This window comes from Thamnophis sirtalis, unplaced genomic scaffold, assembly GCF_051295495.1.
Source record: "Thamnophis sirtalis isolate CommonGarterSnake01/CBP01778 unplaced genomic scaffold, rThaSir2_p1.2 scaffold_10, whole genome shotgun sequence".
Classification (NCBI taxonomy): Eukaryota; Metazoa; Chordata; class Lepidosauria; order Squamata; family Natricidae; genus Thamnophis; species Thamnophis sirtalis.
Window position 1 is genome coordinate 21,849,493 of NW_028261390.1, and position 288,358 is coordinate 22,137,850.

General features: G+C 38.8%; 4 protein-coding genes and 1 long non-coding RNA gene across 13 annotated transcripts; 3 read left to right on the top strand and 2 right to left on the bottom strand.

Moving 5' to 3' along the window:
• Positions 1 to 21,039: 21,039 nt before the first annotated feature.
• Positions 21,040 to 58,047, top strand: SGMS2 (sphingomyelin synthase 2). Of its 2 annotated transcripts, XM_087724188.1 has the most exons (7): positions 21,040 to 21,464; positions 41,246 to 41,324; positions 44,252 to 44,903; positions 50,212 to 50,329; positions 52,155 to 52,308; positions 55,554 to 55,720; positions 56,185 to 58,047. In XM_087724188.1, exons 3-7 carry the CDS (start codon positions 44,449 to 44,451, stop codon positions 56,386 to 56,388), a joined length of 1,098 nt encoding a protein of 365 aa, XP_087580314.1. In that variant the 5' UTR covers positions 21,040 to 21,464; positions 41,246 to 41,324; positions 44,252 to 44,448; the 3' UTR covers positions 56,389 to 58,047. The 2 variants fall into 2 exon arrangements, with proteins under 2 accessions (XP_087580314.1, XP_087580315.1); XM_087724189.1 differs by lacking the exon at positions 21,040 to 21,464 and having other exon boundaries at positions 40,331 to 41,324.
• LOC148043803 (uncharacterized) lies at positions 56,050 to 68,618 on the bottom strand. Of its 2 annotated transcripts, XR_015697869.1 has the most exons (4): positions 68,291 to 68,618; positions 65,701 to 65,821; positions 59,697 to 59,808; positions 56,050 to 56,384 (listed from the first exon to the last, which is right to left on the bottom strand). It is a non-coding gene; the product is annotated as an uncharacterized LOC148043803 (long non-coding RNA). The 2 variants fall into 2 exon arrangements; XR_015697868.1 differs by lacking the exons at positions 59,697 to 59,808; positions 65,701 to 65,821 and having other exon boundaries at positions 68,291 to 68,551.
• A 26-nt stretch (positions 68,619 to 68,644) lies between these two features.
• Positions 68,645 to 84,770, top strand: CYP2U1 (cytochrome P450 family 2 subfamily U member 1). Its single transcript, XM_087724187.1, has 5 exons — positions 68,645 to 69,143; positions 72,236 to 72,871; positions 77,162 to 77,323; positions 78,607 to 78,774; positions 81,916 to 84,770. The coding sequence occupies exons 1-5, from the start codon at positions 68,684 to 68,686 to the stop codon at positions 82,092 to 82,094; spliced, it is 1,605 nt and encodes a 534-aa protein (XP_087580313.1). The 5' UTR covers positions 68,645 to 68,683; the 3' UTR covers positions 82,095 to 84,770.
• A 2,322-nt stretch (positions 84,771 to 87,092) lies between these two features.
• HADH (hydroxyacyl-CoA dehydrogenase) lies at positions 87,093 to 112,739 on the top strand. Its single transcript, XM_087724190.1, has 8 exons — positions 87,093 to 87,265; positions 95,500 to 95,628; positions 97,199 to 97,356; positions 102,402 to 102,528; positions 104,651 to 104,740; positions 106,282 to 106,354; positions 111,329 to 111,445; positions 112,311 to 112,739. The coding sequence occupies exons 1-8, from the start codon at positions 87,149 to 87,151 to the stop codon at positions 112,427 to 112,429; spliced, it is 930 nt and encodes a 309-aa protein (XP_087580316.1). The 5' UTR covers positions 87,093 to 87,148; the 3' UTR covers positions 112,430 to 112,739.
• Positions 112,740 to 117,662: 4,923 nt separating this feature from the next.
• LEF1 (lymphoid enhancer binding factor 1) lies at positions 117,663 to 236,337 on the bottom strand. 7 transcript variants are annotated; one of them, XM_087724197.1, is made up of 12 exons: positions 235,186 to 235,644; positions 232,521 to 232,581; positions 231,037 to 231,167; positions 173,326 to 173,458; positions 164,963 to 165,053; positions 162,645 to 162,728; positions 157,018 to 157,140; positions 154,988 to 155,150; positions 146,442 to 146,549; positions 144,249 to 144,297; positions 142,683 to 142,723; positions 117,663 to 118,791 (listed from the first exon to the last, which is right to left on the bottom strand). In XM_087724197.1, the coding sequence occupies exons 1-11, from the start codon at positions 235,384 to 235,386 to the stop codon at positions 142,689 to 142,691; spliced, it is 1,179 nt and encodes a 392-aa protein (XP_087580323.1). In that variant the 5' UTR covers positions 235,387 to 235,644; the 3' UTR covers positions 117,663 to 118,791; positions 142,683 to 142,688. The 7 variants fall into 7 exon arrangements, with proteins under 7 accessions (XP_087580323.1, XP_087580318.1, XP_087580317.1 ...); XM_087724192.1 differs by lacking the exons at positions 142,683 to 142,723; positions 162,645 to 162,728 and adding an exon at positions 236,231 to 236,337 and having other exon boundaries at positions 235,186 to 235,391; XM_087724191.1 differs by lacking the exons at positions 142,683 to 142,723; positions 162,645 to 162,728 and adding an exon at positions 236,231 to 236,337 and having other exon boundaries at positions 235,186 to 235,395.
• Positions 236,338 to 288,358: the final 52,021 nt, after the last annotated feature.

Below are 288,358 nucleotides of genomic sequence, written 5' to 3' on the forward strand. Positions count from 1 at the left end.
GTATGTAAAGGCCACTTCTTATGTTGCTCTATCAGGCTAGGCTCTTCATAAAACAGTGAAGTCCCTTTTGGGTTTGGATTTTAAGCACCACATCTCAGGTAAATACTTTCTAAATAACAAGAAGTGCCTGGTGGACAAGACCCTGGAGAGTAAGCATTTCTTTGTTTTTGAAAGCACTCCATGGACAACAGCCACCAGAAGGTGTTGTCCTAACTAGTCCCAATGGAATTGGTTCAAATGAGATCCCTGCACAAGCACACATGAACCCACAAAAGCAAGTTTTCATATATAGCACCATTTTCTAGGGCAAGAAAAAGCAGAAGGCAGACAAAATGAGAGTAGTTATTTATATAATAACACAGGTTACTTCTTGAGTTTATTTGTCCCATTCTTTTTTTGCATTCTGCACGATGCAGGTGAATAGGTTTAGTCAAACTTCCATTGGAGTCTGGCTTCCACTATTTATTTATCATCTTAATCTATGTTTCAATCTTTACTTTTCAGAACATCCTGTTTCTGGCATCATTTCTTGTTTATGTAAAGCAGAACACCTCTTAAAGACCTATTTATCTTGGAAGGATAAACAGTTAATTCCCAATCCCTTTCAAGAGATTGGGAAATGCATCCATATTACTAAGAAAATGCAATGAGAAGTGAGGGCAGGAGAAATACAAGCAGCACAACTAATCTTCATCTACAATATTTCTGAATGTTTAATTTTCAGTTCCTTTAAAAAGTTATCCAGAAATATAATAACCTATGTTGTCCAAATTTTTTTAAGATTTTGGAATTGCAGTCAGTTCTCATTAATGGGCAAAAACTGCACAAGCAATCCCAAATCTTTTTAAAAATTGGACAATCTGAGTTACTATATTTCTAGATATTTTTTACCTGATGAATGTAATCTAATTTTAATTTAATGTATTATATTTATAACTAGGGCCATCAATTTTACTTCAGTGTTTTATCTAATTAGTTTGCAATATTCTGTATTTGGCTTTAGCATAGTGCATTGTGTGATTCCAGTGACTATCATTTGTAAAAGAAGCCAATTATGATTCAGTTAATAACTGAAATGTCTTCAAATATTAGTAGCTCAGGTTGGTAGTAATGTTGTTGGTTTGAGCTCTGAGCTTGGAGATTTGGTTGCAAACATTTTATCCCCATTCGAGGAGATATCTTCAGTGCACTTTGAATTGTGCGCTTTGACAATCCAAAGTGCACTGAAGATGTCTCCTTGAATCAGGATGAAACATTTGCAACCAAATCACCAAGCTCGGAGCTCAAACCAATAACTCAGTTAATAACTGATTGCTTCCCTATGGCTTGATATGGTGGCCAATCAATGGGTCCTGAATATATCCTCGTGTCTTTTTCCATCTTTATATCTCAGGGAAAGTGCAGTAGATCTACAGGTAGTCTGAGAGTTATAGTGCATTCAGAAAGTATTCAGACTCCCTTAACTTTTGTCAATTTTGCTATGCTGCATTCTGATTCTAGTTTTTGAAATTCATTTTTTTTTCTCATTAATCTACACTCAGTATCTCATAATGACAAAGTGAAAACAGAATTTGAGAAATGTCTATAAATGCATTAAAAAGAAAAAAAAACCCAGAAATATCACACTGGCATAAATATTCAGGCCCTTTGCAAAAGCACTTGAAATTTAGCTCCCAGTTCTCTTAAGCATTGCTGGCATCTTATTACCCCTGTAGCAGGGGTGAAATTCAGTAGGTTCTGACAGGTTTTGGCGAAACCTGTAGCAGAAATTTTGAGTAGTTCGGAGAACCAGCAAATATCACCTCTAGCTGGCCCCAGGAGATTGTGCAATATCCTTCCTCTGCCACACTCACCAAGCCACGCCCACAGAACCGGTAGTAAAAAAATAATGGAATTTCACCACTGACCTGTAGTAAATTAAATTGATTAGACATGATTTGGAAAGGCACACACCTCTCCATAGAAGGGGGTCTGAATACTTTCTGAATGCACTATATGATGGTAATTGGGAGTGGAATTTATATTGCTAAACAATGTAATTGTAAAGTACAATTTTTCTGACAATCTCAGCACTCCCTATTGCCATTATTTACCAAATCCTACGAGTCATTCGTCCAGGACCCATTCCAATCTTAGACATTCCTGGCTTTGTCCCTCCCAGGCCTTGGCCTTGATAAGGTAAGTGTGCTGTTTTGAGTTTCATTTACATTTACAGAGTTCCTGTGGAGATTAGCAATTTACTTCAAAACTAAGCAAATAACAGCAGACAATGCGGGGATCATAAATCAACACAAAAGTCTCTGAAAAAGCAAGCCTGATTAAATGGTTTGGCTTTCAGCAGGACATCTGAGTTCAGAGAGCCAAGTCAGGTTAATCAGCCAGTCCAGGCTCAGAGTTTCATGAGCAGAATCCACAAGAACATCATCATACAAGAGCTCGAGATCAGTTAGTTGTTTCCAATGCAGAAATGTGGGTCAGAGCTGTCTCTGAAGTCAGGCTGCAGTCAGCTGTCTTCAGTTAGAAGGCCTCTCCCTCTACTTGGCAAGAAGCCTCTTTGAATGTTTTTGTCCTGCTCTGCACTCAATGCACTATATATGGGGATTTGAGGACCAAAGACCAAACTCCAATCACTCTTGCTGCCCTGTGCTCCACAGGCTCTGCCGTGTTCAATTAACCTTTGTCATCTTCTTCCCACTGCTAACAAGGAGTACCCTGTCTGGTCCTGTGTGAGGCAACTGTTGACTGCTCCAGCCACTCTTCCTGAAGGTGTGACAGGGCTTTGGAACTCAGGCTGGCAGAATGGCTGGGGATTGTGCTGTGGCAGTTGGCTGCAGCATGAATCTTGATTCAATACTCTGTGCCTATGTCAGAAGTAGCAACCTGGCGGTGGTAGCTGATGGCGGAGATTAGTGAAGGCTACGGGCCTCAACTTCGGCCCAGTACACTACTGCCAAGTACAACTGTGTAGAGCAGCCAAAAGGGCAGAAATAGAGGGACAGGGGAGTGGAAGTGTCCTATGGTCGTAAGTGCAGATATACTGCCAAGTACATAAATTTCGATCACATGACCATTGGGGGGGGCTGCAATTGTTATAACTCTGGGGATGAACATTTGATTAGTTGTCCAGTGCCTCTATAATTTTGAAAAGTTGCTGAATGAATTGACTTATTTGTTTATCAGTGTTTATAACTAATCCTGGTAACACTTTTCAAATAATCACACAGTCTCAAGGGCAATAGTCTCATGTCCAATTATTTTTCTAATAAAAGCATCCAGATATGCCCACTGTGCTTTAGGCATGCAGGTCCTTAATTTACCGATCAGTTTCTAATAAAATTTTTATCTTGAATTAGATTGCAGGCTTTTGCTCTAAAGAAACAGAGGTTGAAAAAGAATGTTAATAGAAAGCTTTTGTTCTCCAGAAAATTATAATGTGGAATCAAATTTCAAAATACATACATTATTTTGCCGGTAATTTGTAAGAAGAGAAAGGTATAGATGTTAAGTCCTAAATAAAAAAGCAAACTTTGTAAGCCATTTTTTATTGCCATCAGGAAAGAGGGCAAACTTTTACTCTGTATTTCTTTTTTGTCCAAACGTACTTTAATCTGAACATAATTAGATATTTCCTCATATTTGACATTTAAGGGATTTGCACTATTCTTTCTTGACAAATATGTGCCCTATTATTATTGGCTACTGTATATTTTTATCGTGACCATATTTTTCTTTTGAAAAATAAAGGACAAATCAGAAAAAGGGACAAATCTGAAAGAGGTTAATATGGATAAAAAAGTCTTTATTTATAACTTTGCTTTACAAAGGAAACTTCGAGCAAAACTAAGAAAAACTTTACAAAAATGTATATTCAAATAAAAATATCTAAAATCAAACAGTATATGTAAATTCATTTTAAAAAGATAATTCAGTTTCTATATTTTCCACATGAATGTAAAAGACTGCATTAACTGGTAGTATTTGTAGAGTAAATGCTAAATGACAAAAAGAACAAATAATGAGTTTTGGAAAATTAATCTAAAGGATAAATTAAAGATTTCTGAAATAAAGGACAACCTTTATAATAAAAGACATAGGGTCACCATATATATCTTGGATAATGTTGATTTTAGGGATTTCTAACACATATCTTTTTTGTACAGTTGGGGCTTCCCAATTCCTTCTTGTGAAGTTTTGTCCTTAAAGAACTCCACTTTCAGGGACAGCAATAAAATGCCAGAATTTTGTGGTGCACTTAATCACATACTATAATTCAGTGAATGAACTGACTGTATGAGGTAGCATATCTGTGCCTATTTGGAAATTCTGAAAGTTTTGGTAGTATTCTGGAGAAAGATACAAATGTAATTCCAATTAAACAAGAACAAATAAATTCAAAATTGAATAAGTTTTTATTTATTTATCTATCAAATTTGGAGACCACCCATTTCATGGAGTTGTGATGACCTTTCACGTATCGTTAATAGAATGTATGTAACCAAGTCTTAAACCATATTCCTTTCTCTTTGCAGACTCCTGAAATCATCTACCCCAATCTTTTTATTTTATTTTATATGATACAACTATTTCAATGAACTTCTAGACAAAACCCATGTTTTGTGTAATGGTCAAAGGAAATTAGAGTAGAGTAGAGTAGAGTAGAGTAGAGTAGAGTAGAGTAGAGTAGAATAGAGTAGAGTGCTTTATGCCAAGTGTGATTGGACACATAAGGAATTTGTCTCTGGTGCATAACCTCTCAGTATCCGTACAAACAACAAAGTAATACAATAATAAGATACCAATAGGAGAAAATAGTAAATGAAGATGAGAAGGATAATAGTAATAAAGGCACACTACATGGGTAAATATCCTTAGACATAAGACAGTACTCTGGTAATTAGGTCAGCAGAGTGGTGGCATGATGGAAAAAACTGTCCAGCTTTTATGTTTCTGATCTTAAATTACTCATTCATAAAGGGGGTATCTCAGCTGAAGTATAACCTATTGATTTTGAAATTCACATTCACAGAATTAAAATAGTATCTAGAAAAATGAAGATATTTATAAGGATATTTTATAGTTTCCTTTATAATAAGCTCTTTGAATTGCATCTGCATAGTAAATCAAGTATTTTGTTACATGAGCAAATGTTTGCAATTACGATTATAATATTATTTGCATACTGTATTAAAGTATGGATTGCAATTAAAGATTCTTTTGCTGTGGATTGTTTTCTCAATTGGTACTAAAAATATTAACAATTATTAGGATCGCAATGTTTGGGAGTTTGATGAGTTTGATTAATTTATCATTCATGTGGCTGAAGACTTTTATTGTGAATTATTTAAAAGGTGGCAAGCATCACTTTAGAATATGCATTTCCCTTTGTCTCTCAAAGGAAATACTCTGAAATGGTATTTACTAATAATTCATGTATAATCTAAAATATTTAAAGTGTGCATAGTACTATGTTGCATTATATTAATTTATTATGTAATTTGACTTGTTGCCTAAAAGACACCTAACGGTATTATAGCAGTTAATTCTACATTGTTGTGTGTTGTTTGCATGCAACATGCAAATAGTATGAGTTTAAATTAGACTATCTGTTAGATTATATCAGTGATGGTGAATCTTTTTGTAAAGGCATGTATAAATTGTATGCCTCCAGAGCCTCGGGAGGGTGAAAAATGGACCCAACGCGCCAACCAGAAGGCCAAAAACCAGCTGGCCAGTGTGTGCATGCCCACTGGAGCTGACAGCTCTCATGCCAGCAAATATGGCTCCACGTGCCAGCTGTGGCATGCGTGCCATAGGTTCGCCATCACAGGACTATCTCATGGTTTAAAAGTAATGACAACCTGCCCTATCCCTTTTCAATGTAGGAAGAAACATTTTTAGAGAAACTGTCATTGTTGCAGGACAGTTTTGTTAGTCTGTGGCAGCAAAAAAAAAAATCAAGTATCTGAAAGCACCTTTCCAACCATCCAACATAAAATAAAGCCTTTCTTGTGCCTTTTAATAAAATTTGTTATTTGGAATGATTCCTCCTGATTTTGTACTCCCAACATTATGCTTACTATTAAGCATAGATTGTTTAGCTATATGTTGAATAAGTCATGCCTGGCTGCCTTTGATGCTATGCTGTACAATAAAACTGGCTGTCAAATCAAAAGGGCTGAATTCAAAAAGTAGGTAAAACAGGCCGTATAATCTTGCAGCAATAACCAGTCAGTGATTATTAGGGCACTTTTTATTTGTATCTTATTCTTTCTCTTTTTTTTTCATTACAGAATTCTTACAAGCCAAGACTGTAAGGCCTAGGTATTACAGACTTTTCCCCCAAAGAAATCCAAATGCTGTGAAACATGTACACAGCCAAGGTATAAATAATTGGGAGGGTTGGCAATCTCCAAAATGACAGAAGATATAGACCCAAATTCCAGTGGAATACTAAATCATCATTATCATCATCATCATCATCATCATCATCATCTATAGGTTGATAAAAATGCCAAATCTAGTCTGCACATCTGGCTGACTCTGAGACAAACCGTAATAATAATGCATATCAGGAGAGCCTGATTCTATAGTAGAAAGAAGAATCTTATTAGAAGATATAGATGGGTAAATATTATTTCTGAGACTGCAATATAATTAAATTATTTTAAAAACGTAATAAAGGGAAATGTTAGCAAAGTGCTTGTTACATGCTAATATATTTGAAACATGGGCAAGCAGATATTTATATTTTGTAAGGGTACATTTCAAGCAGAGTGAGTCTCATTAAAAGGAAAAGAAGTAACAGGATTTTTTAAGATATGTATGCAATACTTCTCTTCCTCTCCTTACTTCATATTTGTATTTATATTTATTAGTTTGTCAAACATGTACAAGATAGCTGTTATAAATATAAACATGGATATAAATGAAAGAAATGAACACAAATAGATGGGGACAGTAAGACAGGGATGTTAGGTATGCTGATGTGTTTATGCACACACACCCTCTTTACGGAACTCTTAGGAATGAGGTAAGGTCCACGGTAGACAGTTTAAAGTTGAAGCTGTGTGGATTTGAGGATATAACAACAGAGTCAGGTAAAGCATTACAGGTGTTGACCACTCTGTTGCTGAAGTCGTATTTTATGCACTAGAGTTTGGAGCGGTTTACCTTGAGTTTATATCAATTGTTTGCCCATGTATTATTGAGGTTGAAGATGAAGAAGTCATTGACAGGTAAGACGTTGCAGCAGACAATTTTGTGTACTGTGCTTAGATCATATCGCAGGTGGCGCAGTTCTAGATTGTCCAACCCTAAAATTTCAAGTCTGGTAGCATAGGATTTTGTATTGTGAATAGAGGAACGGACAGCTTTTCAATTTTGAAAAATACTTCAGCATAAAGTCTAATGGATTTTACCAAAATTTTTCTTAGCAGGGGCAATAATTGGGATATAAGTACATTTCAGACATTTTTTTCAGACATTTATTACGATTTATAGGCCGCCCTTCTCCCTGAGGGGACTCAGGGCGGCTTACAATCACGGGGAGGGGGTGCAATAATACAAGACAAACAGTGAGTAAACAAGATAGATAATAAAACACCAACTTGCATTCAACAGTCAACCAACACTCGGGCGGGTAATTTAAAAACTTATCCCCAGGCCTGCTGGGAGAGCCAGGTCTTAAGGGCCGTGCGGAAGGTCTGGATGGTGGTGAGGGTACGAATCTCAACGGGGAGATTGTTCCACAGGGTCGGAGCTGCAACAGAAAAGGCTCTCCTCCGTGTAGTCGCCAGTCGGCATTGACTGGCGGATGGAATCCGGAGGAGGCCCAGTCTGTGCGATCTAATCGGTCGAAGGGAGGTAATCGGCAGAAGGCGGTCTCTCAAGTACCCAGATCCACTACCATGGAGTGCTTTAAAGGTGGTCATCAATACCCTGAAGCGCACCCGGAGACCGACAGGTAGCCAGTGCAGCTCGCGGAGGATGGGTGTAATGTGGGCGAACCGCGGTGCGCCCACTATCACTCGTGCGGCTGCAGTAATAAAGTAATTTTACATTATCTGAAGTTGAGCCAAAGTATTAATTTTCCATAGAATTCATAGTTTGGGTGTGATCACTTGATGGACTTGTCCATCATTCACCCAACTGTAGTTTCTTCTGATAGCATACTGAAGCACTAACTAAACAGATTTGTTGGTTTCTATATTATACTAAAATGAGCTTAGTTTGTCAGTCGTTGTATTTCACAGAACCAGTAAATGACAGCTTCTAAGATGGGGCACTGTGAGAAATTAAAATGACAACATGCCAAATTAGTTTTTCAATCCACTCATAGATATGTGAACTGATGGACCAAAACAGTTATAACTGAATATAACTTCTGCTCTAAGATGTGTTTCTTTGCTTGATACATAGCAGGAACATAGCACTTAGAAATATTTCTTTGTTCTTTTCCTTGTATGTGTACTGAAGTAGTTTTTATGGGCTCTCAACGTAAAACTCCTGGATTTCCACACTGTGTGTGCTTCCATCACATTTAATGCTGCTACTTCTTCATTTTCCATCTACCCCTACCCCTTTCAAATAAGTTACATTTGAAGTCTATGTGAGGTTCAATTCTTGCATTCCACTTATCAGTTTCATCCCAATAGGCCTTAGTAATGCTTATTAATCATATTAGACTTCCTTCATTAAGACTTTTAGATCTTGTTTTTTCCCCAATAGTCAATGTATTTGTATAGGTTCACTGGAATCCCTGAAAAACATAACATGAGCTGTTCTTCCCTGTATTTATGTGTTCATTATTGGGTGCATTTGCAACCTGCGAGCCTATCCCAGTTCCAGAGGCATGAACCATCATGTGTTGACAAATTCTAAATATTGCAGAAATATCCAAGAAAAATATGCAGATCAAAATTTAAAAAATAATTGCTTTATTGATTAACAATGCTCATTTGATATATCAGTTATCAATACTTAATTTAAAATATCAGTAACTTCATTTGATAAAATATTCTAGAAATTAGCCCAAAAGAGATTGCAAGTTAACAGGGACAGATTGATGTTGACTATGTCTTCCCATGAGGTTTTGGTATTAAGCGTATTAGATGTATCAGGCAATCTCTACAGAGAGATTCACATGGTGTTCATATTATGGTCTTCCTCGTACCAGTATCAAGACCATCTCACTTGATACCTTGATACTCAACTGCTTTGATACTCATTAAATTTGGTGCTCAAGACATTTTGACATAAAAATTTTTTCCTGGTACTCATTGTTTGTTGGTACTCAAAGCACAAGTTAGAACTTGTCGGTGTTGACTACCTTGTGACTCATCACATTATTCCTTATGGGAAAATGTTGATTGGTACTCATCATTTTTGGCATTCATCGCACCTCCTGGAACCAATTAACGATACATACCAAGGCACCACTATATTTATGTTTAATTCTGGGTTTTTTCTATAATTATTACTTTGCCATCAGTTTTATTCTGGTATCCACTCTTCATTTTATATTATTCTTATAAATGAAGGCAAATATACATATCCTAGGATATTGGATCTTCCTATATTACTTTTGTATTGAATTTTCTGTTTTAATACTTTAGACTAAATTATTACATAATTTTCATTGGGCAATATATACACACTAAGGGAAAAAAGTAAACATTTTTGCATGTTTATGTTACATCAAGCTTGAATTCAGGTATTTTGGTGCTCATAAATATTCCAATGAACTTTTCTACAGTCTTTTTTATTTTAAAATGGATGATTTGTTTTCTTTTCATAAAAACAAAAACATAAAAATAAAAAATGTAATGCCAATTTTAATAAATACCCTCAAAGTTACTTCTGCAGAATCCATTACTTTCATTCTCTACACTAAAACTATAAACTGCTGTGTAAATTTAATACAAATACTCCTTAAAAGTATGTATGAATTTCTAATTCTTTAACTTCACCACTGCAAGAAGGATGAATTGAGTTATGTCAGATATAATCTTAATGATATCATGAAAACAAATCCATTACGGTATACTTGATTTCAGCTCCCCAATCTGGTACTTTCCAGTTGTATTGAACTACAACAGCCATAAATCTCAGCCACCATAACTATGGTAGTTGTAGGTATATGCATTTTTTCCCCAATCTAGTACCTTTCATTTGTGATGAAATTCAACTCCAATAATTCCAACTGTGAACAATATTGATGAAATCTGATACACTGGGTTACAATTTAATTGCTGTACAAGACATATATTTTAGGACATTTATTCCACAGCATCATTCTGTAAAGAGAGGAAAATATGTTAACTAAATAGCATGTTATTACATACCCCACATCAAAGCTGTTAAAAAGAGACCAAAACACTACTTTTTATAACAACTATGAAGAACTTCATTTGATGTCAAACACACCTGCTTCTACTTATGGAATTAAGAGAAGAATACAAAGTGTGTGTGTGTGTGTGTGCGTGCGCCCATATGCATACACACACAAATATGCCAATCACAAATTTACTGATCAATATCTCTTTAATTTTCTAAGACTTGTTCAACAAAGCAAACAAAAACAAATACAAAAGATCAATTTACTTAAATATGCCTCCCAAATGCCATCAAGCATAGCTGAACTGCCTGAACTTCCTGATTTTCCCATGCTTGACATTAGGATAAACACTTGTCCATCATTCAACAAAAGTTAAAAATAAAATAAAATTAAAAAATAATAATAATAATAATAAATAATTAATTAAAAACAAAAGAAACAAGCAAACAAAAACCCTCAAAGGACAAATTGGATGGACTACTATATCTTTTTCTGCTATCAGTTTTCTCTGTTTCTCTTCTAACCAGATTTATAAATTAGGACAATATCACTCTTAATTAGGTACCAAAAATATTTGTAAAGTGTGAATTTGGCAGTTTATAGAATAGAATATGGTTAAGTAGAAATACATAGTTTGGCCTCAAATACACTAAATGGTTTGAGATCAATGTAAAGATCAACTCTTCCTATAATACAGTACCCATAGTTTACAAAAATATTTTTACAGTTTCTGGTTATTAACCAAGAGCGCCTCGAGACAATCTTAAAACATAAGCCATAAGATAGAAGAAAATTTGATTTTAGAATATCTAACGTTTATTTTCCATTTCCTGTTTTTATTAGTATATTATTTATAATTAATTATTCCTGCCTCCTGGTCTGCTATAGCTGCCCAGAGTCACTATACTAGTTAGACAGGAAGTATAGAAATTTAATTAATACAAATTTCATATCTATCCTAATACATTGAAACATTTCACCATGTGATGATCCTATTATCTTGGTAAAATATCTTTTAACACTCTGATATATTTTTGCATGTATATATCTTTTGTTATAGTACTAATCACAACAGTGGAAAATATGGTATTGCTAAGAAAATGAACATCTGTAAATGTGACCGTAATGTTTTATTTTTCTTTATTTGCAGCAAAAATGTTAAGAGTTCTGTATTACCTTGAAGGCAAACCAGTTTTATCATGCTAAAATTCAGGAAAGTTTATATGATATAATAAAACTGATTTTTTTTTTACTGTTTCTCAAGACTTTTATAAAGTTTTGTTATATTATAACAACATTTTTGTTTTTATTCTGAAGATATTGCATCAAATTATTTTTCTGGATTTTTAAAAGATGGGTAAAATGATTTATTTAGTCATTAGTTATTGATGTATATTTTCATTTGCTGTAAATGAGCATGAGATATCATGATTCTTAAATCACATAAAATATATTAACAGTTGGATGACTTATTTTTGAAGCACAACATATGTTTCCATAACACAGAAACCCAGTGAATGATTGGAAGATTCCTGATATATAATTCAAAAATAATATAGAAATCCAACATTGAATTATATGTGGAAATGATAAAAATGGATTTGCATTCCAGTGTTAATGCACACATTAAGACAATAATGGGAAATTCATACATAGTTGGAATGAATATCTACTATTAAGATAATGTACATTTCCTACTTTAGCTATATAAGAAAACATTAAATGATAAGCTACCTCAGGCAACAGATTTTGAGCACCATTGAAAGGCAATAAATTGTCTTTATCTAAATATTTTTAGATGTACAAATGTACTATTTTTATGGATACCAAAGATGTAATAGTATTTAAAAATTCTGATGCCCATTTTGGCTTTGGATATCATGGTAAGCCAAAAATGTTAATGAGCTGAGTGTATTAGGGGTTAAAGTGACAAAGCAGTTTTATTAATATGCTCTGCAGCTTTGTGATTTGTGCAAACACTGCTTTTTACTATTGTATGCACATTTGCTGTTAGGATTGCAAAGCCTGTTAGTAGCTTTGGGTCCCTTTGTCCTCAAATATCACTGATTATTAATATATTTTACTTTTCAATTGCCAGTCAGCAGCTACACATTGCTGATTCATCCTGCTTCTTTACAGTACATACCAGCAGAAATAGGATTGCAGCTCTTGAGAGAACATGTCTCAGATGTAAGTATGCAGCATTCATTGTGCTAAATTTTGCAGGAGAGATACTTAACACATTTTCTTGTGGGCAGCAACTGCGATAAGGCAGAATTCTTGTTCACTAAAAGACTTGCAAACACTAGTAACTTAGCTAACAGAGATTTATCTCAAATTCCACATGGCTTTTTAACCAGTCTTTTTGAAACTAAGTATCCTGCTCTGATTTGAACTAGCCTCTATTTCTGGTTAAGACAAACAAAAATAGATTTATTCAATCTCAGATAATATCCATACTCTAAATCCATGAATTCCAATCTTTGCCCAACCAGAGCTGATGTTAGTTATCATCAAGATTCAGTTTAAACATAATTATACAGATCAGAAAATGAAAATTATTTCATTTTAGCCTTCTTGGTTATTGCTCCGTCATTACATTTTTTTAAAAAAAAATATACTTAAGAAAATTGTAGGGCAAGAACTTTAGACTTCATGTCCAACCTACTTACAATTTAAATTAATAATTCTTGCATAGACTTATTTAGTTAAAAGCATTGGTACATTTGGGAAAAGCAAGTGGATCAGCTGCAGAGCACATATGAGCACAAAGGAAGTGATCAACCTTACCAGGGGTAATATCACATGGTAGGAATCATGGAGAATTTAAAAGGTGAGACAGGCAGGTGAATAGGTTTGCTAATTCTAGCTGCTTTCTTCAAATATAGATTATAGCTGAGTAATGTTTTACACATTACAACTACAATTCTCTATAAAGATAACCTGGGAATTCCTCTCACTGGGTGTGTTTGTACAGAATGCTAAACCAGATAGAACCATGGTTTACTGTATTAACCCATTTGGCAAGCTGTACCAAATACACTGAAGCATGAACACAGTACTGCTGTTGTCTCTAAATTCTCAACCATTGCAGGAAAGGCATATGGAAAAGTCTTAACTTTTTGTTGTCATCTAATGGTTGTCCAGAGTTCTACAACTGTGATCTGTTAAAACTAAACTTAAGTAACTTGATTTGGAAAGCACACTAAACTATAAACCAAGCACATTTTAACCATGGATATTACACAAACCCAGCTATCTGATTGGATTCTGATTCTGATACATAAACCTCTGGTGTCTAAGCAAGAGCGTTGTTAAGTGAGTTTCACCACATTTTACAAGTTGGCCATGCCCACCTGGTCACATGGCCAGCAAGCCATGCCCACAAAGCAGGCCACACCTACAGAAGAGGTTCTAAAAAAATTTGAAACCCACCACTGCCCCACCCCCACCTCCATTGGATGTAAACAACATTGTGGGTAAAGCTGCATTCATGATGGAACCATCTCATTTTGGAAGGTGTCCCTCTCTTCCAGCACCACAATCTAATTTAGTAAAAATTATTTAGGTCTTCTTTGTAGACTTTGAGAGAGAGCTGGAAGGACTGCTTGGGATGAACAAACCAGAAAGATAAGTGCTTTACAAACATTATCTTCTTTAAATGAATGGCTGGTTCTCCCTCAACAGAAACTAGAATTTGAAGTTCAATGCTACTTGAAAACTCCAGATTATAGAAGGTTGACTTAATAGTTCGACAATGGACAGTGCTTTATAGCATTCCTTTTAATTTATTATAACAGCAGCAATAAGTAAACAGTTTAAATCTTCAATTCCTTCAATTCCTATTGGCTTTATATCATTGTGAATGTCCAAACCCATGTTAAAGCTTTTATACCTTGTCCAAATAAAGACACATTATTTTCCTTTTAACATAATTGTACTTCTTTGATTTTTCTGTGTAATACAAGAGATGACATTAAATATTTTGGAAAGAGGATCTAAATTTACTGTAGTTGATATAAGTGTAGGCTAAATAAACTTATCTATTCTGATCAATACATAGTGTTTCATATGTACAGCTACAAACGATATTTTAGTAACAACAAAACACCTAATTGAGAAGTGCAGTATTTGTTCAACAAACATCTTTTCAACACTGGATTTTCCTTTTGTATTACAGAACTGAATGGGCAAAAAGTCATCTATCATCTTTCTGTCTACCATCGCAATAGCACTTATATATCGCTTCACAGTGCTTTTACAGCCCTCTGTAAGTGGTTTACAGAGTCAGCATACTGTCCTCAATAATCTGGGTCCTCATTTTACAAACCTTGAAATGGATGGAAGGCTGAATCAACCTTGAGCCCATCAGGATCAAACTCCAGGCTGTGGGCAGAGTTAGTCTACAATATTGCATTCTAACCACTGAGCCACTAGTGCCAGGTATTTCTTGATCACTGTGGGGAAACCTAGTTTATTCAAACACATGTTGTATAATATGTTTCAAGTTTATACTGTTTGGGGAAATAATAAATTTCATTTAGATCCTTAATTCATATTTAAACATTTGTATATTTAGATTGTATACTGAGGTTTGATCTTTTGATTGATATTCTGGTTTCCTTTATGCTTATTTGTCCTTTGAAGCATCTTAGATGAAGGAGGTAAAGCTATATTCTGTCTCCTACCAAGTCAAATTGATCATGAAGGACAAATTGATCATGAATAATTAAAGTTGTATTTAAGAATATCATTATATGTACAGATAATATAGGATATAAACTTTTTTAAAACAGTATTTAAAATTTAGCAAAATTCCTTATTCATAGTTAAAGCACAGTCACTTCACTGGCTCTACCATACTTCTTTTGACCATTGGTAAAACTTGTCATCAGGGCCTTGCAAAAAGCCAGCAAGTTTGGGCCAATTTGATCTTCTGATGATGTTCCACAGGCTGGGTGCCATGGGTTCTCTACCATGGAAGCTCTAGCTCATTACCAGCACAATATTAGTGGGAAGAATCATCATTTAAATATGTGACATACATATGCAAGTATATGTGGATATAGATATTATAGATGATGATGGACGTACCATGCTTTATTTATATCCTAAATGAAAGCAGGATGGTCAGAACAGTTTAAGCGAAATCTTTGTATTTCATTACTGGAAAAAAAGTGAAAAAGTGTAAATATGAATAAAAGTCACAGAATGCTTGTAGCATAGTGTAGCAGTATGTGGGGATGACCTTGAGAGATATGGGAAAAACACACAGTGGAATGGTCAGAAGAGAAACAGCTTAACCTGTAGAAGGAATGTGGGTATGGCAATCATTTCATAAGAGACCCTCCCTAGTTTCTTGGACTGCAAAGACCACACAGAAGAAATATGTTTTATTTGCAATTTAATCTTCTAATAAAGTAGAATTAGTTCATCTGAGCATGCTTCCTATCTGGACTAGCTCACAAAGATGACATATAGCCCTTTTAGGTTACATATAGCCTTAAGCATTAAAAACCCCTTTGAAGTACTGTCCTGACATCCTTAAAACTAACTTGTAAAGTAAGCCAGATTGGGAAGAATGAGAAGTGACGTCAAAATCTACTTTTGACATAGTATGAAAACTCTCCTCACTGACTTCCTGATTCTGGCAGATAAATCATAAACAGATAAAAAAGAGCAAAGAGTAATTTGAGTAGGTTGGATTAGAATGTGGGGGGGGGTCAAGCTGTTAGCTGTAATGTGGATTTATTTTATGGTCTTTGTCCTCTGATTCATTGTTTATCTTAAGGTGGGGTTGGGCAGGAATAATACAGTATGTATTTAGGTGACAAAACTATTACAAGGATAAAAGTCCATTAATCACGGGATGCTGGGTTGAGAGTTTCTGTTAACTATTTAATGGAAGCCGTATGTGAGATGAAAATGTATGTCTGGTTAAACATTTAAACAGAAGCTTCTAAAAATGGAAGTGGTGTAAAATGCTACATTCTGTGATATTTTTCTGAACTGATGAAGCCAGCAAAAATGAAGTCACAACAATACAATTGTTAATTTCATTCTCAAAAAAACATGGTACTTCTCCTGCATTCTAATTTTGGTGTTTATTCAAAGATCAGTCTAATATCTTTCTGGAAGTCTTAATAACTTTAATGCACCAATTGTGTCCATTTATAGTATTGCTCCAGTTATGCCACTCTGATTTCATGAAAGAAATGCTTTATAGAAAAATAATTTCTATTTGCTTCAGTATAGACTAATAAAGAAGTTTGCTCTTGAAAAAACTGAGAAAAAATATTTAGACTGAAGATTTGGTATAATAAATATGTTTTGCTTTTAAAAACTTGATAAGGGCTACCCTTTAATTTAATTTCATGTTCCACTGGTATATGATATTCACACTAAGAAAAGTACAAATTCCGGTAATTTAATAACAATTTATTTTCCTTGGCTTGGAAGGCGACAAGCCACATTTTTTTTAAAAAAAAAACTTGATAACATTTTTTTCTTTTAAAATTATACATGAAATTTCTAATACTAGTTATAAATTGTACATGTTATTTAGTGAAATATTATTACTTGTCGGGAAGACAATTAAAATCCTTATACTATGAAAAACAAGCAAATTCTAGCCACTAAATAATTGGCATTTGGGGTGGGGGTGATTACTGGCCCCCAATTACCCTTTTCAGATATTATTTTCCATAATCTGCTTCCAGAGTTTGGACAAATCCAGTAGAACAACATGGGATGTGTAGTTAAATGTGTAGTAGTTAAAAATGATTACAGTAAATGATTGCTGTTTAGAGAAAGAAGACCTTTCCAACTGATCAAACTAGTCCTTCTGATTAAGAGATGATGGTGAGAATACAACTTTTTGTGCATTAATGTTGGATAATTAAATGGATATATTTAATATCTCAGCCCATATTATCCAAACATAATTTTAAAGACTATCAATTAAATTTATGAACAATTGCCATCATGTGACATGTTAGAATTTTGCCTATATACCGGTACTTGACTCCAAACATTTTTGTAACTTCCATGAACAGGTTTCTAACACAGGCAGTGCCAGGAGAGGAAGCCTACATTTGCAATTAAAGGGACATTGCAATTAGTTAATCCACTGTGTTTTAATACAATACCAGAGTTATACTGGTTGGCCATCTCAACAAATTATATAAAATAAATACAAATTAAATATTCTCTTGATACTGTGCAGATTAGGCAAAAAGTTTAGGTCATGATATTATATGTGTTTGGTTTCTTAACATGTTGCCTCATCCCAGGCAATTGTGGTTTTCTTCAGCGATATCTGAAGTACCGCAACTAAGTGTGTGCAAAACAATCAATACAGTTAGTCCTCACTTACTGACTACTATTCCAATTTATTTTATTTTATTCATTTATCAAATGTATATGCCACTCATCTCGCAATGCGAGGCAACATTGAGCAGCTTACAACATATGACCATTCATATGACCATTCAAAGTTACAATAGCACTGAAAAATGAGATTTCTGACAGGTCCTCAAAAGTTGTGGCCTTGCAGCATTTCCATGGTTATGTGATTAGGAATCAGGCACTTGTCAACCAACACATTTGATCACATGACATTGTACTTAATGACCACAAATGATTTGCTTCACAGCCACAGCTGGAATTGATATACCTACGTCAGCATATAGTTATGTGACATTTCATTTTAAAGATGGGTCATTTAGTTTTGGAGTTGCCAGTCCCAACTGAGGTCAGTAAGTAAGAATTAGCTGCACAGATAATTTTCGACTTACAACAGTTCATTTACTGATCGTTCAAAGTTACGACGACATTGAAAAAAGTGACTTAACCGTAACAGCATCCCCATAGTCACATGATCAAAATTTGGACGCTTGGCAACTAGCTCAGATTTATGACGGTTGCAGCGTCCCAGAATCATGCGTTTACCTTTTGCAACCTTCTGACAAGCAAAGTCAATGGGGAAGCCAGTTTCACTTAACGGACGTAACACTAACTTAACAATTGCAGTGACTCTCTTAATAACCGTGGCAAGAATGGTCATAAAATGGGGCAAAATTCAATTAACAAATGTCTTGCTTAGCAACAGGCCAATTGTGGGCTGAATTGTGCTAAGTTGAGGACTACCTGTATAAAGAACACTGTTTCTACAACCAGCAGCCTCAAATCTAAACATATAGGTGACTGGTTCAGTTAGGTTTACTTCCAAATGAGCCACCACTTTTTGGGAACTTGTTTGAATTATCCTGGTGACTAAGAAAGCTGGCCCTCTTTCTCCTGAGGAAGCCGAAAGGTGATTCTGCTATTCACTACAGGTAAAGAAGGCTCCCCTCTACCTCACCCAGATTGCTATGATCACCCATTCAGGTTTCAGAGGGAAGGCAGTTGAGGTAAATCCTCTGGGGTTGCTAAGCAACCAGGAGGCACATGCCCTGGCCCTCTGCAAGCAGGCCCTTGGTACTGGGCCTATCCATCTGCCTCAATGGCCGCCACAGCAGGGCAAACCAGAGCCAGCTGCGACACTAGGAAGGCCACAGTAAAAGGACTCTGTGACCCACTGAGGGGTGGGTATTTCCAGTCCTTAAAACCCCAAAACCACATTTATTCTTCTCACTTTCCATTTTGGGGAACTGAACTGTAGTTCTGTACTTTACAAATTGTGCAGAATGGCTGGGCCGTTTTTAGAATGCCAGGGTTGCGCTGTAATTTTAAAGTGTATATGTTAATGGTAGCATGTTTCATTACAAAAGTTGTCACAGCTGTTTTATTTAGCCAGGTTCTCTTCATTGCTCAAATGAAGTAAACATTGAGCAATATGAATGACAATGAATAATAAAATGAAATTCAATGGTGCAAAAAGTAAGATTCTGCATTTAGGCAAGAAAAACCCAAATGCAAAGGCACAGTATAGGTGGTATACTTGCTCAATAGTAGCAACTGTGAGAGGGTCCTAGTGGACAAATTTAAATATGAGCCAGCAGTGTGCAGCAGCTTCCAAAGAAGCCAACACAGTTCTAAGCTGAATAAACAGAGAGATAGAATGAAGATCACATGAAGTGTTAATACCACTTTATAAGGCCTTGGTAAGGCCACACTTGGAATACTGCATTCAGTTTTGGTCACCACGATGTAGAAAAGATGTGGAGACTCTAGAAAGAGTGCAGAGAAGAGCAACAAAGATGATTAGAGGAGGCAAAAACATATAAAGAACAGTTGCTGGAACTGGGTATATTCAGCTTCATGAAAAGAAGGACTAGGGGTAACATGATAGCAGTGTTCCAATATCTCAGGGGCTGCCACCAAGAAGAGGGAGTCAAGCTATTCTCCAAAGCACCTGAGGGCAGGATAAGAAGCAATGGGTGGAAAACAATCAAGGAGTGAAGCAATCTAGAACTAAGAAGAAATTTATTGACAGTTAGAACAATTAATCAGTGGAACAACTTGCCTCCAGAAGTTATGAATGCTCCAACACTATACATTTTAAAGAGATTGGATAACCATTTGTCTGAAATGGTATAGGTTTCCTACCTAAGCAGGGGGTTGGACTAGAAGATCTCCAAGGTCCCTTTCAACTCTTCTATTCTATCCTATTCTATTTCAACAATGCTCCATCTTTTTATTTTTTTTAAGTGGGGGAGGCACCATTCCTATACCTTTTAAAACATGGGTTTGGCGGTCTGGTGATAAAATAACAGTGAGAGCTTAATTTAAATATCCAAGAATAGTCCTAACAAAGTAAAGAAGTAGTATCGGTATCGCCTCTACTATATATGATATTCTCATGTTTGTAAAAATAATTGAATAAATGCAGTCTTATACAAGCTTACCTAAATTATCTTCTGCTATTCAGTGGGGTTTATATTCAAGTAAGTATGCCTGGGAGTGTATCACTAATTTGTTTCGAATATAGTCATTATTTTTTGGTTTCAAACAGCTTTGTCATGTGATGCACTTTTCTTTTGGATTCCATAATTAAAAATGTAGGCTAGAGGAAGGGCAGCATTCAAATTGTTCAATACTACTCTGCAAGCAGGATCTAAATGGCCATTAGGTACATCTTCTGAGCCCTACAGCTAAATTATTCCAGAGTTTTGATGGTACAAACTTATTTGTAGCTAAGGAAGTTTGAAGGACAGGGAAAATACACTGGGACTGGGGTGAACCCTGAGCTGGGATGCTGAGGGACAGAACTTTTCTGGAAACAAAGCAGCAGCAGTCTAAAGTTCAGATTCTGTCCCTATTTCATGCCAAAAAGTTTTGTCTCTTTAAGGTGGCTTGTCAAACGGTAAAGAATTTTGCAAACAGGCTTCTCCACCGTCCTCCCCTAACTCGAATGGTTAGGGGAAAAAAATGAAGTTTTTCCATTCGACCTAATTTTAATAGCTATGCCAAATCTTCCTCCTCTTCTGCTTAAAATGGGGCTTCCCCCGCCTTTATAAATAAAAATAAATAAATATCCACTCCTGTAGAGGTTTTTAACCGGTTTTTCAAGCCCAGCCTTTGAATAGCGACAGCGGCGGCGGCGGCGGCAATAGCAGCCAGGGCTCTAAGAGTGAGTCACTGTTTGGAAATGGAGTGGGCGTGTGTTTGAATGTAAGAGAATGAATGATGTCAGGAAAAAGGCTGTGGTAGACAGGGAAGGTGGGGACAAGCAAAGAGCATGAAGCTGGCTGAAAACCGAACAGTGGCTTCAGAAACAGAAACGGCTTGCTCGCCTTTGGTCTCGTGTCTTCCTCTCCTCCTTCCAGGAGCCGCCCTCAGGCCGTGGAAAGCTCTCCAGCTGTTGCACGGCCGGCCTAACGGTCCACACGGCATTCCCCAGAGGCGGGGAGGGAAAGGTGTCCCGAATATAGAAGTAACGGGGTGGATGAAAACTGGGAGCGGAAGACGGAAGGTGGGCAAAGTTTCTTCTAGCTGTTTCTCCTTGCGGCTATTAGCCCGGAGATAGGAGTGTCCCTGTTCGTAGCCAGACGGAGCGGCAAGTACTAAAGAAGCCTGGAAGCTCTAAAAAGAACTAGTTTATGCTGGGTGTTGGAAGGCTTTGAGTTCCTATTCTGAGGCTGTTGCCTTCGTTTAATCGAGAGAGAGCGAGAGAGAGAGAGAAGAGGTAAGTTTAAGAACTTGATGTGTCAACCAGAGGTTTAGTTCTGGATAAGGAAAAATGATGCTTCAGTTGCTTAGTGTGTTTTCCTTTTAAAGAAAAAGTCAAAGAGCAATTCTTAGGTTATTGGCAAAGAGCAAGTTTTTTTCTGCTGTAACATATTTAATAAGAGGAATTCTCCTAATGAAGCTGACTTTCAGAGAAGGTTTTTTTTTTTTTTTTTTTACAATTTTCTGTGTAGGTTAAAAGTTGTGAAGTACTGTCAAGTATGTTTTCATTAAGGAACTTCCAAAACAGCCAGAAACTTCTTGTTTTGATCTTATTGGTACAAAATATTATAAACAGTTAAATATAGACATTTCCTTTGGAAACATCTCTTAGAAGTAGAATTGTTCATTTATTGTGAACTATTTCAATTTATTTTCAAGATCTTGGCAAATAAAGAATGTGTATATTTTAATGGTAATGGGACAATGGGAAATAGCGATTGTGAGCATTGATTTTTAGTTTGTTAAAATATAAGCACTAATAGCAATGTTTGCCATATTCCCATGGTTTTTTATATATTTGGAATATATAATGGTCCTAGAAAATAACCATGTGTCCTTAGAATAAAAACAAATGACTCTATATTTTCATGTTAGAAAAAAATATAATTGAAAATAGCTAGTTGTTAGAATTTTCTGTAGATTGATTTGATAGACTCCTGGAAAGCACAGACAATGAGTTTTGATAAATGTTATTTGCTTGAAGTCAACATGTACTTAGTGTACTATAATGTGCATCTGAGAAAAGAATCTGGAGATAATTCATTCTGTAAAAGTCAATAAATGGAACTTTGGAATGGCTGGAGAATTGCAGCCTGTGTGGTAAAACCAGCTGTATGAGGAAGAACACTATAAAAATAGGTACATATATAAAAGCAAATAGGTTTCCTGTTACTTTGATGTGTGTACCTTGAAGTGTTATCAGGCTATTCCCAGAAACAAAAAATAGCTTGGGGAGTGCATTCATGATGTTTAACTTATGTTTAATTTTGGCTGTTACATTCTTTTGCTAACTTCATTTAATTATTTTAAAAATATCTGATAATGCAAATTATGCATGATTGTTGCCTTACTCTGTACTTACTTTGTGGAAGATATAAATGTTCCAGTCTACAATGTTTCTACAATGGTTATATGTTTGTAACAGTTAAGTGCAATATTGTTAATGCTTCTAGTCATTATTTTTTAATTTGATTGTTTAAGTGCATTATATAAAAATATGGCATTTGTTTTAATTGAGAATCAATTTATTTATAGATCCTCTCAAATTTCCCAGTTTGATTTGTGCAAACATACAATAGATTCAGTAACAATTGTAATGTTTGTCGAAGTATAAATATCTTTAGATTTCATTCTACCCTCCTGCAGAAATAAACACCACCCTTTTATGAGCAGAGGTGAAGCTATCCAACTCACTATTTTCTAAAATATTTTTATAGTGGAAAATTAAAAACCCATCGGTTACGGAAGTAGGATACAATTATGTCCTTTTTATCAATAGAAACACTAAGAGATCAAAATACTTTTCCTCAGGTCCTCAAATCTTTTGTGGAGGTTTGGGAAATCTGAAGCAGGCCAAGAAAAACAAGAGAAATTCAGATAGGGAGAAAAAAAAACTTCCTTTCTCTTCTTTATGCATTCTGGATTCTCATTCTTTTTAGGCCAAAAAAAGCACATTTGATTCACGTTTCAAAATTCATGGCTCAGTGTAAAAAAGTCATCTGACGTATATGAAAGGGTAACATGAGAAGAAGCCCATAAAGGTGTAACCACTGAAAGCAATCATAGTTACAAAAATGGATATGTTCCTGGATAAGTGGTTTGAATACAGCAGCCAAGTACACACTCTAATGCTTTAGTTCTGCCAGCACCAACTGCTCAGAAAGAATGGAAGCATAGATAGTGATGCAACTTTATGTAGATTCCCCTTCCCCCCCCTTAGAAATATATATATTCAAGAAAGGGAGAAAGTAGATGAATTACCTAGAGAATAACTCATTAACTATCGTCAGCAGGAAAATGCTGATACATGAAATCAAATCAGTTAAGGCTTCATGTGATCGTTTCTGCCATCATGGGATCACTTTCTGAAAACACATTTAGAATTGATTCTAAACTTCACTGTAATCGTTAAATAGCTAGTACTGTGTTCATTTTTTAGCAATTCTATTTGTTTTTCTTGACAGTTTTAACAGTTCCAAAACTCATTTATTTCAGCAATCTAATGAAAGTGTGAAGTATAAAGAAAAAGACTTTAAGGTCATCTTTTCTGGCAAGCATTCTGACATCTAAGCAGACATTAGATGCAAAAGAGTAGCTCAGATGAAAAGATTTAGGCAAAAAAATAAATAACAGAACACTCAAAAATTCTCAGTCCAAGAACGTATATTTAGTATCACAACCAAGTGCAGAAATGTTTTTTCATGCAAATACTTCCTCATCAAGCATTTTCATTTAGTTCCTTATTTAGTGGAAAGTAGAATAAACAGCTTAATTGTTTTTTTAAAAATCTTTCTAATCTTTTGTAAATCACCAGAGTTGTATTTGTAGATTGTAAGCCACCACCTGATGCTCTGGATTTTAATGTATCAGAGATAAACCTGATAACAGTTTATTCATAAACAAGGTATTTATTATAATGTCTTCCTATTCACTGATAAAATAATCTCAAAGCAGGGAAACAACAAATTTACAAAAACAACTATTTTATAATTAGAATAAATGTCAAATTGAACTCAGCTAGTAATTACATGGTCAGATCCACATTTTTTTTTCTTGGCAACAATAAGGAAGTGGTTTGTTACCATTCTCTGAGATGTTTTTAGGTTTGCCTGCCCTCTTGTATCTTGATGTTCTCCCATCCAAGAACTGCAGGTAGTCACAATTTTGTCATTTGTTCAGAGATCATTTGAACAAATGACAGTGCTGAAGGGTGTAATGACCAGTCCCCAAAGCTATGATGGTTATAGCACCCCTGCATTCACATGATCAAAATTCAGGCACTTGGCAGCCTGCTCACACTTATGACATCACACTTCAACTCCCCCTATTGTCCTAACTGTCTCCTGTCTATGACCTTTTAGCTCCCTGCATATTGTGACACTTGCTGCCCTGGATGATATTCACTGTCATCTTGTTCCAACTGCTGATGAGGCATCCCTGCCCTGGCCTTTTGTGAGGCAGATAATGGCCGCACAAGGCTAACTTCCTCAGGTTGCTTGCAGCAATTTCCTTGTGGGGAAGATGGCCTCATGTGGCCAGCAGCTGCCTTTTGAAGGGCCAGGATAGGCATATCTTGTCAGCAATGGGAGAAAGAAGGTGGTGAATGATGACAGGAGTCTTGGTGTGGGAGGCAGTGAGGGAGGCTGAGAGGTAAAGTCACATGATGTTGCGCTTCATAACTATATCACTTAACAATGAAAATTCTGGTCAATATTTTGATTGCAAGTTAAGGATTACCTGTAACCAGGTCCAGCCTTGCCAAGGTGGCGCAGTGGTTAAATGCAGCACTGCAGGCTACTGCTAGATCAGCAGGTCAGCGGTTCAAATCTCACCGGCTCAGGGTTGACTCAGCCTTCCATCCTTCCGAGGTGGGTAAAATGAGGACCCAGATTGTTGGGGGCAATATGCTGACTCTCTGTAAACCGCTTAGAGAGGCCTGAAAGGCCTATGAAGCGGTATATAAGTCTACTGCTATTGCTATTGCTATTGCTATAAATAAGTTATTTATGATTAGTTAAGTCATCTGCTGTAACTATAATTAAAAATTCTTTAAATATACTCCCATCAAAAGGGAGCTCAGAAATAGGTGATTTTGGTAGCAGCTTCAATGCTGTGAATAATCTTTCCACAGAGATATAGATTTTTCAATATTGTTAACATTTAGAAAAACTGCAAATATGAGTTTTTCAGTGAGCATTTAATACCTTCTGCAGCATTGAATCTTGTTTTGGCTTTCTTTGATATTTGTTTTAATTATTAACAATTTAATTAATAATTAATGCTATATTAATAAGTAGGTATTCATTTAATTATTATTAATTGAATGTTTAATAATTATTATTAAATATTGGAAGCTATTTCCAAGCTCCCTTTCTACTCTGTTATTATTCTGTTATTGTCCTACAGTTTTCTGGTATATGAGCTGTCTAGACTTTTTTTTCAAAATGACGGGTATAAATATTGCACAAACACCCCCAAAAACTTTGTGAGTTGGCATTGAAGACTCAACACCAACCATAACCAGGTAATTTAACAACTGTTCCATTAGTAGGATATGTCTTCTTATCTGGGTAGATGCATAGCAAAGAAGGCAATGTAAAGCTTTATAGGCAACCAAAAACACGTTGAACGTAACATAGTAGTACAATTCTAGCACAATTCAGGTTTGGAATATATAAAGATATTGATATAGTTGCTCCTTGATCAACTATATCAAGCTATTGATGCAGACATTTTGCACTAGTTTCATTTTAGGGACTTCTGTAAGTATTCCTTCCATTATAATAATCTCTTTTTAGGTTACTTTTGCACTGATTAGTTGACAGCTGGTGGCTAATGAAGCTCAGGAAGGTACTGTTTGCCACTGAAGCCATGAGACTCTATTTGTGATGGGGGTTCTAGAAGTACCTCTAGATTATCTGTCTGCTCCATTGAGGAGAGCACAGCTCTGTCCAAAGCTGGTTGAAGAAATCTCTTTCCAAAACACTGGGATTTCAGCCTCAGCTAATTTTACCATTTTCATCACCATCAATAGTTAGAATGCAGTACTGCAGGATACTTCTGTTATCTGCCAGCTGCCTACAATTTGGCAATTCAAATCTCACCAGGCTCAAGGATGACTCAGCCATCCATCCTTCTGAGATTGGTAAAATGAGGACCCAGATTGTTGGGGGCAATAGGTTGACTCTGTAAACTGCTTAGAGAGGGCTGTAAAAACACTGTGAAGTGCTATGTTTTAGTGCTATTACTATCATCATCATCATCATCATCATCATCATCATCATCATCATATTTTATCTCCTATATTGTATTGTCCTCATAATATCAATATCTCTATCTCTATATTACACATACACACACACATATCTATCACATGGCATACTCAGAGGTCATGCAATCACTGATATACAAATTTAAATAAAGTGTCATTATATATATTTTATTTAAATTTGTATATCAGTGATTGCATGATATCTGTGTATGCCATGTGATAGATAAATAAAATAATTTGCAAATCTGGTGGGCTTCAATTTGCTGGATTGGAAGTATTCATGAGCTATATTATAGTTTAATTTTTTCCCCTCTTCATACCATATACCTGAGTGTGCTTATGCTCTTATGCTCTAATTATATAGTTGCCTAAGTATTATTATTTGACTGTAGGGATACTGATGTCTTAAAATCAAACTTTACTTTCTTTAAACTGATTTATGCTTTCAGTTACACTTCAATTTCTTAACTGGCCTTAAGTAGTTTCTTTTATTTTATTGATTTAATTTGCAGATTATTTATAGAAAAGCTTTCTGGTTTAAAGTAGATAGTTATGTAGTATATACAGATATTTGTGAACACTATATAAATGTGGAATACATGACACTTCATTTTAATATGGATACAGTGCTGCTATATGCTAAGCAGATGCTGGGAGAATGACTTGGAGGATGACTTTTAACAGAGATGCTGCTGTCTTTAAGATCTCAGCCTGTTAAAAGGATTATTGTACCATGGACGCTACTGTCCCAGATTATTTCAAAAGACGTTAAGAATCACAGACAGTACTGTCCCAGCAGATGCTCTGCAATTTATTTAGGAACTGAAACAGGCATTGATAAGAAAGTTTCTACAAGACAGATAAACTACTGTTTCCTCAAAGCTGCATCTGTTCAGAAAGCTATTTAACTATATTGTTCATTGCGGTTTAACTGCAAACTGAGTCTTAGGCTGGAATCATTTTCAAGCTTACTGCACAATCCTATTGAACTGAGGAAACCTCTGAGTATGTATAAATCAGATAGAAAGCAATTCTATGTTTATTTTTGAGGAAGTCCCTATTTTCAAATAAGACAGCTGATTTTACAATTTTGTAGCTCATTTTTTTTCGCATGTCTGCCTTTTTACTTCACATTTTCTCAGCCCTAAACCTTTCTCTCTGAATATACAGTGCAAACTAATTTATCTTGGAAAATAATTCATGGGGAGCTCTAGCTTTAAAAGTATGAGCTAGGCCAGTGATGGCAAACCTTTTAGGTACCAAGTGCCCAAAGTGTGTGCATGCGCCCAAACTGCAGGGCATCCTGTGCATGTGCAGCAGAGACCCGAAGACCAGCTGGCCGGTAGGAGGTGTGCGCACATGTGTGGCAGAGACGCGAAACAGAGCTGTGTCCGCGTGTCCATAGAGAAGGCTCTGCGTGCCACCTCTGGCATGCGTGCCATAGGTTCACCGCCACTGATCTAGGCACTCCAATGGAGCACAGGTAGTGCTGTAAATGAATACTGAAGTATAGTTTTTAGGATCAGGATTATTTTTAGAATTAATTTACAAATATACAAATGTTTTATTCTTCCAGGCAAAAGTAACTAATTATTATCAGTCTGTTGATCAGTTTAGATTAATGATGAATGAGTTTAAACAGGACACAAAGTGAGGATTTCTATGCATGGTCTGTTAAGCAATGTATAATATCTTGACTTGCACTTAATGATACTAAGTCCTGATGAGTGCAGACATCATGCAGAACAACTCAGCTAATATATTTGGTCTTGAGATTTGAAAGAATGTAGTAAAATATGAAGTGACACTCTTTCTGCAACTATTCAAAGTTACAACCAGCACTGAATGACAGCACTGGTCCTTGAAGTTCTGACCATCACAGCATCCCCATGGTCATATGACTGCGATTTGGGTGCTTGGCAACTGGTGCACAATTATGGTGGTTGAAGCATCTCATGGTCACATGATCACCATTTACGATCTTCCCTGCTAGCTTCCAACAAATAAAGTCAATGGGGAAGCGGGCAAGTCTCAAGTCACAGTATGTGATGTGATTAAGAATCACACATTATTCTCTTAAATATTGTAACTGGACTTGCTACTCATAAATCAGCATAATGGTATGAGTTTTTGCTTATACCATTGTTGTTTACCAACAGAGTTACCACTCCCAATTATGATTGAGGAGTATATGTAAGGGGGGGGGGGGAGATAGGCAGGCAGGCAGGCAGGCAGATAGATTCAGATCCTTATTTCACTAATAGATCTGAAAGAATTGCGCTGATTATATCTTATTGTAGAATTTACATTTAATAAACGTTATGTATTTATATGCACAGCAAAAGTTTTTGGATCTGACAAAAACAACTTTTTTTACTTGAAATAATAAAAATTAGTGGCTTTGTTCATGATCCACTGAAATTCGTTTGAAATTTGATTCATCAAGAATTCATAAGTATGTTCTCAATTTCTGTCTATTACCTTTTTTGCAAGTAGAAAGGTCTAAAGCAGGAAGTCTTAATTTGAATTACCTACTTTATTCCTTAAAGAGGCAGAGGTTTATAAGTAGTGGGAGATTTTTAAAAAGTCAGATATTTAGGACAAAGCTGACAAAACTTAGAAGAGAGACAACATTTATTTATTATTAAATTTATTTGCCACCAATCTTGCCATGTGGTTACCCTGGGCAGCTTGCAACATTAGAATGTTTAATTATAAAATATGTAAATATAATAATAGTAAAACAATAAAACAGTGAAAATAATGAAAGTATAGCAATATGAATTAAAAAATGGTGGGGTGGCAGCAGGATATGAAGGGAGGGGAAATGGGGTCCGTCTAATAGCATTCTCTCATGTGGTACTCGTCCATTGAATTCCCAGGCCAATCAGCAGAGCCAGGTCTTCCTGGACATTTGCTAAAAGGAGCAGCCACAAAGAAAAATTGGAGTAGCATTACCATATCATCCATGATTTAATGTTTTAGTATAAAAAGGTTTTGTTGTGGAATATTTTGAAGTGGATGGTTGCCAGTGACCAGCTGATTTGCATTTTGATCTCATATTTAGCACAATTGGATTGCTTGTTGAATTGAATCCAGCTTTTTGTCTGCAAAATGTAAATGATGGTTGCCTATCTATGGCACAACTTTCATATGGAGTACAATTGGATTCTTTCTGGAAACTTGCAGTTTCTAAAAACTCTTCATTTTGTATCTTATTACGTATATTTTAAATGCTGAAATAGTGTTGGTGACAGGTGAAGATGGAGATATCGATCTTAGTACTTGGCTTCTGATTAATATTATCCCTTATTCTAATAAGATTAGTCCCACTAATGCAAGTGTCTATCTAAGTAGGACTCATAGTATACCTACTGTGCTAGATATGGTGGATTAGTCAATCATTTGGAGGTAGGGGGTCCGACAAATAATCTGATCCTATGTCATGAATTGCTGTTCAGTTGATAACCAGCATGTTGAATGTATCAGGTAGGCTACTAAAAACCAATGCATCTTGTGAAATAGTGCACCCACAACTACCTATTCCATTGTGTTTTGGACCACTTGCAATTTCCAGGTGGTCTGCTAAGTTAGCTCCATATAAAACACTACAACAGTAATATATAATATATATAAAACAGGAGTGAAATCAACTTACCTTTGCTACTAGTTCGCAAATGTGACTGCTCACTTCTCTGCGCATATGAAGGACCTTCCACGCATGCACATAGCATCAAAAGCAGGACGTGATGACGTCCGGGTGGGTGGGTGGAGCCTCCCGGTTATAGAATCGGCTGAATTGTACCACTGATACAATATATAAAATAATGATAAGCAATTAAATGGCAATTGTCTTTTTTCTGTAAGTCAAGTATTAATTAAAATGTCTAATGTTGTTCATTCAGTCACCTATGTTGTAACCAGATTAATGGAATATTATCCTTGAGGATGTAAACATATATGCATTTACTTTGGAATAAATCCTCTAAATCTCTTTGTATTTAAAATTATCGGCAGACTCGGTATAATTGGTTATTAAGGGTAGATTTTTAAAACTTAGTTAAATGAACTGCATACAATATAATTGGTCAGTGATTAGAACATACATATATTTTGTACATAGTCCATCTGTGGCCTAATTCCAGGCATTTACACTCAGTGTTAACCAAACTGATAGGGAAAAATGTGAAATGTGAAAACCAAAATTGGTTACGTTTACATGCCATCTTAATTTATAAACCATGGGTTACAGACTATATTGCTTGGATTCAAAGAAGATGTGATACCAAGCAAACCATCTATTTAGATAGATGCAAGGAAACACATTTATAAGCCAAATAACATTTTCAAATGTTTGTTCCTAATGAAAATGAAAGACAGTTTTGGAACTGTGTTGTTTTCTCTGAAGTAATATTTCAATAATCATTAAGTTTTATAGAACAGCCTATTAGTCTTCCTAATCAAATATATGACTTCTTGAAAGGCAATGTGTTTCTTAGGAACTGGGGAAAATCATTAGCAAGAGCCATAATAAATTACTTGGGCCACAACCATTTATTTGAAAATAAAAATAGGATAGTTCTTTGGCACCTTAAAGAAAAACACATACATTATGATATAATTATTTTGTCGACTATTGTACACTTGCTTAGAAATTGATATCTTTTAGTTAATGTATAAGATCATTGAGTTCAATTTCCCAGATATAGGAGTTATTGAATTAATTCATGTATTCCACATAGCTTATTAATATCTTTTGGAGCATCTCCTCCATCAGTTTTATTAAAGGCTGATATGCCTTCGGGAATATTCTCTCGAGACTTATCTGAACTAGGCAGTTGTCCTGTTGCAGAATGGACCAATAACCATTTTTAGAGAACAGCAATAGATGATATTGCCTTGTATTCATTGTATTTAATAATAAATGCAACCTTAGGCAGATTTTCCTGTTGTATTTTAGAAATACTCCTTTCACCATTCTTGCAAGTCCTCCTTTCTGTGCAGTTATCTTTGCTATGAAAGCTGTAGTAGCAGAAGGGCTATAATACTTGCTTTACAAATGTTGCTGATTCAAGATCCAGCAGAAAATATGATTTTTTAATTACTAATTTTCACTCCTTGAGCTAGATACTTTCCCTTAGCCATGTTATTTTTAAATGTCCAGGAGTTTCACCTCAGGGAAGTTGTCTCATGGAAGTCTAGTGTACATGTTAGCCTACATTGCAATCTGAATAGCATTTGAGCTGTTGCCAAAGTGTCTCAGTCTGACCAAAATCTTTCCAAATTAAATTAGAGTCAAGCAAACAAGAGCATAGGACAGGAATAGTTTAAGCATGTTGTGTAGACATGCCATAAACTTCTGACAGTTGGCCTTCTAGCCACATTAAAAGCTTGATTTAATATCCAATGTTGGCTGTTTGCTACAAAATTTATGAATGAAAATAACTTGACACAAAAATTAGTATTTTGTGAAAATCTGAGTCATTTAAATCAGTGTTTTTCAACCACTGTGCCGCGGCACACTAGTGTGCCGTGACATAGTGTAAGGTGTGCCGTGGGAAAAACACTTTATATATAGTCAATATAGGCACAGAGTTTAAATTTTTTAACATTTTCTAATGGTGGTGTGCCTCGTGATTTTTTTCATGAAAAAAGTGTGCCTTTGCACAAAAAAGGTTGAAAAACACTGATTTAAATGGCAGTGACTGCATATCTTGAATTCTGTAAATAGATACTTATCAGTGGATAGAAATCGATACAAATTTATATTTAAATATATATTCCTTTTATTTGGGAAAGTTTTGAAAAGGTTGCAAGTAGCCAAAGTATTGTGTAAGGAAATAACTGTAAAAACTATTTTGATCTGAAGTTTATTGCCGATTATTCCTATATAGAGGACCCTAAATTTAGTTGTGAACTTTCTGAACAAGTATTTCTGAAATTCTAAAAAAGAGTCACTACGAAATCACTATAAACAATACTTCATATGAGATGAATAGGTATGTAAATCTGATTCATAAATACATTAAATAAATAAACATTTAAGTTGGGATAACTGGGATTTATTATGAAATTATTACTACTAGTAGTATTATCTATATATTTTGGAACAAAATACCATTCATAATTTACATTTAATATTAAACCACAAGTCAACTTTATTTAGAAAAGTAGGGTATATAGGCTACTTAGAATCGGTTTCAATTGGAGCAGAAAATAAACCCTGGAAAGAACATACTATTTTTAAATAAGATTTTCAGTGAAATCTGTTGGTTCTGAACAGTGACATATAAGGGAAGAGCTGAACTTTCAAAAGATTTATTTTTTCCACTTGGTTTAGTGTTACTATGAAAGATTCAAGGAACAAAGGTTAAAAAGGGCATGGTTGGTACTGTGTAACATTTTTTGGCAAAAATTAAATAGAGCATCTTAATAATATAAAATGGTAGGAAATACCATTTTTAATGGTATAAAAGGAAATTCTTTATAATACTTTTAAAATTGCTAATCAGACTAGGCAACTCAACAATAGTTCTAACATAACAAAAATTCCATACATCTGAATTCATCTGAATAATGACATCATAATCAATTCCAACTGAATTACCTCAGACCACTCCTGAGTATATGCACCTTAAGGGAAGTTGTGAAGCTGGGGCATTAAAAAGAGTCACTTGTTAATCACAACAAGCATAGGATTCAGAAAAAAGAGCATCTAATACAAGGTCAGTAGGAAAATGAATATTTTTTCTTAGACAATATTTATTTGATATATTTTAATCCCCCCAAAATTTGAATAAATTATTTTAGTATATCAGTATAAACTACGTATAATCTCTAAGTTTTGCTATAGTACTTACTGGGGGTTTTAAAATATTTTTTCTTGTCTCTCTTGCTTCTCCTATTTCTATTACCAGAAAAAATAAGCAGATGGTAGAAATATACAACTTCATTGTTCTAATTATTATCGCTTGTATTCTTCAAAAATTAGAAAGAAAACAGCAACTGATACACTTTCAGATGTTAGTTCTGCCAGAATTCTTAAAGAGCATATTGTACTGTATATTATTGGACTTTGTCAAACTATGATCATTTCACCTTGTCTCCTCTCCTCCTTTTTTAGATTTCTCATTTAAAAAATACTCCCAACATTAACTTTTCTGATGTACAAGAACAAATGCAACTATCAGTTCAATTATAAACATACAACCTGAAACAGAACTAAACCATGATCTTCTTGGTCTTCAGTGATATCATAAAATATAGTTTGAATAGAAAGGCAAGCTATAAATAATTTTGGAAAGATTTGTTCTAATAATTTTTTTAATTACTCAGTCCTTGGAATTGGTTGCTAGCAGGCTTGCAATTCTGTTTTTAAAAATCCTGTTTGAATCAGCTTTCTTTCTATAGAATAGAATTAGATAGCTTTGGTGCAGATACATGAATAGGAATTTTCATACAATTTTTTACAAGCAGGAAAAAGTGCTTGTTTGTGGGAGTATCCAGATTTATTCTCAAACCTATTCCTTGCTACTAGGTTAATATTGAGTGCTACATATAGCACACTCTTCAGGTTTATTCATATATTTCTTCCTCATATATCTGTCTACTGCTGTCTCTGTTTTACACATACACACTCAAACACACCCATATATACCCATACCCCCACACAGACACATAAAATACACACTACAGTATTTCTTTTGTGATAAGCAGTGTTATGTAAAGTATAGAAAGCAAAACAGAAATGAGAAAGCAATCTAGTTTATACCAAAATTATTTACTATCCCTTTCCATGCTTTTTGGTTCTTATAAATCATCCATGCTTCTATCAAGCAGATACACTGCTTCAGATTGTATTTTGTAATCAGCTGCATTCAACCTCAACTTTCTCAGTTTTTCCTTTATGACTATTTACTCTTTTTCATATGTTTATTTTGCAGTTCCTAATTCATTCTTCATGCTGCATGCTATGCTGTAGAGTATAATTTTATTTATTTTATTTATTGAATTTATTGGCTGCCCATCTCACAAGGCTAGCATTACACATGCCTGTTCAGATCCAGTATACTGTAGTTGTTTTACTGTATTTAGACAGTTTCTAATGTAGATTTTACTTATATAATTCAGCGAACAGATTGGGTTTTTATATCTAATTCATTATCTTTGTAAACATTTAGTTAATAATTGCTAATCTTTGAGCATACAAGCAATTTATTTTATTATGGATACTTTTATGTCACTTCATTCAGGTGAATATAACTGGTTTACTGGTAGTCCTTGACTAATGACCATTCATTCAAAGATCTTTTGAAGTTACAACAGCACTCAATAAGATGACTGGTCCCCAAAGTTATGGCTGTTGCCGCATCCCCACAATCACATGATCAAAATTTGAGCACTTGGCAGATCACCTGATTTACAATCACAGAGGCGCTTCATCCCTCATTCATGAGTTGGTGGTGGGGAACTATGAGTATGTTCTTTTGGGCCCTGCACTCCATCGGTCCTGCTGCCCTACCTGACCTTTGGTATCTTCTTGGTCCCACTGCTGAACCAGCATATCCAACCTGGCCCTTTGCAAGGCAGCTGCTGATCTAGGAAAGTTTCTTTCCAAAGTTGTGCATGGAAGTTTTCACATGAAAATTGAGGAATAGGCCTCAAGAATATATTTGTACTACTATATTACTTCTCTACTTATCACTTTGAGGGTTGAGGGAGATACAAAGTTCCAGTTCTTCCTCTTCTGGCAGCCTTAACCTTTGTTATTTGATGCTGTTTATAATAAAATATATAATGTATGCCAGACTAAATAGCAATGCAATCTATAAAATTATATTATACATTCCAATTAATTCATAAAGTCAAAATAAATAATAGTCCCATATATTTCTTTTTTATTTAACACATTCCTAGTTCCCAAATATCTGCTTAAAGAGCCAAGATTCTAACAATTTTTAAAAATATTAACAATGAAGATGCAGCTCCTATTCTTAAAAATAGCTGGAGGAAAGAAAGTTTGTATCTGGTATCTTCCTACCACATTTAATGGACAATAGTGTCACTTAAGAAGTACTCTGTAGTAGCATATAATACCTCTTTGATCTATTTATAAAAAATGAAGTGATTAATGCAGGTGCTTGGCAATGAATGTTAGGTGTTGTGAAATTTATAGGAATGTGCTATATTCCTATGTGACTTGATAACATCCCATAGCAATAATAAATATAAATGACACATCCTAAAAATAGTTCAGTCACCACTCCTTTAACAAAAATGTAAGTGACAACTATTCCATTCACTGGTTGTTGACTCACTTTTTAGGTGAAGTAAATGAAAGTACATATTACTCAGCTCATGTTCCTCCTTTTAATGATTATGACTAATCTAACTCTTCTCATTTTTCAATTAGGTATTATTGCAATGCTGATCCCTGTAGCCATGAAATAGTAAAGTAGCCCAATGTCATTTAAGGTTGAATTATTAAAACTATAAGAAAAAAAAACGGAATGAATTTTTCTAAAGCAGCAACTCCAGAAGTGGGTTCCTACAAATTCAGACTGGTTCAGATGAAAATTGAAAATTAAATAGAACATCCAAAACAGACCTAATTAAGATTAACAATCACATTTTTTTAAAAAAAATCGATTAAAATTAATAATAATCAATAATTTGTTTTGTTCTAACCACTAATGATTTGCTTTCTAGGGTCAAGAAAACAAAGATTGCAGCTAGAGTCCTTTCGGACCATAACCCAGTTTGGATGGAGTTGGGAAGGGTAGTGCAGGCAAGAAGGTTTTGGAGACTGAATGAAAATTTATTTAGATATGAAAACTATATTAATGATTGTAAAAAATTACTATCTGAATATTTTGTTTTGAATATGAATAAGGGTACATCTATGGAATTTGTATGGGATGCAAGCAAAGCGTATATGAGAGGAGTTTTGATGAATATAAATAAAACACATAGAAATAAGCAAGGGTTAAAACGAACAGAACTGGAAGAGGAAATTAAGAGAAAAGAGCTGGAGTTAACAAGGAAACCAGACGATACAAAGGTTAAGGAAACTATTAACATATTAAAATCTCAATTTGACATGTTGATCTCTGACCAGGTAGCTACTAATTTATTATATGCAAAACACAATACTTTTTGTAATGCAAACAAACCTGGCAGATGGTTAGCTTATCAGATTAGGAAAAAAAGGAAAACTCGAAATATATCTAAACTGATTTACAGAGGGAAGGAGGTGTTCCAACAGGAAGAGATTCAAAAGGCTTTCTGGGAATTTTTTACAGAACTGTATAAAGGGGATAAAATTAATGGTTTAGACATAGACAAATATTTAGACAAGGAGAAAATACCTTCAGTTAGAGAAGAACACAGGCAAAAATTGAATCAACCAATAACCTCGGGGGAAATCCTGCAGGTAATTAAGCAATTAAAGCCAGGGAAAGCACCAGGTACAGATGGCTTGACAGCGGTTTACTATAAAAACTTACAGTTAGAAATGGTAGAACCTCTTAGAGAATTATTTAATATGATTCAAACGGAAGGTAAAGTCCCTCCATCTTGGAAGACAGCGTTTATATCTTTGATACCCAAAGAAGATCAAGATACTACTCAACCCAAAAATTATAGACCCATTTCATTACTGAATGTAGATTATAAAATTTTTACTAAAATATTAGCAAATAGGTTAATGTTGGTCATTCAACAATTGATACATACGGACCAAACAGGTTTTATACAAGGGAGACAGATGAAAAGTAATGTCAGATTAATTATTAATGCATTAGAATATTTGGGAAAGAACAACCAGATCCCTGCTGCGTTTATATTTTTGGATGCTGAGAAGGCCTTTGATCGAGTTAACTGGCAATTTCTGCTGAAGATATTGCAAAAAATGCAGATAGGAGATAATTTTTTACAGTCAATTAAAGCAATATACCAACAGCAAACAGCACAAATCATAATCAATGGAAGTTTAACAGACTCTATTCAAATTGGAAAAGGTACAAGACAGGGTTGTCCTTTGTCCCCATTATTGTTTATTATAACTTTGGAAGTATTGTTGAATAAAATACGGGGCTTGGATGGTTTAAAAGGGATCAAGATTAGGCAGCAAGAATATAGAGTCCGCGCTTTTGCGGATGATTTGGTCATAATATTGGAACAACCGCAGGAATCCAGTATGGTTTTAATGAATACGATTAATCAATATGGTCAAGTGTCTGGCTTTAAAATAAACTTAGGAAAAACCAAAACATTAGCTATAAATATGAATATTAAACAAAAGGAAGAATTAGGAGTGATGCTAGGATGTGAGGTAGTTAAAAAAGTCAAATATCTTGGAGTTAACATCTTAATTTCAAATGGGAAGTTATATAAGCATAATTATGAACCACTTTGGCATAGCATACAGACAGAGATGAAAAAATGGGAGAAATTGCACTTATCTTTGCTGGGCAGGATAGCGGCAGTGAAAATGAACATTTTACCAAAATTTTTATTTCTTTTCCAAATGTTACCTATACTTAAAAAAGATGCGAACCTTTTAGAATGGCAGAAGGGTATCAACAAATTTGTGTGGGCAGGAAAGAAGCCGAGGGTAAAGATGAAAATAATGCAAGATGTACGTGAGAGAGGAGGACTGAAACTACCTAATTTAAAACTATACTATGATGCAGTGGCATTATCTGTAATTAGTGATTGGATTCATTTAACCAATGATAGAATATTGAACATTGAGGGACACGATCTGGTATTTGGTTGGCACGCTTACCTGTTATTCAACAAAAAATTGGATAAGAACTTTAAAAGTCATATTTTAAGAAATGCTTTACTGCGGGTTTGGAAGAAATACCAATATAAATTAAATGACAAGATACCCATGTGGGCAATTCCTAGACATGCAATTGAAAATATGAATACAGCACAAAAACAGGACAGATTTACTTACAGACAGCTTCTTACCTCGGAAAGGGGGGTATTACAATTAAAATCTTTAGAGGTATTAAAAGAGGAGAAGGTAGTTCAAACATGGTTCCAGTATGGGCAATTACAGGCTAGGTGGAAAATAGATCAAAAAATTGGTTTTATTCAAGTTGAGGATAATCTGTTTAAACAAATAAGAGATCAAAGCTTAATGCATATAAAGAGGATATATAATGTATTAATACAGATGGATTCGGAAACAGAATTAGTTAAAGATTGTATGATAAAATGGGCTCAAAATATTGAGGAACCAATAATGTTGGATACATGGGAAAGAATTTGGGTAAGAAATGTGAAATTTACACAAGCTCAAAATCTGAGAGAAAATTTTTACAAGATGTTCTACAGATGGCATTTAGATCCTAAAAAGTTGGCTTCTATGTATCCGAATGTACAGCCTAAATGTTGGAGGTGTGGTTCTCTCGATGCTACATATTATCATATATGGTGGACCTGCCAAAAGGTTAAGGCATTTTGGATAAAAATATGGTGGGTCATGCAAAATGTTTTTAAAAGAAGGATAAAGTTTATTCCTCAGTTATTTTTACTAGGTATATGTACTGATTTTACAGTGGTAGAGACCAATTTGATTATGCACCTGATAACTGCAGCAAGATTGTTGGTGGCGCAATATTGGAAGAAGGAAGATTTGCCTACAATCCAAGAATGGACATTGAAAGTAACAAACTTAGCTGAAATGGCTAAAATATCGGCATATCTCAAAGATTATTCAAATGAGAGATATAAACGAGACTGGAAAAAATGGATTGACTATATACAAAATAAATACGGGACTAAGAAATTCCAGTTAGCCTATGCTTAAGATCAGAAATGATTTAAACTGTTAAAAGTCAGTTCAGTAAGAAGAAGCTAAGTTCAATCTAGAATGTCATTAATTTCTTTATTTCTTTTTTCTCAATAGATTTTAGACTGTGTTAGTTAAAAATCCATACCGTGTACGGGTTCTGGGAAGTCGGGGGGGGAAGGAGGAGGGGGGATGGGGGGGGTGGAGGGAGGGAGGGGTATACACAATAATTTGTTTTGTTTTGTTCAGGCCAGGCTGGCTTGCTGGAAAAGCCAACTTTTTAGGGCGTGTCAGGAGGACCAGAGGTCGGGGATTATACGAAGCTCCGGGGGCAGCTCATTCCAGAGGGAAGGCGCTCCCACAGAGAAGGCTGTCCCCCTGGGGGTCACTAGCTGGCACTGTCTGGCCGATGGCACTCTGAGGAGGTCAACTCTGTGGGATCACACTGGATGGTGGGAGGCCAATGGTGGCAGTAGGTGGTCTTGCAGGTATCCTGGGCCTAAGCCATGGAGCGCTTTAAAGGTCATAATTGGTACCTTGAATCATACCCGGAAGACAACCGGCAACCAGTGCAGGCCGTCTAAAAGGGGTGCAACATGGGAGCACCTAGGTGCCCCCATGATAACCCACGCAGCCGCATTCTGGACCAGTTGAAGCCTCTGGGTGCTCTTCAAGGGCAGCCCCATGTAGAGAGCGTTACAGTAGTCCAGGTGAGAAAGAATGAGGGCATGAGTGACTGTGCACAGAGCATCCCAATCCAGGAAGGGGCGCAACAAGCTTCTGGAGTTAACTCACTCGGAGCTCGCTGCGGGCCTGCATCGAAGTCAGATAAGTCTTCCGAGATTCTCGGGATTGAGTTGGACGTGGAGGGGTTGTTATTTTGTTTTGTGCGGCTTTGACTATCGTGCAGGAGTTACTGTTGTGTTGGTTGCCTAAGTTTGGAATTGGAAATCCGGCTATGGAGTTGGTCAATGTGCCTTCTCCAATTTCTACCATCCTCGAGTTCTACTATATACAATCGAGGACGTGTCATTCCGATTACCGTGGCAGGAATCCACAACGTTCCCCCTGTGTAGTTGTGTGCATATACCGAATCACCTATGGAAAAGGATCGAACTTTGCTTGTGGAGTCGGGGGGGGGGGGGGTTATGTGGTGGAATAATTTGGATGTAGCTGGTTTAGGTGAGACCTTAGGCAGCGGCCCATGAAAACCTCAGAGGGGCTTCTCCCAGTGGTAGCACTGGGTGTGATGTGTTGGATCAATAGGCAGTGGTCGATTCGTCTCTGCCAATTGCCAGGGCCCATCCTAGCTAGGGCCTCCTTTGCAGATCTCACCATTCACCCTGCCTGACCATTGGAGGCCGGATGGAATGGCGCGGCCAGGGCATGCCTGATTCCCAGAGATGCTAGGAAGGTCTCAAATGGCATGGGCGTGAATTGGGGGCTGTTGTCAGAGACCAAGACATCGGGAAAACTGTGCATGGAGAAAAGTCTCCATAGTACTTTGATTACTGCTGCTGCTATAGTTGAAGTCATTAGGACTACATCTAACCATTTTGAGTAAGCGTCCACAACTATGAAGAATGTTTGGCCATTTATAAAAGCTTCAGGGAGGTTTGTTCCAGCTAATTCATTGCTACAGACGGAAGGAAGTTTCAGCACTAGAAACTATTTTAGGCCTCTAATTACTGCACTAGATATAAGAATGATTTAGAAGGAATACAGTATTTTCTAGAAGATGACAGGCATCACTTTTACAAGAGGAAAAAAAATCACAAATAGTAAAGCTGCCTTTTAATCTTCATGCAGCTAAATTATCTTGCCCAGGCAATGGTATAAACATGAATTGCCTTACCTACGGTATATTAAATGAAGAGCAGTACATATTATATCACTGCATCCCCTTATCTCTTTCAACTTCTCTTTCAATGGTTTCATGTAGGTGCTAAAAGATTTGAGAAATAAAATAACTGTCATGGAGCAGAATATGACCAGCAACATCTTTTGAAATTAACATCCAGGTAAGACTATGCTTACTCTAATATAAAATACATGCTTTCTGTTTTTACCATAGCGTTGATTGGATGCATGAGATGATATGTTGATTTGAATGATAGTCTCTAAGTGGAGATCCTATCTTATGATAGGATAGGACTCGCTAATCACATGAATGTGGTTAGAGTAAAACTGAGCCTTGGTTGTGCTTATGGCACACGGGATATAACAAAGGAAAATGATAGAAATATACTGTATTAGATTTATTGAAAGAAAGAAACTATAAAAAGTAATCAATGACAACAAGGATAAGTTAAGATTAAAAGAAGCAGAAAAACAGTTGAAGTGTGTTTTTGAGAAAAAATAGAAAAAATGGAGGAGTGAAAAAGTCTAAAGAAGGAACCTCCAGCAATGCAAAATTAATTAAGAAAAAAAAGTTAGGAAATAATTTGAAACTTAAGTGAGGGAAATCTGGAAGGAGTATTTTAGTACATTTGGGAATAATAGTGGAAGGTCAAAGAAAGAATTTGAAACATGCCATATATAGTATGTTAGCATCCCAAAACCAATTAATGAAGAGTAATGAATGTTTTATGCCTGAAAAATAGAAGAGCTCCAGGTATAGATAGTATAGCAACCAATGTTAAAATATAAATGTGGTTTGTTTAGTGTGCAACCTGTATAATATGTTGATTATAATAAAAGTTGATTTTGTACAAAAGAAATTCATTGTAGTAGTTTAGTCGTAAAAAGAGTGAATAAAGATCAAGGTACAAAATAAATATATGAAGATAGAGTGGATGGATTGAGAGAAGAGAAAAGTTTATCAAAAGTGCTGTTGGGTAAAGTTGTTAGCACCCTCAAAAAGAAATGAGAATTTTAAAAACAAAATTATTATTCATTATTGTATTCCCCACTCCCCTTTCTATACCTTCAAGGCAGGCTAAGAAAGAGGGACTGGCCCAAATTCACTATTTGACTGGCTCTCATTTATATTGAAATGCTATGATAGAAGCATGATTACTGTGCAAGAATACAAAAATATGAATGTATACACTGATGCATTGGTATAAACAATATTTTTAGCGATATTAATGCCACAAATTTGTCTGGATTATTATGTCTTTTTCTGCCATGCCTAGCATTGCTTTCATCAGAATGGAACAGTATTTACTTTAATGACCACTCATTCAGCAACTTATAATTGTGCTGAGTGACACTTGAAACTAGTCCTTGTAGCTGCGGCTAACACAGAGACCCTGCAGTCACACAATTGTGATCTGAGTGCTCGGTGGCTAGCATGTAATTATGACATTGCAGTATCCCAAAGTGATGTGATGCCCATTTGCAATCTTCACTGTCCCTTCCAACAAGTAAAGTCAATGTGGAAGTCAGCAGGATGTTGCAAATGTTAACTAGATGAGATTTGCTTAAGTTTGTGGGATTCTCTTAACAAGCAACCTGGAGTATCAGAACTGCAATTATTAAGTGGCATGGTCATATGACATTGCACTTTATGACTGCATTATTTAGTGACAGCAATTCCAGCCCCAATTGCTGTTGTTAATCAGGGACTACCTTTAATGGGTTGTACATATGTATGTCACAGTTCAGATAGCTTATTCAGAAGCATATATGTTGAGGGTATCAAAGCATAGCATGAATTATGAGGGCAGCTAAACCATGAAAGAAATCCACTGTTTCTAGCCTTTAGCATCTCATCTGAATGTACGCTCCATTATAATGGTTTATGTGACTCATTAGTTGTATCAGTTTACTGTTTATCTCTTATAAAATGAAACAATGATTTATAGCTAATGTTTATAGATTATATAGTACAAAGGAAAGTGCTTGGTTTGAGGTAAGACTTCGCTCTGCCTTGATCTGATTGTATTCTCCAATGTCTTGAAAGCTGTACTTGGAGATCAGTCATTTATCCTAAAATAGCCTATGGTCAAAGCAAAAGTACAATGCAATTGTGTTCCATTTTTTAAATGCTTGAACATATTTTTAAAAAATACTACCAATGTATATTAAGCCAACAAATATAAAGAGGTTTGCAAAAATCATTTTGTACTGTGCAATATAAGGACATAACAAATTCAATTTAACAGTAGTCATTTCTATATTTATTTATTTAAACTTATACCCTATCACAATCTAATGACTTTCAACATCTTACAGAGTACATAATACCTCCAAGGTCCCTTCCAATTCTGTTATTCTCTTATTCTAATATACAAAAGTGAAAGCATCCATGATTTGATTAAAAATAACAAAAATCCCAAGAACAAAGACAAACTAAAAAGGTGGCACAATGTTTTGAGCATGCTTAATGTTTTGAACAACATTTAAATTAAGGGAATGCATGCTTTTATTTTGGATTTCCATTTTTAGTTTTTTCTGAAAGCCTGCTGAGAGAGGGCAAGTCTGAAGGGATTCTAAAATATTGGCACTACCATGGAAAAACAATGCCTCTTAGCCTTGCCCACACTTTTCCTTCTAAAAGTGTGGGATTACAAGTGTGTCCCTGCAGAAATTAGTGGCTCAGGGTGATTCTGCTTGGAGTAGGCTGTTCCACATGCCAAGCCATAAAGTGTCTTATCAGTCAGCATCAGCATTTTAAAGGTATCCAGAAACTAATTGGCAACCAGTGCAGGGATTGCAGAATTGGTGTTATGTATTCCCAATGCCGAGAAACAGTAAGCATGCAGGGTGCTGGGTCATAGACCAACAGTACCTAATCTTGGGGGCAGAAGGGATGGTTCTGCACAAGCAGTGTGTGAGCGTGCAAGTGTTCTCGTATGTGCAGCTCCATTTGGATAAGTGGAATTGCACACATTAGCACACTCACCTGCCATATATTTGTTATATATCTTTTATAGTGCAAAATGAGCTATACCTGGATATATGTCTAACAGTGCTAATTATTGTATGCTAAATGTAATTTCAGGTAGCATGTTGATGATCCTTAAAAGAAAAATCTACCAAAGAACCAAAGCTGTAGCTCAAAGTGGAACCTATACTTTCTGTATGCTTTGTTAAAAGAATAAAAGTGGGTGAAAGTGGATGAGGAAGATTTAAAAAAAAGAAGTGGAAGCTATTTTTGGAAATCCAACTAGAATCCATTAATCACACATATTAAACCTGATGGATACCATAGAGACAGCAAAGCTTGAAGAACATATGGAAGGCCAGACCAGTGAAACTTCCAATGGTTATGTTCGACCTGCTCTGACTGTTAGTGATGAAAACAAGAATGGCAGCAACAAACCGAAGAGTTTATCCAATGGTTTGCGAAAAGGTGCTAAAAACTATCCAGAATACGTACAAATTTCCATGCCCACTGACTCTAGAAACAAGTTTCCTTTGGAATGGTGGAAAACAGGCATTGCCTTTGTATATGCTGTCTTCAATTTAGTTTTAACAACTGTCATGATCACAGTGGTACATGAGAGGGTACCTTCCAAGGAGCTCAGCCCTCCATTGCCAGATAAATTTTTTGATTATATTGATCGTGTGGAATGGGCTTTTTCTGTATCAGAAATAAATGGAATTATCCTTGTTGGAATATGGATAATCCAATGGCTATTTCTTAAATACAAGTAAGTATATTTTTTCTTGTATTTTTCTTATTATGGAAACAGAGAACTTTAGATGTTTTTAAATGCACTGTATACCATGATCTACGGGGGTGTAAAAATCAATAGATTTGTAATGCTAACGAAGATTTTTGCAATTGCAGTAAAGTAATCATAGAAATAAAGAATCTGCATTCTGAATGTTAAAATATAGCAAATACCTCCAAGGTTGGAGAGATGTTGACAATATATGGCTAGCTAATTTGTAGATTATTAATTGTAATTTTCACAGAATAAGATTAACAGATTTGGGTAAAATTGGGGTTTGCTTGGATTGGCGGAATACTGGATAGAATGTGCTGAAACCGTGCTTATCAAAGTAAATTTGGGAATTTAGCCTATTTTATTTTTTTATTCACTTGTATGATGTAGAAATTTATATAGATATAAACATATAAATAAAGCTTTAATTGGTAGAAGCCATGATGAATGGCAGAGATCAATATCTATCTAGTATCTTATTTATGAGGATTATGGCATATAGCGAATTCTGACTTGGAATGTAAAAAAAAAGGATAATAGGCATGAAGAAAAGAATTAGCAGATGAAAATAAAGGGATAAAAAGAATTAGCAAATGAAAATAAAGGGAAAATAAAGGGTATGTGAAAGTAAGAGAAAGGGGAAGATTGTAATAGATTTGAATGAAAATGATCTACAGGTAGTTCTTGATTTAGGATTATTTATACACACTGCAGTATCACCCCTGTGGTCATGTGATCATTTGTGGGTGTTGGGCAGCCTATTTGCATTTACAACCAGTTGCAGAATCCCACACTCTTGTAATTGCATTTTGCAACATTTTATGCTATTTAATGGCAAAAATGCCCATTGGATAAAATAACTCAAGTTTACGACTGTGTGGTTTGCTTGACAACTTAGTGACTAGCTTAATGACCAAGAAATAGATCATTTTGATAAGACAAGAAATAAAAGAGAAGAGCGTGAAAATAGAATGATTATAGGAAGGTGATTTAATGGAATAACAAAATGAAATGTTGTAGGCTGTGGATGAAAAATGGTTATTGCTACAAAAAATGAGAATAAGAGAAAAATAAAAATGCTGAAATAATTTCAGATAAATGGGGCAATGCTAGAAGTAGTTAATAGATCAGTATTGAAAAGATAAGTATGTTAAAGAGTGGGATTGAGGCAAATTATATAAAAGTTTGTTTCAAAATATTTGATGAAAAGCCTATAATAAATGCTGGGATTATGTTGAAAATGGCAGCGGTGAACATATAGATATGAATATGATGATGGTGATGATAATGATGATTTAAACTAGTATGCCACCTCAATTTCAACAACCCTGGGCACATGCTACATCTGGAACAATGTTAAAATGTGGGTGTGATTTGCTTAAGGAATGATTGTGTCAGTTGCTTATCACACATGAAAACTGTATCAATACTTGATGATGGGAAGAATGCCATTACTCTTCTCCTTGTACAAAGTAAGAATAAATGCAAAAATATTTTTTTTTAAAGGAAAGACTTTGGTAATGTTTTGATTGAGTTACAAGAGGTGACCATAACATTTGACAAGTGCAGATGGCTTTGTGCCAGGAGGATATATGCAAGCAATATTTTGCTCTCAAGTTGCACATTGAGAAATATGTACATGAGAAAAAGTTTTTCATAGGTTTGTTGATTTAGAGAAAGCATATAATAATATGAGTAGGCTTGAAGTACAGAATGTTTTGCATTAATATGGAATGAATGTTGATTGCTGATTACTATAGCAATAGTACTTAGACTTATATAATGCTTCATAGTTCTTTACAGCCCTCTCCAAGTAGTTTACAGAGTCAGCATATTACGCCCAACAATCTGGGTCCTTATTTCACCAACCTCAGAAGGATAGAATGTTGAGTCAACTGAGCTGGTCAGAATTGAACTCATGGTAGTGAGCTGAGTTATCCTGCAATAATTCTAACCACTGTGCAACCACATCATAAGAGCAATATAAGTGGAATGTTTATTGGATGTGTGTTGGCCTTTATGTGTGAATATATAAAATATTTATAGGGTAATTTGAGATATGTTGGTTGGATGCATGGATGTGCATGTACTTTTGTATGTAGATTATGCTGCATTGTTTTAACTGTAAGCAGATGATTTGTCATGGATGTTAGACTGTATGATGCAACAAGGAGCATAGATATAAACATTACCTAAGATGAATGTAACTATGTTTGACAAGGAAGATTTCAATGAATAATTATGAGTTATACATCATTGGCAAAAAAGTAGATCAGAAAGATGAATTTGTGTAATCTAGTAAAAAAGATGGAAAATGAATGAAGAAATGATAAGATGGGGAAATGCAGGCAGAATGGGAGTAGATAATTTGTGATCTGTTATGAGAAATGGATATTTGCTAAAAGTATGCAGAAATAACACAATAGACCTCACTTTGTTATATCAGTATTAAAACTGGGTATTTCATAGAAACATAATGTTCTGACCTAGGCTTCCCAAGAGCATGAAGCAAACTCCTGGTCCTGACAAAAACCTTTTTTAATTAATTTACTGTGAATTCTGCTCATTCACATGCAGCAAAGTCTTTCCAGGGAAGATTTACAGTCATGGACCTTATCTGGCTTAGAGAGCTACCAGGCCAATATCTGCAAAACTTGGCAAGGAGTCTCGGAGAGTCATGAGCCAATTAATTGAACTAATTGTCTCCTTCAAACTCTACTCCCCTTTCACTCCTGTTTTATTTCCTCTGGGACGGGCCATTCGTCCATTGGTGGCCTTACTCCCAAGTCGACCCCGGTTCTTTAGCTGTTCCCTTCGTCTGGAAACTTTGTGCGTGCGTACACTGGGAACAGGCTGCAGCTGTTTGTCTGCCTCACTGATGTCTGACTCTGAAGGCATCTGATAACTGACATACAGCTCTGCCCCCCTCTCTGCTTCACTGTCCGAATCTCCTCACTGTCCGAATCTGCTGCCAGCTCCGCTGGTGAGCCATAACACATAAATGCAATGGGAACATGAGCTCTAAGTGTATGTAAAAACAAGGAGAGAAAGTCATATATCATTGAAACCAGCGACTTTGGATGGATAAGCAGCTAGAAAAATTATGGAGCTTCATTTTTATATATGATGATTGCAGTGAGACTATTATATGTGAAAAGATTTGTTTTTACCTACAATGTATATGAAATAGATAGTGAAAATGATGGAACTTGTTGAAATGGACAATTTGATTGCTTTAATTAGCCCTAGAACAATGTCTAAATTTACTGCTAACCTCTTATTGACTTTTTGTGGTAAATAGAAAAAATGATATTATGAATGATATATGATTTTGATTAGAATAAAAATATTAGATTATGGCTAAATGTATACAATGCTGTACCCTTAGAGTAAGAGGTTATATTATATTTATAACTGCTGCAAAAGAAAATTGGAAGTCACTTCTTTATCATTTTTCTTTTCTTTGATTTCTGTGCCTCTACTTTTGCTTGTTTCTTCTATTTTAAATTTTTCCTTTTTTCATTCTAAATACCAGTATTAGTTCTTGTTAGTTTTTATTCTGTATGAAAATGTTAATAAAATGTATAAAAAAGAATAAACGGGTGCTTAATGGAATACAGAAATGAGTAATTTGAAAGGAATACTTTGTGGCAGATTGAATTTATAATGAATTAGGACTGAATGTCAGACAAATATATGAAGGAGGAAGTTTAATTCAACAGGGAGAAAGAGAAGCCAAGAGGATTGTTCTTGTTGAAGTTGATGAGGTAATCAAAAATAAAGAATAGGAAGTTTAAAGAAAGAAAAAGAGAATGTATGAAGCAAGGTGTGAGCAGGGTGAGAACAAGGATTGTTTAAAAGAATAGAAAGATATTAATAGGATATTGAATGGTTTTATCTATATTTCTTTGCTTTAATATTTCTTACTTTCATTCTGCATTCTGCATAACTTGCTTACCCTGAAATAGAACAACATTATGGATATATCTGCAAGCATATGTTTAGAAATAAAAAAAAATGTTGACTGATATTTTGTAAATAACTCTTGTTTCCACATTAAGATATATATTAATAATAGAATCTGTAATGGTTTATATAAATTGAATTCTTATGAGAGTACAGATTATTTGCATTAACCAAATGTGATTTAGGCTTCATTGACTACAGTAGAACTTGTTGCTGTATAGTTTTCAGTAGCATTATACTGTTACCTTTAAAGAAAGTGAGCACAATTTATGGGTGGTACACACTTTTACCTTCCCTATCGGTTCACAAATGTGAGTGTGCGCTTCTATCACACGCACCACCTCCGTGCATGCGCTGATCCTTCCACGCATGCATTTTTGGTGGAAAAAAGGCATTAATGGGATGCCATAGAGCCAGGCGTTGGTGGGCGGAGCCACCCAGAATTTTCGCTACTAGTTCTGGTGATCCAGTCCAAACCGGTAGAATACCACTTCTGTTCATGCATTCTTATGTCATGGTGCCTAAATGAAAATATTTCCCTACTTCACCCTATCCAACAAATTCATTGGTGAAAGCAAGGTGATTATTTCCCATCTCAATATTTTGGAGAGATAGGGTACCTCATAATCAGAGGTGATATTCAGCAGGCTCTGACCAGTTCTGGAGAACCAGTAGTAGAAATCTTGAGTAGTTCAGACAACCAGTAAATACCACCTCTGACTGGCCCCGCCCCATCTATTAACTGAGGTGGGTGGGAATGAAGATTTTACAGTATCCTTCCCCTGCAACACACACCAAGCCATGCCCACAGAACCAGTAGTAAAAAAAATTGAATCCCAACACAGCTCATAATACTGTTGAAATAACTCATTCAAGGACCTTCTCCATTAAGACAGAGTAGAAAATAAGAAATGTAGCAGGTTCTTCTTTTTTTTCTTATTTAAAAGCTAAGTCTATGCTAAGTATGCATGCTGCTAACTGTTGACAATCCAAAATTCTACCATGAAATGCTCAGATGTCGTTTTATATTACTGTAATGTCTAAGATTGTGTTGTGCAAAACAGGTCCAATGTTATGATTTTCATAGCCACCAGCTAAATATAGAAGAAAGGTATTATTGTAGATTTCCCCCCTCACCTTTCTGAAACTAATATAATCAAAACATAACTTTGGAGCAGGAAGTGGTTCTTCATATTTTTTAAATAAATTTTATTCCACTGTGTTATAACTGCCATTGTAACAACCTTTTTTATAGAAATATGGTATACTGCTAGCATTATGCCTCAAGAATTCTTACCTCAATATGTTTGTGTTTATATTTCAGATCAATAGTAGGACGAAGGTTCTTTTTTATATTGGGAACTTTGTACCTCTATAGGTGCATTACCATGTATGTCACCACTTTGCCTGTACCTGGAATGCATTTTCAGTGTGCTCCAAAGGTAAATTTATTAGCATGTAGTTGTAATAATTTCATAGAGATCATTATGCTATTTCATTTGTATGCTTCCCAATCTTGAAGGCTTTCAGGAAAGACCTGACACCTCCATATACATTTTTTTTCTAAATGGCAAAATCAAAATATTAAAAATTGAGAAAGCAAAACCCATGTGGTCACAAATTCCAGTTCTAATCAATGCATCCCTTCTGCCTGTACAACAAAGGTGGTATTCGGCAGGTTCTGACCAGTTCTGGAGAACTAGTAGCAGAAATTTTGAGTAGTTTGGAGAACCGGTAAATACAACTTCTAACTGGCCCCTACCCCCATCTATTCCCTGCCTCCTGAGTCCCAGCTGATCAGGAGGGAATGGGGATTTTGCAGTATCCTTCCCCTGGTGTGGGATGGGAATGGAGATTTTTACAGTATCCTTTCTCTGCCACGCCCACCAAGTCACACCCACAGAACCGGTGGTAAAAAAAATTGAATCCCACCACTGCTGTACAAGATGGAGCAGATACATTTTGACAGCTCAGAAGGGAGGTCTTGAAATCTCCACTTGGAGGGAGTTTCAAGGAAAGGGAGAAAGCTATCAGCCTGCTTCCAAGGCCTTCTCAGATAGCAGTTTCATAAAGATAACAACCAGGAGGGATTTGACCGTATTCGATCTGGTCACATTTACAAATGAATATAGGAGAAGGCAGTCTTAGATAACTAGGGCCAAAGCCATGTAGAGCCTTAAAGGTGACAACTGGCACTTTGAATTGCACATGAAAGCTAATTGTCAGCCAGTACAGTTTTTGAAGCAGCAGAGTCACTTAGGTACCGTATATCAGGAAAAATCCATCACAGTCTAGGGTGCCATTTTATGTGCCAGGTGCAGCTATTAAATGTTCTTCAGGGGCAATTCATTATAGTATTTCAAATAGCAAGTGACTAGGATGTGAGTGACTGTGAAAACAGCCGCTTGATCCATCAGAAGCCACAATTGATGCACAAAATGTAGCTGTCCAAAAGCTGTCTTAGCCATCTGCTTAGTGAGAAGAAACTCTGAATTAAGAGGAGCACCAAATTATGAATTACTTCTGAACAGGAAAACAAAACTCAGTTCAGAGTGAAAAATAGTATTTCTCTGGGATCAGCAGGCTGATAAACTTAAAGTTATTCTGACAAGCACATCTGGGTCAGAATTTCCATACTGCTGATGCATTCCAGAATTGAGATGTCTAACTAGGTATTATCATCTATTGATGACACCAAGTTTAATCTTTACTGATGGCCTCCCTCAGCAATTTTATGTAACTATTAATGAGAACTGGAGTAAAAAGAGAATTCTGAGGCAGTCCATAAATTAAAGACCTACAAGTAGATTTCCCCTTCCCTACCAACTGGAATTGATCTTTTACAAAGGAGGAGATTCATTGTAAGACAGTGTCTCCCCTTATTCCAGCCCACCAGAGAAGGATGTTATGGACTAAAGGCCTTTAAGAGATCAAAGAATACCAAGGTTGCTTTTCCCCAAAACCTAGCTTCTCCAAAGATCATCCATAAGTATGACCAGTATAGTTTCTACACTGTAACCCAGACTAAAACTTGTCTGCCAAGGATCCAAATGGATTGCTTCGTATAATAATTAATGATGCTCCATTGGCTTTTAACTGTTGTGAACCTATTTGCTGATTTTCACATATATACTATAAAATGTTATAGATAAATTATTTTGTGTATTTTAATGCATTTTGTTATTTTAATTTTAATTTGCGTTGAAATGTTTTATCCTGTCAAATGTACCATTTAACAATTCCCCCTCTTTTTTTACTTAATTCTAGCTAAATGGTGATTCTCAAGCTAAAGTTCACCGAATTCTGCAACTAATTTCAGGAGGTGGTCTGTCTATAACAGGCTCACATATCTTATGTGGAGATTTTCTATTCAGTGGACACACTGTAATCTTAACGCTCACTTACCTATTTATCAAGGAATGTAAGTTTCAATATTTGCATTTTTTCAAAAATAAAAATATTTTCACAAAAATGTTTAATGCCAGCACCAGGCTAGAAGACTGTGAGTTGTATTCTCCCTTTAAAAGTCTATGTCTAATTCTGGGTAACTTTGGGCCAGTCATTCTCAGTCTATGATGTCGAGTTTGGGCAATAAGCTAGTCAGTCAATTTGTTATGGCAGTGTGACTAGTATTATGAGATAAACCCAGGAGCAAACAACAGCACACAGCACACAACGCCTTTATACAATTAACAGTGGTTTATATGTACAGAACTATATACAGACAAACACAAGTAGATAAATCCCTTACCACTCAGCTACGGACACAAGAAGAGAAATGAGATACACGTTGAGAGAGAGAAACACCCTGTAATGGCCACCTATATATATATATAGACATCTCTTAAATCAGTAAATGACTTCTGTGGACCCCACCAGAGTCTTAAACAGGGGATACCTGTATTGCTGAATCATCCTCATTGCATCATCTTACAGATTACAGTTTACAACCTTACATCAGCTGGCAGCTATTAAAACCTCATTACCTGGCACAATTCCTCGTGCAACCAATGAATGTACATTTAGTTGATCTGGAAAAAAGCAGACCATATGCTTGTAGGAAAACACTAAGAATTAAAAAATCATATCACCACAGTCCTCTGTTCTCTAGGTTGAACATATGTGTAGCTTATAATCATTCCTCTTAAGTTTTTCATTCCAGGGCCCTCATCATCTTAATTGCTTTTTGGACATGTTTGAGAATGTCCTCTAAACTATGGTGCCCAAAGGTGGATGCAATATTCTAAGCACAGTCTGACCAATACAAAGTAGAAAGAACAATGGCTTCTTGTTAGCTTGATTTCATACTTCTAATGATACAGCCTAGGATTCCATTCCATCCCCTCCCACACTTTTTGTTTTGTTTTGCAATTGCATCACATCCTAGGCTGACTCAAGTTCAGCACATGGTCCACCTGGATCCTTTTCATGCATACTATTGTCAAATGTAGTCCTTTCCACCCTAGGCTCACACCTTTGTTTATTCCTACCCATTTACTGGACTTATCTTGCTGGTTTCTACTTATTGTTGCAACTTGTCATATGCCTCTGGAACCTTGACACTGCCCTTTAAAGTGGTTTTATACCTCTATGTTTGAGTCATTTAAAATATATATTATCATCCAGTAGCATGCTTTGAATAGTACAAAACTCTGCAGTAAATCGCTCTGATTCACTAATGTACACCTGTTAGATATATTTGTTCAACTGGCTCTGTATCTAGCTAGTCCATTGACATTTCTACTAGATTTTCATGGAAGACCTTGTTGATTACATTCCTGAAATCATGTGTACAATTTATCTATTGGCATTTCTCTGGATAGCTAAAGTGATCATTCTATCAAAAAAAGAAATCAGTTTGTTTTAGCATGTTTTTCTTGATAAGACCATGCTGGCTGCTGCCAAGCAATGGATTCTTTTCAAAATTCTCACATTCTGTTTGTAGGGAAGGTTGTTGACAAAGTGGTGGCCTTTCAACTCTGGCGGTCCTTGGATGAAACTGATTATCTGGATTCCTTTCAGTCCGGTTTCAGGCCTGGTTACAGCATGGAAACTGCTTTGGTAGCGCTGATCGATGATCTCTGGCGAGCCAGGGAATAGGGGTCACTCCTCTATCCTAGTGCTGCTTGACCTCTCAGCGGCCTTCGATACCATCGACCATGGTATCCTTCTGCGATGGTTGCAGGAGGTAGGAGTGGGAGGCACCGTTCTTCGGTGGTTCTCCTCCTACCTCTCGGACAGGTCGCAGTCGGTGTTGGTCGGAGGGCAGAGATCGACCCATAGGCCCCTCAATTATGGGGTGCCGCAGGGTTCAGTCCTGTCCCCCCTCCTATTTAACATCTACATGAAGCCGCTGGGTGAGATCATACGCCGGTACGGGATTAAATATCAATATGCGGATGATACACAATTGTATCTGTCCGCCCCATGCCAACTCAGTGAAGCAGTAGAAGTGATGTGCCAGTGCCTGGAGGCTGTCAGGGTCTGGATGGGAGTGAACAAGCTTGCACTCAATCCCGACAAGACTGAGTGGCTATTGATGCTCCCTCCCAAGGATGGTCCAGCTATTCCATCTCTTAGCCTGGGGGGTGAAATTATACGCCCCTCAGAGAGGGTTCGCAATTTGGGAGTCCTCCTGGATCCGCAGCTGACATTAGAACATCGTTTGTCGGCTGTGACCAGAGGGGCCTTTGCCCAGGTTCGCCTGGTGTACCAACTGCGACCCTATCTGGACCGGGAGGCCCTTTGGATAGTCACTCATGCCCTCATCACTTCAAGACTGGATTACTGTAACGCGCTCTACATTGGGTTGCCCCTGAAGAGTGTTCGAAGACTTCAGCTAGTCCAGAATGCAGCCGCACGAGCGATTGTGGGTACACCTAGGTACACTCACGTTACACGTATCCTCCGCGAGCTGCACTGGCTGCCCATTGGGCTCTGGACACACTTCAAGGTGCTAGTCGTTACTTTTAAAGCCCTACATGGTATCGGACCTGGCTATCTGAGAGACCGCCTCCTGCCAGTTACCTCCCTGAGACCTATTAGATCGCACAGACTAGGCCTTCTCTGGATTCCATCTGCTGGCCAATGTTGGCTGGCAACCCCCTGGGGGTGGGCCTTCTCTGTTGCTGCTCCAGCCCTATGGAACGATCTCCCCATTGAGATCCAGACTCTCACTACCTTCCGGCCTTCCGCAAAGCGACCAAGACCTGGCTGTTTCAGCAGGACTGGGGCTGTTGAATTATCCAGCCCCATCTTGTGTTATGAATGTTGTTAAATTTTTAACTGTTGTTTTTTATTTTTATATTCCCCTTTCCCTTATTATTTGTAAGCCGCCCTGAATCTTCCGAGAGTGGGCGGCATACAAGTTAATTAATTAATTAATTAATTAATTAATTAATTAAATACATACATACATACATACATACATACTAACCTATTTCAGAAGTGTGTGTGCACACGCATGCATATACACACATTTATGCATATACATATTTGGTTGTGCCTATAATTACTTAGGTCTCCCTTTTCCCAGTGTTGAAGATAGCAACACTATTTGTCCTTCTCCAGTCACCTGGTAAGATTCTTGATTACAACTGTAATTTTGAACTGTAGTCTCCAGAATAGAATATTATTGTCCATGTTTTATATGATTTTTTTGTACAGATTCACCTCGTCACTTCTGGTGGTATCACTTGATTTGCTGGTGTATGAGTGTTGCTGGAATAATCTGTATCCTGGTAGGACATGAGCATTACACTGTAGATGTTGTCATTGCTTATTTTATCACAACTAGGCTCTTCTGGTGGTATCATGCAATGGCTAACGAAAAGGTAAGGAGCATGCGTGCCAACTTTAAATGTTAAAATGAATTTTAAATGTTGGGCTTGAGATATATATGTTCAACCATATGCATATGTTCAACCATAAGCCAAAGTGCATAAAGTAATTATCAGGAGCAACATATATGAAATTAAGAAGGTCATAACTAAGCTCAGTTGCTCAGAAATGCCAAGCATCAAGCAAGTAGCTCTTTGAGCTCTTCACAGGAAAGCAGCAATACAAAGAGGGCTAAATATTCCTTTTTTTTACCAAAGCAGGACCTTAAAATTTTACACAATAATTTCCAATAGTAGGTGAGAAAAGAATACATTTACAGTAGTTTGTTGTGTTAAACAGACTTTAACCAAACAGATGATACAGTGACAGTGCTTTCAGTTTAAGGAAAAGAATATTTCTGGTGGCTGTAACTAAATGCAATCTAAACATGATTTTAATATTTTTTTTCTTAATACAGAACTTGAAAATATCATCACAGACTAACTTTCTGTCTCGAGCATGGTGGTATCCAATATTCAATTTCTTTGAGAAGAACATACAAGGTTCAGTTCCTTGCAGTTTCTCATGGCCAATAACATGGCCTCCTGGTTGTTTCAAGTCTTCCTGCAAAAAATATTCCCGTGTGCAGAAAATGGGAGAGGACAATGAAAAATCCACCTGAAGAAGATGAAGGCAAAAACATTCATATTATTTTTCCTTTTTACCAAAACACTTATGCTATAACCAAAGCTCTCAAGATGACTTAGATTGTTTATTGAAGAAGTGGAACAGACTCTGTGCAATTGATCTGAGAAAAGACTTTTGTAGCCATTAGAAAATAATAGCTATCCCTTGGTAATTTTTTTAATACTCATATTGTACAGTTTCATCCCACTCTTCAGTATTAGTAGACATTGGCATTTGATGACACTGCAGTGCCAATATAATACTTCCTGAGAAAAAGAACCAGGATGTTGACTTCTTAATGAGATTAAGAGGTGCCAAAGTACACATCACACCATCTGTTGTTAAATATCATTCACCCACAGAAACTCTGAAACAAAATATCAGCTTCAGATTTCTGCAGTTCGATGAGCAAAAAAAAAGTAAAATGCACAATACTGGTCTCTCAAGCTGAGAGTGACAGAAATTAGCAGGTAGAGGTGTTAAATCCAACTGGTGCATATATAAGGCCTGTTACATATAACTGGTAAAACCAGAACAGAATGTGATCTTTTATATTCTTTTATGGGAATGAATTATATTATGATCCCATAATGCCACTGTATCTACCAGTTCACTGTATGTACCAGTACATGCTATTCTCTGTTAACTTTTTTTTAATGTGGTAATTTTATATATGGAAATAAAACCTATTTTACCTGATGATACTGTAAGCTAGAAATAATGTCTACTAATGTCCTCAATGTCCTAAAAGAGAAGAGGTAAACTAATTTATTGTTAAAATAACATACATATGTCAAAAGGATTATTTATTTTCTACTGGTCAATTAGTTTGCATGACTTTGCGGCAGATGTACTGGGAACATTTTTTGAACATTAACATTAACAGTTAATGCTCAATAGATGAATTATATGGTGAGTCTGCAATCACAGCAAATATTGACCATCCTTCAGACAACAACTGAAAAGATAGTATATCACTTAGTAAAGATAGTGGTCTAATAAAAATTTTCAGCACTGAAACAGCACCTCAAAATTTTGAAGCGGTTGTAACCAGTCTATATCTATCTGTGGACAAGATCCTTTGAGGTTCTTCTTTCCAGAAAAGGAAAATAAATGAATTTGGTGCTTCCCTTCTGCCTTTTTTGCCTTTCCCCCAGATTTAACCTAGCTCATTAAGTTCCCTTTGAGAACAGCTTGAGAGTGATACAGAAGCCTTCAGGGAAAAGGGGAAAACAACAATTATAATTCTGCTAATGAAAGCCTCTCCTGGCTTAAAATGCCTTCTGCGCAAAATAGCAGTAGAATTGTCAATATTCTGTTGTGGTGGTTACTGAAATACATATGCACATGAACATTCAATACAATGCATTAAAAAATAATAAATTGAAATAAGCATTTCAGATCAAGAAGAACAGCAATTCATACTTCCTGGCTTTAGTGTCATCTAAATGGTGTCTTGAAAATAATTTTTCAATGTTTTTTTTTAAAATTGCATTCACTAAAACATTGAGATAGATATGATGCATTTACTGATGAATATCTTTTTTGCTTTCCTTTGGCATTTGAGTTGTTATGCTAAAGTTTTTCCACTGAATATTTTGTTTCACTATTACCTAACACTATTTATTATTAAATGGTCACATGGCCAATCTGATATCTTCTTGTTTTCAAGGTTTATTTGTTTGAACCAAGTCTCTGTTTATAATATAACACCTGAAGTATTTATTAAGCTCATGCACACAAAAATTTACATGGCCCACTACTTTTGTTCAGTTTGGCTTAAAAACCAAACTATGTTACTAGAATTACAACCCATAGCAATTAAATAGATTGTATTTGTCCATAGTATACTATGCTTTCATAATATGTCAGTAAAGGCAATATTCAGAAAACCACTATTCACATTTGCTTTAATTAATATAACTTTTAAATATTTTGAAGTTTATAACTACATAAGAGGAAATCAATTAGAAAAGTTGACATTTAAACATTTGTAAGGTCAAATTTAAAAAAAGATGGAGTTTGGTGAAAATTTTCTGAAAGCTGTTGTTTTTCTCTAAAATTTGTTAACTAGAAAAGGTGCTACCAGTTTCCTTCTGATTTTTTGTTTTCATAGATTAACATAGCTATTGTTATACAAGGTCATATAGAATTAATTTTCAGAAGATCACAAATTCTGATGTAGCAAACAATATAATCTAATCATAGATAAAGTGTGATATTCAAGTCAAATGCTTTATTATGGGTTAATTTTCTTCACTAGAACCAGGATATCTATATCACATGGAAAACTACATCTTTTAGTCAGAACATAGATGTTACTAACAAAATGAAAAATTCAAATTCAGAACTTAAAATACAGATAAATTTGTTTTTAGCTTTATCTTAATAGGACACAACAGCTGGAGTTTGGAAATATATACTGCAAAATCCCCGTTCCCTCCCGACTCCTGGGGTAAGGATATTGCAAAATCTCCATTCCTACCCCACTCTGGGGCCAGCCAGAGGCGGTATTTGCCAGTTCTCCAAACTACTCAAAATTTCCATTACTGGTTCTTCAAAACCTGCTGAATTTTATCCCTGATCTATAGTGAAGAAAGGTTGAGAATCACTGATACAGAAGTTTGAGGTGGAAACAGACTACTGAGTTTGAGAACATTGTTCATGGCCTAGGAGTCCCATGTGTGGACACTAATAATTTCCTTGTAGACATCTTCTCCTTTAATGAGAGTCATTTTTATGACTATCAGTGTTCCCGCATCACAGCCATTGTACTGTCAACATTTGAAACTTTCTTATTGGCAAAACAGATTGGAATTCCCCAATCATGCACTTTTCTCTAAATTTTATAAATAAATAAATTTGTCTTATTATATGGCAGTTAAAGAATGGTCCAGAGAAAGCCCCTTCGAATGAAAAAGATACATTTGAAATTGTTGTTGAAAAAAAATCTAGAGAACCTAAGGCATATGTTCTCCTTGGTTTTATGGGCAATGATTTTGAAGGAAAAAAATGTCATACAGCAGCTTTCATCATCATCTTTAAACAATTTTTCTTGTTAAGCACCATTAAAGTATTTTAAAAACAAATCAGTACACATCACTAACAAAGAAACCCTATCTTCATTAATTTTTGGTGAATTTAAAACAATCCTATCATTTTAAAGATAACATAGGGGGAAATCTGGTCTTCAAGATTAATATAGTACTGTGTTTCATAAAATGCACAGAGAAAAACAAATCCCCCTGAAGTTACCTTTAAAAACTAATAGAAATATAAATATGAGAAATGTTGAGTTCTTACTTTCTATTCTTTTTCTTGAGCACATAAAGTTGTTATGTTCAGAAATAGCCCCTATGAAGGAAATCTCTGGGATGGGATAAACAATCTGTGGCTATTCAGTTGTTTCAGATAACTATAATAAATAATAATATATTAATGATAAACTTTATTAACTCTGCAGGTTTGTACCATCTTGCCAATTAGTACTCTAAAAAAACAAATACTCTGCCTGAAGGAAAGGATTTAAACATTATCCTTTGGACAATGATTAACCATGAGAAAAAATAATTTTAAGAAGCATATATGTATGTGTATGTATGTATGTACGTACATACATACATACATACATACATACATACATCTTATCCTTAGTTATCCTACAAAAGAAAACCTAGTTGATGCCCCAGCCAAAAGATTACAGCTTGTGAAGGCCTGATTTCTAACCCTAACCCTAATGGGAAAATTTTGAAAATGACTAATAGCTGAAATACAATAGAAGGATAAGACAGTTTAATGAGCAACTTAGTACAAGAAATTGAAATATAAAATATAATGGTTAATATTTTAGTCTGGACTATACTAAAACATTTAGATTTAAAACCAAAGGCAGATCTTAAATCCACTTGAAATGGGATTTGAAAATATTAAACAGTGGATTTAGATGGGTAACAATGTAGAAAGATTGTGATATATATGCGAAGATTTTAAAAAAGGAATTTGGCACATTTAAAATTTTTATTTTGATGCAGTTCATCTTTTTAGTAGTTTCTACCTCTTTTTAGAGATTATTCTTTAAACAAATGTGTCCACTTGGCAGGTAGCCATATAACTGCAGTTTCGGTTGAATATATTTTGTTAGGTATGTTTTTTTTTTAATAATCAGTGGTACTAGTGAAGAGCTGCTGACAGCATTTTTTAAATAGTACTATTTTAGGTGCTTATCCATTCAGGTGCTTTCAGGTGATTATAGCAACCTAATTCAGGAAGAATAATATGCAACCCAGCTCAGTATATTAAGCAAGGTTAAGCCTGATTTGAATGGCCTTAAGTGAGCTTGTTTTTGTAGACATACACAAATGCTATTAAAAGATTTTAATAGAAGCCATAGCTGTTTCTACCACTATATGTACATATATATTTATGTTTGCTGCTTTTGTTCCTATCCTTGGTAACCTGAAACAGGTAGCTAGCAGTAAATATCTTTAATATGTTGAATACTAAACCCTGGTGTATATACTATATCATCTCTATGGAAGGCATTTATTTCCCTACTGTTCAGTATCTTTCAGCTTTAATATATTTTCTGTTGTAGACCTTAAAGACTAAAATAAAAAATGTGATTTTTGCATTTTAAAGAATTTTATTTATTAGGAGTAATAGTTGTATTTTTGCCATTGCTACTCATCATTTTATGTCTTTGGGGAGTTTCTCAGGAGGAGAAATATATAGCCTATATACAAATAAGATTTGCACATCTGCTCTAGATTTGCAATTGTGGCTTAACATACTATGGGATATATAGCCACAATTTAGCATATTAGAAGAACCATCCATCCTGTTAAGTAATAGAATGGTTTATTTTGGCCGCAGAGCACATTATGTGCTCATAATTGTATTTGTTAGCATGCTTACCTATGAGCCTAGGCTATATAAACACACTAACCATGAGAAAACAGCAGGGATTATGATCTGCAAATTCACTATCCATGGTCTGCTTAAACAATTATTTTAAATGGGTGGAATCCAAACTCAAATATGGCTCACAAACAACTATATGATTTGTATGAGCAAACATCTATTCTGCACTATCAGCTTCATTGGTTGAATGCTAGTTAATTTTGCTATGCTGTCCTCTGAAAACAGTGATATAGATTGTAGCCTGAGGAGCTTACATTAAAGGAGATTCTCAGGAAATTATTTGCTACTCTTTTTTTGTTTTGCTCTCAACAGCCTTGAGAATGCATAGGATGGAGGAATAATAATAATAATAATAATAATAATAATAATAATAATAATAATAATAATAATACTAATAATAATAATACCACCACCATGTTTCCCTGAAAATAAGACAGGATCTTATTTTTTTACCTACAAAATATGGGTTGGGCCTTATTCTAAGGAGAGGGTTTATTGTTTTGGGATTGCCGGGCGGCTGCTCTCTTCCGAGCAAGCTCCAAAGAGCTGGGCACAGCCTCAGGGGCAAACGGCTGTGTTGCACTGTCGCAGCAGTGCAGCATAGCAGCCATGAAGCAACCACGCTCACAAGCAGTCACCTGGCAAACCCCCTTTCCAGCCGGCCATAAGCGCCATTCAGTGAATGGTGCTCTGCATGGCTTGAGAGCAGGGTTACACACTCACTTTTTCGGCAGCTTCCGCTGGAAGACTCGGTTTGGAAGCCACCAAAAAAGCCATGCTGGGATAGCGGCAGCGGCGGAGGTGCCCTAGCTCTGCAGGGAGACCTGGGCCAGGCTATCGTGAGGCTGGGAGGCACATGAGCGAGTGTGCAACACCCCTCTCCAGCCATGCAGAGCACCATTCACTGGCATTCCAAAGGTGTCAAGCTGCAGGAGCCAGGCGGCGAACAGGCGCTCATGCAGCTTGGCGATACTCCTAGGTCAGTGAGTGGCACTATGCCTGGCTGGAAAGGGGGTTTGCCGGGTGGCTGCTCGTGAGCATGTTCGCTTCATGGCTGTTGTGCTGCGCTGCTGTGACAGTGCAACACAACCATTCATCCCTGAGGCTGTACCCGACTCTTTGGGAGCCTGCTCGGAAGAGAGCAGCTGCCCGGCAACCCCCCCCCCTTCAGCTGGGCACAGTGCTGCTTACCTAGCTAGCAGTATCCCGAAGGCGCCAAGCAACGCGTTCACCGTTGCCACCCCCGGATCCTATGGCTTGGCACCTTCGGGATACCGCTAGGTTGGTGAGTGGCGCTCTGCCTAACCAGAGGTGGGGGAGGTTGTCCAGGGGGCTTCTTTGCGGGGGAGGGCTTATATTTTTGCCCACCAGAAAAATGTGGCATGGCCTTATTATCAGAACATGTCAAATTTTCAGGGAAACAGAGTAGTAATATGTTCCCCAACTCCCAGTGAAACATTGGTAAATAATTGAATAACCCTATTAAGAACCAAGGCTCCCCAATCTTTAGAAACTGTATAATCTGGACATAATATTGGACAGCCAGTGCTTAAATCCCTCTCTGCATTTGCTTTGGTCTTTTGAAAAAAAAAGGGAAATATTTAGTATTACATATGCTTGGAAATTTCCCAGAACCTCAGTTGAAGGAGATGCCTGTACAAAAAAAATAAGAAAATGGGTTTCTGTAACTCTAGTAAATTATCTACTAAATTCAATCCCCAAAAATTTTAGCCATGAGCAAGAGTGACCATTACTTGAGATGCTGGGAAGGTACCATACTTTCACTGGAAATGATTACAGACACACACACTCAAACACACACACACACAGACACACACACACAGACACACACACACAGACACACACACAGAGAGAGAGACAATTAGATGAAGCTTTGTGTAACTTCTGCCTTGATATCTTAATAGGTGATATTTTTAAAAATCATTTGATGACTAGCAGATGATATATACAATTTTAACTGTACTTGGAAGGTGCTATAACTCTTTATTTTTAGATCAATAGAGATTTTAAAAAATGCTGATTTTTTAAAAATCACGGATCCTAGCTATATAAAGGACTTTGGACACATTTTGGTATATACTGCAAGGAACCATCTGAGGTATTTGATTGTTTTACCAAATAAAAATACAAAATTTCATATTCATGTTTATAAAAATTAGGTGCTAATCCTCGTGATTATAATTCTGTATTTTTCTCTGCACCTTTTTGCTTACATTGAATCAGTGTTCTATCAGTGCCCAGTTGCTTCAAAACAGGTTAGTAAGAACATGTAATTTGAGCACTATAGAATTTGAAATACAGTGGCAGGATTTGCTATAAACTGAGATTAGGTCGATGTTGAACAAAATTTGAAGAACCATAAATGTCTTAACTTGTTTAAAGTATCCTAAAGAAAGGACACAGATCTTTCTTGAGAACAACTGGTACCATCTTTCTAAGAGGATTTGAGAGGGTTGATGGAAGCAGTCCCGGCATATTACTGTAGTATTTATGTTACGTCAATATGTCTATATTGCATAAGAAAAATATTTGAAAATGAATACTTTACATTCTTAAGACTGTTTTTAAATTTTTTGAATGAAAAGTACTAAAAATCTGTAACTATAATGCACAATCAGACTTAAGTACTGAAATTATTACTTACACAAACATTACTTACTTTATAAAATGGGCCATAATAGTGTTTAAAACTATTGATTGAGTAAATATTGTAGTAGCTTTATTTACTATTTATTTACTATGTGAAGTCCAGAACAGACATGGAATAAAACAATTGATAACTATTACAATCAATTTTAGTATCATCAATATTATAAAAAAAGGGAGCCTTCAAATGAAAAGACACATAATTTTGCATAGGGACTTAACTATTGAAGCTAATCAGACTTTGCCAGAATTTGACAGCTGAGTACTATATAACTTTTTAGTTATTATCTATGTATCAAAACATTCTATATTTAATCTAAGAATTCTTGTCTACATATATAACTTATTTAACTTAACATATTCAAGTATTCTAAATCAAGAAATCTTGGCTTGTAACATTTAAAAAAAGAGATCAGTACTAGCATAAAGTTTTCACAATCTTTTAGGAAATCTCATTTTTAAACTGGTCTAAATTTGTAATTTAATGTAATTGCTACCATATTTTAATCTATTTTAAAATTATTTTTAAATGTTAATATTAATATTAATTAAATGTTAATTATTTTAAATGTTATTCTGTATGTATGTGTTTCTTTAATAAAGTATAATATTTTTAAAAAACTGCTTTTAGAGTATCTAATATGCAATTATATTGGAAATATTATCCATATTATTTGGTCAATGCAACTTAAAAATGGATATTTTGCAGAATTTTAACAACAGGTTAGTGAAGGAAACAAAATGAAGATAGTTTAAGTGATTTTTATGTATAATAAAGTGATGTACAGAATGGGACAAAATAAAAATTGATATATGACAATCAATTATCATGGTGCTCAAAACAAAAAAAGGACATGACCTATAAATAATCTTAATGTCCTATAGATTCAAAGTAACAGGACATAATTTATTTCTATGGGTTGCTTTTATAACAGAGAAAGGACCAAAGGCTATTGGTCATGTCCATGTATTTAACTGACTATAAGAATGCACTGCATACCAGTTGCTATAAATTAGAACATATGTGGCAAGATTGTATTATACTTAGCATGCCTATACTGTGGACAATAGGAACCTAATGCTGGCCTCAAGGGGCTGTCCCTAGGCCTCCACTGCTATCATATAATTTTGTGCAATGGCCTAGGCATCTTCCCTATCCTGCTCACCAGCAAAATGGCAATAACTCTTGTCTTACCTCCAAAACTGGCAACATACCAGCCAGCTTTATTACTAAATTAGTAGTTTATTTTGGAAAGCTGTCAGTATCCTTTTGTTGCAGGCATAGCACACACACTAACACTTGTGGCCATCATGTTACCAATAGATGTCCCATCCCAAATACATGCCCCATCCCAATACATACCCCATCCTCTTATCAGGTCCATGTATACTTGCATACTTACTTATATGTTTCTCAGTATCTTTTCTCCAAGATACTCTTCTATTCCCAATTACTCCCTAAAAGAAGATTCTGCTGCCATGTAAATCAAATTCAGACAAAATGCACAACCTGTCCCCATACTGTATTCGTTAGGATTGTGTGTATTTCACAGTAATACACATAAGTGTGTTATCAGAATAGATGGCACCTAGGCCGTTTCTGGGACCTTGAAACAAATTCTCCGACCAAAGTGCAAATTTTACTCCAGTTCATAACTTATTTAACATAATAAGAAAATGTTTTTTTTTTAAAAAAATAATAATGATAAAAATAGTAGACCTTTGCAAAGGTTACAGAAGGGTTGTGACTTCAAGAAACTTCCTGTTTCCTGTATCTGTTTTTCAGACTCACATGGTTTTTAATATCCGGATTTTGTCATTTACAGAAGGTTTTACAATCACTAAATGATATAAGAGCAAATGAAATCTATTTCAGTGAGCTGAAATAGATTGCAATGCCAAGTGTACTTACAAAACAAAATGCCTGTGGAAAAATACATATGGTGTACTATATTTTAAAATAAATTAACTGTATTCTTCATTTCCTCATAGATTAAGTAACCTTTGACCTGATGGACCTACCCTCCTCCACATCCTTAAAATTAAACCTGCAAATGCCACTATTTTATTTCATTTCATTTCAGTTTAGAAATGTATAATGCTTATGCTAATAATAGTTCCCTTCAGGGTAGCCAAACTCCATGCATCTTCTACAGTCAACAAACAAGCACTGGGATAAATATGTCTTATTTTATTCTAATAAGATTGTAATAGAAATAAACTGAAAGCCAGTGTATTTCAGAGCACAACATAAAAAAAAACTGCTTCCAGATACAGACCCTGAATCATTAATAATTTACATGGGTTGTCTTTGCACAACATATTAGGCTGGGGGATGGGGGGGGAGCTGCAACCTGCACTCTCAGGGCTGTATATTCTGTGGCACCCAAAATTCCATCTAAATGGGGTAGCAGGAATTTCAACTAGCTGAAAGATTTGGCTTTGCTTCAATGGGGACTTATTTGATGTTTTAAGCCTTGCAAAAGCTTAGACAGTAATATTATTGTTCAAACTCAGGGCCAGTACATGTTCCAGTCACGTACTCCTAGAATGCAGCCCTTCACATACTTTGCAAAACTTTCTGTAGCCTTCAGGTTGTATGCTTCTGCCGCTGGGCTAAAACACAAGCACACAATATTTAATTCACTCTCTGATCATAAAGAGACTGTAATAGGTGGGAGACACAAGAGCTTCAGCCTAGGCAACGGTTTAATAAATCATATTTGAGTCTGAAGGAGAAGGGAGAAGCACCTCAGAATCCCAGGATTTGGGGAGAATAAAAGTGAGGGGTGGGAGAAGTACTTTGAGACACGCATGGTTTCGTTACGGAAACCTTACAATATAGGGTTAGTATTCTTGATTGTCCTTCTTGTCTGGATTACCTCACAAGTCCTAACACACACATTTAGCTTGGGCTGTTGGGCAAAACCAATTTGTTGATGGTGCAGTCTGTGGTTGATTTCTAAAAACAATGTTAATTAGCAATCATTTTAGTTAATAATGGATAAACCCACTGCACACATTTCTTTTGCAAGACATTTGCTTGGATTCCATAAAATCATTCTGTCTGCTTATGGATAACAATCATCATTGCACCTAATGGTGATTAGTAAGGTGACCAGTCCCACTTTTGAACAATTTGTCCCACGTCCCACAGTGTTTTAAAAAAGTCCTGATTTTAAAAAAAATAATAATCAAACAACCCCCCCCCCCTCCAATGATGTCCCTCTTTACCAATGTTAAGATCTGGTCACCTTAGATTATGCTGTAGACATATCCTTCCAAAAATCTGCTACTAAAAACTTTACTAGCCTAGGATGACTAATAGACAGCTGCGGAATTTAAGAAAGAGATTTATTATTCCTTTATTAGCCACACGAAAGCCTTTAACTGGTAAAAAGGTTCCCCTTGCACATATGTGCTAATTGTTTCTGATTCTAGGTGGCAGTGCTCATCTCCGTTTCAAAGGCGAAGAACCAGCGCTGTCCGAAGACGTCTCTGTGATCATGTGGCCGGCATGACTAAATGCCAAAGGCACATGGAACACTGTTACCTTTCCACCAAAGTTGGTTCCTATTTTTTCTATTTGCATTTTTACATGCTTTCGAAATGCTAGGTTGGCAGAAGCTGGGACAAGTAACGGGAGCTCACTCCATTACGCAGCGCTAGGGATTTGAATTGCCGAACTGCAGACCTTTCTGATCAACAAGCTCAGCGCCTTAGCCACTGAGCCACCACGTCCCTTTTTAACTGGGTAGATAAAGCCAAAATGTGGAATGTGTTAAAGCTATTAGCAAAACGTGCGGCGCTTTAGCTAATAGCTGGGCCTGAACACTTAAAAAGATTCTTCTGTAATATTTAGTGAACAAGGATCTAATTAGGGTATGGCTATACTTGCATTTTTACCAAGAGTTTATGTACTCATAATAACTCTATTTCCGTGTTTGTCTACTACACTGAGCCAAAAACGGGCTGGTGCTATGGCAACTGCCTTGTTAACAGTGTTGGGCAAACACAGCATTGGAGCCTAGGGAAATGATTAATGACCAGGAAGTCAATATTTGTTTCGATGAAAAAGGCCATATCCCATTTGTACTGCATTTATATTTATGCTAATAAAAGAACAAAACACCGATTTGGCATTTCCCTTTCTCTTTTCCCACCTGACCAAAAGCGCTTTTAAAGAAGGATCAATTTTCCTGGTTTCTATTTCTGTGGTGAAGAGGAGGCAGGTCTGTGTGTGTGTGTGTTTGTGTGTGTCTACCCCCCAATTTCGCAGACCCGCTTGGTCTCCGCGGGCCGCTACGTGCCCATCAGTGCCAACTGCTACCGCTGCATTGCACGGCCTTTCTAAAAAGCACCGTTCCAGCGGTCCCGGTTTCCGTGCTGCAAAACACCCGCGCCGCATCCCGGGCGAGCCGTGCGGCGCTCCAGCTCCGGCAGATCAGAGCAGGGGGGACAGCCCCAACCCCGCTATGACTCACTACGTCACGGGCTCGGGGGAGTTTCCAGCGAGCTGTCATTGCTCCTTTCTTCCCCGCAGGCAGCCAATCAAAGGAGGAGCTGCTGCAACTGGCCGGCAGAAGCGAAGGCGCGTCCACAATAGCCCGGAGGATAAGAGGATTGTGTAGTAGCGGGCGCACCTTACTTAACAGGTTGCCGCGCTGGACCTGCTGCTGGGTTCTCCGTTAGCCTCGGCCAGGATGGCGGCCGTCGATTGCGCAGAGGAGCCGCCTTCTTCTCTAGCACCAGATAAGGTTCGAGCGGCGATGCTGGGAGCCGCCGGGCTGCTACTGGCGTTGTGGTGGCTGTTGGGCCGCCGGACTCTGCAGCGCCTTCCCCCTGGCCCCAAGCCCTGGCCACTGGTGGGCAACTTCGCCTTCGCCCTGCTGCCCAAGAGGCTGCAGGTCCACGGGGTCTTCCCGCCCCGCAAGAAAGAAGGGAACTGCGACCGAGCCGAAGATGGAAGGCCGGCGCCGATGCATGTGCTGCTTACCGGGCTGGCTAAAATGTACGGCAGCATCTTCCGAATGGACTTGGGCAGCCGCCACGTCATTGTGCTTAGCGACTTCGAAGCTGTCCGGGATGCGCTGGTCACTCAGGCCGAGGTCTTCAGCGACCGGCCCAGTATGCCCATCGTGGCCATCCTCACCGAGAAGAAAGGTAACGGGGCCGGTGAGCCGGCGGTGGACTCGACGGGGCGAAGGCTTGGATCAGGGACCCATTCCGGCTCTTGCGGGTGGCTCAGGAACTGGGTCTGTTGGGGGCAAGAAAGAGTCCAACCCGAGAGACTTCCCTGTCCTAAAGGCCCCCTACCCAGCCCTTAGTTTGGCATGTGTTTTTATTTTGATAATATGGGCGTGTCTGATTTGGTTTAGGCACACCCAACAAATCATGGTTTCAGAATAAAGTAACCCAATGATAGAAGAGAATATTTGTAGCCAGTGTTTAAACTCTGGAATCTTTGGTGCACTCTCAGACAGGTTGTTTCCCTGCAGAGGTTTCATTTCCCAAAATAGGTAACATCATCAGTGCCAATAAGGAAATCGGATTTGCTCTCATGTTATATACTGGTGGCTTGCCCTGCCAGTGTTGGTGGGAGTTGTCTTGCTGATTAATCTTGGTGTTAATCTCGATTTATCTGGGCATTGAGCAGTTGAGGAGGAGGTGAGGTGAGGAGGTGTTTAGGTCTTTTCTTTTTGATTGTCTCTTTTGAAAAGTGGTAGGTGTTGTTTGAGGGTGGCTCAGTGGCCAAGATGCTGAGGTTGTCGATCGGAAAGGTTGGCAGCTCAGCAGTTCGAATCCCTAGCGCTGTGTAATGGAGTGAGCTCCTGTTACTTGTCCCGGCTTCTGCCAACCTAGCAGTTCAAAAACACATAAAAATGCAAGTAGAAAAATAGAGAGCACTTTGGTGGAAAGATAACAGTGCTCCATGCGCCCCTGACGTTTGGTCATATTGGCCACATGACCATGGAGACGTCTTTGGACAGCACTGGCTCTTTGGCTTTAAAATGGAGATGAGCACCCCCGCCCTAGAGTTGGGAATGACTAGCACATATGTGCGAGGGGAACCTTTTACCCTTACCTAGGTGTTGTTTATCTCTATGTGTCTATTGACAGCAGATTTGTCCTAGTGCCAGGCTTCTAAGAATTCTTTAGTATTTTTGGACTTGGCTTGGTCTAGGGTGTTTCCCAGTTGAAATCATGGTTAAATCTGTCCCTGGTTGTGAAATTCAGGAATTGTCACCATGTCTTCTGACTGCTAGTTGATGTCCATGAAGGCAGACAACCATATTTTCCCCAGCGAATGCTGGCTGGGGAATTCTGGGAGTTAAAGTCCAGACATCTTCAAGTTGACAAGGTTGAGAAACACTGTTCTAGACTAAGCCAAATCACTGAATACCATGAACTTAGACAAGTCGATAGGCACATAGATACAACATCCACACCCATTTAAAAAAACCACCATCTTGCCAACAATCAACAGCTGGATGATTAACACCAAGATTAACACTAGGCCAACAATCAATAAGTAAACAATTCTCTAATCAAGAAACTACCAACTCAGATAAGCAACTAACAGTAAACAGCCCAATTAGGAACTACCCAATCCACTCCTACCAACACTTGATAGGGCAAACCACTAGTAAATAAAATGACAGCAAACTTGATTCACTTACTAGTATTGATGTTACCTACTGGTAGTTTGGTAAGTGAAGAATTAGACTTTTAACTAGTTGAATTGCATACTATGTAAACATTACAGCATTCTGCAGCATACTTACCACGAGGCAGAAACTGAGGAAGGACCCAGATAAGTGAAGACTTACTAAAATGACTGAAATTAAAAGACTCATGTAAATAAGGAGGTTTTTTTTGGGGGGGGGGACTTTTTCCAATTAACAAATTACATTAAAGGGTGTATGGATTTGTGACCTAGAGCTCACTTAATCAGCTGCATAAAAGGGTTAGACTAATGCAGGATACAAATTAGTGTGGTGGAAAAGGAGGACGAGACAGGATGGTTCTACAGATGCAGTATATAAGTGAAGCAGATTACAAACACTGCAAGTTCCTTATCAGTCAACAACTGAAATGTGTTAAAAGCCTTTGTTGAAGATTTCTGAAATTGCCTAAACCTTTCGATATGAGTTCAGAAATCTATAACAAACCCACCTGTCTACTGCCCCATAACACCAACTGTAATACAGTTGGTCTCAACAAGTACACATGTAAGATTAGAACTGTATTCACATGCTCTTCCTTTAATGTGATACATGCCATTATCAGCCAGAGGTTCCCGTTGATTTTATGAACATATGAAACAAACTTTGTGCAAAATAATTAATGGACACAAGAAAGAGCAACATATTTTTAAAGCATTTCAGCCTTCCAAAGATACTTTATGGCAGATTTCAGAATGACTGTTTTGGAAAAACGAAATTTTAAACACACCATTAAGTAAGAGATGAGCAAATATTCTGACATACTCTTAAGGCAGCTTGCTCTGTTTCTAAAGCCTATTGAAATTTAAGTGGCTTCAAAGATGCTTTTGTAGGAAATGAAAGTTTGGGTTCAGGATTTATGCTCTATTCATTGCATAAAGTAGGGGTGCTCAATTTTTCCATATCAAAGATATTGATGTCGCACTTGGCTATGAAGTGGTGTGCACTCTTAAAAATAAACATGTTTCTCCCAGATATAAGCTTCATTGTATTTAATGTAACTAAAATTTAATGTGATTATCTTCCAGTCTTGTATTTATTTATTTTTAATCTTCTGTCATATTTAAAAGATAAAATTTGGCAATCATTTTTGGAGATCTTTTCTAGAGCCTACATGCAGAGCTTAGGCTATGTAAGACCTTTATGTCCAAAATTATTGTCTCTTCAAGGGTCTCAGGGCTGCCTCTGCTCAATTCCTAGGAAAGAGAAACCCTTGACTCCATAGATTTAGAGAAAAGTACTTTTACTAGGAACAAATTGAAAGCAAACAGTTTCAAGCAAGCTATGAGGGAAACTGAGCAAAGACCTCAACTTCAAACACAATATACAGCCCAGTCCCCTTGTAGCTAAGCAATTGCATACCAAAGCCAACCTTGAAAAGGTGCAATGTAATCTTTCCCCTATTCCCTCCCCACTTTCTATGCCAGCAAGCAACAGGCTGGCTGACGAAGGCTTTGGAATGAAAGAAGCTGTGGACAAGGATTCAAAGAAGCCCTGTTTCAAATCTTAAATGTTCCTTTCTCCATACAGGTGTGGTGTTTGCGCCTTATAATCCAGTGTGGAAAAAACAAAGGAAGTTTTCCCACTCAACTCTCCGTCACTTTGGACTAGGAAAGCACAGTCTGGAGCCTAAAATCATTGAAGAATTCAAGTATGTGAAAGAAGAGATCCTGAAACATGGAGAAGAGCAATTCAACCCTTTCCCTATAATTGGCAACGCAGTGTCCAATGTGATCTGCTCAATGGCCTTTGGTAGGCGCTTTGATTATGATGATGCAGAGTTCAAGAACATGCTAAACCTGATGTCACGTGCACTGGAATTCAGCCTGAATAGTCAGGTACTGTTGGTCAACATTTGCCCGTGGCTCTATTATCTTCCTTTTGGACCTTTCAGAGAATTCAGGCAGATTGTGCTGGATATCACAGCTTTCTTGAAAAACATCATTAAACAGCACAGGGAAAGCTTGGATGCTCAGTATCCCCGAGACTTCATTGATATGTATCTCCTGCATTCAGATGAGGAAAAGAAGATCAATGGGGAAAGTAGCTTTAATGAAGACTACCTGTTCTTCATTATTGGAGACCTTTTTATTGCAGGCACAGACACGACGTCCAACACATTACTCTGGAGCCTTCTTTACATGTCCCTTCACCAACAAGAGCAAAGTATGTGGCATCGGATTTTATCTACATTTCCTACCGAACCTACTTTGAAGTCAGTAATTCAAAGCTTTTCTACTTGGGTGGGTGGGTGGGTGGAGCTGGGTTTTCTAAGATGTGGGGGGGGGGGTGGAGTAGAGCTGGGCTTTTCAAGATATTAAAAAAAAAGCAATGAACAATGACAGGGAAAAGGAGCAACATTTTTTGTTTGCTTTGCTCTTTTTCTTGTGCTTCTTTAAAAGAGAAGAAGGAAAGTCTATGCAAGGGGCAGTAGAGCTGAGCAATACCTTCTGTAGAACTTGGATTAGGCACGATATTCCAGTCAATACATCGGGGATGAAAATCCTGTGTATGTAGTAGAATTAGGGCAGTGATGGTGAACCTTTTTCTTATGGCGTGCCAAAATTGTGTGTGGGTGCACTATTGTGCGCTCATGCATGCCCACACCAATTCAATCCTTCCCTCCCACCTATGCGCGTGTGATCCTCCCCAGCAGTAGTGGGTTCTGGATCCTGTTCCAACTGGTATGGTTGGAATGGGCCGGGCGATGTCCACATGGACGCGTGCAGCGAGCGCATGCATCTTAGCGCTTCCGTGAGCCTCCAGCTGCTGCGGGAGCATCACACAGACGCGTGCTCGGAATTGCGGAAGCCTTAAAAGACAGGTAAGGAGGGCGGGCGGGGGGGGGCGGTTGGAACGAGGCGAGAAACCCACCCCTGGGGGAAGGTAGTACGTTGGGGATTTAGCTGTAAAGTGCTTTAAAAGAAACGGATCCTCTGAACTGTTTTTATTCAGAGTTCTGGGACCAAGATGGCATTGCTTTTGGGTTGATGACCTTGTTGGGGCCTTGATTGGAGTAGTGTGCTCTACTAATATCAGATCTTAGCAGCCTCTGATTCTATGGGACATCATGTCCTTTTGAATTGCCTATGTGTTATGGCTTGCAGGCACTATTTTGCTCTACTTCTATTCCTTATTCAGAAGATCCTCCAACACTGGAAGTGGTAAAAGAGGAAGTAAGTGGTATCTCTTGACATAAAAGTACTACTTTTGAGGTAACAGGATTACAACTTGGAGACCTTCTTTGAGTCATACCTACTATTGCATGCTTGGGTGGCTCTTGCTGATCTTCACACCACTTGTACCATTTCTTGAAGCACAACAACTTTGCTGTTGTGAATTACACTATTATTACCACTCATTTGGTTTAAAATGTAGCTGATTCTTGGGTTGCTATGAGCCTTTAATACTTGTATTGCTGTTCTTGAACTGACTCCCAATAGGTTTCCAGGTGCTGGTCTAACCTATATTGTCTTTAATGGCAACTCCAATTAGACTTGGCCCATCCAATGTATTTCTTCTGGGAAAAACTGCTAGTGCTGTCCCATGTGAAATCAGAGGGTTGGGAACTAGAAAGGGCAAAGGATGTTTTTCACTAATGCTCCCAATATTCTAGAACAGCCTATCCTGAAAACAGGATTAGCCCCCTTGGTGGTTGTCTTTCAAAAGTTGGTTAAACAAAACTCTTCAAAAGTCATTTGGAAGAGTAATAGGATGTCACCATCTTGCTTCGATTGCTGCTCTATGTTGCTTTTAATATTTCATGTTTCATTTTTTTTGTGAAGGAGGGGTAAGTCTTGAGCAATTTAATGAATAATTTAATAAATAAAAATAAATAAATATTTGCTAAAAGCAAATATAGTGACAGCAAATTGCTGGCTGAACAGCTTTCATGTTTCATGTATTATTTATTCTCTGCCACCCTATCGAACATTTTCACAAGTTCTGATTTTACAGTTAGCAGCAATTTGGAAAGTCTCCAGTAAGTGAATATAGGATGTTGTAAAACAGATTTAGATAGCTTGCTTCTCTTTCTTTGCAGGCCCTTCTCCCCATCTTGAAGCATGAAATGTAGAAAAGTTATAATGCAAACCCCAAGATAGGTTTAATGTTGTTTTAAAACCAAAACATTGCCCCTATATTCTTTTCTGCACTACGACTGGAAATTAGCTCACTTCCACTGTACCATTTTAAGAGTTTCTCCATTCAGGTAATGAAAAATACAAAATCTTGGACAAAAATATTCATAACAAAACAATCCTGTAACCCTTTTTTGTAAAAACATTCCATTCATTTAACTTTTTGGCTTAGTTTTTTTTTCTAACACATTTTAGGATTCCAGTCAGAATTTCTGGTTTAGGCAGAAGAGGGCAGTGTTTGACATTTAGTTGGCATTTAAAGCTGTGCAAATAGGTTTTTCCCCACCTAATTTATTTTGAAATACTTCACGGTATGAAAATAAGAACTATGCTGATTCAGGCCTTAGGCCTATGTATTCCATCATTTTATGTCTCACAATGGACAGCTAGAATATTCAGGAATCTTACAATTCTGTAAAGGTATAATATGTTAGCCCTCATTCTCTGTTGTTTTCCAGAAACCAGTATTTAAGACATACTGTCTGTAAATGGAATTTGTAGCCATTTATCAACTCTCTATGAATCTGTCCAATATCTTTTGAAAACCATCCAGCTTGACTTCTGTGGACTGCATGAAATAAGAGTTCCTTCTGTTGTTCATGAATCTATGCAATTAGCTTCCATGACTACCCTCAGTCCTCATGGTGAGGAAAGGGCAAAAGCCTTATTTCTCCATGTTATCAATGCCATTCATGATTTTTTTATACCTTTGTCACATCTTCTGTTAGCCTAAATTTTCCAGGTTAAGCAGCCCAGTTGCTATAGTTTTTCTTCATATGACAATTACTGTAGCCTGTTATACTTTTTCAGGCCTTAGGCTTAAAATCTTTCTTAAGGTGTACTGAACAGAAAGTAGCATGACATTCCCAAGTGTGATTTTACCATAGATTTATATAAGGGAATTATTGGGATTGCCGATTCTTTTTCCCTGATTTCTTTCCAAGATTCCAAGCATACATTCACCGTTTTTTTTTAACAGCAGCTCCATACTAAGTTGACATATCACTGAACTTTCTAATCTAGTTCCAAGTTTCTTTCTTGACTGATGATTATCAGAATAGTTCCATTAATGTACAGGTGAAATTGGGGAATTTTTATGCCAACGTACATAATGTTATGCATTTATATTAAACTACTTTGAAGACATTTCTCCCACTTAGGAGAGAGACTTTCAGGGCAATCCACAGCCCTTTTTTGGTATGTCCACCCTGAATGTTTTGATAACATCAGCAGGCATAACTCTTTCATTACTCAAATCTTAATTTCAAATTGTTTACTTACAAACAAACAAAAAGCCAAGATCCCAATAATGATTCCTTGGGACAGTACTTTACATCTGAATCTGAATCAAGGAGAGTTATTCCTACTTTCTGTTTCCTATAAGTGCAGACATTTTTTAAAATACTAAAACACATCTAAAACTAATCAGTGTACAACTTTTCACCGACAAAAGGGCGAATGACAAAACCGTGCCCGCCTAAACCGCGTTGCTGACGTCATCAACAGGGCGACAACAGCGCGGAGACAGAAGCGCGCTGTAAAAGTAACCCTAAACCTAAACTTAACCCCTAACCCTAAACCTAACCCTAAACCTAACCCTAAACCTGACCCTAAACCTAACCCTTAACCTAACCCTAAACCTAACCCTAACCCTAACCCTAAACCTAACCCTAACCCTAAACCTAACCCTTACCTTAAATTAAATCGGCTTTCTTTCGATGTGCTATTGTAAAGCGCCCTTCTTTCTCCGCACTGGCTGTTGTCGCCGCGTTGATGACATCAGCGACGCGGTTTAGTCAGGCGTGGTTTTGTTCGCCCTTTTGTCGGGTCACGGACAAATACAAAATTAAAGGAACTTCTATCTAGAAGACCATGGGGACGCGATGGCTAAGATGCTGAGCTTGTCGATCAGAAAGGTCGGCAGTTTGTCCGTTTGAATCTCTAGCTCCTGTTACTTGTCCCAGCTTCTGCCAACTTAGCAGTTTGAAAGCATGTAAAAAATGCAAGTAGAAAAATAGGGACCATCTTTGGTGGGAAGGTAACAGCATTTCATGGCTACGGAGATGTCTTCGGACAACACTGGCTCTTCAGCTTTAAAACAGAGATGACCACGGCCTCCTAGAGTCGGGAATGACTAGCAAATATGTGCAAGGGGAATCTTTACCTTTAACTTATCTAGAAGAGCACATTGTGTCATTCTTCTGGACCTGTATCATGAAAGTATATATCCAATAACCCTCCTTCTCTTTCATTAGACTGCAGATGAACCAATTCTCTACCCACCCAAAACATTCATTTTACTATTTATTTTGCATAGGAAAGGTTCAAGAAGAAATTGAATTGGTAATTGGGTGCAACAGACCTCCCACCCTGGCTGATAAGGCACACATGCCCTTTACAGAAGCGACTATTATGGAAGTTCAAAGGATGACAGTGGTTGTCCCTCTTTCTATTCCTCGGATGGCCTCAGAAACTACTGGTCAGTATTGAAAAATGGATATGCTGGTTAACTTGACAATGCTCTTCTTTCCTGCTGCAAGTCTATTTGGCTGAGAAATAATACATTCAGTAGAAACTTGAAAAACTGAAATGAGCAACATTCAGTTCTGTGTGTTGCTAAAAATTCCAGGGTAGCATAGTACTTAACTTGTTGAACTAGGACAAGGGATACCCAAGTCCAAGTCTTTCTTCCAATTCTGGGCCAATCACTCTTTAGTTCAACCATTTCAGAGTGATGTTGTTATGGGTAAAAACTAAAGGAGGGAATACTATGCTTGATACTTTAAGATTCTGAATGAAAAGTAGGATATTAATCTAACAATTACAATAACTTGTTTATACTTTCATTTTTATAGGGGGCATTCTTTATTTAATTGTGGTAAATACTTAATTTTCTTGTTCTGTCACCTTAGGAATTATAATTTAGTGGCAACATGGGAGGTTTAAAGGGAGGGGAAGCAAATGAGGACTAAAGCTGATTTGGATTGCCTGCTGTAGCTGAAAGCATGTTTCAAGAGACTGTAATGTTTACCAAAAGCATGGCATTTATGTTTATGATATTATCGTTTGATTAGTCTCCCTTACATTTACATTTTTCTCTTCCACAAACCCTCATATATGCAGTATGTATCTGTGGTTCTGTAATAACAACCATTTTAATTAGGCAAAATAACATTCATCCAAATCAGCATTTTAATATCTCTTGATTTTAGTAAATAAGAGCTATAAAGGAGGAAAGGAATTCTATAGAGGAGAATTGCTTCAGTGTTGATGTTTCTACTTAGGAACTGGTACCAAAAATAAGCCCTAGTTAAGACTGTCCAATCCATCCCACTGTCTGGTTGTATGAGCTGTGTGTAAAAATCAAGCTAGGGTAAGGGTGGGGAGGTAGAGCTGTCCCGTGCGCCCGCTTAACTTAGGACCACTGCAGCCAGGCTTCCCACACCCCAACAGCAGTCACACTGCTGCCTGATTTCTGTGACCGCTTCCGGTGCCGCTACTTGTTCCAGTGCTGCTGCTTTCAGGCTGCATGGCATATTGCTCTGGTGCCACCATTCAGACAACGGCGCAACATGCCACATAGAAGAAATCTGGCAGTGGCGCAACAAGTGTCAGGGTGTAGGTGGCTTGGCTGTGGCGGTGCTAAGGTAAACAGGCAAAACATCCCCTGAAAATAAGACCAGGTCTTATTTTGGGGGAAATACATGAACTGTATTGGTGAAGTGTATATTTTGATCTGAACTTTATTCTTTCTCCTTTCAGAGCTTCAGGGATACATTATTCCAAAGGGAAGTATAATCATTCCTAATTTGTGGTCCGTGCACAGAGATCCCAACAAATGGGAGAACCCAAATGATTTTTGCCCGGCAAGATTTCTGGATGAGAACGGCCAGCTCCTCAAAAAAGAAACATTTATTCCTTTTGGAATTGGTAATTTAATTGTTTATAGTAAAGATTTTGTCAACATTAATGTGATAGATCTTTAAATCACCTACTTACTTATTTGTAGTAGACGCTGCAAGGGGCCCTTTTGGGGTGAGAAGCAATCATTTTGCTAGGCATGAAAAAGTCCACATGTGAAGGTTTAATTTAACTGATTTATTGCTCACACATATTACGTGTACCGTATTTTTCGGAGTATAAGACACACTGGAGTATAAGATGCACCAAGATTTTGAAGAGGCAAATTAAAAAAAAAAAGTTTTTTCACTCTTCAGACCTCCCAAAAACGGGCCCATTTTTTGTCAAAAAAAGGCCATGCGTAGACTTTAGGTGGCTTGTAGATTGCTTGTGGGGGCTGGGGGGGGCAAAAATGAGCAAAAAACATCCTGTTTTTCGCTCATATTTGCCCTCCCCAGCCCCCAAGAGCACTCTGGAAGCCTCCTAAAGGCTATGCATGGTCATTTTTGCAAAGGGGGAGAGGTTTCGGGAGCCCAAAAATGCTGCATTCGGTGTTTAAGATGCACCCAGTTTTTCACCCTCTTTTTTGAGGGAAAAAGGTGTGTCTTATATGCTGAAAAATACGGTACTTGGCATGAATGCTAGAACCCCAATTTCTTCAACCCAGATGCCCATCATAGTCCACAAATGCTGATCCTGCATAGAAGATGAAAACATCCCTGCAGTAGATTACATTACAGCAACAATGTCATTAATAAAAAAATTGAAACACTTTTTAAAATATTATAAAAGTTGTGTCAAAAATATTGCATGAATCAGAAATGTTGTTAGGACAATAGATGAAACAGTGACTCTGGCCAAGGATGTACAGCTTTATTGGGGCTGGGGGCAGCCGTTGATCCTTGAGCAGTGTGACAAAGGACCAGACTTCTAAAATGAAAGCAGTGAAATTCATTTGATTTAATGACAATTTAAAATGAAAGAAGTTGAAGTGATGTAATTTTATCATTATTCTCCATGAATGCATTGAGTTATAATTTAGAACAAGCCAGCTTCCAAGGTTTTCAAAGACTATAACTTGTGCATCACTCAATTAGGTGATGTAGGAGTGTAGGAAAAATATAGATCAGGCCTCAACCTTATCTCCCAGATTTGACATTATATGAGATTGTGTAACAGGAGACCAGTTCTTTTAGCTGCAAATATTTACCATCATTCCTTAGATCATCCTTTTATTATTTTTCAATAAAGAAAACCTATTTAGAACATTTAACTATGACCTTGGAGGCTCATTGCATAAGGCTGTGGTCTGGCCCCATAACCTCTTATAGGCAAGTGATGTGTAGGTTTTTTTGAAGCTGAATTTGATTTAATTTAAATGTCAGTGTAATTACTTTTTTATATATATATTTATATTTTTTAAACAAAAAAATACAAACAGTACATATAGAACTAAATACAAAAATAAAGACAAAAGAAAAAGGAAAAAAAACACATATTACAGTGTACTCCCCATTCCTGGAGACCTCCCCCCGCCTATATTTCTTAGAAATACAATATATTCCAATTGTGCCCTTATACCCTCCAAAACAACACATATTTTTGAGTAGGTTTACTCCCTTTGCCTTCCACCAACACTGATTTTATAAAATCCCCCCATATTTCATTATAATTATTTACTTTAATCATCCCCTTTTTAAGTTTAATTTCTGTGGTTAATTTATCATTTGTTGCCATACACCAAATTTCATTATATCACTCATTTCTTTGGCTATCCCAATTTTGTCACCAATATTTAGCCATAATTAAGCTAGCTGCCATTATCAAATTTACAATCAATTCCTTTTTTGTTTCATTTATATCCCGTTTTTCCCCCAGCAATAAGAATGCAATCCTCAGTGATATCTCTAGATTTACATTCAACAGTAATTTTTCTAAACACCATGTCCCATATTTTTTGTGCAGTATCCCAATCCCATTACATATGTTTATATGTTCCAACCTCTTTCTTGCACCTCTAACAAATATTTGCAAGTGATGGTTTTTCAGAACAGTAACACTACATCATACATTAAGTAAATGCGCTACGAATAACAACAAACAATGCAGAAAATATTTATACAATGAGAATCAGTTCTTTTGTGACACTGCCTTTTGTCAAAACCATTTTAGAAACAGAATGGGTAAAACCTAAAATTTCATTTTAATAAGTTGTAGGGGAGAATTAAAGAGCTATTTTGGTGTAGTGGTTAAGGGATTAGGCTAGAAATCAGACACTGTCCGTTCTAGTTCTGCCTTAGGCACAAAACCTGCAGGGTGACCTTGGGCCAATCACTTTCTCTCAGTGCTGAGAATGAGGCAGTGGCAAACACCTTCTGCAAAACCTTACCAAAATAACTGCAGGGATTTGTCCAGGCAGTCTCTGAGAATCAGACATTATTGAACAGGGAAAAAAGAGTGTTAATAGGAGTGCACCAATAGTGTTCAAAATTCTTCATTGGATTTGTTCTGAGAAATTAGGGGTGATTGCTCTGGTGTCTTCAAGGGAACAGGACATTCTTCAACAATTTCTAAGGAGCTGAGTTTCTTAGTAAGTAACAAGAATTCCCCTAATTGTAGGAAGAATTCATTCTCAATGTTTTCCTTTGGGACTGAATGAAGGAGAGGTCCAGTGACTCATATCTGCATGTTGGAAGAGAGGAAATTCTCTTTTTCTCACATGTGTATACCAGTGGTGGGATTCATTTTTTTTTACTACCGGTTCTGTGGGCATGGCTTGGTGTGCATGGCAGGGGAGGGATACTGTAAAATCTCCATTCCCTTCCGATCAGCTGGGACTCGGGAGGCAGAGAATAGATGGGGGTGGGGCAAGTCAGAATTTACTGGTTCTCCAAACTACTCAAAATTTCTGCTACTGGTTCTCTGGAACTGGTCAGAACCTGCTGAATACCACCTCTGGTGTATCCACATACAGTAGATACACACAAAGGGCTGCAATATTCCAATCATTTGATCATTTCTTTGAAGCAAATGCCCTTTCATCAAATTGAATAAAATTGAAATGAAATGGGGGGGAGGGAATGTTTTATGCACTAATTAATTGTGAAAAATCATTTTTGTCCCCTTCCCCTCCCCCCCCGTAACCTTCTTGTGTTTGTTTTCTTTTTAAAGGCAAACGTGTGTGCATGGGTGAACAGCTTGCCAAGATGGAGCTTTTCTTGATGTTTGTGAGTCTTTTGCAAAGTTTCACCTTTATATATCCCGAGGACTTAAAGAAACCACCAATGGAAGGAAGATTTGGCCTGACGTTAGCTCCCTTTCCATTTAAACTTATTGCCTTAAAGAGATGAGGAAACTTCCAAGAAAAATGCTGCATGATGTTCACGTTACTATATGAAATTCGGGGCTATAGACGAAATGTTCTTCACCAAAACCTAGTCATTAGCCCAAACAGGCTAGGGAATTTTCAGCCCATGGGATATCCAAAAATTATCAAGCACTCTCTCCTCTGCTTGGGCTGTCCCCCACTTGATATGCTGAAACTTTTCAACTATAGAAACAAACTGAAGTATGTTGACCCCCCCCCAAGAGCTGCAGAGTAACAAGAGGAAATTGGGGCAGCCACCCATAGGGGGACCATTGGTTGTTAAATGCCTTTTAATAGTAGATAAAAAGCAAAGGAAAATATTGGAAATCTAAGTTGCACACGACAATAGACAAAAGCAAAAAAAAAAAAGATTCAGAAAGCACTTATGTAATTGGAACTTTTAAAAAGACATAGTTAAAGATGAGTAACGGGTTGTCTTAAAAACTTGAGCGGCATTGTAAGCTGTCTTAAAACCAGAGTCTGTTGGGGAGGGATGTGTGTCTTCTGTTGGATAAGTCTGGCTTGTCTTCACTGTCAGCAGTAAATCAAGAAAAAAAAAAGCTGTCCTGCACACACAATAAGTTCAATCCTCGGTCTGACTCTTTTTACATGCTCCAGGGAGGCTGCTTTTAAAAAAAAGTGTAAAGCCTCAAACAAACATATACATAGATACGTTCAATTAAATGAATGTTCCATCCTTGTTTTAATAATGAAGGCAAAATTTGCTTTTAAAACGTGATGGAAATGGCACTCCATTTCTCCATATCTCCGAGGGGCAGGGGTGATGCAGAATGATGTTATTGATTCTAAGGCACAGATCTTCAAACTTGGCAACTTTAAGACTTGTGGACTTCAACTCCCAGAATTCTCCAGCCAGCTATGGGAATTCTGGGAGTTGAAGTCCACAAGTCTTAAAGTTGCCAAGTTTGGGGACCCCTGTTCTAAGGGATCATTACTGTGCCCAATTACTGTTCCTTTGTGCTAATCAAGAAAAGCAAAACAGTGAATGGACTTCCACAATTCAATTTTTAATACATATTTAATACATATTTATTGAGATTTATCTCATGGCATGTTACTGTTTGCTAAAAGGACATTTTTGTTGGCACAACTTAAGTAATTTCTCAACTGTTCACATGCTGAGTTTCTGGCAGATTTCAGAAACTGCTGAGCTCAGCCTGATTTAATCAGCAAGCCACCCATAACATCTGTGTTGAAAATGTGTAATACATGGTGTAAATGCCATAGGAAGCAGCGCTGGACAAACTACTGCTTCAGGAAAGCATAGGAAATACAATGATAAATGTCTTAAAAATAGGATTTTATTGGGCAGAAGATGTACTTGTCTTTAGCACCTTAAGTGCTCTGCCATTTGTATTGGAGAACAGTCTTGGCCAGTTATAATTGTGGTGCTGGCATGAACTATACATAAAATAATTCGATTGACAAATATTTGAGTTTGAATTTTGGAACATAAAATTTAATTTAAAAAGGCCTTTAGAAATGAAAGTTAGGAAGGAATGCAACTCTTATTCTAATCTTATTTTCTAAAATAAGATTAGAATTCAAGTCCCATGCTTTTAAATACTAAAATGTAGAGAGAGGAAGACTAATTGCTAGTTCCTATATTTCTTATATATTTCATGGTCCATAAATGCAGAATATTTTGATGAACATTTAGATGCTATTCAGCATAATAAAAAAGATGTACATGTATGAAAGACCCCCTTATCTTTTTCCCATTCCTGTTTTCATACAGAGACATGAGGATGCAGTTAGACATATTTGAAAAGAACTTTATTTCGTAAAGTTTTAATTAAATTAACTGCATTTAAAAAAAGAGAGAAATTTTCCTTGGTGAGGTAAGAAAGGTAACTATTCCTTTCCCTGCATGTTATCCTAATTTAAAAAAAAATCATACTGCCAAAATTTGGGGCTTCTACTTTTTGATGGAAAATCAAAAGTAATTCCAATTAAAAATGGCAGATTTTCGTCCATTTTCAGTTCACAGAGAACCTGAATTAATGGATCAGCAGGTTTGATGAACAGACTGAACCATTTTTTGCATACCTGTGCTTTATTGCATGAACAATATTTAACTGGTTCATACAATAGTGTTAAAAATTAAATAAAGGGCATTGTGAAATAGTGTAATATGAATTACTATAACTCGCAGAATGAATTATCCTTTAAAAAGGGAACTTGGCCATCTTCGACAATCCTTATCCTTCAATTGCACTTCTAACATTTAGATGAGTACTGTTATGGCAGATAATCTTATCAGGCAAAATACAATCGATCCTTGGTATGGCATGTGTGTCCTTTTATAATGAAGCAATCTTTTACTGAAGCACTTTATAATTTTGTCAGATTTCAAAGGTCTGTACTTCTGCATTTTAGAAAGAACTAAGGGCCTGTGTAAGAGCTGGGTATATTAATTGCCTATACCTTGCTAATATTTATATTGTCTAATGTTGTTTTCAAAATGAATGCCTTGTTTTAGAATTTTAGGATGAGAATGTAAAATCCAAGATCTGAAATAATTGATTGCTTTTTTAAAGGTGCCTATATTTAGACACAGTGTGAAATATGTTCATCTAAATAAAGTTTTAGATAAATAAAATATTTGTCTAAATAAAGTTTTGTTTTTAAAAACCGACTATTAAGAAGAAAATTTTGATTTAAAACATGTTCTTCTGTGAGTATTAAAAATATAACAAATTATTTTACTAGCCTTTCTCGACTGCTATTCAAATGGTTGGGAGTACAAAACATCTGGAAAATCTCAAGTTGGTGAGAATTATATTACAGATATCCTTTTTAATGTATCTAAATGTTTTCTTGCAGTATTGTTTCTATTTCTGGCTGATTTGACACTACTGTAATAATCTTTTTTCCAAGTATTGGCAACTGTAGTTTTCTATGTGAAAATTCTTAATTCAAATTATTTATTTAAATTGAACCACCATATATAGGTAAAACTGTTGTAAAATGGGTATATTTTTCCTATATTGTCCAAACTAATTATAATTTCAAACAATGTATGCTATGCCTCAGTGGGTTATGAAAGTGCTCCAACTACTGGTAAGTTAACAAATCAGTGGCACAAAGCAATGGGTGAGCTAAAATCACCAGCCTTTAGAAAGTGAAGCAGGCAAGAAGTCAAATCTGCATACATATTTATACTTGGTATATGTATAAGCCATGTGTGCCAAGCAAAATTACTATCATATAAAATGGGTTTTCAAAATTTTCAAGCCAGAGAAACTGTTATAGCAGTTAAATAAATACAGGAAAATCCCAGAGCCCTTAGAAAAGAGACAAAGTTGTGATGAGAATTAACTGATTTTTTTTTTTTTTTTTGCATTTAGTTTCTGGTGAATACTCAGGTTTGACAGAACCAATTTGAAAATCCCTGAAATAGGGAACAAATATTCTTATGTTAAGAGATACATTCTAAAGCCATTATTTAGGAAATGAGAATGACCAAATACTGCATTATTTACCTAATTGCTTTTATTAGAAACATAAAAATTACTTTAATTTATACTCTTCTATAATCTGAATCTTTGTGCTGTTAAATGCCAACAATTAGTATTTCTTTTGGAGGGAAATACAGTGAAATCATGTGGTGTTTTTATTGTAGTAAAAGCCAACATCATTAAATACATGTGATTTTTTTTTAAAGCAAAAGTGACAGAGATCTGGAAGTTGAAATCCAAGAATCTTGACCTCAATAAACTGAGGACCCAGATTGTTGTGGGCAACCACTTAGAGGGCTGTAAAGCACCGTGAAGCAGTATATAAACCTAAGGGCTATTGCTATTAAGCAAGAGAAAGTTGACAAAATAGGTTGTGTGTGTGTGTGTGTGTGTGTGTGTGTGTGTGTGTGTAAGGGGGGGGGAGATCTCAATGGAATTCAAACCATGCCTGAACCACATTATAATCCGATTTGTAGGATTATATTGCAGATACTACAATATACAATATATTGCAGATAGGGATGCAGTGGCTCAGTGGCTAAGACGCTCAGTTTGTCAATCAGAAAGGTTGCAGTTCACTGGTTCGAATCCCTAGCACTGTGTAACGAGTGAGCTCCCATTACTTGTCCCAGTTTCTGCCAATCTAGCAATTTGAAAGCATATAAAAAATGCAAGTAGAAAAATAGGAACCACCTTTGGTGGGAAGGCAACAGCGTTTGTGTGTCATGCCGGCCGCATGACCACACTGGCTCTTCGGCTTAGAAACGGAGATGAGCACCACCCCCTAGAGTCGGAACGACTAGCACATACGTGCCAGGGGAACTTTACCTTTATTGCAGATACGCAAACTCAATCATAGTCTTAACTAAGTAAAAGCATCTTTTTACCAGACACGTTTCCACCACACTTGCCCCCCACCCCTTGAAACAAATGGTGAAATTTTAGCATTAAGCAACTCCTGGCGACATTTGAAGGTTATTCCAGCGTTTCTCAACCTTTTGGCGACTTGAAGAAATGTGGACTTCCAGCTCCCAAAAAGCTGGCTAGGGAATTCTGGGAGTTGAGGACCTCACCTCTTCAAGCCCACCGTCCTTGTCCCACCGTCCCCATTTATATGTACTCATTTTATATGTTTATGGCTATGTTTTGCTTACTTATATTCATACTTGTTTCCTTGCACCTGACAAATAAATAAGTCGCCAAAGGTTGAGAAACACTAAGATGCAACGAAGGAGAACGCCTTGCAGATCAAAAGCCAGAGGTTTTCTTGCTGGCAAATGAGGTCTTGCAAAACAAGGCGGCTCCGAAGAACCACGGAAGGCGCCGCAGAGAGAAAAGCGGGCCGAGGATTCCAGGAGATAACCTGGCCAGCCTTCGCCTTCCTGACTAAAGGCAAATGGGAGGAGCGGGCAGGAAGTCCGGCCCTCTGGGGTGGGCAGCACCGCGCTGGATTTGTCGCTGCTGGCCCGCCCATCCTCGGCTGCCTCTGGGGCCAGCTACGCCCTCGCCGCTGCCTCCTCCTCCTCCTCCTCCTCGCAGAAGAGCGTGCTTCGCCATGGCTTTCGCGACCCGTCCCTTCGTGCGCCTAGCTTCCACCGCAGCCGCCAAGAAGCTGCTGATCAAGCATGTGACGGTGATCGGAGCCGGCCTGATGGGCTCCGGGATCGCCCAGGTGAGCTGCCTCAGAGAGTCGTCTGCCCTCCGAGGCTGGAAATAAAGGGACGTCGGCTGGAGCAGTCCAGCTTTGAGCCTCCCTGGCCCTCCGCCTCCCTTGGTTAGTTGCATGGAAAAATCTGTTCCTGGACGCAATTGGATCACCCCAGCGCTGGACTAAGAGCCGGAAAATCTGTGCCTTTGATTAATACTAAAGCGGAGGGTGATCTTAAGTCTGTTGCAATGGGGGAGGGGAATCAAAATTGCTAGCAAAAGAAGAGTCCAGCAGGAGGAGGACACCACCTTCCTCCACTGCAGCCCTCCAAAAGTCCACTGCAGCTGGACTACAACTCCGGGAATGCCCACTTAGTATGGTATGAGAATTATACTTCTCATGCAACAGAATAGCTGGGAAATTCTGGGAGTTGAAAGCCCACACCTCTTAAAAGTTGCTGAGGTTGAGAAACCCAGGTTGCAGGTGGAGCAAAGTTGATCTGGGTAGATAAGTTCCCATTAAGCTGAACTTAAACGTAACTATGCTAGTAAAGAGGCACATGTCTCCAATGTGGTTTGGGTGTGTGGTGTTCAAGCTATGGTAAGAGAAAACCTTTAGCTGCCATGGATATGCTGCCTTTTGGATACTATAACTTTCTTTGAAAACCTTAGGAATTCTACCCAAAAGTGCTTTTTTTCAAGAGGCAACTGGATTTTCTGATTTTTCTTTGAAGACTTTTGCTTCTCATCCAAGAAGCTTCTTCAGGACCGCGAAACATCTTCAAAGAAAAACCAAAAACTCCAGGTGCCTTTTTGAAAAAGCACCTTTGGGACAACCATGACACTTATGAATTATAACTTGGAATTTTCAAACGAAGTCTCATCCCAACTTTTGTTTTTGCCCATAGTGCCATTCTAGAATTTTTTTTAATTAAAAAGGTGTCAAAAACAAGAGTCCCTTATTTCCCCCCCCCAAAAAAACCCTAATAGCCTGTTTTTTTTAAAAAAAGATACAGTATTTAAATTTAAGCAGCTGCAGCATTTCAATAAGGAAAAAAAAACATTGTAACAATAGTGACACTTTAAAAAATCCCCACAAAACACTGTAATCCAGGACTTTGTATAACAGGGCTTAGTCAATAGCAGTAGACTTATATACCGCTTCATAGGCCTTTCAGGCCTCTCTAAGCGGTTTACAGAGAGTCAGCATATTGCCCCCAACAATCTGGGTCCTCATTTTACCCACCTCGGAAGGATGGAAGGCTGAGTCAACCCTGAGCCGGTGAGATTTGAACCGCTGACCTGCTGATCTAGCAGTAGCCTGCAGTGCTGCATTTAACCACTGCGCCACCTTGGCTCTTCACTAGTAGTCCTTACTACTAGTTAGTCCTTAGTCTTAACAGGCCTTAGTCTCTACTCTTCTCCAAGGACTGGTAGGAAATAATGGTTTTAACTAGTTTTCCAAATAAAAGAGAGGGGCAGGATATCCTAGCCCCACGGTAAGGCAGATTCATTAATTTTAGGGAAAATTCAATGATTCGGAGCAGTTGAATGATGGAGCCATCCACTAAAACAACGGTTCTCAACCTTCCCAATGCCGCGACCCTTTAATACAGTTCCACATGTTGTGGTGACCCCCAACCATAAAATTGGTGTCTCGGTTCCTAAGACCATCGAAAATATGTGTTTTCTGATGGTCTTAGGCGACCCCTGTGAAAGGGTCGTTCGACCCCCAAAGGGGTCCCGATCCACAGGTTGAGAACCACTGCACTAAAAAATACGGCCAGCGTCCCTTTGCTGGAATGCTCATATGGATAAGGAAATAACTGGCAGAGGAGGTGGGCTCATTGGCTTAAATCAGGGGTCCCTAAACTTTTCAGTTCATCACCCACTTCATGAATTTTCAGATTATTCAGCCATTTGCTATATAAAAAATGAATACTATTTAATAGTACTATGACTAATAGCAACAGCAATAATAGATAGCTTCGTCAAGCCTGGAGAAGTGATATCGAGCACTTTGGGGAATGCTGGCTTAAAGGGATTCCTTCAGCTGTATGATTATAAACAACAGTTCTGGCAAGTGTGTGTTGAAGTAGTTAGTTGGCAGACCTCATTTGTGTAAATGTTTCACTCAACGGCAGAAGCACGCGCAGAATAATAGCCCTATGGCGAGATAGGCAGCAAATAAATTTAGCAAAAAAATAAAACTTTTGTCAAAGTAGCAGAAGCAGTATTGTGCCATCACAATGCAAGATCCGTCTTTCATGTGTCCATATAATGTTGCAACACATTCACAGTACTGTTTTAATCAAGGTAACAATAATCCCCAGCCAGCTCTGCTGACAGTATGGAAGTCTCCAAATTGCACAGTACCTTGTTGGTAGGCCTCATTCAAGTATCTAATCATATGGTTCTTTGCTAAGGAATTTGTGCAATAAAGATAACTATATCTTTGCACTTTGATCCTTTTTGTTCCAACTTAGTTGGGGGTAAGAAAAAGCCAAGTGGACAGAGCTTTAATTTGTTTAAACACCCCCCCCCCTTTTTGGTAATAGGGAGAGAAGCTCCAAGAATTTACCAGAATGAAATGAGTCTTCAGAATGTATTGAGTGTACACAGAATTGATTTTTTTCAGAGTGATGTGAATTTTTAGAAGCATTGACTTAAAAGTTTGGTTGGCATGGACAAAGATCCATGTCATATTTGGCAATTGTGTTTCATATCTCGGTAACCCTGTGACCCTGAAACATGCCTTTGGCAATGCAATCATTAATGGTCACTGGTAATGTTTTCATAAGAACATGTGAATGTCACTGTAAAGATGTAGATTCTAAATCACTGTTATTTTCAAGAGTGTCATTGGATTCCCTGGCTGTGTTTTTAGAAAATAAAAATGGCAAGTAGCTGTACCTCATGATTTATATACACCCAGTTGCCCAGGGAGAAAAAATACAGTAATTGCCAATTTGCAATAGGGAAGCAGTGGCTAAGACACTGAGCTTGGTGATCAGAAAGATTGGCAGTTCAGCGGTTTGAATCCCTAGCACCACATAACGGAGTGAGCTCCCACTACTTGTCCCAGCTTCTGCCAACCTAGCAGTTCGAAAGCATGTAAAAATGCAAGTAGAAAAAATAGGAACCACCTTTAGTGGGAAGGTAACAGCATTCCATGCACCTTTGAAGTTTAGTCATGCTGGCCACATGACCACGGAGACGTCTTCGGACAGCGCTGGCTCTTTGGCCTAGAAATGGAGATGAGCACCGCTGTCTAGAGTCTGGAACAACTAGCACAAATGTGCGAGGAGAACCTTTACCTTTATAATTTGGAAAGCAGAGTAAAATTTTGATTGCATACATAGAAAGAAAGATGAAGCCAGAATTAGCATGTAGTATTCTACTGACATGAATGGGATGTTTTCTTTTTTCCCCTGGACTTTTGTGGAGAATGTGGAGCAAAAGTATCTTTCACTAAAAACAAATAACTCTGTTTTAGAGTTTCTGGTGCTCCTTTTTATGTCCCCCAGATGGTAGGAAACCATACTACTGATTTTGAGCAACAAATGTCGAAAAATGGTTTCGGGGACCAATAAAAAGAAAGTTAGTGGTTGTGTGCAATCCTGGGACTGCAGGCTGCCCATCTTTCGATTAACATTATTTGTGAACCTAGTTGTAGTTTATGCAACAAAAAAACATGGATATAACAAACTGATATTTTGTCTGATGCATATTCAACCATTGTTTCCTGCATAAAATGTTGGTGGGAAGGAGTTGTGAGTAATTTTTGCAAAGACTGTAAGGTAAAGGTTCCCCTCGCACATGTATGCTAGTTGTTCCCGACTCTAGGGGGCGGTTCTCATCTCTGTTTCAAAGCCAAAGAGCCAGCGCTGTCCGAAGACATCCCTGTGGTCAAGTTACCTTCCCACCCAAGGTAGTTCCTATTTTTCTAATTGTATTTTTACATTTTAAGACTATAAGGTACTGTTGCTTAAGTACCATGGCTAAGATGATGCATATTGGGGGAATTTAACCTTATAATATCATTCTAGCGTGTAATAATCTCTCATCTCTTGTTTGCTATATTTAAATTGGTTGTTTCTTTTCAGTTTTTCAGGTCTGTTACTCTTTATTTTGACTTTTATTTGCTTCTTGTTCTTTATTTCCTTTTTCTTAATTCCACCTATGTTTGGCCCTTTTAGGCTGCAATCCAATAGTCTCGTTAAGCGTATGTGTCAGGCTGCATTGTTAATACATCTCATGCATTTGTAAATTAAGTTATTGCTTTGAATTATCATCTTGCACAAAAATTATTTTCCTAAGATCCTTTTCAGCTTTTCATTCCTATTTATTTACATATTTATTTATTTATGTATTTATTATTTATATCAAATTAAATTTGACTACTCCTTCGGGATTTAAGCACTTGAGAACATGATTAATGACATTTAAAAAAAAAATAAACCTGCCTATTGTTAGATGTTCGTATAAGTACTTCTACCGAAAAGACTAGCCCAGAAATATTTTTGGTAACTTACCTTCCCAGCACAGACTGTGCTTTGTCACTGCAACACATTAGCAACCTGAGACAACTGCATACTTTCTATGGTGTATCCTTCAAGGGCACCGTTCATTTGCTACAAGGGCTGAGGTGAAAGGTAAGCAAATAGAAGTAACTTTTACACAACTTTTGCAAAGTTATAGTTAGGCATTGTTTCATTCTAGAAGCAATTTTGTATAAGCAGAAAAAAGTGTAAAAAACATTTTTACCTTAGCAAAGATCCAATCTAGCATCAAGCAAACAGTGTGGACCAATAAAAATAGAGATGCCAACAGTCCTACTTAATTCTAGAAAAACTCCACAACTATCCCCTTCTCCCCCACCCCCCCACCCCCCCAGTTAAAATATTACATATACAAACACTGGAAAGCAAACCCAACTTGTAAACCATTATTTGGCTGAAGAAGCCTTGATGGGACATGAGGGAAAATGTCCTCTAAAAAAATGATTAGTACCTTGGTACTGATTTCCCCAAAGCCTGGAGAATCCAACTAAGCATGTAAAGGTTTATTTCTTCCTTGAGCAGAGTCAGTTTGTTACTTGATTTAATGATACAGAGTACTGTATTTTTCGGACTACAAGAAAAAAATAGTATTTGGCCTCTGCATGTCGCATTTTCACCCTCCCTAGCCCCCAGAAGCACTCTGCAGTGCTCAACACAGCCCGTTTTCAACAAAAATCGGCTCATCTTTGGACTCCCAAGCCCTCTGTGCATCGTGTTTTCTCTCCCCCCCCCGTAGCACTCTGCAGTGCTCAACACGGCCTGTTTTCAACAAAAATGGGCCCATCTTTGGACTCCCAAGCCCTCTGTGCATCGTGTTTTCTCTCTCCCCCCCCCGCGTAGCACTCTGCAGTGCTCAACATGGCCCGTTTTCAACAAAAATGGGCCCATCTTTGGACTCCCAAGCCCTCTGTGCATCGTGCTTTCTCTCTCCCCCCCCCCGCGTAGCACTCTGCAGTGCTCAACACAGCCCGTTTTCAACAAAAATGGGCCCATCTTTGGACTCCCAAGCCCTCTGTGCATCGTGTTTTCTCTCTCTCTTCCCCCCCCCCCCAATAGCACTCTGCAGTGGTCAACACGGCCTGTTTTCACCCAAAAAATTTTTGGCCATGAGGAGCACTGGGAGACAAGGAGGGCAAAAATGTGACACATGGAGGGTTCGGATGAAGCAAAATGCCAGTATTCGGTCTATAAGACGCACCTAAATTTTCACCCACTTTTAAGGGTGGAAAGGTGCATCTTATATTCTGAAAAATACGGTAAATCTGTGTAAGACTGTTTGGAGGGGCATCAGCAGATGTTTTGGTAGGGCCCAAAAGAGAGAGAAAGGGGAAGAAAAGTGAGTAGGAGAAGCACAACAATATAACCCATCTATTTTTCAATAAATGGGAAAACTTCATTAATATATGCATTAATAAAAATTCACACAATTACATTTAGGGATGAAAAATACTGAAGTGTGCAAAGTGATTTCCCAATAGCTCTGTTCCATAGCGCGTCCATCCTTATCTGGGCATGCCTCAGGTATGTGAACATAACATCCATAATTTCCAACCAGCATGAATGGTGTTGGGAATTTAGGAAATTGAAATTCACATATGTATGAAGTTAAGAAATACTCAGATAGATTATTAAGAAACATTTTATAACTAGCATTTAGACAGACTAATCTCAGAGTCATTTTATATGGGTCCAATCTACAAAATGCTGTAGGGAGAGAAAGACTTGGCAATGGAAGAAGAAAATTAATGTTAGCTTCAACCCTAATTTTGTTTTCCTGTTATTTTGTTTTTCATACATACATGATTTCTCTTATGATGCATCAGGCATTCTAATTGAGAAGACTATCTACTAAGTGCATTGCATCCATTAAGATAGTTGTAGTATACGTGCCTTCATATTCACATTTCATAATTATGGGTATGGTTGGCTACCATAATTTAAACACACTACCCTTTTGCATGATACAAACCATGGATAATTATATGACTTAAAATAGTTTTAAAATACTATTGTGCAATTTTCCAAGTACAACATTTTAAGAGAAGAATTCACTCCTTGTGTTGAGTCATAGTTTGATTAACCATGGTTAAGTAAGTCACAATTGGCTGAGTTTAGAGAAATTTATAAGTCACAGTGGCCAAGTTCACACAATGTTCTAATTCAATGCAGAGCAAATCACTTTCACACAGTGTGTGAATTCAGCCTATGCGTTACAGACAGATTTCTTTAGAAGGAACACTTAATGGTTTAAAGATTAAATCTTCCTTACTGGCTTTGGCAAATACATGTTAAAATGTAACTTTTCCTTTTTTTAAAAAAAGGAAAGTAACTGCTTTTCTTTAAGGCTTTTGGAGAAAAAGCAAAGTTTCATTATTATTTTTTGATGATTGCCTTTTACCATATTTTCCCAAAAATAAGACTGGGTCATATTAATTTTTGCTCCAAAGCATGTATTAGGGCTTATTTTCTGGTTAGGTCTTATTTTGGGGAGAAATTCAGTACTAAATGCATCCATCTGGCTGAAAATCTTAACTGGGGCTTATTTGGGGGTAGGACTTATATTGAGAGCATCCTGAAAAATCATGTTAGGACTTATTTTCCGGTTAAGTCTTAATTTTGGGGGAAGCAGGGTAGTACTGTGATCGTTCCAGGAACAAGTTAAGTAAGGTGTTTTATTGTCTGCTTGCAATTGAACCATCTTTCTTAACCAAGAGTATTTTAAGGAAAACTTGATGCTCTCTTCATATATCTCAGTTGTGTTTTGCTTGTACCAGAGACACACAATAAATAAGATACAGTACTGCAATTGGCATTTTCTGTACAGCTGGCTTTAATTCTTATCCTCAATTAAGACTAACAATACTATGGAGCTATGAAGATGATGGTATTCATCTAATTTCTTAAAAACAAATGATAATGAGGTAATTCCCTAATTAGGACCAAGTAGAGATTATTGATATTCCAGGTCCTATCTCTGTATGGAATGTCATATACTACCCTATGGCATACCAGATCTGATTGGACAATCATTTGTCTGAAATGATACAGGGTTTCCTACTTGAGCAGGGGGTTGGACTAGAAGACCTTCAAGGTTCCTTCCAACTCTGTTATTATTCTCTCTGCTGGCATTTTGGAGGGCATTAAAAACATGAACATGTGGAGGTTGGGAGGTGAATGGGACCCTTAAAATTGTAAATGTTTTATCAAAAATGGCCAATATTTAGTGTAACCTCAGTAGGTCTGGTAAATATATTGCTTTGATCTTGAATTTATCCTTTCTCTTGTTATTTCCCCCCTCGTTAGCATGGTAGTTTCTGCTTTTTCTTAAGTCTTGGAATATGGGAAGAGTGGACAGAAATTTGATTAGTTTGAATTTGATTTATTTGACTTAGTTTTGGAGTTAAGTTAGGTGGTTTCACATTTAAGTTTAGTCCCTGTTAGGAGAAGGCTAAGGACTGTGTGCAAAGGTGCTTCTGAAAACAGAAGGCCAATCAAAAGGTATTGAGTCTCTTTTTATGGGGCCGATATTTTATCTGTTCAGGAATTTTGTTTGTGCTGGTATTTGAGACATACAGATTTAAGTTTTGTGCATGTTTAAATTTCCACTTATTCCCGATATCACTTAGGATCCATCACTTTTTTTGTAGGAAACGGATTAACTTCTCTTTTTCTTCCCCTTTGCCTATCTTTTTTACAGGTTGCTGCAGCAACTGGCCACACGGTGGTATTAGTGGACCAGTCAGACGAAATATTAAATAAGTCCAAGAAACAAATTGAGGATAGTCTGAAGAAAGTATCAAAGAAAAAGTTTGCAGACAAACCCGAGGTGACTTTTTATAAATATTGAGAAGGCTAGTGTTCTTTTTCATGTTTAGTATAAAGGGCTAACTTTCGCCAACATGCAATAAAGGAGCATGAACTGCATTGGGAGGCCACTAGATTAAGGAAGGCTTTTAATGCAGAAATAAATTTTTGGGGACATGAGGAAAGCTAAACTAAAATCAAATTGGTATTGATTTTTTAAAAACTTTGTAAATAAAAAATCAAAATCCAGCATAGATAACCATTGCAAAAAGTCCTCAAAAAGTAGTGCTTCTGCAGGTTACTGTATTTTTCGGAGTATAAGATGCACCTTTTTGCCTCAAAAAAGAGGATAAAAATCTGGGGGCGTCATACCCTTTTTTTGGCTCCTGAAACTCCGCCCCCTCCACCAAAATGGCCGTGCATAGCATTTAGGAGCCTTGCAGAGTTCTGCTGGGAGCTGGGGGGGGGCAGAAAAGAGCAAACAACTGGCCGTTTTTTGCTCAACCCCCCCTCCCCCGAGGAGCACTCTACAAGCCTCCTTAAAGCTATTCATGCCCTTTTTGGGAGGAAAAAATAACCATTTTTCATGAAAACAAGCCATTTTTGGGAGGTCTGCAGAGTGCAAAAACTTTTTTTTAAAATTTGCCTCTTCAAAACCTTGGTGCGTCTTATACTCTGGTGCGTCTTATACTCCGAAAAATACGGTACTCATATTCATTTGTAGCCTCTAAAGACAATGCCTGTTAGAGGTTCAGATTGAAGGTGATCTGGTTGAATCTCCCTTTTGAAGCCAATCCAAAGGGCTTTTACCTACTGAAGTAGAGCAACCACATTGCTGCTTTTTGAACCTCTCAGTGCTTTTCTGCTCCAACGCACAGAATACTTGCCTTTAAAGTGCATGAGGCTGCTCTCGGTGCTTTGTAAGTTTGAGCATTTCGGTAGCAGCAGCCTTTTGCTTCAGGCACGTTGCCTTCAAAGCTTGTTGTCTTCAGTGCCGGAAGCCAAAAGTTGAGACAAGTGGCACCTGCTTTATGCAGTAATATTTTTTGAAAGAGACAGTGCAAATGTGTCCCGGTTGTGTAGAGTGGAAAGCTCAGATTCAGGTGTATTGGTGATTGTATCTTTGAAGTTCTGCCATAATGATGTATATCAGTGCTGACAGTTGGAACATGTGCTGCCAAACGGGGAGGGAATCAGCACAGCTGCACAAGGAAAATAGTGTGAAGCCCCAGAGGTGGAATTTCATCATATAATTGGGCAGGGCGGGGGGGGGGAGGGACATAAAGCTGCCAGTGGCTTCCTTTTCTCTAATGCATTTTGCTACTTGAGGGACGAGCCATAATGTTAGTTTCCTCTGTCAGTTCAATGTGCACAAACGGATCCCTAATATTTTATAATATCGCATTCTATTACATGTTTTGATTGTTATTTAAGACTTTTTAATTATTGGATTTATTGTTACATTTGTGAAATGGGTGGCTATATAAATTTGGTCCATACATAAAGGACAAATGACTTTAAAGCAAGCTTCTGTTTATGCAGATGAGTGTAATACGCAGTAAACACATTTGATTGCTTTTCCAACTTTGCAGGCTGGTGCAGAATTTGTTGAGAAGACTTTAAAGAATATAACCGTGAACACGGATCCGGTCTCTGTAGTCCACAGCACTGACCTTGTAGTAGAGGCCATTTTGGAACACTTAGCCCCAAAAACTGAGCTCTTCAAGACACTGGATAAGTTTGCATCAGAGTATGTTTTAAAATTATTACAGACAAGAGAAATACAAAAAGTCATTACCAACTAGAGAGATGAAAATATTAATTTGCAGGACTATAGCGTCTTCTGATGATTTTGACGATTAGTCTAAGAAAAGAAGTTTAAATGTAGGGTTGGTTGTTCAGATTTACCCTCCTGTTCACAACCCAAATAAACTTTTGACCAGATGCATAAATAACCAGTTGAAAATGTTAACTGGTTTAAGAGAAATGGGGAGAATGGACATTTATTTATTTCAAAGGAAAAGCAGCTTTGCTAGATGTCGTAACTGCTTTCATTAAAGAAAAGATTACAACTAATTTTGTTTCTACTTGTAAACTGCTTCTGGATCTGTTCTTGAGGTGAAAAAAAATGAATTTGATTTTGAGTTTTGCTGATTAGATAGATTTATTGTTATAGAAATCGCTAGTACATATTAGTATGTAAAAGTAAAAAATGGAGGTTGTATGTTACCTGCTACTGTGTTAAAAAGAGTCAGAAGTCAATGCTTGTGTTTGTTTTTTCTTTTTCCCCTACACTTTTCCCTCTCTCTTTTCGTTTCCCTTTCTTTCCCATTATTTTCATTTGTGTTTATATTTTATATTTCGATAAACTTAATAACACTATATATCCAAGCTTACAGAGAGGTTTAATTGATGTGCTGAGAGTTGGGCCCAAAAATGTGTATCCAGCAAAGATGGGACACTAATTTTGAATTCATCTAAATTCAATTAAAATAAATGTATACACATAATTCTTGCTTAAAGTCCACTTGTTCTACAGCTATTCAGTTACAATGATGCTGAATGAGGGGAATTTCTGAAAGATCCTCATTGTTATGACTATTGCAACGCCCCTACAGCAGTGTTTCTCAACATTCTGGGAGTTGAAGTCCGGACATCTTCAAGTTGCCAAGGTTGAGAAATACTGCCCTACAGTCTCACCATTGCCATTTGGGCACTTGGCAAGCGGCTCGCAATTATGACATCATAGAGTAGCATGATACCATTTGTAACCTTCACTGTTAACTTCTGACAAGGAAAGTCAGTGGGGAAGTTCTCAGGAGGCTGCAAATTTCAATCACATGACATTACCTCGTGTTGTTTGCTGAACAACAGCAATTGGTATGGCCAGCCACAACTGTTATACATTGGCGCAGTCACGTGACATATCGCTTTGTCCTCCAAATTGCTTAGCAATGGAGCTGCTGTCCCAATTACTGTCATTATGCAAGTACCTATATTCATTAAGTACATGTATTTAGTAGTAAGTAGTATGATTTATCTCATGTATTTCATAATTTTCTTTTGTTACATCAGAAATTAGAATGGAAAGCATCTTTCTGGGGGAGTCATGGGTTATCCACTGTGAATCTTTGTTTGAATTTAAATCACTTGTTTCTAAATTAAAATATAGTTAATGGAAACCCAAAGTTGTATGGAGAGATAGCGTAGCTTAATTATTCTGACTTTTTAATTTTATAGTCTAATCTTCTATATTAGCTTTTATTTTAACTTGCTGGCTTAATGCGATAAAAAGAATATACCTTTCCCCCTTCTTTGCTTTGTCATGCCAAATAAAGCATTCGAAATCATATTTTGCTCACCAGAAGCTGAGAACTCATCTTGCTTTCACATTGAGGGTTCTTATCATTTTAAGATATTCTCTACTCTGTAGGAAAAGACTGAGTGAAAATATTAACTTCAGAAAGAAAGGAAGTGGTGTAATTCTCCACCTGTGATCAAAGATTAAAAAGATATTCCTACACCAAAGAACCATTCTAGTAAATTATTTAGGTAAAGTCCCATCTCCTCTTCTTCCACAGAAAGGTAATCATGGCTGTTTCAGAGGAATTACTGTTGAAAATTGAGCAATTTTATCACAATATCATTGATAAAATAATCAACTAAATAGATTTTAAGGGTTGATGGAATGAATAGAGTGCAAGCTTGTTTGATGGTTGTATTTTTCATAGATCATTGTATCCATATCGCTCCTTTTAATAGCAAACTGAAACAAGCGCTGATGGCAGAATAGGCTGAATTTTGACAAAGCCACAGTCTGCAGTGTAGGGGAAAAATGTAAGATGTGTTAAAAAAAATAATAAGGCAGGTGATCAAAGAGTGATAAGAATCTAAAATAACCGAGTTACAACTGAAGCAGAGAATTTGGAGGAACATTAGAAAAAGGCAAAAATTAAGGTAGAGATGAAATGGTGTATCTTGAAAGAAAACTTATCAATCAGGAATTTTAAACAAGTGAACTGTAGCAACAATTTTTGCATTTTTAAACGTAAATAGCATATTGCAAAGCCTTATGCTGCAGTTTACTTCCCAGTTCCAGGTGTCTGATTTTAAGCTTAACTTCAAAGAACATGATTGTTCTTTATTTTTTCTGCATACCTTTTGAAAACCAGGAATATAATTAGTCCTGAAAATTTCATCAGGGAAGTGCAATATTTAAGGCTAGCCATTCAGTGGGATCTTGGAGGAGTGGTGCAGTGGCCTAGAGTTGGCTCTCGCCTCACAATTGGGAGGCTTGAGTTCAATCCTAGATAGAGGCAGATATTTCTCTCTCTGGGCACACTGGGAATATATCTGCTGAACAAAACTCGGCATTGGTAACAGGAAGGGCATCCAGCCATTAAATCACTCTGTTTGCTCCATTCACTTGCACAGACTCCATCCAGCAAGGGATTATGGGATTGTTAAATGAAGATGATGATGATGATGATGATGATGATGATGATGATGATGATGATGATGATGATGATGATGATGATTCAATGGGATCTTGAGAATTGCAATCCCAAAAGTTGGAGAGTCAGGAGAAAGAGGGTGGTGGACCCAGGACAAGAACTATAAAACTGAAATTCAATTAAAATACAATTAGTAAGATTACTTTATGTATATTTAATAATGGTCGTATCTAGTCATATTAAATTTAAACATTAGCAGCAGCTTTGATAAGGAGGTGTGACTTTTGGTGATGGTTAATGTATCTTATTTTAAATTCCCGTTACGTGCATCTGATGATGAAATAGTGCATAAATCTTTTCTACTAATCATGGAATTTAGAGGTTGAGTTTAGGCATTTCTCCTTTCTTCTAGCCTTGAGTTGCTATTATGTTAATATTTTAATGAGTACTCTCTGAGTTTATTATAAATTTGACTTATCAGAGAGATTAGATTCTTGCTGAATTTGAAATGAACAATGAAGGGACGTAAGCATATTTTTTTTCCTTTTGGTTCCCTTTGTGTCAGATGATGCTACAAGTACAGTAATAGGTTTTATTCTTTTGGGAAATACTTTGATTTTAAAGGATATCTAACTCTGGTTATATGGTAGAATAATCTGATTTCTAAAGGTGAATGCCATGTGGATTGTTTATTAGGAATGAAGGCTTGATTATTTGAGGTTGTTGATCTGTTTATGTTATATCCTGCTTTTATTTTTTTATTATACATAATGTTCCTTTCTACTTTTGTGAGGGGGTGGGTTGAGTAGAGGGAGTGATTGGCTCAAATTCTCCTTAGTGGCTTCTATGTCTAAGAGTGGACTAGAACTGGGCATGGGTAGTCTTAGTGAAGAGAAGGACCAGGGGAGACATGATAGCACTGTTCCAATATTTGAGAGGCTGCCACAGAGAGGAGGGGGTCAGGCGATTTTCCAAAGCGCCTGAAGGCCAGACAAGGAATAATGGATAAAAGCTGATCAAGGAGAGATTAAACCTAGAAATAAGCAGAATTTTTCTGACAATGAGAACAATCAACCAATCGAGCAGATTGCCTTTGGAAGTTGTGGGGGCTTCATCACTTGAGACTTTCAAGAAGAGATTGGACTGGCATTTGTCAGAAATGGTGTACGGTCTCCTGCTTAAGCGGGAGGTTGGACTAGATGACCTAAAAGGTCCTTTCCAACTCTGTTAAATTTAGAGGCTTCTTTTCTACATTCTTCACATATGTTGTTCTCAAACTTTTGAGTCTGAGATGAGCCTGAACGATCTTATATAGAAAAGCACTAAAGCATTTTCTAGCACCTTAAAAAGCAACAGGTATCCACTGCAAGCTGAGCACAAGTGCAGTATTTCATCAGAGGCATGGAAGTGTATTTTGACAATACCGGCATATGTTCGTGTACATCCATTCTTAGAAGGAGGGAACCAAAACAATAAAAGGGAAAATCAGAAGGAAATGAAATGAAATTAGAGGGCAGTTGGTGAATGTGGGAAATGCAGAAGAGAATGCAATCTGTGAAAATTGCCTATAGCTAACGTTCTTATGGGTACAAGGATATGGGTTTTTCAGTAATTATTTTGCTACTGAGCATTCTCTCTCTCTCTCTCTCTCTCTCTCTCTCTCTCTGTCTCTCTCTCTCTCTCAGTATCTCGTTCTCTCCCTCCCCCCTCTCAATAATTAATTTGTATGTATTGCTATTTATTATTTTAATTTACCGTATTTTTCGGACTGTAAGATGCAACATGATTATGAAGAGGTAAATTTTTTAAAAACGTTTTTGCACTCTGCAGGTTTTCCAAACCCTCTGCACGCCTCATTTTTTTCAAAAAAAGGAGGGGGAGCAAGCAGAACTTTGGGAGGCTTGTAGAGTGCTCCTGGGGGCTGGGGGGCATAAATGAGCAAAAATGGTCTGTTTTTTGCTGTTTTTGCCTTCCCAGCCCTCAGGAGCACTTTGCAAGCCTCCCAAGCCCTTGGCACGTCCATTTGTGTAAACGGGGCAGGGTTTCAGTAGACCAAAAATGTTGTATTCAGTATATAAGACGCATCCAGATTTTCACCCTCTTTTTTGGAGGAAAACAGTGCGTCTTATACTCCAAAAATATGGTAACTATAGAGAGAACAAGTTAGTTTTTCTCTAGGAAGATCCATCTGTCTGTCCAAACGGTAGAGGTTGAAAGGAGCACAATGATACCTAATTAATAGATTGATTTGGGGGACAACATTTTGGATTAAAAATATTGTTAGATGTTTGTAGAAAGAAGAGCTGCAACTAACATAAGGTGAATGTTATTTTCTCCCCAGGGACACAATATTTGTTAGCAACACTTCATCTTTGCCAATTACGGTCTTAGCTAATGCCACCACCCGGCAGGATCGATTTGGTGGTTTACATTTTTTTAATCCGGTACCTATGATGAAGCTTGTAGAGGTAAGGAGTCTTAACAGTATTCTTGTGCCATGTTCAGTGCATGTGTTGTGGCCTGGCAGCAGAGCTGGCAGCATTCACACAGTGAGGGGGTTGGGGAGGAACATGGGCTAGTCCTGGAGTCTGGGGAAGGCTGTGATGCGGGCTCTGTATAGGAGGCAGAGAGGGGGCCAGAGCCGTATGTCAGTAATCAGCTGCCTTCAGAGCAGTGGTGGGTTACGACCAGTATGCCCCGGTACAGGCGTACTGGTGCCTGCCAGGAGCACCAGGTACCGTTCCGGTACGGTGCTCTGGAGGGCCCGCCCGCCTGCCCACGCTTCTTACCGGTATTTGAGGTTTTTGAGGCTTTGTGCACCGAGTGTACCACGCCTGTGCAAACACATGCACGTGCTGTGCATGTGTGCAAGCGTATTGCACATGTTCAAGTGGTGGATGCCCGGCCCTGTTGCACCATAACAGTTGCAACGGGATCTGGAACCCACCATTGCTTCAGAGTCAGACCTCAGTGAGGCAGACGAACAGTTGGAGCCTGTTCCCAGTGTGCGCATGCGCATAGTTGCCAGATGAAGGGAGTAGCTAAAGAACAGGGGTGGACTTGGGAATAAGGCCATAGGTGGATGATGAATGACTCCTCCCAGGGGAATAAAAGAGGAGCAAAAGAAGAGTGGAGTTTACAGGAGACAATTAGCTTGCTTAATTGGTTCGTGATTCTCTAAGACTCCTTGCCAAGTTTTGCAGATATTGGCCTGGCAGCTCTCCAGGCCAGATAAGGTCTGTGACTGTAAATCCTCCCTTGAAAGGCTTTGATGGATGTGAATGAGCAAAATTCACAGTAAATTAATAAAAGGTGTTTTTGTTGGGACAAGGAATTTGCTTCATGCTCTTGGGAAGCCTCAGTCAGAACAGCATGCTACTATTTAAATGTTATTGAGTTATTTATAAAAATAATAAAGCTGGGATGCAAATTAATAATGGAAATAAATATATAAATAAAATTATTGAGTCTAAAATTGATATTAAAATTTTCCTCACTATTGTGACCTAGAACCCAATAAAAAGGATTCTGCTGGAGCGGATAAAATAAGAAGTCACCAAAGAGAAATCCATCAACGAGCAAAAAAAACAACAACCAGGACTTGAGGCATTAAGTGCCTTTCAGTCTTTGGAGTAATACATATTCAAGACTATAGGTGGTCCTCAACTTACAACAGTTCATTTAGTGACTCAAAGTTACAACGGCACTGAAAAAAGGGAAAAAAGGGACTTATGATCGTTTTCACACTTAATGACCGATGCCAATATCCATGGGGATAACAGCATCGTTAATCCCCATGGATAACGGCGTCACATGATCAAAATTCAGATGCTTAGCAATTGGTTCATATTTATGACGACTGCAGTGTCCTTGTGTCATGTGATCACCCTTTGGGACCTTCTGACAAGCAAAAGTCAGTGGGGAAACCAGGTTCACTTAACAACTGTACTACTAACTTAACAAATTCAATGATTCACTTAACAACCGTGGCAAGAAAAGTTGTAAAATGGGGCAAACCCACATAACAAGTGTTGGAGAAGAGGTGAAAAAGAAGTTCCTTGTCATTAAACTACAGGTGGTCTTCGACTTATGATGACAATTGAGCCCAAAGTTTCTGTTGTTATGTGAGACATTTGTTGAGTGAGTTTTGCCCCATTTTATGGCATCTCTTTTCACAGTTGTTAAGTAAATCACCACAGTTGATAAGTTAGTAACCTGGTTGCTAAGGGAATCTGGTTTCCTTGACTTCACACATCAAAAGGTCGCAAAAGGGGATCACATGACCTTGGGAGACAGCAACAGTCATAAGTATGAGTCAGATGCCGAGGATCTGAAATTTAATCACACATGGGAATACTACAAAGGTCATAACTCTGAAAAACGGCCATTTTTTACAGTGCCGGTGTAACTTTGAATGGACACTAAATGAACTGTTGTAAATCGAGGACTACCTGTACTTGAGATTTGAAGAAATGAAGTGTGATTTGGTTAATCGCTCTCCTCCGTGGTACTCTATGAAATTGTTTCTGATTACATAGAAACCAGTGATAGAGGAATGTCCCTTCACTTTGGTAGTGTCTTCGCTCCTAGGTTATCAAGACGCCGATGACGAGCCAGAAAACATTTGAGTCTCTCATGGATTTCAGCAAAGCAGTCGGGAAAAATCCAATATCATGCAAGGCAAGTTTATCTCAAAATTAAGTATCATAGTGCAGTAGGTTCACCCTGGCCAACCTGAGGATTTTTTGCCTTTATCTCCATTTGGAAGCACATTTTGGATGCTAAACCACCCACCACCTAACATAGAGGGATATAACATACTGTATTTTTCAGACTATAAGACACACCAGTATATAAAGCACACCAAGATTTCAAAGAGGTAAGTAAGAAAAAAAAGTTTTTGTCCTCCTCGGCCCTCAGGAACACTCTGCAGGCTTCAGCAGGGCTGAGAAAAGGCAAAAATGCCCCCGTTTTTGCAGAAAATGGGCCTTTTTTTCAAAAATGGGGGGATTTTCCCCTTCCCCCAGCCCTGTTAAAGCCTGCAGAGTGCTTCTGGGGACTGGAGGAAGAGAAAAACGCTTCATATTTGCGAAAAACTGCCTGTTTTTTGCCCATTTTTTGCAAAAACGGGGGCATTTTCTCTTTCCCCAGCCCTGCTGAAGCCTGCAGAGTGCTTCTGGGGGCTGGAAGAAGGGAAAAAAACACCTCTGTTTTTGTGAAAAACAGCCCATTCCCCCCCCCGCAAAAATGGGATTCGGGGGCCCAAAAATGGCTGTATTCGGTGTATAAAACGCATCATTTCCGCGCTATTTTAGGGGGGGGTAAAGGTGCCTCTTATACTCTGAAAAATACGGTACTTATAGAATATTTTAAGAAGACTTTGGTTTCAGTCTAACATGAACCTGGCCTTATTTCCTGTCAGCCCCCCCCCCCCCCCAATACAGTAATGGCAAGTTGATAGTAGTCATCTGTATATGTAACAAAAAGAGTAAGTAACACCATTTGTTTATATAGACAGACCTTGCTTACCAGACCTAATGGGGACATGCATTTCCATCTTTAAGCAAAGTGGTTGTTAGGCAGAACATATTTTGACTATCCTACCTACTAGTTGCTGTTTTGATAGCCCCGATTGTGGTTGTTGGGCAAGGACCACACTATTGTTAGGTGAGGACTCCTGCTTCTCCTGACCTACCACACTCCTGCCACATTTGCTGCTGCTGCAGTTCTGACCATCTATCTCTCGTCTGCAGTCCACCCCTCTGTCTACCCCTATCACCCCCCCACCCCCGCTCTTCCCAGCTGGCTTTAATAGTCTTCTTCTTCCTACTGCTTTTGAGGTGTGCCCGGCCTCTTCAGGAGGCCAGAGATGGGGGTAGGTAAAAGACCTTGGGATGTGGGGATGGCAGGGGTAGGTAGCAGAGTGTAGGACTTCCAAAAGGACAGAGATGGGGGAGAGACAGGTAGGTGGCGGGAGCTGAAGTACATACTATAGCTGTAAATGAGGCTGGACTGCTAAGCACCCAAATTTTGATCAGCAGAGGGTACTACAACAACCAGAACTTCTAGAACTGTCCATAACTGCCATTCATTCAGCAATAGCTTGGGCAGAACAACACAACTTTGAATGGTTATTGAATGAAGAATCGTTAAGTGGGGGCTGCCAGTAATATTTATATTGTAGTAGAGTTTTATTTTACCATAAATCTTTTTTTCCATAGGATACTCCTGGCTTCGTTGTGAATCGACTTCTTGTGCCTTACCTGATGGAAGCAGTTCGGCTTTTTGAGAGGGGTAAAGTTGTAGAATATTGTCAATCTACCTACATTACATGTACATCTCCACCAATATTTGGGACTGCAGGCCCCCAGCTTGCCTGTTTTTTAAAAAGAAAATCGGATAGCTGACTTTGGTTCTAGTGATAATTGAAGGGTTCAGGTGAGCAGGCTTTTCTTGTGCCCGCTGCCTCTTTTCACTTCCACGTGTTCCTGTATGACTTTACGTCAGTCACTCTCTTTCTCAGCTCAACCTCACAGAGTTGTGGGGAAAAGTGGAGGAAGAAGGTGTCTTCTTCCTGCCCTGAGTTATTTGTAAAAATACTAAAGGTGGGATACAGCTATCTAAATCAGGGATGTCAAACTCAATTTCATTGAGGGCCGTATCAGGGCTGTGGTTGAGCTCAGGGGGAGGGGGGCTGGGGGCGTGGCTGGCTGGGTGTGTGTGGTCAGTTTGATGCCGCTCACAGGGCGTGGCTGATTGGGTTGGTGTGGCCAGCTTGACACCACTCCCCAAACTGCTGGCATGTTTCCTCTTTGCACTGGGTAGACTGGGACGAAGCCACACTGGCCCAATGTTTCCTCTTTGCACTGGGTAAACTGGGCTGAAGCGATGTGGATAGACCAGGCCGAAGTGACACCTTACATTTTCCAGGATGGTGGACCTTGTGTTGGACACCCCTGATCTAAATAAAATGTGTCTTTTCCGAGAATAAAAAGGTCAAATCAGGTGACATTTAGCCATTTCCCAAGATTTCAGACTTTGTAAGATTATTTTAAAGATTCTTGGGATATCTTGGACAGCAAGAGAGCCGAGGTGGCGCAGTGGTTAGGGTGCAGTACTGCAGGCCACTTCATCTGACTGTTATCTGCAGTTCAGCGGTTCAAATCTCACCGGCTCAAGGTTGACTCAGCCTTCCATCCTTCCGAGGTGGGTGAAATGAGGACCCAGACTGTGGGGGCGATATGCTGACTCTGTAAACGGCTTAGAGAGGGCTGAAAGCCCTATGAAGTGGTATATAAGTCTAACTGCTATTGCTATTGTTGAGAGATACCTCTCCACTTAGATACTGATCCAGTAAAAAGTAACTTCTACAGAGATACCAATAGTGTTTGGATGTATGAGAACCACAAACTATTTTATTCCTTGATAAGTTGGTACCTAGTATGATGTCTTTCATCCACACTACACCCAAACTGAGATGGTCTTTGCAAAGCCTACAGGAGGAATCCTAGAATGAAGCTACCTTATTTAGGAGTCTTCTGTTGTTTTTCACACAGATAGACCTTTCAAAGAACTCACAAGTTCATGTAGTAGAAATTGCTGTGTCTAGTGTAGCTGAACAAAACCTTACATGCAAAATTATTTCCAAACAAAAGCTGTTGGACCAAAATATGCATGTTCCAGGCAGGGGTGTATGCTTGGGGAAGAGCAGGAATAGCCAAGGACGGAAACAGATGACCAGTTCCCTCAATCTTTCCACCTCTTTACTTTTCCTATCTCCCTGTAGCTGTCATTGCCAAAATCCTTGTCTTCAAGGGCATCATATCCAACTAGCCCATCCACTTCCCTGATCTTCCCAGCACTTCCTTTCCCTGCCTCCCTCTAAGCTATCTGTGATACTCGGCCATTCTGCTCCCACCAGAATCTTTCCTGAGGGGAGGCACTGGTGAGATTCCGAATAGGGGAGGCAGCCTTTTGGAGTTGTTGCCATGTTTGAAGCAAAGATATTGACACAAATCTGGAACAATCAAAATGTTCCTGGTTACGTTTCTGCTGAACAGCAGCACACCCAGAATTGTTTGGCAAAATAAATTTTCCATTTCGTGCACATCCCTAAGAGACCTCTTTCAAATTTCTGTTTAAATGACAATGAGTGCAAAAAAATTCATTTCATATCCTTCCAGCCAATTTTGTTATGTAGGGTAATGTGTGTTCTGTATCTCCCCCTCCCCCTTATTTTTAATAAAAGCCATCTCCATCTTCATTTCCAAAAGCTTCTTGTGGCATTAGGGAAATAAATTACATTCTGGTACTTCTTGCTGGAATTGAAAGTATAATTAGCTTTTTATGTTACTAGAAAAATCCATATTAACATTATAGCTGCAATACTGAATGAAGTGAGGGTTCATCTTGCAGGCGATTGACCCAAAAGTGCTGAACCCCAGTGAGATTGTGAGCATATGAACAGAAACACACAAAAGGATGACGGGGGTTTCTAACTCCTGGAATAGGCTAACTGATGTCAACTGAACTAGAATAGAGGTAGTGACAGATTGTATTTTCCTGGGCTTCAAGATCACTGCAGATGGGGATTGCAGCCAAGAAATTAAAAGATCCTGCTCCTGGGAAGGAAAGCTCTAGCGCCTTATTATGCTTCCTCCTATTCTAAGTCATTCTATTATTTTAGCATTGATAAATAACATTCTCTTAATAATTTTCAATTCCATGTTTTTTTTTCCTAAGAAAAAAGGTCTTAGTTATTTTAAGTTGGCTCCCCATGACTTGCTTCCAAAATTGCCACAAAACTGCCTTTGAGGAGTGCCTTTTTGGAAAAATGGAGGATTCCTAACTTTGGATGAATTTTTACTCAACTTTCTGCAATTTTAGTGGCCGCCAGATGTTTGGCCTTCAATGACCAGCATGGCAATGAGTGGATTATGTGGAATTATATGAGTTGAGGTCCACACACCTGGGAGGGCAACCAGGATGGGAGAAGATATGTGCTGTTTGTTGCCATGTTGATGGAAATACGAGATAATAAGGATAATTATTGTCCTTTTCTTTCAAACCTGAGTCGGTTAACTCTTAAAGTAAGCCGTGTGTTCTTCAAAGCAAGCATGGCTGCTCTATAAAGAGCTAAAGAGAACTTTCCTCTCTGTAACTATTCAGGATTAAGCTGCCTTTTATGACTCTGCTATTAAGAATCTTATTTGAAACATTTTGTTTGGAAGGCAGGCTTTCCTCTTTGCAGATGAAAGACTTCCATTATCAAGATCCTGTAAATATATTTTAGATATTAAATGCTTCCTTTGTAGATCTTATAAGTGTTCAGCTTGTGAAGCAAGATTAGCTGTATTTCTTGCTTATCCATCAACAAATATTGCTAATTATTCCTCAAAGGGAGAATAAGAAGAAATTAGGGATTTTTAAAAAAGTTTTATATAAAGTACTTTTTCTCTAAAATGTTGCCATATAAAATATTTCAACAAAATGTTACATTCCAAATTTAACCAACCGTTGCACTTAAACAACTGGACAGTTTTATTTTCTGATTTGAAACTTTTCAATTTATTGACCTTCATTTAATGGTAGTCCTTGAATCCAGCTATTGTTTTTGACTTTAAATACTATATAAGAAGGAATTAAAATAATTTCATTCAAATGATTTTATTTTAAGAAATAAAGTAAAATCTAATTAAAATAAAGTTTTAATTGTCAGATTACCCTGGCAATGTTTTATGATTTAATGTTTTATGGTTTTCTTCTGCCCCCCTCCAAATGCTCTGACAGGCTGTTTTCCAAAATTTCACTTTGCTGAGGACATTTTCTTCACTGAGGTAGAAAACATGTGGGTCACATGCTGCCAAAATTTGGTAAAATATGAAGAGGCTAACATTAAAAAAAGGACAAAAATGCTTATGATAAAATAAATTTGGTTAATACGTCTTCATTATTCAGAGAGCAAAGCCTCTAGCTGTCGGACCTGGGGGGGGGGAGGAGGTGTATACCTGGTTTTGTAGATCAGCCATGTAGTTGCCATTTGAATTATTTAATGTATGTAGTGAACTCCAGACTAGAAGTGGGAATCTGTAATACTCACTTTCATGATGACTGTCATGCACGAGACTTACCCGTATTTTTCGGACTATAAGATGCACCGCAGTATAAGATGCACCATGATTTTGAAGAGGTAAATTTTTAAAAAAATTTTTTATACTCTGCAGCTCTCCCAAACACTCTGCACGATTGTTTGCCCCCCCCCCCAAAAGGCATGCAGAGCTTTGGAAGGCTTGTAAAGTGCTCCTGGGGGCTGGAGGGGGGGCAAAAATGAGCAAAAACCACCCTGTTTTTCGCAAAAACGGACCATTCCCCCCCCCAAAAGGCATGGCGAGGCTTTGGGGGACTTGTAGATTGCTCCTGGGGGCCGGGGGGGGCACAAACGGCCCATTTTTGTTCTTTTTTGCCCTCCCCAGCCCCCAGGAGCACTTTGCAAGCCTCCCAAATACTGTGCATGGCCATTTTTGCAAAGGGGGTGGGATTTTGGTAGGCCAAAAATACTGTATTTGTTGTATAAGACGCACCCAGATTTTCACCCTCTTTTTCGAGGGAAAAAGGTTCGTATTATACTCCAAAAAATACGCCATTCCTTCGAGACACTGCTAGGTACTTAGGTAAATATACTCAAAGGGAAGCCATTTTGAACTATGGGTACTAATAAGAAGCTTCTCTATTGGGTGCTTTAGGCCACAGATTTTGGGACCTTTGTGATGTAATCGTGCAATGCCTTAGTCAACACTCTTCTGGAAAACTGCTGGTTTACTAGAATTTTGAGTTGTGTTGTGTAATGCTATAAACTTGATTCTTGTTCACCAACCAGAGTCACTTTTAGTGATACGGGCAGCTATATAAATCTGACTGATACAATACAATACAGTAGCAGAGTTGGAAGGGACCTTGGAGGTCTTCTAGTCCAATCCCCTACTTAGGCAGGAAAGTTTCAGACAAATGACTATCCAACATCTTCTTAAAGACTTCCAGCGTTGGGGCATTCACAACTTCTGGAGGCAAGCTGTTCCACTGATTAATTGTTCTAACTGTCAGGAAATTTGTCCTCAGTTCTAAGTTGCTTCTCTCCTTGATTAGTTTCCACCCATTGCTTCTTGTTGTACCCTTAGGTGATTTGGAGAATAGCTTGATAAATAAAATAAATGAAAGGAGAGAGAGAGAGAGAGAGAACTCTGCCAATTCAACTGTCAATCTTTTGTCTAGGAGATGCATCTAAGGAAGATATTGACATTGCCATGAAACTTGGGGCAGGTTATCCGATGGGCCCATTTGAACTCTTAGACTATGTCGGCTTAGATACCAGTAAATTCATTATGGATGGTATGTATATCATAAGTTCTGTTTGAAAATCTTAAAACAGTCACGCTGGATAAAAAATTATTTGTTTTTGATGACGATGTTTCACACACTGCCCAAATGCAACTAATGTGATCAGTTTGTCTATGCTTACTATTGTGATGTTGTTATAACTGTGGAACTAACAGCAAGGGGCAGACAGGCTTGACTGGCCAATACAATGGAACATAAAAACATGAGTACCCTATGAGTATTTTTCCACTTCTTGTGTTTTTAAGAGTGTTATGAATAATCTGAGATTTGTTATGTAAAATTCTCAGAAAAAACAATTAATGATCCAATTCCTACCTCGAAAATCATTCTCTATCATTTTGACCTCCCAATTGTCTATAGGATTAGTTTAATTAACTTTAACTTAACTAACAACTTGAAAATAACCTTCTTTTAAAGGGTTGCAATATTTTAACTGAAATTCTCTTGTTGCTTTGCATACAAATATGGCAGCCAGCTTTATCGCTTTATTAAAAAATGTAATTAGTTGTGAATGAAGACGTTTGAAAATTATATAAGTATCTGTGATACATCGGAGTGGTGCGGTAGGTTAGAAGTGGAGCTCCCGCCTCACAATCAGGACGCTGTAAGTTCGATCCTAGGTAGAGGCAGAAATTTCTCTCTCTGTGCTCAATGAGAAAATATCTGCTGAACAAAACTCCGCATTGGTGACAGGAAGGGCACCTAGCCAGTAAAAACTCTGCTAGCTCCATTCAGTTGCTCAGACTCTACCCCACAAGGGATTATGGGGCCATTGAAAGAAGCTGATGATAAGTATCTGTGATACATTATCAGATTGAGGTGTTAATGCCTGTATGTTTTTCCTCCCTTCAATTAGGATGGCATTCAATGGAACCGGACAATCCTCTCTTTGCTCCAAGCCAACTTTTAAATCAGTTGGTAGAGGAGAAGAAACTGGGAAAGAAGACTGGTGAAGGATTTTACAAATACAAATGAATTGTCCAATGTGCCATGTTTTTCTGACACACATAAGGAAAGCTGCTGAGTATTTCCCTACAGTATTTGTAATATTGCTCAATAAGAGCCATACAAACCAATCAACGCCGTATCTTGATTATAAAGCAATTTATGAGCAATTTATTTCCACAATGTGGTCTTATGATATTTTAAATCACTGGGATTTATTGGGAGCTTTACATATTGAAGTGCCTTTTTTGAAACTACCATGGATCTAAATACAGCTCAGGTTTAGAATCCTCCATCCAACTAGTAGAAATTTTAATATGAATAAAATACTTCAAATGTAGTGTTGCTCTGATTGTTTTCCCCCAGTAGGTGGCAGTGTGAAAGCAGAGAATGAATTAATGTTTTCCATTTTAGCCAATAACACTTTATTCAGTAACCAATTATACTCATTTAGATTAGTGTACAGCTAGATTCAGCATATGTATACCATATATTCTTTTCTTTTTATGCCTTTGTATGTCTACAAGTTTGCTAAAGAAAATGAACATCAGCAAGAAGGCAGGAGGGGCTGTTTTTAAGGAGGAGAAAAGAGGAATTCCATGTTAAACAAATATAAATAGATCACCTTAAAATGTAATACTAAATCAGTGTTTCTCAACCTTGGCAACTTGAAGATGTCCGGACTTCAACTCTCAGAATTCCCCAGCCAGCATTCGCTGGCTGGGGAATTCTGGGAGTTGAAGTCCGGACATCTTCAAGTTGCCAAGGTTGAGAAACACTGTACTAAAAGGTAACTTGAAGGAACTGTTTTGACATTGAAAATCAATATGATCTAGTGGTTAAGTCATTGAACTAGCAACAGGAAATACAAGGTTGTATCTCTCCGCAGCCATGGAAAATTACTCACAGCATTTTGGGGTGGTTGGAAAGGAGAGATGGAAAGCTATTTTTGCCACTTGAACCTGTGGAGAAAATACAGGTAATAAAACTGATTAATGTTGTTCTGTAATAAGACAAAATAGTAGTATTGCCCTTAATGGTTGAGAAACTGCCTTCAGTTCCTCCTTCTGGTGTGCTCATCAGAATCCTCGGAGTATCTTAAAGAGGATTTAAATTTGGAAAAATCCTAACAAATAAAAAAATAAGACATGATGCTAAATACTAAGCATTTGTATGATTCTCTTAGTGTTGTTGGGAATTTATTAAGTAGCAACCATATTTATTGAAGCAAAACTGTTATTAGCTATTTACTGTGTAAAATAAGACCAAGTCTTATTTTCTTTTAGACTTGAAAATAAGCACTTGGGCTTAGTTTCGAGGTGATCTCACTTTTTTTGATGTGCAGCAGGCCAGACTCGGTAAGCTGGACGTGCCGTGGATGCAATGTCACCTCCATTCCGAACCTTCAGCATTTAGAATGGAGACTTTTTGGCAAATGGGAAGAAAATGGGGAGGGGGATTTTCCTGCCTGCCATCTGTGCTGAGCTTGAGAAATGTATGAAAATTCCCCTCCCCATCTTCCTCCCGTTCACCAAAAAGCCTCCCGGGAGCCTCCCAAAAAGAAGGAAAAAGCAAAGCGGACGGCCGCAGAGCTGCCAGCTTCGAGGACGCGGTCCAACTAGCGGAAGCACTGCGCCCGGAAAGAGAAAGGCAAAAGCGATATTTGAGCTGCCCCAAGGGGCAAGCGGGCTGCAGCTGGACAATTGCCTCCCCCCCTGCGCTTGCACCGTCACTAGTGCTGGCTGTCCCCATCCCTCTGGCTTATTTTTGGGGTAGGGGTAATATTAGGTCCACCCCCAAAAAATTAGGGTTGGGATTATTATTGGAGTGGGCTGTGTTTTTGGAGAAACACGATAGATCTTAGGGTGAAATGCACTCAAAATAGTACTGGTTGGAACTTGGAATATTGCCTCATTTATTTCTCTTGATCTTTTTTGTTTGCATAGAATTGCAGACAGGAAAGCAGCGAGGTCATTCAGGACACTGCAAGGAATAAAATGCTATAAAGGGAAAGTGTCTACAGCAGTGATCCACAACTTTTCTGACTCCATGGGCCAGCAGAAGTGGGGGTGGGGGCAGCAGGGGAGAGGAAGGATAGTTTTGTGCTTGCAACCTCGCTTCCTCGCATGTGCAAATGAAATTTTACATACTTGTGCCGCCCAGTTCCCAACAGGCTGCAAACCAGGATCGGTCTCCGGCCCAGGGATTGGCCGCCCCTGGTTTAGAGAATGGGCTCTACGGTTTGGTATAGTTGAAGACCAGATACATCCTACACATTTCTTTTCTAAGGTCAAGAGTGTATTGCTCAAGTGCCTGGAAGTTGCTCTTATTACAAAGAAATGATAAATCAAGATTAAGTCTATTGGTGGAGTTGTCAGGTTAAGTCAGAACCTGCAGTTCTCAGTACTGTGCACAGATGTTCAACAAAAAGAGAAATTGAATAAGGGAAACTTGAAATATGTACAAATATTTTTAAACGATTATTGTATTTTCTTTCTGCAAAGGTAATTTGAAGGCTGCAAGGCATTTTTTTGCCAATGAATCCACACTGCAGCATAACTTAAAATACAAGAACAGACAGAGACGATGCATATTTGAACTTCACTAAAGAGCCCCAAAGACAGGCCAGCTGTAGACAGAGAAGCGTATCCAGAATCTATAGTTCATAGTGCTTCAGTTGAAAAACAAATTGTGCCACTGTGCAAGATAATAGCATGTAGGAGCAATGAAAATGCTCATCAGAAGTTCCCAGCATAACTCCAGAAATTCCAGTGAAATATGATTCCAGAAAAGAGCAATAATTAAATAACCTAGGCAGGAACCATATTTATCAATTTCATTTAAATTCAAATTTAAATTTTTTGATCCGCTGTCATTTTTAAAGAGCAATCTTTGGCTTGAAAAAGCAGAATCATCTAAATAAAAAATTAAAGGTTTGGTGGGAGGACTTAGAGAAATCCCACTTGTGCTGGGAGATTCACTATCATCTTTAAGGGCCTGTACTATGCAAAGTAATGGGTTAAGTGCAGTACCAACATTTTAATTTTAGATTACATATCAGCTTTGTAAAAATGAATATAGTGAACGCTAGACTGAAAATTACAGCTGAGTACTTTGGGGGTTTCTGGGGCCAATAATGAAGACCGCAAATAGCCCTTTCTCTCAGGTTATGTACCTTTAAAGTATATGAGACAAACATCCAGGTCTCTGTACTTGAAAACTTATGAAGTCACTCAGTGGCTGTTGCCCCAACTGGATTTAACAATTATGGAACTGTTGCAACAAGTGGATTTAACTCAGTAGCTATCAGGGGTGTCAAACTCGATCACGTACGGGCTGGATTGTGATGTATCACAATGTTTTTTGTCTTTGTGGAACTGGGCGAGGCGTGGCCTCCGTGTGGCATATCCAGCCTGTGGACGGCCAGTTTGACAGGTCTGCTATTTTTCATTCCCTATGTTAATAGCTTGTTCACCCAATGTTTATTATAAAGGTCTCCTAGTGTCAACCAGTTTAAATTCTTCAATAATAAGACATAACTCGGGGGTGTCAAACTCAAGGCCCATGGGCTGGATTCTGCCCATGGGGTACTTAGACCTGGTCTGCAGGGCTGCCCTGGAAACAGCGAAGGAACAGGCCGCAGTGCTTCTGCCAGCGAAATAGTCTCCTGACCTTTGTTTTCAGTTGCCAGGGCCTCCTGCAACCCTCTGCCAGTGAAAATGGAACTCAGGAGGGTCATATGCGGGTTGCAGGAAGCCGTGGCAGCTGAAAACACAGCTCGGGAGCTTGTTTTCGCAGGCAGTGTGCTTGGGCCACCACAGCTGCCCCTGACAGGAATGACGTTGAGCTGGCCATGTCCACCCTGCCCCCTCCCCCCGAGGTCAAACACAACCCTGATGCAGCCCTTCATGAAACTGAGTTTGACACCCCTGACACAACTCATTCTTCAGCCCATAAAAACTCAGTAACACCCATTCTAGATAAAACATCCTACAAAATAATAGCCCTTTTCTCTATAGTAGCATGTCTCAATTTTAGTAACTATATGATATGTGGGTTTCAACCCAAACTCCCAATCGGGATAGTGAAATCCACACACATTAAAGTTGCTAAGGTTAAGAATCCCAAAGGTGCCTTTCCAAAAGGTAACTGGGTTTTCTTGATTTCTTCTTTGGAAATGTTTTGCTGCTTATTCAAGAACTGAGGAAGCTTCTTGAATGAAAAGTGAAATATTTCCAAAGAAGAAATCAATAAAGTCCAGGTGCCTTTTGGAGAAGCACCTTCGGAACAACCATGTCCTGGATGATTGAGAATCTCCATAGATCTAAGGTTAAGAAACACTGCTCTATAACGGGGGTGTCAAACTCAAGGCTTGCTAGCTGAATCCAGCCTGCAAAGTGCTTAGATCTGGCCTGCAGGGCCACCCTGGATATAGCGAAGGACCGGCCCACGGTGTGTCTGCCAGTGAAAACTGAGCTCGCAAGGATTCCTCCCGAGCTCCATTTTCGCTGGCAGAGGGTTGCAGGAGACTCTCACAGCCAAAAACAGAACTCGGGAGCAGAGCTCTTGGGCCACCGGTGGCACCCTTGACACGAGTGACGTCAAACTGGCCATGCCCACCCTGGCTCCCTGAGGTCAAACAAAACCCCGATGCAGCATCAATGAAATCAAGTTTGAGACCCCTGCTCTATAACCTCCCAGAAAGCTCCTGGGGAAAAAAAGGGTAATATGTAAATGCTTGGTAATATGCAAGAGAATCCTAGAAGTCTGGTTAACTTATTTAAAAGTGAAAGTTACCTAGTGACACAGAACTGACCATCATATAATAGAGTAGAATACAGAACTTACAAGATGGATCTATTTTGAACAACAAAGACAAAAAGGCAAACCGTGTCTGGTAGAACTTCCATGGCCTTTCCATGCATGAAAAAAAGGCAGTCTTCAATTACTCAAGTTACCACGGGCCTTTCAAAAATTATTGAGTTTACGGTCAGAGTTATTTTGCTCTAAATCTTCCATCACATTTTTCCCCTTTTTGCTTAGGTGTGTCTCATATAAGCAGACATGGGGGGGGGGCTCCTTTCAATTCAGCAGAATAATTTTCATCAATAAAATAATTGGATTGAGTGATTTTTTTCTGCTATGTGGACATACATATTTTCAAAGAACAGACACACCACCAAATTATCTTCATCTGGTTCCACATGAAACAAAGTGAACCAAACTTAACTTTAACCAAGCCGAGAAAATAAGTATTTTGTAGTTTTATTACAAAGCTTTTATTTAAAAAAAACATGAAAACAACAACAAAAATGCTCAGCACATTAACTCAAATTGGAATGACAAAATATATATTGGTTGTCTTCTCTCTCTTTTTTTTTTTTTGGCAAAGGCTAGGCCTTAAACAAAAAAAACATCAATGTTCATTTCAACAACTGGCATAAAATCCCACTAAACAGGCTAACAGAAACAGATACAAGTACAGAACATTCGAAGTAATAATAATCCAAGTGCTGGGCTTTAAAAACAAAAACAAAAACCAAGGAAATTCAGATAGGTGAGTAGGAGAGTTTACTGAAATCAGATCCAATAAGGTATGTGTCTTTTATACATATAAAGAGATGAAGTGGATCACATGTTTAGTGTACATATACAATGATTTCATATGTTACAAATAGTTAATTCAAAAAACAAAAAGGGCTTTATCCTCCAAATGCTTTGTTCTTCTCCAACAGGAAAAAAAGAAATCTACTATTATTTAAAAACCTTTTCTTAAAAAGAAAACTCCGGGGAGGGGATTTCAATGCTTCTTTAAAACCTCAAAGTCAATAAAAATGTACACCAAGGCAATAACTAAAGTATAGAAGCATTCAAGTTTTATCTTTTTAGAACCTGAAAAACCAAGATTCATCCTCTTGCACCATTAAATAAACTGAATAATGTCTTCCTCAAGAAATTATGTTTTGGTTCCTTCAGTGTGAACGGGCAAGATGAAAGCCAGCGCTGCTGCCGCTGCCACCGCCTTCTTTTGACTAAAGCAAAACAAATACAGCGGAACTATTTTGTTGCTGACTCATAGAAGATACAAATGGAGGAGTGTAAGGCGGACTGGAGATAAAAAGGGGGAAGATCTGAAATGCTACTCTTGGCTCTCCTTTTTGAGTTGGACTCGGAATTCTGTGATGGTGAAGGGATGTGGCAGTGATTGTCTTTATGATTCAATGTCTTTAGCAGGGACACCAGGGTAAAATTTGACACCCTTAGACATACACCTTATATGCCTGTTTAAAATGAAGGACATCCATGGAGATTTTAACAAGCTTCCATTTCAAGAAGAGGTCCTGATGTTGCTGCCTTCGTCTTGCAGGTTGAGAATGTGTGTCGCTTCCCACCTGCAAAGAACAATACAGTAAATATTTTTTAGAATTGCATATCAAAGTACATTACTATGTATTATTCATTGGTTTAATTATACTCTTACTATGTAGGTAGTACCTTCACAATCTAAGCATCATCATACCGGCTTAGAAATTCTAAGAGTTGAAACGCATGCATCTGAAGGGGGTCCAACATGGGGAAGACTGGAATAGAGCAAGGCTAGGCAACCTGATTCCTTTCTTACCCTCTGGGCTGCAACTGCCAGCTTGCCTCACCATTGGTTACATTGGCCAGATAAGATCTGGAAGACACCTGCAAATTTGTTCTTATGATTTTGATAAGCCTTATGGAAGCAGTTACTCTGCTTTATACAAAAGATGCATCTAGATATTGTCCAATGACAACTTCCGATATATGGAACAAATTAGAATTCAATCTGACATACAAAGTTCTAAACAAAAGTGTAAGAAACTCTAGATCCCAAAGCAAATATATATTGTATATAATGCTTAACGTTAACAATATACAGATGCTCAATGAGGTATTCAATAGAACAGGGTTTCCCAACCTTGGCAACTTGAAGATGTCTGGACTTCAACTCCCAGAATTCCCCAGCCAGCGAATGCTGGCTGGGGAATTCTGGGAGTTGAAGTCCGGACATCTTCAAGTTGCCAAGGTTGGGAAACCCTGCAATAGAAGACAATGTTGGTTCAAAAGTAAACCTCTATAAACTATGAACTAATATCACACTCCCCTGAATTCTAAGTAAATGTAATTTTTAAAGTAAAAACTCAACATAGTCCCTCCTAAGAAATACTGTAATAATGACGGTAAATTCTAGTTTATGATCCTAAATGCAAATCACCAGATCCCTGAATTTGGACACATCGATAAGGGGGGGGGGGGAAACCTTTCAAATCACTGAACAGTTAAAAGGGATAATTTTGGTTATCAAATGCAACTATCTACCCAATGCAGGAATCCAAATTAAAACATTTATGATGGATGATACTCCCAATGAAAGGCTGCAATAATATACCAAGGATCTATTATGCTTTTGCCTGAATGAATTGCCACAGGTTCTTACATAAATATGATTGTAGGTAGTTTAGTTACATAAACGTTAGAGCTCTTAGCCAAGTAATTTAGATACAGTCACTAGCTGATCTTTCAAATTCGTGTCCAAACTCAATACAAAACACTTTAGTTTTAAGATACTGTAGTTCCCCAAAAATAAAACAGGGTGTTATTTTCTTTTGACTCTGAAATAAGCACTTGGCCTTATTTTTGGGGAGGTCTTACTATTTTTGAGGTGCAGGAGGCGGCGAGCGTGGTCACCTCATGGCTGCTGCTGTATTGTAATATTTTTGGGGAGGGCTTATTTTCAGGAGAGGGCTTATTTTAGGGCATGCGCTCAAAAGCTCTATTGGGCTTATTATCCAGGGAGGTCTTATTTCCAGGGAAACAGGTATCATATTAACATGAATATGATGTTAACATGAATGTGTTTACTAAATCCATTCACATTACATTTTTACTCTAGGTTACTAAACACCTTCCAGATGAGGAAGTGGAAAAGCATATTATTATAAATATACCGGGAAAATAATTGTTCAAGAACACAAACCCTAAGCAAATCATGCTTTTAAGGTTGCAGGACACCGTGACCCGTCAAAAGCACGTTCCACAAAAGCGCGGTCGCCGAAATCGCGTATGTGACGTCATCACAACGCGACGAAAAAGATCGAAAAATTGAAATAAAAATTAAATTACAGCAAGCCGATTCACATAAAGGTAAGGGTTAGGTTAAGGGTTAGGGTTAGGGTTAGGTTAAGGGTTAGGGTTAGGGTTAGAGCGTTAGCGTTACGTTTAGCGTTAGGTTAAGGGTTAGCATTAGGTTTTTCGTTACGTTAAGGGTTAGGGTTAGGTTTAGGGTTAGGTTTAGGGTTAGGTTTGGGGGGGTTAGGGGAAGGTTTTAGCTTTATTTTTACATTTTTCGATCTTTTTCGATCTTTTTCGTCGCGCTGTGATGACGTCACATACTCGCTTTCGTCGACCGCGATTTTGTCGTCCACGTTTTTGTGGTAGAACCGCAGGACACATTCACCTTATGCACATTCACCACCATGAATGAATATAAACATGATCAATGCACAAAGGTTATTTTGCAGAGGTTTTATTTTATTTTACTATTTTTTTTTTCACATTAAATCTTCCTAACTCATTGAAAAAGCAGACCCCAGTGTCCTCTGGAGTTGAAAACCACCCATTCAACTGCAGTGGTGTGGATCTGACTCACCCAATTCTAATTTCATCGTAAAATTATCTTATAATAACTATTTTAAAAAGCCGCATCAGTTTCTGTCTTTAAAAAAAAAAATGCCCGAGAAGGGGATCAAAGGGAACTATGAAGGACTTTCTTTTTCAAGGAGGACAGAGAAGAGGCCAAGCGAAAAAAGCAAAGAAACCACTGGAAAGAGAGCACCCTGCAGATTTATATTTATTTTAGGCCTTTTCATCCCAGATTTTCAAAGGTTTGGTCCAGGTTGCTCTTCCTGAGAAGGTTTTCCTTTCAGTCTTACATTAAAACATTCTGTTTCCTGTCGAGGAATAGCCTTCAGGCACCAGGCCAGCAGTTCACGGCACAAGCAGAGCAATTCAGAGCAATTCTCCATTAGAGCCGGGAAAGTATTCCTTGCTGTAGAAAATGAAATGCTCCTCTGTTGAGATGAGTTCCCGTCCCCTCAAACCCACACCCTTTCTCTTTCCCTTTGACACCTTTCTTTGAAGTGGGGAGATTAGAATAATGTCCAGTCTTTCTCCAGCCCACCCTTTTCAGAAATAGGATTGACGTTGATGGTAGCTATGATTTTCTTCCCAAGCATCCCTGTTATTCTTAATAGATCCCATTTTCATACATCTGAAAATGTGAGTGCTAATTTTTATAAGAGGGTACTGTCAAACAAGGATGTGGTGGCTCAGTGGCTAAGGCGCTGTGTTTGTCGATCAGAAAGTTTGACAGTTCGGCGGTTCGAATTTCTAGCGCCACATAACGGAGTGAGCTCCTGTTACTCGTCCCAGCTTCTGCCAACCTAGCAGTTCGAAAGCATGTAAAAATGCAAGTAGAAAACTAGGAACCACTTTTGGTGGGAAGGTAACAGCGTTCCGTGTGCCTTTGGCATTTAGTCATGCCGGCCACATGACCATGGAGACGTCTTTGAACAGCACTGGCTCTTCGGCTTACAAACAGAGATGACCACTGCCCCATAGATTTGGGAATGACTAGCACATATGGGTGAGGGGAACCTTAACCTTTACCTACCACCAAACTTTAATTGTATGTCTCTGCTATTTACTTCTTTAAACATAAATTCTGCAGCCTATAGAGTTGTCTTGTTTAAATCCAAGTATTGAAGTCCTTCACCCCCCCAAAATGATAGTAGCAACAACATTGCCTCCTGCAACTGCTAGCTAAAAAGCCAACCATAACTGGAGATCCTTTCCATTTCCTACCGATAAACCGATTGGAGCCTTAAAGGAACATAATGGAGTTTCCTAGCAGATATGAAACAGGTCATGCCAGGATTCCTTTCAAGAAACCACAGGTATGTGCTACAGAGACGGAAGATTTCCCACATCTAAGGCTCCACTGGAGGGCTGCAGCTGAAGTTTAGCCAAGCCAGGCAAGCCCAAGCAAAGCCTAACCCGCAAGTGAAGTCGGTGCAATCAAAGGCAGCAATTACAGCTCCCTGGCTGTGGCTAGGCTTCAAAGCAAAGCGCTCCGAGTCACATTTTAGCATATGTGAAGCCTTGAGCCTCAGCCACAAAACTAGATCTGCCGCCTCTGCCATTTGCGCTGGAGTGCAGCTCTGTGACTGGAGCAGAGAAACGCGGAACTGTTCCTCAGTTGTTGGGTGTGTGGTTTTTTTTTTTTTTTTAAAGACTCCACAGTTGAAAGATAACAGTGAAATTTTGGCAGCAAGAAGAGTGCATAATTGAAGACTTGTGGCATGCAGAGATCAGAGGCTGGATTTTAATCTCCCCCCCCCCTCCTGTCCACCTCCCAAGAAACTCCCAATAAGGTTTTGTCCTTTTCTATACTGTACAATTTGAAAAGGACTGGAGCAAGCAAAAATATATTTGACACAAAAGAATGCTTTTTTTAAAAAAAAAATTGTTTTGGTTGGGTTTATTCATGAATAAATATATAGACGAAGGATAACTTTAATGGCTGACCTCAAACTAAAAGGGACAGGGAAGTGAATCAACACCAGTCTCTCTCATGCCAGGGTCTCATGATTTAAACCACCTGAGAAAATGTTCGTTCATTTGACTCTTGGGTTCCAACATTTCCTCCGGCAATTTGTTCTACAGCTCTCTTTACCACAAAATAATTACAGTGTACTTAATATGTACTTAATACAATGTATCTTTAATATAAAATTCTACTTCAAATCTGCTTGTGTTCTAAATTTATCTTACAGATAGTTTCTCCCAGAGTCTATTTTGCAAAACAATTTGCAAAAATTATTTTAAGAAAACAAAAGCCAGTATCTAAGTTATGTTAGATTGTCTGTTTGCAATATTTTTTTTCTTTTACCGCACATTTCTAAACTACAATATTTTTTGTTCCTTTCCTTTGAGAATTTTACCATGAAACATAAAACTGAACTCAAAATCTAAGGTCAGCATAATAATTTAGCAACATATAACAGTATGCATCTAATAAATGCAATTAAATTTATTAGATGCAATAAATAATAAGATAATTGCAATAAATAAATGAAATGGATCCTTTGAGTTGGCGTTAAATTTCTGTCAAGTTCTAGGCTGTTTTCATAAGGAAGACTCATGAAATTTTAAAAATTTTGCCTCCATAATAAATTTTCAATGGCAAAAAAGAGGAGGGAGGGAAGGGAAGGAGAGGAGAAAAAAATCTGAAAAACCACAGGAAAGTAATAAAAACCATACCATCTGGGCCCCAGGTATAATTCTGTGACTGTACCGTTGCTTGCACAATAAAAGCCCTGTTACCTGGGAGTAACCTAAAAATAAATCAATTTAATGTTAACCTTGCAGGGGCAATTGTAATTAGATGAGGCAGCAATTTAATGATAAATCTTGGGCTGTTATAATTAATGATGTACTGTTATATATTACACTTTTTCTTGTGATAACAAGTACTCAGTGTTTACTGAAATAAGCTCTCTAAAAAAAATCCCACGTTAACATGCAATGAAGCAAATTCATTAAGTAGCAAACAATTCAAGTAAGATATTTTGATCTGTTAGTAGTGCTAACATTTACTTTATTCATAGATATATTTTGTTCCATCTTGCTTACTTGTTTGCTCCCCTAGGGAGGTTCTTAGCCTTCCCCTGTATTTGTGTACTATATCAGTGTTCATGTAGAAGAAGAATAGGCAGAGCTGGAGGGTGGAGTTAGATGAGTCATCAGCCTATAGTTGTTATGCTTCCACAAATGGTTCAAGTCCAACTCCCCTTGAACTCTGTTAACTGTTATCTGATACCAATTTGGTATTGCATATTAGTTGACTAGATTTTTGGGTGTAGGCTTGAGCAATAAATCTTCTGAACTTATGCATGATCCCTATCCTTCATGCCTGACAATTCTCTTGTAATATGGACTGAGCAGTGGTGGGTTTCAAAAAATTTTTAGAACCTCTTCCATAGGTGTGGCCTGCTTTGTGGGAGTGGTTTGCCAGCCATGTGACTGAGTGGGGGTCACTTGGCAGTCATGTGACTGGGTGGGCGTAGCCAACTTGTAAAATGTGGTGAAACTCACTTAACAATGCTCTTGCTTAGCAACCAAAATGTTAGCTCAGAAACTCTGGCATTTGAAGCACACAAGTCTTAAAGCTGTCAAGTTACAAGACCCTTGCACCCCTAACCCTTTAGAAAAAAAACCCAGGAATGTTCAAACTTGACAGCTTTAAGACTTTAAGGTTTAGATAGGACTCTTAGAGGCGGGCGGGGCAATTGGTGAGCCAGCCAATCAGTGAGCGGTGGGCGGGGGAAGCATGGTGTAGACGGGTGGGGGGAGGGAGCTGGAACCGGTTCTAAATGGCATGGTAGATTTGTGAAACCTCTTCTATAGAAGAGGTTAGAACTGGCAGGAACCCACCCCTGGGACTGGGCCAAAAATCAAACGTTTTACTGATACCATCATATATTTTTTTCATGGTAATTTTGAGAGAGGCAGAACTTTCGTGTCCCTTTTATATTAATAATAGAGCTAAATTATAAAGTGCCATAATGGAGCTAAATTATAAAGTGCCAAGAAGTCTGGTAGACTTCTTGCTTTTTAAAAAATTAACAAGTTTCAAAAACTGTATACAACTTGCTTTTTGAAGCAGCATCCAAACACCAATAGAAAGAGTAGTGTTATTCACATACTTTATCCTGCACCAATGAACAAATTATCTCCCATTATTGATAACAATCCTGAAGGCAACATTCTTGACAATTTAAGAACCCATGTCCCTCCAGTTAATTGATAAATTTCATCTCTACATTACCCTGGCCACTTTGGCTGATGTGAGTAATATTGGGAGTTGTATAACATCTAGAAAGCCACAGCAGCAGCCCGTGCTAGAAAATGAATGTATACTTTTCCAAAGATATGATAGACTTTTGGAAGTCTGGAATCTGTCAAAGCTATGGAAGGCAAAGGATCCTAAGGAAAGCAAAGGATCCAAGCATCCATCAACTATGGCTATTGCACTTAGCTTCAACTGTAGATTCCATTCCCCCCACCCCAGAAATATAGAATCATTAAGAAAAGATTCCCCCGCACTGGCATGCTATTTTTTCCCAGCTCTAGGGGGTAGTGCTCATCTCAATTTCTAAGCCAAAGAGCCAATGCTGTCAGAAGATTTCTCCGTGGTCATGTAACTGGCATGACTAAATGCTAAAGGTATACGAAGCGCTGTTACCTTCCCACCAAAGTGGTCCCCATTTTTCTACTTGCATTTTTTACATGCTTTCGAATTGCTGGTTTAGTAGAAGCTGGGACAAGTAACGGGAGCTCAACCTGTTACGCGGCACTAGGGATTCAAATTGCTGAACTGCTGACCTTCTGATCAACAAGCTCAGCGACTTAGCCACTGAGCCACCATATTCCTGTAGAATCATTAACAGTATAATGTTGCAGGATCCAATCAGAATTCATCATCGGGATCAGAGATTTAGTCTTCCTAATTTTTGGACTTGTGCTGAAGCCCTCAGGAAACTTCTTTTTCCAGAATGGGAGGAGGGAATGGTCACACGTGGGTTTTATCACAGCCTGATTGGTCCAAGGCTGAGAGGAAATCTATAAATACCGGTGCCTGTCCATTGCTAGCCCAGATTCTCTCTCAGCCTGGTCCAAGCTGTAGAGTAGTTGGATAGGTTCTGTTTGTTTTCTCCTTTTGGGTGAGTTCTATTCAATCTGATTCCTATTTGGCTAATTGGGCACTTTAAATTTAAATTCTAAATTGATCTGCTGCGGCCCCAAGGGACAGATCTCTGCCTCGGGCGGCTGGGGGAGAGCCCAGTGGGGCACTAGTCTCCCCCCCGCAGGCCAGGAACCTTTGCCCGTCCCCGGGTGCGGGGGTGCGGTTCCATTCAAACTGCTTCGTTCAAACTACTTGAAGGGGCTGTTTTTTTGCAGCATTCAAACTGCTTCGTTCAAACTACTTGAAGAGGCTGTGTTTTTGCAGCAGGAAAGTGAAAGAGAAACTTAAGCCTCGAGGCTCCAGCGTGCAGATCGCTCCGGAGGGGGCCCCTCGCTGCAGGCTTCCTTTGTTTGTGTTGCCGGGGAGACAGAGCAGGGGGGGGAGAGCGGCTCTCCCTGCTCAATTTAAAGTGAAGCCGGCTAGAAAAGGCCTGGCTGGGCTGCTGGTGATTATTTCCAGCCCTTTTCTCCCGCGCACGGAGTTCCGGTGGCCATTTTGGAGGCTGCCACGTGCTTGAGGCCTTGCCTTTATTGACGGGCCTAGTGCGGCCTAGTGAGAGGCCTTGAGCCTAGGTCTCCCCACAGGCTTCAGGCCCTGGTCTCAGGTGGGACTTTGGAGGCCGATTCCTGCTCCTTTCGTCAGACACGTGAGTGGGGCATGGACGAGGGAGCGGAGATTCCCCAGGGGCAAGGGGCAGGCCCTACTGGGAGTGAGGAGGCCTTGGATCAGGAGGTGGGGAGGGGGGCTCCCCCTCAGAGATCCCTTTCTTCAAGGCGCCCCTCCAGTTCTGTCTCTAGGGATGAGGCAGCTCGCCATAGGGCGCTGGAAAGGACCTTTGCCAGGGCAGAAAGGCAGGCCCAGTCCTCCAAGCCTTTATCTAGGGACAGATCCAGGTCCCCTGTTAGGCCCATTTCAGAAAGGTCTCTACTTAGAGGTTTTAGCCCGGCTTCTTCATGCAGCTCCCCTGGTAGGTCGCAGACCTTCTCCAGGAGGGGGCGTTCTCCATCCCCCATAGATGATCCTCTGGAGGGCACGTCCAGAGGCCCCTGTTCCCCCCAAAGGTTGGCCCCTCAGGGTCCTGCTTCTACTTTTGGGGATGTGGAGGATCTGGATAATCTCCCTGAAGGGATTAAGAGGCTTATTTCGGCAGCCATCACTCGGGGCATTGCCCAGCGGGACAAAGGCTCCCTTTACTCTAGGCATGGGGGGCTGAACAGGGCTCAGTTTCGGGCTTCCTCCCCTTCCATGATCAGTGAGGCTTCCTTCCTGGGTGGGGGGGAGTTACCCCAGGAGATGGGATTCTCAGATGATGAGAATACCACTGTTTCGGAGGAGCCTTCTTCTAAGGTCCTATTTATGCCCGCCTTGTTTAAAGTTCTCTTGGATAAGGCGAGGCACACCACCAAGGTTGGAACTGGGGATCCCTCTGTGCCCCCCCCAAGGGATCCCGACATGGTCATGTTCTCTGCCACGGCCACCAACAAGGAAGAGATCCCTGCCCCTCCCTTGTTCCTAGAGGTTCTGACCGACCAGTGGGCTAAACCTTCCACTTTCTCTTCTCCAGGTAGTACCGACCGTCGGCATTATAACATGGAGCAAACCTTTGCTCAGGCCATTCAGCTCCCGACGGTTGACACCCCTGTGGCCGCATTGGTGTCCTCCTCCCCGGTGGTGTCGGGCGATGCGGCAGATAAGATGAAGCCGGAGGATAAGCGCGCAGAGCTTACGTTGCGGAAGAACTTCAACGCCACAGCGTGGGCCATTAAGGCGGCGGCCTCGGCTTCCTACTTTAATCGTGCCACGGTCATGTGGCTCAAGAAGCTGCAGGCACGCATTCCCATACAGGAGGACCGGATCCATCAGGATCTGGTCAAGATTCTGGCGGCGTGTCAGTTTTCAGCTGACGCGACCTTGGACACGGTCAAGTTTGCTTCTAGCGCCCTGGCCACCTCGGTCACCTCCCGTAGGCTCCTGTGGTTGCGCCATTGGCAAATGGACAACAAAGCGAAATGGGATTTGGCGGCTGCCCCCTTCAAGGGGTCCGATCTCTTCGGGGAGGCTCTTACTCGCATCCTCGTGGAGGATAAGGACAAGAAGAAGGTCCTACCCTCCACGGCTAAGAAGGCCGAGAACAAGTCTCGTCCCTTCCGTAGGCAACGATATAGGGCCCCTAACTTCGGCTATAACCAGCGCTTCTCTTCTTTCTCTTCTGACAGGCATTTCTTGGGGCAGCCCTTCCAGGACAGGAGCCGTTTCCAGGGCCAGGCTCGGCGGCCCTTTCGGGGGGGAGGCGGCCGTCCCTTCCGCAGGGGGAAGTGACTCGAACCCGAGTCATCCCATCGGCGGCCGCCTCGCTCTTTATGCGGACCGGTGGGACGACATCACGTCGGACGCCTGGGTTCGAGCCACGGTTTGTTACGGGCTCAGGTTAGAATTTCTCTCCACTCCTCCAAATCTCTTTCGGTCGTTCCCTCCATCTCGGAGTCGAGAGCGCCGCCGCCTGATGAGTCAGGCGATCGCCCACCTCCTCGAAATCCATGCGGTGGAGGCGGTTCCCGCAGGGGAACGGGGCCGGGGCCACTACTCAAATCTCTTCGTGGTCCCGAAGAGCACGGGGGGTTGGAGAGCAATTCTAGACCTCAAGCGCCTGAACAGGTTTCTGGTCTACAGGCGGTTCAAAATGTCATCGCTCAAGTCCATCCTTCAGGGCATCAGGAAAGGCGATTTCCTGGCCTCCGTGGATCTCACGGAGGCCTATCTTCATATTCCCATCCTGCCCGTTCATCGCCGGTTCTTGAGGTTCTCCCACGGGCCCCACCATTACCAGTACAGGGCTCTTCCCTTCGGCCTGGCCTCGGCCCCGAGGACCTTCACAAAGGTCCTGGCGGCTCTGGCGGCCCATCTGAGATCGGTCCCGGTCCGCCTCCAATGTTATTTAGACGATGTCTTGCTTCAGGCGGGCTCCCTGTCTCAGGCCGTTTCAGATCTTCAGATTACCATTCGAAGCCTCCAGGCCCTGGGGTTCTCGGTAAACTTCGAAAAGAGCCATCTCACTCCCTCCACTCGCATTCTGCATCTGGGGACAGTCATAGATTCCAAGTTGGGGGAGGTGCGTCTGTCTCAGGAGAGGCAGGTCAGCCTCCGTCGGCTGGCAGAGAGCGTTCGCACAAAGCGCTCCATTTCCATCCTCTCTCTGTCGCAGTTATTGGGCAAGATGGTCTCTTGCATAGGGATTGTCCCGTGGGCCAGACTCCATCTTCGGCCCCTTCAATGGGAGCTTATCCCCTATCAGAGGGGACAAATGAGCAATTCCCTTCGGACTCTCCGCATCTCGACGGGAGTCCGTGCATCCCTGGTGTGGTGGCTCTCCCCGGCCATCCAGCGGGGGTGTCTGTTCTGGGAGCCGAACAGGGTGACCGTCACCACGGACGCGAGTCTGTTCGGGTGGGGGGCCCTGGTGGGCTCTCGGATGGCTCAGGGCAGATGGACGGCCTCGGACCTCCGTCACAACATCAATTGGCTGGAACTGAAGGCCGCGCGTCTGGCTCTGAGTCACTTTCGCTCCTCGGTGGAAGGGAGCCACGTTCTCCTCCTGACGGACAATGTGGCCACCAAGGCGCACATCAATCGTCAGGGCGGGACCCACTCGAGAGCCCTCTGGCTGGAGGCTCTGCGATTGGGGTCGTGGGCGGAGAAACACTTACAGTCCCTGGTGGCGGAGCACATCTCGGGACTCTCCAACGTCCAGGCGGACTGGCTCAGTCGAGCAACTCTGGACAACGGCGAGTGGCAACTCCACCCGTCGCTGTTCCGGGAGATCTGTCGTCGGTTCGGGTCCCCCCGGGTGGACCTGTTTGCGTCTCCCGAGAACACACAACTCCCGCGTTTCTTCACCCATTTCCAATCCAGCTCGGCAGAGGGCACGGATGCCCTCAGGAGCCGGTGGCCCCCGGGCCTTCTCTATGCCTTTCCCCCCATTCCACTCATCCCGGGGACCGTCAGGAAGGTGGTGACGGAAAGGGCCCTGGTCATTCTGGTGGCCCCGTTTTGGCCCAGGAGACCCTGGTTTGCGGACCTGGTTCAGCTGTCAGTGACTTCCCCGTGGAGGATTCCGCAGGGGGAGGTGGTCTTACGGCAGGGGGTCCTGATTCACCCAGAGCCTCAGTGGCTTCAGCTGACCGTTTGGCTCTTGAACGGCGGCTTCTAAGGGGGGCTCATCTGTCTTCCGGGGTCATTCGCACCATCGAGGCGGCCCGTCGTCCCTCAACGACCCGCATTTATAACTCCACCTGGGCAGCGTTCGTCCGCTGGTGCTCCCCCAAGGGCATCTCTCCCGTCAGAGCCACCATCCCCAACGTCTTGGATTTCCTTCAGAAGGGCCTGGAGGACGGGCTCTCGCAAAACACCTTGCGTCGCCAAGTGGCGGCTCTGTCCTCGGTCTTGGGGGGGGCGGGATCTTCTTCTCTTTCCCAGTCTCCTCTGGTCAAGCTGTTCCTCAAGGGGGCGGCAAATCTCAGGCCTCCCCCCCGTTCATAGATTCCCCACGTGGGATCTTCCGCTTGTCCTCAAGGCATTAACAGGAGCCCCGTTTGAACCTCTCCGCTCGGTGCACTTGCGCTTCTTATCACTGAAGGTGGTCTTCCTGGTGGCCATCACTTCCGCCCGGCGTATATCCGAGCTGGGCGCCCTGTCTTGTAAGGACGACCTCTGTCATTTTCACCAGGACAGAGTGGTCCTTCGCCTTGACCCGGCATTCGTCCCCAAGGTGAATACCCCCTTTCACAGGGCTCAGGAGATCGTCCTGCCTGACTTCTGCCCGAGTCCGTCCACTGACAGGGAGCGTCTTTGGCATCGTCTGGATGTCCGCCGTGCCTTGCGGATCTACCTCCGGCGGACCAAGGATTTCCGCAAGTCGGAGGCCTTGTTTGTCTCCTTCCTACCTGGAGCTCTGGGTTCGAGGGTGTCCTCGGCTACCATCGGCCGTTGGCTGCGTCAGGCCATCTCGGAGGCCTACGTGGCCTCAGGGCGGCCGGTTCCATCAGGCGTCACGGCGCACTCTACAAGGAGCGCGGCAACCTCGGCAGCGTGGGCCACGAGGGCCCCGTTTGAAGACATCTGCCGGGCGGCTACCTGGGCCTCTCCAACCTCGTTCATCCGGCATTATCGTCTGGATGCTTTCGCGTCAGCGGACGCGTCTTTCGGTCGTAGGGTCCTACAGGGGGTGGCAGCTGAGGCTCCCCTTGGTTCCTAGAGTTCCTGTTCTCCCTCCCTGGGACTTTAGCTTGGGTATGTCCCACGTGTGACCATTCCCTCCTCCCATTCTGGAAAAAGGACGTTGGTCTTACCTGAACGTCTATTTTCTGATGGGAGGAGGGAATGGTCACAACCCGCCCTGGGTTCTGTCTGTTGGGGCCAAGGGGAGGGCCCGGGGGGTGTTTCCCGGGGTTTGTTGTGTTGTTTCTTGTTTTTCAGTTGTACCGTTCATGTTCGAGAATCTGGGCTAGCAATGGACAGGCACCGGTATTTATAGATTTCCTCTCAGCCTTGGACCAATCAGGCTGTGATAAAACCCACGTGTGACCATTCCCTCCTCCCATCAGAAAATAGACGTTCAGGTAAGACCAACGTCCTTTCTCTATGTGTCCTGGTGACCAACTCATATAGGTTCCTGCAGTCCATTTTTGGTGCAACTTCAGTATGGATTACATGTGCCCCAATCTACAATTCACAGGTCAACAATACTTAGTAATGTATCCATAATATGGAATCTCACAACTTTTCCCAACATATTTTGAAAGCACCAACTTAGGAAAGAATTGGCATTGTCAGTAAAGCTTTTATAATAGTAATGTTTGTTTTGGTGGCAAAACTTGAACCAGGAAAAAAAAAAGGATTCTAAATCATAAGTTCATTTCCCTGATTCCTCCAGCAGATGTCACTCAATTATAGACAAACAAGAAAAACCAGGCTCTCTGTAGGGTTACAACCAAGTTTACAATCTAATACACAGTATTAAACAATATAATAGCTCCATCTTCTTGAGATGTTACTTTCTTCACTAAATAAACATGAACAAGCATGCTAAAACATTCTAGTTTAAACCTAGTGTTGACTCAGAACAGTAGAGTATTCATTTAGTTTTTCAGTTAAGGAAATTTGGTAAACCTGAATTTGGGATGCTTGTGGAGAAAAGCAGTAATTTTAGTATAAATTACAGGAAACAATTTATTTAGTTATTCATTTGATGTCTGTGCTGCCCATCTCATCTAGAGGTTACCACTCTTTTATGCTTATGGACATTTTCATAACTTGTTCTAAAAAAAAAAACAAATTTCCTTGTTGTTTCTTAAAAAGGAGATTTAAAAAGTTTCAGTTTTGAACAAGTACATTATGGTGAATGTATCATTTTATGCTTGGGGTCTAAATTCCAGCTTAAATTTAAATAATTTCTTACCGTTACATAATGCTTTCTTATTAAAAATAAGAATAGCAATAAAAATAGTTACAAAAGTACAAATCAGATAAGATGTCAACTTGTGCAAATAAAATAAAAGAATAAAAGTACAGCAGACTTTTGTGGCTCAATGGCTTTTTAGAGTGTCAATTAAATTCCCTACTACCATCCCAAAAACATGCAATGCTGACTGGCTCCAGTACCCCTTGGCATCATCCCCATATATTCCTTTGTAGCCTGGGAGAAATTTTGATTTATCACTGTGATTTATCTTTTCCCCTACTCTATATAAGCTCCATAAGCCTGTATTGCATGTTGTATAATACACTTTCTGAACAGATCATCAACTACCCTTACCTGATTGATTCTTTTTTCTTGAGGAAGTTAACGTCTCGTAATTAGATATGTGGACAGGATCTCTACAACTGCTTTAAATAATAATAGCAGTACAGAAGGAATACAATGAGCTAATAGTCAACATAAATATGGATAGAGTGTACAATAAAAGGGAAGAGAGAAACATTTGGAAAAATGTTGTGCTCAATATGTCGGTGCAAGCACTCATCTCCTTTCTGTTCTGACCTAGGCTTCCCCAGCAACACCAAGCTGAGTTCTCCTTCCGATAAACCCCTTTTATTTAATTTACAGTTAATTCCTCTCCAGCAAAGTCCCGGCCCATAGGCTTTCAAGATAGTTCACAATTGGAGAGTGGCCAGGCCGATATCTTTCAGGCGCTGCAGTAGTTGGCAAGAATGCAGGAATGAACTAATTGTCTCCTGCAAACACCCCTCCCCTTTCCTCTTTTATTCCCTATGGGAAGGGCCATTCATCGTCCATCTGTGGCTTTACTCCCAAGTTGACCCTTGTTTCTTAGCTTTCCCGTCTGTGCATGTGCACACTGGGAACAGGGTCCAGCTGTTCGTCTGCCTCTCTGATGTCTGACTCCAAGGGCAGTTGATAAAGATAGCCCTAGTATAGTGGTTTTCAACATGTGGGTCAGGACCCCTTTTGGAGTCGAACAATCCTTTCACAGGGGTCGCATAAGACCATCGGAAAACACATATTTTCGATGGTCTTAGGAACCACCAATTTTATGGTTGGGGGTCACCGCAAAATGAGTACCGGTAACTGTATTAAAGAGTCGTGGCATTGGAAAGGTTGAGAACCACTGTCCTAGTAGGACTCCCTGCAGCCTCCTGGAACCAAAAATGGGCCGCAGGGGCGCTGCACCCCCTGCGCTTCCCATGCCCCTGTGCACACATCTCCAGCATGCGTTCCTCCCCCCCTGCATGCCTGGCAAAAGCCCGAAAATCATCTGGCCGGTGGGAGGTGCACATGCATGCATGGTGGATCTGAGCTGGGCTAGCGGCTTGCATGCCAGTAGAGAGGGTTCTGTGTGCCATCTGTGGCACGTGTGCCATAGGTTTGCCATCACGTCACTAGACCAAACTTGATGCACTGTCATAGTCACTTTGCACTATGAGAGAGGCATTAAGTATTTCTACTTTTCCATATATCTTCAATTCCTTTCTTTATTTTATGTTTAATCAAAAGTTTCGAAGCAGGGGGGGAAATGTATCTCACATTGTGTACCATTGGCTTAATACCCACATATAGTTCAATAATATTGGAATATTTCTGGTTAACAGCACGGCCATTTCCATCCTTAAATAGAAAAGACCAGTTGGAAATTAAATTAAATGTAAATGCTTCACAATGCAGCATCTTGCTTGCCACAGTAGTAAACTGGATACATTCAAGAAATGACAGGCAGATCTTGAAATAGCTGGTGGGATTTTCACACAAAGTAATGGCTGGTTGGAAGGAGATTTTCTCTTGAATGCAACAGAAAATGTTTCCCTACTTGGCCTAAATCCTGTTAATCAGCCAATTTTAATTTAAATCCTGAAATAAAATGCCCAAAGAAGCTTTTAACACTATGAAATCTCATCTGACTTTACTCTATTTTCTTAACAGAAATGTCCATTGAGCTGAAGAGGACAGCATAGCAAGGATTTACATTATTTATCTGATTACATCATCAGGCAAATTTACACATGTTATAAATCACAAGGAAAATTGGAACGCTACCAGTGAAATTGGGGAAAGTGAGATTTCACTGTAGTTTGGTCTAAACTAGCAGTTATCTCTTCTTCTTGTTGCAGCTTATTCATGTATTGTTTGATGCATCCTTTTACTTATCCTGATTCTCCTGCCACTTGCACGCTAATGTTATGGACTAAGAAGAATCTGTAGCCTGGTTCATGTATTTACATTCCACAGTTTTTTCTTGTTTTTAATATTAAGGATGGGAAAAAGACAATAATAGCTAAAAGGCTCAAATGCCAAGGAACGTATTCTGTGAAGATCCCCAAAATCAACTTGGTTTATTTATTGTATTGTTTTTATGTATATTTATATGGTCACAGATATCAGCAAAACCAAGCCATTTTACCTTCCTAAATTAGATTTCAAAGGTCAAGTAGGACTGGGGAAAATATTTGGGAAAGGTCATATGTGAAAGCTCCCGTTTTAGAACCGAATACAATTTTATGGGATGAGACTATGTTTACAAGCTTACAGTTATATTTAAAGATGTTTAAAGCCTAAAATCAGCCTCAGCCTGACTTAAGACAGCTTCCGCTAATGTTTCGCTGGATGTGTCCTACAGACCTTATTTTAAAAGAATGGGAACTTCTTGGTCTTTTTCTTTTTCTGCTTGTAGCAAGTGATAACATACAGAGTGCCAAGTTACCCAAATTCTGTGAAAAGGATTATAAAAATTAGACTAATTAACTTGTCTCTACTTTGCATACAATTTATCCCGCTTCCAAGATTTGCAGACTTCATGGCATTTAGATATTTTGCATGCAAGGAAATGGGCAGCTCTGGGAAATGGAAAAAGGCAAAGAGAAGACTTATGAATAAAAAGTGGAGGTTAACAGGAATATGGGTAGAAAGTGATTGTGTAATGGTGGAGTTCTTGATTTTAAACATTAAAAAAAACTACATGGTTCATTGAATATTTTGGACATCTTGTGTTTTAAAAAGTGGGTTTTAATAAAGGTAGTATCAGTTCTGACAGGTTCTGGAGAACCGGTAGCAGAAATTTTGAGAGTGGGAAGGGAATGGGGATTTTGCAGTATTCTTCCCCTGCTACGCCCACAAAGCCACGGCCACAGAACTGACAGTAAAAAAAACAAAAAACTGAATCCCACCACTAATTCTCTGGTGGGAAAAATTTATGGGGGAAAAGAGAGCTCTTAAAACTATATAGTCATTGACTTATGATCACAATAGAGCCCAAAATTTCTTGCTAAGTGAATCATTTGTTAAGTGAGCTTTGGCCCATTTTATGGCCTTTTTTTACCACAGTTGTCAAGTAAATATTAGTAACATGGTTTCTAAGAGAATCTGGCTTTCCCATTGACTTTGCTTGTCAGAAGGCTGCAAAAGATGATCACATGACTCCCCTGGGACACTGCAGCCATCATAAATTTGAGTCGGTTGCTAAGCATCTGAATTTTGATCATGTAACCATTGGGCTGATACAATGGTCATAAGTGTGAAAAATGGTCATCAATCACTTTTTCCAGTGCTGTTATAACTTTGGATGGTCACTAAATGTAAGCCAAAGACAATTTGTAAATGATAACATACAAGTGGAAAATATTCTTATGAGAACTAGAAAAGGACAGTGGAAGCAGCAACTGTGGCTACCCAAAAGTAAAATTCTGGAAAGAAATAAAGCACAAAGATAGGAAGAGGGGACATGTCATCAAGGAAAACAGTAGAAATGTACAGACATAGCCAAAAGTATTGGTATCCCCCAACTGTCTCGTCTTTATCATTACAGAGGCGACATTTGCTGTTGGTGGTAACATGTTGAATTTTTGCCTTCATGTAGTTTGTGGCTAAGGCTTGTTCTTGAGCTGCCAAAATAAAGCCTTCTGTTTCTTTTTTCAGTGCTCCTGATCTTAACCAGTTTCAAGTTAGCTTTTGGTCAGCTTTGCCTTCAATATTTTTCAAGTATTAGCTATGCAATTTTCCAATTTTCAGCTCGCTTCTAAATTACTTCTTTCTTATATTCAGCTTTTGACTTAGTTGTCTTTATTATTGTTGTTGTTGTTGTACAATTGTATCACAGCGGCCAGTTGTTTCGCCGGATTTGGCATTGGTTACTAGTCGGGCCCCACCCAGGGGCCTAGGACGTCGTAACGTATTTTCGTAATATGCGTGCAGATCCAAGCAGTGCGGCTTTTTGCATTTGACTGATGGTGATTTTGTCAATTTTTAACTGTTTTAAATGTAATTCCAGTGCTTTTGGAATAGCACCCAGTGTGCCAATTACCACTGGAATTACCACTGCTGGTTTGTGCCATAATCGTTGAATTTTGATTTTTAAGTCCTGGTATTTTGCAATTTTTTCACATTCCTTCTCGTCGACCCTAGTATCACCTGGTATTGCGATGTCTATGATTGTAACCTTATTTTTCTCAACCAGTGTGGTGTATTATGCGCCAGTATTTTCTCCGTTTGTATGCGAAAATCCCACAAGATCTTGACCATCTGGTTTTTGGTGACTTTTTCAGGCTGATTTTCCCACCAGTTTGTTGCTGTTTTAATATTATAATTTTTGCACAAATTCCAATGGATTATTTGTGCTACTGAATTGTGCCGCAATTTATAATCAGTCTGCGCGATTTTTTTACAGCAGCTGAGTATGTGATCAACAGTTTCATCAGCTTCTTTGCACAGTCTGCATTTGGCATCATCAGAGGATTTTTCGATTTTGGCCTTAATGGCATTTGTGCGGATAGCTTGTTCTTGCGCAGCCAGGATTAGTGACTCTGTTTCTTTCTTTAATGTACCTGTTGTTAACCATAACCAAGTTTGTTCACTGTCCACTTTATCTTTTATTTTTTCCAGAAATTGGCCATGCAGTGCTTTTTTCTGCCAACTCTCCATTCTTGATTTTATCACATCTTTTCTGTATTCTTGTTTCGTCTGTTGGGCCTTCAGTAGATTTTTGTTCTTTACTTTGATTAATAGATGTTCTTGACTTTCTTTTAAATAATCAGCCAGTGCATGTTTTTCTTCTTCAACTGTTTGCTTCACTTGTAATAATCCTCTACCACCTGATTTTCGGGGCAGATATAGTCTATCAGTATCACCACGTGGATGTAAACTGTAGTGCATTGTCATTAGTTTCCTGGTTTTTCGGTCCAAAAGATCCAAATCAGCTTGTGTCCAGTTAACTATACCAGCTGTGTATCTTATAACTGGTATTGCCCAGGTATTTATGGCCTTGATTGTATTTCCACCATTCAATTTAGATTTCAAAATTTTCCTAACTCTGTTGGTGTACTCTCACCTGACAATAGTTTTTACTTCTCCATGCTTGATGTTATCCAACTGCAGAAAGCCTAAGTATTTGTAGGCTTCATTTTCTTTGCATTTAATTAATTGGCCATTGGGCATTTCAATTCCCTCACATGCAGTGATTTTGCCCCTTTTTATGGATACAGTGGCGCATTTTTCCATGCCAAACTGCATTGAAATATCGGTGCTGAATACTCGGACTGTGTTTGTCACTGATTGGATTTCTATTTCTGATTTTCCATAGAGTTTCAAATCATCCATATATAGTAAATGCGAAATTTTTTCAGCTTCTTTGGCTGTTTGGTAGCCTAATTTCATTTTTTTTAAGATTACTGCTAGTGGGATCATTGCGATGATGAAGAGAAGAGGTGAAAGTGAATCACTCTGGAAAATTCCTCGTTTGATATTAACCATTCCATAGATCTCATTCCCTACTGCCAACTCAGTTCTCCATTGTTTCATCACCTTTTCAGTAAAGGATGTAATATTTTTGCTAATGCCAGTTGTTTCTAAGCATTTTATGATCCAACTATGTGGCAGTGAGTTAAATGCCTTTTTGTACTCAATCCAGACCATATTCAAGTTCGTTTTTCTGTTCTTACAATTTTCTAATATCATTTTATCAATTAGAAGCTGATCTTTTGTGCCCCTGCTCTCTCCCCTGACAATAGTTTTTACTTCTCCATGCTTGATGTTATCCAACTGTAGAATGCCTAAATATTTGTAGGCTTCATTTTTGTTGCATTTAATTAGTTGGCATTTCACATTCCCTCACATGTAGTGATTTATTATTATTATTATTATTATTATTATTCAGAGCTGCAGAAAGCACTTTCTTGAGTTATTGCTTCAAAAAGGTATGCTACAAATACTATGTTAGTATGATAGGTGCCATTTACTTGTGTTAGTTTCATCTCATTTCATGGTGAATTCGGATTCTTTGGAAAAAACTGGAGGTAAACCAATAATTGTGGCTATGGCTGTGGCTGTGGCTGTGGCTGTGGCTGTATGTGGAAAGCAAAGGTTTAAAATGGGCCAAGTTGGCACTTGGTTGGACAATGCCTATTTATTTTGAATGAGTTGAATGAGTACTGAACTGCATCCTAAAGTACGGGAAGAGGAACTTGTTCATGTTTAATAAATCCTGGAGAATGGAAGAAGTCCCAGAAGACTGATAGAGCAAAGTCCTGCCTGCATCTTTGAAGGAGGATCCAGAAAACTACAGAAAAGTCATTCTGACATCAATATCAGGGATGATTGTAGGCCAGATCATAAAAGGATCATTTTATAGCACCTTGAAAACAATATTGTAATTGCCAAAAGTCGCATACATTTCTCAAGGCCAAATTTGCCAGACTAACTTTACCTCATTTTTTATTAGTTTCTCTAATAAATTGTGGAAATATTGTAGAGTTAAGGTATCTTGATTGCAGAAAAACATTTGATAAAGTACTCCATGACATTCTGATTAGCAAGCTCATTAAGTATGAGCTGGAGGGTATGATAATTAAATGGATACACAGTTGGCTAAAAAAAAATCTGTATTTAAAAAATTCTCATCAAACTGGATGAAGTATTGAGTGGGTATCATAAGGTTCTGTCTGTAGTCTTGTACATTTCCAAATTTTTATTAATGCCTTAGATGAAGAAGGGGGAATGCTTATCAGATTTGCATATGACACAAAATTGGATGGGATAAAAATATTCTAGAAGGCAGAAATAAAATGGAAAAGAATCTTGATCTTCAAGAAATGAATAAAGGAAATTTAATGGAAACCAATGGAAACTTAAAGGGAAACCAATAGAAACTTAATGGACAATTATTTCTTTAGAAAAAGAAACCAAATGCATAGTTATAGGATGGGAAATAGTGATTTGATAATAGTACTTTGTATAATAATATCTTAAAGATTTGTCCAGTACTGGGCATATTTTAAAATGATTGAGACAAACTGCATCAGATTCAAAGAAGAGCAATGAGGATGATCCAAAGATTAGACACTAAGTCCTGTGAAGAAAGATAGGAGGATTTGGTAATGTTTAGCTTCAAGAACAGAAGACCGAGGAGGCATATCCTAGCATTCTTCAAACACTTAAAAAGATTCATACATATTAAAGCAATAGGACTTATTTTCCACCACTCTAGATTACAGGACTAACATTGACAATTAAGGAGAAAGAACAATCTGATTATTATACGATATAGGAGGTCTTTTACCAACAGTTAGAGAATAAAAAAGGAAATTGGAAATAAAAGAAGATAGAAAGAAGTATAGAAAATGTTATTAAGACTGAGAAAAGAATAAAATGATAATTGTTAGCATTAGTGAAATGAAAATAACAATACTCAATGTTATTATTGTATATATATATATATATTAGAAGATATGTTAGAAGACATGTTAAGAAGGAAATGAAGAGATTTATAAGGTTTAACTGTACAATGTAATATAATTTATGTCCCACAGAAATATCTGTGCCCAGATGACACACTGCTTAAAGAAAGATGGAATGTATGTATTTTAAATTGAAAAATAACAAAACTTAAATAAAAAATAAGTACAGGATACAGAACAATATATTTATTTTATTGAAAGGCACATTTCAATTAAATGCTTAAAAATCCTGCATAACAGAGCAGTTTGACACTGGAACTAATTGCCCAGAGAAACGGTGGATTTCCTCCACTAGATGTGTTCAAGAAGTAGCAAGGTGGATATCTGAAAAGGATACTTTAATGGGGATTTCTGCAGTGAAGTGGTTGGACTGGCCAGTACTACTTCTATTATTTTGCGCAAGTCAGGAAGAGAAGCAGGAAGAATTCAGATATGGTAAGAGAACGGTTTAATGTTTTCTTCACTTCTAGACTTCTGATTTCTTAACACTTGCACAAGATGATCAATTTATTACTGAAGCCCCCACCCTCCAAGAAACCCTCCCAATATACTAATGACCATAACTTTTTGATGAAAAATATGATGATGCAAGTATTTATGTGAAGAGCATTATCACTCTTTGTACCCAAATTCAAGGTATATTGTAATTTTAAATAGTTGTAGGATGTGTCTTTGATTGTTAAAGACTCTCTTTCACTATAATTAAAATATAAATTATATAAATATTATTGTAATACAAAGCCATATTCTTAGGCAACGGAAACAGCTTGAACTGCCCAAAACAGAGAACATCTTAAAACTCAGGAAATTTCACCAGGGTTGAAAATGGACTATTTTTCAAATTTAGCATATTAGGTGGAGAAAACACTAAAAAAAAAAAAAAAAACCCGAACAACCTAGAATCCTTTGTAAAAAGCAGAGTAGTCTGCACATATTTATTCATAGTTAGACTTTATTATTTCCACTTTATCAATAATTTATATCTATTAAAATATGTTTTACTGCTTATTGACTGGTTAAGCTTCCCAATAACTATATTTTGATAGTGAATGAAAAAATATTATTTGATTAATGATGAATGAAGGTGTTTGAATTGAAGCTTAATAAAGGTGATTATTTGGTTAATGGTTATGAACAGCAGGATTTGGTAAATGTACCACTGAAATAACTTCAGTGTCAGATTTAAATGGTTGTTATATTAGATACATTCAAATTTTGATACTACATGTTAATATTTAATGTAAGAATTTTTATTTTTTAAATACATCATTGGATGTAGGAGATGACCCAGCTGAACCCGAGGGAAGGATCAAATGTGTCATCAGTCTTGAGTCCCTTCATGCCCACAAGAGATCTAAGTCCAGCCCACCTTTAATTCCATTGACTCTTATGTATCATCAATTTGCTTAAACCATTAGTAGTTCAGATTCTTGTAGAGAGCATAAGTTTGCAATAAACCCTTATATTTATTTGAGCTGCCTGAGTTTCCTGATTTCCATGCTTGATATTGGAATTCACTATCCACAATTCGTAGCATAATGTTGGAAGAATTAAACTCAAATTGAAATATTGAAGTATTTTTCTAGCATTCATAAATGCTACAACACAAACATACAAATGAAATGACACAAATGTTACACGCACACACACACACACACCCCACACTGTTTCCCTGAAAATAAGACCTCCCCCAAAATATTGCAACACAGCAGCAGCCATGAAGTGACCACGCTCGCCACCCCCTGAACCTCAAAAATAATAAGACCTCCCCAAAAATAACAAACATTATATTAGGTGTTCTGTTTTTCTTTACTTACAATGTATAAGTATTTTGAAATAAAAATGCTCTTTTTCCTGCCAATGAAGATTAGAAAATAATGTTGAGAACAAATCAGTTTGGTTTTAATGTGTTTCTAGTGAAGATTTTTGCAGTATGATGGCAGTCAAAATGGTTTAACTGCTTATTAAAGTCATTGGGCTTCAGACTTGCAGCTAGTCAGTGAGGTATAGTTAGTTTGCATGATGAAATTAAATAATAAAAGGAAAAAAGAATTGGCTCTAAAATACGCAGCCGGTATAAAAACCATTAATCATAAGAACATTCATTTGAGGGTAGCACATTAAATTTGTGTGTGCTATAATTTCTTGATTTTTCCCCAAATATTAAATGTAGGAAAGATTTAGGAAATCTATTGATGTATATATAAATATTCTTACCATGCTTCAGATGTAGGCAGCTGTCATTCGTGGGGCGGTACCTGTAGGAGATTGTTGGGTTTTTTAAACAAATTTCACTGAATAATTTTTTTTGCATACCCCAAATAAAAGGTCTTATGCTAGAATATGCATTGCTGATTGATTTTCTCTGCCTTTTATGGTTCTTATACCAGCCATTTTTTTTAAAAAGAGAACACCTCACTGATGCTTTCAGCAGAAAGATTTTAAACCACTTCTATTTTTTTTAATGTGCTGTATGTTAATAAAAAGTCTTCTGTGAATGGTGCTTGATTCTGCAGTTTTCCTGGCAACAATATGGAAGTAGTTTGGTTTGGAGTCTTCTTAGAAGAATATAAAACCCCTCTTCTTCGATTTAAATCATTTACAGGTCTGTTTAGCTCTATGAATTTACTAATTCATCCATGAGATGTATTGATTTATTTACAAGGCTCATAAGCTGCTCCAATGGACTCTTCCCCAATGAAGAAATAAGTTGATCTAAAACCTCTGCTTAACAGCCCCCAAAAGGGAATATTCTTCACCCTTCTGGAACTCAGTAGTGGATTGATGAAGCTAAAATGCAATTTACGGCACGGAGAAACAAAACAGCTTCTCAATTAATGTTTCCTGAATCTAAGCAATGGTAAAGGTAAAGGTTCCCCTCATACATATGTGCTAATTGTTCCTAACTCTAGCAGGTGGTGCTCATCTGTGTTTCAAAGCCAAAGAGCCAGCACTGTCCAAAGACGTCTCTGTGGTCATATGGTCAGCATGACTAAATGGCAAAGGCGGACGGAGCACTGTTACCTTCCTACCAAATGTGGTCCCTATTTTTCTACTTGCATTTTTATGTGCTTTCGAACTGCTAGGTTGGCAGAAGATGTGACAAGTAATGGGAGCTCACTCTGTTACATGGTGCTAGGGATTCGAACTGCTGAACTGCAACCTTTCTGATCAACAAGCTCAGCTTCTTAGCCACTGAGCCACCATGTCCCTAATGGTACCAAATAATAAAAGGCAGTCGACTTTTTGTCATTGCTTCTTAATTATTTTGAACTGGTACTGCTTATATAAGTTGATAGTTAGTTTTATAATTTTCAGAAATAACTCATACATGGACAGTCTTTCAGTAATTTCTCATGCATGGACGGTCTTCAGTAAAGATTGTCCATGCACGAAAAAGGACAGGTTGACCTATTCAAGGCTTTCTCCCCACTCTTTATTGATATAGATTAGGCAAAGAAGTTATAGCAACCATGTTAATCTAAACTGACTGGTGCCATTACTATTTTCCAATCTCTGAGCATTGACTCACATCCAAAAGAATAGAAGTTAATTTCTTCTACAATTGCTGAAATAAACCACAGAGCTCCACTCCAAGCATCCCTTTATAATGAGATTAAAACTCTTAGCTTGGGTGCATGAGGGCAATAGTGGTGACATCAAAAAGAATTAATAGAATATGTATTGTCCTTGATAGAGAGAAATTGACATCTTGAAGCAATGTGCTTGGTCTTTAAAACACAGCCAATAATATTTAACACGAATATCTACCCATAAATATACCTGATGTTGACTCCTGTAGCTTCTCTCTCTTCCTCTTTTTCTTCTTTCCCTTTACAAAGTAAGAAAAAGGGTCTTTATTTATAATAAGGAAATAAATAACAAGAAAAGAGATTGTTCAGAATCATGCTGGCACAGTGGTTAGAATGCAGTACTACGGACTAACTCACTCACTCACTCACTCTAGGAGTTCGATTCTGAGTGGCTCGAGGTTGATTCAGTCTTCCACCCTTCTGAAGTCAATAAAATGAGGACCAAAATTGTTGGGGACAATATTTTGGCTCTGTAAACTGCTTAGAGAGGGCTGTAAAACATTATAAAGCAGTTTATAAGTCTAAGCGCTATTGCTATATAAGCAATCCTAAAATATTCTATGTTGTTTCTCTGTTTCCATAATTCCCAAAGATGAATGTTAAATTTTGCCTATATTTCACTGTAGATAAACTATTTTTTGTTTATATTAATTTCCACCATTCTTGTCAGATTGACAAGAAACAGGCAGTCATAGAGTTCACATCAATCTCACCAAAAGTTACTTGCAAACTTCTTTTCAGATGCATTTTTCCCCTTCAATGGAGGACCAGTGTGACAGAAATTCTAGAAAAAGCATTTTTAATGATCAGGAAATATGAGAGAGGAAAAGAATTTGCTTGCTGGGAATTGAAGAATGTATTGTACTATTTATTTAACTTTATGCTACAAGAAATGCTGGATTGCAACATCTGTATCAGCACCCTGGAGTAAGCATGGGCTTTTCCTCATACATGGTAACCCCAGTAAATTTCACCATAACCTCAAAATTCCTCTTCTAATTAAGTTTTGCATAGTAGGTCAAGTTTTATCCATCATTCATAACCAGTATTTAAACTGAAGGGAATTGTGGGAGAGGGGGAGAGGGAATTCATTAAAAATTATAGTATGGCATTTCACTGAAGAAAATATCCTTCACAAGCTATTTGTGAGACATAGAATTGGAACAATGTGTGTATCATGAACGTTTAAGGAGGGGGAAAAGTAATCAAACTCAATATATAGAGTCTAATTTGAGAAGCTGCTAAAAGTATTGCTGAGAAGTCTTAAAGGAGTTTACAACCCCCATGCTAAGAATCAAAATATCTACTAATGCTCTTAATTTCCAATAGCTGGATAGGGTGTTATCCTTTTTTTCCCTTTCCATCTTAGCATAATTCATTAAACCTGAATAAGATTCGCAAAATGGACTGACACATAAACTGCTTTGTTAAATGAATGTAGGTACTAGGCAAAGATGATTCACTGTGCACGGAAGCTCATTGGCTCCTTTATGGAATTTGACTAAGGCAGTAAGTCTATTTATCTGGCATTAACTAGGCACATGAGATTAAGGATATATCCCACTATCGATTGAAATCTTAATGAATGTGTGAGAGACTATATTTTCAAAGTCAGAATTATGGCTGGGATTAGGCACTTCTTTGAATTGTTTATTTAAGAGTTATCAAGGCCCTGTCTTAACCAACTCTCAGATAAATAAGTCTCTGGCTATTGCAAGTATGGATTTTTCTTAAATAACTATTTACAAAGTTAATGGAAGACATATTGTTTAATTGTAATGAAATATTGTTATAATTTGCTGGGTGAAAATCTTATTTTTTTGGGTGGGGGAAGAACTCACAATTTGATAAAGTGCTGCTAACTTGTTTCTTTTTAACAATAACAGCCAAAAGGATTGCTGCTCAACTCAATGAACACTACATTTTTGTTTGCTTTAGGACAACTACACACACACAAATTTCACATGGCCAAGACAAATTCCAAGATAATTCCAGTAGGACATCATTCAAATGACAATCATTGTCATGTGTATTTATTAACCACAGGATAAGCCTATGTCAAAACAGTGATCAGTTTTAGGACATAAATCCCTGTGCCAAGACAGGCAAAACAATTATCTAATACTGAATTGCCATTTTGCATTTGTATTTTTCGCATAGATATAAAGCTGGACCAAAACAAACAAACAAACAAACAAACAAACAAACAAACAAAAAGAACATTTGGAATCCATTTGGACATGTAAAAAAAAGAGAGAGAAATGTATGGACCTCCAACTGAACAAAATGCCAATGCAATGAATGAGCTTTTGTTCCATGGGCAGATTCAGATTGCTGTGTCTTCCTTACAGCAAGATCAAGACAATATGAATGCAAAGCTTACGTAGTTGTCTCTTGCAGACCAGCCAGGATACAGTTGCATGTGTAGCTGCCTTTCTTTCCGAGCGAGTTCGTAATATTTTGCTTGTTCTTCACGCGACAAGGCATGCCACTGCAAGTGAAATGGGGGGAAAAAAGAATAAGCTATCGACGCAGACATCTCTGGATATGAATTCCAATTTATTCTGGGGCATGGAAAAATACAACTCCAGAATGTGTAGAGATTCTCAGTCATCCAGGTCATGGTTGTCCCAAAGGCGCTTTTTCAGGAAGCAACTGGACTTTCTTGTTTCTTCTTTTGAAGATGTTTCGCTTCTCATCCAAGAAGCTTCTTCAGCCCTGACAGGATAGTGGGGAATGGAAGAATTTATATTTCTTGCAGGCAGCTAGCAATCTGCATCCTTGATTTCACTGAGGGCCACGTCAGCATTGCATTTGACCTTGGGAGGCGGGGTGGGGATGGCCTGCTATACATCACTCGTCAGGGGTGCCTGTAGTGGCCTGAGAGCTCTGCCAGCAAAAATGGGCTGTTTCCAGGGTAGCCCTGTGGATCAGATACGGCCCCCGGGCCTTGAGTTTGACACCCCTGTTTTAGAGGGTTATTGAAGATTACAGGAACCAGGAGCACTACTCAAGTGATCCTGTGGGCACAGATAAAACTCCAAGTGCTTCAACGACCCTCTAAAAGGATGCAGATGACCAGCTGTCTGCAAGGAATATAAATCCTTCCATTCCCCACTATCCTGTCAGAGCTGAAGGAGCTTCTTGGATGAGAAGCAAAACATCTTCAAAAGAAAAAACATGAAAGTCCAGTTGCCTCCTGAAAAAATGCACCTTTGGGACAACTCCAGAATGCTTGCATGTTACCAATGGCAATATAAGAAACTTGCACAATGTGCACAACTAATGTCAGGCAGATGTGTTTTTGAGTTTTGAAATATGATGTTTTGTGTGGAAGGACTTTGAGAAAACATGAGAACAGAGGGAGAGCCTGTATGTTTTCCTGCTCCTCTTGCCTTTTCTATAATCGGATGACTTTGATCAGGCAGCCAAAATTTTGCAGCACTATTTGCCAATCATCAGCAGGGCAGGTTCTGCAAAAATTGTTTAGGGTAATATAATAATTCATCATTTGCTTGTGTCTAGATTTCTTGACCTGAGAGTGTGAATATTCAGTATGACAGGGACAGCTGGAATGCATGGAGTTAAATATTGAAACATATCTGACTCCATTTGGGGTGGAGGGACAGCAGATGGTATTGCAACAAGAGAGACAGCTAAGGAATGATAGTCTGAAGCCACAGAAACAAATCCAAAACAAAACTATACAACACAGAAGAGGAAAGGCCGAGCTGTGTGTCTGCTGTTAGGATAAAAACATTGGTGGAAACTTTGAATAAATATGGCTTTCACATGACGATGAATGAAGGTGATGATACCCAATTATATATCTCTTCCGCTGATAAATTAAGCAATGCCATGAATATCTTATCTCAGTGCTTGGAGGCTGTGAGGTCCGGAGGGGAAAAACAGACTTCAGTTGAATCCTGGCAAAATTGAGCAGCTTTAGATTTGGGCCCTGTTGCTTCTCAGGCTATGTCCAGTGGTGGGATTCAAATAATTTAACAACTGGTTCTCTGCCCTAATGATTTCTTCCAACAATCAGTTAACCAAACTGCTCAGAAAGTTAACAACCGGTTCGTCTGAAGTGGTGCAAACTGGCTGAATCCCACCACTGGCTATGTCATCTTTGGATGGAGTGGGGGGTTTCACACTGCTGCAGATTAATGTGGTGCACACTCTGGGAGTCCTTCTGGACTTAGATTGAAGAATAGACAACACTCATGTCTGGGAAGGCTTTCATGTTGTATGTCAGTCACACCCATTTCTGAATTGGGAAGCTCTGCCCACAGGCACTCATACCTTAAATCACTTCCAGATTGGACTACTGCAATATCTTCAATATGGGGCTGCCCTTGAAGAAGTTTCAACTGGTGCATAATGCAACAACATGGGCAATTATGTATTGTTCTCAGAACTTCTGCTCTGTGATCCAAAGGTGCTTTTTTCAAGAGGCAACTGAACTTTCTGGTTTTTCTTTGAGGATGTTTTGCTTCTCATCCAAAAACCAGAGATGAAGAAGCTTCTTGGATGAGAAGTGAAACACCTTCAAAGTAAAACCAGAAAGTCCAGTTGCATCTTGAAAAAAGCACCTTTGGGACAACCATGACCTGGATGACTGAGAACCTCCATAGACATTCTGCTCTGTGAGTTGCACTGGCTGTCAGTTTGCTTCCACCTCCAATTCAAGATGCTGGTTTAAAGCCCTTCATGGCATAGGACTGGGTTATCTAACAACCATCTTTCTCAATTATATTACAGTCCATCCAATTAGATGTGGCAAAGAAGGTATGTTGTTGCTACCATCTGCTAGGGTAATGGGTCCCACAAGGCAAGTCTTCTCTACTATGGTGCCCACCCTATGGAACATTCTCTCCAACTCAGGTCCTCAATTTTAATGTTCCAGAAGTCCCTCAAGGATCCCAGAGAACAGAAGACCTTTTTAAGATGGCTCCACTAGTGTGGTTGATATATTTATTTTTTTCCATGCCTTGTAGTATTGTATATTTTAAATGTTTGCAATATTTATATATTTTATATTGTTTTTTTTATCTCTGGATAGTTTTATTTACATGTTCTATGCCACCCAGAGTCATGAAATGAGCAACTATATAAAGCTAATACCGTGGCACGACAAAACCGCGCTCGTCAAAATAGCGGAGATAAAACCGCGTCGCTAAAGCCGTGATGTCATCATCGCGCGTCATCACCGCCGCGACAACAGCGCGGCGACAGAAGGGCGCTTTAAAACAGCGTGGCAGCAGAAAGCCGATTTAAATTAAGGTAAGGGTTAGGATTAGGGTTAGGTTTAGGGTTAGGTTTAGGGTTAGGTTTAGGGTTAGGTTTAGGGTTAGGTTTAGGGTTAGGTTTAGGGTTAGGTTTAGGGTTAGGTTTAGGGTTAGGTTTAGGGTTAGGTTTAGGGTTAGGTTTAGGGTTAGGTTTAGGGTTAGGTTTAGGGTTAGGTTTAGGGTTAGGTTTAGGGTTAGGTTTAGGGTGCTGAGTGCTTCGGAAGGCGCGGATTTGCCCTCTGCGGTTATGTCATCGCGGTAGGGTCACATTTTTCCTTAGCGCTTCGGACGGCGCGGATTTGCCTCCGCACTTATGTCGGCACGGATAAGGGCTTTGCGGTTTTGTGGTGGAACCAGCTAATACGTAAATAAAGGCAATTGCGATATTTAGGATCAGGGAGATGGTGCCACATGAACCAACTGAATGGAGAGGAAGATCTTTTTCTAACTGCTTTTCACTGATTAATTAGTCATAGCAATGAAATCTTGAAGAGATGCATTTAAGAATCAGTAATAGTAATCAAAAATTTAAATGTATTAGTCTGCTTTTTTTTTTATAACCGTGCAATCCTGAAGCACTCACTGAATGATTTCTGAGCAGCAGCTTAGCAACAACAGAATGTTCTTTAGAAGGTTAATCAAAATCTTCCACCTTGGGGTGTTTTTGGTCACTTTTCCAATCATGTGGATATTTCAGCTACAGGCTGTTATCTTCCTAGTTCCTAATGAAGGCCCTTTAAAGCACCACTTCTTATTGTTGAGCTTAGTGCTTACATTGTTTAAAAACCAAACCCTGTAGTTTCACATTCCAAAAATACTGAACCTGAGGCAATTTTTTTAAGAACAAGTGAACAGCTCTTCTATTGCACATATACACAACCTTCCCTGAACCATAGCAGCCTTCGCCTTTCAAGCAGCAGCCTGATCCAATCGCTGCAGCTGCCCATCAGCTGTTTCACAGCAGGAAATTAGGGTAGAAGCCTGCAGTTTCCAAGAGCTAGGCAGCAGGAAACATGGGAGGGAGCCAAGAAGAGAGATGAAGTGCCAAAGACACACTGCATTACCAAGGAAGGAGAGCTGTTTAAAAATATTAGTAATGGAGGTTTGGGGGGTTTGGGAGAAATCTTATCTTTTAGTCACATAACCCAATTATAATATTCTGAATTATCTGCCATTCAGTCCCTTTTTAGGCCACATTTTAGGCTGTTGCAACCCAACATTTTTGAGGTTATTGATTTTATTTTGCATTTTGTTTTATTGTGGCAAGCCAGCTTCAGTGCTTATAAAGCAGCAAAGCAGGGATATGTGTAATAGCATAACATTTCAATTTTAAAAATTAGCATCACCTAGGCTTTTTAATTCAGTTCTTTACTGTTCTCTGATGGGCAATGCTAAACATGTGCACTACTTAATTAATAGTGTAATCAGTTAGTTTGAAATACATTATTTAGAATGGAATGAGCTTTTAAGATAGCAGAATTTCAATCCTTTATAACGAAACTAAACATCCTGTCCTATTCTTTTCTGAAATAACCCCAGAGAGGCTTCAATAAAGCTTTGGCTAGAGTCCCACAATGCTATTTCTCCTTTCACTACAACACAATTTCAGTTGTTTGCCATCTGCTACTATGTACAAACTATGCTTTTAACAGATCAGTGCAAATATTAGGAGAAGGATATTTGCACTATTATGCCAATAGCCAAATCCTGCAGAGCCAACTGAACTCAGATAGAAATAACTGTAAACTTAAGACTTTTCTGGGATTGCAGGTATTCCATAAGGTAGGGTCAGGCAATTGACAAGGCCATAAATTATGAAGACGTAGCTTGAATGAGAACTCTTTAATATGCTTCCTTGAAGTTTATGTTTAAAACATCTCACTTTTGATACTTGCTAAAATGATGTTGGCTCAAAAAACCATAACATGGTAGGCATAAAATGGGACAATGTGCAAAACTAATTTTAATTTTAAAGTCTCCTTCCAATAGAATTCAATTCTGGACACCCAAATAATTTTCTTGACAATAATGTGGAATTTTGTTTTCTAAATCTGTTTTACTTGATCATTTTTTTAAAAAAAAAATCCAGTATAATTTATTGGAAAAATTCCCTATACCATTCCAACCAAATATTAACCAAGACCGATGCTATCTATCTGAGACAAGTCCAGAGACTTGCTGAAAACAGGCAGAATCTTAAGGAGGCAGAGCCCAAGTTGAAAAGAGAGTTGGAACATATTCTTGTGGCATATTACCCACTAACCAATCAGCACTTTAGGCTACCTCAAATCAAAGTATAACATCTAGATTCATAACCCCAATGCCTATTCATAAAAAGCCCACTCTGTTTATCTTGCGATTTTATAAGTATTAACCTATAAACTAATACCCTATACTATAGAGCAGGGATGTCAAATTCAAGGCCTGCAGGCCGGATTTGGCCGAGGGGGTACTTAGATGTGGCCCACGGGGCTGCTCTGGAAACAGTGAAGGACTGGCCTGGGCTGCCTCTGTCAGTGAAAACAGAGCTCGGGAGTGCTATATGCGGCTCTCCTGAGCTTTGTTTTCATTGGCAGAGGCCATCACAGCCAAAAACGGAGCTTGGGAGCCCATTTTCTCTGGCAGAGTCACAGGTGCCCCCAACAGGAGTGACGTTGAGCTGGCCACAACCAACCTGGTCACGACCACTCTGGCCCCCCAAGGTCAAACACAACCCTGATGCAACCCTCAATGAAATCGAGTTTGACACCCCTGCTATAGAGGATGCAGGAATTATCCTAGGAGACAAAAGTAATCTTTTGTAATGAAGAAAATTATCAAAATGTAGACAAGAGCTTAAGCTAATTCAGTGTTTGGGGAAATAAGTAAGAATTTCTAATCATATGACATGTTTGGGTAACATAATAATCAAACACATAACACATGCTTTGATGGGACCAAGCAATAAACATTATAGTATTCATAGCATAGAGGCTCCTAATCACTCTGACGCCAAGATTAATTTTCTAAGCTAAAGGTTTATGTGCTTGGCAAGCACAGTTCAAGATCTGAAGGAAGTAAAAAGTGTAAGAGTCACAACTTTTAAAAAAACATTTCGGCTACTTTTGGTACACATAATAATATTTTAACATGGTTGAGATTGATTAAACCTATTTCCTCTCCCTGCAAAATCTATGTAAAGCAGAATATTAAGTATGTGGTATTGATGTTGAGAATTGCCTACTGTATCTATAAATCACTTCCCACAGGAAACGGCAGCCTAATCTCATTGTGAAATACAGGTTTTCAGGCCTCTTTTGAAAATAAGCTATTTAATTTGTTATACAACACAAATCTAGCTATCAGTTCCAACAACTTTACACCACAGAGGGACTGAGATGCTGTTTGCTATTGACTTTATATCATGAAACCATCAGACTCTTGCAAGCAAAGAAATCTGGCAAGAATTGCATTTCCCAGATGACTACTGGTTGTAGAAACGAGAACAAAGAGGATGAGGACTGAGTGAAATTAAATACATATGGCAGCTGGGGGGGGGGGGAATCATCATAGATGACAATGACTTTTTTGCATTTATTTAAAGTTATCTGATCCCTTCTTCTAAATTATAACAGCATACAGGTAGTCCTCGATTTACAACCATTCATTGTGACCATTCAAAGTTACAACAACCCTGGAAAATAGTAACCTATTATTCTTTTTCACATTTAAGACGTTTGCAGCATCCTCATGGTCATGTGAACCAAGTATGGGCACATGGCCACTGGCATATATCCAGCGGTGAAATCCTCTGAAGCCTTCTACCGGTTTGGTGAGTCTACTACCGAGTGTGTGCTTTGCGTGTGCATGTGCGCCTGAGGCGCGTCCGTGCTGCGCTAAAAAAGGAAGCCTTTCGAGTCTGCAAAGGTAAATAGAACAGTGAAGGGGAGAGGGAATCTGCTGTGCCACGCGATTTAGCTTAACTAGAAAGCAGGAAATCCAACAATTCTAGCTAATATAAATCGTGTGTCTGAGCTGATCGTCGGAAATACCAGTTTGCCCGAACCAGTTACATTTTTTTACTACTGGTTCGCGGGAACTGGTGTGAACTGGTAGCACTTCACCCCTGCATATATCTCATTTTTAATGTGTGCCGGTGTATTCACAGAAAAAGATGACAATAATGGTTGTCTTGCCTTGCCTTGCCTTGCCTTATCTCATCTATCTTATTATCTTATCTTATTATCCTATCCTATCCCAATCTATAGTTATGAAAGTTGCACTGTCCTTAGCTGGCATGCAAATTTGGAGGAGGAGGAGGAGGAGGAGAAGGAGGAGGAGGAGGAAGAGGAGGAGGAGGAGTGGTGGAAGGCTCCAGCTCAACACAGCAGCCGCAGAAGGAGCAACCAGTTTGGCAGCTAGCAAAGCTGGAACAGAGAGAGCCACAGCTGCATCAGGTTAGCCTGGAGACTTCAGGTAAAGAATAGGAGCAGATGCCTGCAGTTAGAAGGGATGGGGGGTGGGGTAGAGGCCAAACCCACCCACCCATCCAAGGATGCACAGGGTAAAAAGGCAACAGGCACATTGCCAATTGGCCAGGTTACTCTTGAGGAGGCAGCCTCACTCACTGTGAACGTCTGTCCCAGCGTCACCTATTTAATCCCATGCTAAGAGATGAGCTTTGCTGGAAAAATGTGCCTTGTTCCATATTCCTGCTTCCTGTGTGTTTGAATCTTGGGCTGGCTCTTGGGACAGTGTATCATGCTTAGTGAACTGCTTCTGACTGGGAACTCTTGTGCCGCCCAAGTCCCGCTGGGCTTGGTGACTGAATCTGCTCTTTGTTTTGGCTACCTCAGAACTGCTGGGGGTTTGAATAAAGACTTCTCATTCACTGTGGTGTGTGTGAATCAATGGGGCAGCACATTGGGTCAGGGGATCACCATTTGTAACCTTCACTCCTGGCTTCCAACAAGCAGAGTCAATGGAGGAAACCAGATTCACTTAGTGACTGCAGTGATTCCCTTAGCAACAATGGCAAAAAAGTTTGTAAAATGAGGCCCAACTCACTTAACAAGTGTCTGGATTAGCAATGGAAATATTAGGCTGAATTGTGGTTGTAAGTCAAGGACTAGTTGTAGTCAATTTGTGAATAAATAAGGGAGAGAAATCCTAGATAAAGTCTAATCAAAGGTAAAGGTAAAGGTTCCCCTTGCACATATGTACTAGTCGTTCCCGACTCTAGAGGGCGATGCTCATCTCCGTTTCAAGCTGAAGAGCCAGTGCTGTCTGAAGACATCTCCATGGTCATGTGGCCAGCATGACCAAAGGCTGAAGGTGCATGGAACGCTGTTACCTTCCCACCAAAGGTGGTTCTTATTTTTCTTTGCATTTTACATGCTTTCAAACTGCTAGGTTGGCAGAAGCTGGGACAAGTAACAGGAGCTCACTCCGTTACACGGCACTAGGGATTCAAAAAGCCAAACTGCCGACCTTTCTGATCGACAAGCTCAGTGTCTTAGCCACCGAGCAACAATCAGGATAATTGGAACCCAACAACTCTAGAGGAGGCAAACCTAAGACTAATGGAACACAGTGGGTGAGTTAAATACTGTATAGTCTGAACACACAACATGTATATACGCAAAAACAGATTTCCTCATACCCTTCTGCCGAGGATCTGGTTGATGGCTGCACTTTCTTTCAGAGTACATTCTGCTACAACATTCGCTCTCATCTCTTTCATGTATAACATGAAAGCGTTCAGAGGTTTCTTAATGTGAGGTCTTTTGGGCTCTTGTTCTTTCCTCTGTTCATGCTGAGGCTTCCTAAAAGTAACAGGAGGCAAGAGAACATATGGAAGAGTACAATTGATACCATGCTCGTTTTTAAGGGATATTTTATACTGCATTTCAGGTGATCAACAGATATCTCCTCATTTCTTCAGAGCAATAGTTCCTAGGTTATTTCAGTGTTCAGGCATAAAGAGAAAGAAAGGGGAAAGCAAAAAATAACCTCTCATTCCTATCTAGATCAGGAGTCTCCAACCTCGGCAACTTTAAGTGGACTTCAACTCCCAGAATTCCCCAGCCAGCAAGAATTCTGGGAGTTGAAGGCCGCCAGGCATAAAGTTGCTGAGGTTGGAGACCCCTGATCTAGAAGTATTTCCCTCTGTCATTTGTTAAGAAGCCTTAGAGCTTCTTAACAGTGGCACACACAAATATTTCCAGATGTTTTTGAATTTCTCTGGCTATATGTTATGCACACTTCTAGTAGTACATGGCTGTTTAAGAGTAACTTGTGGATAAACTAATAATTAGCAATGCAAGGATCAATAGTCAGAGATGTTGGAGAGTAGAATTTCCTGTAATATGAGAATTAGAACAAAACCCAATATTTTAAAGACAGAGGTGGGCTGCTGTTGATTTGATCCGATTCAGGTGAACCAGTAGTTCTGACCAGTAGCTGCACCTATCCATCCACCCCAGCACTAACCCATCCCATACTGCTTTCCTTTTCTGTCTTTCGGTTCACCCTAGGAGCCATCCAGGAAGAAAGCCATTTTTCTATGTTGCCTTTGTTACATTTGTGTTGGATTTGTGCTGATAAATAAATAAAGGAAGACTAGCATAGATCTATTTCATGCTATTTAGCTCTCATCAGCTAGCCATACCCTTACTGGGAATCGAATATATTTAATTTGTACCTAATTGTGTATTTTAATAAAATGCCTATTTTCCTTGAAATATGATATGTTTAAACTAGACTCCTTTGTTAGACCTGAGGATATAAAATCAGAAAGAGAATCTACAAGTATCGCCTCCATCCAAAGGAAACATATTTGCAATTATTCAAATATTTTTATTTCTCCATGTTAATGTGAGATAGATAAGTTTTGATAATCCATAACCCATTTCACAATGCACATCTAGGTTGGATCATATTACAATCAGAACACCAGAAAGGCTTTCATTTAACTTGATACTAAATGAGTTACCTCAGTGTAAACAGCTCCAATATCCAAGCTCAGGAGAGGGCAATTAATTTTCCTAAGGGGCTACATGAGAAATTGGGATGCTGTGAGGGGCCAAACTAATAGGGCTGGGAAGGTGCCTCAGCACACATCCATGCACATATGTAAATTGGAAAAAAATGTAACAGCTGCCTTCAAAATAAAAGCAATGCAGTTGAATTGTGTACAGGGAGTACACTTATTTAAATTTGATTTCTAATTATTGATTGATCTCACATTGGACAGACAGGGATAGCCAAAGAGCCATATATGGCCAGGGTAAAGGTGGCATTCTGCTGGTTCGCATCAGTTCGGGCAAACTGGTAGTGGTGGCAGCGCTAGGCTCCGCCCACCCACCCTGACATTATCATACACTCTCTGCGCATGTGCAGATGGTTCTGTGCATGCCCAGATGTGAGCACTGCAAGTATGTGGGTGCATGCACTCCCACTACCGAACCAGTAGAGAAGATAAGAGCATTTCATGCCTGGACCAGGGGCTGAAAAATGCCCAGGCCTGTTAAAGTTACAGAAAATACAAGGCTGTATTCATAATTTAGGCACATATTCAACATAAGGATAAGCAGGGGGAAAAGCCATTCATCACAACTATTGCCACATCCACTTGATTCCCAGGGAACGCAGATTAAGGATTGTTAAAAGACTTGGGAAAGTCCTACTCACACGTGCATTAAGTCACTGTCTGTGTGTGGATGTTCTTGTTTGACTTGAGGTGTTACAATTGCAGGATGAGGGATTCCAGTTGTGTGGGGTCCTGGAGGACCTGGGATCATATGATGTGAAAACCTACAAAGGGTGAAAAAGGGCAAGTCTTTTTCAGAATGGTAATTTCAGCGTAGCATTGAACAATTATATGAATCATAAGGAAAGCCTAGGAAGAAATATTTCATGTTGGGCTAGCAGCAAAAATATTAGGATGCCGATATTTGACAGCTAAGATATGGACAGAATAAACAGGATTATTTTTGTCCTTTAATCCTGAATAAATGCTGCAGTAGATATCTTGTATTATAGGCAAAGAAATTCAATGCCTCCAACAATTCTAAACACACATACAGTAGGAAACATAATGCTAATTTCATCCTAGGCCCATCAAAATATTTTCTCACATAAATATGACATTAAAGTTACCCACCACCAGCTAAAAAAAAGAGGAATGGTCATGCAGGAAGAAAATAAGGTTGAAAAAAATTGCATTTCCTTGAGAAGCTATAAGTTTCTAATTGCATAATCTAAATCCCAGAATCAACCTGTCCAATCACATTTATCTTGTCTGTATGATATGTGACTTATTCCTAACGCACATGATACACTCACCACCCATCCTCCTGATACTGTTGTCCTTCAATATTGAACATTGTCCCTTTCCTGCTTCTGTAACTGATCTTTTAAGAGACTGCACACGTGCACTTCAGCCTTTTGGTATGCTATCTATTATTAGTGTATACAGGGTATATGTTATGAATGTATGCAGGGATATAGCCTATCGGTGTTAAAGATTGAGAATACACACACTTCTGAGTGCCACGAAGAGGTGGGAAGCTTCGAAGAGGAAGAAAAATGATCTCATTATTACTGGGACAGCAAAGCCTCATTTTCCAAAAAACTTGTTAAGTTAGGTAAAGGTAAAGGCTCCCCTTGAACATATGTGCTAGTCATTCCCAACTCTAGGGGGCAGTGCTCATCTCCATTTCAAAGCCGAAGAGTCAGCGTGATCCAAAGACGTCTCCGTGGTCATATGGACGGCATGACTAAATGCCGAAGGTGCATGGAACACTGTTACCTTCTCACCAAAGGAGGTTCCTATTTTTATACTTCCTTTTTTTTCTTACGTGCTTTAGAACTGCAAGGTTGGCAGAAGCTGGGAGAAGTAATGGGAGCTCATCCCATTATGCGACACTAGGGATTCAAACTGCCAAACTACCAACCTTTCAATCAACAAGCTCAGCATCTTAGCCACTGAGCCACCGCGTCCCTTGCTATGTTAGGTATCTATAATTATAGTACTTTGAGTAGTCATATATGAATGGTCACACAAGAATTATACACTTGTGTTTACAGATTTGTTTGGTGAGAATGCTACCCCTGTGTACACAAACATTGCCATGGTTCCTACCAAGGGTTGTTGTTGTGGAGAAAATAGGAGTATTACGGTAGATGTGCTCCCCACCTTCTTTATAGAAACAATAAAGATGGGATATAAATAAATGAAAGGCCACCATAACAGAGCCAGAACAAATAACAGCTCAATGTTCCCTCTAAGCTGCGCGGCCGCGCACGTAACAAGAAAACGCTGTGCAGCAGTTTCCAACTGCCGCGCAGTGTTTTTTAATGTCTTAAAATATGATGACACTGCAGAAGGGAGAATTCCCATTGGTCCTCTGGCGCTTCGTTGGTTCCTGTGAAAATGCGATTCGCTGGTTGTAGCCTGCATTTCTCTGCACATCCTGCATTTCTCAGACATTGCGTCATCTGAAGGCCCATTCTGGGCTCAGCAATCTTTCTGCAATCCCTTTGCTTTGCGGAGAGAGGGAAGCAGCATGGAGTTGGACTGTCTGAGCCAAAGGAGTCCACGGAATCTTGAGACTTGATTTTTGAGCAGTACCAATCCATTCCACTCTTTCCTTTCCCTTTCTGTCCTTCTTTCTTCCTTTCCTTTTTCCTTTCCTTTCTCTTTTCCTTTCCTTATTTCCCTTTCCCTTCTTTTTTCTTTTCCCTTCCCTTTCCCTCCCTTCTTCATCCTTTCCTTTCCCTCTTCCTCCCTTCCCTTCCTTCCTTCTTGGGGGTCTGAGGGAGAGGGAGGGAACCCTTTTCCTTCTTGCCCCCCTCCCCAAAATCTGCTCTGATGGCAATTATGGCTAAAAGAAATTTAGGTGCTCAGGCATGAAAATGTGTCACTCAAACACTATACTTTTCCGCACACACTGAAAAAAAAATAGAGGAAACATTGGACAAGCTATGAGAATGTATAGCATTCAAAGAACTGCATTTACAGTGAATTCTGAATAAACAAGGATATTTTTATACCTATCCACATGAGCGCAGATATATTAATGCTTAGAGAAGAAAAGGGTCCAAGATGTAATAGAGCTTTTATGAAACACTTCAGAGTATAAATTGGAAAATGTTTCAATAGAAAGAATGGGTAATAGAATTTAAGACATCCACATGGAAGAGAAACTTGAGTTGTTGCAGCAGGAACTGAGCCGTTTACTCCTCTCTTACTTCTTAGCCTTGGTGGAATTGAACAGTCAAGCTTTTTAAAACCTTTAAACACTTTATGGACATGCTATCCAATGCAAATATTAGCTAAGTGTCAAACCATAAATAATCCAATTGATCTCTCAAAGAGCTGAAGGCACCACCAAACATTACTGCCATCATGATAGGAGGCTTGGAGGAAGATGAGGAGCTGCACAGCCTGCAATCCATAAAGCTTGCTCTCAGACAAGAACAAATAGTGTGATGAGCCTGTTTAATAAATGCCTGGTAGTGTTTTACATAGGTCTACTGTGTAACTCTCACAAGCAAATAAGTCCATGTGAAGGGGAAATGTTAATTCCTACAACGTGTAGTTGTGAAACAGAGCCCTTAAGATCATAAAGTTAGACAACTGCCAGTCACAAGAGAATGTATGAAGCCTTCATTAACAGTTTTAAGGAGTTTTGTAGAAAAGTTGAGATACTTTTAAACAAAATTGGGAGGAAGAAATAAATAAACGTATTGAACAAGCACATCCTGTTCAAATATGAAATTGTAGATGCTGCAATGTTTGAAAATGAACTGGAAGAGTTTAGAGGGAAATGTTCCTAGTTACCCAGTATGGTGTGTGTTTCTTCTTAAAACAATTATGTAAACTTTAAAATATCCCAATCTGCACTCTGCAGAGGTTCATAATCCATGTATATACAACAAATTAGAGTGTTATTGTTTCCGACACACATGTATGGAAATGCTGAACTGAGAGCTGCCACTCAATTAATTCTTACATTCACTCCTATGCAGATTTGCATGGTTGCACCCAATCAAAGTAATTAGAAGAACATATAATGCCAGGAATTTGGAACTGCAATGCTATACATGATGAAATGCAGGTTTTCTCTCTTCTCAGACATTTAAAGCACTACACACTGGTGTGTTTCTCTTAAAGCAAAATAGCTACTGCACACCACCAGGACTATTTGGGGCAGTTTTACACATTATACTGAAAAGGATTTCCAGCATAGATCCTACCTCAGGCTATCTTTTCACTTATTTTAAAAAAGGTATACCAGTAAATATTAAATAGCTTTTCACGATTTCAGCAGAATTTTCTGTACTTCATAATAGTGAAGCCATTCAATCCATTAGCAGTTTAACAGCATACCATTCTGCTAACGTTATAAAAAGCGGGGGGAACATGTGTAAATTGAATAGATAAAATCAATAACACCCCAATGTTTTAAAGATCATCATAATGGTGGTGGCGGTGGCAGCGATGGGCAACCAATTATTCTCTTTATTTGGCCAAGATTAGTTTCTCCCATCGAATATTGTCAGGCTTCAACTTTAATATTGACAAAGACTGCCTCCTGTGCATGTCAATACACTGCTAGCTGCCAGAATGTGGGAAAGAGTATGTTGGTTTCCAAAATAGTCTCTGTTCAGAGATCCTAATCTGTGCAGAATAAGATTATTAAACTTGGGGTAAAACTAGAAAAGATTCTGTAAAGAATGAAGCATTGTTAAATAAAGGACTGAATAAAAAAGGAATCGACAGCATGAAAGAAAGTACTTGATGAGATTGATGAGATTTTTAGAAAAAAAGATGAGTAATGTAAAGAACAATGGAATTTTTTTAAAATATATTTTTTTATTTTCCATTTTCATAACATATAATCACAATTGGAATATTTTTGAAGATGATGATGATAGAAAGGGATGGAGCAGTACAGTGAATAACGCTGGTGCAAACTAGTTTGAGCTATTTTTTCTTATATTATGCCTTTACTTTCTTTACCTTACTAGTTCTTACTTTTCTTTTTCTGCACTGTGCATAATATTGTCTAACCAATGGTTCTCAACCTGATGTGTGTGTGATGTCATCACAGGGATTCCTCAAAGACTTGAAGGAATGTTATAGTTTAAACCTTGAGTTAAGTCTTGGGTCTCCGTGGCTATGATTCGTGGCCACAAAAGGTATTTAAAGGGGTCCATGGTGAAGAAAAGGTTGAGAACCTCTCTAGCCCAAAAGAGAATATCAAGATGGGTATATTAGTACCAACTAGTGCAGAAAACAAATATATCAGGAGCATACAACATCGGGGAACCCTGATTTAGCTAATAATCTGTTAAAGCCAAATTACACTGAACTGTATTAACTGTTACACATGAAAATAGTGTTTTTGTATTAGTCTGATATTTATTTAGTCTTATCTAGTCCTTCTATACTTCATATGTAAAAACTAGTTGACAACCTGACATGTTGCCTTCATTCATATAAAAATTTGACAGAAAAAAAGTATAAGATGATAAATAGCATATTAGAAAAAGTTTTATTGAGCTTGGCACAGCTGTAAATGGGAGGGAATTAAAAATGTGATTACATTGAAAACAGTACATGTATCCCACACACCCAGCCAACAAATGTGTTAAATTGTTTTTATTTGTATGTTGCATTTTATTGATATAAGATACATAGAAAATTACAGCGACCTTTGGGTACACCAAGCACAGTGTATAGATCCCATATTTTCATACCACAGAAAGATAAGAATGATACAAAATGAGGCCACCACCAACACCTAGTTAGTGCTGCCTGCTTGCACTAAAGTTTTTCATTCGTAGAGCAGTATTAACCATGTCTACACAGCTTCTTTTGCCTTAATTGTGAAATAGTTTGGAGCCTGGAAAAGAGTTTCCTATCTTGCATTCTATATTTAAATAGAATACTTCAGAGAATGGAGAGACTAAAATACAAAGAAAACTGCAAAAAGCAACAGTTTTCTTTTCAGTCTCATTATGTACAATGATTTCATTGCACTTGTGCTGAGAAAACTAATACTCTCTTTGGCTTCAGTAAGATTGTTGTATCACAGATTTGATGTTGTTTAATCAGCCAATGATAATAGCAAGCTGTATATACACCGTATTATATATACACACACATACACACACAGACACTTAAATGCAATTTAGCTAATGGGGCAGAGAGAGCAAGCAAAGGCAGTCACCAGGGCAAAGCAATCTAGCCAATTCCTATCCATGTCCACCATTTACTGCTCAGCCAGTCATTCCTCACCTACACCTACCTTGACATGGAAGTGTCGACTGAAAGTGAGGATGGGTAGGGATGCCTGAATCCACCTGAGATGGGATATACAGGCTGCCCTTGCCTGAGGTCACAGAAGAAAGCAACCCATCAATTATAAAGCAACAGAAGTGAATCTGCCTTTTTCCAAACACCGATAAATAGGTAATCAAATAATAACCCGAGTAGCTTATTCTTCACTTCATAAGAACAAATAAACTAGGATTTATTCTTGCTATATTACGATTATTAAAATAGCAACAAATTGGGAATCCCAGTTTTCACAAAACATGAAAATACCTTCCTGTATTGTTTAGTCACTCCCATGGCAGAAGGAGCAAAACTGGAGCAAAGCTTTGCCTATTTCTTGTAAACGGGCATTCTAAAAAAAAAAAAATCCTAGGATATTTGGACTCTAACAAAAGCATTAACTGTATGTTATATTTTAAGCAACTGTGTTTTTCCCCACATTGTGAAGCATTGGAGAGTGTTGCTTGTATACAACAAATTGCCTGAAGCATCTTCTTGAAATCAGATCCAATGGGTGTACACAGCCCAAGTTCATACAGTTTGAAAGCAAAACAAAAACCTTGAAAGGGAGTTTAAAATACAAAGAAACTTCTAATATAAACTTCTGTTCTTCTGAATAGATACATGAATAGCTCAATCTGAATGTTTCAAATATTTTGAATCTTTTATGTTTAGTTTACATTGTCTTTTTTCCATCGTGAATTCATGCAACTTCTGAATAAAAGTTAATACACTTGTACATCAACTTCAGAGAGAATAATTGAATTTTCCTTGAAAGAGTACAGTCAATTCTATTCAAGCAGAGCTATTGATTGACAGATTTAAGAAACTGGCACTTTAAAGCTGCTGGCCCTTTCTTATTCTCACCATGGCACTCTTCACGCTTAAATCAACTTCTATGCATACACGGTAGGTTAGACCATTGCACATGTACACAATTATGCACACACAATTCAAATATCAATCATACAGTACAGCAATAAGCAGAAACATAAGAGAATTATTTGCTGTACACTATTCATATTACCAGTATTTTTAATTCAGATTCATCTTTGAAAAAATGTATGGAGAAAGACACAGACAATTGTTAAAATTTAAAAGTTGGGACCGAATCTATTGACACATTCCAAAAAATCCTTCCTTAGTGTAAAAGGAGCCATAATGTACCAGCTGTGCCACAATGATGAATCACTCCCAAAATAAATTCTCAAAAAAGGCATAGAGATAGCTCATTAGCATCCTTAATATTATTATGTAAAAATTACACAAATTTGGATTACTACAATCCCCATCCCTACCCCATTTGTTTATGTCAGATACATTTTTGCTAAGCAATACTGCACCTGATTGACTACTTGGAAGAAATTTCATGAAAGGTTAATTCAATTCACTCAATTGCTATTTTTCAGCTTTGACTAAACAAAGAACACATTTAATATATTGAATTAAATTGGGCATTCCTCCTTCATAAAGGAGAGATTGCCTTGAAGAATTTTACAAATTTGAAACACTTGTTACATTGAAGATAAATTAGTGCAAAATGAACATATGAATCATGGTTATTTAGTGGTAATGTGGCACTCTGAATGTATTCAGTGGTACTTATGAATTTTACAAATAAATTATCTTACCTAACACATATTATTGGGCTCCCAACTATTTAAGTCATAGAGATTGTGAATTGTGCAGTGGATTTCATTAAGGAACACCATACCGTTTCTAGAGTCCAGTTTACTCTCAATCGGTTGCTCTGCAAAGCCAACTACATTTCCATTCATTTTATAAATAATTAGATTTTGTTATTTAATAATGGAAACCTTATAATTGTTTTAAAATGAGTCAAGTCAATAAACTTGCATGCAAAAAGGTAAAAGTTCCCCTTGCACATACAGTATGTGCTAGTCGTTTACGACTCTAGGAAGTGGTGCTCATCTCTGTTTCAAAGCTGAAGAGCCTGCGCTGTCAGAAGATGCCTCGGTGGTCATGTGGCCGGCATGACTAAATGCATGGAATGCTGATACCTTCCTCCCAAAGGTGGTCCCTATTTTTCTACTTGTATTTTTACATGGTTTCAAACTGCTAAGTTGGCAGAAGCTGGCACAAGTAACGGGAGCTCACTCCATTATGCGGTGCTAGGGATTAGAGCCGCCAAACTGCCGACTTTTCTGATCGACCAGCTCAGTGTCTTAGCCATTGAGCCACTGCGTCCCTATTGGATATACATAACACATTGAATGTACATAACACATAATGCATGAGTGTGACTCGGAAGTAGCAGGAAGCTCTTACCAGCCAAGTGGTGGGGTTATCTGCCCAACACTGCCAGGCGATAAGGGATAAAAGGTGGAAATATCAGGACCTGGAGGATGCCGATTCATGCCTGTTAAAAAGTACAGAATGTAAATGATCATTTTAGCCTAAAGAATATAAAAATAACCTGTAAGCCACCCAAGGTCCCTTTGTAGGAGAGATAGGTGGCATTAAAAAAATAACCCATGATAAATCAAGAAATAGAGCCATTTAATCTAAAAACCTATGAAAAGAAAGATTGAATTTGCAGTATAAGTAGATCTTTTCCCCCCAATAGTGCATGACGTAGACTAATTTTGTCTACTCTAGCTTTGTATCTTCCAGATTGTTATTCCACAACTAGTGTCATAGGCAAAATTTAAACTAGAGAATTTCATCCAACCTAGAGGATAAATAATAGGATTGCAAATCTTTTTTTTCTTTTTTGGAGACAGACCCTTTAGAACAGATAAATCAATGGTACTCAATTAACTTTGTACTGATCTCAAGTAGCTTATATTGATCTCAGGTAACTTACTTAGGCAGGATCCAACTCTATGTCTTCAGGAACATTGAAGGTATTGAACACCAAAATGGCATCTTTTATGAGAACAGATTAAAAGCCAGCACTTCATCCAGTGAAACAATCAGTTTCCTAGATACTATCATTTGGGATTAAATTAAACGAATGAAACTAGATAGTATATTAGCCATTTCTATAATTGTGTGACAAATTTGGTTAGCTTTCCTAAATGAGGATTGCAGTTCCTCAACCAATATGATTTAATAGTCAAAAAGCTAACTGGCACCTTAGTATCTATCAATTTTTTGTGACGTACGTTTTCCTAAACCAAATACATAGTCACCTCAGTAGGTAAATGTGTATGCATATACCCTAGGTACAAAGAGAAGGAGGTGTCCAAAGCCAAAGCCAAAAGGTCAAGCACTGCACAAGATAGTAGATGCACCACAATATTATGCAGAACACAAATCAGAATGAGTGTGACTCGTCTGTGACTAGTGGGCTCACTAGCAGATTACAAATAGGCATAGCACATGAACACTACAAAACCGTGTAAGAGAGCAATAGCTTCATCAGGAATACCAAATTGAGCAGCTTCCAATTTAATTTACCTTCCTGAATTAGGAAAACCTTAGTTTTGTTTATTGTAGAAGAGCATAATGGACAGATGAATGGATTCTCAATATTATGGCTGATGTTGTTTATTGAGGTAGGATGGATCAGAAGTGGCATCACAATTTGACTTACTTTAGGTAGCCCATTAGTGTTATATCCTCTTTCAGACTTGGCTATAGATTCTAAGGAAGGACAAGTATTCATTTAAGGTTGGGAGGATCAATGACCATCTTCCAGGATGCACAAAATAGTGTCACCGAAGAGCTATCAATGGCAGCAAGCAATATGCTATTATCCTGTATGGATGGTCCTTTAGAAGATATACCTTGGGCACTTAGTGAGACCCTGACAATCTATTTTTGACCTTTACCTTCTCAAATTTGAGTTTTAAGAATTTCTGATGCAATTCCTGGAGAAATATGTTTATGACCAAAAATGGAGAAAAGACAGTTATATTGTAGGATCTGGTTGCAGACAACAGCAGGCTTTTCAGTGTGCTATGGTAGAGACACATGACACTTTAAGATGATGTTACTACATCACGCTTTTTTTTCTGCTGTGTTGCTTGGAAAGTAGAGTTGCTTTCAGGGCATATTTACTGAGGGAGTGCAGGTGAAGATGCCATCAATCTATCTTCAAAAGAGGAATGGCACTTGGAAGTAGGAACTAAAATGCTTACTAAACCATTAAATATGGCAGTCATTTTATTAGTTCTTTCAATTAGTTCTTTCAGTTAGTTCTTTCAAGGGGAAACTTTTGCAGCATTTTTACTGCACTCAGCATTAAAATCTAATGTTAATGAACCGGTTGAGAGGCAAGTGAGCAATGTTATGCAGTAACTTTTTAACAGATCCTTCTATTTTCTGTTGAAAAATACATAAGCAAAATATAAATGGATTCCATTGACTGGAAATGTTGCCCGATGCAATCTTGCAGAAAAGTAGGTCTTTATGTAAGACTCCAGGTTTTTTTTTAAAATATGCCTTTTCTTCATAAGTTTGTGTAAAATTGGATTGCATTGAGTAATCAGTTGCGCTCTGCATGGCATTGTGATCACACCTCCCACCCCCTCTTTCATTGCTTGACCATTGGGCCTCTCCCCCTACTCTTCTCCCTATAGATATCAATTTCCTTCTCTCTGTACTAGGATATATATACCTACCCATTAGGTGACTGCTTCATGTATCTGATGGAGTAGGGTCTGGCCCAGAAAAGCTTATGCTATAAGACTCGTAGTTTTTACATTTCTTGATTGATTTTCTCTCTGATTTAAAAAGAAAAAAAAAGGAAGAAGTTATATGATACACAAGTGATAAAAGTATTAGAGTTTGTGTGACTTTAATAGATTTAAGCCTTGAAAAATCATTTTGAACAGCTAAATATATAAGAAGAGATTGGGGGTGTGTGTGAATGAAAGCAGCAGTTTCAAGAAGACTTATTAGATTTTGTAAATTGCTGCTTATACATTTTATATGGTTCCCTTGAGATGTACAGCTTTTATGAACTTGCTACCACTGAGGATCAGTGGTTAATTAAAAATAATTTTCAGGCCTGCAATGGTCATACTTGATATGATTCATTTACCTTCTGAATCTCACTTCAGCTCTGGCTAAGCTTCTCATCATGTTGACTCTTGGGTGCCAAAGTCACTCTTGTAATAGTTAATATTTTTGGAACAGAGTAAGGAGGGCTCACTGGAAATGATCCATCAATTCACACTCTCAAAAATGTAAAAAATAACCCACTCTACAAATTCTAAAAATCACCTTAAGGATTAAAAGTAATCCGAATCCCAGATGAGCCCTATGGTCTTCACGCTCCATCTAAATCTCATATCCCAAGGAGATATGATGTTCAGAAAGACCAAAAAGGTATTGATGGATTTAGTGCATTAAGGAAGAAGCAAAATAAATAAGTGTCTTATTTTATATCTAAGTCCTCCATTATAGGGACAAATGATAAGAGGGAAAAGTGATCAGATGGTTTAGAACAGGGGTGTCAAACTCAGGGCCACGGACTGGATGCAGCCCACGGGGTGCTTAGATCTGGCCCATGGGGCCTCCCTGGAAGCAGCAAAGGACCAGCTCGCAATGCCTCTGCCAATGAAAACGGAGTTTGAGAGGGCCATGCACAGCCATTGCAAGCTGTTTTTGCTGGCAAAGGGTTGCAGGAGGCCATTGCAGCTGGAAACAGAATTTGGAAGTCCATTTTTTCTGGCAGAGTGCTCGAGCCACCACAGGTGTCCCTGGCACTAGTTACATCGAGCTGGCCATGCCCACCCTGTCCACGAACACCCTGGCTCCCTGAGATCAAACACAACCCTAATGTGGCCCTCAATAAAATCGAGTTTGACACCCCTGATTTAGAAGGACCAGCTATAGCATAAAATTCAATTCAGAAATTGCAATTAATGAGAACTCCAGTCTTCTTGCAGCTGCCTTATATAATCATCTGATTCACTTTACCAGCCATTAATTCTGCTATACAGGAAATGTTCAAAATTACTTGTCTGCACTTACTAGCTAAGCTCATACTCACACCTATGCAAAGTAGCAAGGAACAATACATTCATCATGTTAACTGTGAATTTTATTTTGCTACATTTATAAATCTCCTTCACCTTTTATAAATCTCCTACAAGCAACACATACTATTATTTTCCTTGGAATCTCAATATATAAAGTTACTTTAAATAAATTTGGCATATGGACAGAATATTACATATTAAGCACAGATACTATTGAAGTCACATAGACAAATTATCTGTTCCATAGTATTTTTCTACTGCACCTACCAATTCTCACTCTAGGCATCTCCAGGCAATAGAGCTAAATGAAAGCACTCCTTCATGTGCCAGGAAATAATATGATTAAAGATCATAACTGCTTGGAGGATTGTATGCATGCATATGCTTTAGTTTCACATTATCAGCCAAGATAAGACAACATGTGATACTGCTCCTATCTACTTTGAGTTTTCAGCACAATACTAGTCTAAGTTACCAAGAGGTAATAGCTAAAACAATCTCAAATGTTTAAGAAAAAGAGCCAGAAAATTGTATAGCTTTGGATATGTGAATAACTTGAAATAATACTGTGTCTATTTCAGTTCTTCTACTTTACTTCATCATCCTGAGAAGTGAAACACCTCTCACTATTTTCATGCACATTAGATGAGGGCTAGTTTTATGCATCGCACTAAACCACAACTAAACCACAGCTTTGTTTTGGCTTAGCATAGGAGTCCTCGAATTGACATGACCAGTGCGGGGAATCAACTAATTTAGCAATCGGTTCTCTGCCCTAATGACCGGCTGGGGTGGGCACGGGCGTGGTGGGCATGTCCAGGAAGTGCACCCCCCTGGGAACAAAAAATGGGCTGCATGGAGGTGCACTACACCACCCCTCATGGACCTGCGCTTACCTAAGACCAAGAATGGGACTCCTGGGGACTCCTGGGAGTGTAGGGACAGGGTGGGGCCAGCCAGTCCTTGGGACTACCAGTTCGCCAAAAATTAACATCTTGGTTCATCCAAACTGGCGCGAACCAGTGGAATTCCATCCCTGGACATGACCACAGGGAGTTGCAAGTAACTCTGAGAGGGGTCACAATCACGTTCAAAGTCACTCTGGGCATATTAGTTGAGCTCAAATCTGTAAATTCTATTACACTTATGAATTGTTCCTTTTCTTAACAAGGATAGAAGAGTTCTATGAACAATATTATATTCTTCAACTAATAGAATATCTTTTGAAATGCCTGATAAAATCCATAATTATATTAAAATCATTGATGGAAACTTCTTAATTTGCCTTGATCAAAGTACTGTGTTTTTATGGATTTTAATGCAGTTGAAATGGACAAAACTCTCATATCCCCAAAATGTCTTTTCTTGGGATCAGTGTACAAAATGAGAGCAACAGATAAATGTGAAGGGACTAAAGTGAGAAAGCTATGACCACAAAGATTCCATTTACAACATGCTATTTATGCAAGTTAGGGTTTTCTTTGGTTGTTGCTATAAAGAGCATGAGGTATAAATGAAAAGTATATGAGGAATGAGAAAAAAAAGATCGATTGTCTTGAAAATAATTTCTACTTTTTCAGAAAATATGCAGAAATAAAATCATTTTTTTTCATTTAAAAATATGTGATGATTCATTCTAGCTTCTTCATTTTTAATAAATGTTTTAATTTTTAAAGTTGCAGGAATCTATTATTGTTTTACCTGACACAGAGATTAAAATGTAATTATTAAAAATAAGTGGAATATTTATTTCTTGCCTAAGCCAGCCACCAGAATCATTACATTTTTTTTTTCATGGGAAGACGCACATATTTGTTTTTTCATTTGAGAGGTAATGGTAAACCTTGAGAATTCTTGGTTGAGTATGGTTTCTGACCTCAATCATTTTGATTTTACAAAAATATAGTTTCTTGATTAGAGAATAATCCAATACTGATGGCTCTAATTATTTGTGAACAGGGTCTTCCAGTAATCTAAGGGAATTGAAGGTCTAGATGGTAGAGACTAAACTTTTTCTTTCTTCTATGATTATATCCTTCTCCTTTCTCCCATTAGCATCATCTTCTTCTTGATCATAAAAGGAACTCTGGCCACAAATGCCCGTGCTGTGATTAGAGGGTTTGCAGAACAGAGGACTCCCCAACCACAAGCACCATCAGGGGAATGAACTGGAAGTGGTTTGCAAGCAGCTTTAGCATTTGGTTAATACAATTAAGAAGCCTTTTCACTGCCATGGAATAGAGAAGTCAGTGTAAGCCACTAAGGACTTCCTCCATTACCAACTCAGCAGGCTGCTCCAATGAAGGCCACCTGCTGCAGGGGAACCATTTGTGACTAGATTTACTCAGCAAGATCCACCATGTCTGATCAATGAGAAAGAGAAGCAGATACCATATTTTTGGGAGTATAAGATGCACCGGAGTATAAGACGCACCAAGGTTTTAAGAAGCAAATTTTTTAAAAAAGGTTTTGCACTCTGCAGACTTCCCAAAACAGCCCATTATTTGCAAAAATGCCCCCCCCTTAAAAAAAGGCATGAATAGTCTTTAGGAGGCTTGTAGAGTGTTTCTGGGGGTGTGGGCCCAAAAACGATAAAAAATTGCCTTTTTTTGCAAAAACAGGCCCATTTTAGGTCAAAAGAATGGCATGCATAAACTTTAGGAGGTTATAGAGTGCTCCTGGGGGGGGGGAATTGAGCAAAAAACAGCCTGTTCTACTTTATTTTATCATCATCCTCATTTAATGACCCCATAATCCCTTGTGGGGTGAAGTCTGGGCAACTGAATGGAGCTGAGTGTTTACTGGCCAGATGCCCTTCCTGTTGCCAGTGTGGAGTTTTGTTCAGCAGATACATTCTCATCGTGCCCAGAGAGAGAAATACCTGCCTCTACCTAGGATCGAACTCACAGGCTCCCGATTGTGAGGCGAGAGCTCCACCTCTACAAACTCAGAGAACGAACCTTCACCATCATAATATGAAAATATCCTTTTCTAGGCCACCGCACCATTCGTTCTACTTTATTTTATAAACATTATAAAATCTACAAAGATTCAGCACGATGATTAGATGACCTTAAACAGAGAAACCAGCTTTTACACCTGGACTGAGGTTTGCAAAGCAAGAGAAGTAAGATAAACAAATCATTATTGATCACTGCATGGTCTCTCGTTTTAGCCAACAGTGTTTCATAATAATGTTTCACAAAGATGACTAAAAACACCCATTAAGTTTTTGGCCATCAATAGGCCGTTGGCATATTCTGATACCCACAGAGATGTGAAGTTGATATAAATATAATTTTGGATATGATTCAAATGACTACTTACTGATGTAAATATATTAGAAAATAGAAATTAGGGAATTTTTTTTCAAAAGCATATGGTCAAGCTAATCTTACAAAAGTGCCTGAGAGCGAATGAAAACTATCGAATCAAATACGGGCAGTCCTCATTTAGCAACTGCCTCATTTAGGGTCCATTTGCAGGTACAACAATGATAAAAAAGAATTAACTTTGTGACCAGTCCTTGCCTCATGATCTTTGTGTCTTTAAAGCCAAAGAAAAAAGAAAAAAAGAGCTGAGGTATGATCCTCTAAGCACAGTCAGAGTTTCATTTTGCAACTACTTTGGTTAAGGACCACGTTTTTAAAAAGGTAAAGGAGTAAAGGATTTTACTCTAATAGTTATTGCCAATGATAGGGGGCCACTGCTCATCTCCATTTCAAGGCCACTGAATCAGCGCTGTCCAAAGACAATTCTGTGGTCATGTGGCCAGCATGATATCCAGAGCACTGTTACTTTCCCACTGAAAAGGTACCTATTTGTCTACTCGCGTTTGCATGCTTTCGAACTGCTAGGTTGGCAGAAGCTGAGGCGAGGACAGGAACTCACCCCATCACGTGGCGCTCAGGTCTTGACCCTGGGCTGCCAGATTGCCAACCAAAAAACCCAGCATCTCAACTGCTGAGCTACCCCAGTGACCAAGTTACTACTTCCAATAGTTAAATGAGGAGCACGTGTACTGTAAATGTAATATTAAGTCAGAAGGAAGCAATTTGGATTCCTTTAAAGAAAGCTTATTTTAATCTTTAAGATATCATATGGCTAGTAACAAAATGCCACAATGGCACTCTATTTTCCTTTAATGGGATCCAAAGTTTCAAAAACAGCAACTCAGAGATATTTTAGAACTTCTGGCCCTACTTCAAATACAACAGGACTGGGGTAATCAGGAAAAAGGGAAAACTTATGCACCTGGATCCACCACAGGGGTGGGTTCCTACTGGTTCAGACCGGTTCTGCTGAGTAGGTAGTAACTAGCCAGACATGCGCCCGAACCTGTTCTAATGGCAGCACCTATGCCGGCACCATCTTGTTTTTTGCTTCTGTACATTCACAGAAGCAATTTTTAACTTCCGCACAAGTGCGCATAGCGCACATGCACCCAAAATGCACCACTGAGCGAAGAAGCCAGAACCCCCAGTACTATAAGATGAAATAGCATGAAAATCCCCTAAACTTCGCTGAAAATGTTACCTAGCCTGGTAATGAAACTAACCTACAAGCTCAGAGAACGAACTTTCATCATCATAGTATGAAAATATCCTTTTCGGCATCTGAGGCTCCCAAAAGAAAACGTGCGAGAGATTTTCCCCTCGCAGCTTTTCAAAGGCTGTAGAAACGGAAGGATTAGCTCACCTTGTTTTGTGTTGACGTCTGAGGGGAGGTGTGAAGGATGTGTCCCTGGAGAAAAGTGTTCATCGCTGTAGGTGATGAGTGGAGTGAGAGGGTGGACTGCATGGGAAGGTTGCACCACAGGGACTTTGTTAGACTGCAAACAAAAACAAAAGGCTTGAGTAGCATTTCTTTCTTTTGCTTCTTTTTTCTTAAACCAATAGGCCCGATAAAAATAGTGCATATTTAATTGCCTCATTTTTTATCCATACAATAAGATACACTGGGGACAATTTAACTCTCTTTCACAAATATTAGTACAGGAAGTCTTCAACTTACGACCCCAACTGGGCCCAACATTTATGTTGCTAAGTGATAAATTTTTAAAATGAGTTTTGTCCAATTTTACGATTTTTTTTGCCACAGTTGTTAAGTGAATCACTGTTTAATCCAGTGTTTCTCAACCTTGGCGACTTTAAGTCCTATGGACTTCAACTCCCAGAATCCCCCAGCCAGCACAGCTGACTGGGGAATTCTGGGAGTTGAAGTCCACAGGACTTAAAGTCGCCAAGGTTGAGAAACACTGGTTTAATCATTGTTAAATGAGTAATACGGTTGTTAAATGAATCTGTTTCCCCCATTGACTTTGCTTGTCAGAAGGTCACAAAAAGTGATCACATGACCCGGGGACACTGCAATTGTCAGAAATGTGAGTTAGCCATCAAATATCTGAATGTAAATCACATGACCATAGGATGCTGTAATGGTCATAACTGTGAAAAATGGTCGCAATGCACTTTTTTCAGTGCCGTTGTAACTTCAAATGGTCACTAAGTGAACTGTTACAAATTGAGGACTACCTGTACTCACATAGGCTAACTCTCACAGTAAGCGGAGATTTAAATAATGGTTTGGCGAATAAGCCACAAAAACTGGATTTACCCAGACAGCCATTATCGTGAATAATACAATGACTAGTTATATAAAACAAATGAAACTAAAATCCAACAAAGCTAAGTTCAGGACAATGGGTGAAGTCAACCACAGCTTGCAGATTATACCTGTCTAATTCAAAACAATAGCCATTGATCAAATATTAGTCCTCCCCACCATCGGCATAATAAGTAGCCAAAGATTAGCAGACACATCATTTTGTTGCTCATTTCAGACAGCAAAAATCAGGTAGGATAATATAAAAACTTGGCTAGCCACAATGCATTGTAGAACTAACATGGAGTAATAATTATAAAAGATTAGAAACTACCCATTAAAAGTAGTTTTATCATGGCATCTGCTACAAACCTTTATGACCATGGTACATATGGCCACAAAATTCTAATTTATCCGAAGTCTGGGGATATTTTGTAACTTCATGTAACCTTGATGAATTCTACTGGGCACATGGGAATATTTCTAAATGAAATATTAAGAGTCACCCCATACACTCCTCTCATTCTCTACAAGATTGCTAAAAGGATTAAAGATATTCTTGAAAACAAAGACAATATTGTACCAAAGACTTTCCTTCACAGCACACCAAGCTAATTTTTTAAAATTATTATTCTAAACAAAAGGGTTTTAAAACAGTAAGATCTTAAAGCAAGGGTGTCAAACTCGATTTCATTGAGGGCCTCATTGTGTTTGTCCTTGGGAGCTGAGTGGGTGTGGCTGGGGTGGGCATGGCCAGCTCGACATCTTGTAGCCCTCTGCCAGGGAAAATGGAGCCTGGGAGGGCTGCACATGACCCTCCCAGCCTTCGTTTTTGCTGGCAGAGGGCTGCAGGAGGCTGTTACAGCTGAAAACAGAGCCCAGGAGGGCAGTGTGCGGCCCTCATGAGCTCCATTTTCACTGGCATAGGCGCTGTGGGCCAGTCCCTCACTGTTTCCAGAGCAGCCCTGTGAACCAGATCTAAGCACCCCGCAGACCGGATTCAGCCTGCGGGCCTTGAGTGACACCCCTGTCTGAAAGGCTCCTGTTTTAAACATTCTGTCCAGCCTAAATACGTCTAAACACACATCACTTGTGAGCATGTAAATATAGTACTGCAGTCTAATACTACCAATACTTTAATCACAGAAGACTGCTAAGATCAAACAACTTATTTGGACACACACACACACACACACACACACACACACACACACACACCCCAAATACCACTCACTCATCATGAAATGTCCAGAACACACACACACACACACACACACACACACACACACACACACACACACACACACACACACACGGCAAATACCACTCACTCATCATGAAATGTCCAGAACCATAAAGCCTACGAACTTGAAATTTGGCATGTATGTCTCTCTTGGCTTCTAGATGCTCGCTAAGAAAGAACTTTTTGAAATGACCATCAGATCATTAGTATTTCTGATATAGTAATTAACATGCTCTGATGCTAAGGAGTTCTACTACTCCTCTCCACCTGAAAAGAACTCTGTTCCAACTACCAGTTGCCTCACATTCCTTTACCTCAGTTCAAACTGGCGGACATTCCACTCCTTCACTCAGAAGCGGTCTGGGGCTCCTTACAGTACTAAATGTCGGTACCTCACTAAAATGTCTATGCCTTCCACCTACGGAACTGCTTCTGGACTCAAGACAGTGGGAACAATGTGTTTCAATCACCGACTACCAATGAGCCAATGGATTGTGAACCAAATTTCTCCTGCATAGCCTGATCACATAGTTTTGTTATGAAGCACGGGTATCCAGCTAGTATTTAATAAAAATGTGCTAAAAAGATCTGTGGATCATAGCTAGGTAGAGACTTTCTCAAATGGAGCTCGATTCTTAGTAACTACCACAAGAAGCAGTGTTCTTAGCAGTTTTAATGGTGAAAAAAATTCTTTCCAACTTCTACTCTGCAGCCCTAGGTCTTACATCCAAATACAAAGCTGATCTGACCCTATTTAGCTTTTGGCGATTGGGGTGTTATCAGCTGCATAGTGTTTTCTTCTTCCTAAAAGAGAAGCAATGCTTTTGCTACAAAATGGAATTCAATAGTCAAGGTAAAGGAAGACTTCTCTGAAACATGGAAAGACATCAAGCTATTCTGTTGATGGGTGCAACAATCCCCTCAAGCTCAAGTATTAGAGTTACCACAGTAATCCCCCCCTCTTTTTTTCATGCATACATCTATGCAAAACATGAAAAATGTCTGAGACTCATTTGCATTATTAAATCATGTTCTTTGGTTCATTCTCCCTTTTCTGCTCTCAAGAAAAAAAAAATCTCAGTATAATTTGAAAACACTGTGTAAAAACCCTTTCAGCATTCTTTGAAATAATCACAAATATACATTCACGTCGGATAGGCTTCTGGGAAGGAAAGAGAGAATTCATTCCAAAATGCAGATATTGCTCATTAAAGCCCCACTCATACAATAGTGAAAACTAAAAATAGATTTTTTCATTGACATTATTTAAATCATACATTATTTGTATGACAGACCATATTTCAAACACAGTACCAGGAGTCTACGTTTTATTATTACTATAAAAATGCCACATTTTTTTTAATCTGCTACTTTTTCTTTGCATACTTTCCCTTGTTTCCAGAGCACTACCTTAAGGAACTTGCATTAGCAAGTAGTATCATTTTAATGTCTGACCTATCCCTCCAGTCATATAGCTCAGAATCTTCTGCATGGGTTTTTGCTAAATTATGCTATCCTTCCTCTCCTCTTAATTTTACGGTTTTCAACACAGATTTGCTTTCCTGTGGGAAGGAGATAAGAACCTGAGGATTTTAATTTAAGCTTTGGCCTTGTCTTATATTTTGCGAGAGAGAGAGAGAGAGAGAGAGAGAGAGAGAGAGAGAGAGAGAGAGAGAGAGAGAGAGAGAGAGAGAGAGAGAGAGAGAGAGAGAGAGAGAACGCGTGCATGCACAAGCAGGAGAGAGAAAAAGCAATGCCACTCATAAGTGGTTGAAAGCCTTTAAGGATTCAGTCCATTATTTGTCACGAAATAATAAAGCAGAATGAATTTCCATTGATATATGAGTTAGCATGCCAGAGATATTTGAAGCAGCAATGCATCTTCCCATTTTTAAAGAAAACACATATTGATAAACATTGAATAACTATTTCCAGATTATCTATACTTATAAGAATTAATTGACTGGAGAGATATTTTTTAAACAAATATATCTGAGATTATGCAAGCTGCATTGAAGCTAGCATTCTACAGCAACACATCACCCTCAGAACATGTGAGAAGCCAACTATAACATTTATGCTTAATACAACTCCTTCCAAAACAAATTTCCAATCTAAACAGTATCATTATAATGCCATTGTGTTCCTTCCTTGACACAAGGCACTCTTTACCTTCTTCCTTTTAATAAATATTTTTTTCAATTTATTTACTTTGCTGTAGTTCATAAAATGTTAAAATATCTAATGAGAAGAGTATTTCTACAACTGTCATACACCTCTCCTCCTTCACATTATAGTCAACAAAACAGACTAAAGACAATTCCATACAAATTCCCTAAATTGTTCATCTCTCATGCTGTTTCTAGCAGCTCCTTTAAAAATTCAGTTGGGGATTCCAAGGTTTTGGAATTGAGGCTGCTTCCTGTTCAGAGAAGAAGACAAGTCTTGATACCTGACCCAGAGAGATCCCCTCTATCTTTAAACAAATAGATCATCCATACAATGATGGGATAAACTGAAAATAGAAACTTGACCTAAAATTCCACATTTTAGTCAGAAAAGTGTGTTAATGCCTCTGCCTAGGCTTTTGGTCAGGGTGACTGAAGCCTCCTTTTAACTTGCTTTTCTTTTCTTTCTGTTTTGTTATATTGCAACCTTTTTTGTTTCTTATCATTTTTAATATCTTGTTTATAATATTTGAAATAATTTGTAAAACACCCAGAATCTCTGACAGTCAGATGGCATAGACATTTAAATAATAAAGGTGAGGATTTATTTTAAAAAATCAGAAATTGAAATCTGATTTTTGACAAAAACCATAAGATTTCTTAGCACAGACAGAGCAGTGGAATCCGGTTTAGATAAATATGCTATAGTAGCAATAAATTGGAGTAAAATCACAAATGGAATAGAAATGCCAAAAGGTCAAATCTTCTAGAATCGGGATGGCGAACCTATGGCATGCATGCCACAGGTGGCACGCAGAGCCATTTGTCAGGGCACGCAAGGCATTGCCCTGTCAGCTGGCCAGCTGAGTTCAACCTTTTTTAAAGGCATTTTTAGCAATAGCAATAGCAGTTTGACTTATATACCGCTTCATAGGGCTTTCAGCCCTCTCTAAGCGGTTTACAGAGTCAGCATATTGCCCCCAACAATCTGGGTGCTCATTTCACCCACCTCGGAAGGATGGAAGGCTGAGTCAACCTTGAGCCGGTGAGATTCGAACTGCCGAACTGCAGCTAGCAGTCAGCTGAAGTAGCCTGCAGTACTGCACTCTACCCACTGCGCCACCTCGGCTCATTTTTCACTCTCCCCAGGCTCCAGAGGCTTTATAGAGGCCGTCCAGAGGCTTCAGGAGCTTCCCTGAAGCCTCTGGAGCGCAAAAAAAAAAAAAAAAAACAGCCCTATGGGCAAACTGGAAGTTCAGGAACGGACTTCCGGTTTGTTTTTAGGGTTGATTCAAGCCCTCCGGAGGCCTCAGGGACTGACTAAAAATGACCATACGAGCAAACCGGAAGTCACTTCCAGTTTGCTCGTAGGGTCGTTTCTTGCCCTTCAGAGGCTTCAGGGAAGCCTCCTGAAGGTCCCTGAAGCCTCCGGAGGGCCTCCGGGGGGAGGAGGCTTTTTTCACCCTCCCCAGACTCCTATAAAGCCTCTAGAGCCTGGGGAGAGTGAAAAAAGAATGCAAAAAATGGAGGGAGTGCCTCTCATGTGGGCATGCGCACTGGGGGGGGGTCGCATGTTGCCTTATGGCATGCCTGGGCACGACCCCCCCCTGCGCTCCCCCCCTTATGACACGCTAGCCAAAAAAGTTTCGCCATCACTATTCTAGAGCTATCAGGATGAAGTCTACAAGTATCTGGACATTTAACAGTTGGATAACATCAAACATGGAAACATTTAAATGAGATTATAAACATCAGAAAACATCCAAAGCATGAAAGAAATGCTAAAAATAATGTATAGTGGAAACAGCTTCAAAGCACCAACACCTGTGATATAATATACTACTAGAATTATTAACTGAACACAAGCTAAATTTGATTGTTTGAACTCCAAAACAAGAAAACTCATGACTATTCACTATGTATTGCATTCTCCTAGTGATATTGATAGATTATAGCTTCACTACAGGAATTGTGGGGCACAAATTTACTTCAAGTCAAAAAAATAAATCATTCATTGGCTGGTTATATAAAAGACTGCCCAGTAGTGATGCAAATTAAATATTGGAACTTATTGAATATACAGTAAATAAAACGTGAATATGAAGTAATGTGTTAAAAACAATAACATACCATAGTTGCCAAAATGAGACACCGGAACATCTGTAAAAATTAACATGTGCCGGTAATAAAAAATTGATAGAACTGAAAAATAAGTTAAAAAATGAGCAGATTAAAACATTGAAGGATTTCTGAACAAAAACTGATAAAGTCTTAGTGCATAAGACACCAAATTTAACTGTAGTTGGGAAGAAGAAAGTGGGAATCATTGATGTAGCAATACGAGGCGATAGTAAAATAGAGGACAAAGAATTGTAGAACATCACAAAGTATAAATATCTGAAAATTGAAACTTAAAGCTGGTGATGTTATCTGGGTGCCAAACCAAAAAATCTTGGATGGCATTTGCAAAACATGCACATTTACAAAATTTTCATCTGTAAATTATAAAAGGCCACACTGTTTAGATCTGCATGCATGCTATGACAATACATTATGACATCTTATGTTCTTTAGAAGAACTCAATGCATATGAAGGCCAACACCAGCTAAAGAAGTGGCAGCTGTGATTTCACATTTTTGTGTATTTTATAATAATAAGACAGCAACAGACAGCAGTGCCAGTTCTGCAAAGAAGCTGATGAAACAGTGAACCACCTACCATAATTACCTACTGTAAAAAGATTGTATAGACAGGCTACAAACAGTGGCATTACAAAGCGGCAACAATGATGCATTGGAAGATCTGCAAGAAATAATAGTTCTGTGCAAGCAAGAACTGGTGGGGCTATCACAAAATAGACAAAGTAATAGCAAATAAAAAGCTAAAGTGTTCTGGAACTTTAGAAGTCAAACAGACAAGCTTTTGTGACACAACACTCAAGACTTAACAACTTTTGATAAGAAAGACAAAAACGTCTGAATATATAGTGCACATTGTAATATCTGAGGACAATAGAATAGAAGCAAGGGTGGGTTCCTGGCAGTTCTAACCTCTTCTATAGAAGAGGTTCCATAAATCTACAGTGCCATTTAGAACCGGTTCCAGCTCCCTCCCACCACCCGTCCGCACATCATCAAGATGAAGAGCGAAAGGAGGAATTCTGGGAGTTGAAATCCACAAGTCTTAAAGCTGTCAAGTGTGAACACCCCTGGTTTTTTTTCTAAAGGGTTAGGGGTGCAAGGGTCTTGTAACTTGACAGCTTTAAGACTTGCATGCTTCAAATGCCAGAGTTTCTGAGCCAACATTTTGGTTGCTAAGCAAGAGTGTTGTTAAGTGAGTTCCACCACATTTTACAAGTTGGCCACGCCCACCCAGGCACATGGCTGGCAAGCCACGCCCACCCAGGCACATGGCTGGCAAGCCACTCCCACCCAGTCACATGGCCGGCAAGCCACTCCCAAAAGCAGGTCACACCTACAGAAGAGATTCTAAAAAAAATTGAAATCCACTACTGAATAGAAGAGAAAGAAGTGGACAAAATCACAAAATAGAAAGATCTAGAAGCAGAAATAGAATGGGCAAAAGAAAGCAAGGTAGTACCAATAATACCCATAAGTGTCTTGAGTATAATTCCAAAATATTTGGAATATTTGCATGCTCCTTTTTTGATATTAGTTGTTGATTGACCTGTTCCAGTCTGTTAGTCTCTGTGTTGCTCTTCAAAATTTCTGGAAAAGTTTAGTTAAAGATTTTATAAATTCTTCTTCAATTGCTTGCTCTAATTCTGTAGCCTTCTGACTTGGTAATAATTGAAATGATGTGCTTTTGCAATTGGAAAAAATCTTCCAATGTCTCAACATCTGCTTTTCTTAGTTCCTTGGAAAGGATTTGATTAGTGGATAAAATATCAAATTCAGCCTAAACATCTGGCTGAATGTGAGCAGCCAATAAAATGTCCTGAGGAAGCAAATGGGCACTTGTAAAACTTTATTTCATCAACAAATTATTAATTATATAATTTTATAGTACAATTATATATGGCATTTTATATACTATAGTAAAATGCCATTATGTAATATCTGAAATAATTCAATGCATAATTGCATATGCCTGACAATGTTACCAATAGGATAGCTTTCTAAAACCTCAATGCCTCTAAAGGCACTAATTCCTAATATAGTTCCAAATATAGTTGAAATCCAAATATAGTTGAAATCATCCCTAGGAACTCAGATTTAGAAAGGCAGCTATTAGCTGATCAGACTGCATATTTCACAATGTCACCTATAGCTCTTATCTCTTCTCAAGTCCTATAGCCTCATCATGGCATAGAGAAGCATTGCTGGGAATGTATGTAAGGGTATATAATCTCATGAAGGTCACCTAAGGCATAAAGTTTATTCTAACTGTCTGTTTAAAACAAGGGACTGCCTCGGGAGTGGTTTGCTAACCAATTTACTACTGGTTTGCTTGTGCTCGTGTGCATGCGCAGAAGTGTCTGAGCTGGTGGGCGGAGGCTACTGCCACCGCCACTACCAGTTCAGCCGAACCGGGATGAACCAGGAGCAAACCACCTTTGGACTGCCTTTATTTGACTGCAGTGATATATATAGATATTGGGGGGGGGGGGTGTAGATGGTAATTTAGTGATGATCGTTGCATTTAGTGACAATAGCAAAAATATCATGTCACACTGCATAGGAGAACCTAGGAAGTATCGGGACTGAGGCTGAAAGGCAAAAGTGGAAGTAGTATGCTCTATCCCATAATTGGGTAGACCAGATTGCTCTGGTAGACCGGTCTCACCAGAAAAAAACAATTTCTCCCCTGGTATAGCCGACAAAGCAAGGAGAGCCTATGGCTTAGAGGTTAATACATCTACCTAATATGAAAGTACCCTGGGTTTGAATCCCAGAAGAGTATGGCTACCTGATGAAAGCTAAATAGCTTGAAATAGATCTAGGCTTCCTTTATTTCTATGTCAGTAAAAGTACATTCAACAAAAAATTAGTTTGTCACGAAAGCGACTGCCTGCGAAGACTCTTGGATTGGGGCTGAAAGGAAAAAGTGGAAGCGATATGTTCTGTCCCATAATTGGGTAGATCAGGTTGACCTGATAGATCAATCTCACCGAAAAAACACTTAGGAGAACCTATGATAAACTTCTCCTGCATTTTACCAAGAAAACTACATAGATATACGTTATAAATTGACTGCACATAAACTGAACTGCTTGTGTGCAAGTTCCAAGTTAAGATAGAGGATAGAAGAAAACTGACTAGTCTTAATTACATGGTCTTGAGCATATTGTCACCATTTTCAACAAAAATATCACAAACAGCATTAATATCCTACACTTCATTCATAGGGAACCAGAGAATGATGGAGTGAAATAATCAAAGCAATTGTTAGGGAGGAATGTGAAAAGAAATGACCACAGTCGAAAAACAGAAGAAAGCAAACTGGATGTTAAAACACACGGTGGAAATTGCCAAAAAGTTGATGTTAGCAATAGCAATAGCAGTTAGACTTATATACCGCTTCATAGGGCTTTCAGCCCTCTCTAAGTGGTTTACAGAGTCAGCATATCGCCCCCACAGTCTGGGTCCTCATTTCACCCACCTCGGAAGGATGGAAGGCTGATTCAACCTTGAACTTGCTGAACTGAAGATAACAGTCAGCTGAAGTGGCCTGCAGTACTGCACCCTAACCACTGCGCAACCTCATGTTAATGCCTTATTCTACTGTACCAGAGAGAGTCGGAAATCTACGCCTTTTTTAATTTTTTCCCTTCTTTTCTACATTTTTCTCTTTCTCTCCTGTTTGGTCCTTACTATTTGGTTTTGTATTTTTGTATTTTATAAGCTAATAAAATTGTTAAAACTATATATATAAAAAAAGAAATTGCCCCCAAAAGAAGTGAAACTTAAGGAAATAAGTACTCCAGGAATGATCTTAACAAACAATTTCACAGAACTATTAGGTTAGACAAGATGCAGTTGTTTCGACAACATCTATAAAGAAAGCAAAGAAATAGTAGAAGATTCCAAAAGATCCCTGAATTCAAAAGACTTAGCCTAAAACTGATATGCTGTTAATGATCAAGAGTAACCAATCAAAAATCAGACTAAGATGGAACAATATTCTGAATAGTAGAGATGTCAACATTCAAGATACCTTAGAACATGGGTGTCAAACTCAGGATGTCACATTGCTATCATGTGACCTATTGCAACATTTCCCCCCTTCACAGAGCTGGGGTGTGCATGGCCTGTGCGTGACACATCCAGCGCGTGGGCTGCCAGTTTGACACATTGGAAGATATTTTCCAATTGCAAAAGCACATCATTTCAATTATTACCAAGTTAGAAGGCTACAGGAATAGAGCAAGCAATTGAAGAAGAATCTGTAAAATCTTTAACTAAACATTTCAAGAAATTTTGAAGAGCAACACAAAGACTAACAGACTGGAACAGATGAATCAATAACTAATATCCAAACAAGGAGCATGCAAATTATTGTACAATATCCTTAGGACCATCTAATGCAGAAGAAATGTTGTGAATAGTTTGTCCTATTAATATAATATCATTAGTCATGAGTTAGGAAGCACCACCACCTCTTCATTTTTTAAAAAATCTAATAACTTTTAGTCAAGGGAAAATATTAGGAAAAAAACAAATTGGATTTTTTTCCCTGGGGTTATGCTTGAAAGGCTGGCAAAAAAGAATTCCAAATTTGTTAATTGATCTCATCAAATATGTAGGATGTCATTGCTTACAGAAAACCTGGACAAGAACTTTTTAAAAAATTAAGGCAGATAGAGGGAGGTACCATTTACGCCTGCTTTATTTTTAGGCCAGATGTATTTGTCTTCCGACTACTCACTGGAACATGGTAATTGAAATAAATATTTAAAAGATTAGCTGCTTTGTCCTATAAGCTATTTAGTGGGTTTATTTAAAGAAACAATAAGGCTTCTATTTATACCTCTCCTTTGGAGGTTTCCTAATAACAAATTCTTATCTCAACTAAGGGGCGAGTGCAAAGATGTTCCCAATATGTCCAAAACAGATGTTAATGTTTCCAAAAAGTCACAGAGTTTATGCAATTTTGATGACAGACATCTAACATAATCAAGAACCCCAGTTATTCTGGATGGAAAACAAGACTAAAGCTGTTGGTAAAAACACATCAAGTTTAATACGGAACAAAGACAAATGAATTTTGTTCCACTGAGTTAACTGGAAATGTTCTATTGCACATTTCAAATCTGTACTTTGTTCCAAGTTCGAAATTAACTATTGTTTCATTTAAACTCATAGTTGTAAGCAATTATAAATCCTTTTAAAACTATTTATAGTATATTCCATCATTTATATATGCCTTGATTAATTAATTGATTGATTGATTGATTGATTGTAAGACATTCATTGTTCAGGCTTAAATGTTATGTCATACTCTGGAAAAAGGGAAAGAAAAGTACTAATCTTTATGAGTTATCTCCTTAAAGCAACTGCTTTTCCTTCTTTCTCTATTTCTCTTTCTCTCTCTCTCTTTCTCCCTTCCTTCCTTTTCTTTCTCTCTCTCTCTCTCTTTCTTTCTTTCTTTCTTTTTCTATGTCTGAAATTTGAAAAAATCATTCCTGCTTTATCTAGAAGTAAAAAGAGGCTTCCACATAATTTCTTTCAGAGCATAAACAATAGCAATAGCAGTTAGACTTATATACCGCTTCATTGGGCTTTCAGCCCTCTCTAAGTGGTTTACAGAGTCAGCATATCACCCCCACAGTCTGGGTCCTCATTTCACCCACCTAGGAAGGATGGAAGGCTGAGTCAACCTTGAGCCGGTGAGATTAGAACCGCTGAACTGCAGATAACAGTCAGCTGAAGTGGCCTGCAGTACTGCACCCTAACCACTGCTCCACCTCGGCTCTTCAAATACAAAATACACAAATACTTTTAAAGAAAAATCAACTATATGGCAACTTTCCTTCCATGGTTTCTTTCCAAGATGCTGGGATTTCAATTCTAAATATTTCATGCTAAAATACAGTATCTAGAGAACACAATGCTGGGAAATACTAATCTGTGCTATATTGTATAAATATATATTATAAAAAGGCTAACTCCAACAACTTAAACATCCTACTATTTCAGAATTGATATACTGTACTTTATACTCAATTTCTTTTAAATAAATTTTCTTCTGTCCCAAGATCATAATGACATGATAAAATACACATAGAGACTCTAAGTGTATTGGGAATATATATGTGATATTATTGGTTTATTTCAAATATAAAAATTTATGTTCCTTTGAATACACTCACAGAGAGAGGGGGGGCGGGAGGGATGGAGGGAGGGGGAGAGAGGGAGAGAAGGAGAGAGAGAGAGAGAGAGAGAGAGAGAGAGAGAGAGAGAGAGAGAGAGAGAGAGAGAGAGAGAGAGAGAGAGACTTGGTACTAAAGAGGCTTTTCACTGATAATTCCAGATTTTTCACACAATTAAAATCTGATCAAAATAGGTTTATCACTTCTCAGAAAGCTCAATGAATACATTCTCAGTCCATGTATTATTTCAGACAGAATTTCACATGTCTTTTCTTAAACGGACGGTTTCAATTTAAACCTGCTATTCTGCTTCTTTGTCTCTGACTGATATCACTATATAACACCCCATTCCTCTTGGACTGGTAATATCCAACGAGGCATCCTCAGCTGATTATAACAGTCACAACAGGGCAACAGTTGGTTGCTTCTTCTACCTTATAATTCACATAAAGCTCCTAAAAAATAAGTTCCAGAGTTTTTATTAGTCCTCTTCCATCTCAACAAGAAATCTTTCATTTGGTGCCTGTAAGGGTGAAGGGTGTAGCGTACTTTGTACAGGACGTAGTGTGTGCAGCAGAATTGAACCAGAAAACGCAGAACTTCACACTGCTATAAAAATAAATAGTCCAGTGTCGTGCTTTAAAGCATCTTATCATATGGATGTCAGAATGTATTATGGACACTGAAAGTTAATGGTAAAGAAATATTCCACCTTGATAGCCGGGGAATGAGTTTATAATAGCCTCACTGAGTAAGCTAAAAGAGGGCATTACACCTCTTAAGAAATTAGGTGTAATTTGAGGCTTCACATCTTTTGCAATATTATAGTTGTTTTATAACAAATGTTCTGCAAGTGATGATACCTATATAATAATAGCAAAGCCAATTATTGCTCAATAACTAATTATATCTTTGGTACACCAGCACACTTCCATCTTTTCATTAAAAACTGGAATGAGATTTTACAATATTTTGCATTTTGAGCCATGAAATGAATTCCTTTCATTTGTAACCCAAATTGCATATTCCTTTGTGAAAACTCAGTCAAATAGATCAAGATTGTCTACAGCTGACTTTAAAATGGGCTCCCCAGTCACCTTCACTGTCTAATTATTCTTTCACTTTAAATAAATGCTTCTCAGTTAACAAATTTATAACAATTTTCACAAGCATTAACACAAATGCAGCAACAAATAAATAAGAGGAGGGGCACAGGTAGAAAGAAAGCTTTTAGGAAGGGGTACAATTAATAAAAATTAAGGATACATAAAGGGAAGTGGTGGCTCAGTGGCTAAGATGCTGAGCTTGTCGATCAGAAATGTTGGCAGTTCGGTTGTTTGAATCCTTAGCACCAAGTAACAGAGTGAGCTTCTGTTACTTGTCCCAGCTTCTGCCAACCTAGCAGTTCGAAAGCATGTAAAAATGCAAGTAGAAAAATAGAAAACACCTTTGGTGGGAAGGTAACAGCATTCCGTGCATCATCAGCATTTAGTCATGCTGGCCACATGATCACGGAGATGTCTTTGGACAGTGCTGCTCTTCGGCTTTGAAACGGAGATAAGCACCGCCCCCTAGAGTCGGTAATGACTAGCACATATGTGCAAGAGGAACCTTTACTTTTACCTTAAGGATGCATATAGGAGGCCAAATTATAAAATAAAAGAAACAGGTTGACTATTTGTAAGTGTGGCTCTTTAAATGGCAGTCATCAATGTGCTTACATAAATTATGCTATAAAAATTAATTTCAATAAAAAGTCTTCATCTTTAGTGTTTGAGACCATATAAGCAACAATAGGGCAGAGGTACCTCAAAAAGCCCAGATATTTGTAGAGGTGGAGGGAAGGGTTAGCACAGGCTCTGTGCATTGCTTAATATCAAAATAAATATTATCACCTGATTAACATGAAAGATGTCCAAGGTCCAAAATAGTTGAGCTCCTGTCTTCTTAGTGTAGCTAAAATGAATTTGCTGAACTAACAGGACACAATTGCACACTTCTTTGTCTTTCTAGAAGATGAGGAAATGCATTACCATTTCCTGAGGTAATTATTTGTACCAAGCCATACCTGACTGATGGCAGTTACTGTATAGGTAATCTCCTTATCAGCACTGTTATGTGCACTAGGATAGAGATGTAAATGAAAAGATTTAAGAATGATAAGATATATAACCCTCTCTTTATCGATTTTACCACAAGGAGAAGAGATGATATGGAAAATGGCCCAAAATGAATACTTAAAGGAGCAGTACTGTTGTAGCTTCTGCTCAACAGAGACAATTATAACACTTGTGGAATGGTGACAATCGAGGAAAGCTTTAGAAATCAGAGATAAATGTTTCCACTACTAATCTTGGATGAAGAATGAAAAGGTATTTAATAGTGGACCATGTGAAGCGTTCTATCCTTAATTTGTATCTCAGATACTGATTGGAAAAGAAAATAACTCTATGGACTACAACCTCAAAATAATGCTTGCACAGAACGTAGGAATCTAACAGAGGGAGGAGATGACAAAGACAGTTTGTCAGAAAAAACAATATTAATTCTTCTTTTTTTGCACAGCATTCTAAATCTTGTTGCTTAGCTGATCATTATACAGTTTTAGCCATTTTAAAGATCCTGGGAGTTATTTGTATGCAACAGTTTAGTGACTGAAACAGACCTTTGGATGGATTTGAGAAATCACTACGGAGACTGAAATCTATTGCTGGGCCCCCAGGTGCAGGAGTTCTAAAATAAACAAGATGGAACTGAGAGAAAAATGGGGCTCTGTGTAATAATCATGTGAGCATTTTTGCCCACGACCAAAGCAGAAGCTAGAGTTTCTACTTCATACATTTCTGCCACCATCGACAAGGGTGTGCTAGGTATCATTCTCCCTAGCACAAGAGACCAGAAAAAATATTTTGAATTCGATTTATGGACTAAGGAACAACATTTATTGCTAAGATGTCTACCTTATTATTGAAAATAGATATGAAAGACTAATATGTCAAAGATTATATGATCAAATGGGTAAAATACCTTGAATATAACAATGTAATGAGATAAAGGGATAAAATGTATGCTGAATTACAATTTGAAAGAGATTTTTTATAATAAGATTTATGATTGATAAACAAAACCTGTACAATGAATGGAACTTAAATTAATGGAGTTGACTGAGATAGTAACATTAACTGTTTTGATTAAAGAAAAGACATTGTCTAACTTTGTTTTCACATGGAAACCACTTTTTTGAATCTGAACTTTTTGCTTGAATTTGAAAGAAATGAAATTGTCAACCAGATAGATCAGAAACCTGTTTTGTAGCTGCAGAGTTAGAATCTTTGGCTCAGACCTTGGGTGAAAGTATATATGATAATCAAATCATCAGAAATGTCTCCATACTAAGACAACACGATCCTCTAGGAAAGTGTAATTTCAGTTCAGAAGCTTTTACTGAAAAGCCCCTTCCATTCTTTCAGAGTAAAGCAGTATCCAGAACATATCTAAAAGGAAGCTACAGCTGATTTCTTTTTAGGTGAGATGATATTACTTTGAAGCTCGTCATTCTAGCATCTGGAATTGAAGTAGCTCTGTAAAATAGCACCACTTCTTACAAACTAATTTAGAGGAGAATTTCTTGGTCAGATTTCAGCATAGTCAAACGTTCACTGGTCTATAATAGAAAATAATAAGTCTTTCAAATAACATAATTTAAAGTGTGGTTGCCACCAGAAGACTCGAGAAGAGCCACTTCAGATGGTAAACTCCAGTGCAAGAAGAAATTCTATAGCACATATGTGTCAATCAGCCTCAACAAAAAGTTACAGATGTAGTTTGAAATCAAAAGCAGATGAGAAGTAGATAGAGAAAATGTGTTTTTCCTTCCTGCCATTTGTCTGCTCCAAATGATCTTCCTCTGTGTAGCAAGAGAGAGAGAGAGAGAGAGAGAGAGAGAGAGAGAGAGAGGAGAGAGTTCAAAGGAAATATTTCTAAAGGAAAAGGGGAAACACCCTTTAAACACCCCTTTCTGCTCACACTTCTTTAGTGCTTTTGCTTGCAAGATGTTTTAGTAAACAACACTGATGATGGTTTGTGTTTTTAAAAAAATATATATTCAAAAACACATCTTAACCTCAAGGCATCATTTCCTTAATAATAAGCTGGCAATCATAATTTACATCAACCATAGAAACTAGCAATGTTGAGAAATATCCCAATCTGGCATTCACTATATATCATGGATTACAATTCCCAAAATTCTCAGCATAGAGAGCTGAATTAGATGGTCAGATTATGTGAGAAGAATTGTTGTTTCAAGAGGATTTATTGAGATTGAATGTTTACTTTATTTAAAATCCTGGGAAGCATGAAAACTGTTATCAGACCTAATAATTCCAAATAAATGTTATCTCAGCCCTAGGTTTGATGGGCAAATATCTCTGTCTAATGATCATGATCATTTGAAAATGCTGTTGTTAGAGACCCTTATGTATGTTAAAGCTGCTTTAACAAAAATATGTTAGCAGGAAAGACAGAACAAATTATTATAATAAGCATCTAACTGAATAATGTTGTATATTGTCTTGTTGCTTCTTTGCTTCTCTATACTTTACTAAAGACTTCAGTCATGGGTTTTTGTTTGTTTGTTAAATCTCTTCAAAAATTGTAAAAATCATTCTTTGCTGAGTCATCAGGAAAAAAATCCCAGATCAACAATTGGAGTAATAAATTTATCATTAAGTCTAATCAGAATGAGCAAGTAAGCTTTTGGGTTGTACAACAGTTAACCAGGCAAGACATGAATGCAGGAGATATATAAATACCAAGAACATCCCAGATTATGCCGGATGTCAGCTGAGTTTTGAGAAAAGGTTGTTAGACCGAATGTCTCCACTACTAGTAGCATCAGAAACAAGAAAAAGTTGACTGACTGTAGCTCTCAGAATAAAAAGACCATTCATTTCCAATCTGTTTCTAAGCACTAGAAGTACGGTCACTTGGTCTGTCAGGAAAGAAAATAAATAAACATTAATATTTATATTAGCAATAAAAAAAAGTCAATGAAGCTAAGGTGCGTGACAATGGTTCTCCCACATAATTCAGAACAATTCAATGTACAAATGTTGACATCAAAAGCATGTAATAAGATATGGATACCGATAGAACACTGGACTTATATGCTTTTCTGATCATAAAGATACAGAAGGTTTTTCATATTTGCAATAGACAGCTAAAAGAGGGAATTCTTAAGACTGGAGTCCTGAGTCTGGTGGCTAGGGATGTGGTGGCTCAGTGGCTAAGACGCTGAACCTGTCAATCAGAAAGGTAGGTAGTTCAGCGGTTTGAATCCCTAGCACCACCTAATGGAGTGAGCTCCCGTGACTTGTCCCAGCTTCTGCCAACCTAGCAGTTCGAAAGCATGTAAAAATGCTAGTAGAAAAATAGGGACCACCTTCGGTGGGAAGGTAAAAGCATTCTGTGCACCTTCGGCATTTAGTCATGATGGCCACATGATCACAGAGACGTCTTCGGACAGTGCTGGCTCCTTGGTTTAGAAACAGAGATGAGCACCGCCCCCCTAGAGCCAGAAACAACTAGCATGCATGTGCAGGGGAACATTTACCTTTTAAACTTTATAATTTTTAGTTTCCAGAGTACGGCTGAATTTGTCCTGCCTGAATCTTTTGCCCATCACATTTTTTGTAAAGTTGCATTGTTTCTGTCCTTTTATCTTACCTGATACGTCATCTCTGTAAGCATTATATAAAGGTTAAAAATAGCAATACAGGTAGTACTTGACTTACAACAGTTCATTCAAAGTTACAAGGCATTAAAAAATGTGACAGGACCTTTTTTTTCACAGTTACCACCTTTGCAACATCCCTGTTAGGTAAACTCCCTGTTGGGAGAGCGAGTACGTTCAGAGAAGCGTTGCAAGAGTGTTGTTGGAGAACACACAAACCAGCATACAGAGGTACTGAAGTTTAAATAGGCTTTTTCTTCCGTGGAAACAGAGGTATCAGAGTCCATCAAACAGTCCAAGTCATACACGGATAAGACAGTCAGTCATCAATGTCTTTCAGTTAAGGGATAATCCAAATAACATAGTCCAGTACCATATAATCAGTTCAGTACTCAAAGTTTGCTAGCAGTTGCAAAACTTACAATAGCTCACGGCACTTTCTAACAGCCAGCTTCCAAAACACTCAGATCAGATCAGCCCAGCATCTAACAAACAGAGAGCTAACAGTCATTCTGACTCCCTGTTATGGCCAATTGAGGAAAACAGCAACCAATCACATTTTACAGTATGATTTAAAGAAACAGGTACAACATTGTCACATGATTTATATATTGCCAACCCAACCATTAGATTATATTCCTAACAATCCCCATGATCATGTGATCAAAATTCAGATGCTTAGCAACTGAGTCATATTTATGACCATTGCTGCATCCTAAGGTCATGTGATCTCCTTTTGCGACCTTCTGACAAGCAAAGCCAATGGGGAAACCAAATTCACTTAACAATCGGGCTATTAACTCATCAGCTTCAGGGATTTACTTAACAACCATGACCAGAATGGTCATAAAATGGGGCAAACCTCATTTAATAAATGTCTCACTTAACAACAGAAATTTGGGGCTCAATTGTGGTCATAGGTTGAGAACTACCTGTACATGTTCTAAAGAAGTAATTAAAAAAATATTCTCAAAACCTTTCAAGTAATCTAGATTGATCTGCTGCACAATTTACTTTCAACTAAATGCAATTTATCTGGCAAATTCCCTGCCTCTAAATGAAAACAAATGAAAGGTGCAATTTTACAAGGTGGCATATTCAAAGGACCATTTTACATTTTAGGTGAGGTCTTACATGACAAAAAATCTCTTTTCCCTCCTTGTACAATAACATAACATATCACAAAAGATTCCACTCTACTCTTATCCTCAATACACTTAATTTCTCAATGATGTGATTTTAAAATTGCAGCTGGGAGCATTCAGTTATTTGAACCTCTTTCTATTTGCAGTCTAAACTCATACAGCCAAGACCATGTCTTGCTGAAAACTTTGAATGACTCAACATGCAAAGAACAAAACATAATCCTATCATTGAACATAAATATACAAAATAACTCAATAAATTTAGAATTGTACAATGGGTTGACTGGAAGAGAAGTATATTAATCTTTTTCATCCATACAAGCTCCAGGCAATTGGTCCCACAGTGTAGAACTATATCTTCACATACCGCTCCCATTTCCGCACACTGATTGAAACCTAATCTTCACAAGTTTTAAAGGCAGCACCCAACAGCTATAAAAGAGGAATACAAGTCCCACCTTAAGAGCTTATATGAGGATGATGTTATTCATTCAGTTGTGTCAAACTCTTGGCGATTCTATGGACCAGCTCACTATCTACAAATTCCACTCCAAGAGGGTAAAACACTCTTTGCCAATCTAATTTCCTTTAGATTATCTCTGAAATCTAAAAAAACTGTGTGTGGAATATGGAGGAATGTCAGGATTATATTCCAATTTATGTGGAGGCAACAGAGTTGGAAAAGGCAAATCAAAACAGAAAAGAGGCTGATCTAGGCCCTTATCATTCAGGCATTTACCTTTGTAGCAGCGGTGGATTGCTCTTACTGTCGCTACCAGTACACTGATCGTGGTCTGTTTGTGCAAGCACCGGACATGCACTGTACATGCGCCTGATGTGCACTGCACATGCATGTGCAGTCCACCACCCCTGCGACAACCAGCTGCTTGTTGGGGCTCGCGCAGGCACCGCACGATGTGCGTGCATGTGCAGTGTGCCTTTTGGCATAAATACAGTTATAGAGCGTGGGTGGGGGGGTGCGCCAAACAAGCCACCGTACCAGTACACTCTCAGCTGCTCCAGGCCGTACCTGCAACCACCACCACTGCTTTCTAGCCAAGTAGACAACAAAGTTTCAATTAGATTGAGCTGAATCAAACTTCTGGTGACTGGATGGACATATCAATACAATTTTCTTGGCCATCTTTTCCCAAAATATCCCTTTTTTGCTTCTGAGTCTTGTCTCTACTGCTCAGGTTTTCTATTGTTGCACATACAAGTCCTAAACTAGATCCATTCCTCTTAATTTTGGCTTGTTTAGATCAGCCTATGTTAGCTAAAAACTACCATAGCCTTCTCTTCCCATTAAGACCCAGCAATTGATAATCCAAAGGGATACTACTCCAAATCTGGAAGCAATATGTTTAGCTAGTGTTGATAGATCCAATCTCCTTTTGAAGCAACCATCTCACAGAAATGAATTTTATAGGCTAACTATACCATTGGGCATCAATATTTTCTTTAATTTGTATTGAAACTCTAGTGGTCCTACATTTCTACACATCATTTTCAAAAACCATCAAAACCTGTCCCCAAATGTGTTTCTTTGTGTAATAATCTAGAGAAGGGCTTCCCAACCTCTGAGCTACAGTCCAGTACTGAGCCGTGGCTGGTTTGGAAGTGGGTCATATGAATGGCAGTCTGGTATGTGCATGTGCGGCTCAACTCATGTGAGCAATGGGCTACAAAGTGTGCATGCAGCTTGACTCACAGAAGTGGTGAGCCAGTGTGCACACACACACCGATCCACTGCTTAGGTGGGCCGGTTCTAGAGTGGGTTTCTGCTGGTTCATACCAGTTCGGCAGAGTAGGTAGTAACTCGGCCTACCACACTCCCAAACTGGTTCTATCAGTGGCGGCACCATCTTGATTTTTGGTTCTTTACTGGGTGGAAAACAGATACAGAATACTGTGCTGCTCTCTAATTTATAGTCCTTTCTCTTTTCTAGCAGAATATGATTTAAAAAAATGCTGCTCTATCACAAATGCAGGAAACAATGTTTTCCATGTGTAGATATTATGCTCCAAAATATAATGTGCTTTTCCCGACAGAAGTACAAACAATGGCTTTTCATAAAAGGCTGGCATGTAGGAACAGTAAAATGCAGGTGCTGAAAGACAGTGAATGTAGATTGATGTATGCACATATAGGTGTGCCTATGACCAGATATGGCCTTCAATTGTTTTGGAATTCAGCCAATTTATATTTGAAGGTAATGAAGTTCACACCTGTCTATATAGGTATAGCAAGATTTTTGCCACTTATTTTCATATTCTTCTTATCGGAGACTCTTCCCTTCTCATTTACTTAGAAAAAACAATACAAATAGTCCTCACTTAACAACTAGCTTGTTTAGCATTTGATGTTATAATCACAGGTGTTTGGCTACTGGCAGGCCTTTACAATTGTTGCAACATGTCACATTAACATGATCTCTGTTTGCACACTTCACAACCAGCTTTCAACAAGCAGAGTAAAAGGACAAACTGGCTTTAAAATTGCAAGTCGTGGTCACATGATGTCTTACTTAATGACCCATGATGAATTGTTTAACAACCATAGAGGAAGTGAGGTCAGATGTCTCAGACGTCACACAGGATGGGCCTTCTCCGGGTGCCGTTGACTAGACAATGTCATCTGGCGGCTCCCTGGGGGAGGGCCTTCTCTGTAGTTACCCCAGCCCTATGGAATGATCTACCCCCAGAGATCCAGACCCTCCCCACTCTCTCGGCCTTCCGAAAGTCTACTAAGACCTGGCTATTCCGGCAGGCCTGGGGCTGTTGACCTGTTCAATGAGGTCCAGCCCCACTAAGGCTGAGTGCATGATGTGTCTTATTAACTTGCTTTGTCTCTCTATTTTAAATTTTTTAGTATTCTTTTAGAGTTGTTTTTATGTAAGCCGCCCGGAGTCCTTCGGGATTGGGCGGCATATAAATTCATTAAACATTGAACTTGGAACTTTAGTCACATAATTTAATGACCACAGTGTTTAGCAACTGTGTTGTTAAGCAAGGATTACCTGTACTTATACAGTTACTTGCGAAGTTTTAGATACCCCTGTCAAGCAAGATATCTATGTATGTTTCAATGAATCTGTAAATAAACAGAAACTGACAATCTCTATAAAATAAACTATGAATCTTTTTGGAAAATTTGAAGGTACGCTTATTGTTTATCTGCAGTTTTTTTACAGATTCAAAATAAGAAAAGAGTGCATACAGCTGGTGCAGAAATCTGGGTACCCTTCCAGTTATTTTTTTTCCTAATGAAAAGTTGTTAATAAGGCCCCTAATGGTGAGTAATTTGTTAGGACTATAATTAGGAAAGTAAAAAAAAAACATTCTACAGGTGAATAAATGCTTTGACCTTTCTAACTTCTGAATTTGTGACTGTTCTGCTTTCTTTCAATATTAATGGGTTCCTCTAAGCCAGTGTTTCTCTACCTTGGCAACCTGAAGATGTCTGGACTTCAACTCCCAGAATTCCCAAGCCAGCATTTGCTGGCTGGGGAATTCTGGGAGTTGAAGTCCACAGAACTTAAAGTCGCCAAGGTTGAGAAACACTGCCCTAGAATCTCAGGGAGGGGGGGTGTCCGTTAGAGTGAGAGTAGTATAGCTTTAGTCTGGCAACATTCTGTCTATTGGCAATAAGCAACAAAGAACTGAGCTTTGATTGGATGGTTCTTGGACTGGGCCTGACATCTACAGGCACTCCTAATTGGGCAGAAAAAATCTGTATGAGCATCAGATGTCAGGAAAAAGTTAACATTTTCTATATCAATTTGTTGACATTTAGGTTCGATAGCTTAGATATGGTAGCTCTATTTGGCATTATCCTTTGGTTAGTAGTGCTAAAGGCCTTCAATCTAAAGCAGTTAATGTCAATGTAACCATTCTGAAGCACAGCCAAGAGTACCAGCAGCTGCCAGAGTCAGGCTGACTTGGAGGTACCAAAAAGGGTAAATTTATCGGCTTCTTTAATAATCCACTAAATTATAACCAAACAAACTAAATTTCAATTATAGGTTAGCCAACACATTTTAACCATCCAGAAGTCTAAGCCTGGGTCCCAGGTGAAAGGTAAAGGTTTTTCTCACACATATTTGCTAGTAATTCCCGACTCTAGGGAGTGGTGCTCATCTCCGTTTCAAAGCCGAAGAGCCAGCGCTGTCCAAGGACGTCTCCGTGGTCATGTGGCCAGCATGACTAGATGCCAAAGACGCACAGAACGCTATTACCTTCCCTCCAAAGGTGGTCCCCATTTCTATACTTGCATTTTTATATGCTTTTGAACTGCTAGGTTGGCAGAAGCTGGGACAAATAACGGGAGCTCACTCCGTTACGCGGTGCTAGAGATTCGAATTGCCAAATTGCCAACCTTTCTAATTGACAAGCTCAGTGTCTTAGTCACCATGTCCCTTTTTACCCAACCAGATCCCAGGTTAAGACCCCCTAAATCATGAGAGCTATGTAGCAAATATTTCTCAACCTCAACTATTTTAAGATGGGTGGACTTCGACTCCTCAAATTCCCCAGCAAGCATACTGGCTGGAGAATTATGGGAGTTGAAAGCTACACATCTTAAAGCTGTAGAGATTGAGAAATACTGACTTATATAGTATGATAAATTCAAGGTGGGTTTTAACTGTAGTGGGTTTCTGCAAACAATTTGTGGAACTAAAAGTTTACTAAAACTTGGTTAATTAGTTACTTAGCTGTCTCATTCTCACCGCCAAATCTCGAAATGACTAACTTCCACCAGAGTTCAGGATTTTGGTATGCTATGCCCCAGATACTTTAGTCTCAACAAATCCATGTATGGTATAACCACAATTTCATGATGTCCTTTGATATATTTTGACCTGGCAACTCTTGCTCTGCACACAAAGTTCTCAGCAATCATTCTTTAAGCTCATTTGTTTGTTTGATAGAAATCGCTAAATAAACGTTTTCAAAATTAGCACAGTGTATGTGCCCACAGCTGGGCAAAGTAACATGTTGTATTTTTTTTCTTTAGGCTCAGAAAGCTGCTTTAAAATATGAAAAAGACATATCCTTCCAGATTCTGCAAAGGGCTTATTATCTCAAACTGTGTGCCTGCATGATCAAAGCCCCCCTAAAGGTCAGGCATTCCACAAAGAGCAACGCTGATGCCTGCAAGAACTCTTCCAGCGTACTTCTGTGGAAGCAGAAGCTTCAGCCCTGCGCCTAACTGAAGTACTTTATATGGCTACCAGGTGAATTTGCCAATTAGATTGTGAGTAAATCCAGGCTGTACTTTTTCTAAGGTTTTGGAGGATGAGAAAAAAGCATACTGTGGATATTCTTCCTATTAGGCCTAGCTCTATGAAACCTGGTATCTATTTTAAGGGTTAACATGCAGTCTTGTTGTGCAAAGCACTATCTATTATTTTATCTCTTTGTCCATGTTGACCTATATCTCAAATGTTAAGTACCGCAAGACCAGTCCTTTATTCTGCAACTACTCTGCTTAATCCTCTGGATTTTATTAGATTGCGTGTGTCTTTGTGTGCCAAGAAATGAAACAGTCATTCCATTCTAATTCATGAGTCACAACCTTGACAACTTCCAAGTGAGTAACTTCAAATTCTCAGTCCCAAGCAACTGTTACGAAGCTGAGAAATTCTATAACTGCAGTCCACGCATCTGGAAGTGCCGAAGATGCTTTTCAAAGGGTGACTTTCTTTGTTTTTTCCTTGAAAATGTTTTGCTTCTTATCCAAGAAGCTTCTTTAAGTTCTCCAAGAAGCTTCTTCAGTGACTGAAGAAGCTTCTTGGATGAAAAGCAAAATGTTTCAAGGAAAAAAGCAAAGGAAATCCAGTTGCCCTTTGAAAAGCCCCTTTGTGACAGCCATGACCTGGATCAGAGGTCAGCAACCCATGGCTCTGGAGCTGCATGTGGCTCTTTTATTCCTCTGTTGCAGATCCCAGTCACCGATCAGCTGTACAATTGATAGGGTTAGGGTTAGGGCTTTTGGTTAGGACAAGTAGAGGAAAAAGAACGTTGAGTTAGGAAGAGACTATGGTGGGCGAACTGTACTTCGAGTTGGCAGACGAAAGGATGCCGCACTAGGAAGAGAGACTATTGTGGGGGAACCGGACTTCCAGTCGGCTCCAGAATTGAAAGGGAGGCTTTCGGTTAGGACCTTTGTGGCTCTTTGAGTGTTTAAGGTTGCCAACCCCTGACCTGGATGATTGAGAATCTCCATAGACATTCACACATCTAAAAGTTGCCCAGGTCTACCAAATCATAAATGCATGTGAACATATGAGATGTGATGTGATGAAGCATAGTCCAGAGTATAATGGCTTTGTCCTCACACTTGTCAAGCTAAAAGCTTAGCAGAACAGATAATAAACTGACTCATTATCTTCAGTTTAAAATATGGATTTCTTGCTACTGTTTCTACATGAGAAATCTAGGTACACCTTGTCTAAGAAGTTGATGAATACTAAGGATTACAACAAAGGGCTCATAAAAAGTGCATATAAAGGAGTTATATGAATGAAGAGATGAAATGTATATGATCAGATTTAGAGAACATGATGAGCAATTCAACAGGCATTGAAGATAACAGATCCTTCTTAAACCTAAAGCTTCTGAAGCAGAAAGAATTGTAGTGAACAACAGCTTAGATAAGAAATTTTGAACAGGCATAAAAATCCTGTGTGTTCCTTCAAATTTGATTTGATGTAATGATACATCATTTGTCCCGCATGATTTATATTCCTGTATCTTCCATGTGAAAACCTCAGGTACATTGGATACAACTCTCATCATCCCCAAGCATCAGAGCTAGGTACTGGAAGTTGTAGCTGGACATAATTGCAGGCTAATTATTTAATTACTTAAGCAATTTATATTTGCCATCCATCTTGCAACAGAGTGTCTGCGGGTTAATAAAATTAGCAAGATCCCCTCCAAAGTACTTTAGTGACCTTAATTTTTTAAAAATTCTATAAAACAAATCTAATAGTAATTTTACTATTACTAGTATTGAGAGTTAACGAAATACAATGTGGTACACAGGTAAGGATGCTTATAAATAACTTAAAATCTAATACTTAACTAAAATATTTATCTCCCAAATTTTACTAAATGGGGAAAGTTTTAAAGGTGGCAACCACAGGCATTCAGATGTTATACTATTCCCTCTGCTTGCAGTAGAATTACATTTCCTCATAAACTCCCCCACTGGAACTAGGCTGTATAAGAGATGCTTCAAATTCTTTTCTCTCCGTTAAACTGAGGGAGGATGTAAAGTGAATGGACATCAAAGGAAGAAAAAAGGAAACGTTGGAGTTTTGGATATGCAAGTTTATTCTGTCTACACCAGCTGTAATAGTAGGTCTCATGGTAATTTTATGATTAAAATGCTGATTTAGTGCAATCCATCTTTCTTCATTAACCGAGAACAGTGCTCTGTTAAGACAAAATTGGCATGTCTTCCAATCATAAAACATCACCATAAGGTCTAATTTTTTTCGAGTTTTATGCATAGAAGAATACAAATGCATTGCAGCTCTTATATCACTATGAATTATAGAATTCTCACCTGATAAATGTCTATATAGCAACCACTTCAGTTCAGTACAAGAATTTTCTAACAAAACTAGGGGTGGTGGGTGGGAAAGGGCAGATATAAACAGGAGTCATGAGTGATTATTTATTTTAGAGGCATTTTGAGAAGTTAGGGTGGCACAAGAAGCAGACACATTCTTCAGCTAATTTGCATGCAAATCAGAAGTGGTATTCAGCAGGTTTTGACCAGTTCTGGAGAACCAGTAGCGGAAATTTTGAGTAGTTTGGAGAACTGGTAAATACCACCTCTGATTGGCCCCACCTCCATCTATTCTTTGCTTCCCGCGTCCCAGTTGATCTGGAGGAAATGGGGATTTTGCAGTATCCTTCCCCTGCCAAGCCCACCAAGCCACACCCAAGCAATGCCATGACCACCAAACCACGCCCACAGAACTGGCAGTAAGAAAAATTGAATCCTGTCACTGCTGCAAGTGTAAAGTTATCTATTGCCTATCAACTGTGGATGTTTTATGGGAAAAAATGAGTCAAGCTGAAAAGTAACTGTGTGGTATTAATACAATAACTTCCATACAGTGCCTAAAGACAAGTATTTTAAAGTTTTCTTTAAAATTTTATTGGAGGAACACACGAGAAAAGCCAAAAGACAACTATAATCCTCCCATATTTTTCAGTGGAACATCTTTTCTTTGCAAGTATTGATAGGAAAATTCAGTACAGGTAGTCCTCGACTTACACCTACAATTGAACCCAGAATTGTGGTTGTAAGAGATGTTGGTCGTTAAGTAAACGGCATCTATCGCATGCACTAAAGATGGTTTCTGGCAAAACAATAGTAAATCATGATAGCATGACTGTGGAATACTACAAACGGTCATAAATGTGGGCCAGTTGCCAAGTGCCCAAAATACAATCACATAACCATGGGGGAGGGGAGAGTGAATGAATCTGGGATGTAAATAAATTCATTGTAACTTTGAACAGTCACTATATGGCTACCTGTTTAAGACACAGTGGGAATTGCTGTTACTGGGCAATTCATAGTTAAGGATGTTAGCAGTTAACCTTTGAATTCTCTTCCGTCCTCTTTTGCTTATTCTGTGAATTTTAAAATGAACAACCCTTTTAGGACAGACATAGAACACTTATTCTGGCAATACTGTTGTACCTTTATGCGATGCAACTTGATACCAAACTTCCCATTCAGCAAAAGTTCATTTGTATGAGCAGATAGGCTAGAAATTGTGTGAGTCCCATCATAGATATGGCAAATCCTTCCCTCTAGAACAGGGGTGTCAAACTCGCAGCGTCTTGTTATTACATGATGTATTGTGACTTTTCCCCCTTCACTCAACTGGGAGAGGGCATAGCCAGTGCATGACACACCCGGCCCCCAGCCCATGAGTTTGACATCCCTGATCTAGAAGCTCCCAAAGATAAAGCGGGTGCATTTTACACCAATGTTCTAGTTTAATCATAAGCAAAAAATATGGCACCTGTACAGTTACGCAACTCTAAATCTTTTAATTCTCTGTATCAACTAGCCAACAATAGTTGTGTTTCCATACAACAGTAGGGAGGGTTCAGAAGCACACAGATCATAGAACCAAATACAAGCCTTAGAAAATTGTTAACTATTTTATAGCATTAGAAAGCATATTTCTTTTTTTACTTACTGTATTTTTCAGAGTATAAGATGCACATTTTTCCTCCTAAAAAGAGGGTGAAAATCTGGGTATGTCTTATACACTGAATACAACATTTTTTGGCCTCCTGAAACCCCACCCCCTTTGCAGAAATGGACATACAGAGGGTTTGGGAGGCCTGCAGGTGCTTCTGGTGTTGGGGAGGACAAAAATTGGCCGTTTCTTTCTCATTTTTGCCCCCCCCCCCAGCCCTCAGGAGCACTCTACAAGCCTCCCAAAGCCTCTGGATGCCCCCCTCTTTTTTTGCAAAAAATGAGGCATGCAGAGGGTTTGGGAGGCGTGCAGAGTGCTAAAACTTTTTTTAAATTTATCTCTTCAAAATCAGGGTACATCATACTCCAGTGCATCTTATAGTCTGAAAAATATGGTATTTAATACATTTCTTAATCACTGTCCCAAGTCAGCTTTGTCAAAATAACACAATGTCCAGTTTCATATACTCAGCAAATATAATCAAATGTTTTTTTTTAATTCAGAGGAAACTTACTAGCATATCAAAGCTTCTTTTTAAAATTAAATTACTAGACCCTTATTCAAATCTTCCCAAACTAAAATCAAATAAATAAACCTTGAGGGCTCCACTTCACATAGACCGGACCAGGTGTACTTTCCTGGGGAAAATAGTCTATATATGAATGGCCACTACAGAGAAAACTGTTCCTGGGATTAATTCCTTGCCATAATTCTGTTAATGCTAGGTCTAATTCTGGGTCCGAAGGGAGACTTCTGAGAATACTGTGGACAGACATGGATTCAAACCAATGGATCATAAAGCAAATTCGTCCTAAAGGCATAAATGAATGGCTCAAATTATTCTATTTTGGAGACCTTATTTGAAGACTAGTTCTCTGGGGAAAGCTCTAATGCTGTGAAAGGAAGGAAGGAAGGAAGGAAGGGAAGGAAGGAAGGAAGGAAGGAAGGAAGGAAGGAAGGAAGGAAGGAAAGAAAGAAAGAAAGAAAGAAAGAAAGAAAGAAAGAAAGAAAGAAAGAAAGAAGAGAAGAGGATGACTAGCAGCAAGGTGGACAGAGTCAGTTACAGTAGCAATGAGTACACCATCAGAAAACCTGAAAAACTAGGCTAGGGCTAGATTATCATGGAGAAAAGGTATCCTAGATGTGGTTGTTAGAAGTTGAAAGTGACTTGATGTCACATAATCAATCAAAAGAGTAATTTGCTTTAATGATAGCTATGATACAAACCAAGCATTCATTTGTCATTTTGCTATTTGTTCACTGAATGTTGCTATCTAGGATTACATCCTCTTATATTACACATTCAGCACACCCTACATTTTAATTTGTAGATGTGATCTGATTCATATCTACAGCCAAACTGCCCAACAGAAATCAGAAGTCATTCTCCAATTAGATTGTGGTTAATCTAATCATTTTATTTCTCTAGGAAAGACGAGCAAAGTTCATGTTCAAGAAAAATTAGCCCATTTTCTTTCAAGAACACCGAAACAAAGAACTGATGAAGAAGATATGAAAAACAACTTATGAAAGCTGAAATTTTGAAATAGTCTTTTAACCACAAAGCTAAAAGCAAATGTTAATAACCAATTGTGAATAAAGGTGGAATTACAAATGCTGAACATTTTAATTTCATTATTCCAGGAGACAGTTCCTAGTTATGTTTTAGAAGTGTACCAGTCTATATTTCTTGACATTATGAGCACCAAAGCTTTTTGTTTCCTTCATGCCGGATTTAAACTTCTATTTTTTTAAATAACTGAATTGGGGAAAACATTACAATGAAAGAAAATCCACATCTCAATAAGATCAAGATAATAACTAAAAATAAAATAATTGTGACGGGAATAGAAAGGTCATAGAGTGGATGCTACTGTAGCAACAATTAGCTGTCGGAGTGAAAATCAAAAACAGATCATGACAACAATCCACAAGGTTGTCATGAATCAACCTTGATCCGATGACAACCAAAATAAAAAAATAAAATAAAAGTCATACATAAAACCAAATTTCAGGAAGGCCTCTGTGTAACTATCTCTACAAGTATTTTCCTCCAAGCTTTAGAACTATTGAAAACAAGCACACTTTCATAAATAAAATATAAGCAGGGATGCTTCCTTCACAGCTTTGACTATATGGTGCCTTCACATTGTATAAAGTAAGCAGCAACCATTTCTGAATTCTGCAAACCTCATTATAACAGCAACTGGAAAATCTAACAGCAATACCAAAACCAACAGGCATTCCATTTGGAGTCTGTTTTTGTGTTTCAGCATCCCATTCAATAGAAAAGCCGTTCACAAAAGGGAAGCTGATTTAATCTCCATATAGATAATAACGTGTGTCTCAAGTAGTCTCACCTGGACCTTGCTTTTATGCCTTTCCGCGGAATTGCTTCTACATTCATAGTCATCTTCCAAACAGAGGAAACTGAAAGGTTGGGAAGTTTCTATGGTTACTTTCACTAGTTTTGAAACGGTAACTGTAAAAAATTGTCAATGAAGGCAGTCAACAAGTCACCACACAGGCTAAAATCTCCCAAACAAACCTTGTCAGTGTTTTCTCATCTATTCTTCATTCGCCTTGCCAACATTTCTCCTTTAGATCCTACGCCAGTACAGTGGTGCTTTAAATATTGAGGTTTTCAAAGCTTTTCTAAACAGTAATCTAATTCTTTCAAGAGATGAAATCAGAAGGGTTATGCTGTGAATCCGAATGTTTTCTTTTTTCTTTTTGGAAAGTAAGTGCATTATCAGGTCATCTATACCTAACTCAATCATAGGAAAACAAATTGAGTAGCATTGAAAAGTCTCAAAATACATGTTATCAAGCAGAATCTGGAAATTGCTAAATGAGGTTTGTAATACGAAAATTATTCTGCTTGCATTGATCTCATCAGCTCTTGTTACAAACTGCACTTTGAAAATTAGTTGGATTTTACTAATATCTGTATTTTTTTTAAAAAAAATTCAGGGGCATATTTGATCATGCAGTATTTTTTTTCCCTTCCAGCCTCTTACAGCTGAACACCATATACTATGTGCAGTTTATATATCACTCTAAATATAAATGGTTTAACCATGGCTTGTTGAAAGAGACATAATTACTCAGGTTCCATATCATATTAAGCCATAAACCAGGATTAACCAATCTCTTCTTAGTAACCAATAGGGCCATGATGGCGGACCTATGGCAGCCGTGCCAGATGTGGCATGCAGAGCCCTCTCTGTAGGCACATGTGCCATCGCCAGCTGTTCTTCTGCTTTCCGGCATGCATATGTGCACTGGCCAGCTGGTCTTTGCAGGCACCAGAGTGCCAGAAAACGACCTGAAAATAGCCCCCCAAAATGGCCAAAAACAGCCAAAAACCCAGACATTTTGGTTGTTGGTTGTTGTCAGGGCTGTTTTGGGGGCAAAAATGACCCCAAAACAGTCTGAGAACAGCCCCAAAATGCCCAAAAAACAGGCATACACTCACGGGCCACCTGGTCTTTGGTTTCCGGTGCTCTGGCATGCATGAAGACTAGCTGGCCGGAAATCCAAAGACCAGCTGTTTGGCATGCATATGTGCACTGGTGAGCTGGTCTTCGGGTTTCCGGCACTCGGGCACACACACATGCACATGCATTCCACTTTGGGCACTTGGTGCCGAAAAGGTTTGCCATCACGGCAATAGGGTATGCATTAAACTGGAAAAGGGCAGTTTCATATCTCATACATAGACAGAGGGCATATTCACAATATCAGTTTGCCCAGCTGAGAGTACAGGCCACTAACTGTTTGCGGAGGACAGAAACCGAAAACTATAGTACTTGTCCTGTTCCATGCTACTACAAATGAGATCCCTATCTGTGTTCTCCTCTTCTGCACTACAAGTGGTGTTTTCCATCTTGGGCTGGTTCAAGTAATGCTGCCTGATTTGCCTAATGGGGAAATGAGGAAACAGTAGACTAGGGTACTGGGCAAGATAAAAAAAATACATGCAGTAATGTGGGTAGTTCAAGGAAACAAAATAATATAGTTTTTCAAATCTGTACAGCACTAGTCTGATTTTATAACTTCAGAAGAGATTCTGCAAAGGCAAATATGAATATAGTTGTCACTCTTGTATAATGAAGACATATGAAAGGGAGACTATTCTTTAGTCAGTTCATAGGATTCTATCTTAGCCTTCCAAGCAGTCCAGGTAGGAAACAAAACGCAATGATCTAACTCCACCTTGTTATAAACTTGTATAAAAAAATATTGGAAGTATAAAATTACAAATCTCTTGCTATCTCTTTTTACCACCAGATAAATTAAGCAGATCCTTTTTATGTTTCTTTCTCTGCCTGTTGAGTTGCAATTTCTCCTCCTTCTTTTATCTGATCTTCTCTTTATCTTCCAAGGTCATTCTCACATTCCACAGAGAAAGAGGTCATTATACATTTGGACAATCATTATGAAGATATCCTCAATTCATTAAGTGAACTTTGAAAGACCTAAAATAGACACCATTGGAATGATGCTAGATGCATTCAGTTCCTTCCAAACAAACATAACAAGAATAGAACTCTTTCTCAGTCACTGTTGATGAACTGTGAAAAATGATAACTAATGTAGGGTCCTGTCTCAAATAGGATACAGAGTGATATTGGAGGAAAGAAAACAACTGGGTAAATAACTACTGTGCCCATTTGAAGAATAAGGAAGGATGGATTCTCAATTCTTCTATAATAGGAGATTATGGGAACAGTGATCCTTCACTTTAAAAGCTTGGATAATAATACAAAGATAATTAGCGGTGTTTATACCAGCAGATAGAGGTGAGCCAACTTTCATGAAGTGCCAACTTTCATGAATTATGTAAGAGAAAGGTACCATCCACCAAAATGTAGAATGAAAAAAAATGTGCAAGGTATACTGTTATGAAATAAACACCAAGCCATTAGTTTTTGTGTGAAATCTGAAGTATATTATCTTGGCAAAAGAAATTCTTATGAAGGGCTACTCAGAAGTCAGGCAGAGAAGCATCTGAATTATACAATCTTTGAGACGAAACAAATTGATATCCACGTTGCATTCTTGTATCTGATAAATAGTAAATTCACACTTTGGGAAATGGAAATAGCTCCAGAAAGCAAAATATACAGTAATGCAGAAGTGAACAATGACTGATGAGACAATTCTGAAACAGGAATGCCATTGGCTGAATCCATGCAGTTCTTCTCAAGGATGGGACCTTTCCTATGCTCATTTCCATTGATTCTCTTGGCCTTAGGAACAGTTGTAGAAGAGGTTCATTCCTTGATATATCTTCAAATTGGACCAAGTATCTCAGGTGATAAAGAATCAAAGATGTACTGTCAACCTAGATATGGATATAGTGATAATGAGGATCTGAGTCAAGGAAGATTATGTGAGAACTACACCCTTAGCAAGACTAATGGTATCTATCCACAAGTGAAAAGATTTGATTCAGGTAGAATGGAAAAATGAAGAAATAAAGCAGCTTGACATGTGAATCCCGGGACATTCCAAAAGGCAAATTAATGGCTGCAGTCATAGGACAAATTAGGAATTTACTACAGTTGTGGAAGAAACATCTCATGAAAGAACTCCCAACTGATGTAATCAGAAAGTAATTTCCTTGACTTTATGATGGCTTTATGAATTATATGACTTTTTCAGCAAAAAGAAAATACTTTGTTTATTTGTTTGTTTGTTTATTATTGCAAAATTAATCTGAAGCCCCAAGTCATGTAAAATCTGTATGCCACAAGTGCTGTACACGCAAGAGAATTCTAGTGGCAACAGTGAGACCAAATGGTAAAACATAAAAGTGGTATTAACTATTAACTAAAAGCTATTAACTATAAAACAAAGGAAAAGTAGAATACTATTGATATATAATTAAGGCAATGATTAAACATTAAGCATGAGCATATTGTATTTGCTCACATTAAAAATCAAGACTTAAAAATTATACTCAGCGATTCTAGAAATTACAACAGACTTTCATAAAGATCATAGCAACAAGGAACAAAGAATTATCACAAACTTATTGTGAGACACACAAGGGACTGTGCATATACGAGCTGTGCAGAAAAAACTGGTAATGGATATTTACTAAATGAAAAATGCTGAAATCATTTGGTTATAATCCCATCCCTATATTCCAAATTATAAAACATTATGATCCTGGAAAATCCCTTTATCCCATTTTAAGTTAATAATTCATTCAATTCATTTAAAAAATAATGCCATTTTTAAAAAATCCTAACGTCTTGTTTCTTTCTACTTCAATTTTTATCTATCAAGGAAATTGTTTGCTTTCCCTCAAAGGCAAAAGTGGTTCATATTTAACAGAGGTGTTTTATATTTTCAGAGTAATACAGTCTGTTAAATTCATATTAATTCGTACAAAAATATAAATTATCCAGCAATCTGCACAAACAAAAACAACAAAATCATCATCCAAGCAAAAAAGAATAAAATAAATAAACCCAAGCAGCAAAATTGACAGTGTATTTTCACCTGATAGACCAATTTCTACACAAACAAGAAACTATCATAACTATACACTGTTTATCATCTTATCAGAGCTAGAGACACCATGTTTTAATTACAATTGATGTGATAAAACTCTTGCCTTAATATGGTTTTCTTTTGTTCGATTCATACTATGACTACCTCACTAAGTGTGAATACATGTTTGTAAGACTCATATTTTTCTTTTATTAGTTTTCCATGTGTACCTATCAGCCTAGGGTTTATGATAATAATATAAGTTTATTTGCTCCTACCTAAGAACATGTAAAAGAAGAATTATTAGCTCACATTGTCATTGCTACCACTAATTTCATTTTGTCAGATCATGCCACTTCCATTCAAACAATTAAATGATGTTATCTTAAATATAGGCTACATTTGGCCAATTATCTCCCATTATAAATGTATATGTGAACAAAACTATTTTACTTTTATTTTATTTTACTTTTCCAAATAAACATGTTAGTTAAGTATAATTAAATTGGTTAACCATAGCTTCCCATTCTGAATTTTTCTTACACGCTTGAATAAGGTTGACTTCCCTATCTAGTTTGGGAGCCATAAAACCATACATTTCTACTCCCAATTGAGGTAGTCCTCAACTTAACCACAATTGGAACCAGAATTTCAGTTGCTAAGCAAGGCAGTTGTTGAGTGAATTGTACCCAGTTTTATGACATTTTTTGCCATAGTCGTTAAGGGAATTGCTGCAGTTGTTACGTGAATCATGTGGTCATTAAGTGAATTAGGCTTCCCCTAATTAATTTGCTTGTTGGAAATTTTGATTACATGATTTTGGAGATGCTGCAACCTGTGAAAGACCAATCATAAATCATTTTTTTCAGTGCCATTGTAACTTTGAATGGTCAGTAAATAAATGGTTGTCCCAAAGGTGCTTTTTCAAGAAGCAACAAAAGGAGAACATAGGAGAACAAACCCATCAGGAAAAGATTCAGCAGCCCATCTGCATTGAAAAGACAAAGACCACCCTTTGAAGACAGCAAGTCCACATTTTAGACAGAGAGGATTGTTGGTTTGAAAGCGGGCTCAAAGAGGCCATCTATGTCAAAATTGAACAGATCTCTCTCAGGGGGTGGGGGAGGAGAGAGATACAACATCAACTATCTCCAGTCTGCAACACATTCAGCAGTTCCAAGAAGGCTCCACGCCCATTTGCATTACTCAGGTGACCCCAAGTTAACCTCTAAGTGGCCTCAATGACTTTCTAAAAGAATGCAACTAACCAGCTTTCTGCAAGGAGTATAAATCCTTCCATTCCCCTTCATCCAGTTAGACCTAAAGAAGCTTCTTGGATGAGAAGTGAAGTGTCTTCAAAGAAAAACCAGAAAGCCCAGTTGCCTCTTGAAAAAAGCACCTTTGGGACAGCCATGACCTGGATGACTGAGAATCTCCATAGACATTTAAACAAATGGTTATAAATCAAGAACTAATTGTATCATAAGAAGCAATCTCCATTTCCCCCCATCATCTGGGACTTGGGAGGCAGAGAATAGATAGGGGCAGGGGGCAGTCAGAGTATTTACCAGTTCTCCAAATGACTCAAAATTTCTGCTACTGGATCTCCAGAGCTGGTTAGAACCTGCTGAATACCACCTCTGATATATTTAATCGTTTTTATTTATATCACACTAAATATACACTTTAGTTATAACTCCTAAAGGTCTCTCATGTCCTGGCACAATTTTTGGGAGATTTGCTTATGGGCCTGGCGCTACAGGTTGCCCAACTCTGCTATAACAACAACTGGAAAAGTCCATGTCAACTGAATTGCACATAATTTTAAGCCAAAGATAATTTCTTCCAAGACATATTTTCTAGTTTCATGATTGCCAAAGTACTGCAAAAGTTGTAACCAGGTATATGTCAATAATTTTACATATGTTTTCCCTTTGCTGGGCTATACCTTCTATTGCTCTGAGAAAACAGAGGAAAGAACTATTAAAAGCAGCCTCAAGATGGGCTTCTAGAAATCCCCAAAAATCAAAAATGTGCTAGGAGGAATTCTCAGTAGCTGCTGATCCCATTCCTCAAGCTGTACAAAATCTAAGCTTGTGTAAGGATATGGTTAAGCAGGCATTTGTGTGATTAAATGTGTTTCTGCTTGAATTATTTCATTTCGTTTCATATTAATTTTAATTGTAGTATCTCAAGCCTCAGAGCAAGTTTCTCCCACTGGCAAATGAAGACACGACATGTCAGCCCAGAGAATAACTAGAATTGCTCAACCCACATTCAATGCCTAAAAGTTATGATATAGGCAGACAGTCTACCATGCTTGCCTACATAATGTGTCTTTATAGGTCATGCAATTTTATCCACAAACACATCCAAAAAACTGAAATTGGTATTATGGAAACATTGCAGTCCAGAAAGTAAGAGATTATAGATTAACCATGTAGCTTCCCCATGGTGCTTGGATAATGTTAGGAAAGCCTCACTTACGCATATCTTCTCCTTGTAGATGATTCATTTGCAATAAACATCTAAAATGCACAATATATGTCCCAACTAAGCAACCTTGTGTTGGCACTCTTTAAAAAATCAATAAATTTGCTATACTGCCCTCAAAATTTTTTCTGTCAAGAATCTCTAACACTTCCAGGCCTCATTACCATCAGCTCAGGCCACCCTTCTGCTAGCCATCAAACATCTACCATATTTTTCGGAGTATGAGACGCTCCAGAGTATAAGATGCACCTTAGTTTTTGGGGAGGAAAATAAGAAAAAGAAAAAATCTGCCTCTGCCTACCAGCATCCATGGTATTCAGCTGACACATGGTAACAAGACCAGCCAATGAATAGGCATAGCAACTACATCAGCCAATGAGGGCTATTTAGACTCTGAAAGTTGCCGGGTGAGCAACTAAGAGACAGGAAGGAGCCTGGCTTAGCCGAGAACTGAAAGGTGAAACTGCTTGTGTTTTGCTTCTATTTACTGCTACTTGGAAAAGTTGCTTTTGGTACTGTATTAGATATTATTATTATTATTATTATTATTATTATTATTATTATTATTATTATTATTATTATTATTTTGACTCCTGATGAATCTGTTACTTGTGTGTGCTTTCTGAATGTGATTACTGCTGCAAACTCTGACCAGCCAGGTCAGCTTCAGCACTTATTGCAGAATGATTCAGCACAGCTGATTGGTGGGTGGATCGGACTGCTGGAAAACCCCCAATCAGCTGAGGGTAGGTGGGGCTATATTTGGTGTATAAGGCGCACCCAAATTTTCACCCTCTTTTTTGTGGGAAAAAGATGTGTCTTACACTCCTAAATATGGTAATCAAGGTTCCAGGTATTCCTCTGCAGTCCAGAAGAATTTTTAATTTGTCTACATTGCCCCTGCCCCTGTACAAGTTTGACAGGCTTGGTCAAATTCAATGCCCACAGGCCAAATCCAGCCTGCCTGGGAAATCCGGAGCTGCCTTGAAAACAGCAAAGGACCAATCTGTGGTGCTCCTGTCAGTGAAAATTTTCTCTGGCAGAGGGTTGCAGGAGGCTGACGCAGCCAGAAACGGAACTCGGGAGCCTGTTTTTGCTGGCAGAGTTTTCGGGCCACCACAGGTGCCCCCCAACATGAGTGACATCAATCTGGCCATGCCCACCCAACCACGCCCACCCCAGTCCCCTGAGGTGAAACACAACCCCGATGCGGCCCTCAATGAAATCGAGTTTGACACCCCTGGTCTAAACTAATCAAGATGTTTCCTTTATAATCTTTTTCTCTTAATTTACAAAAAAACCTGAATGCGATTTTCTCTCAAATAAGAAAGCTGTAAGTTTCAGGTTACTTTTAACGGTTAGAAAAGGATCCTACAATTGCTACTTTTGTGGTTGTGACTTTAGTTGTTTTGGAAGATTAGCAGGCTGACCCTGGTGAGAATGTAAATAGGGGACTGTCAGTGTCTTATCAAACTGTAGGCTAGACTGGGAACCTTGGCGGGGAAACAGTGGCAAGCACTTCCATATTATTACTAAGAAAACTACCTTAACACATACATGAAGTTATGAGAAAATCAGGTTTTTGTCGACTCTGCCTAACTGGCCTTTCACTAAGTGTTACAGAAAGACCTGAATTCATATTTAGTGAAGCATGGAGGAGTTATTTCAGTCTTTAATTTACCAATGAAGTCTACAGTAAAGTTTTACACCACGAGTGAAATATATTCTAATTCCTCTGTGATTATGTTTAAGAAAGTAGAAGAAAGCAATTTCATTGAAGCCAGTGCTTCAGGCTGCCCTGAAGCAGAGTAGATCTAGATTGAAGAGAGTTGGCAAACCTAAAACTTTTTGATAAGATAAAAACGCATTGATGTTGGCTCAGGCTAGGTCCATTTCAACTCTACACTTGTCCTCTGCGTTTCCTTGACATTTCTACTCCTTTTCTCTATCTGCTTTAGCATAACTTTATTTTTCTCTTTTATCTTTAGATGACTACAGCCAGGGACCAGCGGGATTGATTTTTTGTTTTGACTTATTGTTTGAAGATCTGTAACTCAAAGCAGCTCTCACGCTTCTGATGTCTAAAGCCTGAGCAGCATAAACGGCAAATCCAGCTCATGTATCAAAACTGAGTATTGATGGCATTCACAACGAGCCATCTCTTAGCATTTCATTTTGCTTTTTTGGGAGGGAGGGGTGAGAGACACAGGTGGGTGATCATATATTTTACAATAAAGTGACATTTTAAAAATCAATCAGTCCTGGATGGTTTCTCAATTAAGAGTGTTATTCATTTATTTTGCCTTCAAGTCAATTGACTTCAGACAGACAAGCCTAAACAATATTCTAAGCAACATGTGGTTTGTCGTTGCCTTTTTTTTTTGCAAGCTTTAGAGAACACAACTCTTCCAAATTCTGTCCCTAAGGCAGGATTCGACTTGGATTAGGAGCAGGTGTCCTTGCTCCTAATCCAACATCTGAACCACTAGAATAAACTGGCTATTTTAAACCACTTTTGTTCCTTTGTCAATAAAGATACTTTAAAAAGAAATCAGTCTGTTGCTACATCAGCTCCTAGTGTAGCAATCTTTCCCTTCTCTTGTTTAAAAAAAAAGATGGTTTGCAGATGAAATAGAAAGCTTGTGGTTGAAATATTTTGAAAGGAGCTTTAAAATCTCTACACATAAAAAAAAAAGTTCAACTCTACGCAAATACTACTATGAAGGCCATCTTGGATGGAAAACCAGTGGGAGTCATTTATGCTTGCAATTCAAAAGGCCAGCAATTCATCAACCATCACCAGCAAGCACAAAGCTAAGGCATGCTCTAAAGCAGCCTGTTTTAGATATCTTTGGAATTACCCATGATTCCTGTTGCCATTTTCTCCTCCTGGCCCCTCCCGCCATCCCATTTCCATATCTACAAACATTGCTGGGATATTTGTCAATATAATCCCTTGACAAGAGTTCTAAACAAATGGGAAGATGAATTGTATATCAAGTACACAACGTTAGGGACATACTTTCTGGGGTTGTTTTTTTTTTAAACTGTAGCCCAGCGTTCCTCTTCCCTGAAGTTTCCCAGCTTGATGAAATATGGTTACATATGCAAACATTATCTCCCAATTGTAACCTCATTTTCTGCTCTGCTGGACAGCGTGACCAGCATTTGTCATCACACCTCCCCCGCCCGCTATATCATTCATATGTCTATAATTGTCATCAAGATGTGGCATGTCAGCAGGACTCCTGTGTTCAGAGTTCCCCATCTCTACACAGTCACTCAGGTAACAAACCCATAATCTCATCCTGTTTTCATGATGGTTGAATTACACATAATTGTTCCTGCACAGTGATTGATTTCTGCCTGAATAGAGACCTCTGCCTTTTTTCAATGCAAGCGAGTGGCAGCCAAGTCTCTCCGCCGAGGAGGAGGAGGGAGCAGCCTTTGAAGAGATCAAAGCCAAGGCCGCAAGCAGTTGTGCGCCCTGGGAATATGGAAAGCCTTTATGTTCTCAACCCCATTTCCAGCATCATGTTGGATTGCAGCTGCATTACATTTTGCCAGCATTCTTAATGCTTTTAGTATTGACTCTGACATCACTGATAGCTGTTTTTAAAGAAACAAAAAGCCGAAATAGGACTTATTTTTTTCCACAACTCTGCAATTGCTACATGCAAACTTGGGGGGGGGGGGAAGCATTTGTTTTTAATCTAAACTAATATAGAAGAAAAGTGGGTGAGCACACATGAAATTATATAAAATCTCTGAAAATGGAAAACATGTTTTTCCTACGAAAGGAAGAGAAGGGGGGATTTTTGTATCTTGGACCACACAAAATGAACTGATTATTAGGGACATGGATGTGGATGCTTAATGAAATAAAGGAAGACTAAATAAAAAAAGGCAGCCTAGAAAATTAATGCTTGAAGCAATTCATGAAATCCAACTACATGTCAAGTACCCCAGCTAACCTAGATGCCTTCCATATTACATATGCCTAGTAATGAACTCATTTTAATATTCTTGTAATCCCAATACATTCACTCAGAAATAAAAGAAAATATTCACTCTAATATATAGGTGAATAAAGCTACCACAAATCATTGACTTTTACATAATTTTGAAATTATGTAATTTAATTTTAAATCTCAGTACAAAAGAATATGACTGTCTTATTCCAAATATAAAAAGCTGATAATTATTTCCACAGCATATTCATCTTTAAATTAAACTTTGTACAAAAACCTTGTTCCTATATCACCATATGAGTATAAAATCATTTTGCATTCCTGTAATTTAAGGAAACATTTCAATATATATATGTATCAAGATAGGCATATTAAGTGTTTGAGGTATCAGATAAACTAATTTATATGAACAAACCAGTAAATGCTTTGTTTAGATTGTGTCATCTGCACCTAACTGACAATACTTAGGATTCAACAAAATGCACAGCATTTGCGATTATGAAATTCTATTTTGTACATATCAATGCAACATTTCTTAATTTTTTTTCCTTTGATCATATACAGTTTTCACAGGTTCTTGGTGTCTGTAGTATAGTTTTTAGTCCATAAATTTCATAAAATTGGGGTTTTTTTAAAAAAAAAATCAGTAATGAAATTCATTTGGTTCCAATCAGGTAAACAGTGTGATTCTATTTTGTTTTGTGCAGAGAACATTTAGTTATGGCTAGCCTACAAATATCAAGTAAAATGAGAGGTAGCCTATATCAACATTTCCTAGTTCAATATTTACAGTAAGATACATTTACTGAACACTCAAAACCTTTATCATATTTCTGGAAGAGATACAGAATTATCTTATCATTTCCATTCACTTCAACTTTACACAAGGGTAGAGGAAACAGATTGAGGATGTTTAAAAAGCTATCATCGTCAACAGTACAGCAAATCTTTGCATCGAGAACATTCCTGGCAAGCACATCAACCCCATCATTCTTACTCCTCCTCATTTACTCCTTCTGTTGCTTCAACCAGAAAAGTTTTTAAAACTTCCCACTGCTAGCTAGTTAAAATATGAAACAGAGTGTTGTTTGCTTTTTCTAGCTGAAAAACAATATTGAGCAGGGAGAGGGAGAGGGAAAGGGAGAGGGGAAAGGGGAGGGGGAGAGAGGGGAGGAAAGGGGGAGAGGGAAAGGGAGACACGAAAGGGGAGGGAGAGGGTAGGAGGGGGAGAGAGAGAGATTACAAGGCAGCTAACAAACCAACTCTAAATTAGCTTTCCTCATTTGCTGTTCTCCAATGTGTTGGGATAGCTAGCATACAGTAGCTGGTAAATTAAGAAATTCACAACTGAAGATATATTCTTAATAAAATTAATAGATGCATAAGATAGAGCAATGCTTTTGTAGTTATTCCATCTGATTGCTCTATAACAATAATATTGTATTAGCACTTAATTGCTGGACTGCCGTTAGTTCACCAACTACCTTTATTGCTCACATTTCTCTTATTTTGATTCCTACCCGTAATTCCCTGGAATTTGAAATCTATTGCTTTTTGTTTTATTTACAAATGAAATTGCTCCTTCTCTTGTATTTTAATATCATTTTTATTTTCTGAAAAGCAATACTTATGCCCTAAGCATTGCTTTATCTGATCTACAGCTGCAACTTTCAGATGTGGAGAATACATAATGTATGGCACAGGTGTCAAACTCGTGGCATCACATTGCCACCATGTAACATTTTCCCTTCATGGAGCTGGGGTGGGTGTGGCCTGCCCATGATGCATCCGCCCCAAGGGCCACCAGTTTGATACCCCGATGTATGGTATAACATGATACATTAAAAAAAACAAAAACAAATAATTCTACAAAAACATTTATTCAATAAAGAATATCCCACCTTTACTAGAACAATGCAGTGAGAGATTTGCATGATATAAAATCATTATAAAGGTCACATCATAAGCTTTGAAAAAGTCAAGCAGGACAAAAAAAATTAAAAGCCGTTCTATAATGCAGAATGGTTTCTGGATAACTCTCAGAAAATAAATAATCTTGGGAGAGCTGGATTAACCAGGTGTCCATAGTCAATAAAGACCACAGTCAATAAAAGCAACTAAAATTTCATAAACAAGAATTTCATCAAAATTCAGCAATCCCCATAAGTTTCTGTGTGGAACAACCTCAGGAAATGTTATTCATCTCAGAAATAATGAAATAATATAATTTGAATGAAGTATACAATAGAAAGGGGATGTGGTGGCTCAGTGGCTAAGACGCTGAGCTTGTCAATCAGAAAGGCCAGCAGTTCGGTGGTTCAAATCTCTAGCGTCATGTAATGGAGTGAGTTCCTGTTACTTGTCTCAGCTTCTGCCACATAGCAGTTTGAAAGCATGTAAAAATGAAGTTAAAAAATAGGAACCACCTTTGATGGGAAGGTAACAGCGTTCCATGCACCTTCAGGGTTTAGTCATGGTGGCCACATCACCATGAAGACATTTTCTGACAGTATTGGCTCTTCAGCTTTGAAACTGAGAGGAGCATTTCCCCTTAGAGTTGGGAACAACTAGCACATATGTGCGAGGGCAGAGGTGGGTTGCTCCCGGTTCGGCCTGGATCGGGCCAACCAGTAGTGGTGGCAGCGGGAGGCTCCGCCTACCCACCCGGACACTTCTGTTCATGCACAGAAGCGTCGTGCAAGCGTCCGAGCGCGGATGAGGGAACCAGTAGTAAAAAAATGAAAACCCACCACTGTGCGAGGGGAACCTTTACCTTTACCTTATACAATAGAAAGAATAGACATCTGGGGTACAAGAATATCCTATGTAACCTGAGGGCATCTAGGATACTAAAAACTCATCTCCCTATTTTGTTTCAAAGCAAAACGCTTCTGAAAACGCAAAAGCAAAGTACAAAGTGATGATTAGTATGTTCCAGCAAACAACGGGGGGTGGGGGGGACGGACCAGTTTCATTTTTGTTATTGCCAATTCTTGCCAAAGTTTTCTGCAATGTCTGTTTTAACTTAACAGCAAAATATTGTAAGGATGCATGCCACACATTTTTTAAAAGAAAATTATTTTTAATAAAAAATACATTTTTGAATTCAATAGTATTATATCACACAGACTTATCTTCTATGCAGAGTTGTACAGAGGTAAAGAGCAGATATCTAATTTCTCTTGAGATTCATGTATCAAGTCTACAGAAATGTGGATCGCCTCTGGCTAGTAGGAATCCATTTCTTGGCATGGAAGCTTTTATAGTCTGGAATAAAGTTAGTGGTTCTTCCTTTGAAAAATTTTGTACATGGTAAAGAAATAACAATGAGCTTGACAAACTTCTAAGTTTTAAGAGAGTAATTTCTGGGCTTTGATTAGAAAGCTGCTAAAGGACATACATAAGATCTTTTATTTTATTACAAGTTACCTTAAAATACACCTTTGTTTTAAATGATAAGACTACTAGCTTAAAATACAAGCCCAGAAACTATTCTGATACAACTGCTAGTATCAGTTTTAAAACATTTCCTGAGGGCAAACCTGCATTACTTTGCTAGGAAATACAAATGCAGGAATGCAAGAGGTGGCTGCATTTACACTTAATCTCCCCTTTCTTAGGCTTCATCACTCAAATGCCAGTCTTAGCTTTTTCAACAGTTCTTGACAACAGAAGAAGCTTCTTTATATAACTAAACAGAGATCTTTCCATCCCACTCAGAGGTGGGTTCCTACCGGTTTGTACTGGTTCAGCCCAACCGGCAGTAACTTGGTGGCCTGGGTCGCTGGAACCAGCAGTGACCCAGACCTGCCACACGCCCAAACTGGTTCTTTCAGCAGAGCCATAGGTGCTGCCATCTTGTTTTTGTCTTCTGCGCATGCGCAAAGCAATTTTGGTTTCACTGCGCATGCGGGCGCGCAGCACATCCCTGAGCAAACTGGCAGTAGCGGCAGCCAGAACCCACCCCTGATCCCACTTTAAACTCTTAATATCAGAGAGAGATATAATAAACTTTTTCTAGCCCAAATAAATTGAATAGCATATCTCTTTAGTTGAAATAGCTCTAGTACTGAAGATTTGATTTCATGAAATTTCTCTAGCAAATGTGGTGTCAATAATGATGATTCCAATTAATTAATATTCCCAGTCTTTCAGAATCTTAAAATATTTGGGTTTGGGTAGTTTGTTGAGATGTCTATTTAGACCAGAGGTCTTCAAACTTGGCAACTTTAAGACTCGAAGTCCACAAGTCTTAAAGTTGCCAAGTTTAGGGACCCTGGTTTAAACTATTGGAGATGACCAGTGGAGCTTATGCTGAGAGCAAATGATAACAATTCTCTTTCTTTATGAAAGGAATTCTGTTTCAAAACATACCATGGCTATATGGCAATATTCCCTTGCCACATCCATTGCATATTTCATGCACTCTTATTCCAAAATCTAACTTTTAAACTTCCAGATATGTACTGTTGATACATTGGCTGGGTTCATAGACTGTACAACAACACAATAGGGTTTGTTTGGTCTTGGCCAATTTGTATCCTTGCTTTATTATTTTTACAAATACCATGTTTCCCCAAAAATAAGACAGGGTCCTATTTTCTTTTGACCCCCGAAACAAGTGCTTGGCCTTATTTTCAGGGAAGTTTTATTATTTTTGAGGAGCAGGAGACGGAGAACGTGATCACTTCATGGCTGCTGCTGTGTTGCAATATTTTCAGGGAGGGCTTATTTTAGCGGATGTACCCAAAAACCCGATTGGGTTTATTATCCGGGGAGGTCTTATTTTCAGGGAATCATGGTAACTCAAAGTGGTGAACATATCTAACATACCTTCCTCTGCCTATTTTCACCACAACAACAACCCTGTGGGGTGAGTTGGGCTGAGAGAAAGTGACTGGCCAAAAGTCACCCAGCTGGCTTTTATGGCTAACATGGGTTTTAAACTGACAGTCACCCACTTTCTATCCTGGTGCCTTAACCACTAGATCAGTGATATCAAACTCAAAATCTGTGGGCCGGATACAGCCCACAGGGTGCTTAGATCTGGCCCTAGAGACAGTGAAGGACCAGCCCGCGGTGCCTCTGCCAGCAAAAACAGACCTTGGGAGAGCTTCGTGCTGGGCTCCATTTTTGGTGTCAGAGCACTGTAGGAGGCTGTCACAGCCAAAACTGGATGTAGAGCTAGCCACTCGCACCCTGGCCATGCCCCCTCCAACCGTCCGAGGTCAAACACAACCTTGATGTGGCCCTTGGTGAAATCTAGGTTGACACCCCTGCACTAGACCAAACTGGCTTTCTACTTGTTACATTGTCCATTTTTAATTTATCGATTGATCCCATTAAAAGTCACCCATATCACCAAAGATGGTTCTGGGCAAAACACAATCACTAACGCATTGTAATTTCTAAACCAAACCTTAAGATTATAAAATAGTATTATGCAATCAGCTAACTATTATATATTAGGAGACTAGAGAAACTTTTTTTGCCTATCTTGATGTCGATCTTCAGGCACAATCTTTTGGAGATTACCAGATGCTTCCACCCATTCTTTCTCTTACCTTGCATCATATTAATATCTTTAATACACGTGTACACATTAATATTCCCTAATGTTCAGAATGTCTAAACCTAGTCAGGAAAATATACTACTTTACTAACACGTTAGATAGATCCAAGTAGACTAGTTTATTGAATGCAAAAAGTTAATTTAGAAGCAAGTTAGTTCACTTGTCTGGATTACTGTATTTAAAAGTGGTCAATTTGAGTTACTTCATCTGATACATGTTATGTGTCCCATGACTATTATGAGAAAATTCTTTTTTTCAGGAAAATGGATAGAAACATGATTTATTCTTTCATATATTGCCTCATAAAATAGTAAAATGTAGCTCTGAGGTAAAGATTCAGCAACGAAAAAATAATTAGATAAAGCTTTTCTCTCATAACTACCAAAAGTACAAAGGAAGTAGATCTCTGCATCAATTTTATTTATAACAACATATTTTTGGAACACACTGTTACTGAATGAGCCTAATGAAATCTGTGTAACAATCAATATGTACATATTCTAAAAAAATATTAACCCAAGCTTATTTGAGTGAAAGAATGTCATCTCTTAAAAGCCATTTCATATTACTTTGAGGTATTTGGAAAAATGCCTGTATAAGCAACTGTGGACAGTGGAATAATTCTGTAGCAGCTTTTCAGTCTGCTTATGAGGTATTTGACTCTTGTTCCAGCACTAAGTAATGAAAAAAAATATTATGTTGTCTATCACAGGTACACATTTTAATAATGCTATCTTAACAAATAATGCAAATAGGAAAGATTTAAGATGTATCAATTAAAAATTAAATATGTATTTGGTTGTATGAATGCAAATACTGTACAAAAATGTTTTCTGAAAAGTACTTTATGAAGTTATTTCCACTATTTTGCTAAACATTGCAATATTACTTTCCACTGTAATAGACAAGTCGGCCAATTTTATTTCTACCCAAAGCTTTCAAAGCCTAAATCAGTTTAAACCATGGATGTCAAACTCCCAGCATCATGTTGCTGTCATATGATGTATCGCAACATTTTTTCCTTCACAAACTGGGGTGGGTGTGGCGTCTGCATGACACATGTGGCCCACGGGCCACCAGTTTGACACCCCCTTGTTTAGATAGAGAGGATATACCTCAGGAGAGCTTGTGTCAACCCCATTGCCACACCAGAAATGTGGCAATAGAATGACACTTTCCAGATGTGTAGGGCCAATATTTTATTCTTTTCAGTTTGCACTTTGTTGTTCCAGAGTTTCCAAATGCCAAAGAAGTTTTTGTTTATAGTTTGGCGTTCCCACTCTTAAATTGTAATTCTTTGAGGATAATTGATAGATATATCGCCTACTAAACTACTATACTAAAGTACTACCCAGTATACAGAAAATGAACACATCCAGAATAGCAGAGTTCGTAGGGTGAGATATTCACAATGTAGAACAATACTCATATCAAGCTTTCTGTTAAAATAGCATAGGCAAAGGATATTGAACTACATTGCTCAACCCTTTGCTATTGGCCATACTTTGTCAGCAATACCAGGAGTACATTAGGTTGCTAATCTATGTGGTTGCTGCAATTTTAGGCAATGGATTTAGCTAGCTTTCAGGTTGATCTTGCAAATGTACTCTAAATTTCTATCCTGAAGGTGTCAGATTACAACCTTAACACTTGCACCCATAAATGTTTCCCAGGAAGGTTAATTTCTCATTCTTACTCCACTTAATAGGTTATGAAAATCTATTTGCATCCTGGGTTTTTATCCTATGCTAAGGTATTATCTGATTTCCATTAGTGGATGGCATTAGCCCATTGAGTGTATTATGCCAATCATAGTTTATGTCTGAACATGTGGGAACCCAGCCAACATGGTTTATTTAATACATTATAATTCAGCAGAATGTATCTTAATTCAGGCCACATATCTTGTCATAGCCCTCAAATTATTTGAAGAGGAAATTTATTAACTTTAATAATATATAACCAACTGCATGTAGTTGGAAATTAATTTTGTATTGTCAACTACATGTAGATCCAAACAGACCTGTATCTTTCAAACAGATCAACACAATGCCTGTTTGCCAGATGTTAGAAAACGCATAGCCCAGGGGTCGACAACCTTAAACACTCAAAGAGCCATTTGGACCAGTTCCCCACATTAAAAAACAAACAAACACCAGGAGCCACAAAACTCTTCCCATGCCTGATTATTTCCTGAGCGGCCACAAAATTAGCATATGTAGCTGAATTGAACATTGTTTTCTTCTGAAACTTTTCTTTTCTTGGATTTGTCCATGGTTGGCCTACCAGGGGTTGAAAGACTGAATAAATTGTGTGCCGGTGGGTGTCGCACATTGGTGGTTGTGGCGCATATTTTGAGCAACAGGGAGCAGCAACAGAGGGATGAAAGAGCCACATGCAGCTCCAGAGCCGAGGGTTGCTGACCCCTGTCCTAGCCAGACAGAGAGGAAGGATCAAGCTGGGAGTTACCCTTGAGTTGTTGTGCAGCTGCAAAGATCCAGAATTGAGCCCCATCCCCAAAGCTGCTTGAACCTTATCTATCCATTCCCAAGAGAAGGCAAGCAGTCTAGGGACATTCCTGTACAATAGGCAGAATACAATAAAGTAGTTAGCTTTAATTCTACATGCGTGGACACCAATACAATATATATTACTTCAATTGTTGTTTTTAAGGTTAACAACATAAATTCTCCTTTTATTTTGCTTCTTCAAGGCCCTCTGACACTACTACTTTGTAAAGTAGGATTTAGGTCAGGATGATTTCCAGTGGAAATAACCTGGTGTTTAATCTTCCATTTTCTCATCATTCTTCCCATCCACTTCTTCTTCCTGGCCTCCTTCCTTCCCTCTTTCTCCCCAGTCCGTCAAACCTATCCAATCTTTGAAGTTGGAAACAAATGCAACAGTTATTAGAGGCTGGGTCACTATCGTAAATATATATATATACATCTTTTTATAGAGCAATTTCTATAGCTTTCTGTTATTACATTTGTCTAAACTGGATGGTCTCCCACAATAATAAACAAAGAAAAAGATATAAACACTATATATAAACTTTTAGTTCACTATTTTAGAATAACAATTGCCATAACATCTCCTTTTCAAAGAGACAGAGGCAGTAAAAATTCAGCACCACAATCAATAATTCTTACATTTGCTGTGCAATGGGGTCAGCAACTAGCAATTCATTTCACCTGCACGTTAGTCCTTGACTAACAACAGTTCATTTAGTGACTGTTCAAAATTACAACGGCATTGAAAAAAAGTGACTTATAAAAGTTTTTCACACATACAACTGTTGTGGCATCCCAATGGTCACAAGAGCAAAATTCGAATGCTTGGCAACTGGTTCATATTTATGACAGTTACAGTGTCCCCGGATCATGTGATAACATTTTGTGACTTTCTGACTAGCAAAAGTCAATGGGGGAACCAGCTTTACTTAACAACCATGTCACCAACTTAACAACTACTATGATTCAGTTAAATGTGGCAAGAAAATAGCAAAATGGGACAAAATTCACTATGTCTCACTTAGAAACATAAATTTTGGGGTCAATTGTGGTCATAAATTACTGTATTTTTGGAGTATAAGCGCACTTTTTTCTCTCAAAAAAGAGGGTGAAAATCTGGGTGTGTCTTATACACTGAATGCAGCATTTTTGGCCTCCTGAAAACCCACCCCCTTTGCAAAAATGGTCATGTATAGCCTTCAGAAGGCTTCCAGAGTGCTCCTGGGAGCTGGAGAGAGAAAAATGAGCAAAAAATGGACCGTTTTTGCTTGTTTTTGCTCCCCCCCCCGGCCCCCAAGAGCACTCTACAAGCCTCCTAAAGGCTATGCATGCCCTTTTAATGAAATAAATGAGCCCGTTTTGTGTGAAAAACAAGCCATTTTTTGTTTCTTTCTGCCCCCCACGCAGCCCCCAGGAGCACTCTATAAGCCTCCTTAGAGCTATTCATACCCTCTTTTTGACAAAAAACAGGCCTGTTTTTGTGAAAAATGGGCCATTTTTGGGAAGTCTGCAGAGTGCAATTTTTTAAAAAAAATTGCCTCTTCAAAATCTTGGTGCATCTTATACTCCAGTGTGTCTTATACTCCAAAAATATGGTAAATTTATTTTAACAAAGAAAATATTTGCTATGAGTGAATGCAAAAAGGAAAGAGGAATAAGTTTGCCTATCGAGTTTTTTGCCAGAATGTGAGCAGGTTTTTTTAGGAATTGTAAAAAAATGAATCTGCTTAAATCCTGGAATGTTTTACATCTATGTGGAGGTGGAGATCAGTTGCTAAATGTTACACATGCAAGCGCATGCATAGAATAAGGAACAACAAAAAATATGCAATGTCCTCTTACTTAAACAAAGACATTTAATAAATGTTTGGATAAATGTATAAGGAATGCTTGTGATGACATTAGAGATGGTCAATGGACATGAATGTTAATCTACTTTTTTTGTGAAGGCAATATTATGTAGCTGGCTGAAGACTGGAATAGTTGTCAGATATTAGACAACAAGGAGTCAGGATCTGACAATCTATTGAAGACAAAGATAGGCATGTGCAGCAGAAAAAAATATGAACGTTTGCAAGTTATATATGGAGGTAGAGTAAGTAAATAAATATGTGTACTTTGATAGAAAGCACATTTCTGATAAGGAAATGGATGGAGAAACCCTAAAATTAAAATTTTGGCACTGAGATAATAATATATGGTCTATTGTGATGAATAAGTATATATAGAAAGTGAAAATAGTAGCGTATTAAAATATATTTATGAATACTTTCTAAAATAGAAAAGAGATTTGGGTATGTCAGGACAAACAACATGCAGTGAAAAGGTTATTTAAGAAATGCGCAATGAAAAACAAGTGAATGAACAGAAAATCGAATGGTCAGTGTTAAAGAAGTACCTTGAAGAGATTTGGTTATACACAGAGAATTTGTGAAAATAGAATCGCAAAACATCAAAGAATAGTCATTGAATTGACAAAAATAGAAAGACCAGGAAACTAATGAAATGGATGAGATCTTTAAAAAGAGAGAAGTGAGAAAATAGCATATGAAGTGATGTGGCTGAGATGAGAAGAAGGAGGTGTGCAAAAACAGAGCAAGTACTATATGGTGAATTATATTGGTATAAAATAGATTTATTGTTTCCTTTTCCTGATCTTTAATCTTTTCTTAATATTGCTTACTTTGCACTTGGAGCAATACTGTCAATCCAAAAAACAAATAAAATGCTGGGTATGCATGTATGTATGTATGCACTGGACGAATGATGGTCTTAAGCTCAATAAACAATCATATCCTTTAAAATATTAATCTAATAATATTGTATGTACTGTATATTCTCCCCCATTAAATAAAGACTGAATGTCTTTGCCTACAATGCCACCATCATTAGATATGCAAGATGGAAAAGAAAGGATATTAAGATGTTTATTTTTTTAAATGTATTTATTTAAAATGTTTATATAGCCATGCTTTGTTTAAATCCATTATTATGGATAGAAACACAAGTATGCATTCAACATCATTTGACTGAATCACCACCATTGCAATTTTGTCATGTCTTAATCCTTTTAAGGTGTATTTGTGCTTACGGGCATATTTTAAAATCTACCTGTGCTCAAAATTTTAGTAAAGGACAATCTCAGTTGGGCAAGAGGTCAAAAGGAACATATCCTTTCAATGAATCTTTCCATGGAACATAAACATTAGGAAAATTGCAAGGAGAAAATGCAGTCTTTCATTTCCACATAATCAAATTGAAAGAGTAGGACCTTTAAGAAATGCATTTTCTATGGTTCTGCAAATTTCCAACTTTTACTATTGCAAACCTTTGAAAATTATCAAGAGGAAGATGCTACAGAATTAGGAATATGTAATAAATGTACTCTGCCAATTTACATGTAAGAATTTTTTTCCTCCAAGAACAGTTTATTTTTTTAAGACTGCAGTATAGACACTGTAACATATAATATAGAAGATTATATTCTTAATTATCTGTGCATACTCTGGCTTAAATTATTGCTTGTTGTCCACTATTTGCCACATTATGCCTTCCTTACTTGCAGCTCTTTAAGAATTATATAAAAGACTTCCACAATAAAATAAAAGCATTGTGGTTTGAAATTAAAACTAGATTCCTTTCATATAATCAGGTTTTTGGTAACATTTATGCTATACATTTGGGTCGTTTTTATTCACATATATTTTGGATATCACTAAGATTGGGATGCTTCTTAAACCGAAGGTAACATTCAACTTCGATCTGCAAATTAAATTTATAGCAGTTTTAAAAACTTCGTGCTTCATTTATTGACTATTCTAGAAAGCACGTGGTTCTTCCACTGAGCAAAAGATTTTTTTTAAGTAGCAAACTAATAATTGCAACTAGAAACCTCTTATATAGCACAGAATTACTTAATGTTGCCACTCAAAATTTTACCAAACTTCTAATCGAATTGCTTGGGGAAAAGATTGCATACAGATGGGTGAATAATGTGCAGTTATTTACAGGAATAACATCCCATAAAACACGTACACACACACACACACACACACACACACACACACACACATATATATATACATATATACACATATATATATATATATATATATATCTATCTCACTTTCTTCTCTCTCGCTTTCTATTAGTTCCTTCTCTGCTATGTCAGGAACTGCCAAAAGGGCACCCAAAGCTATATTCACAAGGATTGAACATCTCACTCTGAACATTTGTGCTACATGATGGCTTGCTTTGAGAAGGGGCGGCTTCTGCCTTTGGGGGCTCCACCTGTTTCTCCTGCTTCCTTCCACACTTTATAAGCAGCTTCTTAGTAAATCTGAAGGGTGTAACTTCAGACATTCCATGATAATATGATGAATTTCAGAAAGAAAGTAAGCTATGCAAAATGTAACAGGAGAACTTTCAAAATAAAATAAGTAACATTTTTCCAAAAACAAAAATAGAAATCATTTTCATTGTTCATAGCACAATTTATGTTATTATTTTAGGAAATTCACTATATTACAGAGTAAGGTTTGTATAGAAAACCACAGAATTTTAAATTTCAACCTACTCAAATTTCTACATGCTTAGTTGTTATATATTACCTAGAAGAGATTTTGTAAACAAGATATGAAGAACAGTTATCACATAACATATATTGTTCTGTGTAGCCTAACACTATGAGTAAAATCAGAGGAATCAAGATGTAGAAAGAAAACTCCAAATAGATGGACAGCCTTACTCACCCCTACATACTGTAAAGCTACAACTTTTCTCAAAATAATCTAGAGTACCATACATACATATATGATACACAATTTATCTAACACAGAAGTGCAATTTCGAAATCATCATAGAATCCTCATATACACTGAAAACTGTACCAAAAAGACGTACATACTGCTGTTCTACCACACTGCCATACCATATCCAAATATAAGCACCCTATTAACAATATTGTTTGACTTGGCAAGTTATGCAATATGCATTCAAGTGTTTATATAAGCTACGTTAAAACATATTTTAGAGAATTTTTGTAAGTACATTTCTGTTCAAGAGTATTTTCAGACGATATACTCAAAATATCCAGGGTTGTAGAATTAGATTAGCATCCCAAGAAGAGAAATAATCACCAAGGATTTCACAATAAACATGTTGAAAAAATGGTAACAGAACTTTTATTAGATATGGGGAAAGTATATGAAGCTTGTAATGGAATCCATTTCATTCCCTAGACATGAATAAATTAAGTCTACTGAGTGTAAGCTGAGAAAAAAAAGCCACCGCCCTCGATGGTTCAGAATTTGAACCATCAGTGACATCTTGGGCAACATATATAGTCAATAGGTGGACCTTTCATTATGCTAATGAGGAATTCCACATGTGTAACATAAAACAAACCCATACATGGCTATTTCAATTCAACCAAGAACCATTTCAATGTAATCTATCAGAGCAGTCTTTTATTTATTTATTAATTAAACAGATTTATATAGCCACCCAACTCACACATAACAACTCCATTTGAATCTGCCTAAAAAGAGGAAGAGTTCAAAGGCAGTCAGTGATCATTTTTGGGAAGTTGAAAAAGCTGTGGCAGAAAAGTGTGGATTCCCCATGCTTGTATGTATGACAAGAAAGTATAAATCTTGAGAAGTCTAGTGAGTTTAGGGGAGAATGCTTCTAAAGGCTACTACAAATGTCCCCATGTTTTAACCTCTCAATTCCCTTCCCAATTCAAATTACTTCCAGCTCTAAACCTAACCTTCAATTAAAATCACTTCCAATATGATGGGATTCTGTGTAACTATAGTTTTTCCCCCAACACACAAGTTGAATGAAATCAGAAACAATTGTTTATCCTATCACTGAATGACACAACCTACAATAAAACAAACAACAGGAAAACACAAAATAATGACTAGTTTTCAACTATCTCTAGTCACAAAGTCTCTAAATATTTGAAAATACATTGTGCTGAGAGCATGTCTTTTTGTTAAAAGAAGCACAACAAGTAGCTGATCAAGGTAATTCCAGCAATATAAAAGAAAATATGTTGACAATTTAAGAAAATGAACAATATTATTACCACCTTAGTAAAGTCTCTTTACTACAAATATGTTTGATATACGTTCTAGGAGTCTATTGTACCATACTTTCTGTTTTCTTAATTATCAGGCAAATCACTAAGTGCATAAAACAGTCGTGAATACTGATATGTACAATACTAATAAGATATTTAGCATGAAAAATAATTATTTTTTCTTCAACCATCACATTTTCAGTTGAGGCAGAAATACAAAACCATTATAAGTTACTGGCACTCTCCAGATTCAACCTATTCATCAAGCCAAACCAATTATTAGTGTCTAGAGGAAGCCAATACAAACATTTTATAGAAGGTAACATTTAATTATAAAATTGTAGCTGATTGAATTTGGGGGCATTTGACTTGTTTCCGGGTAAATCATAGCATGTTAATATATAACAATAAACCGCATATTTGGAAGTATCATGCACATCATTGAGCCACTGATTTATCTCTTCTCAAAAGCACTGTAGATAACATTGCATCCACCATCTCTAGGTACACAATACATTATATCCATGTTTACTCAGCAGTAAATCCCACCAACTTAAAACAAGATTCCTACTGAAACAGATGAAGTCACTGTTTCAAACATCACACAGTGCTAAATCAAGTTTGCCATTAAATTCATATTGTTCCAAATGTACAAGTAATTTTGAAACTCTGATTATAGGATAGATATCTTGAGGACCCTTTTTTATATGCCTGCATAATATTTGAGGATGATATGTGCATTTTATAGATGTGTGTTAATTTCTATGTCTCATGCAATCAGGGCTCAAATACAGTTGAAATCACAAAAGGATTGTGTGCCATCTAAATCAAACACATTTTAACATAAGCTTTAATACATTACAGTTCACTTCACTTTATGTCTTTATAACATTCCAGTTATAATAATCTTTATAACACTCTTAAAGTACACAACAACTTAAAAACTCAAAAACCCTGTGGATTTTCCACCATGAATTAAATAAATTATTTAAGCAAGCCCCAAACTATTCCATGAATTAAGAATGCCCAACAACAGAAAAATAACATTAATCTTTGGAACACTGAAAATTTAGCTCTTAAAATAACTTTTGGTTTTAAAATATGTTATTGTGGCTATCAAATGTATTGACAGCGACCCTAGCTTTTTGTTTAAAGTATTGTCAATACTGGATACTTGTTCCCATTTTAAAATTAATATAAAGGGAAAAATTGCCCAGCAAAAATAGATAATATTGTCTTATCACTAGCCCAACTCAAACTTGAGATTTATTAGGTTTTCCTACGCCTGCATGGGAACTTCAGTCTCTTTAGACTCAGGTAACCACTAATGGAGCAGCTCTACATATGTTTCTCAGAAGTAATCGACTTAATTGAACCAATAGACCTTAAGCCTAAGAAAACTTAAAAGAAACTTAACAATTGCTTTGGCAACTGACAGCATCTACAAAGATGTACTTTATAATGAACATCACAAGCATGTGTCAATGGTTACATCTGCTATTGAAGTTATACCACCCAGCCATTCTGTAGAATTTAGCCCTTATGCTCTATTACAGGTTTCCAAATATTATTAAAGTGTCTGAATGCAATTATAAATGATTCTGAGTAGAAGAATTGCCACATAGCAGGAAGGAGACTTCTGAAATGTTATCAAAACTACATGTTTGCTCCTCGGTAAACAAAGCTTGTCTTTCCAAAGATAACTTTACTTCATTCATTGCATAAAAACACACAGACACAGATACACACCAAGAGAGACAGTCAGTCACATGTGTGTATATATATAAAGAACACTTACTGTTCTAGGAATTGGTGGCGAGAGAGATCCATTAGACATATATGGGTCATTATTCATATTTGGCATCATGATATACCCGGAATAACCAGAATAAGGTCCTTTATTGTACAGAACACCATCTATGTGTTTGCCTGTAAAAAGCAAAGATTATTTTAGCTTGTTCTTTACATTTCTAACATAAAAGAAACGTTTATATAACATGATCTTCATCAAGCAGCTTTAGTCTTTTTTTAAAGATTCATTTCTGCTTTCAGTCTTTCCTTAAAACCTCTTGAAAGAATAGATGTATGTAAGAGTCTAGCTTTCCATACATATGCTGTGTGATAGGCTGTACAGTTTGACTTCTAGCCAATATTTCCAACCTTCCAAATTGCAGCCTGCCAGATCTCTGCGATATTAAAAATGCCAAATAAATCTGTTTACCCCTACAACGTACAGAGAAAAGAAAACGTTTCTATATGTGGCTTGTGTGTGCTAATATAATGATTAATATGCACTGTTTTTTTAATGTGCAATTCTAAAACTTTAGTCGTCTTTATACATGCAACATGATCTAGCTTATTCTTATTGGGCCAATTAGAAGCAATTAAGGAGAAAAAGAGTTCAGGCTGGCATACAACAATACCCTGCTGATAGTAGTGAGCCTGTTCATCAGAGGAGTCTCCATTTTTAATCTGCTTAATATCTCATTTAAATAATAATGGCTAGTTTGCAAGCAGTGCAAGTTGGGTGTAGGTTGTCCATATTTATTGACAAGTGCTTCATCACAGTTCCTGGATAACAGAAGGCATGTCTGTGTTCAGGATTTGACAAGAAGCTGAAATATTTTGTGGTTTAAAAAAATTCACCTAACTGGACTCAATGAAAGACTTTGTTTAACCAAGTATCCAGCAGACCTTCCTACAATTGTCTTTAATTAACAGCAGGGTAGATCTCCAGTGCATTGGGTGAATTAAACTAATCCCTTCACCATGTTTTGGGGGGATGGGGTTGGGGGGAAGGTTTGTTAACCATTTCTGTACTTAAGTAAATAAATAAGCAAACAACTGAGTATATAAATAAATAGTGCTATCTTGTCTTGTAAGAATAGCATACATATGCTTTGCTTTCCTGTCACATAAGCAATTTATCTTTTAAAAACTATATTTTTTTTAAAAAATGGGGCACTGACTTGATTGAGGAAACATTCCCAGGCCATAGAAACACAATGTCAGATACCAAAATCACATTCATGACCAACAACCCACATTCAAAAAGAATGGGTTTGGTTAGATGGCCCACCTATACAGTTTTACTAGATGCTGCAAGATCCAAGCTAAATAGGATTTAGCATAACAAATCCACTATCTCAATAGTGAAATCCAGACACCATGTCGTATATATCTAACCATAATATATACTGACTAAGGAACAAGAAGTATTTTTCCAATATAATGGGAGACTGCAAGGTTGGATAAAGCTGCTATAAACACAACATCTCTTACCTTCTTCAGGATGTTCTCTGCTTTTTTCATAAACTTCCTGAGACTGGCCTTGTCTAGACACCTAACCAAAAAAATAAAATAAAACCATATATGATGGCTATGATATTTTGTGATACATAGCAGAAAACTGTCAGTGTCCAAGTTCAGTAAAAGTATCTCTTAAACATTTTCCAGGACAAATAAGCGAAAGGGAAGGATGTCCCAATATTCTCTTTTCAGCTACATAAGAATGGCTTCCATAGTCCTTATTTTGCATTAGATGCTTCTTTTATTCAAAATTGCATTATTAAGAACAAAAAAACCTCTCTAGTTTGTTTTAAGATGTGGTAGTTACCCAATACTTTATGTAAAACCTTTGAAGAGTTTATGATTAATCCTGTAACCTTTCTGATTTCAATCCAAATATATTCATGGCTGCTCTAGATTAATGCTATTGTATGATCCTATGAGTCATATGAACATGCCTTCAGTATGCCATGAAAACTAATTTACAAAACAAACCAATACACATCTAACCCAAAGTATTACTATGTTGGATGACGCTTGTCATGTAAACATAAAACATTGGAACCTTATGGGGAAAGGGCACTCTCACATTATGCTTATTCCTTACAAAAAAGGAAAGGCATACAATGTGATATCACTAGGTATTAACTAAATAACACTAAGTTAAAGAACAATCATTTCAACAGGCTCCTACTTCATTGTAAACAATAAAAGTTCATACAAATTGAAGCACTAATTTGGAAAATTCAACAACATTCAATCAGTCTCTTTTTCATTGTAAAAACCTTGGTATTTTGTTGCACAAGAAAAGAAAACAGGTAACTGTTATGCACAACAACAAAACAAAAAGAACAAAAAGTTATTCTGGTATTGGAGAAGTACAAGTGTCTTTTCCTAGAATAAGCCAACATTTGTAAACAAATAACCAGCAATTTAGTGCTGTTGTTTGATAAAACTCAGTTAGCTGCCAAAAGCATCTGTTTCATTCTGCTGGGTGGTAGGACTAGTCCCACTTCGGTGTGACACACATGCACTTACACACAGAAAGAGTATGTAGCTACACATAAATAACATTGTGAGTGGAATTTACTTGGAGCGAATGTGTTTGAGACCCTTTTCCTAATTATTAGTAGGGCAGGGCCCATTGCTACATTCCTAAAATATTTCTACACCAACCCCTGCCAGAAGCAACAGGAAGAAAAAGGCTCTTCTGACTTATGAGCAGCTATTACTATCTCTGAGCTACCGAGGCTACAGAAATAGCATTTCTCCAAACCTTTTCAGGTGTCTATTTTTCCCATGTAAACAAATTCAGATGGACCTTCATGGGTTTTATTAATGCATGAATCACTAATGCAAGCAGTCGATACTTCCTAATATGCAAATATGCACAGAGCCTCTCTTTTCCTACAGTTGCAATTTCCATTTATAATCAACTTTTAAATCCAAATGGAAATCCCTAACTGCAGCTTTTGGGAGGAGAAGTCTGCGACCCTTTGCCCGGCAAGGTCTATTCTTGAAAAGTGCTTAGAATGTTATGGGTGGGGGAGGGGAGGTCAGAACCCCCGTACTACCGTCCTGATCCTGTTCAGTTTCCTCCATCTAGGGTTAAATAGTTAATACTCAGCCACACATAATTGCCTCTGTATTCTCAGTTCCCAAGCCTACTTTACATCAGGGTAAGGCCAGGCACCAAATATAATCGCCGGCCCTACAGAGAAACGCCCAGCATCAAACTCAAAAGTTTTAAGCTCAAAACAGAAGGGGATTTACAATTCATCCTTAACAGCTGTCCACATGCAAGGAAGGAGGCAAAAGGAACCAATTTGCCAAAAAGAAAAAGCCAATGAGCCGAAGTGGTGGTGCTACTATAGTGGCATTCTAGCAGCCGTGTCCTTGTCTCTCCTCCCCCCACCTCCCTTCCCTTCTAAGTTGGGGGATAAAGCAGCAATAAGATTAAACTCTGAGTAAACAAATCAATCGTTCTATTTCGGCTTCTGAGCGGAGCCCGGGCTCTACTTCCAAAGGGGTGGGGAGGGGAGTGCAAACAGCTTCCAACTCCTCTCAATCTCTCTCACTCTCTCTCTCTCTCCACCCACCACTACGCCAAGCGCTGCTATTCATTCATGGGGAACAGAGGCAGATCGGTTTTCAAAGCGCCGTGGTCAAAATCTGTAACCCACTTGGCGGCTTTGCAGCTTCCCGTTTTCCATTCTGGGCTCACACACCCCCTTTTCCTTAGCTGGCCGTGAAGAAAAAGAGAGAGAGAGACAGACAGAGAGAAAGAAACTAGGGGACTTGAACTTTCAAGGAAAGCCCTTTAAAATAAAATTAAATTAAAAGAAAATAACTTTCCCCCCCTTATTCCCTTACACGAATCCCAGAGCAGACCCGAGGCCAACAGATGAAAGAAAGCCGGGAAATGGTTTCCCACCCAAAGGGAAGCCCACCCAGGGAGCGAGAGCGGACTGTCTCCTCCGGCCAGGACTCTGTTGCTCCAGGCAGGTCTCCCGCTGCCACCGTCCTACCCCTCCATGAGCAGCGCTCCTTCCAGAAACTTTTCTGCAGTTCCATCAGCCAAGGGGCAGCCCCGGCTCGTCCTTCCCACCAAGACCACGTTCCAAGTTGAGATGAGTGAAGCCCAATTCCCCTTGCCTACCTCGTGCCCGTTGCTGCTGGGGATGGTTTCCGACTCGTTGACCAGCGAAGACTTGATGTCGGCCAGGTCTCCTTCTTCCTCCGGGTGGCTGATCTCGGCGAAGATGGTTTCCTTCTGGGGGTCACCTTCGTCTTTGAAGGGGATCATCTCGTCGGTGGCACAGAGCTCCGGATCGCCGCCGCCTCCCGAGAGCTGAGGCATAGTGGCTTTCTTTCCACCCCGGGAAAGAAAGGAAGGAGAGCAGGAAGAGAGAAAAGAGAGGAAGAACAGGAGGAGGAGGAGGAAGAAGGAGAGCGAGGGGAGTTAAAAGGCTTTGGACGCCGAGCTCGCTTTGCGCTGCGCTCCTATAGCCTTCCTCCCCCTCCGCCTGCTTCTCTCTCCCTCTCTCTCTCTCAGCCTAAACGCTGCGCTCTCCTCCCTTTCCCACCCCATCCATATCCAAACACCTGGGGGGAGGGGAGAGAGCAAGCAAGACTGGAAGTGTGGCCGGCCCTGTCTACTTTGTCTGCTTGAAAAGAAGGGGAGGGGAAAAGGAAGCCAAAGAGCCAGGCAGACGCGCGCTCCCCCCCCCCCCCGTCTCTCTTCCCTGCCGGTTTCTGTTGTGTCTGCAGTTCAAGACGACGCGAAAGTCGGGCAAGTTGGCTTTCTCTCAGAGACTTTTAAACCTGGTTTTCTAATGGGTCCTCCTTTCCCTTTCCCTTTTTTGAAAGAAAGGACCACAGCCCCCTCCCTCCCCCCTCTGTGTGTGTGTGAGAGAGAGAGCGGGGGGGGGAGAGAGAGAGAGAGAGAGAGAGGCACAAACGCCGGTCTTCGAGAGGAAAAGCCAACGGGCCCTTTAAATGGAAGCCTTCTGAGATACAGAAGTGACCCCAAGGAAGGACGGGACGGGACGGGGGGTCTCCCTGCCTGTGCGCGCACACATCCCGCGCGAAGGTCCGGGGCGCAAAGTTGGAAGGTCCCGGGGCAGGAAGGACGCCAATGGGAGAGAGACAAAAAAAAAAGGTCGGTGGGAAGATGAGGGAAGAACAATCTCACACCAACACACCAGGACTCCGCTTTTGTTCCTTGGCAGGGGAAAAGACTTTTTCCCCCCTTCCTGCTCGGCTGCCTAATCCTCTGCGCCGCCGTCCTGGCTCTCCCGAAGCGAAGCGAACCGGGCGGCTGGCATTTACCGGGGGAGGGAGGGGGACGGAGCCGACAAATTCCTCAGGTGCAGCTAAAGCAGAAGCAGCAGCAGCAGCGAAAGTCCTCAGATGGGCGGCAGCAAAAAAAAAGGGACGCTCCTTAAAAAAAGAAGAAGGGGAGAAAGTTAGCTTCTCCAGGAATTAGAAAAGCAACCCCTCCCGCTGCCCCCCCCAAAAAACCTAGAGGCGGGCTGCAAAAGTCTTGAGACATAAAGGCCAACCCACCCCAAACTTCTTCCAGGTGCCGCTGCTGCTGCCCCCTTCAACGGTCCCACACACTCGCTTTTCTTTTGGGTGGGTGGGTAGGTGGGGGATCGCGAGCTTGGTTTTGGTCGGGGAAAGGGACGGGCATAGAAAGGTCTCCTTTGGCCGAAGGTGCCGGTTGCTCTTCTCTGGGCTCCGGCTTGCGACCAGGGTTCCCCCCCCCCCTCGTCGACCAGGGTCCTGGTTGTCCACGAGCTCTTGGTGGGCTTGCGAGGCGGGCCGCGCGAGGTGGAAAGGCAGCCGCCCGCTGCGCTCTCCTCGTGTACCGTAACTTTGCCGTCCCTCCACCCGCTTCGCCTCCTCCCCCTTCCCCCTCCTCCTCCCTCCTCCCTCCTCCCTCCTCCCCCCTCTCTGGCTCTCTTGAAAAGGGCGGGGGCGGGCAGAGAGAAGATGAAAGCGAAGCCGCCGCCTTGATTGACAACTCACTGAGAGATGCTCTTGAGAGGAAAAGGAAACGCAGCCCCACAGAGAGAAGGGGAGGAAAAACAACCTTAAGCCGGGAAAGCGCCAGGATGGGCTGGAAAGCTCGTTTAGTCTTAAAACCAACCCAAGCACACACACACACACACATACACACAAAGAAGATGCAGAAAGCCAGGCCGACAAAGTTAAAACAAAAGCACAAAAACATCCCCGGCGTCTTAGTCCGCTGGAAAGTTTCACCTGGGAGAAGGTGGAGGGCGAAGATGCTGGATGGGGAGGGGAAGGGAGGGGAGGACCAAGAAAGTAGTCCGAGGAATCGGAACATGAGACTGGCTGCGGTTTCTTAGCTCCCGTTTGCCTTTGTTTTTGCCTTCATCGCAACGGTTGTTCCCGTCCCGTTCTTCAGCGCCGTTGATGCTGTTTTTTAAACAACGATCTGAGATTGGGTGAACACTAAACAAGGGGCGAGGGTGGGCTGGGTGCTGCTATTGGGAAGGGTGGACCGTCTCTCCCTGCCCCCAAAATCGAGGTCTCCGGGAATAATAAGTAATAGTGATCCGGATATCCTCAGACAAATCTGAGACAAAAAAATCTCTTGTTTTGTTTGCTTAAGTCTTTCCTCTTTTTGGAGAGGTGTGTGTGTGTGTGGGGGGGAGGCTGTGTATCCATACCCAATTCTTGGGGGCTGATAGTGGGGTTCTCATATGGATGCTATGTTTACAATGACAAGAGGCAAAACACGTGACAAGACTCATACGGACTTCCGATTCCCGAATATTGAAATCGTATTTGAAATGGAACATTTAAATCTGAAATCTTATGCCCAGTGAGTCGAAAAAGAAGTCCTATTGAACTGGATTGTGCTGAATACACACGTGTGTGTGTGTGTGTGTGTGTGTGCGTGTGTATACATAGCATCTTCATATATTCTCCTTCCATATATTCACATTTAGTCCCTGATGCGCCCATTGGGACATCCGAGCCTTTTATTGCCTTATATTTATACATTCATCTCTGCAACCCCTTCCTGCATGTATAGGGAAAGGAAACAATGAAGATAGACGGCCGAGTTAAGAAACGTTTACTCGGAAATAAATGCGACTTGGTTTGGGTGGGATTTCTGAATAAATACTGTTTGGGATGTTGCAGCTTTCTCGAGTGCACATATTGTTACTTGGTTCTTGTTTGAATCAAATGTATAAATATGCCCTATCCGGAAAACGGAGGAATGGAAACATGTCAGGCAAAATTCAAGTTGATCCCATAATACAGAACCCTTTGGTGGGTTTTTTTTTTTTGTAGGACCCAAAGAGAAGAACGGATGGTTTCTTGAAGTGATCTTTTTTTTTAGAAGAAGAAAAAAAGTTGCGATGAATAAAAGCAAATACGAAATAGCTGCAAGGAGCTGCTTCCAACTGGGGATTATAATTAAAAAAAACCTGAGCCTCATAAGGAGAAAAAGCGACAAAGGGCTCCGGAGAGTGGAGGAACACGAAACCCCACGATGCTGCATAGAAGGCAACGCATTACTCCGATATAAGTTTGTGGTCAGCAAAACACGAGTGGATTTTTGTCTAGAGGCCCAGCTTGGCCCTAGGTGGTATCTCCGTGGGATATATATCCCCTTCAAGCCAATGAAGGAGAGAAGGTCTTTGGAAGCAACTTCCACAGCAATGAATGGGGCCGGGAACTTGGTCCTCCCCCCCCCCCCCCGTCCCCTAAACTCGCGTTTGATTTCAGCAGGTCGCAGCTGGCGAAAAGCTGCCTCCAGGTCCCCTTCTCTGGCTTTAGGCGGCTGCTTAGAAGCCGAGGAAGTTTTCAGGGGCGCTTTTTGCTAAATGTTGATCTTGTTCCACCTAATTCGAATCCTATTTTCCCCTTCATGTTAATTGTTGGAGCTGCCGCTCTCATTTGCAGAATCCCTCCCTTTGCCCTCGAGATTATTGTACTTTAAACTACATAATGGGAACCGCTTAAGAGGCGGGAGGAGGGAAAGGGAGAAAATTAGCGCGTAAAAAAAGGGGGGGCTGCATTTGATGTTGCTGGCGCAAAGAGATCTTCCTCTTCGGGAAAAACCAACCTACCTACCCACCCACCCATCCTCCTCTGGAGAAGCCAAACAAGCCACGGTTTCCTTTGACAGTCGCCTGCGATCTGAGGATTTTGCTGTTTAAGTCTTGTCACTAAAACGCTCGCCTCTGCCTCGGAAAGAGACGCAGCGCGATTTGCGTTTTATGTGGGGGGGAGGTGCATTGGGAAAACACCTTCCCTATAACGCGTTTTAAGGCTGCGTTGGGTCACTTTCTATTAACTAGCAGCGAAGGCAACAGCCTAGGTAGGACAAGCGTTTTTGGGTTGAAATTCTTATTGGCTGTCGTAGCGATTAAGCATCCCGGTCTCCAATTAGCACGTGTCTAATCGATTGGAATCGCCATTTAAAAAATATATATATATCGAGGAATGGAATGGAAGCGAAATCCTGGAAGCGAAATCCTTTCAAGTTTCAACCAGATTTGGGTCGATTTGGGCGATGTTTACTCTTCCTGGATCCCGAGGGAGGCGGGTGGGAGGGAAAAGTGGAAGCTTTCTCCGGGGGAGGATTCTCCCGCACGGAGGTTTAGTATTAATCTGATCCCTCTAATAAAACAATTAGGAAAGGATTTATGCAGTTTCTAAACCTTTCCTCTCCCCACGTCTATAAGCTTATATATACTCATCGGCAGAGAACCACGCTTTCCTTCCACCGGTCATACCGTTCGCAAAATCCCGAATAGAGGAAGTAAAAGACGCGACGTGGGAAAGAGAGCCTTAGGCACAGCTGTGCTCGGGTTCCCGCGGTGGGCAGAGGTGCACTTCGAGCCCCCTTCGCCATAAGAGACTACAACGATTCTTATAACGAGCCAAGACCCCCCCCCACTGGGTCTCCCCAGCAAAAGAACTGAAGAGTGCCCAACTGAAGAGAGTAAAGCTGCGCCTCGTTTTATGGGGAAAGAAAGAAATAAAGGAAAAGGAAAGGAAAGAAAGAGAAAGGAAGGAAAGGAAGGAAGGGAAGAAGGAAAGAAAAAAGGAGATAAAGGGGAAAGAAGGAAAGAGAAAAAAGGAAAGAGAGAAAAGAAAGAAAGAAAAGAAAGAAAGAAAAGAAAGAAAAAGGAAGGAAAGGAAAGAAGGAAAGAAAGAAGAGAAAGGGGAAGAAAGAGAGAAAGAATGAAAGAGAGAAAAAAGGAAAGAGAGAAAAGAAAGAGAAAGAAAGAAAAAGGAAAAAAGAAAGAAAAGAAAGAAAAAGGAAAAAAGAAAGAAAAGAAAGAGAAAGGAAGGAAAGGAAGAATGAAAGGAAGGATAGAAAGAAAGAAAAGAGAGGAGAGAAATGGAGAAAAAGAGAAAGAGAGAAAGAAGGAGAGAGAGAGAAAAGAAAGGGAAAGAAAGAAAGAAAGAAAGAAAGAAAAAGAAAGAAAGAAAGAAAGAAAGAAAGAAAGAAAGAAAGAAAGAAAGAAAGAAAGAAAGAAAGACCTCTTTCCCCTTTGATGTGGGCTGGAGGTTTTTCCCGACCGGCTTTTTTTTTGTGATGGGTGGTTGAGAATCTTCTCTAAAGGGAAAAATAGAGAGGAGTTGCGGGGGCGGAGCGAGAAGACGAAAAGTCGAGCTTCAGGACAAGCGGATCAAGTCAGGAAAACTCTCCACTGCCAGGCTGGAGGAAGCCCGAGGCTGCTGAGCGCAGTCGAGAGAGAGAGAGAGAGAAAACACCCCAACATGCAAAGGATTGTCTGAATTCGGGCGACAAGTTAGGCTGAAATGTGGTTGACCTGCCTGCGATTCAGAATGTTGGGGGTCAATTCGGCTCTTTTGGGGATATAATTCAGGGAACGAGAGTTAAGCGAGCCGCGAGTCAGGCTGCTTTGCAAACACCGCAGGTCTTTTCAAAGCCTCGATTCCGCATAGTGACTGGCTGGGTTCCCATGGTTATCACGCTTAAATGAAGCATGGGTGACAGAACGAATGCAATGTTCTGGGTCCATCCGACGCATTAAGCACGAAACTAACCGTAGAGAAATGTGATTAGCTAGTTTTGGGATTCAGCACGAACAGCTATCGGGTTGGCGCATCAAACTAAGCGACGGTTTGCTTCGTTGAAGCTCACTGGCTGGGTAACCATTCTTCGGTTTCCCTCCATCAACCATCGCTTACAAACGAGCCTAACCCCAAAACAATCCCGTCACCTTATGAGTTTGGCGATGCATTGTGTGAATCAAGCTAAAAGATACGAGTTAGAAATGGAAAGACTAAGGATAATAAGGCGTTCTTGCTTGGAATATTATCTTTGTCAGCTCTCATGTAAATAGAAACTACTCCAATAAAACCTTTACAGGTGTTACATATAAGGTATCTTTGTCTATTGAGCTAAGAGGAAATTCCGTTTAATTCAATGGAATTTACTCAGAATCTCCTAAAGCACTTTTTCTTCATTGGAAACCCTCTTGAAGTCAATAGGATTCCCTCCACCCTCCAAATTGAACATTAAAGGGCTGTATTTACTTCGGCGGAGCCTTCCTTGAACTGAACTGTATCTGGATAAAAACGTAAGTTCGGACTAACCTGGTTTATAACACAATCCTATGCTCCTTCCTTTCTTTAGGATCCCACTAACGAATTGCCTATTTGAAAGTGAATCCCATTGTCTGGGAGTCCCCAGACGGAGAGGCTAAATGGGATGGCCAGTTTTGGCTTGGTTGAGATCCTGCCGTCAATTAAACAGCCTTCGTATTAAGTTTGATATGTAAATCTTGGTTTCTTGGGATACCCAATCAAGGATGATTCACGTAGCTTCGGTGCAAGTAGCTTCAGTCGTGCAAGTAGCTTCAATCGTGCATTCTTCCTCGACCTGGCGTCCTAGATGTGCTCCAGGGCTGAGTGATGGAAATACAGGGTGTACACATCTAGAGGGCGCCAGGTTGGAAAAAGGCCAATAAGGGACATGATGTCATTCCATTAGCTTTACTCCTCCAAGAAACGTGTATTTCCGGTGATGTAGATGAAAATAATCCTGCCCCCTCCCCTCCCAGTAATTATTGATTTTCTAGGTTGGAGAAGGTTAAAGGCTAAACTTAAGTCAGGGGTGTCCAAACTTGGGAACTTTAAGATTTGTGGACTTCAACTCCCAGAATTCCCCAGAAGAGATCCTGCCGTCAATTAAATTCTGGGAGTTGAAGTCCACAAATCCTAAAGTTTCCAAGTTTGGACACCCCTGACTTAAGGTACAGTTGGAAAGTAAGGATCTGTATTCTCTCAGGGAGTAAGAACTTGGAAAGGGGCTTGATAAGGCCTTTAAGAGAAATATTCAAATCCGTTCTGTGAATTTTAAATGCCCTTTGGGCAGCCATCTCATTTTTGATCGAGGGAATTGAGGATCGGCAACACAGCCCAAGACACACTCAGAAGTAATCCCGGTGCCTCTTCTTGAGTCTTAACTCCCACGTGAGCGCCAGCCCCAGCCCCAGTGCAGGATTCACAAGAAAAAGAGAAACAAGGGCCAGTGGTCAGGATCGCTCTCCTCAGTGCCCCAGGAACATTGCAAGTACATCATCGGGGTTAATCATCAGGCTTGGACCCCGTCTGCGAACCGAGCTCAACAAACAAGCCAACAATGTATTTGCAGTTTAAAACCCGAGGCGCTTTGGTTAAAGCAGGGGTGTCCAAACCTGGGAACTTTTAAGACTTGTGGACTTCAACTTCCAGAATTCCCCACCCTGGTCTAAGGCTTCAACCACCACAAAGCCAGAATAGTCTATTTTATGGATTTATAATCTATGGGTCTATTTTGTGCCCATTTTAGTTTGACGTGGTGTAGTACCCCGGGACAAGATGCCTGGCCGATCAGGGCGAGCTAACTTGGATGCAGATGACTTCTTCGTGGCTTGATATGTCGTGGGGATCTCCCAGTTTGGACGATTCTCTTTAGCTCGCTGATTGCTCTACGGCCCCAAGCAAGCGGGCAAGTTCTGTAAACCAGGTTAAATCTGGGGTTAACTGTTTTACGCAGCCAGTTCTTTGAACCTAGCCAGCCCTATTCGAGTCCCGCGCGTCGTGCGAAGGCTGCGCATTGAATGATTGGGAGTAAACCACAGACCAATTAACAATGGATAACCTTTGCCCGCCGACCCAGCCAAGCCTGTGGACCGGAAAAAGATCCGGAAATGTAGTCAGTTTAATGAAAAACAAATGAGGTGGGACGAAAAGGTGGGGGGTGAAAGCGAACAAGCCAGCGGAGAAGGGAGGGAGGGGGTGGTGTCATACTCGGTGAGTCATCTCTGAAACAAAACACGTTCTACTCGCGTGTGTAGACCTTAAAAACGCACCCATAGATACATAAATGATGTGTTTATTGACTTGAGGGGGGGACGGAAGAGGAAGAGAGGCGCAGCGAAGCTTGAGCGCAAAGAAACCCGGGACGGGCCAGGCTGAGGGGCGAGCTAGCGTTGCGTGAGAAAGGCCACCGCGGCAGCTTCTCCTTATATAGGCAGAAGGCGGGGTTAGAGGGCGCGCAGGGGCGGGGCAGGCTCTCCCTTTGAAGTCCCGCCGGCTGTCTCTTTCATCCTCTCCCTCGCTTCCCCTTTCTGGCCTCTTTGTGTGACTAAATTTGGCAAGAGCGGGGGAGCCGCGCCAGGTTTTCCACGTGTGCTCCGAGCGCCCAGCTGAGCAGGCAAAGGTTCTCTTCCGGGTAAGGAGACCGAGGGAAAGATCAAAGAGTTTGGGGAGTTGAATCTGAAATGCGACTTGGAAATAACAGTTAAAAAAGAAGAGGAGGAGGAAGGAGGGGGGCCACCCCACCCCACCGAGCCTGACGCATCTCAGCCTCCGGACAAACTGAGTGGATGGAGCAGGAGAAACCCTGAGTTTAAAAAAAACAAAACAAATCAAAGCAATCAGAGGAAGCGGGTTAGTTTTCCTTCCTCCCACGTTTCCAAGTGCGTTTGGCATGTTGGCAATTACATTAGGAGAGAGGGTTAGTCTTGCTCTCCCTTTGCCCCCTTTGTAACTCATCCTCTTCCACTGGCAGTGTTGTTATTATATACTTTATTCATTAAACATGAAACTCAGCCGACTGAACATTCAAAAAAGTATTACAAATACCAGTGACTGGTGCTACTGGTTGATACGGTTTGCTGCTGCTGCTGATTATTGTTATTGTTGTTATTTTATTCATTTAAACATGAAACTCAGTCAATTGAACATTTAAAGATGCCACCAATACCATTGACTGGTGCTAATGGTTGATTTGGGTTGCTGCCAGCATCTTAAATTATCAACCAAGTATCTTCTTAAAATATAAGATGTTCCGAGTAGTGTAGTTTTTTGCAGTTCCACTGGTGTTCTTGCAGGAAGCTGCAATTTCTTTATGTGTTTTGTAAAATTCTTGGACATGATACCAAATGCCCCATGACAATGGGTATCACTGTTATGTGTTTCATCCATAGTCGTGTAGTTTCGATGGCCAGGTCGCGATATTTCATGATTTTTTCCCCCAGTTCTTTTTCTTCAACTCTGGCGCCTCCTGGTACAGCAATATCAATAAACTCGACGCTTCGACCCTCGACAACCGTGATATCTGGTGTGTTGTGTTCCAAATGATGATCCATCTCTATTTGAAAGTAAAAAATGCACAATTATTATTATTGTTGCTGTTATTATTATTATTTTACAAAGCTATAGATTCCTCCTGTCTTTTCACTGCTTGAAGCCATTAGAACAAAGATGTTGAGAAGGATTACTGCTAGTATTACTTTTTATTCCTCTCTGCTGTGACACACAGCAAAACCTCTTGAATGATCTTACATCGAAGTTAGAGGAGGTATGGGGGGAAATCTGCCTTTAAATTAATCCCTAATTATTGGGAAATGGTTTCTTGCTGATTTACTGAACTTGGTAGTTTTCCAGAAATCTCATGTGTGTGACACAGAAAAACAATAATTGAAACAAACTTTCTGGAAGAATCTTCTGCCAGGCCAAGATAAACTGAGAACCAGATGTGTGCAGTTACAACGGGTTCTTCAAATACAGCGGCTTCCTCTTGATTCAGCTTTAGCTATCGTTCTGGCAAAACATTAGCCAAGGGAACTGTTTGTAGAATGGTGCTGTTTCCGAAACATCTGTTAAAACTACTTTTAAATTTCAGCTTGGTAGCCCACTATTTTCCTTTCAGTGAACTGAGAGGTTTTAATGGATAAATCAATCTCTTCTGAAGGATTTGGCCCCAGAATCCATTCAGTTCAGCTGTATGGCAACTGGGATAATGACAAGATTGGACGTTTATACACTGATTTTCCATAACTCAGGGTTTCCCAGATAGATTGGGCTCTATCTCCCATATTCTGCAGAAATAGTGTATTTTGGCACAACTGTCCCATCAGTTGACTGTTTTTGTCCAAATAAGACATGTATTTTAAGAGAAAAATTCCTTTAAACATATATACACAGAGAGATATATTTGTACAAATACAGGTGTATTTTGTTGCAATGAATACTAGAATTTGTTTGAAGGAGGGAAACAGAATTTCTTTTCATTAAAATTAAAATGGAAAACCAGTTAAATGAAGAAATGCAGCCTGAGCAGAACAACGTATCTGCTGACAGACAGCTTAATCAGAGGCACACACATGCTAATAAATGTGTCCCATTGAGTTCAACTGGGCATTATTCCAAGAATTCTCCAGTAAGTAGGTTTTTTAAAAGCTTTCCATTGCTGCAAAGGGAATTTTTATAGCTTAATTAGTGAGCATGTTTATATAACATATTAAATGAGTGGCAATTCGACTAACTAATGTGAATATAAACATAGGCTCCTTAATCATAACTGTTAATTTCTCTATGGTTATTAAGCATACAATGCCAAGTTAGTATTACCCCAGAACTCCACAACTTGTAGAACTGCTCACAAGATTTGTAAGTAAAGAAAACATATGCCTGTATGAATAATTTTCCAAAATTGTCTTGCAATATATTGTACAATCTAGCATAAACATGGTTTGTTCAATCATAGCTTAATGTGTTATATTAAAGTGGCTTGTAAAATATTATGCCTTAGCTTTTGCCATTTGTGGTTGCCTAATGCAGAGATGTCAAACTCATTGCCGCGGACCAGATGTGTCACACACTAGCCACACCCACACGATTTAGCGAAGGAGAAAAAAGTCACGATATGTCACGTGATGCCACAGTGATGATGCAAGTTTGACATCTCTGGCCTATTGGGTTAATTAACAGGAATAAAAATAGGTTTTACTATTAAGCCTCAACTTTTATATTTCTTTCTGCATGATTGGTATCCTAGAATTCTTGTTATAATTTTAGAAACCACAAACCTTCATGAAAAATCAGTTGATATTTTTCTAAAAAATTTTTTAAAAAAGATTTGAACGTAATTGCCATTATATTCAAAATTACATCATATATAGCTGAACCTGGAGTATCAGCAAATATTATGACAGTAGAATTTCATTTCCGTAATTTTATTTACCTCAGAAATGTGTCTGTTGAAAACATCTAGTCATGTTCTACAGCAGGGGTGTCAAACTCACATCGTCACGGCAGTATCATGTGATGAATCTGGACTTTCCCCCCTTTGCTAAACTGGCCGTGGGTGTGGCCAGCGCATGATGTATCTGGCCCGCAGGCCGGGAGTTTGACATCATGTTCTAGAACATATCCCCCAGTAAGAATGAATGGTTTGTTAGTCATTGACCAGCATAAATCCAGTAACATTATGACTCATCCTATCGTTTGTCATTTGGAAATAAGGCACATGTAATCTTCCTATATTTCTGCAATCTTGAATAGGAACTTAGTTGGAAAAAAAATCGATGAAAGGTGTGACTCTATCAATTCATTTCTACAGGAAATAGGTGGAAAAACAGTACACTGTATATTCTCCATATGCATTTTTCAGACAAGTCAAAATCTCAAAAAGGAGAAGAATTATGGTAATGTCATGGAGAGTGTTGAAATCATTAAAAAAAAAAAAGCTAGATAAAATAAATGAGCATTTACCCCATAGCTCAAACAGCTGTGCTTATTCTGTTGATGATGTTGCAGCCAGACAAAGTGTCTGTTCAGCTTCCAGCTAGATGCTGCACGTAGAGAATGCCCAGCCTGGAAACATTGGCCAGCAACATTTGACCAAGAGATATACAACTGCTCTAGTTAGGAAGAAATGATGTCATTAGGCTCATGAAGTAAAGCATCTCAATCAATCATATTTTTTTGGTTCTGAGAACTTGACTACCAGCAATAGCTCTTAGAGAAAGCTCGTTATAGTGTGACTGGGCTAAATATCTAATTATTTTCTCCGAAAGAAACATATTTGCAAAATCCCTGAATTTTCTGCAATACGTACTGTATGCTTGGTGCAATTTTATTATTGGAGGATCACAGTGAATCCAACATATGGACCAGTGGTGAAATTAGAAAATTTTTACTACCGGTTCTGTGGGTATGGCTTGGTGGGCGTGGCAGGGAAAGGATACCACAAAATCTCCATTCCCTCTGCACTCCTGGGGAAGGATATTGCAAAATCTCCATTCCCACACCATTCTGGGGCCAGCCAGAGGTGATATTTGCTGCCTACTCAAAATTTCCGCTACCAGTTCTCTGTCTGTCAGAACCTGCTCAATTTCACCCCTGGTTTGGACTGGATATTTTTCTTAACCCCAATATGGGTGAGGGTTAGGATACTGGATGATGTCAGTGATGACTCTTCACACAGGATAAATTCAATTCTTGATCATTCTTTCTGTTCTCAAGGAGTACAGTTATTGTGCATGAGATTTGAGTGGTATGTTGATGGATGACTCTGCTAAAAGTAATGGATGGTGTGAAAACAACAAATGTTATTTTCTTAGGAGCCCTGGTGAGGCAGTGGTGAGAATGCAGTACTGCAGGCTAACTCACTGCTCGCTCCAGGAGTTCGATCCTGAATAGCTCAAAGTTGACTCAGCCTTCCATTCTTCCAAGGTCAGTCAAACGAGGACCCAGATTGTTGGAGGCAATATGCTGACTCTCTAAACTGCTTAGAGACGGCTGAAAAACACTGCGAAGAGGTATATAAATCTAAGTGCTATTGCTGTTCTTCTTGTGTCATATCTGTCATTGGACATTGGTGATCATATTGGCAATCCTGTTTTTATCAACAGCTGCATGAAAAAGTGCTGCTGAGTTTTGTTCAAACTAATCCCTTAGATTTTGAATCCATGATGTTCTTCTTCTGCCTGGATCTCGTTTTCCTTCAATTTTTCCCTGGAGGATTGGTGTATTTTTCCAGATGTGGTATCACATGTCCAAAATATTCTAATTTTTGCTTTTCAATGGTTTTGATGATTTATCTTTGCTTTCCCAGGTGGCTTCTTACCTCCTCATTTCTGATTTTGTCAACCCATCTTATACGTAACAGCCATTTGTAAATCTACTATACAAATTACTATTGCTATTACCATTTCTTTGTTATTTAATGAATTTTTGTTTAAGAAACCAACCACTTTTCTGTCAAGTATTTACTGTATTTTTCAGAATATAAGATGCACCTTTTCCCCCCTAAAAGAGGGTGAAAATTTGAGTGTGTCTTATACACTGAATGTAGCCCCACCCACCCACTTACCAGCTCCAAACCTTTGGCCTCTGCTTCCCAGGAATTTACCTCCTTGCAGCAAAGGGGGGCTTGCAGAGGCTGCAATAGGCTATAGTAATCCCTACAACTTGAAGCAGCTGATGATCGGGAGAAATTGAAAGTGAAACTTGCTGTTTGCTCCACTGGCAAATTGCTGGGAGGCAGAGGCAGATTCCCCCCCCCCAACTTGTGCTAATCAGGCTGTTTGCTGCAAGGAGGTAAGTCAATAACTATAAATGCATATAACGCAAATGCGCTCTACATGGGGCTGCCCTTGAAGAGTGTTCGAAGACTTCAGTTAGTCCAGAACGCAGCCGCGCGAGCGATTGTGGGTGCACCCAGGTACACCCATGTCACACCTATCCTGCGCGAGCTGCACTGGCTACCCATTAGTCTCCGGATCCGCTTCAAGGTGCTGGTCGTAACCTATAAAGCCCTACATGGCATCGGACCTGGGTACCTGAGAGACCGCCTCCTGCTGATTACCTCCCATAGACCGATTAGATCTCACAGGTTAGGTCTCCTCCGGATTCCATCCGCCAGCCAATGTCGGTTGGCGTCGGTTGGCCTTCTCTGTTGCAGCTCCAGCCCTCTGGAATGACCTCCCCGTGGAGATCCGGACCCTTACTACCCTCCCGGCCTTCCGCAAAGCCAACAAGTCCTGGCTGCTCCAGCAGGCCGGAGGGCTTGTGAAACATCCAGCCCCACGGAAATTGTGAATGTTGCGGTTTTTTTAAAAAAGTGTTGTCTTTGTCTATTTATTCCCCCTTTCCTTGTCTATTGTGAGCCGCCCGAAGTCCTTTGGGAGTGGGCGGCATACAAGACAGACAAATAAATAAATAAATAAATAAATAAATAAATAAATATAGAATGTTCAAATTATTAGACTTATTTTTTAAAGACTGCTTTATTATTGTTGTAGACTGCTTAAAAAAATGAAGAAGCTTTTTAAAATAAATGCTTGATCTGAAGAGGCCCAGTGCTATTGTATCTTCTTTTAAATAGCAGAGAATAACTATACTTCCAGAAAGCACATCAATTTTAACAGCATCTGTACAAGTATAGTCTGAAATGTAACATTACAAAGTATATATTGTCTGTACTGTTTGCTGTTCGTTGCAAGGAGGCAAATTGCTGGGAGGCAGAGGCAGATATTTTTCCCTTGTTTCCCCATGCCCCCTAAAGCTAGATGCGTCTTATACTTCGGAGCGTCTTATACTCCGAAAAACATGGTAGTAGTTTTCCCTCTGTATCATGTGAAAAATTGCATTTTAGAATAAATATGGATGAGGGCCATATACAATTTTGGTGAAGGGGCACATGTAGTTAGTCCTTGACTTACAACAATTGAACCCAAAATTTCTATAGCTAAACAAGACAGTTAAGTGAGTTTTGTCCCATTTTATGACCTATCCTGCTACAGTTGTTAAGTGAATCATTGCAGTTGTTAAGTTAGTAATACGGCTGTGAAGTGAATCTGGCTTCCCCAGATTTGCTTGTCAGATGATCACAAAAGAGGATCGCATGACCCCAGGACACTGCAACCATTCATAAATGCATGCCAGTTTCCAAGCACCTGAATTTTGTTTATGTGACCATGGAGGTGTTACAACTGTCGTAAGAGTGGAATATGGTCCGGAATTGATTTTTTCAATACTGTGTTGTCACTTCGAACTGTCGCTAAAAAATTGGTATTAAATTGAGGACTTCCTGTATTGGCTTATGGCAGGGTGTCAAACTAGCAGTCAGCGCAGTGATGGGTTGCAGGGGGTATGCCTCGGTACGAGTATACCGGTGCCTGCCGGGAGCACTGGGTACCTTTCTGGTACGGTGCTCTGGAGGATCCACCCTCCCGCCTGCCCTCCTTACCTGTATTTGAGCTCTTCGGCACTTACGCGCAGGGAGCGTATGGCGTCTGAGCGACACTCCGCTGGGCAGCTGCTGCATGTGTTCATGTGGTGGATGCCGGGCCCTGTTGCACCGTACTGCTTGCAACGGGATGTGGAACCCACCACTGAGTCAGTGGGACACATCCGTCATGTGCAGGCCACACTCACCCCAGCTCCGCAAAGGCAATTTTTTTGGTGATATATCACGTGACATCACATGACACAATCTATTTTAACGCCCATGGCTGGGGTGTCAAACTCAATTTCATTGAGGACCACATCAGGGTTGTGTTTGACCTTGGGTAATTCCCTCAATTATTTCAGAAGACCATGATAGCACGGTGATAGCAGAATGTTCAGTAGAGATAGTTCTCGACTTACAACAGTTCATTTAGTGGCCACTCAAAGTTACAACGGCACTGAAAAAAGTGTCATAGGACCATTTTTCACAACTATGACTGTTGCACCATCTCCATAGTCACATGATCAGAATTCAGACCCTTGGCAACTGACTCATACGTATCCCGGTTGCAGTGTCCCAGGGTCAGGTGATCAACTTTTGCAACCTTTGGACAAGCAAAGTCCATGAAAAAGCCAGTTTCACTTAACAACCATCACTTATATAACAACTATAGTGATTCACTTAACAACTATGGCAAGAAATGTTGTTAAAATGGGGCAAATTTCACTTAACAAACGTCCCACTTAGAAACAGAAATGTTGGGTTCAAATGTAGTTGTAAGTCGAGGACTAGCTGTAGTCTCCACTCAGAAGTCTGTGAATGTCTGCTTTTAGATGGCTAAGACACTGAGCTTGTCGGTCAGAAAGGTTGGCAGTTCAAATCCCTAGTACAGATCTCCTGCCTGAGCAGGGGCTTGGACTAGATGACCTCCAAGGCCCCTTCCAACTCTGTTACTGTTTACTGGATTCAGCTGCTGTGGTTATTGGAAATGTTGCTAAATCTTCTACATGGGATTATTTAGGACAGGATAGTAGATTACTTGGGTGCATACCCAAATTATTCCCTCCAACAAAACCAGATTTTGTGGGTTTAAACATCTGAAATAATACATTAACACATATAAGGTGGATCTATTACAAATAGCCAAGGACTACGGATTCATGAGATTATGGTAGTGGCAAAGGACATAAAAATCTTTCCCTAGAACTGGAAAAAAATGGAAATTCTGGAATAGAATAGAACAGTAATAGTCCCTTAGTAAATAGAAGACAGACAAACACATACCCTTCAAATACTCTTCAGGATAGTTAGTTGTTAAATTTGGCCTTTCTGGATGAAGCTACTATCAGAAAATTACCAATTGGTCTTTCTGGGTGTGATTGTAACACCTTTAACACACATACATATAGACACACACACCAAGAACAAAGTATAACTCCTTCACTTCATTTCACACAGGCCACTGAATTGTCAGCAGATGGTAAACGCTTTCGGTCACCACTGATGTGGGCCAGATTTGAACCTGTGACCTTGAGGTGACAGACCCTATCTCAAACAAGAAGCAGGCAAACATGAAGCACTTTGATTTTCACAGAAACTGGTCGGAACTGAGATAACGAGGAGCTGGTTTTACACACAGGATCATCAGAAGGTCAGATAGCCGAAGGAAAAGTATTGCTTCCTTTGGACAATTCCTAATCTGGAAATACCTGTAGTTTGGTGGAGGTAATTTGATTCAAGTGGGGAATGTCTTAAGACATTTCATCAGTAATGTTCCTAGAAGGAGAGCGGGAAAAATTGTATTTGTATTTTGTATTTTATTATTTGTATGCCGCCCTTCTCCGGGAGGACTCAGGGCGGCGAACAATTCAAGGGGGAAAAAAGGGGAACATAAAAAGACAAAATACAAATAATAAAACTAGACAACAGTCGCACAACCATACATGTCGAGAGGGGAGGGAACTCATCACCCCCAGGCCTGCCGGCAAAGCCAGGTTTTGACGGCTTTTCGGAAGGCCTGGAGAGAGGTGAGGGTCCGAATCCCTGCGGGATTCATGATCTTGTCCACACACCCACAATCCATCATATGGTCCAATCTTGAATCCTGTATCTTGTTAGTGCCTAAAGATGTTTAATTTTATTTATTTATATCCCACCTTTATTATTTTACAAATAACTTAAGGTGAAAAACATATCAAATATACCTCCCTCCTCCTATTTTCCCCACAACAACAACCCTGTGAGTTGGACTGAGAGAGAGAGATTGACTGGTCCAAAGCTGTCAGACTCCTGAATGCGAAATAACTAAGTAGTATGATGGACTTGCAGGTCCGTGCAATGTGTAACATGTTTTCACTGGTGTAATGGGACTGGGTCTTTGTTAACATGATTTATTGAGTTAGGGATCTCCCTCCCTCTCTCTCTCTCTCCCCACTGTGAGTTGTATTGTGTTGGGGGGGGGGCGCAGTGGTGAAATTTAAATATTTTTACTACCAGTTCTTTGGCCATGGCGTGGCTTGGTGGGCATGGTGAGGGAAGGATACTGCAAAATCTCCATTCTCACCCCACTTGGGGGCCAGCCAGAGGTGGCATTTGCCGCTTCTCCAAACTACTCAAAATTTCCGCTACCTCTTCTCCAGAACCTGTCAGAATCTTCTGGATTTCACCCCTAGGGTGTGTGTGTGCACTGAGGGAGCTCAACCAATCTCATTGTACATATGTTGTGCATTGACAATAAAGAATTATTATCAAAGCTGGCTTTTGAAGAGCTGAGGTGGCGCAGTGGTTAGAGTGCTGTACTGCAGCCACTTCAGCTGACTGTTATCTGCAGTTCAGCGGTTCAAATCTCACCAGCTCAGGGTTGACTCAGCCTTCCATCCTTCCGAGGTGGGTAAAATGAGGACCCAGACTGTGGGGGCGATATGCTGACTCTGTAAACTGCTTAGAGAGGGCTGAAAGCCCTATGAAGCAGTATATAAGTCTAACTGCTATTGCTATTGCTATTGCTATTTTATGGTTAAGGCAGGACTTGAACTCACAGTCTTCCACTTTTAGCCTGGTAACCCATTCACTAGACCAAACTGGCTTTATTTCCATGTTGTCCCTTGGAGCAGGGCCCTGATTATAAAATTGGTGTGATCTACTAGAGGAGTTTGGCTTTCAATCCACATATTGAAAAGATTCAACAGGTCTAGGAAGGGTACAGTGTTGTCATTGAAAATGTAGTAACAATGCAATGCATAACTGACTTCTAGCAGGTTTCTGAGAAAACTCCTAGTGCTGGGAATACATGACAAAGATACAAAAGTTTGCCTTGGATATCCTTGGGACTGATTCCTCAGAATTGATTCTGTCTTGCTCAAGCAAACCCTACACCCTTATCACTGATGATGATGTTCCCTAGTTGAGTAATGAAATGTCTGCAACAACCAAGCTCAGAGACCATCAAGGGCTTCAGTTCCATCCTGAGCTACAAATAATCTGTTCTATTGGAATGAATTGGACCTACCCTGTTTCCTCGAAAATAAGACCTCCCTGGATAATAAGCCCTCCCCTGAAAATAAGCCCTTCCCTGAAATATTTAAACTCATACACAGCTTGTCCCCACCATTTCCAGGGGGAGAGAAGGGGGGGGACATGTCCCATGCTCCTCACATGCACCTGCCATCCACGTGGAATGGCCTTGCGGAGGCTAATCCCACAAACCCTAGCTACTATGGCCCTTCTCTTAGTGGCGGCCGCAAAAAGAATGGCAGGCCCAGTGATGGTAGGGCTGGCAAGAGTGTGCCAGGAACAGAGTCAGAAATTCCAGCCCTCTCTGGATCAGCTGATGCACAGGCTGCAGGCCGAGGTTAAGGGACCTCCTGTATCTCAAAAATAATAAGACCTCTCCAAAAATAAGGCCAAGCGCTTATTTCAGGGATGAAAAGAATGTAAGACCCTGTCTTATTTTCAGGGAAACACAGTATTTAAAGGTGAGTGTATATATTGGACTTCAGCCAATATTTAAGACAGAAAATGATATCCTCCGAAGAAAACACAATAATATGGATTGCATTGTTTTCACAATACAAATACAAAGACATTGTAACATTGCTCTACTCTTCAGCTGTTGTATAATAATATTTAAGAGAAGGAAAAGAGACAGACTGACTTCATACATATTAAACCATAATCTGTTTTGGCTTGGTTTAAAGTATTGGTTGAACACAGCAATGCTGGTTAGTAGACTACAGATTTTGATATAACACACTCACCATGCAATTATGATTAATTCAATCATAGTTAAGATCAACAGGTAGAAACTGTTTCCTATCTTTGCTCAGCAATAACTGATGTGACAATTGTGAGTTTGTTCGGTTTCTTTGAGTGGACAGCTTTGGCAACAGAAACCTATATTCCTATTATCTTTAGACTTATTTACATATATTATTTATTCAATTTATATAGCCACCCATCCCACATATGAGATTCTGTGTGCTTTACAATAATATATATTATTGAAAAAGTATCAATCAATCCATCTGGGAATGACTTAGTAATTCTGAGAAGTAAATTGTTTAAATCATAATTAATGCTCTGAGTTGTTCATGGCAATCCCCAAATTGTCCCTAATGCTACCTACTCTGGGATAGGTTTGACACAGTCATCAAACAAAAACAAAATGTTCCAGAATTGGGATTACCAAATATAAATCATCCAAATCATAAGCATTGTGAGTGTTTGGGACATAACATTTTGGAGGAATTGGGTTAATTGTGGCACCAGCATCACACTGGTCCCTCACACCAATTGTGATTCAGTTGGTTTACTTCTCAGAATTGCTAAGCCATTCCCAGATTGATGAATTTTGCACATAGATGTTTAAGACTCTTATTCTTCTTTATTTCATTTATTCAATTTATTAGCGCCACAACACTTCCAAAAGACTCTAAGCCACTGATTTGTTAATAAAGTATATTGCAACTCTATTTCAGAATTCTTGCAAATAGCTAATATCCACATTAGCAAACACTTGAGGTATTGTATTGTATTGTAATATTATTAGGAGGATGTCAAACATATTTTGTATTAATTTGGAAGTTTTAGATGTTGCCAACTGATCTTGACCATATTGTGAACTCAAGATACATTTTTAATTGAACATATTGTCATTTCACAATTTCAGCCAATCCAAATTCTTTTTACAAAAATTCAAATGGAATAAAAACCTTTTTAGCAATAAGAATATCTGAATAAGAAGATCTTTTAATTATGACTTTCCCCTCCCCTCAAATTCCAACTTTCCAACTGGGATTTTCCTAGAGTATTCCTTGTTTCCGTGAATTTCTCTAAAGTAAAACATCATTGTTAATTTTTGTTTTTTAATTCCACCAGCTTCTGCATTTAGACACACTTTTGTTATTTTAGATTTGATTAACTTTTATATCTAAATAATGTTAACAAGTGCATTTGTTGAATAAAGCTTATTTCAAACTAAATACTGAATAAATGGTGCACGATTACCTTTGCTTAGGTAAAGCAATTTTTTAAATATTCAGTTTTAACTAGATTTTAATAACCTTTTCTATTCATTTTTCAGGAAAAATGGAGTGGCCATGAACATTTATTACGTATTTTGTCAATGGTGCTCATTTTTTTCAAAAACAGCCTTTGTCTCTCATGTGCTTTCTTTCAATATTTGATATTTTCAGTTTCTTCCTTTGGGTGAGGCGATCTTAGCTGCTTACATCCTGGAAATTCTGGAATAAAGTTTACCTATTCAACATATCCAGCTTCTTAGCTATGATAACACTAATTGTAAACAACAAGATCAAGCAAAATTGAGCATTTTCTTTTTATGCTTTTTTCTGCTGAAATTCAACCAAATGAATAATGTTTTGCTTCTTTTGCCTCTAAATAAAGATCACGATGAAATTCTATTCCATGCTACTCATTTTTTGTACTGACATTGATTCCCTTCACACTAATTGAGTGTTTGTTAACTATGCCACAATAAGCTGAATTTGTATGCAGTGTTTCCTTGAAAATAAGACAGGGTCTTATTTTCTTTTGACTCCCAAAATAAGCACTTGGCCTTATTTTCAGGAAGGTCTTATTTTTGTTGAGGTGTAGGAGGCGGCGAGTGTGGTCACCTCATGGCTGTTGCTATGTTGCAATATTTTTGGGGAGAGCTTATTTTTTGGGGAGGACTTATTTTAGCGCATGGGTTCAAAAGTTCAATTGGGCTTATTAATGAATATTATTATATTCAGGGAAACGGTAGAATGTTAAGTTGTAGCACACAATTTACAAAACATAGCGCCGTGTTCATAAAAGTTACTAAGCCACTGCTAAACAAATGACAGGATATTTCTACGCTATCACTTGTTTTTTTTTTACTTCCTTTAACCTCAGAAGCAGCTTAAAGGCAATCCGAAATTGTTTTCACTTCTTCCAACTTGAAATGCCGAGAACAATAATAAAAAATTACTGTTCTGTTCTGCATTACTGCAGGTCTGTAGCAACAAACACCCTCCCATTTCACTCTAGGCAAAAGGGGGGAAAAAAGAAACTGAAACAACAAAAACGTGGCCTAGCATTTTGTAGGTCTAGAGGGAAACTGACAAAAACTCTTGTCAATTTCACACTTGCTGTTTGAGAGGGGAACCTCAAAGCCCTCCAGCTAGCCTTCCTCTTGCAAGACCTGAAGCTCGGCAGATCAAAGAAAAGTTTCATTTAGTGTGGAAATGAAGCAAAACATCTGAAAATGAACAACCTGCACTGCAACAGTTGTAGTTGCTGCAGAGCTGAGCCAGGAATAAACTAGCTCTGCTTCCCCGCACTGTTGAGGTTTCTGAAACACAAGAACCTGGATCTGTTTTCCGTCTGGTTCACAAATACATGTGAAAGCGTCTACATCAGGGGGTGTCAAAATCAAGACCCGCGGGCCAAATCTGACCTGCTGGTGGCTTAGATCTGGTCTGCGGGGCCACCCTGAAAACAGCCCATGGTGCCTCTGCCAGCGAAAACTGAGCTAGGGAGGGCCACGTGGGGCCCTCCCATGGTCCATTTTTAGCCGCGATGGCCTCCTGCAGCCCTCTGCCAACAAAAATGAAACTCAGGGGATGCAATGCACTCCATTTTTGTTGGCAGGGGACTGCGGAAGGCTGTTCTGTCTGAAAACACAGCTCCCTGAGCTCTGTTTTCACTGGCAGAGGGTTACAGGAGGCCATCACAGCCGAAAACAGAGTTTGGAAGCCTGTTTTCACTGGCAGAGCAACTCGGGCACCTATAAGCGCCCCCAATACAAGTGATGTCAAGCTGGCCATGCCCATCCTGACCACAAACACACACTTCAAGGTCAAACACAACCCTGATGCGGCCCTTAATGAAATCAAGTTTGACACCCCTGGTCCTTGTTCTACATCATAGTTTAGTATAGTAAATGAGCCTGGCTATTATAAGAGCTACTTTGTGCTGCTGGTATGCAATACAGGTAGTTCTCAACTTACAATAGTTTGTTTAGTGACATAAATCACTCATGACTTATGACTGTTTTTCCTACTTTTGACCATTGCAGCATCTCCATGGTCACCTGATCAAAATTCGGATGTTGGCAACTGGTTCATATTTATGACAGTCATGTGAAAAACTTTTGTGACTGTCTGACAACCAAAGTTAATGGAGAAGCCAGATTCACTTAATGCAGTGTTTCTCAACCTTGGCAACTTGAAGATGTCCGGACTTCAACTCCCAGAATTCCCCAGCCAGCAATCGCTAAGTTGCCAAAGTTGACAAACACTGACTTAGTGTGTTACTAACTTAACAGCTGCAATGTTTCACTTGACAATTGTGCCAAGAAAGATGGCAAAATGAGGCAAAACTCAGTTAACAAATGTCTCACTGAGCAACAGAAATTTTGAGCTCAATTGTGGTCGTAAACTGAGGATAACATGTATTAAACCCTCAAACATTTCAATGAAATTGGCAACAGAGGAATCCATTGGCCTAAAGAAGAGGCCAGGTTACCTGACTTTCAGGCACTAAAACTCTTGGAATGAGGATTATGGTTAATCTCTTGAAACTGAGGGGAATTTGTGGTGAATGAAAGTAAAATGTTGTCATTTGGATTTAGACCATTATGGTTTAAAAAAAAGTGGCATTGGGAAGCTTTTTAAAACTGTTAATTCACCTGCTACAAGGGTTTCTTTTTCTTTTTTTTGTCTCTGCTTAATCTTTATAGTATACTAATGTGTGATTGTTAATTCAGTTTATGGTTTGTACAAACCCTGGAGCCTGACTCTGTGCTGTTATCTATTACAGAAATGCAAACATGCTCTTTGATGTATAACTTCAGTGACTTGGGAGGATAAACATGGAATACTCCATGGGCAATTTTAAAAAGAAATCCTAGAAGACGAGCAATTTGTGGATTCCATTTTATAAGTGATCAACACCAACATTCATACCCTTGGATCTTGGCTATTTCCTATGACAGGATTTCTACTGGACGGTTTTATTAACTATTTTACTAACTAATCTGTTTAAATAATCAGATACTATACTAACAAAGAGGCAGCACCTATAAAGCACTAGTAGAGTGTGTTTGCGCAATATGTTAAACCAAACTTAATGCTGATGGTTCTACCACAAAACCGTGGACGACAAAATCGCGGTCGATGAAAGCGCGTATGTGACGTCATCACAGCGCGACGAAAAAGATCGAAAAATGTAAAAATAAAGCTAAAACCTTCCCCTAACCCCCCCAAACCTAACCCTAAACCTAACCCTTAACGTAACGAAAAACCTAACGCTAACCCTTAACCTAACGCTAAACGTAACGCTAACGCTCTAACCCTAACCCTAACCCTAACCCTTAACCTAACCCTAACCCTAACCCTTAACCTAACCCTTACCTTTATGTGAATCGGCTTGCTGTAATTTAATTTTTATTTCAATTTTTCGATCTTTTTCGTCGCGTTGTGATGATGTCACATACGCGATTTCGTCGACCGCGCTTTTGTGGAACGCGCTTTTGACGGGTCACGAATGCTGATATATGCTCATCCATTATTCTCTCTCTCCTTCTCTCTCTCTCTCTCCTCTCTCCTTCTCTCTCCCCTTCTCTCTCTCCTCTCTTTTTCTAGTCTATTTTTCTCTCTCTTTCTCTCTCCTTCTCTCTTTCTTATTTTCATTCTCCTCCCTCTTCTTGTCTCTCTCCTTCTCGATCTCCCTCCCTCTTTCTCTCTCTCATCTGCCAGCAATGCTCCTTTGGAGTCTATATAGAAAAAAGCAGATAAACTTTGTGCAAAAAAATTACTAGATGCTGTGAGTTTTCCAGCTGGACACAAGTACTGATTGAATTGTGTACCAGTGTCCAAATACATTGTGTACTAATAATGATCAATTCTGAAGATTGAATACTTTTATGGTGGGTTCATAAAACTATCCAAATTGTACTAGTTTTGATGTTTGTAACCATCGAAATGTATCTGGCTGGCTCAGAAGTGAAGTCGGCCCGGTTCGGTCCGGTTCAGACGAACCGGCAGGGATGATTGGCATCAGTTCTCCGAACTGGTGGCAAAAATCCCTGGTGGCCCCGCCCACACCCACCTGGTGGCCTGGTCACCTCTTCCAGTTGCTTGACCCGCCACCTAATCGCAACGTTTATTCCTCCATTCACAGCAGAGCTGCTGCAGGCTATCCCTTTAAGGTAGACCCAGAGAGGGAGGGGGCGGGGGAACCATAAAGGGAGCAGTAGCTCTGCTGTGAACAGAGGAAGAAACGTTTGGATTGTCTCTGCCACAGAATTCAACATTAAATGCAGGAGAAACAATCCAAGCGTTTCTTCCTCTGTTCACAGCAACGCCCACTCAGTCACAGGACCCCACCACCAAGCCGTGCCCACAGAACCGGTAGTAAAAAAAATTGAATTTCACCACTGGGCTGGCTGCTGTGAGACATAGGAAAAACCCTGAATCAGACTACCTTTTGCCCAAGGCTGCAGCATTCTTATAAGCAAAGCACTCTCACTTCTGTTCTTATCAAGCAGTCTATTACAGGTTCCAATAAACAGAGGTGGCTCAAAATTATCCTGTGATGATGTTGTATTTAGTGGCACACCCAGTTTGATTAGATTTGCACTGAGCAGCCTTTGGTCTTTGTGTTACTCATATAACTACTGTAGGTAATACACATTGTGCTAAAATGTGACTTGATTCTGGTCTATTGGATGGATTATGTACTATCAAATTGGTGTCAGCTTTTAATCCCCACATAGATTTTCTCCATGATGATCTGCCTCTAACCTGGTCCTTTAAATTGCAGGTTTGCTGCTGTAATTGAGTCAATTTATCTTCCTGCTGACCATCCTCTTCTTCTCTTTCCATCCACTTTTCCCAGCATTAGAGCCTTCTTCATATAATGTCCCCTACTAGGATAATTTAAACTTGGTCATTTCTGCATCTAATGAGAATTCTGGGTCGATCTGTTTGATGATCCATTTGTTTTCTTTCTTGTCCATGATAATCTCAGGAGTCTTCTTCAAGTGTCAATATTCTTTCTATCCTACTTCTTCACCATCCGGTTTTCACTACAGATCCATCATGATATCAGAATATCTTTTCCAAAGCCTTAATGGCTGCGCTATCAAGTGCTGGTTTGCAATGCATTTTATTGACTACTTGCTTCCTTAGTCTTGATGGTTGACCCTGAAAGGCAGAAGCTAAATCATTTCAGTAGCCATTGCCACTTCTAAGATTGTATGTGATCTTCTTTATATTTAATTGTAATCCAATTTTTTTCACTGTGCTCCTACACTTTTACTTGCATATCCTTTGCATTTTCAGATTTTAGAGAGATGTTGCTTGCATAGAACAGGTTATTGATGTTTCTTTTTCCAATTTTAAATATATGTTCCTTTTTCAGCTTCCCTTAAGTCAGTGATAGCTAACCTTTTTGTCCTCATGTGCTAAAAGCATGCATGCAAGACAGCACAAGCACGCGTGCTTACCCCAATATTGCAATGCGCGTTTGACTCCCCCGCATGCCCAGTCCCCTGTGCATGTGCACACTCCCCCCCACACTCTCCCTGCCTCGCGCAAATGCACAAACTCTCCCTGAATACCATGCATGCACGTATGACCCCCACAGCCCATTTTGGGCCTACCAGGACTCCCTGAAGCCTCCTGGGATCAAAAACAGGCCACAGGGAGCACTGTACCCCCCCATGACCCATTTTGGGCCTAGCAGGCCTCCCTGAAGCCTTCTGGGACCAAAACTGTGGCACGGGGGGCACTGCACCTCCACACTCCTACCCACCCCCGCACATGTGCACGTAATCCATGCGCCCCCATGCTTGCAACCTACGCCCCCTGTGTGCATGCATGTGCGTCTCCCATATGTGCGGCAGAGACTCAAAAATCAACTGGCTGGCAGGAGGTGCATGCACATGTGCAGTGGAGCTGAGTTGGTGCGACGGCTCATGTTCCTGCAGAGAAGGTTCTGCATGCCACATGTGGCACACATGCCATAGGTTCTCCATCACGATCTTAAGTTATATTCAGCATTTGCCAACATAGAGCCAGTCTGTTTCACTAGGTTCTATCTGAACTATGGGTTCGTGTCCTATCCGTGGCTTTTGCGCAAGCACAATGAGATGTTCTTGGATTCCCATTTTTCTAATCACCTCCTACAGCTTGACACGACCAGTCCCAATCCCCAAAGGGGTCCAAATTATTCAGCTAGTGAGCTTAGTTTGTAGTCTACCATATAAAGAAGTAGGATTTTGAAGTGCATTTGCATTTATAAGTTTTAGCTTAATAACAGATGATCAACCCATGATTTTATTAAAAGATGTCTCAAATAGTTTTCTTTTAAACTGGAGAAGATTGATTATGTTAGTGAGCTTCTCACTTAACACTTGAACTCAAACAAGGAAGGGTAATTATGAATTGATGAATCTACAGAAAATTGCCTAAGGGTCTAATGCAAAATAAATGATGCTTTGGTATACTGAGGTTTTTTTAAAAAATTTAAAAATTCGCATTCAGTTGATGTAGTTGAAGTACTCGGATAAAACCATAATACAGTTATGAAGTTATTGCCAAATGAACGCCACTAGGATCCACTGTATCATAGAGTCAGTATTTGACAAGGAAAAATGTCAGTTGAAAGTATATTTTGAAAATATCGAGATAAATGTATCGTTTTTTCTTGATCAAACTAGCTCTTAGGACAAATTGTCACTTCTAAGATCAGAGAAGTAAACTGTAAGTTTTGAGAAAACTTTCTAAGATTGTAACCCTCTCATTGTGGTACATATTTCTAGAGTGAGAGGCTATACTTTCCTCCTGCAACCAATAGATGGGCCACACATGACATAATTAGAAACTTTGTGATGTCATATTAAGGAGTCAACTGAATATGGAAGTTTTGAGGGTAATTAAGAGGCTAACCTGGAAAAATTGAGCAGGAGGCAAATTGCTTTTATTTCTACCATTAAAATGCTCTAAATATTGTAGTGACAAATTTAGGTAACAAAATTGCTACATTCCTGGAGCTCTTTGAGGATTTTTAAGAGTATACAGTAGAAGGTCTTTTTTCTCAGCAGATGCTTATTCCAATTTCTAAACTTTCTGTGTAGAAAAAAACCTTAAAATACCCCTTTATTGAAAGTTAGAAATTTTACTGATGAATTTCAACAGCATCAATGTGGTGGCACAGTGGTTAAAATGCAGAATTGCAGGCTAATTCTACCAACTGCCAGCAGTTCAATACCAGCTCAAGATTGACCTAGCCTTCCATCCCCCGAGGTCGGTAAAATGAGGACCCAGATTGTAATATGCTGACTCTGTAAACCGCCTAGTGTAAAAGCACTGTGAAGTGCGGTGGTGGGATTCAAATAAATTAACAACCGGTTCTCTGCCCTAATGATTTCTTCCAACAACCAGTTCACCAAACTGCTCAGAAAGTTAACAACCGGTTAGCAACTGGCTGAATGCCACCATTGGTGAAGTGGTATATAAGTCTAAGTGCTATTGCTATCATTACAGGGCTTGGGAATGAGTTGCAAATAGGATACTGAAGGCTGCATGCAGTTATGTCTGCCTATGTTTGCCTATATGGGTCTTAAGGTTTCTTAATTATTTGAAGTGGATTTAAAAATAACATGAGAAATTAAACTGATAGAAGAAGTAATCAGTTTTAATATTTTAGATATCCCAAGACTATGGTATGTAACAGCTCATTTGGATCTTGCGTTTTTCACAAATGAAACATTTGTTGCCAGTTTTTCCATCTTCATGCCCCTCCCCTTAAATTTTTGGAAAGTCTCCAAAAGATTCACTGTATATTTTTAAGAGCTGCAAAGGAATTGCAATGAAACTCTGTAAGCAAATCTTTGGATCCAGTCTTTTGATTTTATAGGGCTTTGACTTGTATTGAGCCTTGGTGGCGCAGTGATTAGAGTGCACTACTGCAGGCTACTTCTTCTGACTGCCATCTGCCTGCAATTTGGCAGATCAAATCTCGCCAAGCTCAAGGTTGATTCAGCCTTCCATCCTTTCGAGGTTGGTAAAATGAAGACTCAGATTGTGGGGGAAATATGCTGACTTTGTAAACCGCTTAGAGAGAGCTGAAAAAGCACTGTGAAGCGGTATATAAGTCTACGTGCTAAATCTAAGTGCTATTGCCCTATAATAAAAAGGGTCAAGACTGCTTTTTGCCCCAGAGGCTGTGATGTAACCTTCAAGTGGAGTGATGGTCTGATAAATGAAGATGAAAGGAGTATGCATCTATGATTTCTGCAAAATGTGTTAACACGCTGAGTCTCCATTGGGAAAAGAGTTTAGGATCTTTTGGAGGCAGCAAAGTACCTTGGTTAATATATAATACACACACTTCTAGATATACAAAAAACAAAAAGTCAAAAGAGGAAAATTAGTTCAGAGTTGAGTGAAATGTACAAGCTATTGAGATCATCAGAACTTCTTAGAACTTTAAAAAAATATTTTTTTAATAGAAGATCAGAGCAGGGAGGGTTTAGAAGGGAGAGAATTAGTTTGAGTTGTAATTATGAAGCCTACATGGTCAGACTGTTAAAATGGATTATCAGAGAAAATGAGAAACATTCAAATTAGACTTCATCAGGTCCTATGATGGTTTCAGATTGCACATAGGATTGCCCTAGGACTGTTAGGATGAAGATGCAAACCATAATAGTTCACCCACATTTCTGGGGGGAGAGCCCTAGTTATGTTTATCATTTGTTACCACACATAGTTTCCTTGATAGTTGGAAAACAGAAATAAGAAACAATTAGACAGCTTTATGTTAACAAGGATAAATAATTTTAGCTGCTGAACTAAATATAGAAAATCAGTAGAAGTAAAATTAATCTCTTGAAAAATAATTGAAGCTGAAAATTTCAGTTTGCTTTATCAAAGAGTTGGAGGGGATGAATCAAGCTTATGTCTGTTAACATGTAAAACGTTTAATGACTAAAACATAAAAAGGAAAGCGACAAGTTCTTAATCCACGTGGCTGAACTGGAGGACCGTAAGAGAAAAACCTAGCTCCAAATTAAGCATAGTAACATAGGTTAGTGTGATAGTCTAATGCCTTTCCCTGCTTTTCGTTGACTGTGTTATGAACCAATAGAGTCTTTTTTCGTGGTAGCAGCATATGATACAGGATGGCTGGTCTGTCACATGGCTGACATTTTTATAGGTGGTCATTTTCTTCCGTGGTTCTGAATTTTAAATAAAAACTGAAGAGGAAGTGTCAGCCCTTCAAAGCAGACCAAACTAGGAAACCAAAGTTGTGAATGCTAATATTTTTATTATAAGGTTATACTAACAGAACCTTACAACACTGAATGCTTAAACAAAAGAAGACAATTTCAATAAAAGGAAACACTACACAGCATATGCCCAGTTACTATCTGTGCTATCTACTCCTAACCAGGGGTGTTAAACTCAAGGCTTGCGGGACAGATCTGGCTCACAAGGTACTTAGATCTGGCTCGTGGGGGTCTCCTAGAAACAGCAAAGGATCAGCCTGTGGGGCCTCTGCCAGTGAAAACGGAGCTTAGGAGTACCGCATGCAGCCCTCCCGAGCTCTGTTTTCATTGGCAGAGGATTGCAAGAGGCAATCGCGGCTGAAAATGGAGCTCGTGAGCCAGTTTTCATTGGCAGAGTATTCAGGTCACTACAGGCACCCCGACACAAGTGATGTTGAGCTGGCTATGCCCACCCTGGCCACACCTACCCTGCCCCACCCCCCGAGGTCAAACACAGCCCTGATGCGGCTCTCAATGAAATTGAGTTTGACACCCCTATATAGTCTTAAATAGTATTTTTTCAAGTCCCACCATAGATATTTGTTGGAATTGTTTGTTCACAGGGCTTACATTGCAAAGTAATTGCTGATGACCAGTCTGCTCCTTAGAAGTGGACTTAAAACATAGACCTTACTGCAAGCATTTTAGAGTTTTATTGTTATATTGTTAATTTTCATAGTTTTATAGTTCTGTTGGTGGATTGAATATTTTTGCTTGTTTGTTTCCTGTATGTTTGTACAATTACCTTGACTCTGGGATTGTATAGCTTGTAAACATTCTTAACAAACAAATAAATTTAAGTATGTGGCAGATTTCCAAAGACATCAGATGTGAATGCAGACCTCAGCTGTATCAGCTATTACAGCTTCTGTTGTAACGAGACTTATTTCTGAGTAAGTCACGTGTATTGAAAAGTATGTGTTGCTTACAAGCATGCTTGTTTCCTAATTATAACTCTTGCACCATCTCCTTAGAGTAGACCAGTTTTTGTCTCTGGGGTGCTAACTCAAGGTGCCCATTATTTCAAACCTTTGGCCCAATATTTAAAATGTATTTTATTCGAGCAAACTAAATATTTCAAATCATTGTATAATATAGTGGTATCTTAAGACTAAGTTCTTATTCCAGGATTGTGAACATTTTCTTATATAAGTAAGAAATAAAGAGACTTCATGTTGTGGAATGTATTTTTACCAGACCCTTCACTTTATTGAACATAGCCTAATGCAAAAGCCCAAATTGTTTCTTAACTTCAATTTTATAATTTAGAATGGTTGTTATTGGTATTGGTAAACCAGTGGGAATGAGAGAATCTGACTGATCTACTACCTATCTTCCAGAAAACTTTCCATCATCCAAATCAGAAAAATATCAGCATATTGATGCATAGCTACAGAATAACGAGAGTTGGGAGGGACTTTGGAGGACTTTTAGTCCAACTTCTATACCATTTCATAAAAATGGTTATCCAGCCTCTTCTTAAAAACATCCATTCTGTTGGAGAATCAATGTGTTGGAGCATCAATAACTTCTGGAGGCAAGTCATTCCATTGATTAATTGTTCTGTCAGGAAAATTCTCCTTAGTTCTAGGTTGCTTGTTTCCTTGATTAGTTTCCACCCATTGCTTCTTATCCTGCCCTCAGATGCTTTGGAGAATAGACTCCCTCTTCTTTGTGGCAGCCCCTTAGATATTGGAACCCTGCTATCATGTCACCCCTAGTCCTTCTTTTCATTAAACTAGACATATCAAATTCCTGTAAAAATTAACTGCGTAACTGTCAAGCACTAGGGAAATCAGAAAATTCAGACAGTTCAAATAAGTGTAAAAAAATATTGCAAGCTTAAGCCCTCTACAAAAACTGAGCTACTAAATGTCAAGGCAAACGAGCAGGAATTAAGATGCATTCAAGGTGGGCTGGACTTCGCTCTCTTGCGAGCACTCAGGGACTCATGACTTATGATGCATTTGACCCCTCCCTCGGGTTCAGCCTGGTCATCTCCTACAAGAACTACAGAAAGTTATGCTGCTTTTTCCCTTTCTAAGGTCAGAAGAAAAAAAGACAGTGTGTCTACTTATTGAATAGGTGAAATGCTTCGATACTGTTCAGTAGCAATGGCAATTAAATATGTTTTATGCAAAATTCTGCCCTGCTTTATTATTTTAATGAACAAACAGAAATATCATGCTAAATAGTGTTCCTGAATTTTTATTATTTACTTATTTTTCTTCACTGAACAGAACTACAGATGTGCTAGAGAATATAGCATAACCAGATAGCAATGTAAGTTTTTTGCCAGATGTGGCTGTTTCTTATGATAGGAAATAGCCATTAAAACAATACTTCAAACAGTTTCAATTAAAAACATTGAAAATAGCTTTTACTGTAGGAAGGTAGCCACAGTTCTAAAATTATTCTCAGACATGAACTCTGCATTCAAAGGAAACATTTTGTCTATGATTGATGCAATTATAATTTAAGACTGTATGAGTTGAGGACCTTTGGTTACAAACCATAATGATGTCATGTGTGCCTGATGTCATCTCTCAGTGCACATGACATCACTTGTTCCCATTATCTCATTGTGGTTGTCCATGATAAGGCCAAAGGCTTATCTTGATTCAGGCTTCTAAATGGAGTTGCTTAACGTACTATGGCATAATACAATTTGTTGTTTTTAGCTTATTTGCAAACATTGTGCTTTGTAAATAAAAGTTTATGACTTATAATGTGTTGCCTGAACCCAGTCTGTGGCAATTTATACATTTAACAACAGTTAAACAAGATGTTGCTTGGCGTATCTGACCCCAATGACTAATAATCCTGCAAGTTCACAAAAAATAGGGTGTATTGATTCCGATGCCTTTCTCTAAATAGATCAATGTTTCTCAACCTTGGCAACTTGAAGATGTCCGGACTTCAACTCCGAGAATTCCCCAGCCAGCATTCGCTGGCTGGGGAATTCTGTGAATTGAAGTCTGGACATCTTCAAGTTGCCAAAGTTGAGAAACACTGAAATAGATCCTTTCAACAAATGACATATTTAGGCATACCTAGATCAGAACCTTCCTGAATCCATGTCAAAGGCTGCTTTTTCTATGACTGAAGACTTATGCCCAACTAGTAGGTTCAGATAAGGTTTTCTTATCTGTTGGGGTTGTCTCATTCATTGGAGAGTTTCTTTGATATGTACTTTCACTTTCCTAGAAAATATCTGTTGAAGGTTCTACTTGGTTTTTAGACAAAAGCCAGATCTTGCTGTCACCAGGCTCAAGGTTGACTCAGCCTTCCATCCTTCCGAGGTGGGTAAAAGGAGGAGGACCCAAATTGTTGGGGGCAATATGCTGACTCTGTAAACTGCTTAGAGAGGGCTGTAAAAGCACTATGAAGTGGTATATAAGTCTAAGTGTTATTGCTATTGTTCTGGAAACCTAGAGAACTTCAGTGGCTGACGTTCTTGATAGGTTTGAGTAACTAATACATTTTAATTACCCCAAATTTTACTAAGAATACACACTGAATTTACTTACTTTTATCATTTTGCTTAGATTGAGAAGTGGTTTTACAAAAGTTCCAAACTGCTAGGTGTGTATGCATACCCGATTATTAAAGAAAGAAAACAAAAACATTGGAAAGTGGTTTGCCACTGTCTAGTAATACAACTCTTAAATAATATTTTGTTTCTGATGGTTAGTCATTAAATGTAAATCACAGGGCAGGTGATAGTGTACTATCTCAGAAATATATAGTTATTGTAATCTGCTTTGGTGTTCATACAAACAGACAGTAGATTTACAAGTTTAATAAAAGTAAAGTATCGTATGTGTTTATGTTTATGACAGCTTTGTAGGGTTGCAGATACAGATACGTCTCCAAGTTGTATTTAATATATGTCAAGTAACGTTAGTTTCATGGCAAGAGGGAGAAAGGCTGAGAAAATAAAGTTTGTGTAAGATCATCCAGTGAGATCTATAATAGAGACATCCTAGCTCAATGCTTCCTTATCAGGGACTAAAAATGTCTTTAAGCTAAAACCTGTGCTCGTTTAAGATTTTGGTACAACATAGCAATAGCACTTAGACTTATATACTGCTTTACAGCCTTCTCTAAGTGGTTTACAGTGTTAGTATATTGCCCCCAACAATTTCGATCCTCATTTTACCCACCTAGAAGGATGGAAGGTTGAATCAACCTTGAGCCTGGGGATATTTGAACTGCCAAATTGCAGGCAGCTGGCAGTCAGCGGAAGAAGCCTGCAGTACTGCAGTCTAACCACTGCGCTCCGTGGCTCATAGTATATGACATAGTATAAAATAACAGCGAATATACATTTTTGGTATGATCCCATAAAATTTTCCACTTTGTATCTTAGAACTTGATAAAGATAGATGTCTCCCTCTACTTTTGGGTTTGGCCACATCTGTTTGAAACAGCCCACCAGCAGTTTAGAAAAATCAGGATGAAAATTTCCACTGCTTCTTTGTACAGGAGAATTATTAGAATATATTCCAAACAGGGGATTCATATACTACTGCTTCATTTCTTTATGACCTGAAAGGACAAAGAGGATGGGAATTTTTTTTGAAACATTAGACTCAGCATTTTGTCCAAATAAAATGCTTCCAATTGCTTATAGCACTGCATGCTGGGTGTAGCTATAAAACCTACAGTAGATTACCCCTGATTCTTAAACTTAGGAATGTAAAATAATATTGTTAGAAGTTGTAAACATGGAGACCATTTAATTAAATATACAAAACAATGCCAAAATGGTCCATATAGCTTCGGGATGTGACATAATTTTTGTAGCCTACCCTGCAGTATACCTTCTTTTCAATAATACCCTCTAAATTCTTTGTCAATAAGAATGGCTTCACATATTTTATTAGTCCATGTGAAGCCATCACATGGAGTAATAAAATCTGTTTAATTGTGGTTTATTCTACCAATGAGTTAGCAAACTAACTCATAAACCATGGTTTACAAGCTAGAGTCACTGGATGTCTCCCTCATACTTTATTTCAAATTAAAACAACAACAACAACAACAACAACAACAACAACAAAATGGTCACTAAGGGAGGTGGACTTCAACTTTCAGAATTCTGGCTGGAAAATTCTGGGAATCAAAGTCCACCTCTCTTAAAGTAGGCAAGGTTGAGAAACACAAGCTTAGTGTATTGAATGAGCGCAGCTAATGTCTGGTAATTTTGTGTGTGTGTGTGTGTGTGTGTGTGTGTGTGTGTGTGTGTGAGAGAGAGAGAGAGAGAGAGAGAGAGAGAGAGAGAGAGAGAGAGAGAGAGAGAGAGAGAGAGAGAATGAATTTAAGTTAGAGAGAATAGCGCATGAACATTAGTCTGGATCTGAAAATACAGCTGGAAGTCTGCATTCAGGCTTAGTATCTCCATTCAACAATGGGGTAGGGGATTTCCTTTCTGGGTTCTAGATATCACCCAGTATAAGAAGCAATTCCAGTAATAGAGAATATATGTAGTCCAGTGTTGAAATGTTGGTTTCTTGGTGTTCAGTTCAGTTCAGTTCAGTTTATTAAACTTGTATGCCGCCCTATTCCCAGAAGGGACTCAGGGCGGCTAACAAACCGATAGGGAATGGGGACAATACAAAGAAAACAAACAAGACAAAAAACAAAATATAGAAAACAGATAAAAAAACTCCTCAACAGCCACACAATTTCAAGTGGGGCTGGGAACTCATCAGCCCCAGGCCTGCCGGAACAGCCAGGTCTTGACGGCCAGGTTTTGAAGATTACTGCAAAATCCCCATTTTCTCCCAATCAGCAGGGATTCGGGAGGCAGAGAATAGTCGGGGGTGGGGCCAGTCAGAGGTAGTATTTACCGGTTCTCCCAACCACTCAAATTTCCTGTACCAGTTCTCCAGAACGGGTCAGAACCTGCTGAATTATACTGCTACCTGTATGCTTTCCTTGCAGGACCAGAAGCCCTGGGAGAAGGTGGATTGGAAAATGCTTGAATTAAAGAGTTAGAGTTAAAGAGGAAAATTGATGCTTTAAACCTTGTCTGATTTTTTTTTTAGTGGTTATTCTGTAACATATAATCTTAGTTAGCATTATGGAACAAAATCCTACTTAAACTGCATTGTATTCTACATCACACCAAAGAATGCTGGAAGTTAGAACTCGTCCAAAATACAGAGACACAAGTATGTCCCAAAGGTGCTTTTTCAAGAGGCATCAGGACTTTCTGGTTTTTTCTTTGAAGACTTTTCGCTTCTCATCCAAGAAGCTTCTTCAGCACTGATGATTTCAAACAGTTTGATGACACAGTTTGAAAGATACTCTCTTACCTTTTAAAATGACCAATACTTTGCATTCATAGAAGGCTCAGCCTAGTTTAACTAACAATAAAGTTTCCTGTACCACAAACATCTGAAGACTTTAAATGAAAGATACTTAGCTCATAAATGAAGGGTAACATCATGCAAATCAATTTAGAACGACAAAAAGTGAGCTTAATATAGAAGTTAATTGGGAATAGTGTTATAAACAATTCGCCATACTATAAATTTGAAGGATAGATATTCATTTAAAATAAGCTGGAAGATGCTTCTAAAAACATGTAATTTCAGGAGAGAATGGCCTGTTAAAATTAATATAATTGATTAACAATTAAAAATTAAAACACAAGTAGAATGGGGTTGGAGGTGAAATATTGAGTTTCCTTTGATAGGTAGAGTAATTACGAAGTGTGCTTTTGAAGTTCAAGAAGACAGCCTTAGGACACAATATTTTTTAAAAGTAAAAAAAAATGGCTTGCACTCTGTTAGAATGATTTATTTTGCACTAAGAAATGGGTGTGAGACATGATGTGATTTAAAATTTCATCTCTTGTTGAAACTGCTTGAGGGTGACATGTTTTTCCTCCCTTCATATCTCTCTCTCTCTCTCTCTCTCTCTCTCTCTCTCTCTCTCTCTCTCTCTCTCTCTCTCTCTCTCTCTTTCTCTCTCTCTCGTTTGGGAATGGGGGTGATGGAAGGTTTTCTGTCACTAAAATCTACTGTGTAAAAAGCCAAGTTGCTACTTTCTTTTTAGAATGAATTTTTAAAAATAGAACATAAACTTTCTTCTCATACAAAGAAGTTAAACCCTTTTTTCCACCCCAGAAACTCAAATACCATGATTAAATTTGATTAAAAGGACTAAGAATTTAATCATAATAACTTGTGCTCTAGTAGAATGGCATTTCATACAAACAGGGCAGCATTTCTCTATGTGGTGTTTCTATACAGGTAGTGGTAGCAACCATTCAAACTTATGACCAATTCCCCAAACGGTGCTTATGACTTGGTTCCCAAATTCTGATGACTCCCCCTCTGGGTCACATGACTGCATTTTGGGCGCTTAGCAGCCATGCTGCATTTATAGCCACCTGCACCATCTCAAGCTCGCATGATCTAAGATCGGTATTTATTTCTAGTTTTCAGCAGAAAATGACCCATAGCAAATAATGGGTTTGCTTAATGACTGCTACATTTTCTTAATGGCTACCGTATTTACTTAATGAGGTTGTAAAATTGGATCAATCATCTGATGATCTGATTTACAACTGTCATAAATTATGACTATAATGGGCATGCTCCAATTACAGTCATAAATCAAGGACTACCTGTACTGATGAGACCTGCAGTCCTGCTACATCTGGAGTACACCAGGTTGTAGAATGCTGATGTGCAAAGTATCAATGATGGATATTTTTGGATTTGTACTGAACATAAACAAGTGCATTTTACATATGCAATTGATACATACAATCTGGAATGGCCACTTGTCATCTAAGTAGACCTACCATACAGTTACAATAGCATGTCATTTAGCAGTTTCATTAGAGACTGAGTTTTCAACTCAGATCTAGGATTTTCTAGACAGGGACTATGAAAATATACAAGCCAATGTGAATCCCAAGCACACCAACAAGGATTCATGATTTTTGTGTTGCATCAAGGTTCCGTTTGTCCACAGCTTCCAATTCTTAACTTTTTGATATGTTGATACTTTGAGAAAGGAAAATTGTATATTGTTGAAAAGCAACTGCCTTGTGGTATTTATATGTTCACTGAAGGCTGTTTTATTCCTCAAAGACCCTAACTGAAATGCTAATTGAATTGCTCAACCTTGAGGGATTTGGTTTACTATTTTTGTTGTTTATATGTTTCTCTATTTTAATTTGATTGTCTTGATTGGATAGGCTATAAATACAGTAAATAAATAAATGGTCTCTTCTCATAGATGGGGAAGACCCCCTTTCTGTCAAGAGCTATTGTTTGCAGTTAGTCTTAGAGTCTTTGTAAAATAGGCTTCATTTTCCCTGCTTATATTTTCTTGCTTTTATAACTGGTATATAACAAACTCTTGTTTAATCTACTGTGCTTCTGAGTTTAAGAAAACCATTTTTCTCTGTCTGTCTGTCTCTCCTCCCACACATACACACACAGAAACTCTGTGCTATGATCTCCAGCTTTGATTGCAGCTGTTGGAAAAGGGGTTGCTTATGAAACAACAGTGTCATGCCATTATTACAACTTCAGTGGCTATTTATACGCAGAACAAGGAAATTTTGATGTCCAGGATCAATGACATTGATCCTTCTCATACCAACAAAATACCTCCCTCCCTCCCTCCCTCTCTTTCTCTCTCTCTCTCTCTCTCTCTCTCTCTCCCTCCCTCCCTCTGCTTCTCTGCCTCTCTTTTACAAAACCGGACAGGTGACTTCAAAATACTGTAAAACAGGGCTGTCAAACTTCTTGCCCATGGGCCGGATGCGTCACGCGCTGCCCATACCCACACCCAGTTTTGCGAAGGGGAAAAAGTCCCAATACGTCATGTGACGCCACCATGACGACGTGAGTTTGACACTTCTGCTGTAAAACGTCTAGGGAGCAGAAATGTGGTTTGCGGAAGTGCTGTATGTTTGTGAGATTCTATTGCTCCCTTCCAGATGAGAAATAGCCTTTATGTGATGTGATTCATATAGAGATGCCAATAGTAAGAACTCATTAATCCATTGCCACTTGAGAATCCATGTTAATTAAAAAATTAGCTAACATGTTCACATAAAGGTCTGCTACTCCTGTTCATGAGAAGCAACTTTAAAACATGGCTGGGGTTGAATGTTATGGATAAGAAAGAAAAATAGGCACAGAATAAGGAAACCATCTTGCACCTAACATATAAAGTTTGAAGCAACAATAAGAAACATTATTAGCTGAAGCAGAATCACTATGAAGATTTGTATCTACCTTGTTCCAGACAGCTTTGTATTTATTCACACGTGCATATACACTGGTTTGTGGTGAACCAGTAAATACCACCTCTGACTGGCCCCACCCCATCTATTCTCTACCTCCCAGCTGATCGAGAGGGAATGGGGATTTTGGAATAGACTTCCCCTGGAGTGGAGAGGGAATGGAGATTTTACGCCCACCAAGCCACACCCACCAAGCCACACCACGCCCACCAAGTCACGCCCATAGAACCAGTAGTTTAAAAAAAATAATTAATCCCACCACTGTAGTGAATGCTCAGGCTGCCTATGTTGGGAGCAGCTCCAAAAAGTAAATTCTGGATCTACTTCTGTGTTGTGTACAGAAAAACATGTTTTGGGATGTGCATGTGGGAGGCATTTTTAAGAGCAAAGGTGTTACACAAAGACTCTCCTTTCTTAATTCTTTTCAGATTAACCTCTTTACATCATTTTTCCATTAGCTCAGCTGAAGGCTGGATCTACTATGCCTGGCTAGCAGGCTTTAACACATGGGCCTGTATCCTAATCAATGTGAACCCAAGATATTATAATATAAGTGTGGCTTGATGTTAAAAACATATTTTACCTTTTTCCATAAGGCAACATTTCTGGAAGCTTGCCTGGACTATCTATTGATTTATGGTACTTGGAGTGTTTTTCAAAAGAGTGTCACCAAGGCGCGTAATGTCTCCGGATGCTAAATTTTGTATTTGCATCTCTGAATAAAAACACAGCCAGCAAGATAGAGCTCCCTGTTGGCAACACATCAGAGGAGAGAACAGAGCGTGACTTATTCCAGCAAAGGTCTGGTATACATTATACCCCATTAAATTGGCTCCAGAGAGGCCTATTTTGGATGATAAAACAGAGAGTTTCTGTGATATGGAAAAGCCTATCCAATTTTGCCCAGATCCCATCTTTTTCATTTTTTAAAAGAGAAAAAGAACTTCTAATAAATATGGAAGACAGATTCACAAACTCGGTGAGACGTCATTGTGTATTGGACAACTCTTGCATTTGAAAGTACACTTGTTAGAATATTCATATTGTTTTTTCAAGTAAAGTCTTGCAACAATATTAATTTGTGGGAGGTTTCTAATATTATTCATTATTTATTTAATTTACTGTATATCCTACCTTTTAATATTTTTATAAAGAATTCCAGGTGGGGAATATATCTCTTTCTTTCTCCTGTTTTCCCCACAACTGTGCAAGGTCTCCCAGCTGACACCTGGAATAACTCATGGGAAATCTTTCTGGCATTGTCCTAAAGCAGGTTTTCTTTGGAGGTAAGGTAAGCCCTTAATTAGGGGACGTGGTGGCTCAGTGGCTAAGACACTGAGCTTCTCAATCAGAAGGTCGACAGTTCAGCAGTTCGAATCTTTAGCACCGCGTTACAGAATGAGCTCCCGTTATTTGTCCCAGCTTCTGCCAACCTAGCAGTTCTAAAGCACATTTTTAAAAAATGCAAATAGAAAAATAGGGACCACTTTGGTGGGAAAGTAACAGCGCTCTGTGCGTCTTTAGTATTTAGTCATGCCAGCCACATGACCACGGAGACATCTTCAGACAGCGCTGGCTCTTCGGCTTAGAAACGGAGATGAGCACTGCCCCTAGAGCCGGAAATGACTAGGATGCACATGAGGGGGAACCTTTACCTTTACCTAAGGTAAGCCCCTGCAGTTTAAAATTCTACCAATCCCCAAATTTTGCAACCATTCTTCAGATGCTGGGGATTACCCAAGAATTTAGCAGACCAAGCAAGAGACATTGTCAGTAATTATCATTAGAAAGAAATATTCTAGAAATCTGGTACAATAAAATGTGGCCAAAAGGTCAGATTCATTCATTTATATTGATGTGGGTCTTATGTCTCTTGTTCTCATTGACTTAACCTTCCTGACTAGTTGACAGAGCCACACTTGTTTGGTGCTGTCCCTAGAAAGTGTGAAGGAATTTAACACTACAAGAGCCAAATTCCACAGTGGTCATAAATATGAGTCAGTTGCCGAGTGTTCGGATTTTGATCCCATGAGCCTGGGGATGCTGCTAGAGTCCTAAGTGTGGTCATAAGTCAATTTTTTCAGTGCCATTGTGACTTTGAACAGTAACTAAATGACTACCTGTAGTAGCTTTTCTCTATGAAGCCACTGCTGCTGAGTAAGGCAAAGGGACAAAGCTGCTATGTGTTGCAGGATTCAGTGATTTGCCAGTAAAGAGAAGCATCTCAGCACAGCCCCAATATCCTAAATGGTCTATTTATCTTCCTTCAAATGGAAGGAACAACAACCATGTTGTTCCATTTGAAAAATTCAAATACAAATCATTGCCTTTCATGGTGATCTCTCCATGAGGAAGGTCTGGGACAATTTGTCTCACTGGTCCTGTGCCTAGAAATCCCATTCTAGAAGGATTTGTATATAAGTTTCTGGGCCTGTTGTGACCCAACAGCGGCTGGCTGAGCTGTTGGTGGAATCTGACAGCGATGAACACTATGGAACTGCCCTGGAGGCCGAGGAAGACTCTGGGGGGTGTTCGGAGTCAGAGCAGGGACTAGAGAGGCTTGTTGGCCACCAGGTGGCATCTGAGTCAGGGAGCAGTGAGGAAGAACAGAGGGAGTCTGTCCCTGATGTATGTATGTGTAGGGCTGCGAGGAGGAGGGAGCAACTTTGGAAAAAGGGTCACAGAAGGAAATAGGAACAGGTGGCTACTGATTGGCCCCTCCCAGAAATCTTATAGATGGGGCGATGGGAGGAGAATTTTGCAGGAAACAGCAATTTACTGGTCCAGCCATGGAGAAAGATTGGGAGAATTTCGTGAGTTCAAGCCTTGTTTCATTGAGATAGCTTTCTGGGCTCCCAGCCAAGAAGTTGCTTATCTCCCTCCTTAGTTGTGGCAGACAGCCAAGTCTGCGTCCATATATATTGTAGAGGCTTGGGACAGAATAGTGCCACAGATATATATGATTAGGGATGAGTTGGGATAACCACATATCAAGGGTTCAGCCAGTGTCGCAGCGCATTGTACTAATGGAAGCTATTTCTTGCCATTAAACCCAAGAAGAAAGCTTTAGTGATCTTTGAGGATGCAAGTCATTTCTAATGCATTAAAGATCCATAATTGCTAGGCTATGGTTGCCGTAGTCTAAAACAGCAAAATAGTAACTAGGGTTAGATGTAGTTTAGTGATTAGGTTGCAATGGTATAGCAGGGGTGTCAAACTCAATGCCCAGGGGCTGAATCTGGCCCATGGGGTGCTTAAATCGGACCCTCGTGGCTGCCCTGGAAACAGTGAATGATTAGCCTGCAGTCGGTTTATTTCTTTGTGGCTAAGGCTTAATATGTGTTTTACACCTGCGGGTTGCTTAAAAACATCACAGAAGGAGGACACGACTATCACAATATCAGAAAATATAGTCATATATATACTAAAATATTTTAATGTAATCCATTTAATTTTAACGTACTGTATTTTTTGGAGTATAGGACGCACCTTTCCCCCCCAAAAAAGAGGGTGAAAATCTGGGTAGGCCAAAAATGCGAATACGGCATTTTTGGCCTACTGAAACCCCGCCTCCTTTGCAAAAATGGATGTGCAGAGAGTTTGGGAGGCATGCAAAATGCTCCTGGGAGCTAGGAGGACTAAAATGAGCAAAAACTGGACCATTTTTGCTTGTTTTTGCCCCTCTCCCCCGGAGCCCTCTACAAGCCTCCCAAAGGCTCTGTGTGCCCTTTTTTGTGTACAAAAAACGACCCATTTTTTGCTTGTTTTGGGGGGGCAACCCTCAGGAACACTCTACTAGCATCCCAAAGCTCTGCATCCCCCCCCCCTGTTTTTTTGCAAAAAACGAGGTGTGCAGAGGGTTTGGGAGGCATGCAATGTGCAAAAACTTTTTAAAAAAATTTGCCTCCTCAAAATCATGATGTGTCTTATACTCCGGTGCATTTTATACTTCAAAAAATACGGTAATTCATATAATTTGAACCTGCAGCTCCCCAAATTCCCATCTAGCAAGGCAAGCCAGGGAGAAAGTTAAAGTTATGCTTTGAGAAGGTAGCTTTTTTCGCCAATATATTCCCTGTTTCTGCACTTTACAGAAATCAGAGTGCCATTCATGTCTAAGAGAATTTCAACACTTTCCCCAAATTACCTTCATCTCTAAAGTATTGCTTTTTATATTTACTTTATATCCAGCTTCAGATTTATAGTCCTGATGTATTGTGTTAAGCACATTCTCACTGGGAATACTCTACATTCCAAAGATCCCCCAAATCCTAAGTAGTTAAAATCTTCTGCGTGTTTTAATGTTGCTATTAAAAACACCCAAAGACAGAGATATATGTAATTAAAAACTGATTACTGTCAGTATCTGTATAACAGGAGCCAAGTGTTTTTGGCTAATACCTGATGTTATCTTAGAAAGGAACAGCCCTAGAGCTGGAATGTATTTAATGCTTATTGGGTTTCCTCCCACACAAAACTGATATTGATCAACTGGAGATAACTATATTACTGTTGCTTATGCTTTGTGGGTGTGCACGTGTATCAAACAATCTTTCTTTTGCTAGTAGTAAAGATAAATGAGGAAAAATTGTTCTAATGGCCTCAAGAGAGCTAGGGAATTTATTCAGATCTTGATTTGTGAATGATAGTAGCAAATGCTTAATGCATCTGAAGTCAGAGATCTACACGAACTTTCGGCATTAATAAAGACAAAAATCTGCATACTATTGTATTGAACTTTCAAAACTCTCTACAAAGTTGTTTCCTCATATAATATTTTTTTTACCAAATGATTAAGGCTTTGCTCTTTAGGAAGATATTTATTTCAAGAGGCAGTGCAAATTTTAATTGAATGTGTTACCTGCACATTTTGCCTGTAGGTAACATTTTATTATATAATAAAGTTTAGAAACGTGGTGTTATTTTTTGTTTTTTTTTGGGGGGGGGGGGAGAGGTGCAGTAACTTTGTATTAGCAATAGCACGTAGGGTTATATGCTAATACTAAGACAAAAGATAAAAATAGGAACCATATCTTTGAAAATACCATTATTCAGCTTCTGATAAGGATCCTAAAAATTCTATAATCCTAGTGGTTTTTCAGGAGAAATGCGCCAGAGATTATTTGCCACATTTTTTTTTGTTATGCTTGGCTAATTTGCTAGCAGCAACCTTGGAAAAACGAGATCTAGCCATAGTTATGTATCTCTTGATAACAGCTTTTCTCAGTCTGGCAGATTAGCTGGATTATGACATCATTTTTAGACTTTTTGCACCATAGCTTGCTAGCTGGAATTACTAGGAGAGGTAGTCCAACATAGCCATACTTATGGAAAACAATCAGATTTGCTTATTGTATTGCATTAACATTGGGCAATCCACGGTATAATTAACTGTTAATTGATAGTCTGGAAAAAACGTCACAACTATAACACCAGAATTCTTTGATCACCCAATTGTTTCTGGAGTGATTTAAAATGCTTGTCTTAATTTTGTGTCGAAAGTTATGATTTGCGAAATAGTGAATGTAGATGATCTCCCACCATCTCTAACTTTCAACCTTGCTTGCTAAGATTGATGTAACTTGGTGTCCAATAGTATTTGCAGAAAATTTCAGATCCTCAACAGTTTAAACTAGATGATTTAAAGAGATAACTGTTCCCTATTTAAACTTTAAACTAGATTTAAACATCATCTCCAGTGATTATGCTTAGAATATAGCCATTTTCTTAAAAATAGTTATTGATAACAACAATAAAAAACAACTTTGCAGTTCTGGGGTTTGCTATTTGGGTTTCTGTTCATTCATCATTTGCCTACTCTACAGAATATTAGAAATAAAATATAGTGTAGCTGTTGCTTTCTATATCGTCATTAACATGGTTTTCCTATGGATTGAAAGAGTAAACTTGATTTTTAATTTCTGCTTATTCTTCAGGTTTTACACGATATGTTGATAAAAGAAAGGGTTGATCCAATATCTCTTTTCCTTCTTTACTGAGATCATTTTGCACAAATCCCCATGGAAGCTCAGAAAGAGGGCTTCCAGTCTCTCTTCGGTACACAAACAGTTATCAAGAGCTATTCTACTTCAGTTTAGGATCTGGGTTTGGGCGGAACCCATAGAAAGAAACATTGTCTTGCAAATAAGCCTGATTTTGGTCAATCCTAATAAGAATTGTATTTTATGGAAGCAACCATTTTAAATACTTATAGCAAGAGTCATAGAATAGAATAACAGGTTTGGAAGGGACCTTGGAGGTCTTCTAGTCCAGCCCCCTGCTTAGACAGGAAACCCTACACCACTTCAGACAAATGGTTATCCAACATCTTCTTAAAATCTTTCAGTGTTGGAACATTCACGACTTCTGGAGGAAAGTTGTTCCACTGATAATTGTTCTAACTGTCAGGAAATTTCTCCTTCGTTCTAAATTGATTCTCCCCTTGATTAGTTTCCACCCACTGCTTCTTGTCCTGCCCTCAGGTGCTTTGGAGAATAGCTTGATTCCCTCTTTTTTGAGGGAGATATTGGAACACTGATATGATGTCTTCCCTAGTCCTTCTTTTCATTAAACTAGACATTCCTGCAACCGTTCTTCATATGTTTTAGCCTCCAGTCCCCTAACCATCTTTGTTGCTTTTCTCTGCACTAACATTGCATTAAGTAGACTCCAGTGCCATTGTTTCCATAAATTTGCTGTAGTGAACTCTACATCATTTGGAGTAAACAAGAAATAAAAGGATGACTAAATCTGTCTTGTTCTCCAGACTAATGGCTGTGCAGACAAAGCAGATAGAGATATTGTACTTTGTTTGGTAGAATAAACTAGACTTCTATTAAATCCCTTATCTGACAATAGTGGCATCCATGGCACAATCAAGGGAAAAGGAATAATAACATAGATGAGAAGACATTATCACACAAAAGATACAAGTTATCTATTTGCATCAGAGATCAAGAAACACATAGAAGGGCATCATGTTTACATCGTGACTCACATAATAACATTTGGACATAACTGTAGCTTATTACCAGTATTAATATTTCCAGTATTACACCATAGTAGGAGCCATAGTGGCGTAGTGGTTAGAATGCAGTATTGCAGGCTGACTCTGCTCAATGCCAGGAGTTTAATCCTGACCAGCTCAAGGTTGACTCATCCTTCCATCCTTCCGAGATCAGTAAAATGAGGACCCAGATTGTTGCGGGCAATATGCTGACTCTGTAAACTACTTAGAGACGGCTGCAAAGCACTATGAAGTGATATATAAGTGCTATTGCTGTTACTGTTTCATAAGAATGTTACTTAAAATTCGGTAAGGTGTGGTAAAGTTGAACAGAAGAGAAACAAGAAGCACTTTTTAAAAATCTTATTACAGTTAAAGCAAGAAAAATATTGATCCATGATAAATTTTGCAACTATGTAAATACAGTGGGGAAACATCCCCCCCACACAATTGGTATTGATTAAATGAACATAAACTTCCTGTACAAATTTGCATATGAATGTTGCAAATTCTTTAATAGTCACGGTGATGTTAAAAGTGCAAATGTTTTAAAGTTTGTTGCATAAATTTAGGAAGCTGTGCGATTCACTTATTTTAAAGATCATTTGGTGTGTAATAGAAAGCTGGAATATGAGCCAGATTATTGAAAGCGACTGACTGGTTTTGCCCTGAAGCATACATAGAATATATGCAGGGCAGAGGAAATGGATACAAAAGTGTTGATCAGCCTTGATGCCCTAAAGTGCAGAAGTTGCTTTTTTTAAAAAAAAAAAAAGTCAAAGGATAGACTGGAATTTCCTATAAATTAGAGGTGCAGTTAATCTGCTCCACAAGATAAACTTCTGTGGTTAGTAAAAACCATACATACATAGAAATTAGTAATACCATGATTTGGAAGATTTAGCTGTCACCTCCCACTTATTTTTAAACTTCATCCATCTCCTGATTATCCTGAGGACATTATGCAAAGAGTTTCTTAAATTTATTAGGATGATATTCAAACAAGGAAAAAGAAAATGCCGGCTGTCTGTTAGAGGAAAAAAACTGATATTTGTGTATGGCAAAGACGAAAAAAATACAAGTAAAACCCCCACCAAAATAATGCAAACAATGAAAGGATGTTTTAAAAAAGATATTTTGAATGTCTTAATGTAATTTGCTTAATATTTATATTCTACATAAAGACTACAAATACTTTTTTGGATCTACATTGATGAAATGAGTGCACATTTATGATAGGATAGATTACATTTAATATGCATTTATAGGCAAGCAGTGTATATTTATTTATTTTATTTATTTATTAATTTGTCAAACATGTACAATATAGCAGGTAAAGTATGAACATGGACATGAACGAAGGAAATGAATGCATTTAAATGGGGACAGTAAGACAGGGACAGTAGGCACCCTGGTGCATTTATGCATGCCCCCTTTACGGACCTCTTAGGAATGATAGTTTAAGGTTGAAGCTGTGGAGGTTTGAGGATGTAACAACAGAGTCAGGTAGAGCATTCCAGGTGTTGACCACTCTGTTGCTGAAGTCTGCAATCGAGTTTGGAGTGGTTTACCTTGAGTTTGTATCGATTGTTTGCCTGTGCATTATTGTGTTTGAAGCTGAAGAAGTCGTTGACAGGTAAGACGTTGTAGCAAACAGTTTTGTGTACTATGCTTAGATCAGACTGCAGGCAATGCAGTTCCAGATTGTCCAAGCCCAAAATTTCAAGCCTGGTGGCATAAGAGATTCGAAAGGTGGTTTAAAGTGAAAGTTTATTAATAGCAGTTCTGACCAGTGGGTGGTGGTGGTTCTGGATCCCGTTGCAACCGGTACAGTTGCAACGGGGCCCGGCGTCCGCCACATGAACGCACCCAGTATGCGCCTCCGTGATGCTCCAGCTGCTCAGCGGAGCGTCACGCAGGCACCATGCGCTCCATGCACAGAAGCGCTGAAGAGCTCAAATACAGGTAAGGAGCTCGGGCAGGCGGTTGGGCTCTCCGGAGCACCGTACCGGAACAGTACCTGGTGCTCCGGGCTGGCACCGAAATGCCCATATCGGGGCGTACAGCCTGCAACCCACTATTGGTTCTGACCTATGAATGTAGTTTATAGAATGGTAAGCCTACAGATAGAGAGATAAAAGGACATGTTTTAATTTTCAGAGTGTTAGGATTAATGAGCATTGTTTGCCAATTGGTTCAGAATAAACAAGCTCTTTCTTCATACAATGTTTAACTGAATTTTAGACTTCATTGGCACTAGGGAATAGTAATTTTAATCTGCATTCATGATTTCTTAATATTTACATCACAAATTGTTGAACAACTATGCAGTTTCAGAATAGTTCTAATTGCAAGTATGATGGCGCATTGTTTAGTTCATTTTCGGCTGTTCCAAACTGTTATGTTTTTTCAAATGACTCACTGATTACAAGGATGATGTGTTCAATAAAATGCTTAACTCAAGACCTGGGAGAATGACCAGGTCCTTCAAGGCCCTTCAGAGTAAAACACCTGGGCATTCCCAAGGATAGAGAAAAGTATGACTTGGGTTTCAAAAGTTGATACCATTTAATTATTATTATAGCTTTATTTATTAGCCTATAGGCCATATCAAAGCACAAAGTTCAAACATATATCACCAATAAAATCCTATACAAACAATTAAATTAAAATAAGAGTAGGGTAAAATACAATAGTTATAGGATAAGATACAATATAATTTAATACATAAAAAAATGTTAAATAGAATAAAATGATGTAAAATTATATTCTATATAATATGATATTTAATTGAAGGGAACGTGTCAGCTTTGTCAATTCACATCAGCCGAGTACTATATTTTTTTAAAAATGTTGGTGTTAAATTTTAACAGTTTTTAAAAGTCTGCTTTAATTATTAGCTATTTTTGAGTTAAGTAAAAAGGAGTCAAATTAATATAACAGATAATTAAATATTTCTATAATTAATATAGGGTTTACCAAAGTGTAGTTTTTCATCCACACACACACAAAAAGGAACAGCCAAATATTATTAGCTTAAATATGATCTCTTGAACCTGCTTTCTATAATATAAGCCAAGTTTCTTCTTGGAAATGGAAGGAAGGGTCGGTTTATAACCCAAGGAAATCTACAAACTTGAGCTCAGAAATGTAGGAAGGTATAAATAAAAGTGTAGGAAATCAACTTAAGCTAGCAAGAGAATCAAAATCCTTCTGATATGTTGATAGCAGAGGAATATAAAGGAGGTAATGGGTTCACTTAATAACCACAAATGGAGAAAATGTAATAGATGACAAAGAGCAACTGAAATCTTATTTTGTTTCTGACTTTGTAAACTAAAGAACTAATAATTTGAGTAGCTTAGGTTGGGAACAAAGTTTATTTCACTACTGTACAATTGTGGAACAGTTTACTATGGGAGGGTGTAGGTTTTCCATAAATTGATGTTTTTAAGAAGAGATGGAATAACCTTTTCTTGAGGCTGGTTTAATTGATCTGCCTGCAAATTGCAGGATACTAAACTATTATTCTTGTGATGGTGCTTTCCAATTCCACCGTTCTGTTATTTCTTCCTATATCTATTCTAATTGCTAATTGTCAGACTTATCTAGTATTTTGCAGACAGATTTAAAATTGCCCTACAATGTTTTTAATTAACGCACAACCCTCAGCTGCATTTGAAAAGCCCATTGTAATCAGTTCAGACCTCTAGCAAGAAAGGTCTATCTCTTATCTGAGAGCCTACTGCAGTGTTTCTTCACCTTGTCAACTTTAAGATGTGTGGCCTTCAATTTTCAGAATTCCTCAGCCAGAATGCTGGCTGGGGAAATTCTGGGACTTGAAATTCACATTGACAAAGTTGAGAAATACTAATCTGTTGGCTGGAGAGAAATGCAAAGGAAGCAAGGGGAGAATCTCAGATAGATAGAGGAAAAAGGGAGGCAATCTCATAATTGCTCTCCAGTCTAGCACAGGGGTGTCAAACTCGATTTCATTGAGGGCTGCATCAGGGTTGTATTTGACATCGGGAGGAGGGCTGGGGTGTGTGGCCAGGGTGGGCATGGCCAGCTTGACATCACTTGTGTTGCAGGCGTCTGTGGGGCCCCGAGCACTCTGCCAGTGAAAAGGGGCTTGCAAGCTCTGTTTTTAGTTGGGACAGCCTCCTGCATCCCTCTGTCAGTGAAAACAAATTTCTCCCGAGTCCTGTTTTCACCGGCAGAGGGTTGCAGGAGGCAGTCACAGCTGAAAACAGCTTGGGAGCCCATTTTCACTGGCAGAGACACAGCAGATTGGTCCTTTGTTGTTTCCAGGGCAGCCCATGGGCCAGATCTAAGAACCCCAGATGCGGGCCGCTGGCCTTGAGTTTGACACTCCTGGTCTAGCACATTAGTTCCTTTCTGCAGATGGAGGAGAACAGAATTTGTTCACTGGCCTGGAGAGAGGAGAGCTACTTGTCCTCGTTTAGCAGGCAGCGTATTGCTCTGCCCTTCAACAACTCTGCAGTCACTTTAATTGGGAGAGCTGGGATTGTAGTCATTGAATGAAGTGGTCAGGTGTCTTGCTTCATTCAATGTCCAAGATTCCTGCTCCAGTTGTAGTTGAAAGAACTATAAGTTAAGAACTATCTGTAATCTTCTTAAAATGTTCGTGTGATTTTTGTTCTAGTGGTAGTTGTCGAGAACTATCTGTAATGTTCAAATCACAGGAACTTTTTAAAAATTTACTAAGAACTACAAAAATTTATTTAAGGGAGAAAAAAACCCATCCACGTTCTCCATAAGAACTTGCAGATATGTAAATCTGGCAAAAGCAGAAGTCATCTCTTTGAGTCTATTGAATACCATTATCAAAGGAAAAAGGAAACATGTTATGGATGTAATTCATAAAACTGAAGGAGCAGTAAAAACGAACAACATTTCCTGGATATAGGATTACTGAGTAATTGTCCTGATGCCAAATGAGGAGTAAAAGTTGACACTTAGCAGCTGGGCCGAAAGCCAGAACATAGATAATCACGTGACCTCTGGTCCGAGATAGTATTATAAACCAAACTTGCATCTATTTGGCAGCTAATGAAAAAAACTGTCCTTCTCTTAAAAGCAGTATTTATTAAACCCATCTACACAATATTAAAATATAATTGTACAAAGTTGTTACAACATTTAAAAACATGCAAGGTGTTATTAGTGAATATAAATAAATGCATCTTTCTTTTGCTTTTACAATGGATGCCTGTGTTCTTGCCAGTATTGGGGAATAAAGTGGTTTAGGAGTATGTATAGTCCTCATCGTACAACCACAGTTGGAATTGTAATTTCAGTTATTAAGCCACGTAGTTATGAGTTCCAGGGTGCGCTTCAAAAATTTCAGCAATGGGTTCGCTGCCCAGTTGCTGGGTGGGATGACCATGGTGGACGTGGCCTAGTCTGCCTCCTGCACCATGGACATTGCAACATTTCAGTCTGAGGATGGACACTGAAACATTTCAATCTGAGTATGCATTGGTTACATAGACTTCAACTCCCAGAATTATCTTGGCAACACAAATACTGCTGAGAATTCTGGGAACTGAAGTCAATACTTCTGGGGAAAAAATCCCGTTTGGGGAGAGTTAGGAAAGGATGCCATAGGATGAGGCAATGGCCTCTGGGGATGTCTAGGCATTAATCAAGGAATAATTGGTTTGTGGTCCTTTTCTTCCCAGGACAGACCTGGCATAAAAAGTGTGAATGAAATTCCTTTTTCAGAAGCTGCTGCATGGCAATGGGCTATAGAGGTATAAAAATAGAATACAGCTAGTGCTGCAGAGATTTTCAACTCGCAAGTGACAGGCAGACATCTAGCACAGCTAATCCTCTTTTGGTATATTCTGTAGAGCTTTTTGACAAGGGAGTGTGTGCAGGACAGGAAGTGCCTGTCAGGATTCAGCTTTGGCTTAAATCATTCTAGTGTAAATGAAGGGAAACCAAGAACTGTCATCTTCTTCATCCTGAAGGCTGCATGAACAGGCCAACCAGCCCATGCTTATTATACATAGTATAATTCTTTCTCTTTCTGGGATTTGATGAGAGTCAAGAAATCTGGCAAGAAAAAGCAGATAGAGCAAAATAGCAGGATTTGTGTAAGCCACGCAGCTATTTAACTGGAGGTGGAGGTTTGGATAGATGTGTGGAGACAAATCTGATGCCCAGTGAAAACTATGGCAGATTTCCTTCATGGGCAATAATCAGGGGTGGGATCCTATCAGATTAACAACCTGTTTGCTGAGCGCATGCGGGCACACTTTACAGAAAACTCATCTTCCGCATTATTGCTGGTGAGGAAAACAGCTGAGGCATGGCAATCTACTCGGCCGTGCTGGTCATCTGGGTTTTGGAAAAGGAAATCTAGGTGAGTATAGCGCAGGGGCAGGTGGGCAGGTAGGCCCACTTCAAAGTCGGAGTGAACCAGTTTGCTCCCAGCTGATAGTCGGAACTACTAGTTCATCCGAACCGGTCCAAACCGGTAGAATCCCATCCCTGGATAATGTTCCTTTCTGTTAACATAAAATAATAGCAGGTAGGTTTAGTTGTCTATGGAAGAACATGAATTTATTTACAATTGGGTTTATAATTCTTTCCTGTTGTTATTGTTAACTTCTAAAGGCTACAACAGACATTAGAAGAACTCACCTGAGTGTTTATTTGGGATGCA

Coding starts and splice junctions, on each gene's coding strand:
- SGMS2 (XM_087724188.1), top strand. CDS start 44,449: ATGGATACCATAGAGACAGCAAAGCTTGAAGAACATATGGAAGGCCAG. Junction 52,309..55,553: donor TTACCTATTTATCAAGGAAT/GTAAGTTTCAAT, acceptor TTTTTTGTACAG/ATTCACCTCGTCACTTCTGG. Junction 55,721..56,184: donor ATGCAATGGCTAACGAAAAG/GTAAGGAGCATG, acceptor TTCTTAATACAG/AACTTGAAAATATCATCACA.
- CYP2U1 (XM_087724187.1), top strand. CDS start 68,684: ATGGCGGCCGTCGATTGCGCAGAGGAGCCGCCTTCTTCTCTAGCACCA. Junction 69,144..72,235: donor CATCCTCACCGAGAAGAAAG/GTAACGGGGCCG, acceptor TTCTCCATACAG/GTGTGGTGTTTGCGCCTTAT. Junction 72,872..77,161: donor CCTTCACCAACAAGAGCAAA/GTATGTGGCATC, acceptor TATTTTGCATAG/GAAAGGTTCAAGAAGAAATT.
- HADH (XM_087724190.1), top strand. CDS start 87,149: ATGGCTTTCGCGACCCGTCCCTTCGTGCGCCTAGCTTCCACCGCAGCC. Junction 102,529..104,650: donor CTATGATGAAGCTTGTAGAG/GTAAGGAGTCTT, acceptor CTTCGCTCCTAG/GTTATCAAGACGCCGATGAC. Junction 106,355..111,328: donor AGTTCGGCTTTTTGAGAGGG/GTAAAGTTGTAG, acceptor TCTTTTGTCTAG/GAGATGCATCTAAGGAAGAT.
- LEF1 (XM_087724196.1), bottom strand. CDS start 235,386: ATGCCTCAGCTCTCGGGAGGCGGCGGCGATCCGGAGCTCTGTGCCACC. Junction 232,582..235,185: donor CCAGCAGCAACGGGCACGAG/GTAGGCAAGGGG, acceptor TTTTTTGGTTAG/GTGTCTAGACAAGGCCAGTC. Junction 231,168..232,520: donor CAGAGAACATCCTGAAGAAG/GTAAGAGATGTT, acceptor TGCTTTTTACAG/GCAAACACATAGATGGTGTT.